General features: G+C 40.3%; 3 protein-coding genes across 5 annotated transcripts; 1 reads left to right on the forward strand and 2 right to left on the reverse strand.

Annotated features, from left to right (window-relative positions):
* Positions 1-9177: 9177 nt before the first annotated feature.
* LOC125901919 (nucleolar protein 9) lies at positions 9178-20656 on the forward strand. Its single transcript, XM_049597937.1, has 12 exons — positions 9178-9208; positions 10144-10436; positions 10535-10771; positions 10879-11085; positions 12931-13038; positions 16103-16244; positions 16345-16537; positions 16633-16773; positions 16966-17085; positions 17276-17488; positions 20240-20345; positions 20447-20656. The coding sequence occupies exons 2-12, from the start codon at positions 10211-10213 to the stop codon at positions 20599-20601; spliced, it is 1848 nt and encodes a 615-aa protein (XP_049453894.1). The 5' UTR covers positions 9178-9208; positions 10144-10210; the 3' UTR covers positions 20602-20656.
* Positions 20657-33055: 12399 nt separating this feature from the next.
* On the reverse strand, positions 33056-68294 carry rem2 (RAS (RAD and GEM)-like GTP binding 2). The gene is made up of 5 exons (XM_049599189.1): positions 67856-68294; positions 64130-64466; positions 61774-61847; positions 48780-48957; positions 33056-34724 (listed from the first exon to the last, which is right to left on the reverse strand). The coding sequence occupies exons 1-5, from the start codon at positions 67865-67867 to the stop codon at positions 34396-34398; spliced, it is 930 nt and encodes a 309-aa protein (XP_049455146.1). The 5' UTR covers positions 67868-68294; the 3' UTR covers positions 33056-34395.
* A 30818-nt stretch (positions 68295-99112) lies between these two features.
* Positions 99113-215332, reverse strand: carmil3 (capping protein regulator and myosin 1 linker 3). Of its 3 annotated transcripts, none has more exons than XM_049598872.1 (41): positions 215240-215332; positions 213685-213964; positions 207171-207265; positions 194053-194103; positions 191993-192052; positions 191785-191906; positions 187660-187754; positions 187161-187231; positions 186915-186988; positions 178629-178704; positions 173888-173976; positions 171790-171884; positions 169383-169469; positions 165212-165321; positions 161785-161862; positions 154811-154887; positions 148660-148764; positions 141861-141930; positions 141672-141753; positions 136311-136407; positions 136168-136222; positions 133651-133823; positions 132561-132629; positions 132088-132181; positions 128171-128269; positions 127922-128041; positions 125002-125115; positions 124123-124298; positions 123938-124025; positions 117109-117234; positions 115612-115678; positions 114811-114998; positions 113843-113922; positions 109492-109611; positions 107121-107301; positions 105922-106291; positions 103947-104053; positions 103623-103836; positions 102464-102535; positions 102011-102130; positions 99113-99876 (listed from the first exon to the last, which is right to left on the reverse strand). In XM_049598872.1, exons 2-41 carry the CDS (start codon positions 213740-213742, stop codon positions 99836-99838), a joined length of 4266 nt encoding a protein of 1421 aa, XP_049454829.1. In that variant the 5' UTR covers positions 213743-213964; positions 215240-215332; the 3' UTR covers positions 99113-99835. The 3 variants fall into 3 exon arrangements, with proteins under 3 accessions (XP_049454829.1, XP_049454830.1, XP_049454828.1); XM_049598873.1 differs by having other exon boundaries at positions 107133-107301; positions 215153-215327; XM_049598871.1 differs by having other exon boundaries at positions 215153-215327.
* Positions 215333-249452: the final 34120 nt, after the last annotated feature.

Consider the following 249452-nt stretch of genomic DNA (forward strand, 5'->3'; position numbering starts at 1 on the left):
GTCATTATTGTCACAGAAGAGAGGGAGACAGAGGTGCCGTTATTTCACAAGCCAAAAGACAGTCATATGTCAGATGTTCTGAACTAATGATTTTGAGTCTTAAACATGTGCAATCTCTTTTGAAAATATTGTACTGTACTATTATATAATGGTACTGGAAAAAAGAACAACAACATTGTGACATGGAGAAAGACAGACAGAAAGTGTGCATGTAACATTTTAAATGAAAGAATAGATGCGAAAGAACACTGACTGATTGAGCCAAACTCCTCTTGTTGTTGCTTGCTTTGAAATACGTAACGTGTGGGATACATAATTCATATATGCTGGTATTTTCCCCTTTTGTATTTGTCAAGAGTAGCCCTGGTATGATATTGGGGTACAATGTATATATTTTTGCTGTTATCTAATTATAAATTTATTGACAACAGGTATGGTACCACATGAGTGGTACATACACTGTTGGTTTTTAAGATGGCGACTTTCTGTTGTTTAGAAGTCTGAGGAAGAGCCATATAGGGAGCTGCTTGGTGTGCATACTTATTTGTTTTCTACTGTTTCTTTGGTCCAGCACCCACTCAACTGGACATTGGGGTGTGCATGTTTTTTTTTGTTTTTTTTTTTACAGTTTTTACACCAGATTTCATGGCAATCCATCCAATAGTTTAATCAAGACATTTAGCTGAATACATGAAAACTTGACCTCATGGTGGCACTGAAAAAACAAGGGACCTCCAAAGTCACCGGGCTCCATCCACTGGGGACCATGAATGTCTGTACGAAATTCAATTACAATCCATTCAATAGATTTTGAGATATTTCATCCAGGACCAAAGTAGTGTACCAACTGACATTACCATGTATGTATCCATACCATATGTGGCTAAACCCCTCCACATATGTATTTTAACAATACATTATTAGAGTTAACTGTATTTGCACTACATGTGCTAAGTCATGTTTTCAGTACTGGGTGGTGGTTTATTCAGTCTGTCAGCCCGAGAAGAAACTACTATTCATTCTGGTGGTGTTGGATTAGATACTACATTATCTCCTGCCACACAGCAGGGGTCAAACAGTCTGGGTCAGAGTTGGGGAGAATCCTTTAGATGAGATACACAGGATGGCAAAACACACGGTAAACAGTATCGCAGTGATACTCAACTGGCCAATGGGCCGGATTTGGCCTGCAGTAGGGTGCCAGGTGGCTCACCTGTTTTTGTAATTTGAATGTAAATAAGGTGCAACAGTGCAAAAAACGCATTAAAATAGTGCTTGTTATCAAAAACTAGTGTCATTGGGGGATCCTGGAAACCCCCTGATGGAGGTTCAGGCTAAACCCCAAATGTCTTTGAATCCTAGACACCCCTGGCCTGCGTACACCTGACCTGTGCAGGGCTCCTGCAACTGGATTTGCCTCTTGGTGAAGAGACAGCAAACAAAGACAAATTGAAAACAGGCAATTCATTTATTATATATACTGACAAATATTATTAATGTTTGTTTATGAAGTGACCTCTGTCATTTTGCAAAAGTGGCCCCCGGGCAAAACAAGTTGGGTATCCCCTCAGTATAACAACAACAAGGACACCACTGAAAGTCATTAAAAGGCACAGGCTAACTTTCATTAAACATATGCAGAATACTGTAAAGTATAAAGTTTAGAATTTAGTAAAACTGTTACTCTTCAGGAAGTATAATGAATGCTAAATTCCTTTCACGTGTGCCAGTTCCAGTGTATCATGCATTGTGGCTTACTAAAATGGCAAACCAGGGCTCGTAAATGGAACACAGCCATTGTTAATGTTATTACTTACACCTGAGCTTTTCCTGATATGGCAAGTTAAAATGTCTGCAATAACATTTTTAGCAAACCCCTTTGTAAGAAAAAAGTAAGGAACTGATTTATACATTTGCTGCAGTATTATTCGTAAAAATCATTTTCTATAAGAGCTGTAGCTTAGAGCCATACATTACATTTTGTCATGACTATTTGTATTTTGAGAAATGCAGACCACCAGTCTTATTGTTCATCTTGCTGGCCTGACACCGGTGTGATAAACGACACAGACAACATTTGCGGCTTCTGCAGAGCGGTGGGCGTGAGAGGAAACATAAAGGTGACTCGGGTTCGCTGAGTATCTGAGCATAACAGATGGGACTGGGTCTGGGATCTCACACTGTACGTGGGAAACCAAACAGCCAGCAGCGGGCCAAAGGAAACTTCCTGACTCTGGGAGACAAATTACGATTGGGGAGAAGAGTTATATAAATTTTTACTGAGAACCGTTGAAAAAAACCCAATAAAGGAATCAATTGCTGTTGTTCATCATAAGTGGACAAAATATGAGTACCACTGTGCTGCAAACATAGAGTACAGCAGGATTGGCCCTGTGTCAGGGAGTGTCAGGGAGAATATTTTTGGTATGCGCTGTATTGACACGTCTCTGTTAAATAATAACCAAGTTCCTCTGACCTTTTCTGAACTTATGAGGACCAAAGAAGCATACAGAGGTGCAACACACACTACTAAATGACTTGTTTTACATTAAAAAAGAGGATAAAAGAAGAATATGAAAATGGCACAAACTGAAGGTTCATATGGTGTTAAAGGAATAGTTTGTCATTTGCAAAACATACACAAAAAATATATATATCCCAAAGTATACTAGATTAGCAAGAATTTCTGAGTATGAGACGTGAGCTTACTGGACATACTCAACCACCCCCAAAATGCATTGTGACTCTTCAGATTGTTCAGTGGCAGACTGTGAGAGGGATGGTTCTGGCACCAGCCAGCAACCAAGCATGAACAAATGTGAAAAACGTGAAAATTCTAGACTTTCATTTCATCTACAAGATTGTAGTTTGGATTGGTAACATACGTAGTGATCAATACAGCCATAATGCAGAGATTTTGCCTGAGTATACTTCAGTTTAGGCAGTCTGCTGAAAATGGCAGAGGTGGGACCAAGTCATTGTTTTGCATGTCACAAATAAGTCTCCAGCCTTTGCACTCAAGTCCCAAGTCAATCCCCAAGTCCTAAACTTTGAGTTTCAAATCTTAAACAAGTTATAATACCCTCTCTGATGAACATAATGCAATTCTAACGATACAGTAATGTAATGTGTTATTAATAACACATTTAATTTACAAAAATCATGGAGCCTTTTTAAAGTTTGTCACGTTAAAACAAGTTTTTTAAAACAAGTATGACTGAAATTAATTCACAAAAAGTGACGCAAACACGTACTCACATAGCATAATAGCACTATTAATTAAATAACGCCACAACATGTGGAATTTTTTATGTTTTTGTTCTTTATTGTTGTATTTAACTCATCTTATATTGGAAACATGTCTATAATTTTCTCTACCTGAATTGCCTTTGGGGAAGGTACAGGTATTTTCAAGTCAAAAGGCTCAAATCCAAGTGAAGTCACAAGTCACTGATGTTAAAGTCCAAGTCTTTTTGATTTTGTGAAGTGGAATGTTAAGTCCGCAAATGTGTGACTTAAGTCCATTTATACCTAGTGCACAATTTGCAGTACAAACTGATTGAATATAGTTACAAATTCTGTAAGTTTGCAATTTCAAACACACTCTGAGTCTTAGCTAAAAATAGGAATAAGGAAGCAAGGTGGGCCCAAAAAGAGTCTACCATATGACCTCCCATAAAACCACAACTTGTGTTTTTACACTTCTGTTTTTGTGTGAATAAAACAATTAAGATAAAATGTCTTAATTAGCAAGATGTGCTGGCAAGCATTTTTCTTAAGCTAAATGTTTACCCCTGCTTCTAGTCTTTATGTTGGTTCCCTGGCTGTAGCCTCATATTTAATGGACAAACATGAGAGAGGTTTCAATATCCTCATAGCCTAACTCTCTGCACAAAAACAAACAAGTGTGGTTTCCGACATCGCTAGAATGCAGATTTGCAATTTATCGTCTAATGTAGGGTGTTTGTTAAAAAGGTCAGCTCTTGAAATATCAGAGGGCAAAGCATTTGCAGTAGTGTTTTCATTATTGTTATGACTAATGTAACCTCTCACCCTGTTTCACAAAAAAAATTGATTATATCTTGACAGGCAGCCAAACCAAAGATAACTTTCAAGAATTTCTAAAAGCTTATTATTATCTCTAAAGAACTGTTCCCTCCTGTAATAGGCAGGACTGGAGTATTTACCACTGGAAATGACTGCTGTTGCTCTGATTTCTATGATTCATATCAAGGTTCAGGCTGTGACATCAAGAGCTGTGTGTGTTTTACAACGCTGTGATGAAATGTGTCTGCATACGTCTCTGTGACTCTTAATCAATTGCAGTGTTCATTCACAGTTTGCCATGCGGGGGCTGATTCATGCGCCGCAGTTGCTCTGGAGATGAACACAAACAGACAAAGCCAACAGGAGCTCTGCTGGTGAACAAATGATTTATCTGTTGCTCTGCCTCTCTGCTCCAAAGCTCCTGCTTGCGCTATTAAAACAAATCCTGACTGAGCATGTAAGGTTCACTGTGTCCTCTGAGTATTAAAGGCAAAACTAGGCTATCTCTGCACACATTATAGACAGGAAACATGTTCTTTCCTGAATAGTACTTAATAATTTACAAAGAGCAGACCAATATCTAATCATTTATTATTACTTTCCATATTTTTCTAATCCCATAAGCTTTTTGCTGTCTCCATATAGGCTTTATTTGTGCACAAAAAGCGTTATGATTTTCTTACTTATGTTGTATTGAAGGTCCTTTTAAGCAATGGTTGTTTCTACTCTCTAAGAGTCTACAGCCTTGTCAGCAGCTCTCAAATGCTAATGTCAGCATGCTAACGTGCTCAGAATGACAGGGCTAACATGATGATTATATGCAGGTATACAGCTCTGAGGCTACTATGTTCACCATCTTGGTTTGTGATGAAGCATGCTAACATTTGCTAATCAGAAACACAAAGTGGAGAATGAGGTTGGGTGTCACATTCATCAAATCTCGCTCCCTATAGGATGCTGTCAAAACATGTTTGTACTGAAATTTTCAGAACTGGGGTCAGAGGTCACCCACAGGGTCATTCTAGAAGTAAGATACTTTACATTGAGGTGAGAGAGCTTGTAGTGTTTTTCATGGCAAAATGTAAACATCCAGATTTTCTGTTTCTCTTATACACAATTGGTTTATAATATTAATAAAATAATTAACAATAAAAAATACAAATGGAGACCTATAGTTTAAGAAGTTTTTTGAGCTAAGCTAGGCTACAACATGTGGTTGTTAGCTTAGTCGCAAGCAAAAAACTCATTTGGGGACGCTCCTCAGGGTTGGCTGTCACATATGTTGTTCTTTGTTTTGTTCACTCCTGGGTTGGGAGTGAGTTACTGCCCCAAGCGAAGGTGTTCAAGTATCTCAGGGTCTGGTTGACAAGTGAGGGTAGAATGGAGTATGAGATGGATCGGTCGTTAGGCGCAGCATCTGCAGTGATGCGCCAGACTGTCATGGTGAAAAGAGAGCTGAGCCAGAACACAAAGCTTTTGATTTACTGGTCCATCTATGTACAAACCCTTACCTATGGTCATGAGCTCTGGGTAATGACCATAATAATGAGATTGTGGATACAAGCAGCCAAAATGAGTTTCTGAACAAGAGATAGGGTAAGGAGGTTGGACATCTGGAGGGAGCTCAGAGTAGAGCTGCTGCTCCTTTGCTTCAAAAGGGGCTAGTTGAGGTGGCTTGGGCATCTGATCAGGATGCCTCCTGGGAACCTCCTGTTTGAGGTGTTCTGGATACGTCCATCTGGTGGGAGGCCCTGGAGCAGACCCAGAACATGCTGGAGGGATTATGTCTTGTCTGGCCTGGGAATGTCTCAGGATCCACCAGGAGGAACTGGAAAGTGTTGGTGCGGAGAGGGGCATCTGGAGTACTTTGCTCAGCCTGCTGCCCTCACAACCCAGCCTCAGATAAGAGGTTGAAAATGGATGGATGATTCATGGCATTCTTGAGACGGTTTTCTCGACCAAAATAACCTTTAATTTTGAACTGATATACCTGATTAGTGTGGAGGAACTCGAGTGGAGGAAAAAGGATAAATATCTGCTAAGAATTCTATTGGTGGCATGTAAGAAATCCTTAACCAAGAAATGGCTGAAAAAAGAAATGACTAGAACTGATGAATGGATTCGACTTGGTTTATATATGTAATGGAGAGACTGACTTTCAGTCTGAGAACACGGAAAGAAATTTTCTGTTGAGGACTGCACAAAATGGCTGGTACATGACTCAAACATTAGACCTCACTTTGTCTGATAAGCACTAGAAACACTCCCTTTCAATGAAATTAAACATGTCGAATTTATCTTATCTTTATCTTATCATACCCCTTGCCCAATGTCAGCTGGGATAGGCTCCATGCCACCGACCCCCCAATGAAGATGAATGTCACAAGTGCACAAGATGTATTTGACAGTCCATATCCTTTAACAGAATAAGTTTAAGGAGAGTAAGGTCACTCCATTCTTACCTGACATTTTAGGCTTCCATTATACACTGACAGGGAATCTTTTACGGATAAAGTTTTTGAGGGGTTGAAATGAAAGCAAAAAATGTGATGAAAAGCCCTGTTCACTCCTACAGCTTGATGGGAGTGCCATTAGTTTGACGTATTTAGTCAAAAAAAATAAAAATAACAGAACAAATCGGAATTTGGATCTGATGATGATGCTAGATGGATTACCAGGGACATAAATATCTATCAAATATGTATATCAGAAAAATATCAGAAATGTTTATCTATTTAATAATATTTGAGATGTTTCAATCTGGACAAAAGTGGTGAAGCAAATACCCAACAGATTGACATTCCTGTCCCTAAATCCATGAGGTGAAGACTGGCGACAAAACCATCTACTTCCTTTATCTCCATCACCTTCTTTATAATGAGTGCAGATCTAATAAATCACTTTTACCTGGATACACCTCATTAGTGGACATTGTAAAGAGAGCATTTTAAAACCATCTAGTACATTGATCATATAAAATACTCCACCTTCTTCTGCTCTTGCAGTTTACCTGTGGAAAGTATTACATGTCCTGTGTTTCCCTTCTGATCAGAAATAACAACTTCTCAGCTTGCCTCACCTCTGATTCATGTAACTACACACCCAAACATAAACTGTCGCCAGGGGAATGTCGCTTTCTAGAGGAAGTCTAATGCTGTCATTGTTGTCACAGAAGGGGCAGAGGTGTCATTATTTCACAAGCCAAAGCAAGTCATAGGTCAAAAGCCCTGAACTTATGATTCTGAGTGTTAAACATGTACATCCTCTTGACTGAATTTAAGATCTTAATATGTAAGCAGCAACATGGCAGACACATACCATCATCATTTAGTAGTATAGTATAGTTATGAGTTGAAAAATGTATTTATTTATTTAATCTATACTTATTTAGATGCTTTGCTTTGTGTCAAAAACTGTACATAAAATAAAATGTAGCCTGTTTTTGAAATTATGACAAAAAACAACATATGTAGAAAGAAGCAGAGATGGGATACATGTACCTGTTTTAAATGAACGAATAAAATCCAAAGAGTACTCTGTTTGATTTAGCCCAAACTCTTCTGGTGTATATTAACCATGTAATGAAACATGTTTTTATGCAGAAAGAGTGCCAACACAAAGGCCCGTGACATTGAAATGGGCCTACAAATTGAAAAATGGCTGTCTATTTTCTGCTTAATACACAGCAGTTACCCACCAAGGTTCTTCTGCTTTGTGCATGTCGAAGGTCTGAGGTCTTTCATTCCAAAAGCCCTCATAAAGTCACGAGTCACTGGTGTTAAAATCTGGTTGCAGGTCATTCTACGATTGAGTCACATGCCCTGCGGACAGGTCCACACCCCTGATCATTACCACCAATGTGAAGTCTTGGGTGAACGTTGTCATTTAATCCCTCGAGCAGAGTAACCATGCTGCCCTCTGGTGGTTACAATGAAAGCTCACTGCAGTTTATGACATTACAATTAATATTCTGCATACATCAAGTGATTCGGTTTTGGCACGTGTACATCAAATACTTTGCCAAACATGGGGCGTTTCTTTTTCCTATTTTCTGTTAATTACTTAATCACATGCATGTTTAAACACAAGACTGTTTGCAGTGATACATAACAAATATTCATTATTTCAGTCGTCTGAACCAAAGAGGTCATCGCTGTGCACATGCACACAACAGCAGCAGAAATGCAAATATTGCAGCTCTATGTAGAGTGGTCGTGTGCTCAGGATGTGATGTAACATATGATGGATTCGATTTTATATCAACCTGACTGACCACATAGGCTTTCAGTACTCAAAACTAGGCTTTGTATTGGTAGTGTCAGATTTGGGGATGGATCTGCCCACTCCTATTTATTAACTGGCTGAAAGCAATATTGTAAATAGGTGATAATGAACTAAAAGTGATAGTCAGGTTAAGTGTATTTCAGTAACGGCCCATGAGGTATTAGGTTTTTCTAATTGGGAATAATGGTCATTCTCATGGGGGAAACTGTGGGCTAGGTCACAAGGAAAGCAACACAGCGACTACAGTAGCCTGGATGGGTCCATTAAAAATAACACTGCAGCTGCAAAGATTGTATGTAGTGGCATTTAAAAACCCTCACTTTTGTGTTGCTGCATGTTTAACAAATCATATTTTTTCAGAGAAACCTGTAGTTGAGATAGTTATAAACATTTTTCAGGTTGAATTTACTCTATCAAACTATGTTTGGAGGTAGCAAGCTGATAAAACTTACACTGGTATACTGCTTTCAAAGGACATTTTTTGTAAACTTTATAAATAGTAGGCCTATGGGAACTTGATGTTTGTTTCTTTATGAGGAAGGGGGATTATTTATTTTTGCAGGGGACAGCACATATTTAAAAGTAATTGCACCAAATTTAGCAAGCTGCTAATTTAGCCTACACGTGTTGACATAAAATCAACAAATACACAATATGTGGCCCCAAAAGTGACGTGAAACATAAATAAATAAATAAAATAATAAATAAATAACCGTAATAATTTCGGAAGGAAAGCAAGTTCTGAAGTCCATACTCTTTTTGGTGGTTAAAAAAAAAAAAAAAAAAAAGAAGGGGGTGACGTCAGAAGCCGCCGCCCAACACTACGTCATCACTACGCGTCCACAACTCACTTCAGTCAGGTCTACACATCTCACACGTGAGTTATGCTACACTTTATCTTTTTTTACCTTTTAAGAACTGTGTTTCTGTCGTTTCATATTATGCACCAGTTACGCCGAATGTCTCACTAAATGTACTTAAAAAATGCTAAAAATATCCGACTGTTTCGAAAACCATCGAGCCGGTTTGTGTCAAGAAAGTTAGCATGGACGTTTCCTCTGCTACTGTCTTGTTTATGCAGCCAAGGTCTCTCAGCCAAACTCCTTTTTCAAGAATATGTCATTATGACGTTTCATCGCTTATAACCACCAGGATAACCTTGTAAAACCTGAATTATAACATTGTCCGAATCATTAATAGCTAGTTGTAAATTCGGCATACATTGGTGTCACCCAAATTTCTTGTTTACATATAATTTCCAACTTTGCCCCCCTTAACATTGGTCTCAATCACACCCTTAGGTAAGATTTGCAGGTGGAAAACAGAATAGCACTAGCATACTACGGTACTAGTACCCTAGGGTACAAATAAGGTACCCAGCTGATACAGTAAATCCTATTTGTTAGTCTTGGGACAGCCACTGAAATGTATTGATTACAGAGGAACTACAACTGTCACTACTTTGTAGTGACAGTTGTAGTTAAGGAAGGTTAATGTTTAATTTCTAATAAAGTTTGGTCCTGTTTGTTTTATGTTTTTTTTTTTTATTATCAAATACAGTCTGATCCTGTATCAATGATAAATGTAAAATAATTTTTCGTAGGTAAACAAAACTCAGTGTAGCTGTAGCATCATATCAGTAATATCATTGCATAAAATGGTATTAGCATCCAAACCCAATATTTTAGTAACATTAATGTACACTATAACTGTAGATCAAGATGTGCTGGTTGGTAAATCTAGAGAATGTGTACTTCACCATCAAAACCTAACGATCAGTTAATGTTTTCCCCTCGTCTGTTCCTATGTCAGCCAGAAGATCGAGGATCTTCTCCATCAAGACCAAGTCATTCTGCTTGTATGTCATAAGTTCCAAGCTATGTTGGCTAAACCAGAGGAAAGGAAGCCGCAGAAAGGGAGAGAAAAGAAGAGGAGACACCCTGGTGGAGATGGAGAAGGAGGAGAGAAGAAGAGGAGGGGAGGTAAAGAAGGAGAAGGGGGTCAGGGAGATGGTGGCAGGAAGCGCCTGGATGCACTGAGTGTGGGCTATTTCCGCAGAGTTGGGGAAAGACTCGGTGAAGGCTTTGAAGACAATGAGGAGAGAGGTGAGGATGATTATTTAATATTTGTCATTATATATTAAACACTGCCTGTGTGTGATCTCTGTTAGCTCTTGTTATTCTTCTTTCTATTTCTTTTGTAGAGATGTTTGTAGAGAATGTCCTCACAGAAGTTAAAGGGAAAGCGGCGGTGGTAGCAATGGACCGCACAGGAAGCATCACTTTACAGCGGTTGCTGCCACTGTGCAGTTCTGACCAGGTTGCAGAGGTGCTGGCTGAACTCGGGGGAGAATCAGGGTTGGAGTTTAAGGTGGTTTCATGTGACCGGTGTGGCGGCCATGTAGTGGAGAGTGCTGTCAGACAGATATCCAAGTGGATGGGTAAGATTGCATGTTTCATTTCTAAGCAGCAATGTCAAACCTTCTGTAGTAAATAGGTAAATAACAACTCAGCTTTGCGTGTCTCTTTTGGATCCATTCATTTTTAGAGTCATCACAGAAGGAGTCGCCTAATAACGAAGAAGAAGAGGAGGAGAGTTGTGGAGTGTTGGAGGCCCAGGTGTTGTCTTTAAATCAGGTGGTGAGAGACAACAGCGCAGAGTTCATCAAACATGTCCATGGCTCACACGTGGTCCGCACACTTTTACATGTGCTGGCAGGCTGTCTGGGACCTCCACGCACTGAGACCCGTCCAGGTACACACAAACACACACACACACACACACACACACATTCATTTCTTGGCCTAACATAGAGGGTTTCCAAATCTGACACTGTGGGCCCCACTCACACAGAATTCAGTACCTCCACACCCAACCCCTGATTTTGTCACTTTCACTGCTTTTATTATTCTTTGTCTAACTTCTATTTGGTAGATAATTATGGTTTAAGTTTTAGAGCTACAGTACAGATAATTTGGGGCCATTTGGGGATGTAAACAGAAAGTTTTAATGGAGCCATGGAGTCAACAACTTTTTTCAGCATACTTTTAATGGCAGCATTAAAAGTATGCCAACTTAGCTAATAGCTTTTCCTGTTTGTACAGTACACATGGGGATGTACAGACTGCTATAACTGGATTACTGTGATACAGAGGCAAAGGTAAAAATCTGATGATTCTCAGCCAGGTTTTTGGGCCAGATACATTAACAATGTATATGCACAAATACCATGCATACGCCTTTTCCCGCATATGAAGTGGTATTTATAAAGGAAGAACTTGCGGTGAGAATATGTGCACCTTGCCCATTCTTCAGATATACACATAGTTTCAGAGATAGCTGCGAATGAAGTGATAAGGAGACAGATAACATGCTTTTAGGTTGTCTGCCAATTTGACTCATTGTCTTATTTATATTGAAGGCGACACATTACTCAGTAAAATGTCAATCAAAGGCGCATTTATAAAGTTAATTTGAAATTACAAGTGATGAATTTTATGATCATTGTTATTTACATTCATCTCCCTGTTAATGATTGTTTAGTTTTTTCCTGTGAAGCAATTTGTGAAGTCAGTTTCAACATGAGCACTATGAACAAATTATTGATCATCCCTCTGATGTTTCATTATAATGCTGATTGAGATTTATACTCAAATGATGGTTTGCAGAAACGTAGTGAATAAGTGGTGCAGGTGCTACAAATATTCACAGTTGTGTGTAATATCACCTGTTCCGGTATCCTTAGAGAACCTCACCGATGAGACACAGTCAGTGAAATTGCACTGTATTTTTCAATGTCTACTGACTGGTGGAGGGGCACAAGTATTGATGTGCAAATGTATGTTTAGAGGTCTTTCTACATTCAGTTATGGCAAACTTTGGGAGTGGAAATGTGGCTTGTGGATATGCGCCCAGCACCACAAGATTAAGATTTATGAAACAGAATTAGGAGTATTCACAGCTTTGTAAACCTAACAGAATTTCTGCCTTAGTATACACAGTTTAAGCTGTGAATCTACACAGTTTTATACATCTGGCCCCTGGAATTAAAAGGAGCGAATGTTTTCCGTGATTTCTAAGTGAATTTATGTTAATGTATTTGCGATGACTTATTAAGCGGGCAGAATCAGCGGCCAGGCTACAATAAGCAGTAAGTGACTTTCAGATGATTTTAGATCAGCAGCATGCATCTGTCCCTTTGACCTCACGCACTGTTTTCGCCTCATGTTTCTCTCTGTATCTCTCCTGTGCCCCAGTTCTGAGGTGCGCCTCACAGAGTTTGAAAACCCCTGGTCTAATAAAGTTGTGACCCTGCATTGCTCAGTGTCTGGCAACACTGACCGTATCCACCCTTACCAGACAGAGAGAAAGAGAGCTGTCTGAGAGGCTGTTCATCCTAGAAAATAAGTGGTTTGATCTATTTGTTGAGGTAGTTACCACAGTCTCCATTTTGTCCCATCAAGAAGTAAAGGAAGAAAATAAAACTTTAGGTCTGCATGCTCTGTCTCTGCTAGTTCTGTTGGGACTTCTACACACTCAGAGGCTTGTATCTGCAAGCTTGTGTTCATGTTGACTTTTGTTACTCTTGTTTTTTTCCAGGTGCAAAAGATCGCAACGTTGCTCCTCAGCTGACAGATTTTGAGATTCCAACGTCATTTTGGTACGAGCTCAAAAGCCTCACAGAGACCTTGATGGACAACGTTAATCGTGAGTCATATGTATTCAAACCCAAGCACTTGCTTATCATAGCTGAGAACTTGTATTATGGTCAGAGAAAAGAATAACGTGCGCATTAAACATCTTTAACAGTGGCTGAATTAAGGTTGCCCCATGATCTTTCAAAAGGGAGAACCAGTATTTCAAATAATATGGCAGACATGCCCAAGTCAACAAACCCTGTCAGCAGTGTTGCCTCCATCTTCTCCTATCTGCTGACTGCTCTGGCATTTTTTTGGAATCGGAAAAACATTTAAGCCTTTTAAATGCGAGTGAGGACTCATAGGAGAGTCAAAGGGGAAGTGCTCAAGGGCTGCTTTTTTGTGCTGTCTAGATTGTGTTTAGAATTTAAATGATAAATCCAACCTTGCAGTTTTTACTATCAAAACAAAATGAAATGGTCAGTAAATAACTTCGGGGCAAGTGCACATGCTGTGGAGAAACGTAAGTGGCTTTAAAGAGAACTCTGCTGAACAGGGACAAAACAACTAGGCATTTTTAATACAGCAAACAGAACAAAAAGTGTCTGGATAACTGGAGAGAGAGACCACATGGGCAGCTCTTTCAGTCTGCATGGAAGTGATGGAGGCTGACACAGCTGGAACTATTGATTATAAGCTTTACAAGCATCATAAAGCCAATTCTAAAATTAGACTCTAAATGCACTGTGAGTACAGGAGTAAATAAGGGCTTTAGTGTATAGTAACTTTGGTACAAGTGTTTTCTGCCTTTACTCTGTAATTATCAGAAAAACTTGCATTAATTGTTCATGTCCAAAAGTCCGCATGTGTACTTGATCAGTTTTGAAATCCTCCGCAGGCTTTGGTCCTGTTACAGCCTTTAAAAATATAACTTGAATGAGTAATTGGTACTTTGTTCCGGATTTTAGATTAAAGGTTACCTGGGACAACTTTTGACCACATGTAGCACTGTTGAGCAGTGTTTTTTTTTTGATTGTTTAACGTTGTTTGTATAATTGATACGTACAAGGATGCACAAACACGACATTCCCGCCACAGATTTCACACTGTTCCACAGATCTACAGTTAGTGGTGATAGCCATAGACGGTATAAAATAATGGACGTAGCCACTCTGACGTCACTGGTTTTGAAGCCCGAGTTTCACATTTTGGCCATCGCCATCTTGTTGTTGCAGCCAAGATGTTTGACCAAATGTGGACGAGAGGGTGGAGCACACATTAACAGTAGCTGCTAGCTTGGTTAGCACAGTGTATTTACAGTCTATGGTTAACTGTGATAATGCCAGTGCTTATAACCATTAGGGGTGAGTTCGTGTACAAAAATCACTAAACGTTTAGAGTGGGTAATTTTTTTCGTGTAAACGTGTACATGGGTTTCACCGCTGGGTGGTGCTGTTGTATTATACCCGTAAAGCCCCAGTTATCCGAATACCAACCGAACGGGCCATTTAACCAGTGGTTACAGGCCGCCACTCCGAAATATCGCCATTCCGACAGTCCGCCATCTCGAATTCTGGTCCCTGAGTCCTGACAATAAGCTATGGCTAGCCTGTAGAAGCTGGCACTGTGATACGTTTGTCGTCCGTCTGTCCGTCTGTAGCATGAGTCATGTGCGCCACTTCACCACCGTGCGTAGAAGCACTAACAATTCCGTGTCCTCTCACTGAGGATGCTGTGATTTGGTGGCCTGGTACTCATTGTAGCCCACTGGCGAACGACCCCCTTAATGAATGCACCATTTTAATAGAACGGAGCACATAGGCTACTGACCTGTTGCCAAACCCGGTCTCACACCATTTCTTGTCTTATTCACAGTCTATCACAGTTAGTCAACAATTAAAAAACGTTTTTCGTGTACTAATTTTTCATAACCGTTTATGATCTCAAACACGTGTACACGGACTCACCTCTAATAACCATGGAAACAAAATGTACTTAGTGGACTCCTTACCAAAGGAAAAAAAGTGTGTTACAGTATTTTGGACATCTAGTATTTTTTCTACCTATATTGAAGCAACCCCCAAAACATTGAGATGGAAATAACTTTATGAAGAATGATTTACAATCCCCCTATATGTGCGTTTGACCCGCAGGTACTAAAGGTACATTTGTCAGTTAATAGTAGCAGTGGTGATACAGCAGGTTGGGTAAGGTTACAAGAAAAATATCAAAATATAGAATGTTAAGAAGTCACAAAGCAGCATCCTGGGTAAGTTATTAATAAGTTAAATAAACATTGCGTGCTGTAGTACACCTTCCGTCCTACCCCTCTCTCTGTTACTCTTTCTCTCTCTCTCTCTTTCTCTCTCTCTCTCTCACACACATACACACACAGGCAGGAACACTGAGGTCATGTCTCTGTCCTCAGTCCTGACAACTGTGCTACTGTAATGCATTGAGTTTGTGGTTTGCATGTCAGGTCACGTTCAGGTGGTTGATAACCAATATTTTGTTGGTAAGGCAGTGCAGATTGGAAAAGTGAAGCTGAAACAAATTCCAGTCTTTAATAAACAGGATGCTGCTTGGGCCATATCTTTAAGAATGGGGACAAACTTAAAGCTCTTATTTAGCCTCTTATTTTATTCCTACATGCTCTCATGTTCTTATTTAACGTTTTGTTTTTTTGCCCAATATCTTATTTAACATTTTATTTTACAGATTTTTTATTGGTTAAATAATGTTATGATATTAAACAATTATTAAATTAATCTGACAGCCTGGCCCCAGAGTGTCTGCTTAAAAAAATTCTAACATTCTAAAGTTAACTCCCTTAATTTATTTATTTTCTGAGACCAAGATGTATTTACTGAATGAGACTTTTTAGAGTGTAAAAATCAAGTTTGTTAATAGGGACACTGCTTCTAAATAACTTCTTAAGTTCTCGTTCCTTATCTGCCAACATACACACCCACATTGATATATCTGTAATAAGCTAACTTCGGACTGGTAGAGTTGGCCTCACTCTGTGTCTTGGATTTGTTTATTAGACCACAAGGATACACACAATGTGTTTTGATGAAAATCACTGAAAGTAAATATAACTTTTCTCTCCCATTGTGTGTTTTCCTTCCTAGTGAGTGTGACAGATGCTGTTGCCAGTGCAGTGTTCCAGACCATGTTGACTGTGTGTCACAGGAAACGGCCGAAACTCTGCAAACAGCTCCTCAAACGCATCATGGAGTACCTGACAAGTCGCAATGCAGCTCCAGGAGTGAGGTCAGAGACGACCCTTGAGCCATTTTCCTTTTGACCAGGAATGAGTCGATTAGTCGACAGCATATTATCTAACTACTTGTTTTATTTCTGTGCTGTTTAGTCCTCTTCTGGTGTTTCTTAAGGACCAGGCCTCCAGTCACCTCATTGAGACAATCATACAGCTTTCCCACAAGGCCCTTCTCCGGGATCTCTATAAGAACCACCTCAAGGGTCAGCTGGTCGACTTGGCCCTCCATTCTATCGCCAACTTCCCCATACAGAGGCTAATCGCCGCCTCGGCCAAATACAAACTGGTTCGTCATGACGTCTGCATGTCACATGGTGCAGGATAAAAGTCAGGATTTTGTAATTGTAAGAATGACTCCATTTTCTCTCTCTCTTTGCGTAGTTCCTGAGGTTGTTTGACGAGCTGATCGAGGGTGTAGAGGCCATCTTAGCCGCAGGCCACATGGGTGTGATTGTCCAACTGGCCGAGAGCTGCGCAGAAAGTGAGGAGAAACAGGACGAGTTGGTGCAGTGCCTTCTCCGTGTAAGCATCAAGGGGTGTTTGTAACTGAGATGTAATGGTTCACCTGGGTCTTAAATCAATGTAACAATACCCCTGTTTTTATTTATTTCTCCCTCTTTTATGACTGAAATCCAAAGTGTATAACAACACAATAAAGCTGCTTAATGTTTGATTTGTTGGCAATGAAATCCTTGTTGATGTGTTGCCTCCCAGGCATTCCACTGCGCTGAGCCCGGCTCGCGACATGTCACCTGCCTGCCTCTCTTCATGTCCCTGACCACCTATGAGGTGTATTACCACTCTGACACAGCAGAGGGCAACATACAGACAGAGGTAAACAACACAGCAGTCTAATGAAATCATTTGGGGATGCATTTTAATTGTAGTTTTGACATTTCAGTTTAATTAGCGCAAAGCTGCACCACAAACAACATCCCTTTGAAAAATGAATGCACCCTGCAGCATATGCATGTTGAATTAATGTTCAGTGAGGTGCCATTCTGGTGTTCTTCATCATATCTAGATCCCATTGTCCTCCATCTGTTACCACGGCTCCCGGCTGGTACAGGCGCTGGCCAAGTTCAAGGAGCGCTCCCTCCTACTCAGCAGCCTGCGCACTCTGACCCCCGCTGACCTCCTGACGCTGGCCTGTGACCCCTCTGGCAGCCACGTCCTCCAGGCACTCATCGCCACATCCAGCGACAAGGGGAGAGGCAAGATCCTCAAGAGACTGGAGGTACGACTACACGAGCATTATAAGAATCTTATAGAATAGGAAGCTGTCACACAGGAGAATTTTTACTTTTAGCAGTTCCTGTTCCTGTTTTAAATACTTCCACTGACATTTAACTGACATTTTATTAGATATAGCTCAGTCTTGGTTTTGGTCTTTTTGTGGGATTCATTAACAATACCAGAAGTATAGAATATCAGCAGCCATATCCATTTAGATGTGATAGGGCATGCTGTTGCTTCTCTCTGAAGGCTTAAATTTCACAGTAATTGCTGCTGTTCAGTGTCAGGGACAGATTGCAGCTCTATATCAAATGGTGCTGCTTCTCCTAACTGTTTTAGATATGCCTCCAGTCTCTGTGTAGACACTTCCTTCGGGAGGAGATAAAAATTTAAGCTAATAGAGAGCAGGGCTGCAAGTAATGATTTTTTTATTATTGATGAATCTACCGTTTATTTCAGGATTAATCGATGAAGCATTTAGTTATCACGATTTCCCAGAGCTGAAAGAGAGCTGCACATTGCTTCCTCTGTCCAACCAACATTCCAAAAACCAAAGACTCTTCATTTACTGTAATGAATGATAAAGAAAAGCAGCACATTCTCAAATTTAAGAAGCTAAAACCAGCAAATATTTGTTACTTTTGCTTGAAAATTACTGAAACTATTAACTGATTATCAAAATTCTGATTGATTAGTGATTGATTTTCTTTCTTTTGACTAACCTATTAATCAACTAATTGTTGCAGCTCAAATAGAAAACCAAAGTGAAGGTGGAACTTCCAGGTTGCCAGTTTGTCTAGAAATATAAAAAGTAGACCCCAGGAACATTCTGAATTTTTCAGTAAGACTCATGAAAGAAATACTAAATGAGACACTACATTAAGTTACAGAAACAGGTTGAACAGAGACTAGCTCAGATGTGACATTATGACTGTGGTGCTTAATAAAACAATTATGCATTTTTTGCAAAGGTGTGAAAGTAGTATTGACACTGTTGTAATCTTGATGGCACTCGACCAACACTGTTATTGCACTGTGTCTGAATACAACAGGCCTTTACTTCAAAGACGTTCTTGTAGTTGCTTCTGACTTCATCCTTCATAACCTTATCCAGAGTGACGTTTTGGTGCAACACACACACATCTGCTCTTGAGGCTGAACCCAGGACCTTTTGAGTACTGCCTAGGATTACTGCTACTTAACTTTCCTATTACTACCCACCATTAACTGGAACATATTTGGCATTTGTAACTGTGTTAAAGTATCTTAATCTAAAGACAGAAATTCTTTAAGGTTTAGTCAACTTTTTCATTTTTATCCTTCCTAGTTTTAGTCTATCAAAATAAAATCATTTTAGTTAACTTTTAGCTAAGCCCTTTTTGCGTTGAAGCCATCCACTGTCTGGCTGGGATTCTGGGAACCTGCACACATCGCTCAACTAATTCAACCAATGACATTGCTTATAATTTGACAACAGGCTAGACATACAGTTTGGCGGAAGTATCATGCATTATGAATGTCTGATAGGGCACCAATGCATTTGACTCCCATCTAGTAAAAAAAAAAAAAAAAAAAATCCTACATTTAAAAAAAACCTATTTTTTATTGTCATCATACTATTTCATGTATCTTACTCATTACAAAGCTCATGTACTGATGACATTTCTTTCTAAGTGTGTCACCCAGTGATACATCAGAATAACAAACTATTGATATACAATGATAAATAAAGATAGATAACAACAACAGTTATGGTACAGGTATGTAATCGTAATTTTGGAGTCATATATCTCTGATTCCATCTCATATTCAAGGTCCTGCCTAATATAATTCATGGTTTATAATGATTTTTTCTCAGTTTTTCCACCTTCCTGTACAGCAACATAAGAGGAACTTAAAAAAAGTAAAGAGATGAAAAAAAAAAAAGAAAAAAAGAAAAACACCCACACGTGCACGAATGCAAAAAAAAAAAAACAATACAGGAAAATAAATAGATATAAAAACTACAAATACAAAAATAATTTAATAATAAAAGAAAGTACTCCCCTGGATGACTGTCAGACCTGATACAAAAAAACCACATTCCAAACCTGCATTTTTTCCTAGTTTTTAACTATCAAAGATCTGTTTTTAGCCCTCCAGTGTCCCGTCTTCATTATGGAAAATGGTTGTTGCTGAACATTTGTCATCATGTTAATGAAATGAATACAGTTGTGTTAGACAGAGGGTGGTGCTACGTTCATCACATTTAGGTGTGAGGTGACTAGAAATCATCACTTCACACCATAAATTAATTTTAGTGGACAGCAGATGCGGTTAACCATCCGTGTGGCCCAGGGTGATTAACATCTCGAAACAATTAACACGTGGGGAAGCATACAATGCACACTCATACAAAAATCCCAGAGGAAGTAGAGAGACAACAGCGCATCGAATTATCATGCATATCAAAAATATCTAAGTATGCATTAAACGTTAAATAGTTGTGTAGTAGGACACATGAAAAGAAACATTGCAGTATTAAAATCACATTTCACTATAAAATCTCCACTCATTTAAACATACTTCAGCATACATGTTTATTATTGCCTAGACTAGACTGGACCTTTATCAACCAGGAACAAAGCCAAAACCTTATAAATGTAAAGATAGTTTTAAGTTTTTATAACATTGCTGTTGACTTTTCTGTTTGAATGGGAACACTATCAACAGACGTCATCACACTCTCTCTCTGTTTTATTTGTCCTCTCAGGGCCAGTATGTTCAGATGGCCTGTTCCAGGTTGGGTAGCCGGGTGCTGGAGGCTATATGGAACAGTGCGTCAGTCAGTCACAGGCAGAACATCGCACAGGAACTAGGTAATATAAATTATTACATAAATCCTGAGTGGCTGGATATATTTCTTTAATATAGATAATTTATATTTTGATTTCCTTTCTCATTTCCCCTTGCCTTCCAGTGCCAAGTGAAAACCAGCTGAGGTCAGATCAGTTTGCTCGCCATGTATGGGCCAAATTTGCCCTCTCCCACTTCGTCCACAGAAGAGCCCACTGGCAGGAAATACAGACCGGAGAGTCCAAAAAGCGGAAACTCTTTAGTGACATCCTTGAGTAAAAAATGCTTATTTGTAAGATGTGTTTTTTTTCTGTGTAATTGGATAAAAAATAAAGAAGGAAATATTCCTTACTTGTGTGTTACTTTTTAACTCCAAAAGAGCATGGATCCCTATTAGCTCAAGATGGGGGTGACACAGTCAGTGAAGGTATACACACACATATCCTTTCTCGCAGTGGACCTCTGCCCACCTGCAAACACACCTGCCGCTTCTTCTCTGCTGCAGCTGCTCATTTATCTTATTTCATTTGTTCCATTGTTGCATTTATCAGGACTTTTCCCTTTGTTTTAACTGTGTAACAGATGCAACTGCAAATGTAGAGAAGTATGATACTAATAGGGCAACTACGTCCATTTTCATAATTCATTCATTTTATTTTTATGGTTTAAGACAGTCCATAACTATTAGTAAACATCCAGAACCTAGAGTGCTAAATTTATGATGTCATAAGTAAAAAGTCTGGAGCTGCTCCACAGATAATGAAGTTGATAAGATGTTATAGATCAGAAGAATACTTTGAAAATCTATTCCCAAACACGCGTACGACAGGGATTTGCAGAACACAACTTGCAGAAAAATTCCCACACACCGTCTAATTTGCAAAATAATGCATCATTACACAAATAGGAAACTTAATAATAAATACAACAAGGCCTCCAAAATGCCACTGGGTACAAATTGCATAAAATAAACATGACAATAATCAAATTAATCTCTCAAGAATGCAAACTTGCAACTAAGTGAGTCCTTACTAGAACATCCTTTTGCTCCCAAAAAGGTAATTGCAGTCAAACAATGCAGGTGTCATTTGTGGATGAACCTAATATAGCATAAAGAAAAAAGTCAACACCAATGATACAGCTCAAGAAAATACAATATACAAATATAAAGGTAAAAGAAATTCATGCAGAAACACTGCATACATATATAAATGATAATAAGTGTACATATCCATATGTATATATGACTGTGAGGGTGAACCAGGAGCCTAAGGGGTTTATTATAAAGTTTCCTATTTGTATATTGATGCTTTTCTCACTTTCCATGCAAACATATCCCCACCTGCAAAATTTGGAAATGTATCTTTTTGAGAATGCAATTTATTACATTTTCTCTTTCGCAACTGAGAGCACTACATTAGAATAGAGCTCATTTGGGTATAAAAAGAAAACAAATATTCTGTGGATCCACAATATCAGGCTCCCATTCATTGTCTATGGAGCAGCGCCAGACTTTATATTTGATGCCATCACAAGTTGGAGACTTCTCTGATTTCTGGCTGTAAGAGAGAGAGGCTCATGTTCACAAGTATTGATTGATCTTTCCTTGGCCATAAAAATAACATATTTGAATTCTTAATTAAGGTGGAGTTCCCCATAAAGTTTAAATGCACTTAAAGGTAAGATAACGAGTTCACGAAAACACCACTTTGTTACAGTTACAAGAGTAAATGTTTAAATATTCTAAAACATATGAGTCAGATTGTTTATTCTGTTGTGATGTTGTTTCAACGTTTCCGATTTAATTAGAAAAAATGCACTATATCTGACCCCCCCTACTGAAAATATGTTTAGCAAGCAAGCAGAGCTTTAAGAAGAGCAATCTGGTTCTATGTATCCACTTTTAACTGTTTGATGTAGGGAGCTGCATGGCCACTAGGGGCTGCTGGTGTAATGTTCATTCTCTGAGTCTGTGTAGTTTGCCCACAGGTCCAGGTCTTCTAATGAGCAGATCAACGAGCTAAGTGTGTGAACATTAAATCACCTACACTAAAAAGACAAAAGGTTTGCTGCTTGTATTGCTGACTAATAATGACACTAAGCTAATGTAGTATGTATGCATACATATGTAGAGGCAGTTTTAGTACATGTCAGTGATTTGGTGGGAAAATGGAAGTCTGAATTAGATCTGAAAGTACGGGACAATCTTTGAAGATTGACTCTGCTGTTCCACTAAATGTCGTGTTTCCTCCACGGAAACACAAACAAATTCAGGCTGTTAGGAACCGTTCTGTGCCTCGGCAGCAAGCTTCTTTTGTTGCAGGCCTGTGGGAGACACATAAGCTTAGTCACAAAGGAGAACATTGATTTTAAATTGATTCAAAGAAAGAAGGCCTTTATCTTGGCAGATGCCTTTCAGTAAAGAAGATGATGGACACGGCCGTGGAGCCACGCTGCAGGACAGCACGTGTTATCAGTGCGGGTACAAGCACAAAGGCCACCATCCCCCTAGGTAATAACTCATTCACAGTTTGATTTGAACCACACAGACAGCATGCAGTGTTCCATACTCAACATACTGTACTGACTCCCTGTATATCAGCTGTAGAACACCCTATAGAAATCCCCGTGTCCAATTCTTTTAACCAATTTTATCAAATAATGACACTGATTCATGTTCAGTCCAAAGATCTAAATGAAAATAGTCCGGACCGATGTGTGAGGCAGAAAAAAAGAAACCACTCTACATTACAGTTCAGTTCAACACAGTGCTCCTGTAATAAATACCACCTTTTTAAAACTCTTGACACTGTATTGATTCGGCTGAGAGCTGCTGAGTCAACTGTATGGTAATTTGGAGGCTCCAGGTTGTGTTGGGTTGCTCTTTTGTCGTGTATTTTATTGAAGGACGTTTCTGATATTTCTGCGCTTCCACATTTGTGAATTAAGAGGAAAAAATATAAGAAGCATCTCTCAGCACAGTGCAGTATAATACACTGCCACCAAAGAACAGTTTCAAAAAAGAATGCCCTGAACACCTGACGAGAAAGTCTGACGAATGTGTAGAGGGATTTATTTACTCAAATCAGGCAGGGCTGCTCATAAAGGGGGAACAAGGGGGAGCACTCCCAATATAAGCAATAATAACCAAATTTTGTTATTGCTCTCAATTTTTTGAGAGAGCGTTTCTCTCCAACCTGCTACACTGTATCCAGCTCAGCTCCAGTAATGGAGCTGGCTTTCCTGATCTTTTTGTCCAGTTTATTTTTGTCTGACATACGGGCACCTTCTCCCCAGCACGCCACAGCGAAAAAGCGAGCGCTCACCATCACTGTATGGTAGACGGTGCACAACAGGGATCGGCAGATGTTAAACGATCTAAGCCTTCTCAGAAAGTTAAGTCGCCTCTGACCCCTCTTGTGCACCACCTCCATGTGACCACTCCAGTCCAGTCTGTCATCCACCAGCACTCCCAAATACTTGTGGTTGGGGACCCTCTCCGCCACAGTGCCCTGGATGATAATCGGGACTGGTGGGGCCCTTCTTCTCCTGAAGTCCACCACGACCTCCTTGGTTTTGGAGGCATTGAGCAGGAGATGGTTGTGGTTGCTCCAGGCCACAAAGTCCTCGATGGTATGCAACTGTTGCAAATAAACACAGTGCCTAGCTGGCCACATCGCCTAAGTTTACTGATCTCAACAATTAGCTACTGTTAATGTTTCCTTACTATGTTGGGACCTGCACATAAATCAGGATGCCAGAAAACAAAGGAAAATGATATGAGGGAGTTGGAAAGGGCTTAAAACCCTAAATTATAATGTGATGACTAACCTATTTCAGTCAACTCAGAAAGTTACTCCCAGCCAGTGTGTGTGAAGAGGCGAACGATAGCCAAGAGGCTAATGTTACAGCTAACATGACTAGCCAAGAGGTAGCTAAGAAGAAAAAGAAGATATCCCCAAGGGAAAATTCAATTTTTTCCCACTCTGTTGTTATATACACACAGGCCCGAAATACACACATGTACAAGCAAGACCTATACATGCATTAAATGGAGAGATGTAAAGGTGGGGGGGCTGCCCATAGACGGGTACGTCAAGCAGTTGCGGATTTGGTTCCTTCCCATTTCTGTAGAAGCATTGAAGTATGAGATAGTTTTGTTTTTTATAGTGAGGCTCTGAGATATGCCAACACCTCACTACAATTAAGCTGAATGAAAGTTGCTTTGCAGTGATCAAAGCAAGTAACCATGAATATACCTTTGAAAACTCAACATCAAAGTGTCTGTCCTGAAACACTGTCCTGGTTATTATGGGGGTCTCTGGTCTCCACAGGATGAATCTTAATGTTTTTGGACTTTTCCTCTTGTAGAATACAACGCCAAAGTGTCAACTATGCAAAAAAACTTAAAAAGGATTCAAGATAAGGATTCTTTGATGATTTAATGCATGAAGTACTACAGCATGTCTCACGAATTCCCATTGCTCACCACTGACACATGATCAAGCCATTATGTACTTAATTAACACTTATGGATCAATTAATGAGTGTTAACTGACAGTTACTCTCTGAAAGCAGAACAGTGAGTGTATAAATATTGTGCTTATTCAAGTCTGTCTCAATCAGATTTCCAACACAACATTAATACCCAGTTTTCCTGTCTCACCTCATTACAATCTGAGCTGCTGATATGTACTTTAATATGTCAGCCAGTTCTCCCCTGATCTGTGAGCTGACACCTGCTTGATGTTGTTCATTTGCTGGCATATAAATTCATGTTTGCAGTAACAATGAATTACAAATCATTACATGATGATCTATTAAGCTTGAACTAATCACATAAACTCACAGTGACTCAATCATTTTTTAATAGAGAGCAACGGGAATGCATGATTTATGATACATACATAATGCTTCAATTCAAGCATTACATCACCATGACTGATACACTAGTTATGCATTACTCAATAGGTGCTTTGTAGTGTTGTCAGATATTTCATAGTCTGAGCATATTAATGCCCACAAAGAGATCTGGCCACAGTTTGATACAGCATGCTTTAGCTGCGCCATTGCATACCAAGCCTCGATCAGCTGAGTTTTAATGGCCGTCTCACATCAAGGGGATGTAGCGACACTGTCCCATGATATTGCTTAGCAGCAGGACCAAAAAGTGACAGTCTGTTCTCAAACCAATCTGGGTCTTAGGCTGAACTACTTGGCGTATTACCTGTGGTTCTGCAGGCGACTAGAGGAAAGACTCCGTTTTTAAATATCCTGATGTTTTCAGATCTCAGTACTTTCAGTTTGTGTCTAGATCTCTTTGATTTACCCTTTTTCCCTTTACTCTTTGCATACTTTTGGTTTGATTTTACTGAAGCCATTGCCCTCCCTCTATATTGAGAACACACCTTACATTTCTGTCCATGCTACCTTAGAAAAAAAAAAGAATTAACAGTATGACATTTATTACATCAAATATTTTTGTAATGGGTATAACATCTAGACCTTTAGAGACAAATGACTGGGTATATTTTTAGTCTTATTTAAATTACTGTGAATGCAGGGGTTAAAGGGACAGTTCACCCCCAAATCAAAAACAAATATTTTTCTTCTTACCTGTAGTGCTGTTCAGTTGCTGAGTGTTGGACATATCAGCCATAGAGATGTCTGCCTGTTCTGCAATATACTTGAAGTATATGGCACTCAGCTTGTGGTGCTCAGAGCGGCAAAGACATACAGTACATTTGAAAAACTCAAGAGCAATGTCTCTTTCCACAAAACATCACCCAGTTACTCAAGATAATCCAAAGACCTTGTTTTGAGCAGTTTCATATGGGAACAATTTTCTTTCTACTGAACTACACCTGTCAACCATATAACTGAGCAGGAGGACGCGTGCATTTACTCATGCTCTAAGCTATTACGATTAGGCATCGATTTATATGCACCTCACCCATGTAGTTACTCAATCTGCATGTGCTATGTTTATGTTGTTGCAAATAGCTAGCCAGTGTATGTTAAAATACGTTGAGTTCCAGAGGGTTTAAGAGTTACATGAGAAGAATGATACTACTTGTATATCTCTCTGTAAATACTAAGATGGAGCAAGGAGACAGTTAGCCTAGCTTAGCATAAAGACTGAAAGCAGGGGGAAACGGTTAGCCTGGCTTTGTCGAAAGGTAACAGAATTTACCTACAAGCACCTCAAAAGCTTATTAAAACAACACATCAGAGTTTTATTATGGGTTATGTGCCAGATGAAATCTTGACCAGGCACAATGAGCCCTACTGTTCACTCAGTCACCACCAATGTAGTGTATTAGACACTTGATAGTCTATAGTGTGCAGTATTTTAGAGATCATGAAAAAATCTGCATCAGACAAATTTCATTGTGGGATAACATACAGTTAAGTACATGCCACTGACACCTCCATTGTGGGGATTTTTGAGGACACCATATAGTGCAAAATGTTATACTCAGGATTAAGCCACTCACATAAAGTAGACAGTAAATTTAGCTCACTATATAGTAATAACAGAGTGAAGTAACTGCTCCCAGCTAAGAAATATAATGTCACAATAAACACAGGTAAAATCAGAACTAGTTTTTACACCCCACTTTTGTAGTGATTAAAGAAACAAGATATAATGTCAATTATCAAGCTTTACAGGTAGATATTGTTACTTTTCTCCAGATCCAGGCCAGTTTTCCCACCACTTTAACAATTTCATAGCACCATGAAGTTTGTGTCACTTACAGCCACTATCTGTCCCATCTCAAGGTTCGAGTCACAAAAGATACTGCACTAATGATATTACAGTGCAACTACATCCATAAAGATTTGCAGCTGAGAGCAATTTGTTCTTTTTTTGCCTGATTGTGATTACTCATGTGGTTGAGTATAAATATTGCCTCTGCACCAAGAATACATAGGCAGAACAATGACAGGGAAGCAAAGCAAACTCAAATTTTCAGACTGTGTGCTACAGGTCGTGACTGACGAGGTGCAGAGGCATTCCTGAAAATTTCAGGTAGTCTGAAAAGTCTAGGCATTATACATATTATGAACATGGGTGGAATATGAGACAGTGGGTCCCTGGGCACAGATATGTAAAAGGCCCCACCACCTTTCCTACATAGGAGCCAAACTAATAGACTTTGTGGTGGTTTTGCCTCTTTTTTTGTCATTGTTTTGCTTCTCTTTGTCATCATTATGCATCTCGTTGTGGTTTTGTGTCTCTTTGTAGTCATTTCTTGTATCTTTGAGGTCATTTTCCCCTATTTGTAGTTATTTTGTGTCTCTTTGCCATTCCCCGACATCTCTTTGTAATCACTTTGAGTAGGCTATCTTCCTGTCCTGTCCTTTTTTGAGGGACATTTTGCAGATAAAGGCCAAGAGGGCCCCTGACAATCTGTTTGTTCAGTAGCTAATCCATGTCTATCAATGTGCTTCACTTGACACCAGCTCTCTAAAGACACAAACAGTTTCATTGTATGTAGCTATTAGAGCAGATTTTTGTGCATTGGACAGTCTTTGCAGTGAGGCTCATTTGCAGAGAAAGGGGCCAGTTAGGCACCAGATGTATGCATATTACCTCATTTAGATATATGAAAATAGCACAGGAGCATCAAAAGGCTATTTGCTTGGCAGTGCAGTTAGGAGTGCATTTCACCCTTTTCGGGTGCATTGAAAGTCACACAATTTCCTTTTGTCATATATTTGTAGAAAAGATTCTTAACTGAGCTAACATCTTCTGGCTCCAGTTTAGCATTTAACAGATGAATGATTGATGTCCATCGTTTCCCCTGCATCTTGGCAAGACAGCCATTAAGCATATTTCCCAGACTGTCCAAATATTCCTTTGAAGAATGTGGCTTAGAGTGTTTGTGAGGTGCCCTCATGTTTTTGCAGTTTTTAGACCTTTTATACAGGATTAACTTGATGCATTGCACTGCATCCAGCACATTCATCCATCATATGAGCTAATGTCAAGATCAATACTAACCATGTGATGGGATCTAGTTATAGTTTGCCATGTTTTGCAAAACACATTTTGCTCTCACCTTTTGACCTGCTATTAATCCACATTACTGGAGATGTGGGGAGCATTGCAGGAGGCATTCGGCCCATAATGATTTGTGCCTTTGTCTTCGACCTGCTATAACAACCACTTAGCCTTAGCTTTCACTTTGGGCTTCTTACTCTGACTAAACCAGTTTTGGTAACATGTGGTTCATCCTGAGCGTGCTATTGAAGCGAGACTGATCTGGCTCATGCTCGCTTCCTTGTATTGTTTGGTTATTATAGCTCTGTGCATGTATAATCAGCTGTGTGCACTCAGGAGACAAAGCAGAGGAACAATGACCTTTGGGGTACAATGAGCCATTACTCCTTGAAAACAAATCACATGGATTCCCCGGGGATTTCAGCAAGGCTTCCTTTAATGCCGCTCAATGTCCGGCCACACCAGCGCTGTCCATCACTGCAGCCTCCACATGCCCCGGTCTTTTGCCAGATCCACTACACAGACCAGTATTACCTCCTAACTAACATGTCTACACCCACACCTCAGGAAAATATGCATCTCATTAGTTATGCACAGTGCTCACTGAAAATAGTCTTTCTTTGGTGCAAAGTGAGCAGTAAGTTCGACAGGCTTTCACTGGCACACAGTAGGTGGTTTTTCGACTGTTAAGCTCCCTCTGTCTTCCCTGCTCTCGAGAAGTATTCTTTTGCCCGAAAATCACAGTCAATGCCCACAGAATGAGTCAGCGACAGAAAGACAGAGAGAGGGAGGATTTCTGTCACGATGTGAGAGAGTGATAGGGTGTCACAAAAACAAATTGTATCATATTGTCCTCTTTCTCTCGGTTTCCTGCGGGCGTCTGTGCAGCTGTCAAATGTATGCTATTATCTGACAGTTATCTGACCTGTTTAAGGCTGATAAAATGCCTAATGTGTCCTTTTCCATTCTGCCAGACATGTTGTATAAAACCCAGCCTGTCTCCGTTGAAAGGGTTCACCTTTTCATTGTGCTTATCACCATCTGTCTCACTCACCTGCTGGGGGTGAGAAGTCAAAATAAACAAAAACCTCCTCTTTCGGAAAATCAACATAAATATAGGACATTTAAGATGCCAAAGGACTCTAGGACTCATCGTCTCCTTGACAACAGTCTCCAAGCAACCATTACTCCTCAAAGCATTTCTCCAGCCCTGTCTCTCTCTCTCCCTCTCTGACTCTTTCTCTTCAACCCCTCTGTCTCTTTGCCAGTTTTGCCTTCCTTTCAAGAGTCCTCCCTTGTATCCACTCCAGATACTTACTGTACCAGCATCAGAAGCTGAAAACCACAGCTAACTGATGTGATCTCATGTGATTGGCTGGATGGAACTGTGTTCTTGCGTTTTTAGCCCAGGGCGCTTCTCTACACCTGCTAAAACTAGGGTGGAGCAGAGAGAAGGGAGGCTGACAGAGATGTTTTCTTGTGCCAGTATTTTTGGAGACTCCAGCCAGTGAACTAGAATGTGTCTTTGGTGCATTGTGTTAAAGGAATAGATGAGACAACTGTTAGTGAACTTACCTGTTTAGTCATGTGAAATCAAACCCAAATTCCTTGTAGATCATCAGCTCTGGTACTCTATGCTAACATTTTACACACCATGATGACTAAACTGTATCCAATTTTTGAGTCTATCTAAAAGTGTTGCTTTTGACGGACTGTCATTCCAGAAATAACCCATGTAACTAATGTAACTAACTTTGTTTTTGGAGCACTGTCAGGTAACCAGCCGCTGCATGGTTATTTTTAGCTGTAGACCATATCCTATGCCACCCTCCCCCTTAACTTCCTTTGGAGGGAGGGAGAGTAATATCAGAAACTCAGTGTTTTGTTTTTAGACCAGACTGCATGGAAAACATTGCAATTTTGTCAAACAAATATGAGGTAAAACTGTGCCAGAAACATATGGCATCCATTCAACTTTAGGAAGTTCATATTTGTTATTTGCATACAGTTGCTTGACAGATGATGTTATAAAGTCAGTTCATCCATATTGCAAAGAAACATTCCCTCCCTTTCTTTCAGTGATGTTAAAGGGAAATTTCGGTTTATTTCAACCCGTCTCCTATCGTCCTAAATTTGGTTCAAGTGACTAGTGACATACAGATAATAGTTAGCATGTTAGCCGCTAGCCTAGATACAGCCGTAGCGTCAGACCTGTTAAAACGTAATTGAACGGGCATCCCTTCAAGTGCAACGTTAGTCCACTAAACAAGCTTTTTTTTCCACAAAGACGACCTCATATCGTTAGGATAAATGTCACAGAACATATAGAAAATGACATGTAAACGTGTTGTCTTACCTTACCGGTGTGCTGCCATGTTTGTTTACAATTTAGCTCTGCTTTCCAAAGCGGGACCGAAATATCGCGAGAACAAGCAACGATCTCATAGCATGCCTGAACAAGCAGCAACAGCTGGAAGGCAGAACCTGACCGTTGCCTGAATAGAGGAGGAGGAGGAGGAGGAGAGAGAGAGAGAGGCGCAACGGGTAACGTTAGAGGACGAGAGAGGAGGAATGGCTGCTGCAAGGCTGCATAGCTCTGGAGATTGGTGGAGTAGCTGTGAATGCTGTGCCCCCATGCCCACAGAAAAGGAATGCCTCTGTTGCAAGTAATGGGAGCAGTTGCAGCCTTATTTTCAAGGTCTGGATGTGACCGAGGATGAGACACCTCCACCTGGAGTAACATTAGTATCCAGCTGGGCTTTATCTAGAGCTGGCGAGATATATTTCGGCTGCGCTTTGGAAAGCAGAGCTAGAGGTATCTAGAGCTGGCGAGATATATTTCGGCCGCGCTTTGGAAAGCAGAGCTAGAGGGATAAACAAACATGGCAGCACACCGGTAAGGTAAGACAACACGTTTACATGTCATTTTCTATATGTTCTCTGACATTTATCCTAATGATATGAGGTGGTCTTTGTGGAAAAAAAGCTTGTTTAGTGGACTAACTTTGCACTTGAAGTATGCCCGTTCAATTACGTTTTAACAGGTCTGACGCTATGGCTGTATCTAGGCTAACGGCTAACATGCTAACTATTATCTGTATGTCACTAGAACCAAATTTAGGACGATAGGGGACAGGATGAAATAAACCGAAATTTCCCTTTAAGCCAAGGAGATAGTTTTGCTTTTACTTGGCCAAATTTTGAGATATTTTTTTTTTGTATCTCAGTACAATGGAGGTAAACAGAAGGTTCCTTCAAATCATTGGAAGGTATATCATTTAAATCATTTAATCATTTAAAGAAATTCCAGGGCAATATCCCTTACATGAGAATATGTTCTTGTCGCTGAAAATCTACAGAGCTCACTGTTAACTTTGGACTACTTGTTCTACTTTCTACTGAAGTCATTTCATTTCTGCTGTGAAAAGGGGCTACTTAACCAAGCAGTGATTCCCAACCAGTACATAATTGTACCCCAGAGGGTACCTCTGCAGTTGCCAAGGGACATTTAAAGTAGCTCATTTACTTAAAAACAATAAAAATCAAAGATTAAAAAAAGTATTTTTTGATTGAAATATTATATATACCCACATACTGAATCAGAAACTAAAGACCACATGTTTAGATTGAGTGTGAAAACTAGTTAGAAAACTAGTCAGCAGAGAAGCTGAAACAGTTAAAAGTAACATATAACTGTTTAAATAGATAGCAAAAAGTAATATATGCTTGAAATAATTTAGCTTTAGATAAATGGTTGAAATAGTTAGCTAATAGTAATGGATAAACACAGCTGTTAAAATGGTACAAACAGTTAGCAATGGATACATGGTTGAAATAGCTGACGTGTTGGATCAATGGTGTGGTAGTTTAAAACTTGCATAAACTGTTGTTGTTTTTCTTGTTTGTTTGTTTGTTTGTTTGTTTTTGGCCACATGGGGGCAACAGGAACTAGTTGTGAACAAACAGGGACATGTCATTTTTAGCAAACAATGGCTTTCTCAATTGTGGGATCAATAAAGGTGTATCTTATCTCTTATCTTATCTTACCCAGCATGGAGCAGCATCATCATGAGTTTGGAGTCATGTTTGTGGCCACCTGATTTATGTAACTCCAGTATTCATCCTCTCTTACTTGTGTTGGTCTCTACCAACTCCTGAGGGAAATATCTTGCTGTTCAGCTGCTAAAGGCTCCACTATGTTTACTAGGTACTCACTAACTGTGCCTGTCTGCTGTCTAGGGTTGATCAGATAGTGTACTGTGGGTTTTTAGAGCTATTTCTCTGAAAAGAAGCCGCCTGCTGCAGCCGAAAACAACCCTATAAAAGCAATGAGAGCGAACCAGAACAGTAAAGTTGTGGGCCAACAGCTTAACAATGAGCTGCAACAAGCTATAAAGCTGTGAGAGCTGCAGATTCAAGTGATAATTCTCTGTAGTTTCATCCCTAAAGTTGCCATGTTGTTGTCTCACATTGTATATATATATATATATATATATATATATATATATATATATATATATATATATATATGTACATGTATATACACATTGCGTGACACTGCATGTTTTTGCTGCAATGGAACAACTATCCTAAGAGGCTGTCTCACAGTCTGTCTAGAGGATCCGTGAGTCATCTGATGACCTGTCATGCCAACCTTGTAACGGCTGTAATGAGACATTCATTTCATAACGTTGTTTAAAAGAAGGACAAGACACTCATTCAGGATGTCAAACAAAAATTAATTTATTCTCAGTGGAAAGACAGGAGTGCTTAGTAGACTGTGACAAACAAGTGAGCGTGTGTCGGTGACGAGGCCACGCTTGACGAGATATCCAAACAACGTTTCCAGAACGTTCTGTTATGGGTCACCTGTGTGGCCAGCCCCCACAGAATTCAGTCTCAACACACATACTAATGCCAGTGGGTATAAAGAGAAAAAAAATGAAAAACATCAAACAGCCACAGGTAGATTAGGTTTTCTCTTGTTTGTCCTCCTGTGCTTCAAGAACATCGCAGTGTTCTGTGACTCAGCGTCTGTTGAAGAAAAGTTCAGTCTGGTCATCCCTGCTTACGTCTTACTGCTTATAGCCACTTTGACCTTTTTTTTTTTTTTTTTTTTTTCCTTTCGCCCCACATCCTTCGGTAAAGGGTTCTTTGTGCTGATCGCTCATGATGCATTCAGCGGAAATATGGCTTGAGCGCCTTGTATAAAAATCACAGATGCCACTGGTGGTATCATCAAACACTTCAAAATCGGTACGGGACACAAAAGGTGAATGCGGTGTGAAGATTGTGGCTTAAAAAAATGCAAGGAGCATTTTTTAAATACAAATAAAGGGTCTTGCCTTTGAGATGGCATTGCTAGAGACACTAGCTGGATTGTGCATTAGCTATTGGCCACTGAGGTACAGTCAATCCAGTATCATGTAACTGTAAAACCTACAGGGTCTTGACTTAGATCGTCTACTCGGCATGCTATAAAACAGGGTTCACAATAGGTATATATTAGATTGCTATCAGTCTCTACATAATCAGTGCGTGCTACTTGGGTGTGTGTTTATCTGTGACCCCCTCCCGCTCATTTTACCACTCTAAATGTCCAATCAGCATCTTAATGTGACACTCTCCACTGTCACTAATTTTTTCTCTCCTGCTCTCTTCAGGTAATGACTGCTTGCTGATTCGAGCTGGAGCAGCAAATCAGGCTTGCCTTCTTATCTGTTTCTCTGTTTTTCTCCCCTACCTGGCCTCTTTCCCTCTGAAAATTGGTTTCACTGATAGGGAGAAGATAAATGTTCAGTGCTGAGATCCAGGATGATTTCAGTTTTATCTATCTAACTTTTTCTACCACTTTGTCTCCTTCCATGACATTTCTCTGCCATTGCTTCTACTTCCACCCCTATAAATTTGCTCCCCTTCTCCATCGTGTCTTCCATTTGATTCTCTTCTCCTTCTCCTCCTTGTTTTACACCTCCCCCTCCCCCGTATCCTTCACTCTGGTTCGTGTGTGTACGTGTGCAGGAGTGTGTCTCTTTTGCCTGTGTGTATGCATGTATGTGTGTGTGTCACAGTGCACTGAGGTCGTGGCAGGAGCGAGACTTCTGGCGGAGGATCTTGCTGCCCCTGTGGCGGCTCATCTCTCTGTAGCGCCCCCGATCCCGGTCCCGGTCTCGCCCGTACGAGCGTGGTACCAGCCCTGACAGGAAACGCTTGGCCCGGCTGGTCAGGCTCTCCCTGCGGCCCGCCCCTGGGTCGCCATCAGTCCAGCCAGGACCCACGCAGTCACCCCTCGCGGTCCGAACTGCCGCCTCCAACAGCTCATTGGTACCGTGGTCCAGGGAGGCTGAGAGCTCCATGTAGAGGCAATCGAACATTAGGGCACTGGATTGGGCCTCTGGTGAGAGAGAGGAAGCTTTTTTATTGCACACATTATATATAATCGAGGCTTCACACACTGGCAGCTGCAAATGGCAAGTAGAGGCAGCAGTTTGAGATTTAAAGACATTGGATCATGGAACCAGCAAACCATCAACAACCTTTTAACAACCCTGCTGCTGCGTGATGAGTATCACCACAACATAATACCTCCGGATCAACAGCTCACTGCCGTTAGGAAGACTCCATTAGGGTCTTAAGTGTTAATTTGTTGCTTCTTATGTTCCAGATTGTTACAAATAGAGTCAGTCTACAGCATGTCACATCGTGGGAAAGGGAAATCCCTCTCTGTAAAGTGTGCCCGTGAAATCTCATCTGATAGCCATGACAGTGAAAGTGAAATAGTGATAAAGGGTGAATGTTTTTTTGAGGGGATTGTGATTTATTATAATATAAAAAAATATTTTTATACTACAAAAAAGGCATTTTCCATAGAATTATCACAAGTATTTCATATAGGCCAACGGTATGACTGATCACATTTAAGATAGGCATGAAAGTCCATTCTTGACCTTGGAAATGCAAAACACAACCAAAACAATCCCAACCCAAGGTCCACTTATGCGCTTTTTTCCCCCTGAGATTTCAACCATGGTACAATCTTATTTAAAAGATGGAGTTCAGTTCAGCTCAGTTGTCATCAGTGTTGGGGTACCTTAATCACATTTACTAATCAAACAACTATGTCGTGCTGGCGTTGCATAAGTATTTCAATCAGCAGCATTGTCCAGTGCACCCATGGAGAGGCTCTTCAGTCTGGGTAATCTTGTGCTGAGTCTGAGGAGGAACAGGTTATCCGACAAAAGATTTGAGAGACTCCTCCTTATTAGGGCATAACCGCTGCTTTAGTAATGCACATGATTTATTGAGTGAGCCTGTTCAACACATTTTTTTCCTTTCAAGTCTGTCATCATCGAATGATGTTAGGAAGGCTGATATTGTATTTAGCCCTACTGATATATTATTTTAAAACAATTAATATTTGTAACAGACAGTGTTAGGAAGGCCAACCTCTTATATATTGTTTTATATGGATATAGTTTTATATTGAGGCAGTTATAGCCCACTGCAGTGCCGCCATGATTCTCCTGAGCCTTGTTTTGTGCTGATATGTGGAAATATGGAAAGTTTAATGTTATAATATTATTAACTTGCAATTAGCTTTGTGACAATATAACACAAATAAGAGTAATGAATAGTGTAACTAAATAATTAAGTTAAGTCATGCATTACTTTTATGTAAAGGAACGTGTAATGTATATTACTTTTTTGGATTAACGACCCCAATACTGGTTGCCGTGGAGATAGATGAGTTTACATGTGACTGAGCAACCTCTATCTGCTGATAAGGACTGTGTAATACAGTTGAAAGCAAGAACAACAAATAAAGCCAGTGACTGAACCTTGAGTTTGGATTGTTGTTGTCAAATTTCCAAGGTAAAAAAAAAAAAATGTGCAGATGAAATCATAACATAACAGCTCACATGGCATCATATTAATTTCCAACTGAGCAACTCCATCTGCTGATGAAGACTGTGTGATTATTAGCTTTTAAAAAAGCTAATAAGTGGACCTTGAGTTGGATTTTTTTTAGGGATTTTGAACAATGTTCAGAAATATGTGAAAAATGTGCTGATTTTTAAAAGAAGATTGGTGGACTGACAGTGGCAACTGTAGTTCAGAAGTCCTCCGGTAAAGACCGCTGCTCAGACCATATTCAGTTAGAGAAAAGGAGGAAGTTGATATTAAAAATTACAAAGCAAAAAATGGTTAAACCCAAAATTAAAAAGATACAACAACAGAGCTGTAAATAGTAATGTTAAAATGAGAAATTACCTGGCTTTATGACTAACGTCTTTTTTCATACAATTTTTTAGTTTTACATTAAATAATCATCTTTTCCAATTCAACTAATTAGCCTTTGTTGCATTGTAATGTTTGCAAAGAGCCGGAAAGAGAGACAGTGATGGCAGGATGGGGTAAATGTTGCCACCTAGCTGAGTTGTATAAGCTCAAATCTCTTTGCTGCAGCTCAAATAAAAAAATCGTTTCCATCTCAATGTGACTCTCCTGGATAAGGACACTAAACAAGGCTCAGTATCTCGGCTAAACGCTGCTGTTTGTCCCTGCTCAAACACGCCTGGATGATAAGGAAAGCTGACAGATACAGATCATTCTGCAACAAACGGGCTTCACTGTCAGCTCAAATAGCATTTTTTTTTCAACTATACTTCAGCTTTTTTTTTGATTGCCTCTGCTCTGCTCTCTCAGAGCCAGTATCCGAGCACTCTTGAGCAGCTGTGCGCAGAAAAGGCTTTTGAGGGTTTATTATTGGGATTCATAATAACTGTATAAAACTTACACTGCATGAACTCAAAATGACTGCAAAGTGTTGGCAGCAGGAAGATTTTGCTGCCATAGACGAATTTCATGTTGTCATGCCAAGTCATGATTTTCCCTGACAAATCTGCAGGTTGTAAAACAAAATGTTCCTGTACCTCTTATTAACTTTTTCTGGTGCATTTAGCAGCATATTTTTTTTCCGTCCATAGAGTTTGCTCGGTGGTCATGGAGACAGATCTGTTGACATGGGACTGAGCAAACTGTAGTTACAGGAAAAAAGTAAGCAGTTCATAAGCTGAACTTGAAGATGATTTACGAAACACTTATACCCCATTAAATCTAATTAAAACCTTGTTAATATTCTGAACTATGGCCATTGCAATTTCACATGTAAATCTGTTTTTTGTGTGGCTGCATTTACATGGCATGAACACATACTGAACAGGTATTACAAAAAAACAAAACTAGATTTGATCTGGGCGTAATAATCCAGCCGCACAGCAGCTGTCGACTCACAGCAGTGTCACATAATAGTCTGTGAGGTAAGAGCGGGAGGAAAAGAGACAAATCCCAAACCGGGTCAACGGGGCTTATCCTAATACCTATGACAGCTGATTGAATCGAACTAAATCTTTATAACCTGTTAAAAGAGTGTTTGGGAAATTGAATTGGAGAGGAGGGGAAACAAAGGGAAGAGAGGAGAGGTGAACAGAGGAGAACAGGGGAGACAAGGAGAGGTGGAAACAAGAGAGGAGAAAAGAGGAAACAAGGAAAGGAAAATGGAGAGCAGGGGAGTAGGGAAAGGAGAGGAAATTAGGAGAGGACAGAAGAGTAGGAAGCATGAGAAGACAAGAGAAGAGTCAGGGAGATGAGTGGAGGAGAGGATAGAAAATGACAAAATGAGAGGAGAGGAAACAAAATGAGGAGAGGAGATAAGAGCACAAGACGAAAGGTAACGAGAGGACACAAAGGAGGGGAAGGACAGCTGATGAGAGGAAACAGGAAATGAAATGAAACGAGGAGAGAAGAGGAAATGAGGAGCAGGAAGAGAGGAGAGGAGGCAATGAGAGGACACAAGGGAAGGGAAGGGCAGTGGAGGACAGGAAACAAGAAAATGAGATGAAACCATGTGTGGAGAGGAAATAAGGAAGCAAGAAGTGAGGATGGGAGATAGGAGATGAAACAAGAGGAGGGAACAAGGAAAGGAAACAAGTAGGGTAGAGGAGGAAACAAGAAAGGAGAGGAGATGAAGACAAATGGACAATATAGGAAACGAGAGTACAGAGGAGACTAAGAGAGGAGAGGAGAGAATATGAGGAGAACAGGTATGGAAATGAGAGAAGCAGAGGAGAAGCATGAGAAAAGGAGAGGCTAGGAAACAAGGCGGGGAGAAGAGGGTAGAGGAGGAAACAAGGAAGGAGACAAGACAAGAGGAGAAGAGACAAGAGGAGAGGAGAGTAAACGAGGAGAGTAAATTATGAGGCGAATAAATAAGAAGAACAGAGGAGGAAACAAGAGGAGAAGAAATGAGGAGAGTAAACAAAAGGACAGGAGAGGCTAGGAAACAAAAGGAGGGAGAGTAGGGGAGAGGAAACAAGGTGAGGAGGCAGAGGGCCACCCAAAAGTTTCTACCTGTGTGCTGACAAAGACAAAGAGACAGACAGAGAATAAAGTGAGAGTCACATTGAGACGAAAAGGAAGAAAGATGTGAGTCACAGGGACAGAGGATGGAGACGCTGAAAAGAGATGACAGGCAAGATTGCAGATGAAATGAACAAACAGAAGGAGAGGAAGGAGACAGAAGGAGACAGACGGACGGGGAGAGAGACAGAAAGAATGCAGACTAAGCAAACAGAGCCAGAGTGCACATTAATCAAAGCCCTGAGGAGCAAGGCCATACCACAGCCATATTAAGCAAATGATAAATACATTCCTGTGTGACAGTGTATGTGTCACTGTGTGTGTTAATGCTAGGGAGAGATATGTAGCAAAGGGGGGAAGGTGAGAGATAGGAGAATAAAAGTGTCACTGTATATGCCATAAATAGACTTTATGACTTCAGCACTCTCCACCGGGCCCCAGGTTCTTTAAAGAGGATGTTAGTTAGCCGGGCAGGCCGGGTCAGCTTCCTCCGTCAGGCTCACATATCAGAAAAAATACATGTGGTCTGTCCAGAGAGAACATAAGAACATCCTTGTCAGGTGCCTCGGGAATAGAGAGGGAGCATTTCCATATCGCTGACCACATCGCTGCTCCTGGGTTGTTGTTGTTGTTTTTTTTTATGTAGACAGAATATGCTGAGTATAGGCATCTCTCATTATTCATTCCTCGCCTCCCTCCCTTCTCCTTCCACTCGTGTCATTAAGAATACACCAAAGCAGTGACCGAACTTGAGTCGACACCAATGTGCAAGCACCGATGCGCACACATTTTACACTTGCTGCCTCTGTTTAAGTCGTACAAAAAAGCAAACCAAACAGGATTTGACCTCAGACTGTGGTTTCTACACTTCCACACAATAAACTCATACACACAGACTTCTCTATTCTTGTGTCCTTGTGAGAACCTTCCACTGACTGTACGCTTTTTCTCAGTCTTTTCCCTCATTGCTATATGCATGAAGTTAACCCCAAATCCACGAAACAATAGCTTAAACTTAAATCATGTCATTAATGAAACCGAATTTTGTTAGAACTCTAATCATAATCCTAAACTTAACCAGACTCTTTGTAGAATTAGACCAAAACACTAAAGATTAAAAACAATAAAGACAATACAAATTTTTCTAGTATATATGTTATTTAAAATAAGACACACACAAGCTCCGACACAATGTATTGAAACAGTGTGTTTCACAGGTGTGAAACAAGCTTTATCTGCCCATCACTAGCTTACATGGTTGTTTTGGTATTTTGTCCAACACCATCTTGGTTTTTTGGAGCTAGAAGTGACCAAATTTGGATGAGAGGGTGGAGCTATGTAAAAGTGATGGGTGGATCAGACTCAGATTGCGGTATTGCCTCGCAGCCTGTCATTCAGAGTGGCCCGCCCTTAATTATGCATAACTTAAAGTCAACCCTTAATTGTCATGAAGCTAAAGAGACCAAAACTGTTTTTGTACCAGGCTGTTAATGTGTCTATATCTGCCGTAAAGTTGAACATTTTAACATGGGGATCTACGGGTATTGACTCACTTTTAAAGCCAGCCTCAAGTGGCCATTCACGGAACTGCAGTTTTTGGCACTTCAGCATTGGCCCTATTTTTCAGCCCTGTATTTGGCGCTTGAGGCAAATTGGTTAGCAAATTACTATACACTAGCACACATAGAGTATTAGCATTATATTTGAGGCCCTTTGCTTCAGCCTCCACCAACTCATGAGGAAAATATCAGGGACTTGGCTAGCCCATCTACTTTACTGTGTTTGTATATGGGGGTTTTGTGGGGACAGTGGGTTGCACTCATAAAACCTATGTCTACATACACTGGGAAAACAAGAGGGAATAGCTTAAAGTAACATGTAAAAAAAAAAAAAAAAGAGCCAAAAGTAAAAGCATGGTAGAGCTACAGGGATGAGTGTGGGTTCTCTGCGGGTTGACTAGCAATCTTTTCAAATCACAGGGAGTCATTTGACATCAAAAATGGTTAAACACTAAAAGCTGAGTCAAATGGAGGCTAACATGAAACTGCTATCTGGATTCTTGTGAGGATTCATTATTCAAACTTGTATTGTATCTGAAAGTTGAGTTCACCTCTGTTCACTGACAATTTCTGCAAATTACAGATGAGACAATTTACCTTTAAAGCCTCCCAGGACCAGCTGCAAAGGTTTAAGAGGGGTAATTTAGCAATTCTAAATGGCAACTATAAAGGGCAGAATTTGACGAAATGGGCAGGCCAGGATTGTCTTTAATAAAAGAGCTACAGAATAACCTCTTTTGTACTGGCAAGGAAATATATTCCAACACCACCCAAATGATATGTGGAAAAATCAATGCATTGATGTTAACACCAGCTATACAGACTCCCTTTGTAAAATATCCTCATTCTGAAGGTCGGAAGTGGTTCTTTCAAGGACAGCAAAACAAGCTAGACTCTCCCCCAACACACAACCACACACTCACACAACGCGTTCCACACATCTCTTTGAACCAAGACTCCCGTTCATATGCACACCATTCTCATACATTCGCTCTTCCCTCTATCATTTCTCCTCTCATCCCTCTTATCACAGCCCTCGCCACGAAACAGCCTCGCAGACATCAGCCAGAGAGAAGATTGAGAGAGATGAAGCGTCTGCTTGTTTGTGTGTTCACTGCGTCTGTATACAAGCAGGCAGTTGTGCACGTATGTCGAGTACAAATATACATAAAGATAGTAAGAGCGGTGGCGTCCTGTAAGAGGGAGATAATCCCAAAAGAGATGTGCCATCTGGAAAAAACAAAACAAGACAAAAAGAGGCTCAAGGGACACAGAGAGATGGAGCCCCTCCAGAGGAATAGATAGGGAGGTATAGTGTAATGTTTGCAACATATGCAAAAGATGCGTCTTTATATTTGATGATGTGACAGTGGATACATTAACGACTTGCAGCAAACTGCAGAGATGACTGTAAAGTTTTGAATTTGTATACCATATAAACTGTGAATGCAAGTTCATGTCAAGGTCTTTCCTCCCTCTCAGCTGCAGTCACTCCACACCCATTTGAAACATGAATGAAATTCAGACAATGGGACAGCCTGCCAGTGCTACAAAAAAAATAAAATAAAATAAAAATTGCCCATTAAGTCCAGCAGAAGCATAACCTGCCTGTGGTCTGATCTCTGTTCAGTGGGTTTTCACCACTATCTGGGTTCAGTACAGCACTGTGTGTTTCTTCTTCAGTGAATTTACTTTGCCAAGACCTTGCTTCAGTATTGCATGCCAAAATATATAAAAGTGAAGCTCGCTGTTCAACAGTGATATCTACCAGAGTAAAGTGAGCTTTTCGATTCACAGGATTTATTCATTTTGCAGAGGGAATTGTGAATCAAAATAACACTTACACATGCCTATAAAAATATTCATCCCCATGGTCTTTTTCATGTTTGTTTTCTGTTGTTACATTGAACCACAGTGGATGGAATTAGGATTTCTTGACAGTGATCAACAGAAAAACACACTTCCCACACAAAAAACCAAACCTCATGCATGTGTACCTAAACTGAATACAAATACAAAGCACAAAATAATCAACTGCATTAATTATTCATCCCCATCAATACTTAATAAGGGCAACTTTGGCAGCAGTTGCAGCCTTTAGTCTACTGAATGTGGATCATCTTGTTTCTACTTTGCACCCCAGGCACTCTTTTGTTTATACCCATTTATGATTGTGAGCTATTCAGTAATCTCATGGTGGATTTGTTTGAAATGTTGTCATGATGCCATTCTTACCTGAAATAACGTCTAATTTTATCTTTAAAAATACAGGTATATTTAACCTGGAATTATGTGGCTCACTTGGATTACTCACATAATTTACTTTATTACCACAACTGGATGATTTATGTTTGTCATAGCAACCCTACATGCAGAAATTTGCAGGTGAAACACAACTAGCCTAAATGCTAATGTTGGCACACTCATTATGACCTATGTTAACATGCTGATGGTTAGCAGGTGTTGTTTTGAGTAAATTTTTCACCCACTTGCTGTGGTTGCATGGACAATATTAGAATATGACTTTTCTGATTTTGCGCAAAGTGGTTCAGTCCACTGTGTTTTTGTCCCCAACTTTACTGAGAAAATTCAATTCGTTACATAAAGTGCAGATTAAGTAGTGAGTAATTTAAGTGTAACCCAGGTTATTTAACTGCAGCTTCAAATTACAGATGTCCCTTTTAAACATCTCACATGCAGATTATTGGTAGACACTAGAATTTACAGATGTCCCTAAAATGTCTCACAAGCAGGATACTGCCACTGGCCATGAGGTCCTGATAGACAATTATGTCCAACAACTCCACAATTCAGCCTGTAACAGCAATGTTAAGTGAGGCTATTGTTTCAAAATCAAAGAGCATTCACATAAGAACATAGCACTAAATATTTTTTTAATTCACGAATGATTCGGGGCGGCACGGTGGTGTGGTGGTTAGCACCCTTGCCTCACAGCAAGAGGGTTGCCAGTTCGATCCCAGGTGTGGGAGCCCTTCTGTACGGAGTTTGCATGTTCTCCCCGTGTCAGCGTGGGTTCTCTCCGGCCCAGTCCAAAGACATGCAGATTGGGGACTAGGTTAATTGGTGACTCTAAATTGTCCGTAGGTGTGAATGTGAGCGTGAATGGTTGTTTGTCTCTATGTGTCAGCCCTGCGATAGTCTGGCCTGTACCCTGTACCCTGCCTCTCGCCCGATGCCAGCTGGGATAGGCTCCAGCCCCCCGTCAAGAGGATGAAGCAGTTAGAAGATGAATGAATGAATGAACGAATGATTCTCTGTCAAAATCAGCAGAGGGAAGCTCGTAGACACAGCTGTTGCAGCATAACAATGCAAGCACCATCTACATCACCTAACGTTACCTCCACGTGGGCCAAACATGTGCAGAAAGAATATATTTATTCTAACCAGAGAAAGAAACAATCAGATTAAACCTTTAAATGGTTATTAGTAATGAATAGTTTCCCATTGAATGGACCACCCCTCTCAACCTGATTGAGAATTCTTTTCAATCAGGCTGGAGCGGGCAAGTCTCCTCTGATTTGCGTGGTTACGTGAATTATTTTTATTCTGATTGGGCTATTATTCTGATAATTAGTGGAATATTAGGGTCCATGTAAGAACACCTAATAGAGTGTTAGCTTGCTAACATCTGCTTATTTGCGCAAAGTGCTGCTGAGGCTGAAGGGATTATAATTATTCGGTTATAACTTAAGTCTTGGTCAAATGAACATTTTTATCTGATGATGACTTTAGATGACCAAAAGATGACCAAATTTCATAACATTTCATCCAGTTGGGGAAATGTCAAGATGAAATATGACAATCCATCAAACAGATGGGAAATTCAAAACCATATTAAACTGCTGGTGAATCAAAGGATATTACAGTTCCTGATGTCCCACTGGTAACTGATGCATTACGGAGGCCGTCTGGTTTATTTCGAAAGCCAGTGGCTAGCAGGATGCTAGCTAAGCTGGTGCCCAGCTTCTCTTCGTATTTACTGATGTTTACATTTGACAACCTCAACCTGGCTGACTAGCAGAAGTGAGCAGGAAGAGATTGTACAGACTGGTGAGTTGATGTCCTCATCCTGATGAGTTACTCACAGCCACACGCCACCGTCATCTAAAGCCAACCACAAAAATCAACACCAAAACTAACAATACTAACATTTAGCCCAAATTTACTGGAGCTGGCAGAAAGGCAACTGGAAATGTGTTGAGATATTTCAGTCTGGATCAAACTCAGTGACGGACTCAGGATGTTTGAAGGGCAGGGGCGAAAAGGAAAAAAGGGCACCTACTGAATGACATAGGGACAAGAGGGCAGCCAAAAGGGTACATCTGCTCGTTTTGATCCAATAGGGCACATCGTCTTGTTTTGATCACTCAAGAGGGCAGCCAAAAGGGCACATCCGCTCGTTTTCAGCATTCAAGAGGGCAGCTGATAGGGCACATCCTCTCATTTTCACCGATCCATCAGTGACCAAACTGGTGGACTGAAGGGCTAACTGAATAGCAGCCCCAATTCTAGTATGGCTAAAAATACCATCCTCTTTTGTTTCATGGAAGGATTGGCCAGCTATTTTTTTTCAATAGGCTTCAATGCATGTTGATACCTTGACTTTTCTGTGTTTTAGCCATAAATATCTGCACAGCTTAAACTGGAGTAATCAAATATTTTGTGTTTTATTGTTCACAAGTTCAATTTGTAGATTTGTCTTTCTGTTCAATTCAATTCAGTTCAATTCAATTTAATTATAAAGCCCAATATCAAAAATCATTTGCCTCAGGGGGCAGCATCCCTCCTTTAATCTCAAAAAGAGCAAGGGAAGAGAAGGGATCCCTGTTCCAGGATGGACAGACGTGCAATAGATGTCGTACAGATCACATTAACATAATAAACTTGCAGCAATACATATGACAAAGTGATACATAAGAGAGTTTTGACATCATTGTCAAAAAGCTGATTAACACTAAGGAAACTCTGTGTGGTAAACAATACAACATTACAAAAGCCATGGGGATAAATTGATTTTATTTGATATTTCCAACCCTTTAAAAGAATAATAGATCATAGATTTTTCTTCCCACAAGGAGTTTACCAACAGAGCGTTTATCCCTGGATATTGTAAACAGTGAAGAAATTGATTTTGCTCATCAAAGATAGATCCCCCAAGAGTCTTTCTAATGGAGACTGATGTCGGCTTGGAGAAAGATTTATGGTAGAATACCAGGGCAGAGAGAGAGCTGAGCCAAGACAGAGAAAGAGAGAAAAGAGGATAAATGAAAGGGATGGATGAGTAACTGCACAAAGAACACTACCATTGTTCTCCTGGGGAAAATGTGTCTGTATGTGTGCGTGTGCCTGACTACACATATATATCCACACATCCATTATAACCAGCAGAAAAAAGCATCAATATCTAGTCAATCACTGTAATTACAAGAAATTTTCCATTTGAGATGTTTCATTTGGAGAGCTGCTTGAAATGCACAATAAAGAAGCGAACAAAAGAGTGCATTTCAAATCTTTCTTGTGCATTTCTTTTCTTGCATCACACAGCAGTCTGGCATTTGTACATCATCGCTTGTGTCTGGGAAGATGGAAACTAAGTGTTTTTGAAGCTCCCAGTCCTCCTCAGTTACCTCTGTTTTCCTTTTAAGTATTCAGTTCTCACATGGCACAAAGTTTATGATGACAACGGTGGCGGCTTTACAACTAGAAATTATTAGTCATTTTTTAAACAGTGAGTCCTTTGAGGTAGGCACATGTGAGATTCTTACTGGTAGTTGCCGACCGTCAATTTTATCAGCTGAAAATGATGACCGTCATTCACAGATTTTATTGGCTTTCGCTAACTAGCTTATTAAGCTAATGTTATCTCCATGACGTAGTTGAAAATTTGGTCAAACACAGCTTTACAGTCTTGTTATGGTGGTGACGTTACGTCATGTGACCAAAGTGTGATTCATTTATAGCCTAACATTAGCTTTCTCTGGTGAGTGCATTCAGACTTAAATAATCATGGAAGTGGTATTAATTTGTAAAGATTATCTTGCTGAACAAAAGTGTGAGTAGATCTTTTTTTTTCAGAAAAAAATCTATAATTCGATGGAAAAATCCTGTTGGCTTTTTGACAAGGGAATCAGGGCGATGCTAACTTCCATGTCAGCCTACAGAAAAACATCATCCCTGGTGGACTCTATTATTAACAATGCCAACCACAATCTGGTAGGAGGCCCCAGAGTAGCCCCAGAACACACTGGAGAGATTGGTTATGTATCTCATCTGCCCTGGAAACCCCTCAGGATCCCCCAGGATTAGCTGGAAAATATTGCTAGGAAAGGGAGTCTGGGGTCTGGAGTCTGATCAGGAGTACCTTGCTCAGCCTGCTGCCCCCACAACCCAGCCCTAGATAGGTGGATGAAAATGGATGGAAAACGACTACAAATCCAGCCTTAGATAAATTTCTCATTAGGAAGGGAGTGTCTTGAAAAATAATTTAATATTGTTTTCTTAATGTTACTGTTTTTAGCTGCCTTTAAAAAACACCACTTCCCATAAACCCTAGATGTTGTCCATGGGTGAGTCAAGGGGCTGCCATTCACTCAGTACTGGTGAGTTTTATGGATATTGACAAGGGCTGTAATCAAATATGGCAATATCCAAATCTCAGTGGCAATTTTTTGATAAAGGTAAAATGTGTCAATATATACAATTATAAAAAAACAAAAAAACCCATTGTGTTGTGCTACAGAGATGCCCGGCCTACAAATCACATTCCAGATGTAAGGGAACACGCTTGTTTGGTATACAGACTCCAGCAAAAATCCCATAGTCATCATTTTTATATATTTTTTTCAGTGAAAATGAAATGCAAAAATTACAAGACCCACTAACTCATATCACCATTGCAATATCTGTCAAAATAATTGCAATATCTTTTTGTGTGTGTGTGTGTGTGTGTGTGTGTGTGTGTGTGCATCTGTCTTGCAGCCCTGTTATGGATAGAACCAATTTGCCATGCTTGGAAATTTTTAACCGAGCTGTAATTTTTTTCTGCACTCACAAAATTGTTTAATTATGATAAGAATACAAAGATTTCCATTTCTAATGGCAAGTGGAGTAATTGCTGTTGATTTGTCTGCTTAATGGAGCATGTTCCCGTAAAACCCGGGAACATGCTCCATTTTTCTTCAGAAAGACTGATAAAAGAACACTGAATGAGGGATTGCTTCAAATTACAGAAGCTAGTGGACCAGAGGCTGCCCTGACATGATGTCATGATTTTGGCTTTGTAAATGCTGTTGATAATGTTAGAATAAAAGATGACATTCTCTCTCTTGGTGTTGTGTACCTTCCCACTATGGGCCATGATACCCTCCTTGCATTGTCCATGAATCAGTAAACCATTAAAACCAAAAATTCTCACCAGTAATTATCCATGTGGAAAAAACTGAATAAAATGTACATTGTTTTAGTTTGCAGTGTAGAACTAGATAGTCCTTGTATTAAAAGTATGATAAGGAAAAATATGAGACCAAACAAGTATTTTTTTCTAACATAATTCCTGCTGAGGGCGGCACGGTGGTGTGGTGGTTAGCACTCTTGCCTCACAGCAAGAGGGTTGCCGGTTCAATCCCGGGCGTGGGAGCCCTTCTGTGCAGAGTTTGCATGTTCTCCCCGTGTCAGCGTGGGTTCTCTCCGGGCACTCCGGCTTCCTCCCACAGTCCAAAGACATGCAGATTTGGGGACTAGGTTAATTGGTGACTCTAAATTGTCCATAGGTGTGAATGTGAGTGTGAATGGTTGTTTGTCTCTATGTGTCAGCCCTGTGATAGTCTGGCGACCTGTCCAGGGTGTACCCTGCCTCTCGCCCGATGTCAGCTGGGATAGGCTCCAGCCCCCCCGCGACCCTCAAGAGGATGAAGCGGTTAGAAGATGAATGAATGAATGAATTCCTGCTGTTATGCTTACATAATTTACATAAGAGAGAGATTATGCTTTATTATTTTTATAATCAAATAGTATGTTTCACTTCTACTGTTAGAAAGGAAAACTATTTAAGGGCTATTTTAGGGCTAACCAATGTGTTTGGTGAACACAACGCTGTCACAGACAATGATTTTGGCTGGGGTTGCTTAAATGTTAACTCCCCAGTTCCAATTAAAAGCAGGCAGGGCTGCTAATATAGCATCCAGGATCAGCTTCCATAGTAGGGAAATGCTTCACAGTGAACATGCTATTGTGGACGAGCACGTAGCCTGTAACCCCATAAAGTGCTTATTTTGGCCATGGAAGTAACATCTGGTTAGGTTTCTACTATGTAATCCATAGCCTGACAGACCTGCCCTGCCTTGATATGGTTGCTAAGCTACGATTGGACAATCACTGTTCAGGGGAGGGGGTTGTCAAACGGCCAGTTGCGTGCATGAATGACAGGTTTACATTACAGACACTCTACTTACCCTCTGAGCTGATTTCACGGGAGCGGACAAGGTCGCTCTTGTTGCCCACTAGGATGATTGGTGTGTGTGGCTGGGACTCCCTGAGGAGGAGGCGGAGTTGGGCGGTGCGGTGGAAACTTCGCCTGTCAGTCACTGAGAAGACCAGGATACACACATCACACTGTAGAGTGGAGAGGTCCTGGGGATACAAAAACACACATGCACATTAATAAAACAACACCTCAGTGGAGCTGATTAGTACTGCATACATCATGGAGAGGTCTGATGACAGCTCAATAGGTGTGGGATGTCAGGTAGCTACACATAATGCCTGATCCATCACTTGCCATCAACAAATTAACAATTCGTCCTTGAACAACACATTTAAACTCAGATTCCTCCACAAGTCCCTGTTTTGTTTCACTGGAGCTTAGCCACTGAAAGGACGTCAGTGCCAATACCAGGCAGGCGGCACTCAAAGTTTTTATCACCGTCCCATGAGAAGACACAGAGGAGGCTTTGCCCAACTTGACTGTACACACGACACGCTTCACTTTGAATCTCCTGACCCTTTTGACAGTGAACAAAAACATCCCATCGGGGCTTCCTGTCACAGAGGCTCAATTAGGCCGAGTGGCTCTAGCAGAAACAGCAGCTTGGGACTGCCTGAGACCATCTTTGTCCTCTCCTCGCTTTCTCTCCTGATTCTGTCAGCAGCATTTACATTGAACTAAAGGTGGTTCATGGGTGTAAAATAGGTCATGGCAAAGTTCTCCGGGCTGTAACTTGAACAAAATCTCAACTTTAAGTCATCAAATCCAGGGAGTGTCCAAACCCCTCCCTGCTGATCATTGGTTGACCTAATTATTTATCAGCAAGTATGAATACTTTGTCAAAGGTCTACTGATTGGGTGAGTGCTATTAAATAAAGGGAGTTTGCCATATGGTTCAGGGTTTAGTGAAACGAATTCCCTGTGACTGTGAACTGGGGAGTAAAATGCAATCCATTTTTATCATGCGGATTAGGTATGCACCATTTGTGTCACACAGCATTATAGCTTTTCATGTGAATCACCGTCTTTGTTGAGAGTATAACGGAAGAACATCACTTTTACCAGTTAGTTCCCTTTTTTCCCCTTAAAGTAGCACTAATAATCATCTTTACACGAACAATAGGTCAAATGATTACGTGTAATGTCAAAGATGTCAATCACAGTGACGTACCCTCAGAAAATCACCACCAAACCTTACAGATCCCTCAGCTCCATGGAGCTTTTTATCATCTATGAGCCAGTTTACATCAGGTATTAACATGCGTAGACAGCCAAGACACACTGACGTTTAAATATGTGTCTATCATGTGTCTCAAAATGACCAGATCAGATCAGAGGATCAGATTTCGTTACTGCCTACGTCACTTACACTAGAAGGTCAAAGGGCCCCACTTGGAGTTATTACATCCACACGCATATAGCTGCTCGCTAGTCGCATTAGTCGTTTTGTCGGTGCAGCTGGAGATATCGCTGTCAGCAAAATTCAACATGTCTCCTTTCATGGGGCAAAATGATGGACTGTCATGCAACACTTCGTCCAACTTGTCACAAAATGGGCAATTATAGAGGGCCTGGCACCAAAACAACCGCCATGTCCTGCATTGATGATGTAGTCAGCGATGCATCAGGATGCATTCGTGTTTACACTACAGAGGGCATGTGGTGCAATGCGTCTCAGACTACCTTGTCAAGTGGTTTCAGTAATCTGATCACAATGCGTCTTGGTGGTTGTTTACACTTGTATTTAGCGCTGTCCTCTTTTGATGAGACCACCTAAGATGCATGTTAATACCAGGCATAAAGAGGCTCTATACACCTACTGTTCTGTTTTCATTGCCTTAAATGTTACTTTTTGGTTAAATTTTTTTGCCCTCACTAACCCTGTACTAGATAGCTGCTTTCTGTGACAAACTGATGCTGTTAGTAACTAGCTAGTTAGCAAGAGCATTTACAGTAGCTGCTGAAGAGCAGGATATGTCCCTCTGAAGATGGAGGAAACCAAAAAGGAGGTACAATAAATTAGGTTTACCATTTTATTGAATATTTGACTTACATTTGGCAGGTGGCAAGAAACATGACTACAAACACATACTGGTATGTCTGCTGAATGTGTAAATAGGCAACTGTTTGCTAACATGTAAATGCTGGGTTTACAGCATATTCTACTACCAAAAAATCTATTAATGCTGCTTTAAAAATTCACCTAAAGTAACTCCAAAGTTTGATACAGGAATATTCTGGTTGACAATGCCACATTTGTATCTACTTGATCCAGAGTTGCAAGGATTTGTGTTTTTTATGTCTGAAATATTGATGGATGGAAAACATTAGACAATTTACCTTTCATATCATGATATTTTTGAGAGTTTTGAAAGCCTTGGCATCTTCACTACACTTAAAGTTTTTAGGCTCTATGGGATAACCAGTGCTACTGCACATCTGTGGGGTTGAAGAGGATAGAAGTATAGAATTAGAGGAAAGTCTTCAAATGCAATTTGTGTCAACAAAGTTACTCTGTTCACTGTTTATGAGACAGTACCAGAAAATAAAGCTGATATTACAGTCTGGAGGTCAGACGCTTTTACTTGACTTAACTATCAGCATGCTCAGAGGGAATTGGTAAAATTCTATTTGAGGCTTTAATCTATAACCTTCCATTTTGTTATTTCTAAGCACAGAAAAAAAATCTGACCTACAGAACTGCAAACACAATCAAAGTGCATTTCAACTGGAAACAGGCCTCTGAAGCCATAACACATGGTGACTAAATCAATATGAAAGCATGTTATTCCCACCAGATAACCCAATTTGCCCGCTGGCTTTGGACTGCACATTGTCTGTGTGTATGTGTGAGTATGTGGATGCCCTTGCCCTACATCCACCACCCTGAAGGTAAATTCCAGCCCTCCAGAGAGTTTCAGACGCCTGAAAAATTCACACTGTCTCAGAGCAGCCAAGTAGTATCGGATCAGACCCTGGAGCAGGAAATTCGTGGGGAGTGCCTTGGCACTCTTGTCTGTTTGACAGAGCACAGGAAAAGACAGGGAGCAGAGAAAGGAGGAGGGCAGGGAGCCATTGGCGTGAAAGGCGGCTGCGCCACCTGTCACTGTCTGATTTAGGGATGAGGAGGAAGAATGGAAACAACAAGACAGAGAAAAAGAGTGAAAACGAGGGAGACTGCACTAATCTTTGTAAGCAAAGGAGTACAAACAGTGAGTGGACATCGATTGGGAGTGTGATGGAGCGCTTCAGGAGGAAAAACTGTGACCAAGTAAATACACCTCTCTATCAAACGGAGGCAGAGAAACTCAGGACAGTGCCAACTCCCCTCCCTCCCTCTCCCTCTCTTTCTTTCTCTCGATTAAGCAGCTCCTCTCTGTTCACAGGGAGCAGGCCATCTGTCAGTACCTACTCCCCTCACACACACACTCACATGGACTAACACACAAAATCAAAAGCCAAACCCGCACAGAGTAGTATTCAAATTATATGCAAATACACACAGATCAGTGAGCATTCAGGAAAATACCAATTAAATCATCTCAGTAACAAAGAACTCATGTGCATGACCAGGCCACTTTTCCTGTAAAATGGATGCTTTGTGAGGTTTCACTTGATTGGCATCTTCCTGTACACTCCACACCTTACTACACTACATGGCCAAAAGTGTGTGGACACATACTGGGTCTCAGTCAGGCTGTTCTCATGTTTCCTCAGAAAAGTAATGAACCCAGTTCATCCATATTCCATCATCATCATGAGCCAGTAATTTGTGTTTAACCCATGTATTTGGGAAGGCTGTGATCACATGATCAATGCACAGATAGGAAGTAAATAAGACAGGCAGTTGGGCCGTTGAATGGGTCACAAAGATTGCTGTTCGGAACTTAACCGAACTTTAAGTCACGTACATAACTTACATACGTTAGGTATGAAACGTCATTCGTGGGGCACCAATCCATGCACCACTTTCTGACACCAATCAGGATATAGCAATATTTCAGTCAGTGGGATGACAGTTAGAATGCCAAGTGTGAATGCCAGCCATTATCAGGCCAACGTCTCCTTATACAACATATCCTCATGGTATCTTAAAAAAACCATGTACAACAGTTCATATGATAGCAAGTGAATTAGCGTCCCATGAATGATGTACTTAAAGTAAATATACACACTTAACGTAAAGATAAGTAGGTGAAGTTTAGGAAAAGAGACATGGCTGGGCGGCCATAGGTTAAGCCAAGTACAGTTATGAAGGGTAGGGTTAGCCAAATAAAGTTACATAGGTTAGCTTTAGGAAAAGAAACGTGGTTGGGCAGCCTTAGGTTAAACCAAATTAAGGTACGTAGGTTAGGTTAGGCAAATAAAGTTATACAGGTTAGGTTTAGGCCAGTAAAGTTACAAAGGTTAGGTTTATGCAAATAAAGTTACATAGATTAGGTTTAGGAAAAGAAACATGGTGTTCACTTAAGTTCACTTGGTTTCACATGGTTCCAAACACCGGTCTCCTGGGGGAAAGTCCTGTGTTTTGTGACCCATCCACAATCGCAACCTGTAACCTTAAATTGACTACTCCCTTCTTTATTTCTGCCAGCACTTTGTTCATGTGACTGCAGCCTTCCTGCTTTCATGGGTTTACACAAGTAACTGCCTTATGATTATGTGGGATATATACAAATTGTGGCACATTACTTTTCATAGGAATATGTACGAACAGTGCATGAAAACAGCCTGCATCTAACATAAGTGCCCAACCTCACTAATCACTTCTGTGTCTAAATGGGAGCAAATGCTAACAGCAATGTTCATAAATCTGGTGGAAAGAGAAGAGTGCAGGCTGTTATAGCTGAAGGTTAATGCTTAAAATTATTAAGTAATAAGCTCAGCAGTTACATATGGTCATAACATTTGGGTGTCCACATACCTTTGCCCATCTAGTGCACTAATACTTCAGCATATATGAACACATTTCATTTTTCCAAATGCTGAAGCTGAACTCCTCACACTTTGATAATTACACAGCTGTAAGTTAACAACTGATTTGTATTCAAAGCTACACGTATAATGTTGGCTCTATATTGAAATTATGAATAAATAATGGTGGGCGACTGTTGCTTTGGGCTACATCCTGGAATGTCTCTGCCAAGTGCCTCACGCCGTTGCCCATCATTTATGACTGTGTATTACTATTCATCTTACTGATAGCTTTAGTTTCATGAAACTACCACTCATGCTGTATTGTTGAGGCCATAACATAAACACAAAACATAAACTTTTAACAATTAACAAGGGTCACCTAAAGTTGATCATTGAAGTATTCTAACAATACGTACTGAGCAGGATGACAACAATACTCTTTATAAATTATCATAAATATTCATCACTTCGGGCGGCACGGTGGTGTGGTGGTTAGCACTCTCGCCTCACAGCAAGAGGGTTGCCGGTCCAATCCCGGGCGTGGGAGCCCTTCTGTGCGGAGTTTGCATGTTCTCCCCGTGTCAGCGTGGGTTCTCTCCGGGTACTCCGGCTTCCTCCCACAGTCCAAAGACATGCAGATTGGGGACTAGGTTAATTGATAACTCTAAATTGTCCGTAGGTGTGAATGTGATTGTGAATGGTTGTTTGTCTCTATGTGTCAGCCCTGTGATAGTCTGGCGACCTGTCCAGGGTGTACCCTGCCTCTCGCCCGATGTCAGCTGGGATAGGCTCCAGCCCCCCCGCAACCCTCAAGAGGATGAAGTGGTTAGAAGATGAATGAAGATTCATCACTTCTGTACTTCATTTTCTGTTACTAACTGTCTGAAATATACGCCCATACAGAGGTATCTGTGATCAGCTATAATCAGCTGATGATATATCATGTGCAAATATTGGTGGAGCTCCTCCTACCACTCTGCTGCAACACAGTTCTCTAGGGCAATCATTCAGGCCTTAAAAAACCATGATAAATAGACAGATGGGCCTATCCGTTCCACCATTAAAAAGGGTTACAAACCAGGCTTTCTTAGAATCAATTTTCCACTACTTCCTGTTTCTGGTGCAGATGTAGATAAGAAAAACATTCAGTGAAACCCGACAGAAAGCATGGTTTCCAACCCCGCTTCTATCAGTGCAACATACAGACAAGATTTTTCTTTCTGAAAGGGAGATTCATCATGGTTTGTGCAGGCCCTTGTCTGGTGAGGAGCTGCAGGAGAGTTTCTCAGAGCTATCAGTGGAGATGTGGTTGAATTTAACAAACCACTAAACTGAGATTTTCATGTTTCACAAGCTTTTTATACACACAGAAACTATAAACGCATACATTAACATGCACTCAAAAAATGCACTCACACACCAACTTGCTAAAGCCAGGCACTACATCAGTAACCATTAACAGCGAGGACAATGAATCACTTATCGGGCATCATTTGCATAGCATGCTGTGGCTCTGCAAGCACTCTAACCAACATTTCTCCCAGTTGTGAAACAAGGCAGAAAACGCAGCATTTGGCTACATTTTGAGAGAGTGCCTGAGCTTGTATGTGTGTCTGTGTCTGTGTGTGTTTGCATCCCTCATTATACAACATTCTCCCCACTTCCTGGAACACTGAACCTGAACTACTGCAATCCATTGGCTCCCAAGTAATTTGCTTTGCAGAACAAGATACATGAGCAAAGCAGCTTACGGCCTTTACATGGAAACAAAAGGTCAAACACACCCCCACCTGCTCACACAAACATCCATAAATACATAGACCCCAATGCTACCATTTTGATCAAAAGCAAACACCTCCTTTGCGCACGTCTGCGTCTTTGACTTGTATGCTATCTGTCTGACTGCCTGTCAGAGCAAAATGAAAGAGCAGCCAGATCAATAAAGATGCAGGGGTGATGAATGAAGGGATGAAAGAAAGACACGAAAAAGGAGGGAGGGGACGGAGGAGCACCTTACTCTGGTAGCTAAGTCAAAATCTGATAATAGGATGACAAAGCTTAGTGCGCATGGAATGCTGAGTTAGTGGGTTTGTTATTTTTCTCGCACAGACTTTCTGCTGCGCAGAGACAACGCTTCCCTAAGGAAATATATTACAGAGGCCATCTGGCCTGTACTGGCTAGGCGGCACACACACACACATACATGCACATGCGTACATACATGCGTAACCCGAGAACCAATGACAACGAATGACCACATCATCAAAAAATGTGGCTGATATCCCAGCACAGATTTAGTGCAACATGCAGACTACTGCGTGCCATGACCACCAGCCACTTAAGACGCACATACACACACACGCAGGAGGGTGGTGTAGCGAGTGTCCCTGTATGACCCAGATTCAGACTGCAGCACGCAGAGCCTCCTCTCTCCACTGAAGTGTTCATTAGTAAATCCCAGAATCCCTACCAGTTTCAGGGATGCTGTTCTGCAGTTGACCTCTGACCTCCCCTATGAAGGGAGAATAAACGAGGATTGCCCTCCAGGACACATGTAATGCATTACGTTATTAACATTTTGTGTAGGTTTACGGTACTTTTGTGTCTTTATGCAGTAATGTCCTTATAATTTGAAAAAAAAAAACTCAACCTAAAAAGTAACTATTTTGGTCCTATAGGGTTCGTCCTGCCAATCAGTGCTTTGAAATACACAGGAGGACCTATCAGGTTCCGCCTCCTCCTGCTGTTGCCTCCCTGCTCTGTGACTGATGCGTAACAAGATGAATAAATTATGAAGTGATGCGCAAACATAAGTTATGTGAGTGACCCTTTTAGGCTATGATCTATCGAGAATGCAATGCTAGAAATGTGTCACCAGCAAAACCATTGTTTTCCTTTGGCTGCCTGCCGTGATTCAAAAATATTGCCACCATTTCAGTGCAAGAGGCAGAGTTGCCAAAGGCACACTTGGCCCAGGCAACCAATCAAATCCAGCAAGAGGTAGGCCTACTACTGTTTTGATGCCAGTAAATGAGGTAGGAACAGTGGGACAACGGTAGCTAGAGACAGAGGGTTGACTTTAGGGGTATTTAATTATGATGAAGGTCACCCCATTAATCAAATACTCGCTCTGTCCCCTGACGCGCTTTGTCAAGACATTTTCGAAGCAGTCGCACCCGTAGTGATGTGTTTCTGTGGGATTTGGGCCATACAGAAAAGAATTAAGTTGAGAAACATTTTTTATCTCATTTGAACTGGCTGATTTCTACCATTAGCTTGCATGCAAAATAGCTAGCTTATGAATGTTGATTGTACAGCACACACTAACATTTATTGGCAAGAATAAATGTCATGACACTAAGACAGTTAAAAATGACACTGAACTGAGGGTCACTTTTTTAAAAAAAATCTTGTTTGAACATAATGATAAATTCCCGGCTGCTCATGCGGGGCAACAGGGAGAGGACCTGCACCTAGACCAATAAGGAAGCAGCATGAATTCAGTGATTTACTGATGAAAACAGCTCACAGGCAGGTACAGGTAGACTGATGGGCAGGCTGGTTGGCAAGCAGACAGGTACACAGGTAACAGGCAGCGAGGTACAGGTCCAGTTAATTGTTGAGATAACAGATGCTCAAACACAAAAGCACAAATAAGAAACCAACAAAGCTGACAAGGGGTGAACAAAAATGGGCTGGGTAAATATTTGGAGGGCTGATGAGGGAACTGGGAACCAGTGAGTAGATGGGCAGGCAGTCAGGTGATCAGGAAAGGAGAGACAATCCTAAAGCATCTGGCAGGACAGAGGGACCAACTGTCGATGCAGTCCAAATCACATACTTTGATTTTTTACTTTTAGGAGGCACTTGACCCTCTTGCTCATACCTTGGAGATAAAACAAAATGCCATTCACTGAGCTCATCAGAGACAGAGGCGGTTGTTACTTTGCAGTCCATGTAGTTTTCCATTTTAAGTAATAACTGCATACATTGTAGATTTTGACAGACTATGTTCACTACAGTAAAATAATATAGGCATATCTCTGTCAGTCATTTTTGTAGTTTTGTCTTTTTGTGGTGGGTAATGTTTAAGTTTATGATTATTTTGTTCACATAAACAATGAGTATTCCTCTGTTTACTATTTGACTGGTCATTATAATATATTATATATAAAGATAGACAGTGCATCACCACTTTTAAAAAAGTGAAGCAAAATATCCCCAGATGTGGCCACTGCGATTTTGCGCTGGTGACATCATTAAGTAGTAATCTTTGCAGTGTCAAGTTCCTGCCCAAACACCAATCACAAGCAGCGCCACTGGCACACAAAGCTGTTAATCATAATGTCAAACTAATGAACACACAGCAGCGTGATAAAAACTACCCAAAATGACAGAAACCATCTCTGGGGAAAAAAAATAATTTGAGGTGTAGTTTGATTTTTTAGTTTGGCCCATGTTCCATCTGCTAACACAAAGGGGGGCGGGGTTTATGACCTATACTGCAGCCAGCCACTAGAGGACAATCGAGATCTTTTGGTTTCACTTTGGGGAATCTGTCACGTTGTCCATCTTCATACTGTTTATGGTCATCAGTCTCTTGAATTGACTGCCGTCTGTTATTGCAGCTTCTGACAGCTGTCAACAAGCTTTCAAGCTGTCATCTGTCTGCAGCCCAGTTGATGTGATGTTTTCTGTTGTGCAGAAGATTGTGGGTCAGAATAGCCTGAGAATTATACTGGTTTTGCATACTGCAAAATGCGACCGGATGCAGTGGGATCAAGCAGCAACCTCTGAGGCTGAAAAATTAAGCCAACATGGAAGCTCCAAAAACTGTAGTTCTTTGAACGGCCACTTGAGGCTGGCTCCAGAAGCCAGTTAATCCCCATAGACATCCATGTTGAAATAAACAGCCTGCGTCAAAAATTGGTTTTGGTCTCTATAGTTAATTTAGCTCTTCATGACAAGTGTACAGTGGGTAATTTTTTTTTTATGTATATTACTTACCTGTTTCAATTTTATTAAGGCCTACAATTATGCATAATTAGGGGAAGGCCATTTTAAGTGACAGGTTGTCTGCCAATAGTGTCCTTGGCTTCTCAGTCAGATCCACCCGCTCGTTCACAGTACCACCCTTTTGTCCAAACATGGTCACCTGGCACCTAGCTGTGTTGTCAGTGAAAATCTTAAACTTAAAACATGTTGCTAAATTGGTGTCTGTTCCTATAACATCTTAAAACAAAGCAGATGCAATCTACCTGATAATACAAAACTCAGTTTATTTTAGTAGGACTTTGTTATTTGTCCCTTAAATACCATGCAACATGTACCTTTTCCATTTCTCAGTTTTTGTTCGCAGATTATTCCACACAATTAAATTAAGCAGTGACTCCCAGAGGACACTAAAACAAACAAAACAGTTAAGGTAGGCTATAATAGCTTATGTGGACTAAGGCAAGCATTGATAAACTGTTAATTGTCAGAATGGCTCTCGTAAGGCTGCAACAAAGCAAAACAAGAAAGGGAAAAATGCCCAGGAAGAAACCTTCCCTGGAGACAATGCCAAAATCTGTCTCTGTTCCAAGAACTGGATGGTGTAACGATGTTTTTCCTCCCTCTTAATCGGGCAAAAGAATGTGGTCAAGCAGCAATTACCCGCTTCCAAATTACATCCTGGACTTTTTCTCTAATTTGCTTTAACATAATAAACGACCCTGTCCTCTGCGTGCAGCAGCAAATTCTCCTCACTGCATGCTGATAAATACACACATATACGTCATTGGCCTACATTTTTACAGGCCTCAGGCTGCACCTTTTAGTTGTGTTTGATAAATATTTTAATTTCAAAATATCAAATAATAATGGAAACTCCAAGACTGACACTGTCTCAGAATAAATTCACACACATGCATGGACACACACAGACATTGAGACAGATAAACACACATTACAGATTAAGGGTGAGAGGGCCCCTCTGGTCCTTAGTGACCTAAATCCCCCACTTGGCTCCCTACATACAGAACCCAGTTGGCTGTTTAAGAGATATATTACACAACCAATGTCAGTCTAAAAGCGAAGGGCAGCATGGGCCGGCGAGGTCAATGCCAAGTGTGCCAGCGTTTCTATTTTAGGCACACCGATGACTTATTTAAACCATGCAACCACTGTGACGTCAACAACACTCACAACGTCCCAGCGTCTGGCTGAGCAGACTCTCAGCCTTCTGTGTATGTGTATGTTGGTGTGTGTTTTACACATTTGACCATGCTGGTACAGTGTGTGCACATACACGCACCAGTCTCTCAGTAGAGTCAATATATATGCACACTCACACTAAACTCTACCTGCAGTTTGTTGTGTGCCGCTCCCTGCACTGCAGTTGGGAAAATTACAGCTCCAGCCTTCAGACCTTCATGTGTCAATCAGCTGTGAGTCAAGCCAAGAAAGCACTTGAAGGAACAATCACTGAGTGTGAATGTAACAGTTTTTCATCTCTTTTGGCAGTTTGTATTGCAGGGGAATGATGAGGTGCTGTTCGGCCTGGCCAGAGAACATAAGAAGCCCCACAGCCAACAGTGTTGGATGCTGACTGTTCTAGCATGATCTTATGTGTGAGTGATTAAGCCAGCCCTGTATGTGCGTACGTGATAGCGTATGTGTGTGTCTTTGCATGTTGCTATGGTAACTTCGGTGTAGGTTGGGGTCCCCCATGGAGAACACTTGCAGCCATGACGCTTGGGACCGGCAGTTAATGCTGAGCCAGCTTAGGGCCACAACATGTGTTAGGAAGCTGGACAACATCTGTCTGCACATCTGACTCCGTGTGTGCAAGTTTGTATGTGTATGTGTATGTGTATGTATGTATGTGTCTTTCATCCATGGGCACTACCATAGAAAAAGTACAAAAACATGAGCATGAATTGGCGGATGATTTGGAACGCTGTCCAGTCCTCTTTGCCTCCCCCCACTGCAGACGGCCCTGGAGTTATTCCAAGCTCCCCGCTGGCCTGGGTCTGTTGCTTCAGCCTTAATGCCCTGCCTCGTATTAACACGCACAGAATAACAAATGTAATTAACTCTCCGAGAGATTAAACCATGGCAGAAAAGGGCCAGTGGAGAGAAGCGAGCAAGTGCCACAAAAAAAGCAACAAAGAGAGTGAATGGACATAGAGATTTGCAAGATGATGACAGGAGCAGGAAAAAAGGGCAACAAAACTGGGGGTGAGAAGGGGAGGAGAGAGCTCACAGAAACAGTGAGGAAATGAAGAAATGATCTAGCTGTCAGAGGAGTTCCCCAGAGCTAAATGTAGCTGCGTGTGAATAATTTAACCTTAAGGGGAGAGCCCCTGAAGGCCAAGTGGACATCTGGAATAAGATGCATTAGAGATGATCCACCCTACACACTAATTAGAGTGCCCGACCGTTCCATCACATTAATAATAGGCATTAATGACTGCATGCTTTTTAATTTCGCACAATGTCATCAGTGTGATGTGGAGCTGGTTTGACGAGCTGTTATTGCTCCCTGCCGCTGCCTGCTTTTTCCTGCTCAAAAACCATTGCCAAGGGTCACATTAACTCACTCACACCGTTAAGCTCAAAAGGTTGATGATGCATAGCCATGGCAATTTTAGCCCTCGTCAAAATGTTCTTGTTAACTGTTGATTTGAATTGAAACAAGTAAGGTTAACAAGAAACCGATTTCCACTTTTCCGAATGAGAGAACTTCAAAAAGCTCGAGTACAGTGAGCACAGCTGCTCCTGCAGGATTCCCTGCACACAGACACACACTTATGCACATAAAAGCTACAGTATGTACACACTCTCTTTACACTCGAATACACACAAATAATTTGCCCATCAGAGAAATTGAACAAATGGCTTTTTCCATTTTTTTCATGAACAGGCAATGAATGTAAAGCCAGAAGAAGTGGCTTAGAGAGGAAGAGGTCACCAGAGCACAAAAAGACAGGCAGTCATTCTAAATCGTGCAAAATGAACAAGACAGAGTGACTGAGGTGTGAAGCAGACAGTCAGAAACTCACCTGTTTCCAGTTGTCGAAAATTATGACTTTGCTGTCCTCGTCGTCCACTGTCACTGAGCACTCGTAGCCCTCACCTGCAAGCAAATAGCCATGTCACACATATTAGTACACACAGTCTGATGATAAACACCTCTCTACCATAAAACAGTTGGGGCACTATGAACTGAAATACAAAAATATGCATTGTGGAGTCAAATTGAGTTGCAACATTAACCAAAGTGATTGCTGAAAATGTTGATAAATTAATCTAGGACTTGAGTAGGTCGATGTTCTTGACCTACTCAAGGCACCTAAAATCAGTTTTGTGAAGATGTTCAAATTGGGTTATGGAAAGAGTTACTGCAACCCATTTTAGACATCTGCTTCTTAACTTTATAGGTCATTCTTATGCAGAAATTTATCAGACTTTAAAGGGTAAGCCTGGTGAAATTCTTTTTTTTTTTTGTTGTTCTTTTTAACAAATCCCAAAAGAAAATGAAAAGCAAAACCAACATTTTAGCCTTCACATTGGAACACTTCCAAACTCCCATCCCTATCTGTGGCACTCAGCTTAGAGTCTGTTTGTTCCTTTTCCTTTTCAACATGTCAACCTTTTAAAGGGGGGTTGGAGGGCACAGATACAGAGATTTGTCATTCAGAAATACTCAGTACTTCCTTAAAAAACCTGGGCACTGTACTTTTAAGCAAAGGTTACTCAAGTGGGATTAAACAGTGTATTTGTTGAGGAATATTTTCAGCGGCTTATTAATACACATTTAGTACACTATTGACTTTTCAAGGCAGCAGGAGGGTCTATGTGGGGTTGAGCAAAAATCATCTTCAGCACACATACTCATCTCAGTGAAGGTAACCATCACCCAGTACAATGGTGTGGCTCAGTGACATGTTTTATGCCGTATCAGGCTTTGACCACACAGACAGTACTTGGATCAGTTTGTTTCTGGTTGTGGCTTTTCATAGGATTCGTTCAGAATAATAAAACATAACTTGGAAAATGCTTGTATTAGCTGCATTTTACTAGAATATCATAGAAAATCTATCATTACTAAACAAAAAAGGTAAAACTGAACTTGCATCTTGACTACTGATTGTAGCTATACACTCTGAGAAAATGCCCTACCTATAATTGCATGGCAGGTTTTAAAATACAGATTAACCCAAAGCAATCTGAAATAGATTGGAAAACCCACTATGATGATTGACATGTCTATCTTAAGGTAAAAGCACACCAAATCTCTTGGTGTTAATCAGGTCTTGCTGTCTTCCACTGGTAATTACTTAGCGAGGACACATTGATTGGTGAGGTGTTAACCCAATCACAGAGCTGATATGGTGCTAGAGCATCTGGTCAAAACTATTAAAAAATGTTAATTAAATAGGTGTTGATTAGTGGAGTTTTTTTACTTTGCAATTTTGATGTGTTGCCTATAGAATAATTTAGCACATTGTTAAAATTCAGAAGAGAATGAGAGCACCATCATAGAAAAGTGTACAAGCTCTTTGGCTGGAAATGCTCTCTCTGTCCATTTATGATGCATGAATCCAAGTGTACTACATGAGCAGTGATGAATACTGTATGGCATGAGTCAGGGGCAAGTCAGCTTTATGCATAAGAGAGAGCAGTCGCCTCTTAGTGACACTGAGTTATCGATTGGCTGGTTGAGGACAGGGGCTCATTATCCTCAGTGTTGCAGTGAGCTGTACGACAGACAGGCCTAGTGACTGACAGAGGTTTTTAAAGAGAATTATGTGGAGAGGGAAAATGCTTTATTTGCTGTCTTGCTAAAGTTAGATCAGAGATTTATGCTCTCTCATATCTTTGTTAAAGATGCTACAGCTAGCAGCTGGTTAAAGCATAAAGACTGGAAAAGGGTAGAAAAAAATCCACCTACCAATCAGGGAATGGGGAGTCTGTAGTTTTAAGCACACTGATGTTTGATGGAGTGTTTGTTTTCTGTTAGTTTTGGTGTAATTAGGCATTTGATGCTATAAAAAGCATCATGTTTGACAGCTATGTGTGCGAACCTGTGTGCTTGAAATAAATGGCACTGCTCGTAATTGGTCGGATGGGTTTATGGGGAGGAACTCAATATGGCTGAGATTGCTGCGGCACAGACTCTGGCTCCAAGATGGCAACAGCTGTACCCAGGATAATTTGGCTTCATTTTTGTCTAGTGAGAGGCAGTGGACACATGTCGTCCATCTCTACATATATTGTTTTAACCCCACACTATGTGTTTAAATGAAGCTTTTACAAAGTTAACCATTAAGACAGATTTAAATAGGTTTATCAGTCCCAACACAGGTGCACATTCACACAAAAACACACTCAACCAATCCCTATCCATGTCTTTACCACATGCTTGTGTCTCAGAGTCTATAGAGAGGGATCTGTCCGACTGCCCAGCCAGGGATAAGGCTAGCGACGACTTGCCAACGCCATTCTGTCCCAGTAGCACTATCCTCAATGCCCCGCCATGGCTGTGGTAAGCCGACTGGGCAGCTGCTGACTGGCTGAAGGATTCATCCCGAGGCACCGCTGTGTCACTGATAGGCAACGTGGCAGGCTCCTCAATGCCTGGGATCCAATCGCATTCGTCAGACACGGCCTCTTCCCTTCGCAGCTGATGTTTGAGAGGCAGGGGTGTGCTGCCACGCCGGAGGGGGGGCGCCGTGGTGAGAAACATACTGTACTAGAATGAAATTGAGAGAGATAAAACAAAAGGACACATGTGTAAGTGTAGAAAGGAGCCACTGGGCAACAACATATGGTGTTGTTGCCAACTTAAAAATAGCCCAAGAGGTACAAACAGGCTGCAGATGTACCTGTAACACTGTCTGTTTTGGTAAATGTTATCACTGAAGAATGGGGGAAGGGTGTTTCCAATGTGTGCGTATGTGTGTAAAGAAGAGGTAGGTGATAAAAGTGGAGGTGAGTCAGGTAAGTGGCAGAATGAAAGAAAGATCCTGATGAAGAAGCGGAGCATGTCAAAGGAAAACCTACGAGAGGAGGAGGGGGAAGGGAGGGGGGGGCAGTCTGCTGAAAGAATGACAGAAGATAAGAGGATGCTAAAAGACAGCAGGTTGATACAGACACACACAGAGAGAGGAGAGAGGCAGAAAGAGGAAGAGGGGCATGGAGAAAGGAACACACAAGGGAGGGACAGAGCAGAGGAGGCTGCAGCTGTGTGTAATAAGGGGATAAGTGCTCTATAAGGTAGCTCTGTATTGTACACTGTGTACATAGTAACCCCCGCTTGAATTCACATGAAAATGGGTCAGAAACATAAAGAAAAAGTCTTTAGCTCCACCGTCCCCAACCTATTTCGATAAAGGAAAGCTGTCAGCAGTTTTCTCCTCAACAATAGTTTGGCTTAGAAAAGTGTGTGTGTGTTGGATAAGTATGTTCGTGCATGTGCATAATAGTGCGTGTGCGTTTGCAGCCACAGCAGGTCAACCATAGATGACCCTCATCAATATTTAAACAGCAATTAATCTAGCTCCAGCAGCATCCCTGGGCTTCTGTGGCCCAGCGTCTGCTTGTGTCAAAGCTAAGTACAGTATTGGCGCTTAATTAAAGGGTATTGACACAATAACAGGAACACATTAGAATATAATGTGATCCAATTTTGCATCACCACAGAGGAAAGTCTCACAAACTACTGCGAGCTAAGTCAACACCTCTCTGACACAGTGTCAACAAAAGCTAGAGATTATGAGCTTCATAAAGTTAGAGCTTATCTTAAGTATGTTGTACTGAATTGCATTAAATTGTTAGTCTGTACAGGTGTAGCTAATAAACAAATACTTTATCACCATAGCATAGACATTTAATGCTTTTGGTTTGTCGTTATAACATCCTTTAAACATTGTATAACTATTTTAGTATAGCATTAGTGCTGTTATATAGCTACTGTAATATATATGCAGTAGCATGTAGTTTGCTGTATGGATCAGTACAGTACATTGCAGTATGAGATAGTGGAGTCGGGTATAGTACATTTAGCTTAAATATGTACAGTGTAGTGTAGTTTAGTATAGTATAGTATAGTGTAGTATGGTACAGTAAAGTATTGTGTAATGTAGGATAGTATTGTGTAGTGAAATGTAGTATTGTATGGTATAGTATTAGTGCTGCATAGAATGTGATGCACTGGAAGAGTGTGTGGTGTAATGTAGTGTAGAACTGTACTGTACAGGGTAGTAAAGTATAGTATAGTACAGTGTATTGTTTTGTAATGTATGTAATATATTGTATAGTGCAGCATTGTGTAATATATTGTTGTATAGTGTGGTATAGTATAGTGTAATATAGTAAAATATTGTATGGTGTAGTGTCGTGTTGTATTATGTGTTTATGTTGTGTATGTGATTTACTGCAATCTAGTGTAGTACAGTACAGTGTGGTGTGTAGTGTAATGTAATTTGGTATTGTGTAGTGAAAGGTGATATTGTCTGGTACAGTACCATATAACATGTGATTTTCTGGAATATAGTATAATGTGATTTAGTGTAGTATTGTACTGTATAGTATAGTATAATATAGCATAGTATAGCATACTATGGTATAGTATGCTAGTATGCTATATTTATTGTAATAAATATTGTCAGCTAATATATTGTATGGTGTTGTATTGTGATATATTAATATTTTGTCGTATAGTGTAATAGAGTATAGTTTAACGCAGTCGAAAATTGCATAGTGTCGTGTTGTATACAGTGTTGTGTACTTGATGTACTGCAATATATAGTGTATGAATGTGTATAGTATTATTGTATGGTATAGGACTTTATAATGTAGCGTAGCCTAGTATAGTGAGGTAGTTAGTAGAATGCAGTATAGTGTAGTGTTGTATAATATAGTAAAGTACTGTATAGTTTATAGTATGATAAAGTATAATAAAGTATTGTCTAGGGAAATGTAGTTTGTATGTATGTATGTTGTGCTATACTACACTGTGGCACAATATAGTGTAGTGCATAGTACGCTATAGTATAGTATAGTATAGTAAGGTAGACAATAGTGTAATGTGTGTGATGTGCAGTAATATAGTATGGTGTGGTTATGTGTATTGTATAACACAGTACAGTACAGTATTATACAGTATTATAATTATTTTTCATCCGGTTGAGGTGTGGCAGTTTGTGACACAGTTATGTAGCTGCTTACACACACAGACTGTCACACACACGCCCATACATCATTCACACAGGCTCACTCGGGTAGCTCAATTAGGTTAATTGAACGAGCTAATCAATTAAACATGGCCTTTATTGTCAGGGCCGCTCAGGGGAGCTGTACATGCAGAGACAGGAAACTCTGACCGCGGGCTGAGGCAGTGTGTCAAGGGTTAATCTCCTCCTCTCGCCAGGCTGTCGAGAAACTGGGGCAAACAACAGTGCACAATACAAAATTAATACTACAGGCAATGTTTTTATTCTTCCGTCGTTACAGCCCAATTACACCGTCTGCTGCCTCTTTACCAGCTGCAGCCTGGTTATATCTGCTGTACTCTGATTCTTTCAAACCACTTACTCTACTGCTCGTTATAATTCAATTAAGAGTATCTATGAAAGAATCTTAAATGGTCCACAAAGAGAGAGGGACAGATGAAAGAAGAACTGATACCCATTACAAAAGCACCGCATCACAGCAAATCAATGAAACACCTTATAACTAAGACAGAAAATACAACATATAACCTAGTGCGTAAAAATACTACTAGACTCACAAATGTTACTGTAAGTCACCGCTGAGTGGCACAGACGCGCTGGAAGTCTCTGTAATAATATTTAAAAAATCATATCCTCTGAGTCAAGATGAAAAAAGCTCCAAATTCTTAACTCCACACAGAGATGGTGTGACAGGGAGAAAGTGTGCTGCATGAAAACAATGATTCCATCTCGTGCTATTCTGAAAAACTGGCTACACACTTGAGTGTGTGTGTGTGTGTGTGTGTGTGTGTGTGTGTGTGTGTGTGTGTGTGTGTGTGCCTACCTGGTGTGTGCGCGTGTAGTCCAGGCTATTGTGCAGAGCGCACGAGGTGGGTTTAAGGAAGGTAGCAAATACATGTCGCCTTACCTGGTCAGCCATGGTTATCAATAAGTCTTCTCTTTAAGGAACAAGCGCTGGAGTTGCAACCGCCTCTGCCGCCCAGTTCAAGTCATCTGTGCTGGGTGCAGACCCGGCATCACATTCACAGCGGCGGTAACAGACGGCGCACAAAAGAGACGCGCCACATTTCATTTAACGTAATATTATTCTTCCCATCCGGCGCGTAAAATCCTCCTCTGGTGACTTGAAAGGAGAGGTGCGGCGCATGGAAAGCTGGGGTAGGTAGTAGTAGAATGGAGGGGTGGGGGGGACAAAGAGGCTACACCTGCGTCTCCGTTTGGAAGAAGAAGCGAGTTCTTATGGGAAGAAGACAGAGAGCCATCGGCACAACAACACATCCCCTCCTGTCCTTTTGGAGTCCCAACGGCCAGCAGCGACTGCGCGTCCCTCCCCACCTCCGGTTAATACCTGCATCTCTCTCTCTCTCTCTCTCTCTCTCTCTCTCTCTCTCCTGCAAAGTGTGTATTGAGGGGGTGGAAGGGTGGGGGGGCGTCCTTGAGTGAGTGCACACTGGTCTTCCAATGGGTTTGGGTGGAGGTGGAGGGATGGACGATGAGGGTGAAGCAGTGCCCCACGCTGCCTTCATCCAGTGTAAACATCAGCTCAGGTGCACAGATTCCCTCAAATATGTGTTTTGGTCAAATACCGGTCTGTGCTTCTCCCGGTGTGTTTCCTCCAGGCTTCACGGCCGACAATCAGCATTTGTCGCTGTGAGGTGAAGCGGCCGCCAGAGGGAGGCAGAGGGACGCCTCTTGGAGAAGTGGATGTTTATACAGAGAAATGAGGTTATATTGTGCTCCCCCACTACCTTAAATGACCAGAATAAGTTTTCATTAAGGATTTAAAGGGGCACAGTTTACATATGCAGCGCTGTTTATTACTTAAAATAGTTGCATAATGTCTACAGTGGGACATGAGGAGCTGGAGTATGAAAAAAACCCTGATTATGTCATCAGTTTAGATTATATTGCATTGAGCTTGAGTGTTAAGATTTTTAAAGGAACAGTGTGTAAGATTTTGGGGGCACCCACTGGTTAGAATTCCTTCAGTGCTCATTGTTCAGGAGGTTTTTACTGGGAGCGGAATTATCCATAGAGGTCTCCTCCTCTACAAAACAAATCTTTTGCTTAAACTCTCATTAGCTTCTAACCTCTCTGGCTCATATGAAAATCTGAAAGGCCCTATCTGGAGCCAGTGTTTGGTTTGTATGTTTTGAGCTTCTGTAGAAACATAGTGATCTTGGTAGACGAGGACCTGCTCCTTATTTAGATATAAACGGCTCATTCTAAGGTAGCGATGTTATGTTCTGCCATAATACTCCTAAATCCTACACAGTGGACCTTTAATGCCCAGCTCAGACCAAAGATTTGCGACAAGATGAGTTGAAACAGGCAACTACTTGCAATGCGCCATTCTGTACCGTTCTAAAAACCTATGGGTTCACACCAATGCAGCAGATGAGACAATGTATCATCTCTGTGCAACAACCGTCTGTACTTCCGTTCTGATTTCCAGCCTTTCAGGCTTATTTTGTGGCTGAATATAATTTGTAATTTTTTAAAATATGAATGAGGATAGTGATAGTGAGATACTGGCTACAGTTGCAATTGTAGTAGTGATGAAATGGCGAAAAACATAAAACAAGCATCATCCATCCATCCATTTTCTAACCGCTTATCCTCTTTAGGGGGCCTATCCCCGCTGACATCGGGCGAGAGGCAGGGTACACTCTGGACAGGTCACCAGACTATCACAGGGCTGACACATAGAGACAGTTAACCACTCACATTCACACCTACGGACAATTTAGAGTCACCAATTAACCTATCCCCAACCTGCAAGTCTTTGGACTGTGGGGGGAAGCCGGAGTGCCTGGAGAAAGCCCGAGCTGACATGGGGAGAACATGTAAACTCTGCACAGAAGGGCTCCCGCACACCGGATCGAACCAGAAACCCTCTTGCTGTGAGATGACAGTGCTAACCACCACTCCACAGTGCCGCCAAAACAAGCATCAGATGGACTGTATTCATAATAAAATAAATAACCAAAATAATATAAATAACCAGCGCCAATTTATCAGTCATTGAGAATGTGTGTGTGTGTGTGTGTGTGTGTGTGTGTGTGCATACAGCGAGCAGCAGTGACCAACCGTCCGACACCGACACACTGTGAGGACAGAAACACAGGGCTTGGCAGGGACAGAGCACTTGCCACAGCAAGCGAACACACCATCTACAGTCATTTTGACTTGTCCAATGGACTTCACAACAAGCCGATTGGCTGTTGAAACAGGTGACGTGCTTTACATTCTAAAGCCAGTTCTCACCGCTGCAACTTTGCTCTGCAACGTTCTAACGTTCATTGGATTTGTCTCGTCACAAAACTGGGCTTAGGAGAAGCATTTGTTACAAAACTATTGAGTTTGCATTCATAGACCGTAAAAATATGTTGCATTATGGGAAGTGTAGGATCCATGATGTTCTTGGGAGCTTGATGCAAGATATCTATCAAGAATTTCAGTTATTCAAATTAAAAGGAGAACATGGATTGTAGCCTACTATAGTGCATTAGGTTTATAGAAATACACTGCATCAGTAGAAACAAATGATCATCTTTCAGCTCCATGAATGTGTTCTGAAACCCAGAAATTAGTTAGTATTTTAGCACTACCAGTTGTTGTGTTAAAGTCAAAGGGTTTTATTAATGGGGTTTTGGTTAGATGCCTGAAATTAGGTCTGTAGTTAAAACAAGCTTGAGAGACTTTCATGTTTTGTTCTATTACATATAATATGTCAGTAAAAATAGAAGGTTGCTAACAAGTAGCTTAATGAGACTATGAAACATCATCACACCAAATATGGCTTTGCAGCCTCATTGTGATGGTGACGTTTAAGTCATGTGACCACACTGTAGTTTGTGTATAGCCTTTACTTCTGGCGATCGCATTTAGGCTTCAAAAATCATAAAAGTGGTGCTCATTTGGGAAAGTTATCTCACTGAAAATGTGCAGGTATCAAAAACTTTTGTTTGTCACATAATTTATTTTCTGCAATAATCCAAAATCCAGTGGAAAAATACCATCGCGCTTTTGTTGAGAAAACCTTGCAGCATTCTGTACACCCATCCATACCATGAATTATTATGGATCCCACTGCCTGCTGTGATTAGCTTGTACTTTTACAAGTTTACAAATTTAAAAGAACCACAAATGTACTACCAGAAAGTCAGGTGATGTAGCATCAAGAGGGACACAGTCCACGGAGGCGGGGAGTGGGTCAAGCACAGGACTTTTACAAGAAGACTAGAGTTCAAGTCCTGTGTGACTCAGTCGTGGCTTATAATTTTTAGACTTAGATGACACATATTTGAAAATTATTATGCACTGGGGCATCCTGACAGCAGAATGGTTAAAGAGCATACCTCTGGCTTGTTCCCAGTTGGTCATTCTCAATTTCTCCTCTCTGTCTCTTTCACTCTCTCCCTCATTTCTGGTCTGCCTGTCAAATGAAGTCAAAATGGCCCAAAAAAGAAAACGAAATGAAATGAAATGAAAGAAAGAATGAATGAATGAATGAATCAAAGTGTTTAGCTGTTAACCCCAGCTTTCAAAACAACCCTCAAAATATAAAGACATTTGAGATCATTAGAAGCTGATGAACATCATGTGATCATTAGCCTGCATGCACCTTTAAGTAGACTTGGGTTGTATGATATTTATGTGTGCTCTTTATTTTGTTTGTTATTTAAAAGACTGTCCAATGTTGATGACAGACAGTGTTAGGTCACTGTAAGATGGTGCAAGCTGTGTGTCCAGTGGCTCGTTTAGAATCATACACTCTATGATCACAGTTTCACAAGCACTTCGCAGGAAATAGTGTTTCTGAGTGACCTGATGATTTGTGCCACTCAGCTATCACGTCCATCACAAGTGCTGCCAATATTACACCCATGTGACTGTGTGTATTAGCTAACTGGCACTCTCAGTGGAAAATTCATTGGTTCAATTCATTTACAAACCCCCTCTTGGGCTGACAGCATCTCAGCCCTAGATTAAATCTGTCAAATATGTGGGAAATAAAATCGGCTTCCCACAAACACATCAAGTCACATTCTGTCGAAGAGTTTAAACCTTCTTTGGTCATATCTCATTACAGTTTACTGCTCGCAGTCACTGGACTCTGAAATTGGGAAAATAATTATCTTCCCCTTCATGTTTTTGAGAGTTATACTGTATATTGCAGACTGATTGGCGCATGTGAAAAAGGTTCTTAGAATATGCAAAAGCTTTTTTTTATCAATGAAGCATGTTTGCTACTGTTGCTTTTAGCTTTGTCCTTGTTGTTGATGGTGGTGCTTTTTTTTTAATGTTGTTAGTCTCTGAGCCAAGGTTAGGCCTGCACTAAATATCACATTTTAATAATTTCTGTTGCCTTCTGCAAAGTCTTATCCTTTTTGTCTTACATCCCTTTTTCATGGTATGTCATTCCTCCAAATGCATGTTGCTAAACCTATTGTTAGTCATTGACTTACTGGGTTAAAGACACAGTACTGTATATCATAGACATTGGTGTCCTATCCCAGTGCCACGTAAGTTGACCTGGCTAATGATGGGGAGTAGAATGCTCACATCCACCATCTTTAATATGAAACTAATCCAGCATGAATGAGCTTGCTCTGCTTCCTCCCCAACTTACAGAACAAGCCTGGGGCAGTAAAATGCTACTTGCCACTAATATTAAGAGGCCTATTTCCCTGTCTTAGACTTTTTTTATGAAGACTTTCAATGAGTTGCAGTGTGAATATTTAATGTCCTTGTAGGGCAATGCCTTCTATAGGCAGTAACCTGAATCGATAAATCAATAAATTAAATCAATCGATTGGTTAAGAACAACCTTTGCTGACCATATATGTTTGCTCAAGGTCTTCTTTTATAGAACTCACTATGCTAAGGCAGTTGGTGCCTGATATGATCACATGAGTGAGGAAACTTACTGGAAGTGTGCTTTGAGACATTTGCATACTTAAACACAAGGAGACCAAACAGCCTTCAGCAGTAATTAGCCAGTTAGCATGTTAAACATTCCTGACAAGTGCAAGAAGAACTATCTTTTTTTCCACTGTTGAATAGCATAACTTTGTTTTATGATGTTCAAGCAGCAGCATTATCAACACTTTCATCAGCTTAAGGTAATGTTCTGTAATATATAGGAAAAAATACATACATACAAATAACAACTCTCAAAAACAGAATTACTGACTTGTGATTCTATGCCTCTGCAAGTTGCAGTTACATCTATGCCTGCTCAGATTCATATATAGCCGTGACAGCTGACAATGCTTCAAATATGGATGTTACTGCAAAGAAACTACATATTTAAAACATGTAAGCTTCACACATATCTTCAACTCAGCAGGACAGAAGAGCTATACAATCATTCCAGTTTCAAGGTGGACACCAAAGGCTAGTGTCATCAATTCAGTGTCTGACCAAATGTCTCCCCTTCAGATTATGAGTTATGGCATTGAGCAATAGCAAGAAAAGTGTTGTGTGGAACATTATTTCACAGTGAAGATGACCTTTGACATTCCAGACAAGTGCAAAATTCGAGGAAATTCCCTCAAGGCCCTCTTGAGAACAGGTTCACGAGAATGAGACTGATGTGAGGTCACACTGGCCTTGACCTTTAACCACCAAAATCTAGTCAGTTCATCCTTGAGTTCAAGTGGTAGTTTGTGCAAAATTTGAAGAAATTCCCTCAAAGCGTTCTTGAGAAATCATGCTCACAAGAATGGGACGGATGGGTGGACGGACAGATGGACAACCCGAAAACATAATGCCTCCAGCCACAGCTGTGGCCCTTGCAGAGCACTGAAACATAAAATCGTAATCATAATAATTGATCAAATGACAATGAGGGTCTTTTAAGTTTCAGTTGGATGTTAGCTGCTCAGTTCCAAATGGCAGACAGACAAAATGGCGTATTTAGCAGCTAGTTGGTGTTGGTGGAGACCAAAACAGAGCTAAAAGAGCTGAATATTGAACTTACATTCATTAGGTTGACAGAAACAAAACTAAATAAAAATAGATGCTAATATTACTCTGTACCCTCTGGGTGTGTAAATAGGCAACTGCTTCATAACACATTTGCCATAACAACTTTACAAGGAGACAAAATAGCCTCTAGCAGTTATTAACCACTTAGCATGTTAAAGGTTCAAGACAAGGAACAAGGACAAGGAAAATATAATATCAGAATATATCGCTAGGTTAACTTTCTGTCACCTTTTGTAAAAACATAGAATTTAAAACTCCTGAAATATATCACGAGCTAACTAGACTTTGAGGTAACACAGTGATGGAGGAAAACTATGCGGCACACCCACTTTAAGATGTCAAGACAGCACATAAAAGGTACAAAACCCATAATTAAGAAATTTATTAAGAGTATTCCTACACTGTGGTAGTATCACTTATCTTCTGTTACAGATCCACCACTGGATGATGTTTTAAGACAATAGCTTGTGTACTTGCACGAGGCTACACACCATACAGTATACAGACCATATAGATATACATGTATATATTCAATAAACTAACATTACATTACATTTCACATAAGTTAGATGCTACATATTGAAAATATGTGGTTTTGTCGCTTGCGATGGTTAATTTAAGCATTATCTTGTGACAAAGATGCCTGCCAGATTCCCAACGAGTTCACCTGCTGTTCGCATATTCTCGAAGAACTGGAAGTACTCCAGACGTTAATAAATAACATGCTTGCTGTCAGGTATTTCTGTCAGGTGTTGCTCTCAGATATTGCAGATGCCAGTGGAGCTGAGGTTGGCACTGGTTACCATGGTTTCATGTCTCCAACTGACAAGGAGGCTCTCAGGAAGTGACGTAATAATTACAGCTTAGTGCATCTGAAAAGATACATACAGTTTTGTCTCCAAGAAAAGAACATGAAATTATCATGAATCAGGTGTTGTAGCTCATTTTAACCAAAGCCACATTTGATCATAATCAAAAACTAGCTAAATAAAAGAAACACATCGCTAATTATTATTATGTTTTTATTTGTTTTAAGCAAAGTGAAACTGCTTCCTGAAAAAGACAAAAAAAAAATAGTATCAGAAAGATGCATCCACACAGATGAATATTAAACATGCATTCTTAAAATTTAGGAAAGGAAGCATATGAATAAACGTTGTGTTCCTGCTTATTTCTAATTTACTAATTCAGTAGCAAGCCTATTGCTGAGGGGAACAGAGTCATACTGTGAACATTCTGGCCTTGCTAAAGGCTTATTTGTAAATCACTACTCTTCCACAGCTGTATTAAACAGAACTTCCCTTTGGGATTTAAATAGTGTTCAATGACAGTGAATGTCCTGACATCATCTCAAGGCTATGAAGTGTTCATTCTTGCTGTCACACCACAAAGAATCAATAAATGCTGATCTAGATGATGAAGAGCCCCCTCAGTTACAATAACCATCTCCTGAATGCTTTGGAAAATATTCTCCTCTGTCACTTTGCAGCCCATTTTGCCCACCACTGCTCTTTCCTGGCTGATTTCACTGTGTTTTCAAAAACCACAACAAGCCTCCAGACACATGGAGGGCTCAGTAAACACACTGAATGGAAATGGGAAGGATCCTCTCAATGGGCCTGCTGAGCACGACTTATATTTTAAGCTCTCACTAATCTGCAGACTTAATTAAGTCTCATCAGGACATCAGAGCTCACTTGTGCCTTGCACTGTGTGAGAGGATCACAGTGCAGACAGATGACAGAGATAAGTGCTGTCATTAGCCACCAAGACGGTATCAGCGAAAAACTGCCTGCTCGTTCCCACAGGAAACACTTCAGTCTGTTATTAGAATGTGCAGAGGTGCAGTCTGGGAGATGTCAGGGGGTCAAGAGGTAACTGAGGTACGATTTATGGGCTGTCAATAACATCCCAGTACTAAGGCAAGGTTGGAGATTGAGTTATGCATTTGTCATGGTCACATGCCTGCAATCCACAGATCACAGTAATGACACAACTGGAGGTGGATTACTTTGGGCCATCCAGTGACATAAAACTGTTGTAAATGAAGGATGACTGCTGTGAGCATTTGTAAATTGATTGTGTACATGTGTAGTTGTCCTGGACAACAATTACTTACACACAGTAGGTCAGGGCTGCTGCAGGACAATTGGGTGTCAGTGTAAGAGCTCTATTGTGCCAATTTAAACATATAAAATATCCACCAACTACTGCAGTGCATATTAAAGCATTGTGCAAATATACATGTGTATTTTTTTATTACCACCATACTGTTGTGGGATATAAACCATCAGTTTATTTAGTTAATTCTATAATAGTTTGGCACTGGAAATGATAACACAAATGCTAACGTTAGCTTGCTGGCTGGCTAACAGTGGCACATTTTATCATCAGGCATTGACATTACATGCGTTGTGGTGTAAGCTATAATAAAAGCTAAAATAAAATAAAGTGTAGTACAGCACAGGCGGTGCAGTTGCACTGGGGCCGCTGAGGTTAAGGGGCCCGATTGCTACCTGGAAATATGCCCATGTTCAAAGAAGAACTCATGTTAAATCAAAAATGGTGTAATTTTCTATATATGCCCTCAAAAAGGCAAACCCATGTCCATCATAGTTTTCTGTCTTTGTAAAATAGTATCAATCTATAATAAATTATATGTTTATTCAACATAAAACTATTATTTAACTATAAAAAAAATATTTAATTAAACTATTCCTATTTTCTTTTGTAGTTTCTGTAATATACAGATATGTAATGATGATTGCTGGGTAACATGTATGTTGATGTCCAATATCAAGTCTCTTTTTAATCATTCTTTTCTTACCAGTTGGTCTTTGGCTGCTTGAAGAAATCTGCACTGACTGAAACACTGCATTTAACGGCTGGATTAAAAAACCTTCTGTAAAGGATATAATTGCCCAGATTGCCCACTATAGATCGCCCAAAGTGTAAGTTTCTGATTGTAATTTCTCCCCATTCTGTTCCGTTGTGTTAAAACAACATATTAATGCAACTGCTATGTTTCCTGCCTTTTTTGGATAAGCGGGGAACATAGAACCCGGGGAACATAGGGATGACCCCGAACAAATAAAGATATAGAAATGTGCCATTAAAATTTATTTTCAATACAATAAATAAATAAATAAGTCAAACAAGTGAGCAAGCAAGCAGATAAGCAAGCATATATTTTAGCAAGTGACAATGGTTCATCAAATGTTGGCGATAATGCTCCGCCCAGTTAAATTCAGCAAGCAGAAGAACAGCTGTCAAATTTTAGTAATTTCTATTTAGTGCGTAAAAACCACTACCCTGTCAAACTTTTTTGCAATACACAAATAAATGTGTACTAACAGAGCAATAGTCTTGCAAGGCCCCCAGGAAGTGCCCTGGGCTTTTAAGACAATTTTACAAAGTAGCCAAGCAGTGAAGACACAATTTCTGAGTCTGTCACGTGATACTCTTTGGTTCAAAGACATTATCCAATAGACTTAGATTGGGAAAGAGATGTCTGTATGTTAGCCTTTACATTTTCTTGAGCTTCACAGTCCCTGCAAAATGAATCCTTCTGGTCCAGTAACATTTGAAAAGTTTTGAAGAACTACACAATTAAGTCATTTCATCCCAATTTAAGTTAGTGGAGCACTAAACCGAAGTGTCCGTCAGGGCTGGCAGAAGTCTCAGGTACTTTGCTCTATGGGCCCGATAAAGAGGAAGCAGTAATAATTATCCAGGTAATTTCATATGCGGCAGTTGAATGTTTTTGGCTACATGTGCCACTGGGCAACTTTGTAGGAATAAACAGGGCCCCACCTAAAACGCTGTATCCAGTTCTCTTTATACAGCCATGAGTCTGACACATAACCCACTGTAAAACCATAAGCTGTCATTTTTACAATTACTATTTTATTGTATTTATTTAGCCATTCATTCAAAACTGCAATATAGAGCCAGGCTTGCTATTTCCCACTGCTTCCAGTTTCCATGCTAAGCTACGCTAACCAGCTGCTCATCGTCTTTCAGTAAGCAACCAAACAAGCTTATTTCCCAAAATGTTGAACTACTGCTTTTCATATGTCTGTGTCTATGTGTGTGTGTGCGTGTGTGTGTGTGTGTGTGTGTGTGTGTGGGTCTGTGTGTGTGTGTGTGTGTGTGTGTGTGTGTGTGAGACAGATTTAAAATGTAAGCAATTTCCTCAAAACTGCAAAACAAACCCATTATATATTATTTCAGGGCAGCTCAAGTGATTCCAACTTCCCAATAAATTTAAATCACTGCTCCACATCTCTCAGCATTAAGAGCCTGACAGCAAAAAAATCCAATTACTTGTCCTCAGCCAATTTGTCAAACAAAGAGAGAACATGACATACCCTTTGGATTGTGATATTAAACCACTCCGGATGCAGATGGGCTCCACTTGTTAACAAGTCATTTTCCCATGCAGTCCTCTTCTGATGTCATCCTTTGTGTCAAATCCCTATTTAATAAGCACCTCTTCGCATTCAAGCTCAGAACAAGGCAGCTTCTATTAAAGCTTCTCTTAAGTCAAAGAGGCCTTTTTTCACAAAGTTATTGAGATGACATTGAATTTAGATATTGCTACCAAGAGCTTTCCAGTGAGACAGGCATGGCACACTGTATCCCCAGTGTTTTTGTTCTGACAGACAGCTTAGTAATAGGGTTACAGGGTTGTATTGCTTGTGGTAATCTACTAGATGCAATGTAATGACATCCTGCGGAGAATCCTTGAATCAACTAAAACTCTTTTCATTCTGCACACATGCTATATGTCATACTTATCAGATGCTTTTTTATTGCAGTGAAGGGACGGATGTTTAAAAGCTCCATGGGGAACTTGATTTACATTTGCTCGGATGGTTTATGTCAGTCAATGTGTGCTCAGCGGACGTCCTTCAGTCCCTGAAAAAGGCTGTTAAGATTGCAGGTTCAGTCCCACGTGGGAGACGTCTCTTTAAGTTCAGTGACCTGGATTTGTAAAGGGTGATGTGTGCTTTGATATAAACAAAGTCCTTTATAATTTTGTTACAAAATTTTCTCTACAGTTGTTTTAAATCGGAGGCTCTCCTCCTCTGGAAGCCTGCCTGGACAGTAAGTTGCTTAGTGACTCTGGCATTGTGATGAGGAGTATAAACCTTGTGTTTTTATGACACATAATGCATTCTGTTTATGATGCACTGTCAACAGTCTGAGAGGCTGTTGCCTAGAGCCTTTTATACATTTACTGTAATGTTGCAAGAGCAAAGATGTGGCTATGACCACATAAGCATCTAAACAAACACAAAAGCATATAAAGCATGTTGTGACTCATGGATTTGGATGTGCAGTGTTTCTTGTGATGACTTATGAATAGTATCATGCAGACATGTGAGTGAGCACAGTTGTGTATGTACTCACTTTACTGAGTCAGTCTGTGTGTCAGAGTTTGGTGAGTGAGCGAGTGTGCAGGAGCCTGAGGGTGTGGCAGGCGTGGAGGAGGAGCAGGAGCAATTCGCCAGCGCTGCACAGGGTTTTTTCCCAGGTGCTTATGAAAGAAGGAAGGCAGCAGAGCTCTGAGCTGACGCACAGCCGGACGTGACAACAGGAAGTAGAGTGGCGGGTTCCAGCATGGTGCCAGACACACCAAAAAAATGGCCGTCAGGGACGCCACCTCCCACAGCAAGGACACCCTTGTCTCTGTTTCCTCACTTGGCGCGGGAGAAGTGGATGACAAATATGATGTAGTTGAAGAAAGCCTACGCCCATACCTGCTTATGGGGGAAGCTGCAGAGCTAACATACGGGGACATAACATTAACAAACTCAAGTGCATAATATGGCAACCAGCTAACTGCAAAAACCAGCGTTGAACCAATCAGCAGAGCGGTAGCTTTCTTGTTGCGCCTGTCGGCGGCCAGAGTGCCCCTGCAGCCATGGAGGTGAGAGATGATGAGGCCACAGTTGACAGCAATACAGAGGAGGGGGGCCACATAATAAACCAGGAAAGCAGGAACCAGGAAGGACAGCCACTCGTCTCGGCCTACTGCCCACGTGCAACCCCCATCAAAGCTGATGTAGGTGACCTTGGGTAATGCCATGGTTACCGAGACCAGCCAAATGGCCACAACAGTGCATAACCTGTAGAAGAGGAGGACAGGACTTAGGTTTATTTGTTGTGCAGGAAGATCATGTATGTGCTGGGTCATTTATATACGACAAGAATACATAGACCTGGGTCTGATGGGAAGGACAGTGACGGTTTGATTTCATGTGATTAACCAACAATTAGTTATAACATGGATCTATACGTCTGCATTGACCTGCGATGTATAGGATTGCTCATGGTTCTGCTTTTTGTTAGTGTATTTTATTTTACCCCCGTTTTATTGCCTCTAGGTTGTAAATAAGCAACTGACTCTTATTATTCCCACGCATGCCAACAACTGATAAATTTAGATGAGAAGATCACTTTAGTTGTCTTGTTCCCGTGTCACAACCACATCTCTATCTGTAGAATCTTCAGAGGTCCAGTGTGTATGATTTAGGGGGATGTATTGGCAGAAATGGAATATAATATAATATCTTAAGTATGTTTTATTCATAATCACCTAAAAATAGGAATTGTAGTGTTTTCGTTACCTTAGAATGAGCTTTTTATATCTACATAGGGAGCGGGTCCTCATCCATGGAGTCCGCCATGTTGCACCATCAGGTTTTTACAGTAGTCCAGAATGGACAAACAAAGCACCGACTCTAGACAGAGTCATTTTTGTAGTTAGCAGCTCTTCTGTGACTAGCCAAACAGCACTGGAGGAACATTTATATTTAATGTGAAACTACTTTGTTTAGTGTTTCTACTGGTTTTAATCGTCTGGTCCATTTGTCTTTGTCAGACCTCTGCTGACCTCCTGAGCGGCTGAATCAGAAACAAGTTGAGCACACATTAGCAGGTGCTGAGCTGGCACCCCATCTGCTGCGAGCCAAACAGTGTCGGAGAAACACTGATTTGTAATGTGAAACTGCTTTGTCTAGTATTTTTACCAGTGTTAATTACCTGGACCATTTGATTTGGAGAGGATGAGACCTCCGCGACTAATTCGGCACATTATAAAACCGCCTGAACAATTCACACTGAATAAATACTAACTGGGATTTCAGGGTTGGCACATGGGAGAAGTTTCAGCTGGTTGCAATCTGCAAGTCGTCATTAAATCCTACACACTACTCTGTCAAAGCCATTATGTGTACAATTAAAAACCTTTCATAAAAAAAAACAAAAAAAAAAAACAATCTTTTTGATTTTTTGCTGTGATTACCAAGCCCCCGGGAACAGCACCAAGCACCAAGCTCAGGAGGAGTGCCTTCCTGCTCGAAGCCAATTTTATATAGTGGCAAAACATGGAATTACAACTTCGGACGGGGTCCGTCACGTGATGCCACGGGGCCCATAAAGACTTTTTCCCTAGACTTATACTGTGAAAGAGACGTCAGTAAAAGAATGGATATAATGAAACCCCCATGAAAAGAATCGTTTCAGTATCGGGATTTGATCCATTTGGTCCAATAACATTTCAAAGTTTAGAAGAGTCACATGATTAAATAATTTCTAACCCCATTTAAGTTAGTGGAAGTTAGCCGCTTGGCCACTGTATGTCTCGAGTGCGCTTGCTCTATGGGCCCCACAGGCCATAAGATCCAGGTAATCTTTTTCGGCTTCATGCGCCACTGAGCATCTTACGTAAGGATGTATCCAGTTTTGATTATACATCAATGGGCTTTATGGGATTTGTTGACAATAACAAAAATTCTGTTGAGACATACATACTCACACTTGTGTCAGGCTAGCAGGCGGTCTCGTCCGCGGCGCAACAATGCGATACCTCAGTACTGACAACGCCGCCAGGCTGAAGATTTCCACTCCCACTGTCACTGAAGTCATGAACCCCAGGAGGACGCAGGTCCCACCGCCAAGCTGCCAGTCCTGAAAACTGGCGCTCAGAAGAACGCAGGGCAAGGTGAGCAGGGCACCCAGGTCTGCCAGGCTGAGGTTGAGGAGCAGGACGGAGCCCGGCTTGGAGCGACTGCGAGGGTTTCTCAGAAGCACCAGCCACAGCAGGAGGTGACCTCCAACCCCCACCAGAAGAGAGACCAGGCTGACCATGGGCAGAACCACGGTGAAGGAGATGGTGGTGTTGGTGGAGACGACGTTGAAAAGGAGGTTGACTATGGCGGGCATGGTAAAGGCGAGGCTCTAGCAGGTATGATAGTACAAGGTATCACTAGGATGACAGACAGTTGTGCAGATGGGGGGAAAAAAGAGAAGATGGTGCATAAGGATCTCAAACAAACAAATTTGAGTAATTGTACAGAATAGGATTGTGGATGAAAAGGGAAAGGCTAGATGAAGGGAATGAATGTGCTGAAGGTGATAGAGGGGTCGAGAGGAGAGAATGCAAGAAACAATGTGAAAAATTACAAATGAGATGAGACAGGAGCACTTGAGAGATGATAAGAAAGCAACAGAGTTATAGAGAAAATGGATATTTAGATGTCATGAGAATTACCAACCACTGTGAGAGCAAGACAGACAAAATTAGGGGTTTAGAGAGACACAGAGTGATAATAATTCTGAAAAATCATGTTGATAATCAGCCATCTCCCATGTATTATTCATGCTTATAATAGCTGCAGCTCCATGGGTCCCAAATCACCTGCAATACACAGCTCATCAGGCCCTCCCTGTGACTGACAAGCCTGATGATTCAGGCCCGACGGTCTAGTCCCCCTTCTCTTCTCCCTCAAGAGACTTCAGCAACAAGCACTCGGTGACATCAGCAAGTCGACTGCATCACGACACAAACAAGACAACTCACCTCGGCGAGCACATAGCACAGGCAGGCGCGCCAATCAGACAGAGGAAGGGAGCTTGTTTGTTCCCAGGGGGATAAACAACACACACATAGACTAGTTGTGCAGAGGAAGAAAAGCAGTCTTTGGTTAAAGAGCAGGCAGTTGACCAGAGCGAAGCCCCGCAAGTAAACAAACCACTTATCCCTATATGTAAACAAGCCACTTATTTGCTGTTACAGAAATGACTTGGCTGCCTACACACTGACATTTGGGAGGGTTTTCTGAATACCTGATTTGACATTGATGTCTGAGCCGAGTGTCCAACATTTGCCCTGAATATGCCCTAAATTTCAGCAGTGTGACAGACGGTTTTGTGGATCGATTCAAATACTCTTTGCTGCATCCCTTCGGAACATCCTGAACAAAACAAACCACAGCGCTTTGAAGATGGATTAAATTGAAGGCTCTGTGAAGCACCCTGGCAGTTGTCTACTGAGTCATACAGTCATTTCAAATGTCTAGACTCATTCACATTATCCAATTTTTACTTTGACACGTTTTCTTAAACCTCATACATTATTAAATGAGCCAAGACAGTAGCTAGACAGAGGCATGTGATAGTGAAGTTAAACCAACTACTTATCATTAATCATGCTTTTTTGCTTTTTCTCTTAGTTTGAGATATGAAAATCTATGTTAATGTATGCAGCTGGAGTTAGCCTAGCTTAGCATAAAGTAAGGACACAGGCCGTAATGCAATTCATGGGTTAAAGGGACAAACTATTATTATTTGTTTCTCTCTGGATCCTGTTTTCCAATGCCTTTGTGTCTAGGTGACTCCTGAAAACAGCAATTTTTGATACTGGTCCAGTATTGAGAGAGAGCGCTCCAGCCACAGCAGCAATACAGGCTGCAATGTAGTCTCTATGGGCAATTGTTCGCTGTTAATTTAAGTTCACTAAAAGTGCTTGATTTTGCAACTGACAGGCTCACACTGTTATTAGAAATGTCTGACAACATCACGGAAAAGACAATGCAGCAAAATGGAATGTTTCTTCGTAGCTGTTGCTGGTCTGTTTGCAGAAGTCTTGTTAAGGCTAATGAGAGGTGACTCATTGCAGGAAAAACAACAATGAACACGTTTATGAGAGTTGGAGAGAGGAATGCCAGAAGACTTTGTTGTGTTAGAGTATAGTAAGCATAGTGTTATCTAAAAGAGTTAAATGTCGCTGTTGAGTATTTTGCTGATTTCGACAATACGGAAAAGTCGGCGTGATCTCAGAACACGACTTCTCCCTGAGCAAGACAAGAATGTTGTCAAACACTTCTAAATACAATCTGAGCCTGCCAGTGACAAAAAGTAGCATTTTCATTGGATGTAAATTGAAGGTGCACAATTGTCCGTTGGGACCGCTGGGATAGTTTAAAAAATGTCTGTCTCCATTGGTCACTTAGACACAATATCATTAGGATAATAGAGTCCAGGTTAAAGAATACTTACGTTTCCCTTTAGGGGTGGTGTTGTCACTGTTCTGATAAGGTCTTTCTTTCATGTGTCTCTTACTTCCTAAAAACATCTTTATAATTTCCTGTATAGGATGATCTAATGTGGTACAGATTCATACATACAATTCATTCACACAAGGTTTGTATATCTTACGAATATGTACATGCAAACAGTTCATATGATATCTAATGAATTAACACTCCACACATGCTACCATTACAGTTACATAGATTTTGGAAAAAGAAACATGGTTGGGCATTTTTACAGTAGGTTTAGGCAAGGAAAGTTATGCAGGTTAGGTTCAGTAAAAGAAGCAATGTGACATCATCCCTTAACACACAAAGTTCACTTGGTTTCACACAGTTCTGAACACCAGCCTCCAGGGGGAAAGTCCTGTGTTGGAGAGACCTATGTTTTGTGAAGTTTCTTGATTGTTAGCTAGTACTGGTGTTTTTTGATTTACAGAGGAGTTTCCTCAAAATTCTGCTCCATTTAAACCAAATATTAATTCATTATTCATTTATAGTTGAAAAGGTATTTTTCATCTACATATATGTTGAATTGCATGCTCAAATTGCCATTTTTTGACACACAGCTGACCTGCTGTGTTCTGACTAAAAGACAACAATGCTATTTTAGCATGTGATACGATTAAAAGAGCTGCTAGTGTATCAAGTGAGCTGTCTGTAGTTGTGCCTATAATCAGTGTAAAATTACAGAAGAACTGACAGCAGGAGCCCTCTCAGTAATTTAAAAAATACAGATTTTCTCAAAAAATAAAGCGTTGATACTATTTCTTCTGAGTCTTTCTTGCCGTCATTGTGAAGTTTCTAATTATGGTACAAGTGCTTACCAATCAAAAAATAGCTACAGCAAGTAAAACACAACAAGCATGCTAATTAGTGAGCTTCAGCATTATTGGTTGGTGTATTTCAGAGCCTGGCTACTGCAGCTGTTTCCCCCACCTTTCAGTCTTAATGCTGAGCTAGGCTAACTGAATTCTGACTCCAGCTCTATACTTAATGCAATGACATACGAGGCTTATATTAATATTCACATCTCAGTCTCTGAAAGGTGCAAATAAGCATGTTTTCTGGAACGTTTCCTGTGGCTGCTTCACAATAATTAGTGTGTGTTTTGCCAGTCGAACACTTATAATGTGAAGCAGCAGTAGGATGTAACTTAACACAGCTCTGTCACAGTGTGAAGAGAGTAAACAGCACACTGTGAGACTGTTTTCCTGTGAATCCCATGGGTTTAGGTAGCTATTTTAAAATACAGTTAGGCTGGTTATGCTTTAATCACAAACTCGGTAGTTCGACCCATGACACTGAGCCCCATGTTGCTCCCAGTGGGCAGCTCAGCCACCACTGTGTATGAATCTGTGTATGAATGATTAAAAAAGAGGCAAATTGTGAAGTGTTTTGTCTGGTAAGGAAGAAAAGTACAAAAATGTACTTTAAGTATCAAAAGTAAAAGTGTTCATGCAGAACGTCTCTTTTCAGTGTTATAATATTATTGGATCATTCTGATATTGATGTGTTAATTTGTAAGTGGTACCTTAATGTAGTAGTTGGATGAGGTGAAACTAATTTGAACTATTTAATACTTCATTACTTTTGGGTAATTTAATCAGTAATGATGCATTGGTTGATGAAGTGACCATATGAGTATCTTTCAATTTCAGGGATCTTAACCTAAGAAGTAGTAACTGCAGCTGTTACATAAGAGCAGTGAAGTAAAACATGCAATATTTCTCTTTGAAATGTGGTAAAGACATACAGTAAAGTACACAAACTTCAAAACTGTACTTGAGTACAGTACTTGAACAAACGTGCATAGTGACTTCCTGGTCCTGACTCTTTATGAAAAGTGTCATTTTCCATAGATGTGCTTTTCATCCATTAATTGTGATACTATGAATGTAATTTGAAAATGCCAGTGTGGTGGTGGGATGCATCATTACTCCCACTTTGTCAAACTCTGATCAAATGTGTCTGTGATACTGTGTGTGAGGGACAGATGGACAAACAAATGAACAAACGTTTGTTCATTCCATCATCCATCTGTCCCTTCCGTGCAGTATCTCACTCAAGCTTAACATCCCTGTCCAAATTTCATCTTTGGGGGCTGGGTGATTATGTGAGCTTTACACGCAAAGCTAGAAGGTCAGCGGGACAGCTCAGTTGGTGTTTTGAACAAAGAGTCATCACTAACTATTAACTGTCTATTTTAAATACAGGCCTTAAATGAGGGTGATTAGAGGGGACATAGCAGATTTGCAGCCTGTTTCCAGCTTCACTTCATTTTACTGCACACACCATAATAACACAGAAGCAGATGACAGAGCTTTATAATGTTTATATTTTTCTTGTCACTCTGGTTTTATTATACAGCTGCAACTGAATGAGGAGTGAAAAGCAGAAGTAGTGGGAATGGGTTGAAAAGGAAAGACGTAACATGACAGATGAGAAGAGAAAGCCAAAAACACAGAAGTGATGAGAAGTACAGAGACATGAAGTGAGCAACACAAGACTAAACCGATTGTGTTTAATTTTAGACACATTGACCTCCAGCTGTTCTGATTTACTGATTTAGACATTGTGACTGGCTCCAGGCTATTTTCAGTCCCATCACTCTCACTCCTCGGCCACAGTATGGATTTACATACATCTGTTGCATGAAAATCAATCAACCCAGGCTGTAGTTTTCAGTGGAAAGTAGAGGGAAAAACCTGATTGATTTACCACATTGAATTCAGAAATACAGATGGGTGACATATTAGTAACAAATCAGAATAGATGTGTGGAGGAAAGTGGATGCTTCCGTACAGGGCACTAGGCGTCCTTAATTGGTGTGATGGACATACAGATATTATTAATCATTTACAGCCATCTGATCTACACTTAACTGAGCAGCAAGGGGATATTTTGGAGCAACATGCTAGACAGTGCTCTCACCGTCATCAGTCATAAGGGAAGCTCTTTTGTGAGAATATTTATTCCCCCAATAAGGTTCCAGACACTTGCTGAAACTATGACAGCTGTTGTGGTTCAACACCAGACTAAAACAATGCTGATTTTCAGCCATGCCAGTGTAAGTCTCAATAACTACTGGAAGGATTGCCATGACTTTTTAACTAGTGCCACAAGCAGGTCAAACTTCTCCAGTTTTTTGGTTTATGACTGAATACTGGCAAAGTGAATGGCATTCCCATTGGCCTCAGCTGTATTTTGTGTTCAGTTCTTATTAGCAAATGTTAGCATCATAACATACTAAACTAAGATAAGACAAACAAAGCAGATGCGTAAGTGCCAAAAACTGCAGTTCTTTGAATGGCCACTTGAGGCTGGCTCCAGAAGGAAGTCAATCCCTCAGAATCACATGTTAAAATGGCCAACTTTACAGCAGAGATAAACATGTTTACAGCCTCGCTCATCCACAGCTCCACCGTCTCATCCAAATATGGTCACTTGTGGTTCCAAAAAAACAAGATGGCAATGACCAAAATGCTGAGCCACTGTGGTTACCTCCATTATTTTATACAGTCCTCAGTACCAATACTGATAGTTCCAGCATTATCGATATCAGCATGTTAGCATGCTAATGTTAGCATCTAGCTCAAAGCACAGCTATGCCTACAATTATAGCCAACCCTTTTTTCCATTATCACTCTTGGCCATGCCAAGTTAAGCCATGCTGTGCCGATTTCTGTTTCCACTGTCAGTTTAGATGCACTGTGCCATGCCAAGCTGTGCCGGAGATGGACCTTCTCCAGAGTAGGTCCAAGGTCCGGCCGCCCGCCCTCAAGTGGGTAGCAGTGATGTCTCGCCGACTGCAGCCAACGCCCAACAAGCCCCATTCTTCCCCCCAAAAAAGTGTGTGTGTTGCAAGACTCTTATCACCTCTGCCTGCAGGAGACCTGTGGTTTGGAGTTTAGTTTCTCTCCTGTGTCCTATTTTTGCCTTAGATATCTACTTTATTTTACTGCTTCATGTCTGCTATCAGCAGCATTAAAAGCTGTGTGAAGTTGCTGCTTGAAAACTCAACAGTTCCTTATTTTGGTGCTTCGCAATAAATGTTTTTACAAACAACAAAATAACATGTGCCTGTAATTGTTAAGTATCTATAGGAAATGAAATGTGTTATTAATGAATTAGCAGAACTTTGTTAGCAGTTTTTCTTCCATAAAGGCAAGCCTAATAATACAGCAGGGAGGAAAGTGGGATCAGTGAGATGTTGATGAACAGCTGCTCTTCATGCATCTCTGCAAACAGCTCATCTCTGACAGGTAAGCTTCTTTTAACTGCCCTGCTGTGGAAAAACACATGCAACCAAAATAACAAGGGACTTAGGTCATGGATCAGCCCATCACTTAAGACATGTCATCTGCAGTTAAAGACACACCTTTAAGACGGTAGCCCTGTTGTCATTGAAATGCAAATATAGTTAAGCTACACTGGATAATGCAATAACTTGTAAGAGTAGTTGTGGGCACATCCACAAAGCTTAACTGGAGGAGATGCAGGGTATAAAGATCAATTAAATGTATTAGAAAAGCATTAGAAAAGTGGCACATTAGAGTTAGACCCCCTTTAGCCCTAATTGGAACATTTGAACACAGCAGTGTTTCTCAGGGATGTAAAATAACAAGATGACTAGTCACATCTTAATAACTTAAGCACATTCATATGTGCCAGGGAATCCTAATCAAGAGTTAAATGACAGTCATTAATATGAACAAGTGCCAAAGTATAACTCAAAGATGTGTCACACTGTCATTAAATCAGTAGGTCACAAGAGAATCCACTGAAAAAACAGTAACAGAGCAACACAAAGAGTCAAACCTCAAGTGGGTTCAAACAGAAGCCAAGAATTCTGCAGCAACTCTCTGACCCAGGCGTGGACAGAAGGTAGAAGATAAAAGCGAAATGCAGAGGTCTGAAATGCAGGCAGAGCCACAGGGAGATACAAAGAGGTTAGATATGTGCCTCACTTACTGTGAAGAGTAACCTGCTCAGGGGAAAAGCCCTCCGCTCACCATCAGCTGATGTGCTGTATAAAAAGGGGAAAGAGAGGGCACACACCTGCGTTCCTCCCTGTATCCCCTCCTCCTCTTGACTTCCCATGCTGTCCTCTGGCCATACCATACACGCAAACGATATGAAAGAGAGGGAATTTTTTTTTTTCCATGCACACTTTGCTGCCAAAAGTATGTGGACACATACTTTGTGTACTTGGGACAGACGTCTGTGAGGCTGTACTTCGACACATTGGTTCTTTGAGCTGAATGCCAACATCAGTATGCTAACACATTCACAGTAACTGTGCTAACATGTGTGTTAACATGCAGATATTTAGTAAATTATTGTTCACTACAACAGCTGAGGCTAAGTGTAATTGGTTTCCAGTTATTTAAAGTATTAGACAAATTGATTTTTTTTAAAAAAAAAAAAAGAAACTCAGGTGGTCACCAAATGTTTCACAAGCCATCCTGAGGAGGTAATGAATGTCTGTAACAAATTTCATGGTAATCCACCCAGTACTTGTTGAGACATTTCACTCAAATACACAAATGTGAACTAGGATTCATCCTCTGGTGACCATGAATGTTGGTGGAAATTATTATGCCAATCCATTCGATAGATGCCAAGATATTTCACTTCACAAGTGAATACTTTGACCTGCTAAAGGCGCATTAAGGAAAGTCATTACATCACTGACATCTTAGAGATTCAGCCCCTGGGAAACATGAATGTCTTTAAAAAATTTAATTGAAAACCATCCAGTGGTTGTTGAGATATATCAGTTTTGACCAAGTGTTGGAAGACCAGCTTTATTGGCATACAGTGTTTTCTGTTCAGATGTCCACATTCTTTTGGCCATGGAGTGTATCTTCAGTGTACAACTTTGGTGCTTAAGTCTAAACATTCCCCTCCCTTCTGTGGCTGGGTTACCTCAGTCAGCCTCTCCCCCTCTAGGTATTTGTTGTCTACAAAATATCTCACTCCCACTAAATCTAACACTGCCTCAGCTCCTCCAACACTGACCTCAATATCACTTTCCTTTTCACTCACACAAACTGACTCACACGCACCTCAACAGAAGAGCACGCAAACACATTGAAACACCTACGCGAGTGCAAGCACGCCTAGACACGCACACACAGCTTTAATCTCCACTAATTGCTGGCAGTGGGTATTATGAGACTCACTTGTTCTCAGGGAAAACAAACAGGTATATATGAGAGAGAGAGAGCAGAGGGAGGAATAGGGCTAGAGAGCATTAGGAGCCAGGCAGGCGCTGATGAGATGAGGAAGGAAGGAGGGAGGATGAATGACTGCTTTCACTAAGGTCTGCGTGGAAAGTGTCAAACCCGCCTCCTCAGATCGTAAAGATGGATGCAAACTGAATAGAAGCCTTTTGTGAACCTGAGAGGAGAAACACAGTGACAGCTGCGTCGGTGGGAGATGTCTGAGTCGTGGAGAGTTCAGGAGGGAGCCAGAGGAATGCAAGAGAGTGGCCCTCTGTTGCGTCACATTCATTCTTTTAATGGAGGAATAAAGGTGTTAACCTGAGCTATGGCAGGAAAATGGAGGCTGTAAATTTTATGGGTTTACTTAAAAGCTCTGTTGCCTCTTAGATGATTTACAGCACAGTGGGGTTCAAAGCTAGACTCGGTTTGTCTGTGTTGTCATGGCAGTCTGATTGTCTTTGACAGTTTTTTTTTTTTTTGATTTCTGAGATGGAGCCTTATTTTATTTCTACTAAAGTGGGCAAAGCTTCTATTTATTCTACTATTTTATACTGTAGACAGCCATTTAACCAACACATCAAGACACTAATCGCTAGACCTTTATAGCTCTATGGCTGACCAATGCCGCTGACTGGCATTTTAAAGTGACAGTTCACCCCAAAGTCAAAAATACATATTTTTCTTCTTATCCGTAGGAATCTATCAGTTTAGATTGCTTTGGTGTGAGTCACCATGTGTGATATCAGCTACTGAGATGTTTGCCTGCTCCCTACTTTAATGGAACTAGATGGCGCTTGGCTGGTGGTGCTCACAGCGCCAAAAAAATACTTTTGAAAAACTCATCAGCAATGTCTCCTTCTAGAAAACATGACTCAAGATAATCCACAGACCTTGTTGTGAGCATTTTGATGTAGGAACTGTTTTCTTTCCACCAAACCACACCTGCTAACCATATCACTGAGCAGAAGGAAGCGTGCATGTACTGCTAGCTTACCCAGCACCACTGAGCTAGTTAATGTCACAGCTGAGTTGAGGAGGAAGCCATTAATGTTTACATGTCATGCTGTCACAAACACATGCCTCTCGTCCTTCATTAGATGCACCCTTCCTTCTGCGCAGCAATACAGTTGGTGGATGTAGTTTGGTAGACAGAAAATAGTTCCTACATGAAACTGATCACAACAAGGTCTGTGGATTATCTTGAGTTACTAGGTTGTGATCTCTAGAAAGAGACATTGCTGTTGAGTTTCAGTGTATTTTTTTTATTTTTTGGTTGAACAAATCAAATCAAGCCATTTGAAGATGTTACAAGATAATTTATGATGAGCTTTTTTTTTTTTTTATTATCTTCCAGTATCTGAAAAATAAATGTAAAAGTAATTCAGGAGTGGGACAGAAGTTACTGTTAAAGTTTCTCAAGCCTCAACTGTATTTTGCATTTTTGACAAGTCACTATGGACCCTTAACCAAATGTAATGCTAATCTATATAGCAGCAGCAGCAGCAGCAGTAGAGTGCAGTAACAGATAGTAGAATAAATTTACATAAATGATTCACACATTTAAAGTGCAAACAGAACTAACACAGTTTCCACAGTTACTTTTGCTGTTCCACTATCCACTATTTCCACTACTGGAGATAGTAACAGCAAAGAACATTTACTGACACCCTTTGATAACTGGGGATAGCTCCCAATAGCTGCTGCGGAAAACAAAAGCGCTATCCTCCTTCTGTTTCGGTTGCACAATGATTGTCGCACACCCTTTGTGCTGAGAAACGAGCAATCAACATTTACTTCATGATGAAAAGTTAAAGCAAAAAAATGTGTCTATTTCCACTTTAAAATGTATGTACATTACTTTTAAACAAATATGTACATTAATGTAGCAGCAAACAGTCATTTGCTATGCAAAGATATAAGGCAGATGTGCCTTGTATTACTGTGCAGTCTGTTTTTTGTTGACCTTGTACCCAAATGTGATAATAAAAGATATCATTTGTTATCTGCTTGCCATTGCCACTGCCCAAGTGCATTGTCTAACTACAGCCACTGGGAGCATTTATATGACAAACTCAGCTCCATTAACGCATAAAAAAATATCTCATTCTTGAGTCCTGTCCACTTCCCCAAACTTTAATCAAGCTGCAGACTATCTCGCCTGACTTCAAGCTTATTTTCTCTTTTCCTCAGCACCAGTTGACACGAGAAAATTAAAAAGCAAAGCTGCCCGAGCGACAAAAGGAGAAAATTAAACTTTTGTTGTTTTCATCAAAAGAATCTGGAGCAGCCGGCGTTGTTGCTCACAAAATTAGCACTGCCTCCAAATGCCACCAGCATCACAATAACAATCTGTAACTCGTGAAGGTTTAGCAGAGAGCCAGCCAGCCTTCTCATCCTAATACTTAAACCACACTTTGATGAAGTAAACAAGGGCAGACTTAAGATTCAGAGGGCCTTTACATAAGGCCAACAAATTGTGCAGTAAGTCCACTCCGTCTTTTTACATGGCTCAATCTTCAGCTGTGGTCCATTTTGGTCTGTAAGTTTTTCGAAAATCTGTAAACACATGATCGGTGAAATGTGTTGATACAGTATGTTCAGTAATATAACACTGGCATAGTTATTTCCATATATGTCTTTTTCATTACAATAAACAAAGTGATGAAAGTGACGATGAAAATAAATCTTATGATAACTTGCTAATGCCAGTTTTAGTGTTAGCATTAAATATACACAAACAACACAATATGAAATGTTGTTTTACTCATTATTTGTACAATAAAGGAAATATGGGCTGTTTGGTAATAACAGCCAAAAAACATGTTCGTGATTTACCAAAAATTTGACTTTTTTCTCATTTCAGTTCCCTCCATGGAGCTGACTGCCCTCCAGCCATGTGCTCTCCTCTCACATGACTATTTCTGCGGTCACCAGATGTACACACTCTAACCAAAAAAAAAAAAAAGGGGTAACACTTTACTTGAAGGTATCTACATAAGAGTGACATGACACTGTCATAACTATGACATGACACGGTCATTAACCTGTCGTGAACATTATATACATGTCATAAACATTTATGACTGCTGTCATTAAGTGTCATTCGGTTTTTGTAGTGACAAGTTGACATTGTTTGGGTTGTCCTGATTATGACAAGTTGACATTAATCAAAGCGACACTACCAGAAGTTGTCTTTGTCATGACAAGTTGACATTAAATTTGTTTGGGATGTCCTTATTATGACAACTTGACATTAACCAGAATGACATTACCAGAAGATGTCTTTATGTTAATGTCAAGTTGTCATTAGGACATCCCAAACAAATTTCATCTCAACTTGTCATGACAAAGACCTCTTCTGTTAATGTTACTTTAATTAATGTCAAGTTGTCATAATCAAGACAACCCAAACAATGTCAACTTGTCATTACAAAAAAACGAATGACACTAAATGACAGCAGTCATAAATGTTTATGACATGTACATGATGTTTATGACAAGTTCATGACAGTGTCATGTCACCCTTATGTAGATACCGTCAAGTAAAGTGTTACCAAAAAACTTAATTCCGTACGGTGTGGTGGAAACGACAGTAAATCCAATGGACAGGTTTTCTTTTTCCAAAAGGACAAAACACTAATGCACCTTACAACACGTGACACATTAAATTTAAATGAGTATTTATTTGTCTTTTGTATTTGAAGTTAATATTAATATGTATTACATTCAAAATTAAGCAGGTCAATTATCCAAAGTAGTGTTAATTTTGTCAACAAAATGACAAATATTCGCTGACGTATTATTTTTTATGACTGAAAACAAGACTAGAAATTAAAAGTAGCGTTTGAAAATGACAACTATGACAAAATGTATACATTTTTCATCAACAAATAACAAGTGATGATAATGTGGAAGATGGACAGTAATGTTAGCTGAGCAGGAACAACAGAGACAAAAAATATTCATCTACAGACTAAATCTATATAAAAATCAGGTGCCAAAATTGACACCATTAAATAATTTTGCTCAGGGAAAAAGGAAATAACAGAAAAACCACACAGAAAAGGACAATTTTTTTTATGGCCGGAGGAAGCATCATGTTTTGGGGTTGTCCATCTCTCCATGCATATGTACATTCACACACACACACAACTGTCCACTTGGACTAATCTGAACTGATTAGAATTTGGTGGTCGAAGGTCAAAGGTCACTGTGACATGTTTTTAGCCAAAACTCAAGAACTCAGACACTAATCATGACAAAGTGATGACATTTTATATCCAAATGTCAAAGATCAGCTTCACTGTGACATTAAAATGTTCTGCACAAACACTTTTCTTGCCATTATCGGTGACACTAATCTTGGGTGCCCACCTTGAAACTATGCTGATTGTATGGATCCTCTGTGCTGCTGGGGTGAAGATGTGTGCGAAGCATTCATGTTTTCACATTCTTCTTTTTGAAAGGGACACAGCAATGATTAGGTTATTTTAAAGTAAATAAAGCTACATGTGGTGAGATCATTGGTTCATAACCTCATGAGCTCTGACTGGGGTAAGTGAAATAAGCTGCTTGTTTGTTTGCCATGTAGGACATAGCTGTTTGGAAGGAGATTTTACACATAATGAACTACGTTTATTATTTTGGTGACACTAAGCTGAAATCCTTTTTTAAATGGGGTTATTATACTACTTAACACAGACGCCCACCACCTCCTAAAATCATTTCTTCATCTCATACACATAGTGGATTCCCTCGTGTGCCGGGCTTTGTCACCTGGTTTCCTGCTGCTCAGTGAGTGCACGGTGCAGCACACTGGCTCATACAAACTCATTACCAGCCTTCCACTGTTGACACAACGAGTCAAGTGGCTCACTGCTGACCCATCTGCTGGTGCTGAACACATGTGTCTCACACCAACACACACATTCAAAGGGAACACATACTTCTCTACAGATACTGTAGACACAGATGAATGAGCAAGCTCGGAAACATGCAGATAACTGAGTGCACACCTCACAGCATCTGATACGCACCAAGATGAATGAGCTGGAATAGCCCTGGATAGGAGTGTGCGCACACACACATAAACACACGTTGTGTACATGCATGTGTGAGCCCTGCAGGTGTACAGACTGTAATGAAACATTCAGCTGGGCATATGGTGTGTCGATGGAAAGACTGAGAGAATTAACCGAGCTTATCCGGTGACCCAGTGAATGTGAATGCAACACCCCTGGCTGTGATCTCTCCTGGCAGTGTGGCAGATCAGGTGACTGGATGGAGGGAATTAAACGCTTCTCATTTTCACAAGACAAACAGGCTTATCATTGTCTGGAAAAGCTGACAAACCGTGCAAGCCTGATCTCACCTGTCGTGCCTGTGACATGTGCATGACAGAGAGCACGCGACACAGAGTGAGCGCCTGCTGAATGGGCCCAATCTGCTTTTTAAATGCCAAAGATAGGAGTAATTAATGAGCGTGTTTATACTGTCAGTTAAGTGCTGATCTCCCTCATTAGCAAGCCTCCTCTAGATGTTCGAATGATCTAATCTGCAAAAAAAAAATCAACATCACAACAGCTGTATTCTCATGCATATTCTGCCTTCATTACTGCAGCGACAGTGGCTGCTGCTGGGATCCATGTTTATGTTAATGACAGGGCATGATGACTTGGCAGAGACATGTCACTGAACAGTGAGCAGGCGGTTTAAGGCGAGAAGAGTGCTCAGTCTCTGCTGCCATCTGCTGCTCAGAGACAGTAAGAGTCAGTCAAAGGTGGAACTGGAGTCACCAGAAATAATAAGTCTTACTTTTTAATATTTTTAAGTATTTTTCTTTACTTTTCATTTCCTATTACACATGATCATTTTACTAAGACAAGAATACTGTTGTCTTGTGTATTTTTTTTTGTTTTTCATCCCACGCCCTCCTTATGTGCAAAATGTTTCCGATTTAAAGGAGTGCTCTACAAGTTTAGCAATGCGCCTCCATGAAGCTGGAGGCAGGTTTTTTTAAAAAAAAACAAAAAAAAACAAATGCTGAGAATCAATGCAGCAAAGAATAAAGTTCATAATACATCCATGGTTAAGCTATCTTGACTTGTTCCAGGTATATGTCAAGTTCCAGGAATGCTGGATACTGTATTTTCTGTTGTGCAACTAGTAGCATCTTTTCCTTAGACCCTTCATGCTAAATGTCTTTCAAAGTTTCTGTTAAAGGGACAGTTTGGTGATTTGGTAAAGACCTTATTTGTTTTATTGCTGATAGTTAAATGAGAGATTGATACCACTGCCGTATCTGTCTGTTCAATAGGAAGCTACAGCTAGAAGTGGATGTAGCCCATGTGATGTCATCAGTTGGTTTGTGGACCACCATTTTCACTTTTCAAATTTTGCTGTTTCCGTCTTGGTTTTGAGCCAAAAGTGACCAAATTTGGATGAGAGGGTTGAGTTGTGGAGGTTACACGTTGCAACACTTATTTCTATTCTATTCTGACTGACAGGTCACCAAAAGCATACCCTGCTTTATCTTTTATTTTACTCTAATTGGGGTCGTAGTTTTCTAAATGAACATCACGATGTACTAAAACTAGTGCCTGAGACTCATCGGGAAAATGTGCACCAAGATAAAATATCAAATGACGATTAGGGTCATTTGTCTCATAGAGTTCTATAAAGTCAGACCATTTGCAATCAGCAAAGTCGCCACCTGCTGGCCATTAGAAGGAATGCAGGTTTAAGGCACTTCCACATTGGTTTCACGTAACAGACCCAGGGGCAACATCCACCTCTTTTATGCAGTCTATGCAGCTAACATGCCTTTGCCCCAAGGTAGAAAAATAATTAATCCTGCCTGCCAGCATTTCTAAACCTCACTGTTATATCTCTTTCGTTTAATCAGTAGAAAAAACAAAATATACAACTTTTACCTTGTGGTTTTACAGGGAGAAAGATGCTGGAAATATTTCTTGACCAGTGAGCTAACCTGAGCAGAAAGCTCACCACCTCATGGCTGCAGCTCTATAGACCGAATCACAATATTTGTACAATAACTTCTGGGTAGAATACCTCTGCGTCAAGCGTTTAAAAAGTTTAAAATATCAGTTTAAATGTGCGCTATATTCAGAATATTTTCAGGTTTCTACCTTGCTGTCAGACAGGCCTTTCTAATGGGAAATTAAAGCGGTTAGCTTATAGCTCACGGACTCCATTGACAAAAACGGTTATTTTACTTGGATATGGGAATTACTGGTCTACCTCTGCCTTGATTTGTTGGTGTGTAAGGTAAATCGGTGAAAGAAAATATTCCAAATAGAGTGTACACTTACAGTTGATTTTTTTAGGTGGCTGAAGTATGGCTTGCTGTGTCCCTGTAGCTTCCATACCAGTCTGCTCTCACTCCCAACTCGTCAAATACTGCCACTGTGTTTGGCGTCAGATACTGACATACAGGGGCTCCTTACGCTGCAATGTATGACTGTATGGGTGGATCATACAGTACAAACCCCTGACTGTCATCTGAAGGCCCACTGTTGAGTGAAACCAAAGTGAAATCAAAAGTCATTGCAGTTATTTTAATGACAACAAAGTATGCTAGTATGTATAGCATGCTACAAGAGTAACATATGTTACATGACATGACATTACGTTAGCAAGAGCAGACTTATTTTAAGCCACACCATGATTATTATCATCATTATTTTTTCAATTTAACCATGTGCATTTGTGGCCTATATAATATACATAAAAACAAAGTGTTTTACCTGTGTAGTAAATTTATTTTAAAAAAGACTATATGCATCTAATGAGCAGAAACAATTCGTTACCTGTGAAAACGGAAGTGTATTTTGAAAGGACTCAATGCATGTAACAAGTGTCAATTGAGACGCTGTCCCTGAATATCCAAAGCCAGCACAGGAGGCTACCTAGCACATCATGTGTAGGTCCACTGACAGGGTGGCAGTATTTGATGAGTTTGAGAGAACAGGTTGCAAAGACGCTATCAAAGAAGCACAGTACATACAATAAGCACAGCAGAAACTTCACATAAGTCGGACCACCATGTTTAAATGTTACAGTTACGGCCGAGAATAACAACAGAAATAAACGATCTTGCCAGTTTCACATATCTCTGCAATCATAATCAATTGCCAGCTGTCTACCCAGAGGTGACTGTTATTGTTAGCATGACGACACAGTGATTTGGTCTACACTTAACTACGTATATATTCACAAGAATGGTGTCCATTTTCTCAACCAACTCTTTGCAAGAAAGCAAATGAGTGCAATTCCCAAAGTGTCTCTTTCTCTAAAAAACAAAACAAAAACTGCAGTTGTCAAGCCCAAGCCAAATGAACGGCGATTACATTATCAAGGCATTTTCTTACTGAGCTACAGAAGACATTGTATTACTGTTTAGGCCATGTAGTAAGTAGTAAGCCTCATGACTAATAAACTGACCTTCATGTGTAAAATTTTTCTTTTTGGGAAATACCTGTTACTCTCATATAACATTTAAAAAAAACATATGCAGAAAAATGACTTTCAATAAAGCAATTCCTTGTGTAAAGTCAATTTTATTTATTCTGATTCATAGAAGCATTTTTAGAAAATATACTCATTTTCAGGCCTGCAAAATCAGATTAAAACTGGAAGTGATCCACGGACTGACTTAAATACTCAAACAGATGGGGGTGCTAAGTGCATGATAACACATTTCTCAATCATCATCATCAGCATACACCAAAAAGCATACTTACAAACACAGTTATCAAATGATATATTATCACAAATAAAAACATGATTGTTAACTGGTAGAGTTACCACAATGGTTAGTGCAGATTTATATTCGGTATGTACACCTCCATTAGAATAAATACAGTACAAACTCACTTTTAGTAGTCACAGATTGTCAGTAAAAGACAGGGAGGGGGATGAGAAGACAGTTTTCTTCAATATTAAATTATTTTGCACAAACGCCAAACAGTTCATGATGAGCTTACTGGAGAGACATTTAACTACCGTGTGTGCTTTATGTACTGCAGGTCAGAGCTTCCCTTATGCCTGAGAAAATCATAGCAAGTGCAACCAGTTAAAAACAGAAAGCATACAGTACATGCATTTTTAGCAAAACAATGTTGACATGGATTAAAAGGAAGAAAAAGCAGCTGCTGAAGCTTTGTCACTTGAGTCCACACAGTTTTAAAAGCTTGTCTCTCTCCAGTCCTCCTTGTTCCAGTCTTTTCTTCCCAGCAAACTGCTCCTAGTCCACTGGTAATGTCATAACGCGTCTCTGTTACCAAGCTGGGGACTCTCATAACCTAAACAAACAGATACAGCGTCAATACATGACTTTAAAGCTGCACTTTTTACATCAGCAGTGGATCAAGTGATTATGTGTGATGTGAAAGGTGTCACCGAGCAAAATTATAAATCATCACCCAAACATGCAGTCTGCAGAGCTAAAAGGAGAGTGAATATTGGGCTTACATCCATTAGCTGAACATAAACAGAACTCCAAATGAATGCAAATGTTACAGCGTATGTGCTTGATTTCAACAGGTATTGGTAACATGTTCGCAACTTTAAAAAAGGTTTTTGTTGACCCCCGAAATGAAATGGGAAAAGCGAAATGGGTCACCCATAGTGCCAGACCCACAGGTTTAATAACTGCTGTTTAGTATCGCCATTGATTGCTCAAATTGATTGGTGCATTATTAAAAATATTAATGTTTACATAAAGAATTGATGCCAAAGCAGTTACATTAAAGTCAATAAAAGGTCAAATATCGCACAATACTAGTATATTAATGTGGCTGCAGCTTTATAACAATACTGTATGGGTGTATATCCTTGCATGACAGCCTCTGTTATTTTTTGGGCACGTGGAGTGGGGATGTTTGGGGGATGTGGCGGTGTCATTGGATGTGGTGTCATTGCCGTGCGAGACTAATGGCTTAAAGCTTCGACGCATCCACAGAAAAAAGGCGTGTATTAAGAGATGGATCTCTGGATTTTATGAATCAATATCGGATCATTTAAATAAAGATCGATTTGAATCTGAAAACCCTCTTTTGTTAAACCCAGCCCTAATAACTAAGCTTTGCATAGCCTTTTGGTTTATTTGGGATCATTGTATTGATTTGGATTTTTGTGCATGCAACTCAGCTTTCAACAACCTTAGTAACCACAGCGGACAAACACAACAAAACAAAAAAAAGGCCATCTAAATAAATTAACCACCTGTACGCTACTTGCTTCATAGCCAACAGCACAAAGACAAAGCTGGCAACTAGCTAATGAACAAAGTGGGAAATATAGCTGCTAAATGCTAGAAGGAGAATAAACATTAGATTCCCATTCATCAGAGGACTGGACACACAGCTCCAAATGAATGCTAATGTTTTGTGTCTGCTGGATGTGTGAATACATTACTAACAAGTTTGCGATAACAGTTTTATAAAAGGTGGTAACTGCATGTCAGGTGTGTGTTTTAAGCTTGTTCTGCTGCCCCAAAGTGGCCACAAAAATCAGTTGTTCCTACACTTTCAATAATCAGATTTCATTGTGTACAGGCAAAGTAATGTGACAATGTGCCTATTGTGCAGATGATGAAGTCTTTGTTTGATGCATCCCCTTATCTAAACTGTAATCAGACAGGCCAAAGAGGTCCAGTTAGGTTTCACAACTTCTATTTAACTGGATTTAATGCCATCAGTTGTGACAGGTGGACCTTTTCATTATTCTCACAGTGACGGTAACTGAGGCCCATGCAGTAGGTACATACAGTTCTATATTAGAGCTAATTGGCAGTGGTTTTGTCATGTCATTAGTGCCCCTAGAATTCCTCTGTTTTCGTCTTCAATGCCAAATGGCTCAGAGTAGAAACTGATGATAAGTCGGCTGAGCACGGCTGCCAATTATCTCAATAATACAATACAGTATCAAAAAAGGAATCTGCTCCAATTAAAGCAGGAGTGATAAAAGGTTGTCCTTGTTTAAATAAATGGTGAGTTTCTTGTTAAATAGCACACTTATCCAGGCACTATCAGATCTGGCTGCCAGCTGTTGCATGTTGCTTCTGGAAAACAGCCAAATTATGTCTTTAAATTATGTCTTCTGATCTCTTTCTTTGGTCAGCCTTTTATAAAATACCGGAACAAGCATGCACTCAATATGTGGATATGACTCATCCATGTAGAAAAAGTCTACACAGAGAAGTTTTTCCAAAAAGTTAAGTACAAAAAGTTGCTGTACACACTTTTTTTTTGCTTTTAATTAACTTCAGAAAGATTAACTGACTTTCATACTACTTTTAGTAAAGTTAAATCTGTACCATATTGGACAAGAATCATTGTATTACAATCAACAGTGCAAAATCTCAAGGGTGCAAACTTTTCCGACTACACGGTTGTCATACCACACATATTTGCAGGAAGTGAAACAGATACATACACCTGGTCCCTGCAGGGTAGTCCAGAGATCTGTTTCTGTACTGAGGGAAACAGGGCTTTTTCACAGGAAATCTGCGATCTGAAGACCTCTCCAGATCGTAGGGGCTGTCCCGTTCCATGCCTGAAGGGAGATGGCATGAGACACACGCACACACACACATACAGAGTGGGGTGTGGGAACTGAAAAGGGGTTGTAGGATGAAGCAGAAATGCGGTACACAGCCCGGAAGCTCTACAGGCTTGGGAGCACATCAAATAAGAGACTCACGCTGCTTTCATGTCATAAAAAATAACAAAAGGCACCGTGCCATCATTATGAATTATGAACAAAAACAGCGAGATGTGCATTTGTCTCTGGCAGCCATGTGTAGAACTAAATAGCATGCATATTGTGTGTGTATCATATGTGTACAACAGCAGGGGTGCTGCAACCACACAGTCAGACATACAGTACCTATGTCAAATGAGTTGGACTTCCTGGTGTGACGTGAGGTTGCTGGAAATCCATTACGACCTTCTTCCTCGTCTGGTTGGTGGAATGGTCATAATCATCATTATCATCATCATCATCATCATCATCATTTGCACTTATTCTGTCCACATGACCTTACTGACTATAGACTGTATAAAATAAATGGACGCAGCCTTCGGGTCTGAAAAGTGAAGCCATTGCAAACGTGCTTTAAACCTGCATTCTTTCTAATTGCCAGCAGGAGGAGACTCCACTGGTTGCAAGAGGTCCGATTATATAGAAGTCTATAAGAAAATGACCCTGAGTGATGAATATGAGTTTATGGTCTGGACTGCTAGTTTCAAGTCTTCTTTAATTCGGTATGTTCATTTTGTAAACTATGATCCAATGTAGACTAAAAGAGATGATAAAGCAGGGGATGCTTTGGGGCAGGGGTCATCAACTACATTTGTTCAAGGGCCAGAATTTTTCTAAGCAGACATCACAAAATTATATAAACCTAATTACCCTAGAAATAATTAAATTAATTGTAACAGATAGAGGGAAAGAGAATGTGAAAGGTGGACTATTGCATGCGATATTTTTGTAACACAGGCGATTAAAAAATTAATCGGAACACTTATTTTTCACTTTCTGACACATCACTGCATACCTACAATAAGCTGACTAACAGATTTATCACGTCTTTAGAAACCGCGGCTGGAATGCACGTAAATAACTCGTAATGCACTTTTTCCCATCTCAACTGTGTTAAGGATTGCCTTACAATATAACTAATTTTCTTCTCCCTCACATTTTCTGAATTGGTCAGTATTCTGCAGGCCAACTGGGAAGCTTAGGCGGGCCCATATGTGGCATGCAGGTTGGCAGTTGACAATCACTGTGTATCCTCTAAAAGTCCACCCTCTCGTCCGAGTATGGTCACTTCTAGCTCCAAAGTAACAAGACGGCTACGGCCAAAATACCTAACTCAAGGTTTCAAACCAGTAGTCTACAAGCATACGTCCACCTCTTTAATACAGTCTATAGAATCTGAAACTTTTTAAATGAAAAATCCAAGAAAATTACGTTAAAACAGCCACCCTGTTTAATAATGAGTGATCTATGACATCACAATTTCTGTCTACTGTGCACATTGTACCTTGATTGACGGGATCTGCTGCTTCTGTCCCAGGCTCGGCAGATGCTGGTGGGCTTTCCCTCTCAGAAGTCTCCTCCTCGGGAATGACTGGCTGAGCAGGAGGCAAAGTCCTCTGCTCGTTGGCCAGTTCTTCACCTGGACTGATGGGTGAGGCTTTCGGGGAGGTCATGACCTTTTCCGGAGAGGTCTTGTCTCTTGGGAGGTTGAGATTGGGCTGAGGAAGGAGCACGGCATTTAGTCAGGCATGGGGGTCTGCTGCATGAAAGTTACTTCAAAATGTGTGTGTTTCCATTGTTCTGTCTGTTCAATATAATGCACACGTACCTTATTGGGTAGAAGAGGACGCTGTCCCTCTGGCCCCCGCGCTCTCTGCTTCTCTTCATGCTTTCTTTCATTCTGGTCTTCTTCTCCTTGCAGCCTCCCTGCCTCTTCTGGTGAGACAAAAACACAGTCAACACAATTCTAAAAGTAATCCATCAGAGCTGTGCTTGAAAATTAAAATCCCTTGAGCACAAATGCTGAGTAGCAGGTGCACATATTTCATGTGCATTCTGTAATTGGTAAACCCTGACTAAGACTGGGATTGAAATTTCTTTCACAACATTTGTGCATCACACAGACAAAAATCAGAAGTATAACATAAAAAACAAACAGCGAGGCATCTACAATTATGGAGGGGGATACTTTACAGTTCTGTGTTTAGTGTTTTCTACAACTTCAAGAGAGACAAAATATCATAACCATATTATGCATGTGCATATGTTTATACGCATGTTTATATGCTGATGGGTTGTCACTGATGTCATCTCCTGTTAACAGGGACAAACACAGCAGTAGTGATTATCCACATATTGCAGCAGGGTTTTCAATCAGAGGATAAAAGTCGACTTTTCTGTACCATTTCTCCATTTTCTAATGTCAATCTGCAGATTTTTGTCATTGATTTTATGACATGACCGGTTCTGGCCTCTTGCTATTGTACTGATCTTGTAATTCCCTTTGAGGCATAGTGCAGTCCATAGATACTTTTGTAGCTGAGGACGTTTTGCTCATTACAAAGTCTAGACTTGAAACCAACAAAAGCCCTTAACAAAGGCCCTCTCTCTGTCAAAGCCCCTATAGATTGGGACAGTGTACCTTTGGGACTCTCTGTCCACTTATACAGCATCTCTCATTAAACTCACTCTGACAGACTTGTCTTGAACAAATGTTCTTTTAATGATGCTGATCTAATTTTTCTTCTACAGTATTTTTTTGTATGACTTCTTCAAAGTTTTTCTCCCCAGAGTTTAGCTGTAGACAGAACAGTGATACAAAATGCCTCACTGCAAACCAGTATTATTAGCTGGCATCTATGTATTTCTTATTACTGCATGTAGATCTGTCAATTCATCATTACCGCAATGCTTTCACTAGTAGCAAGCGTCGACTGGGGCCCCAACACTATCAAAAAAGGTGCCATATGCTGCATTTTAACATCAGCAAATGGACTTTGAAAAACAGCTTATAATTACACAGAGCCAGCCAGCTATCTTCAGCATTTTACACAAATTATACCATGGTGTCACAGTTTATCTGACAACATTATATTTATCATAACTTTCTGATGCTCCAAATTTAAATTATTAGTTAATTTTGATATAAAATTGTATTTATCAAATAGTGCTGCTAACAGTATCTAACTCTTATCAATACAGAATATTTCATTAAGATTTTATGAACAGCGATGAGATGAAAAAAAGTTTCTGCTAAAGTCAGTATCTGAAAAACACGTAATTTAAGAATGATGTTTGAAAAACTTACATTATGTATGAAATATGCTGTTTATGGTAAATATAGAAAATGTAGTCAAGAGTTTGACTTTGCAGGACATTAATCCTGCATTAATGTGACACAAAATAATGACTGTGATTGTATGACACTAGACCTGTTTACTGTTTCCATTCTTAATCAAACCTTAGAAATGTTAATTACTTGGAAGTTTAACCATCTGCTGTAAAATACAGTAGGCTAGAATAAGCAATAACAATAAACAGCACTTTGGTCAGCTGTGGTTATTTTTGAATGTGCTCTTCAAATGCAGTTTGACTTGACCTGACTAACGCAGTAATGCTGGAAAGCATATACAATTAAACTACAATTTACACTTTGGCAACAGGGGATCATGCGGTTTGGTGTTTTGCATTGTGTGGTTAAAGGTAAAAGTCACTTTGGCTGTTTGTATGAGGAGTCTTGCACACTGAAACTCAGAGAATCAAAGAATACTATAAAACAACACTTGCTGTCTAAGTTGCAGTACCTAAACTCTCCTGCAGGTGTCTCTGCTTCATGACAGACAGACTAGGCTTGGTGCTCTGTGGGGGAGGCTCTGGCCTCGACCCACAGGGGGCTACGCTTCCACCGCCGCTCTGTCTGTCCTCCTCCATCTCAGTCTGTGAGTCTGTCAGGGGTACGACCCTCTCCTGCCTGCCCGTCTCCATCTGTCTGTCCGTCTGTTGTTTGGAGGACACCACGTGGCCATTAGTCCGAGTGTCTGCTGGGACGTCTGAGATGGTGGTCGTTCTATCAGTATCTTGGTCCGTCTCTTTGATGTCGCAGGTGCTGCTCCCATCCGAGTCCTCGATTTCTGCCCCGATGCAGCTGTACACCATGCTAACCAGGTCTGTGGACTGGAAAAAACAAAACACATATATGAGACTCGAAAACCTTTACTAGACATACCGTACTGTATATATTGTCTAAATTTCCCTGTTGTCGATGATGTACAGAATCATTTAGCTGTCTAGTCTGGTGTGAACAGTGGTGAGAGTGAAGGCTGCGATTAACATTTTGTAATTCTAGTGAATTTAATTATGCCAAAATTAAATTATCCCTCATTTTGCTGGGGATGTCCTCAAATCCCCTCAAGGCTCAGTGATGATCCATGGACTCTACTTTTAGAACCAAAGGGATTTGGAAGACTCCAACATCCCGTGTGTGTGTGTTGTGTGCATGCACGTGCCTTTGGGCGGAAATTTAAAATAGGCCATATAGTCCTCCACACCTCTGACAAGCTACACCCATACGACACAGATAAAGACAGAGAATAGCAGGTGGCGGACACAGCATAAATCTGTGCACTGTGTCGCGCCATGTACAACTATAGGAATATGGAGCAGGATGCAATTAGGACTCCTACTTACCAGTGAAATTGGAAGCGGACAGAAGCAATGATATTGAAATAGTTGCACATTTGCATTTACTTAAACTGTTCGCTGTGCCAGATTGGCGCACTATTCCACAGAGGAATAATTCGACGTGTGCCAAAACGTTTTGGCTATTTGTAAATTAAATACCAGTTTAAAAAGTGTCACTCTGCTTTCAAAAGTCAAAGGTTACAGTTAGCTAGAGCACAGCACTCTCGGAGCTGATTGGGATTCACTGTCAGTAGCTGCTTACTGTAATGAGTGTCTGGATTTCTGTTGAACAGTGGTCACAACATAAGTAGTGTGACTATACCTGACACTGTACCTGTCTTTGGATGAGGCAGGGGGGGCTGGCAGCCCTAATGCCATGCACAGGTACACCCTGCATGGGCCGAGGTGAAGGCATGGTCCCGTTTGCTCCAGGAACAGTGCTCTCTGGCCTCCCACCCTCCTTAGGGTGCTGAATCATTGAGTAGACGTTCTCCGAGGCGCTGCTGGAACGGACAGACAGAAAAACACAAGACTTTGGTGAGTGAATCATATTAATGGTTTGACCTGAGAGGCATGGGATGATGTAAGTAAGTGGCGGGTGATCTAACCTGCCCTTGAATTGACTTACTTGCTATGTTTTTAATATATTGTGCTAGGGGTGTCTCTGGCTAAGAAATTAGTCATATCAGATTCATAAAGTGTTGCCTGTAATCGACTGATAGTCAAATCATGTTTTGTTTTTTGTTTTTTTCTCATTGATCCATATCAGAGGTGTGGACTCAAGTCGCCTGACTTGGACTCGAGTCAGACTCAAGTCCAAAATTTGATGACTTAAGAATCGTCTTAAAAATATGTAAAAAAGACTTGTAATTCCACTTGGCTTAAAACATCCAATGACTCATGACTTCACTTGGACTTGAGCCTTCTGACTTGAAAATAATTGACACAGTCCCCTAAGGCCCAAGATTAAAAAGTAATTTAAAAGTGTTTTGTAAATTTCATATTGGCATTAAATTTGTTAAGGAGTGCATTATGCCTTGTTTAGGACTCGAAACTTTAAGTTTAGAACTTTGGACTTTTCAGTCTTGACATAAGATTTACTTGTGACTTGCAAAAACAATGACTTGGTACAATCTCTCTGATTCATGTTCTAATTTGTGACATTAGTTTCCATTTTTTTTCCAAACCACACAAAACAGCTGAAACACCAGATTGAACAATTTGTCTTCCTGACTTGGTATAAGAGTTTATTTTATAATGGGAGTCCAGCACTGTTTGTTGTGTGTCTAAGGGCGTGTGTGGGTGCTGCAGTGGTGTTGTCCAAAGAACTCATATGGAGCAGAGCCTTCTAAACTTAATCTAGTTTGGTTCCTGCTTGTGCTCCCTGGTTGTAAACAAAACTTTCGACTTTGTCTTCGAGAGAGGGAGTGAAAGAGAGAAGCAACTGTTTGTATGCACCTCCCCAAAGTTCAAAAATATTTAGCACTCTGCAAGCGCTAAGTTCTTATGTGCTCTGATTAACAAATTTATACCAAAATGGGCTGTATGTCATGATTTATTAGAAGAAACCAAGAAATTCTGTGTATATCCAGACAGTCAGTACCCCCATATAGCCCAAATGCAATTATGTTTTTTTTTCACAGCCACACTTTTCTGCAGCTGCGACGGTTCGACTGTGAGATTAGAAGTTGACAGTCTCCATAGATTGAGTTGTCTAAGAGTTGACTATTTGTTGTCACACCTTTAAAAAACTAACATTATAAAAATAATTTAAAAACACATTAACTTACAATACAAGCTTGTTATTCCAGTGTCAACAATTTGAAAATGTAGTTAATGAACAGATCTTTGGCCCAGATGCTGTTGCACTTCCCACACACTGTGTGCAGTTGTAAAACAGACCAAAGAAACAGGTACAGAGAGCAGCCCAGTGAATGTAACAATGAACTATCTCTTTGATTGCTTAGCAACAATCTGCAGGTAAAACACTATACTGTACAACACGGTTAACAGTTTTTAAAAAGAAACGTCTCTTAAGATGAGTCAGCTGTTCTTTTATTCGCCTCTTTCAGACCACTGTAGGCTGCTGGAAAACTTGGCATCCATTTGCTGCAGCATGGCTGTTAAACAGCAGAGGCCATTGCGACACCAGTTTTCAGCATTGCCACAATTCTTTCAAATTCAATTTATAAGCACCTTTGTCAGCTGAAACACGTACGCAGCTCTCACTGAGTGCCTTTTTGTCCTCCATTTTTTGTCACACCTTTCAAAGATCAAGTTAAGAAAACCTACTGAGTGCATTTCTCTCCCCAAACTTGTTAATCAGTATAATTAATAATTTAATAATTTTATAATAATTTATAATATAATTATTTATAATAATATATAAATAATATAATTTAAAATAAGTTTTCTGCCTTCTGCTTTTTCCTCTTTGCAATACTGTCTACTTTTTAACTATGGAGCTGTTAGGGAATGGCAGCTTAAATATATGCGATGCCATAAATTCAAAGCAAAGGAAAACATTTGGAGACAGCAAAACATTTTCTTCCATTAAAATATTTATGAAGCTATGAAGTGACGTTAATGCCCAGCGCTGGATTAATTTATCAGCCATCTCATTCTCTCGGTCCGTGCACTTAAATGTTAATTTCATCCCCTCCTTCCACTCAGCCCATGTGCTGCATACTTACTCTGAGTCCTGGTTTGAGATGGTGGAGTTGCGGTTCTTGCGGAAGCCAGAGAAAATGGACAACACGCTGCGTCTTTTCTTTCTCCTCAGCGACTGGCCCTGATGGAGGGATGACAACTGACTGAAGGAGAGAGAGAGAGGTTATTGGAAAAGATGTCAGAGCCATAGAACAGATGGAGACAGACAGTAGGATCAGATTTAGAGGTAATTTTGGAAATGCTGTACAATTAATGCAATTAGTCATCAACCGTTATTGACCAGTAATTGTAAGTCGTCATTGGTTTGCAGATCTCAGTGTTAACAGCCAACTACATTATGTGTTACTTATGCTAATGAACCATTAGACAATAATACAGCTTTTTATTCTGCGTGGGCCTGTACAGATGGTTTAATATATTTGAGAGAGGGCATATTTCATGCTGCCCCGATGAATCTTTTTCATGCACTGCTGGTGAACTTGGAGCACACACTATCACGTGGCCTTATAACTGTTTGGGTAGTAGTTTGCATGGTGCTGCAAATGTCTGAGCCATGTATGATCATCTCAAAATCTAAATCAATATTTGTAATCTGATGTTGCTCCCATATGACTAGCTTAAGAATTGACATTTAGATTGTCAAAATCATCATTACACCAACTCAAAGGACAGTTCACCCCCAAATCAAAAATACACATTTTTCCTCCTCTCTGTATTGCCATTTATCAATGTAGTTCTGGTGTGATTTACAGAATGTTAGAGATACCAGCTGTAGAGATGTCTGCCTTCTCTCCAATTTAATGGAACTAGATTGCACTCGTCTTGTGGTGCTCAAAGTGCCAAAAAGAAGTACTTTTGGAAAAACTCGACAGCAATGTCTCTTTCCAAAGACTGTGACCCCGTTCCTCAAGATAATCCACAGACTGTGTTGTGGGCAGTTTCATGCAGGAACCATTTTGTTTCTACCAAACTACTACAACTAGCAGTAGATGTGCAGTGATGTGGTTGATGGGTGTAATTTGGTATGTATTTTTCTGGCACTTTCAGCACAAGCTGAGTGCCATCTAGTTCCATCTAGAGGGGCAGACATGTCTATGGCTGATATCTCCAACACTCGGCAACACACACCAAAATTATCTAGATTGATAAATAGCACTACAGGTAAGAGGAAATATATGTATTTTTGATGTTGGGGTGAACTGTCCCTTTAAAGGTACAGCATTTTTTTTTAAACATTTTGTGAGTGACAGTTTTTTAAATTATCTAGTGCAACACTAGTCTGATGGAGGAGCTTTGGTAGTTGACAAAACCTCTGTTATAGTTTTTCATGTTAGCCTACAATTTCTTTTTACCAGTATCACTTATGCTGGAAAATATGTATTTTTAACTTCTCACATAAGTCAACTGTTCATAGATCTAGCATGTACATTAGAGGAACAGAAGCATTAGCATTTTTGACATTTAGTTTCTGTCCATCTTGAGAATGACAGGCTAATTTTCACCTTCTTTTTAGCTCCATTTTTGGTCTCCACCAGCTAAAAGATGCTAAAATGCTTCGTGGAACTGAGGGACCTCAGTCAAGTGATGATTATCTGTGGGTTTATCACTTCAAGTGACATTTTTTTTTTTACATAAAAGTAGTCGTGTAGTCTACTGGTAATACCAAAATATTAATGCTTTAGAGTGACTCAAAAGGATCAAATCATCACTTTACTGCACTATCAAATGCAATGCTTCATTGGTATTTTATTGATTATTTTTGCACTATGCTTTAACATTATATGTGGCAATAAAGAAAAGTACTGTTAAAGTAGTTGTTTTAATCAAAGCAAATAGTCATGTTTCCTTAATATATAATTACTTTGCCAAAGATCTATTCTGTACATGTGGACAGTCAGTTCTGTCTCTAACAAAAGCACAGAAACTATTTTGTGTGACCACTGTGCAGTTTCAGAGGGAAAATTAGTTGGTGAACAGGAGGCTGGACTATAACAGTAAACAAGATGATTTATTTTATATAACAGAATATGTTCTAGTTATTGAACAAATAGAACTACAAATGAGGCCTCCATTCAGTGCAAATGAAATCTCTCCACTACATCTGTGCCCGAGTGCTTTAGGGAACATGCTGTTCATTCATCATTGATACCACTGCATGGCATGTGAGAACCAAAGCAATATAGGGAAGGATACCAAATAGTCCTGTTGTTATGCATGTAATATGGACTGTATGAAGCATACAGGAGGACGACTTGTCTAATGTAGGGGCATACTAATATATTGCCATTTCTGGTGCAGCTTCTTGATTTTTTTTTTTTTTAATATTTTGTGTCCAGATCAGGTTCACCCAGTACAAAGTCTAAAACCGCTGTCAATCACATCTTCAAACACTATTAATTTGGCACATCTAGATATATGTAAGCAGCCACAGCATTGATATCACTCACTTCAGCCCTGTGTGGATGAAACGTTTGAATTGATTATGTTAAATTCAAAACTATGTGTTGGAATACTGATAACATTTTCATTTTAGCTATTCTGATACAGCACTGAAGCACATCACACTCATCCAAGGGAGGAAAAAAAAAGCATTCTTCCATAATTATTACCCTGCATCTCATGATTATAACTTTGCATCTGGTAATTATGGGGAAACTTTTTCATAACTAGGAAATCTTTATGCGATTATTATGAGAAGACTATCCCATAATTATGATAAAAATTACCTGTCACCATTTGAGAGGACAGACTGTGATGCCACTGCCTTTATGCATTATTTCCTTCATAGTTGGAGGCTTTGGGAGACACTGATTCAGTCACTGACTTCATGGCAATATTCATACCGTGTGTCAACACTTTCCAGGAATTTCAAACATTCTGATGTGACACTCAGAGCATTAATATAGCAGCACACCACTAATTGCTATGTAAAGATATGATGGAGTAATGGCGTTCTGAGCAGAAATTGAAGTAACTCTACATCTGTGTGTGTTGTAATCTGAGCTTCTCTGTAGTTTGCTGTGGTAAGCCAGTCTATGCATGGTAGTGCATGTGTGTGTCCCCACTGGCTAGCTTTGCACTGCACTCATACAGCAATTACCGCAGATATCTTTTGTCAAAGTGCTGTTCCCACCCTCTGGTTCCCCCTGGTTAACACTGTAAGCTCTGTCATCACTGTTGCCATTGTATAGCACCATTTATGGAGTTAGCAACGTTGGCTGCTAGCCACTGGCTCAGACACCTCTATGCTGAGAAAACTCATACCCTGTGAATTTCACATAGAGCTCCGTCATGTTAATGGAGCTACTCAGGTGAGGAACACATTATGATTTACTTAAACCTGCATTAACTGGCTTGAGGGCAGTAGTGGGGGTATATTGTCACCTTCTAACTTGACATGGCTAACTTGTTGCTTATATACACATCTAGCAGATACTGAGCAGTGATAACACTTGTTTTGAGACGTGTTTGTGGCCACCTGGTGACCATAGGTCTAATATTTACCCAGTTTTAGCTTTAGTTTTAGTTTCCACCAACTCAGGAACAAAACATCTCACTTTTTAGTTGCTAAATGCTCCACTATGTTTACCAGCTAATCGTTAATTTTGCATTTAGGCTGTTAAAGATACACATGCATGATTTTGATTTTAAAAAGTAAAGACTGTGTCCTTTGTATTTTCTTATCTTCTGTTGTCAAGATGTTTATAAGTGTGTACTCCCACAGCGCTCATGTGAGGTCGGGGCTTTCTAAAAAGGTAGTGACCAGGTGCCAGACCATAAGCAGCAGGCTAACAAGAGACACAAGTTGAAAAAAACACATGTATAACGAGACGAAATGCCAACTAGAGTGAATCTGGCAATGGCTTTTACTTTCACTGGCAAGTGTGTTTCCAAACAAGAACCAATAATTCTGCATATCATACCTTTATAGGTGCCCTGTGGCATTTTCTTGTAAATAAGAAAGTTATATTTAGCATTACTTACTAAAAAAAAAGCTGCCTACTGCTGCTGGAACGTACTGAGGGCGCTGAGAGTGAACCAAAACAGTTAAATTGTGGGTCAATAAACCAAAACAATGAGCCGAAAGATGCTAAAATGTTCGACAGAGCAGAAGGGGACTATAGAGTTGTACGATAATTTGTCTTACATAACTATAAGATTAAGTTCTTGCACTTCTGTTTAGATCTGCTCCAAGCAGATGTTACAGAATAAAATATCAGGTTTTACTGATCTGCCAAGATTTGGAGGGCAGCTTTCTTAATGATTGTGCTTTCACTCTTGTATGTGTGTTGCCCTCAGGGGCCGCTGTAGAAAAGACATATCTACTGCATTTTTTAATGACTGCACAAAAATAAAACTGATTCTGTGAGCTACCTGTCGGGTAGAACTCTCTTGCTGTAGAAATCAGGCAGTCCATCCTCCAGCATATTGACGCCTCCATTCTCCGAGCAATGCTGTGCACATACACACACACGCACACACACACACACACACAACAGGAAACAGATAGAATAACAGGATAACAATGATCAATCCGCCATGTCGACAAAAAGCTGAAAGGCTGACAATAAGGTATTATCATTTCATTGGCTGGCTGGCAGAACCAAATCCACTGCCAACAGAAGCCTGTTTGTAAAACAACTCCTCATCACGCTGCCCTAACTGAGTTTGTACCGATTTAGAAAAAGCTTTTTACAAAGTCGCTAAACAAACAAACTGCTAAGTTAGAGGCTGCCCTGCAGCCCCTGGGAGATGGCTGTGCATGATTAACATTTGAGTCACAGAGACACATGCGACAGCTTCCTACTTTAAAAGGAACTTATTTTTGGAAAGTGCCACTGGCATGAAAAACAAGATAAATAACAAAGGTTCACACAAAGCAGTCAAGAGATAAAAGAAACCCCTGAAAACAATACATGTCAGGTTTACCTTCGCACCTCAACACCTTTCTGAGCTCTTTTGTGGAAACACATAACTTCATGCTGCAGCATGAGATAAAAAAAAACAGGTAGTTAAACATATACACTGATGCCACTATTGCAATAAAGACTCCTTTACCTTCTAGGTGCCATAAAAAGATCCAGATGTCATTTTAAAAAGTGCTGGCTGTGTGAGAAGCAAGTGAGTATACAAATCTCATACATTTGTTCTGCTTGCATTTTAAATTTGTATTGTTTTATGTACTCGATGTATGATTTGGATTAATTGATTTGTTTGTGGTGGAGAAACTCCTCTTTTTGGATTTTTTTTATCACAAGAGGCTAGAGCGACTTGTGATGTATGCCAGCTGGAGCTCAGAAAAAAGTCAGAGGTCACGGCTACGCCATTTTTCATCAACTTACAGATTCTGGGGGAGGGTGTCCTGCTCTGTGTCTCCGTGGTGGGCGAGGCCTTACATGGGTCACGTGACGCAAGGGCGAGCCGTTGGTGGGTAGGGTGGACAGACACTCCCATGATGCCGAATGGGAAAGGGGTGCAGAGTGCGGGGGAGCAGAGGGGGTAGGAGAGGGACTGGGCTCATCGCCTAGACCTAAAACAAGACAAAATAAAAATTACATTCATGTCACATCATGGCCAACACTACACTGCATACACTGATTTAAGGTCAGCCTCTATGAAAGTTGTGACATCACATTTACTTAACTAAAATATGAGAAGACAAATATGATAACTCTCTACGGCCTTTATTTACATAGCCATGCTACGGCAGCTGCCCTTTGAGGCAGAAAATGGATGAAAATGGAGAGGCAGCTCTGCTATTCTTAGACCATGAGTAGGGCAAAAAGTGTGGAGTTTGGCCTGAGGGCGGCATGAGAGAAAAGGCCATGTCATTACCTAAAAAGGGTTAGTCCTTCATTTTTATGATATTACATGCAATATTAAATACACTGGCTTATAACACAGTATGTATTAGCATAAGCATTAGCATGGGTGAGAAAAGTTAAGGCCAGCTTAAATATTGAAAGACACGATTACTCATTTCATCATGATAGGGTGCACACCACTTGTGAAGCTGAAGAGATACTAGTACTTTTATTACCTATGGAGAGTCAGTTGACCCTGACCCTACTATTACTGTAAATATATCATGCTACATGAGCAATTGAAGACAATTAGCCGCAATTCAAAGCACAAAAACTCACTCAGTCTGGTGGAGACAGGACGAATTCTTCTAGTTCTGGAGCTTCGCTTTTTAATAGCCATTGTGTCCTTTGTCAAAGGAGAGAAATGTTTAATGAGCAGTGACTTTATTTTAAACATTATCCTCATAACTTAAAATGGATGTGACAACACACAAATATAACAAACAGAACAATGGGGTTATGTGCTGTATTTCAACATTAATGAATTATTATTAATCATTAATAATTGAATGACAAACATTACTGTCCTTAACAATAATAAAATGCTGTGTGTTTGCTGTATTTCAGAAGAAATCAGTTCAGTTGCTTTACAAGATGAAACAGGAAGACAGGACTGTTCTTTCTGTAAAAAGTGGAGCAAAAGCTTTCAGAAATTTGGGACATGGTGGAGGGAAAGAAAAGCTGATGAGGAAATTATTTTCAACATATTCATTATCTCTAATAAAATGCAGAAGAAATCAATGTATCATCATACAGCAGATCGTATGACATCTTTCAAATAGTTTTGCACGTTTCACATGATACCTAGTGGATTAGCGCTACTAGCAGTTAGGTTTGGTTCACAAAAAGAATCGTGGTTAGGCGTTATCACGCAATGCAATGCGATGACGTGATGTAACATGATAATGTAACGTAACAATGTGACATTGCATATGTAGCTTGTAGCTGGCCTCATGGGTCAAAGTCCTGTGTTTGTTTGACCCATCCACCCCTGACCTTCCTTCCTATGCGGATAACTCTCTATGCTACGTAACCTGACTTCCTCCTTTACTCCTGTCATATGATGGGTGACAGACTGCAGCACGTATGTTAAGTCATGACAGCCCCTTAGCTCACAATTATATGGGTTATATATGAATTATAGTGCATTTCTTTTCATATATATATAAGTACAAACAGTGAATGAGAGCAGCCTAAAGAAATACAAAGCAAAAGGGTGAGGGCAGGGAAATCAGTGCAGTGGGAAGCTACTGCTGTGGAACAGAGGATGGCAATATTTTTTACCATGATCTATTTTTACAATTACAATAAACCATGTATTAGGATCCAACAATGACAGATGTTGACCTGCAACAAATTATATTTTTCACTTTTTTTTCTTTTATCTTTGTTTTGATTAATTGATTTAACAGAACTATAAAACAAACAGTGAAATATCTCTATCTCAATTCCCTAGAGCACAAGGGGATATTTTCAAATTGCTTACTTTGTCTCTTCACCAGCCCGAAATCTAGAAGTATTCAATTTATAGGACTTGCTAAGAAAGAGTAGTAAGCAAGTAAGTACCAAATTTGCACATTTCAGAAGCTTTTCTGAAGCACTTCAAATTACTTAAACTATCAACAGATAATCAAACCAGCTAATTGATTTTTATCATGTAAATCATGTAATACTCAATAGTAAGAAATAATACACATCTGTCCCTCTGGAAAAAAAGAAAGTCACTATTCACTCACTAAGCATTCACATATTATTAGCATGTCCTCAGACACTTACTATTCCCAGGTTGACGCCAAAGTCGTCATCAGGAAAGTCCAGAGACTCAACTATTCTGGACTGTCTGACGGTGCGTCTGCCCGTCCCGACGTCATCCCAACGCTTCGCCTGAGACACCTGCCGCAGCTGATGCAACATACATACACATAAGAACACATGCAAAAACACATACACACAAATACACAGTGATGGCACCTTGAACAATATCCTTCAACACAATCTCAGAGGAGAGGTGTGTCCGTCCTTGTACAAACAAACAAAGCAAATGGTACTTTGCTATAGTTTGCAAAGCCCATGAAGAATATGAATAAAATACAATTTCTTGATTATCAAAGCAGAGTGAGGAATGATAGAGGACGAACTGGCACTGCAGCAAAACAGAGGAGAGAAAATGAGATGTAACGGTAGAGGCAGTGAATGGAATGCAAAACAGAGCAGGTCCTGGCAGTGTTATTGCCAGAAGTCTATTTTTGGCTCCTTTTCCACTGGCTTCATTTAAACAATTCAATTTTATGGAGAGGAGAACCTGCAGGGTCTAATCATGTCCTTAACAGACTCAAATCTAGTTGTTATGTTGTTTCTGAGTGCAATATTATCTTAGAAAAGCTGCTCTATACTTATAACCCTTCATCCTGATATGGTAATAACACGCAGCAGCTCAAATGCAGTGCCTACTTCAATTAAACTAAACATTAAAGATACACAACCTTTTTGACAGCATGGGAGATTTCTATCACAAACATTCAAGACATCAGATTTTAATGAGGTCCTCCATGCTACAGAAAGACTTTCATAAGAGACAAATAATGATCTTAATCTGCACTTCACATCAAATTGCACCACTACTGATCCTCAACTTGCTAAACTGAATCTAAAAGTAAATGTTATCATTTTGTTGAGTATTGAATTTGACATTTCAATGTAATCTGGAGGGATTTCTGGGCCGACTCTACGGCACTCTGGTTGGAAATCTCCACACTAGACTGATAAACCCGGAGGCAGAGTTGTACTTATTTGGCAACATTTTATCAATGATGTGTGTGATCTGTAATAAACAGAGTTTTTAAGACACAAATGTATTCCACAGCAGACAACATGCTATAAATATTCAGTATTTAGATGAAACCATGACTCATCTTACTAAAAATAATTGACTGACAAAATGAAATGAATCATCATGTCATTAACAAACACCCTGCCCAATTCAGTAAATGTACACTGAGGTGAATGGGTTTTGTTAAAGTGGCAGTAGGTTTCTATTATATGGATTATTATTCATATAAACTAATGAAAAAAAGTAAGGAAATTAGTGTTTGGTAGATTTGTTGTAACAATGGTTCTTGGCAATAAATCTTATACCACTGGAGAGCCTGTTTATTTCCCTTTTAAATGGTGCCCGAATTGTAAGAAACATGCATTTGTGGGTTGCGCCCATGAAAAATTTGCAAAATCTTCTCTGCCAATGCCAAACAGATTTTTTTGCTGTTGCTATTGACTCTTGTTTTGAGCTTCTGGTACCCCCAGGTGCTGACAATCAGGTGTCAATCAGGCACCTGTTTCCAGCACCTGTGAGCATGGGCCTTGCTACAGTGGTTAGTTGGTGTCTGCTCTAAGAATCAGCATGCCACGTTTGACTGATCTGGATATGGCCTGTGCAATAGGGCAACTTCAAGCTGGTGTTTCGTAAAACCAAGTTGTGGCATTATTTGGAGTGAGCCCTCTTGCCATCTGCAAACTGAAGGCCAAGTTCCATATAACGGGGGATGTCAGAGACCCAAGAAGATGACACCCCAAGAAGACCGTTTCCTCATCCTATCAGCACTTAGGAACCGTAGGAATCCACAGATTTGCAGTCAAAGTTTGCAGGACGATATGGCCGATGGCTCTCTGCCCAGACAAGCCGGAACAGAGTTCACGCAGCCAATCTCCGGTCTCAAAGGGATGCCAGGAGGCCTGCCATGACTTCCCTTCACCATCAGGCCTATTTGCGCTGGTGTCAGCAACACGTGCACTGGAACCTGAACATGTGGAGGAACGTTATGTTCAGCGATGAGTCCAGATCCTGCCTTTGGCAGATTAAAGTGTGGAGAAGACGTGGAGAACGTTTTGCTGATTGCTGCACCAATAGAGTAACATCTTTTGGTGGAGGCAGTGTGAAGGTGTGGGGCGGCATCTCCCTCACTGGAAAAATGAGGCTTGTCATCATTGGAGTCAATCTCAATGCAGAGAGATATCGAGATGAAATTCTGCAACTAGTCATATATCCACAGTCTGGGACCAAACTCTATCCTCCAAGATGACAGTGCTCGCCCCCACAGAGCGAGGTTTATCAGAGACTACCTCCAGAATTTGGGAGTGGAGAGGATGGAATGGCCTGCCAGCAGTCCTGACCTCAACCCTATTGAACACTTGTAGGATCAGTTTGGGCGTGCTGTTTGTGCCAGTGACCAACACAAACAGGTTGGCTGACTTGCGACAAATGCTGGTTGAAGAATGGGATGCCATCCCACAGCAGTGTGTGACCAGGCTGGTGACCAGCATGAGGAGGAGGTGCCAGGCTTTTGTGGCTGTGTATGGTTCTTCCACACGCTACTGAGGATCCTGTTTGTTAAATGAATAAATTGTTAAATTGCCAATATGTCTTGTTTCTTCAGACTTCAATGATCCAATCCACCAAGCAACACCAAAGAAGAGTCAACACCAAAAAAGAAAGCTGTTTGGCATTGGCATAGATTTGGCTAATTTTTCATGGGCACAACCCACATACTCAGCTCTGCTGATAATCCCACAAATGCATGTTCCTTACAAATGGGGCACCATTTAAAAGGGAACACAACAGGCTTTCCAACGGTATAAGAGTTATTGCCAAGAAGCATTGTTACAACAAAGAAATAATCTACCACAACACAAATTTCCTTACTTTCTGTGCTTAGTTTAAAAGCAATTGAAAAATTTTGGTGAGCAGCAAGAAACTTTGTCAGAACACTGACACACTTTTTCAAAGTGTGAAAACAATCCAACCAATGAGAAAGACTCTGAGGCAGTGGGCATGCCTGCATTCTTTTAATCACTTCTAACCTACTTCTGGGTGTGGAGCCTTACGTAATGCCGTAATTCTTCAAGCTTGTTCAAATTTTAACTAATTTGATCACTTTCCTCCCATTATGACTTTGAGATTGTAGATTTATGCTGAACAACTCAAAGGAATAGTAAAGACATTTTGGGAAAAACAATTCTTTGCTTTTAGGTGGAGCATTTGAGGGAGTCTTGTCATCACTATTTCTGTTCACATGCAGCTGTGTGTATGCCAATTAACTTACCTAACATGTCGTTTATCACGTCATAATATGGAAAATTGGAACAGCTGGAGTCACTTATGCCATTTTGCTTCTTTGCACTAAAAGAGGATTTTTTTTCAAAGTGTCTTACCCGTGGCAGACTTGTTGGACAGTGTGAACACAGCTTCCTTCTTTCATTTCTTCAACCACCTTCTTGAAAAGATCAGCTTTGAGATATTTGCCCACATCCAAAAACCTGCTGATATCCAAGTCTTTCATAATGTTTAAAAGCAGCTGTGCTTTTTCTTCCGACCAAAAATGTGGGGTTTTCTTCTAGGCGTGTTTCTCCACCACAGCCTTACAAAATGTTGGCGAGTTTATTCACAATGCATCCATGACAATGCACAGAGCTGACAATTAACAGGTACTGTAAGAGGCTGTGTGTCGCAGACTGCGGTAAAAACCCCAACTGAGACGCATATTCTGAATGTGCTATATTCATGCCCAAATAATCCTCCTAAAATGTGAATAATAGCAGCATATCCCACATGTCTTCCTTGGAAAATGCTACATTCAGAATTAGGCCTAATTAAGACTAACCCAACAAAATATGCTCTTTCGTGACCCATGCTAAAGTCCGATTATTGTAAAATTCTGAGTAAGAGTGGAACATTACTGTGCATTAAAGTGCAGTTGCTGTGAGGTTTCCAGGTAACCAGCAAAGTCTCCAGGAAGTCATTTCTCCCCACAAAGAGTCTGCTACATAACTCAAATCACAACTTTTTTTAACTTTGGTTTTGTTCATTAGTAAGTTTTGCAGGCAGTGGCACTGGCTGTTTCCCTCTGCTTCCAGTCTGTATGCTAAGCTACCGTCTCCTGGCTCAGCTTCACACAGTAACTAGTGAACAGACTTGAGAGTGGAACTTATCTTCTCATATAACTCTCAGCAAAAAAGTGAATCACTGTCCCTCCCAAAAGGTTGAACTATTCCTTTAAAATGATTTCAAAATTCTATATTTAAAGCTGAACTCCGTAATGTTTTGTGATTAATGATGTAATATATATTAATGTAATGTTATGTAAAAAAAAAAAAAAAAAATTAAAAAGTAAAACTTTTTTAAAAAATACCATTAAAATTTAACATTAATTTGATGAACCACTGTAGATCCTACAGCCAGGCTCAGACTAAAGGAGTTTTAAAATCCTAACTGATCTTGAAATCCAGTTGCATCACGCAGATAAGAAGAAACTTCACAGATGTTCTTCTCTCTAATCTTAAACATACAGTACACATCACAAGATTTGAAAATAATGGCCCATCACACACTAGAGAGAGAGAAATGCACCACCTCACATGATCTTATGGGAAAGTGGATAAAACAAAAAGGAGACCGATATGGTTTGACAACTTGCTGTAATGTTAATGATGCTTTGCAGTGAGAAAAAAAAGCAGAAGGCATGAATCGGGATGAGAAAATGGTTGGGGAGACGTGGTCAACAAGGGTTGTCTATTCTTCACTGAGACCTGAGGGTGAAATTTTTGCCAGTTTTGATATCTGTCCACAGTAGTATGAACTGGGGGTGTCGTATTTCGGAGGGAAGCGGGACTGATTACCCAGGGCCCCAGTGGGAGAGGGGCCCTCAAAAAGCCTGACTGAACCTTTTCATTTTTTTTCTTTAAACTGAAGCTGTCCAAGGCCCCTCCAACCCCCTGAAGGCGCAACATGGTTTAGTCCGCCTCTGCGCTAGAATTTATCTCTAAACGCAGCTAGAGGCAAGTGAGTGACTGCTTATGCTGCTGGAGCACCAATGAAGACGGTCATGACTTTGACCAAAAAAAAAGGAAAGAAAGAAAGAAAGAAAGAAAGAAAGGAATAGAAAGCAAACTGACCTTGTTTAAAAAAAAAAAAAAAAAAAGATTACCGTTGTTTGGCTCTTGTGAAAGTACTGACATAACCAGATTTTAAATCCCTATCCAACTAGGAATGCACTGATTGTAGAATTCTGGGCCAGTATTGATACCAATGTTTTTATGTTGTTTAATTTGTTTTTGTTGTCACCTCTTGTATGCCAGGGAAACAAATAAATCTACACTTTAAAAAAAATAACTGAACTGTTAAAAAGTAATTAACCCCTTAATTACACTACCTTTAATAAGCACAAATTCAATCATAAAATTTAAAAAACAACCTTGAATATGAAAAACATCTTGGTTAAAAATATAACCGATTCAAAAGCCTTTCTACCAAATTTAACACCATAATTCCCTCTCTAATATCTATTCTATATTGCTGTCAAAACATTAAAATGTCCCTCCCTCAAACAGCTGTATTTATTTAAGTTTCTCGGCAAAAATGTTACAAGATTGCATTAAACACATCATGATAACGTTATATTTTACCTTTGTATAATACTCATTTTTACTAAGTAGAGCTTGAATGCTTCATGTTGTAACATCTATCTGCAGTTAGTTTCAGCCACCGGCTGCTTACAGCTAACAGCCAATGTTTACTAGCTCTCCTCCTGTTGATTTTAACACAGTTATTCAAAATGTACCATTATCAGGGAAATTCAAGCCTTCACACATTGATAGTGAATTTACTGCGTCCTTTGATCCCGACAGTGTCCAGGAGAAGATCCCTGTTTATCCCAAACACGTTTTCTATTGTCACTGGCATCATGGAATACCACCTATTAGAACATGGCACTCTTAAATACTTGATTCTGATTGGTCAATCAACAAAATTCTGTGGTGTTTATTTCTTGAGGTATCACCGCTGCTCTGCTGCTCCGTTGCTAGGGACGCCATAGCAACGGAGACTTGGATACAGAGTACAGACATTTCTTTTTGCGAAATTTGAAATCAATAACACGTGCTTTAATCATAATTTTGTGTCCCATCACTGAATGTTTTAGTAGTAAGCCATGTTGTAAGCGGAATAATGTATAGTGAGCCGGTGACTGTTGAAAAATAACTCCCGACAGGGGAATGGAATCCCGACGCGCAGTCACCGGCTCACTATACCTTATCCCTTACCTAACTTGCTAGCCGTCTTGTCACACAACAGTGAGATCAAGGAGCCCATCTGCCAAAAAGTCACTGTATTCTTCTTGAACCTGCCCATTAATTTTAGTTTGTGGCTGTGAGTCTGGAGCCCTGCTTTTTAGCCTGTGCAAATTTGGCGATACAACAGAAAAACATCGGCCACTGCCATCAGTGAATGTCATTTTATCTGCCAACAGGCTGATGGCAGTCAATAAGGCAAATGTTGGCTGATATCAATGATCCGCCAATAAATCGGTGCATCCCTAGACTGGATCTGTATGAAATAATCTGGGCTGAACATTGACACCTACCAAAGTCCCAGACCAGATTTTTCCTCTGATTGTCAGAAGAGGTGAATCAGGAAAAAAAAGCTCAAGAACTCCTGTAGTCTGAGCCCAGCGAAAATGATCTTTGCTATGAAGTTACTGATTTCAGCTTTAAACATGAAAACATTTTGTTCTAAATTCTACAAAGAAGTCATGCAGAAAAGGGGTATTACCAGTACCAGGGTTTTATGGGTGGTGTACAGCTCTTGTAGAATCTGATCCACAATTGAGTTAGTCAGATAGGAGACCACAGACAACTTCACCTCCCTGAAAAGAGGAGAGCAAATGAAAACAGAATAATAATTAAATCAGTATCTTAGCTGAAGTTTTTGGCTTGACTTGTTTCTCCGGCTCTCCGTCTTACTCCAGGGCTCTGTTGATATCCTCAGCTGCTCTCTCCATGAGTGCATTGCGAATGGCAGAGCGAGGGATCGAAACTTGTTCGGAGATGGATGAGAGAGGTGGGCTGAGTCTCTCTGCGGCTGAGCAGGACAGTGGACACAACTCGCGGCACAGAGACACCATAGAGTCCACCACCACCTGGACACAGTTGACCCAAGACATGCATTACCACACATACATTTTTTACACTTTCTCAATATATACATATGTTTCCATTGCATTTAATAATTCATGCACAGTGGTTCTTTATCTGCTAGATTTTCATCCAGCTCCTTTACTCAGACTTGTTGTCATTTATGTGCATTGCAGCAATCCATTCATCCATGAATCAACCACTAATAATTCAGATGATCTGTCCATCCTCCTCTAGATCTAACTTTATCAGTTTACACCAAAGTTGGGCATTTGTGCATGAACTGAATTCTTGCCTTTTAACTGATCTTGACCTTTGAAAATTATAAATGTAGCCATATGCATGACTGCAAAATTAGAAAGCACAAACAGAAATGTAAATTATGCTCAAGTAAGTTTCAAATTCAATAGAAAGTATCCCAGATTCCTCCTCGGGGTGTGCTGCTTTTTTATCACTCCACTGCTGCTGAATCCCAATGGGAGCAGAGCTGAACCAAAGAAAAAAAAAAGTTAAACTGTTTCTTCCCTGTGAATTTAAATGCTACATTTCTTTTGAAGTCAGCATACCTGCACCGCACACACAGTCGCATGCTATTAATGGGCAATTTAAATGCAACTAGTCCAGAGCTCAACTTCTGTTTAAAATACAGACGCATCGGGGGAATGGCTGTTGTCTGCGATTACGGTCGCAGTTCCACCTCCATCCTACCTGCAGCTCTTTGTCGGCAGCCTTGGCCAGCTCTCCAGCCAGAGTGTCCAGTCGTTGTTTGACGGGGCCGTCCACCGACAACACATGGGCCAACTCACACAGAGAGGGATACAGCTGATACACAGACAGTCACACACAGCAGGAGAGGGAAAAGGTTAAAATCAGCGGAGTAACAAAAGAAAGCACTGAACAGAATGTCCCCTCTCTAAAAGTTGTATCAATACATGTATTATATTGTCTGATTATTACAATTGAGGTGCAAGTAGTATTATAATCTAGTAGCAGGTAAACGTGGAGCTAACTTTGACAACATTACATAAAAAAATCATCATATTCTATAAGCTGATCATTTGATTTGTGGACCAGATGACTGATTTTCATCCATATGTTATTATTATAATCTAAAAGTCATTAAAAGTTTGTGTTGCCAGGTTGTGAAAAATCTCTTTGACTTGAGTAACTCTTCTTGTTGGCTTATAAGAAAGTGAGAAAACTACGTATAATTATGACTTGAAGGTACACAAAACTAAATCTTATTAGCTTCAAAAGGTGTTAATTATGTAAGCTGTCTCTCCATTAGCCCTTAGAAATGTCACCAATTGCTTTTGTTTATTTGCCTTAATTTTATTTTCTTTATTTCGTGGTTCAGACGCTGTATTTTAATTCTGTTTGGCTCTGTTTGATCACAGAGAAAAAACAGCTCCAAAAAGGGAGCAGGGCTCCACCTGGGCGTCTCCTTTGATGTGTGATTGACAGTCATTAGCCTAATTAGAGTTGACAGGAGATGAGTTCTCTGTTCCTGTGAAGTGTTGGACAGTGTAGGGCTGTTACAGGTGAAACATGTACATTTTGGGGATTGATCTTTTGACAGAAGACTTCCTAGTGACAAAGAAAAAGAGGATGCCTGTGCACTGTCAATTTCAAACAGAAGTGGATATAAAACAAACTGAGAGGTGAACTGTTTAGTTCAGGAGGCCGTGATGTGGTACCTGTTTGAACTGTGTGAAGCTCAGCAATTTTCTAGGTAAGATTTTTTCTCATTAACACTGAAATGGCAGCAAAATATATTTATGTCCACACATTTTACTGTTTCAGTTGTTGGAGAACACATACAACAATACTCTCTTTGTCGCACCAGGACACAGAGTGCAACATGGAACTAGTTTTGTTATGTTCTGAGGTTGTTGAGTAGGTCTCTGTTTTGATACTCAGGTGTATTGCTGCTCTGTCAGTACTGAGCACAAACAAACTTTTCATTTGGTGTTTTGTTGGATCGAACTCGGTGAAGCTTCCCTGTAGTGTTTTCAGCTCTGGTTGTTGAGGGCTCATCCTGGTCTAGTATACAGTTAATGGCTGTCGTTTGTTACTGTACATTTATACTGCGCCATGAGTCCGTGTTGCCATAGCAACCTATGCCATGTGGGTTTTTATTTTGCACAGTTGTCTTCGATTTTAATTACATCTAACTGAAACATTCATACCACCCTGGCCCCTGGAGATAACCGTAACAGTCATTGATGATTTTAGTTGTTTTTTTGATGTCTGCTATTTTGCTTCTTTGTATCATTTTTTAAGTTTCACACAGGTGGCGGATTTGATTGACCATGCAACGCAGCTTCTCTCTTTCATACCTTTAACCACCTTCTTGAGGTCTGTGTTGCAATATTTGTGCATATCCAAAAACCTATCAAAGTCTTTCCGACTGTTTAAAAGTCAGAGATGGGCTTCTTCGTCTGATGAGAAATGTGGGCTTTCATTTTGGGCATTCATCTCTACCCCAGCCTTGCAAGCTGTCGGCGAGTTGTACGCATCAACGCATCCATGAAAACACAGAGCTGACCCTAAACAGGCAAGAGGCTGCAAGTTGCAAAAGGCCTTAAAACCTCAGTTCAGAAGCTTATTTCAAATGTGTTGTATGCATGCACAAATAATGCTATTAAGATCTGAATAATATCAGCATATCCCACATCTCAATCAGAAATGCTGAACTTGGAAAAAGGCCTAATTTAGAAGATCCAAGCAAAATATTTTGTTTACATGACCTGTATCAAATTCAGAATATTGTCATATTTGTAATAATAGTGGAATATTTGTGTGTGTGTAAACATGTCCATTGTTGTTGGGAACTTAAACATTATTACCTTACTGCTTATTCATTAATCTTAATTAAAGTATGTATCTATAACTTAAATATTAAAGAACCACCAACTGACAGATCTTTTACAATCTGGCAAACTAAAAGTTGTTCTGTTTGCTCATAAATAATAAATAAAGTATTAGCAACTGCTTGATAAACCATTAATAAAGCAATTTGTTACAGTATATTAACTCTTTATGAAGGGTGCCTTAGTATAATGTGAAATCATAACCTGCAAAATAACTGGCCTACAGTATTCCCCTCTGAAATGTACAGTAGTAAAGAAGAAGTAGCTGAAATTGTGCTGGAACTTGCATTAAGAAATTTCTTTTTGGCCACTTGGGGGCACCAAAACATTAATGTTTTATCATATTTTAAAAAAATGTGGTTACTTGTTAGCAAACATTTCCTTTTTTTATACATCCAGTAGGCACAGAGCAACATTAGCCTTAATTTAGAGTCATGTTTTTGTCTACCTGATGAATGTAAGTCCAATAATCACTCTTATTTTAGCTCAGATTTTGGTCGCTCCCAGCTCTTGAGTGATATATGTGGCTCTTTATCTGCTAAACGCTCCACTATGCTCTCCAGCTAGTTGCCAACATTTGTCCGTCTGCCATTTAATGCTTGGCATCCAGTGGGTTTATCAAAGCTTTTCCTTTCTAGACATACTGTAATACACTTCACTCTAGTGTGTGTATCACACATTCTTTGGCATTATATGAGTTATTACAGCTTAAATGTCACACACACAAACACAAACTAAAGTGGTAGTCTTCTCACAGCTCTTGAATCCCTGGCTTCTTTGAGGATTTGTCTGGCCGTCTGGACCTCCTCTCCTTCCTCACAGCCTTTCAGGACACACACCTGCTGCTGCACCCGCACGCACAGACGCTCCATCACCTACACAGACATAAAACACAAACAAAACATACTTATATGAATACACATAATGGAGTGTAATCTATAAAATACACAACAAAAAAAATTCTTGACTTGTTCACCATCATGTGCACAAACAGAGACACACACCTGTTCGGCAGTGCTGGTGACGAGGCCTTGGTGCAGCCTGAGAGCCTGTTTCTGAGAGAAACGCTGAGTCTGGTTGTTTCTAAGCAGGGCACGCTGGATCTGTCACACGCACGCAAGGAAAACAAACAAGGAGAGAGAGGAGTGGAGATGACAGGTGTTTACAAAGCACACTGTGCAGGAGACAGGAGACAAGTCCATTTGCATGGTAATAAGGAGACTGGAGAGAGAGTTCTGATCCCCAGAAATAAACGGGATGCCTTTGATTTATTTTCTTGACTCAGCAGGTGGAAGTGTTCACTGCTTAATCATCTTATGTAAAGAAAGATGGAATCAAGGGTTCTTCAAGGACTTAGGAGCTTCACAGACAATATGCAAACAAACAAGGACCCTAACCCAAATAAAAGCTTTTACACTCGGTATGCACATTTATGATAAGAACCAGAAAATGTTTCATGAGGCTGGTTTCACAGCATCTCTATTTCTGATGTTAGAAAGTATATCAAACTGATGTGAAAATATAGTTGAAATTGTTTTTATTTTTATGTTTCTGGAAATGAATCAGAAATGCTCCTTTAGCCTCCATGCCTCTGGGGAGGCGAGATGTGGTGTGTGACTGACTGACAGCTGAGCCTCCAGGGAAATGGAATGTGACGTGCAATGTAAACAGACTTGCTCTGTTAACTGCAGCTTACAAGCCAAGTGACAAACAACATTTAGTTAGCAGCGGTATTGACAAAAATGACCACACCAGTGAGTCCATCTTTCTCTTATGGATATTCATTTATGGATTTTAACAAGCCATGGTACAAGATAAGATATGCATCCTGTCAAAAAGAAAGACTACATCCAAGCAGCTAATATTTGCTGCCTATACACAGTCTTTGTCTCATCTTTTTTTGTCTTTGTCGTAGGCTGCTGTCTGGCTGTCAGTAAATGTCACTGTCATGCCAACAAGCAGAGTTTACTGCTTTATTCAAATGTGGCTTGAAATAGAATGTTTTGATTGGCTTTATGAAGAGAACATCTTGGATGACATAGCCAGATAACGGCACGTAGACACATACATGAACAGACGGAGCGCCTCCGTGATCAAAAAATAAAATGTGAATGGGCACTGACACCGGAGGACATCAATATTCACAACACATCCATGTGGTGTGGAAGGAAAAAGCAGCATGATAGCAGTAAAAAAGATCCATCACCTTCCAGTGTGAGTTTTTAAAGTAACAGAATGCATAACGGTTGAATATTTTAAAGCCTTTACACTGGTTACCTGTCAGTTTTTGTATTGACCTTAAATTTATTTTATTAGTTTACAAGGCACTACTTGGTTGTACACCAGTCTACCTCTCAAAAATGCTTTTAGCTTATGAACAAGGAAGGCCTATCAGACCCTCTGCCCCTCTCTCTCTTAGCTTTCACCACAAAGCAGAACAAAAACGTCTGGCAATGAAGCTTTCAGCCGTGGCGCTCCTGGAGCAGCCTTCCAGAGGATCTGAAAGGAGCTAATAAAACTGATATTTTTAAACATTAACTAAACACTCATCTTTTTCATCTGGCTTTTATTGGTTTAATTATTTATGCTTATTCTATTATCATCACTAGTTTACTCTGTTTCATCAATATTTTATTGTTGATCATTATGATGTATTTTATGCTATTTAATTTTAATAACATTGCACTATTCTTTTTTACTTTTTATTTATTCAACACATAACACAGACAGCACACACAACATAGATAAGATATTAACATAATATTCACACATGTATCCATACTAAAAATCATTTCATGCCATATTTAACAATAATAAATACATTTTCAATGGAGATATTACTTTCCAAATACACCTTCCTGATTAGCACACAACCCACCTTTACCATTTATAATCCAACGAAAAGAGCACAAGAAATACAGATATATGTATAACAAAACCCAACATTTGTTTTTCGTTTATTTACATTCTATATTTTCGTTAATTGTCGGTGAAGGACTCTGCAGTACACTGATTTGTCTGACAGGTGCTAAATAAATAAAGTTTGATTATTTGTTTGAATAGCCGAGATCTAAATTGCAGATGCACTGGCTAAAAAAAAAAAAAAATCAACAGGAGGCTGATGTTGATATGCAGCACAGCAAACAGTGGCACATCAAACTGAAAAAGGGGGAAATTGTTGTCTGCTGTTGTCCGCTGACCAGCATACAGCTGGTATAACAAAAAGACATGAAGCCGACTTCTACCTAAAAAGGAATACTTCACCATCAAAATGATCACTTGTATATCTATTCTTCACCCCCCCCCCCCCCCCCCCATTTAACAATAGCAACACTATCTGTTTATAGACTTTCACACAACTTGTGTTTTGAATGGAAAGGTTTTTGAGAAAATGCATGTGTTTGGGAAGTACTGAGCATATGACTGGATTAATGAGACTTCAATTCATCAAGACTTTTCTCAGTTATAGGACTCATCGTTCACCATGGAGGCATACCATAAAAATGAAGTTTTCTTCACAAATTCAAGGTAACACAGGGTGAGCAATTGATATACAAAGGATCATTTTGTTGGGGGAGGTATTTCTACTGCCTATAACAATACCTTTGTTTTTTTTCCCCTTAACCAAAGGCCAAAACCCAGATATTCAATTTATCATGACACTGGAGAAATGAAAGCAGCAAACACTCACATTTGAACTAATATTTCAAGGTTATGTTTGGCATATTTGCTTGACTAATGACCTATATGAGTAATCAATCAAGATTATCAAGATGGTTGCTGGTTAATTTTTGTCAATCCACTTTCAGTTCTAAGTGTGTTACATAAATCAGTGGTCATATAGGTTGTAACACTTATACTATTAATCATAAGAACTAGAATTACTACCTCACGGTTGTTTGCCTCCAAGAACCTGTTAAGTTTCAGTTACAATTTGCATCCATGTCTGTGAAAACATGGATGCTTCACACACACCTTCCCTGTGACAGCACAGAAGATCTATACAATCAGCACAGTTTCAAGGCACCCAAGATGAGTGTCACCAATTCAGAGAATTATGATGTCAAAGTGAAGCTGACCTTTGACCTTTTGGATATAAAATATCACCACTTCATCGTTAAATCCTGTTAGACATTTGTGTGAAATGTTGTCATAATTAGCGAATAAATTCTTGACTTACGGCCAAAAACAGTGAACTCTAATCTTCGACCAAGAATTACAAATCAGTTTATTCTTGAGTCCATGTGGACATGTGTGCCAAATTTGAGGAAATTCCCTTGAGGCCTTCTTGAGATATTGCATTAATAAGAATAAGACAAAACAAGGTTACAGTGACCTTGACTTTTGACCACTAAAATCTAATCAGTTCATCATTGAGTCCAGGTGGACGTTTGTGCCAAATTTGAGGAAATTCCCTTGAGGCTTTTTTGAGATATTGCGTTCAGAAGACTGGGACACAATTTCAGTCCATCACTTTAATATCAAAGCATCTCTTCCTCATCCTTAAAACTGAGAGAGACTTCAAAAGGTTGTCTGCTGAATGACATAAGCTGAACTGGTATAGCGGGTATTAACTGGTTAATTTGATATATAAAGGTATTTGTAATCTCCTTTGCAATGTCCTGGTTAGAAATTGCAACCCAAATATTCAGAGGGCATAAGGAATTCTCTGAAAAGTTTGTCTTTTCATGCAAACTTTCTCAATGACACATATCCCACAACAGCAATATAAAGCAGTATAATAATCCATCAAAGCTTCACATTTAATCATCACTTCTACTGCACAAGCAAATTAAAGCCATTCATCAAACCCATGAATCATCATCCTAATTGTCAGATAATGTTATTAACTATTTGCATTTTTATAACATGATGCAGCATATTTAGACATCACAGACTGAAAGCACAGAGCTCCTCTCACCTTGGTCAGGGCTTGGTCCGTCTTCTCTGGGGCGCTGCGGTATGCCTGAGTGACATCACTGAGGGGGAGGGGCATGTACTGAAGGGTAAAGTTACTGTTCAGTGGAGAAGGAAGAAAGAAAATATAATATTACCCTCACAAAAACAAACAGGAAGAATTGTGATGTTAACAAGAACAAACAGGAAACACCCTGGGCACTTATAACAGTTGTCTCCAACTCCTTAATACGCAAATGCACCCACACGTACACACAAAACACAAACTTCGCACCCACACACTCAGAAGAAAAAAAAAAAGACAGTTTGACTGGCATGAACGTCTGATGAAACGCTGTGTAATAGTAAACATTGTACAGAGATGGTTATCTGCCTTTCATATGGGTGTGTGTGTGTGTGTGAGTGATCCGTTTTATGTGTGTATCTCCTCTTCAAACGTTTTTCTTTTCTGGTGTGTGTGTGTTGTGTTCGTCTTACTGCTCCAACGCCCTCGCCACATCTTGGAAGCCTGTCGCTGTGGTGTTGTTGCGATCCCACGTCACACTCCTGAGAGGGATCAAACCAGCAGGAAATAGGGGGAGACAGGCACAGAGAGGAAGAAGAAGAAGATGATCAGTCACTTTCTAATGCTCCTAAAACAGACACACGCGCACACACGGGGCATAATATCACAGTTACCGCACTTATCTGACCGCGCAGCTGCACAAACACATCACAGAAGGATTAGCAAGACATTTGTCAGGACTTTCTTTTCGGTGCACGCATAGAACGAGTCCATATCACAACATTAAGAATGCATGAACAACTGCCATGCAACTAATGAGCTTCTGTGCAAATTCTCCACCTACACTCCACACTGTCTAACTCCTGTTTTTAATATATCACTCATTTTCAGCCCCTCTTTCCTTTCATCCATCCTCCTCCTCCTCCATCTCCATCTCTCTTTCCCTCGACTCACTCTGCCCTAGAAATTCAATCAGCTAAACCCAAATCTCACTCCTTGGGTGGGCTCCCTCTCCGGTCCCTTCATAACTTTCTCCCTCTCTAGTCCATATCCAACCGTTTCCCCATCCTAATACTTCCATCCTACCCCCTGTCTCGCTTCTGTCCTCCTTTCCCCTCACTCTTTTCTGCCTATCACAGAGTTTTCATCTGCTCCTTCCATTCCTCCACCTCTAAAAACACACACACACCTCTTCAGTCAGTCTCTTCTTTTCTCTTACTTAAGGGAGGTGCAATACATTGTATGCCTGAAGGCCATTTCCCCTCCCTTCACTGATTCTCCTCGCTATCCCTCCAAGTCCTCAGTCTTCCCTTCTTATCTCCAACATGGTTCACTTTCCCCCCCTCTATCTTTGAAGCACTGCACTGAACTCGCTGTTCTGCCTCTGAGCAACCTCGGTATATCCTCTCCTCAAACCATACCTAACATATTAATTTTCTCTGACCCTATTCTTTCATCTGTCCCCCTGTTTTTTTTCCCCCGTTATCCCTCTCTGTAACGGTGTGCTCTGATCTGCAAGGAAATCCCTCCCTCGCTCCCATCGGAGTACACACGTACACACACCTGAGTGTTGTGTTGATCTGCAGGGCTTTGCTGAGCATCTTGGCCCCGGAGTCCTCCAGGAGGTTGCCGCTCAGGTCCACCTTCCGTAGGCACGTGTTGGAGCCCAGGGCATTGACCAGCACTGTGCCCCGCTGGCGAAGCCTCGAGTCAGACAAGGAGAGGGACTGCAGGGCCTGGAGGAGGCAGGAAGTGAGAGCATGGAGGAAAATGATGGAAGATGGTGTGAATATAAGAACTTTCAAGGGTGAGATAAATGTGAGTCTATGTTAGAAGTTTTTAGGAGGATGGACTTGTCATTAAATGATGAAAACAGACATTAACAAAATGGCACATGTACCAGGTAGATGACAGTGGGGGCTTTGGTTTTTAAAACATCTGGAAATGTGTTTTAATGATTGCAATGAAACTTTTAAAACCTTTGCATCCATGTTTTTGTTGATAATACAAGTACCTGGATGTTAACCTGGATTTTCAAAACACCATTTGCAGTTCAAACCCTCTGCAGTTGAATAATTTATTGTTTTTCTACCTGCTTACAGAGACCCAGTGCATAAGAATCAACTGCTTATTTGCTCTTTCTCCCATTTTTGTCAATTTCTGAGCAGAACTTTTGCATTAGGACCCTACCTACAGTAAAACTGTGGTGAACAGTGTCATCTTGTTGCAGAACACATTACGACTTCACAAATATAATTTCAGTGTTAAAATCAGTTTAAACCAAGAGACTTTTTTTTTTTTTTTTAAATTTGGTACTTTTCAGTGAAACTAAAGTCTAATCCCATTTTTAAATTTCTGAAAATAACATCAACATATTCATCAAGTATCCCATTACCAATTGTGTCAAATTCTTATGTAAAATGAAACTGCAGTCCCTGTTAGTTTCAAAATAGTTTGACATTTTGAAAAAAAAAAACCCTCTTATTAACATTTTAAGCAAGCGGTACACACCAAACCACTCTCTGTGTACTAAATACGAAACTGGAGCTAGCAGCTGGTCATCTTAGATTAGAAAAAAGACTGGAAACAAGGAGGAACTGCAACTTTTCCACATTTAAAGGCTGAGTGTTGGAGATATCAGCCATAGAGATGTCTACTTTCTCTCCAATATAATGGAACTGAATGACACTCAGCTTGTAGTGCTCAAAGCACCAAAAAACTACATTTTAAAAACTCAACAGCAATGTCTCTTTCCAGAAATCATGACTCAGTTACTCAAGATAATCCACAGACCTTGTTGCTTCATGTTGGAACTATTTTCTCTCTACCAAACTACACCTACGAACCCTATCACAAAGCTGAAGAAAGCGTGCATCTACTGCTTGCTCACCTAACACTACTGCACTAACTAATATCGCAGCTCAGCTGAGAGTGACACCATTAATGTTTACATCTTGCGCTGTCACAGGCACGAGCCTCTTGTGGATGTATAAACAGCATAGTTTGTTAGAAAGCAAATAGTTCCTACATGAAACTGCTCAACAAGGTCTGTGGATTACCTTGAGGAACCGGGTCATGATTTCTGGAAAGAGACATTGCTGTTGAGTTTTTCAATTTTTTTGTCGCTTTGAGCACCAGTGCCATCTGGTCCTATTATATTCAAGAGAAGGCAGACATCTCTACAGCCGATATCTAACACTCAGCAACTCACACCAAAACAATCTTGATCACCTTGACAAATAGCACTACAGGTAAGAGGGAAATATGTATTTCTGATTTGAAATGTCCTCTTGAACAACAACAGCTCAAACAAACAAGACATAGCGTATAAATTAGTGGGCTTTAGAAGTGGTGGTTGGTGACTTTTGTTACTTTGGACAGAACCAGGCTAGCTGTTTCCCTTTGCTTTCAGGCTTTTTGATAAGCCAAGCTAACTGTCCTGGTTTGTTCTTCTTCTCTCACATTTGTTGCTTGCAGCCTTCTGTGAGTCATGTACTGAGGTGTTATCATGGGACCCTGTACCAAAGCTGTGCAGGAGACACACACAGATGATTCTGATGTTTGTGTTGTCGTAACTTGCTGGGTGAGTTCAATAACAGGCTAATCTCTGACAAACTTGGTGTACTTCCTTTAAACTTACACACTGACACCCATCTGCGCCTGTTAGTTCGCTTGCACTCATGCATCAGACCGTACTCAGTGCGAGAGCATCGTTGTGAGCTATCACCATCAACAGTGGTAAATAATTGAGTAAGCTACTTGTCATGCTGGATTTGCAGAGTGGAGAGCAGAGAGAGCCCCGGGAGCCTTGCGAATACACTGAGACCAAATGAATCATTTGCCGAGCCCACAGACAACATGACTCGTGCGCATGTTCACACCTTGTGTGTGTGGCAGGTGGGAGATTGTGCTTAAATGCGCATGAATGAGGACACGAGAATTTAAACGGTGACAAGTGTGTGTTAGTGCCTGCGCAGGATGTGTGTGTATGGCTACAAATCTGTGAAGCAAGTGTAGGCGTGCATCTGTGCGGAACGCCACAGAGGATTTGTGTACAATATGTTACATAATCCAACTCACACACTCTTCCTCTTGCACCAGATGAACCAGTTTCTGCAGAATTTCATCCAGCACCCTGAGGAGGCAAAGAGAAGAGGCAAACATTCATCATCAGTATCATCTTCGCGACCATCTGTACTGCTGGTTCCCTGCATGGTCCATACCTGCCCTTGATGTTGAAGTTCTTCCCCAGCATCAGGTGTTTGAGGGAGGGGTGCCTGGAGAACGCTGGGATGACAGCCAGCAAGTCAGCATCCAAACCTGCGCACAACACAACACACGCATCAGTGGAGGACGAGTGCAACGCCAGCAATACCACGCTCTCCGGAGCCTTTGTGAAAATCCACCTCCAAGAATATGTTTAATTACGTCTTTCTAAGTATGGAACAGGCATCAAACTTTAAGTGAGTTGCTCGTTAACACAGATAATGAGATGCTGACACATATCGAACAGAAAAAGTCATGTTTTTACTAGATACAATTTCTGGGCTGTCACAGCAGTGAGTCATCATTTACTCTGCCAGGTGCAAACATTTCTGGGTTTCAGAGCTCAGTTTTTTTTTTTCTTCTCATGGTCCATTTTGGAACAAAATCTCACTGCCCACTGAAATTCCAAAATACTCCTAATTAACCCCCCCTACTCCCACCCACTCACATTTTCAAAAGCTCAAGGATGCATGATGCTGCTAAGAGGAAATGGTTACCATGGCAAGATATTTCAGCAACAAAGACTTAAATGCCTCGTTCAGAGAGCAAAAAATATCCATGGTTAAATAAACTCACATGCCTCTGATGTGAAGTGAGTTTATGCTTGTGGACAGGAAACTATGACACGTAGAGCAGGAGGAGAGTAACAAATAGCTTAATGGCTGCTTAGGAGTTAGGGCAGTGGTCATCCCATTGGCTATGGTCTAGGAAGTAGCTGTTTAAATAGTTAGAAAAAACAGTGCTCTGTTAGAGTTATAGAGAAGGTACTTCAGAAGCATCAAATGTAGGGGTAGGGGTTGTAGATATATCAGGACTCCAGTCAGATTCAAAGGGCGACAATGTGATTATAAAATGACTATTGGTGCATCAAAATGTTTCAATTTCTATACAAGAATGTTTTTTGTCCTCACTGCTTGACTACTAGCTACTTGTAAAACATAGTGTATTTGTTATTTATAATATTTTTCATTAATACAGTATTTGTAACCAATGTAAGAGATTTTTAAGCTTTTAAGTCAGGGGGTGCTGGTTGGATTGTTTCCATCTGTGGTTGCACATGCTCAGCCATCCTAACCAAATCTCAAGAAGTGGCTCAGCTTAGAAGGTAAACATGACACCAGAATCATGATCTGAGCTGCAACGATTAATCGATTAATTGATTAGTTGTCAACTATTAATCACAACTTTTTTGATTAATCGATTTAAGCAATTTTTTAAAGTAAAAAAGTGAAAGTTCTCTGATTACAGCTTCTCAAATGTGAATGTTTCCTGGTTACTTCTCTCCTCTAGGACAGTAAATTAAGTATCTTTCAGTTGTGGACAAAACAAAACATCTGAGGACGTCATTTTGGTCTTTGAGAAACACTGATCGCCAGTTTTCACCATTTTCTTATATTTTATAGACCAAAAAACGTACTGATAAATCGAGAAATTAATCGACGATGAAAATAATCATTAGCTGCAGCCCTAGTCACGATATATCTACGAATTGCAAACAATACTGTCACTTCAAGGTTAAGACTATTCAAATTGATTTTGTTACTGAGGTGAAAATCTTCCTTTGATTTAGTTAGTCTGAATTACTGTACACTCAGCCTCACCACCGAGGCAGCACGTGTCAAGAAATGGTGATTAGAAATATATTCTAAAAATGAATCATAAGGAACAAAAAAACCCACAATCGTGTTGAGGACATGTTTTTTCTCTTTTGCTATAAAATGGGAGTTCACAACATAACTTCAAGGCCTATAGGATTTTGAAAGCAATATCATAGGTGATAAACGTGGTAATATAGGGAGCCCTAGGGCAAAACTTTTCTGGGGTTGGAATATTTAATTTATACATCCATGATATCGATCTACAGCCTACATATATTAATAACATTAGCCTATATAATATTGATAATGTTATAATATTACTATACAAGCTTTTATATTTGACCCAGGCTAAGGAGCATGTGGCCGTGCATATCTGGTCGGGCATTAGTGGTGTTCAGCCTTCGGTCTACCTGGAGCCGTTCCACAGAGCTAGGCAACTGCTCGCTGTGATGAAGGCTTTTACAAAATATAGCCTAATACTGTCCCACATTTACTATACATTTTATGGGTGATTAAAACATAGCTGTAAATGCTTAAATGCCAGTCAGAATACAGTCCAATAAAAATTCTCCAACTCAGCTAGATTTACTGCTGCACCGCAAGTCCACGCCGAGTCAAAGTAGAGTAAATGAGCTGAGACCTGGTGTGAGATTTAACTGGAGTGTCTGCTCACGTCCACATTGATAAATGCTGAGCTTTGCGTGAAAATTTGCGTATGCCTTATTTTTTTGTTGTACATTCTTTTGTAAACGAGGGCCAATGTGATTGGGACTGAGATTAGCTAATAATGAAGGACCTGTCAGGAAATTCGCACCTCTTTAGTACATTATCAACTGACAAATCTGTTCAATAACCAAATACCAAAACCAATGAACAAGCTGTGAACCTGGGACTGTTGGGGTCCCTGATTGTCTGGTGCACCAAGTCTGGGTCCTTGCTGACTTTGCCCTGTTAGTAATCCTGACTTGAATATAAAAGAAAAAGCTCTTGCTTCCTTATGAATGAGTGCATCATTGTTGTGTTATGCAGCACTGCGTTAATTCAGAGCACCAAAGTCACACTTGCACCGGGTGATTGACATCAGCTGCTTCATTCATATTTCAAAATTACTGGCTCGTTCATCAGCTGCTTGGCTACCAGCAATCATATTCTTGCAGCTGTACAGCTCTGACACTTCACTATTACTCTGCTGATACACTAATGGTAACAATGTTTGCTCCCTCCACTACCTCGACCTCCTCCTTATGTGATTAGCTTTTGGTACTGTTGATTTTACTAAGCTTTAATGTTGACGTAAGTTTATTCAGGAGGATTAACATTCCCAGCAGAATCCTTAGGGCTGTTCAAATTCTTCAGAGCTTCCTTAAAGAGCAGAGCCTTTTCTGACAAATCAAACTAAAATTTTGTTGTATCCTGTGTACAATGACAGTAATGCTTCTTATCTTATCTAAATCTAACTTTACAGTATAAGCATTTGCTGTAAATTAGCAATTCCTTGTCATATGTATTCTTGTTGTTGCGTTGATAAAAACATTGAAAAAATTTAGATCTTAGAGTTTAAAAAAAACATTAAAATACATCTTGACACCTTTCATGTAATGCCATTATCTAAAGGGAAACTCCAACAACTTAAAACTAAAAGTGCCGGATTCGACAATTCTCAAAATGCAACTCATTCGCATCATTTGTTAGACACCCTGCTGCCTGCTAAATGCCCACCTCTCTTAAACCCCACACCTCCAGTTTGTAACTCAGGTTTTCTTTTAAAATTTGGAACATCCAAGCCGACATAACCCTGATGACATTATTATGACATCATTACTTTCGTAAACTTTGGATAACTCCCTTCTAAACTGCAGAAGATATTACATGACTGTTTTCACAGGATGAATGCTGTAAAACTAAGATGATGGGTCTCGTTGCCACTGACGTTGTTAAGCATGTCATGTTGATTGAAATGTTTTGGATGTAAAACCTCTTCAAACCCATCGGACTGTCTATGACCTGCTTGAGCTAATGCTAGTTAGCTGCTTAGATTGTGTAAACGTACATAAACTCATCAGTATGGAGATCAGGGATGCAAACAGGTGTATGGTCAAAACCGAGAGCTTGTCAAAGCGAAATTTTGAATATTAAAACACACAAACACTAATTTGGAAGAATATTGTGTATTCCAAAACAGAACAAATCCATTGAGCCATCATGACCATCTCGCTAGAGGTCTAAATCATTTCTTCACGTTCTTTACAGCGAACAAAGAGGGTAGACTGGCCTACTACAAATAACGTGTCAGTTTCAAACTACAGTAAGAGCCATCTGAATATCCTGGGGCAAGTGCCCTTAAGTGTTAGATAATAGTTTTTACATCTGGACTGTATAATAATAATAAAGAAGAAATAAAGAAATATTAAAATACACTAACACTCAATTTCCCTCATTCTGCAAACAGAGTGCAGTTCAACCTACCTCTTTCCACAATTTCTTACAATATATACATATATATATATATATGTATATGTATATATATATATATATATATATATATATATGATGCAGTATATACATGGACTTATCAGCGTTTTATAAGCAACCATTTCAAAATTACTTAACAAATACATTATATTTACTGCCTTTGAACTCTACCAAACCAACTAGCCGACCAAAAACGTGGAAAGAATAAATGAATGAATGAAAATGAAAGTAAAGTAGCTGCCTACAACAGGCCATTTTACTTTCACTGTAACAGTGCTGGTATGCGGAACAAGATCTGAATGATGAGTTCATATTTCACACAGAATCTGAATCCACATACTGCCTTTGAATCGACCCCCTCTTGAAGTCGAATCTTTTAATCCTCTCTCTTTCTACAAATCTTTATTATATTCTTTCCATATTTCACCCATTTGTTAGCAAAATAGTTAAAGAACCTCCATTAATCGCGCAATTTAAATGTGAAAAGTCTCATTGACTGACTGTCACCTCTGTGTATGTGGAGAAGGAGAGGGGCGGAGGAAGCAGAGCTGTGGAAACATCCTGCAGTCCAACATACTATCATGCATTTAAATAACTTATTAGACGGGTATATATAGAGATATAGAGAAAGGTGACGTTTAGAGAGCAAGGCCAAATAAGCAACTCCGCTTTAGAAACAAGCCCAAAAACAACGCAACCTGCGACTACCAATATTTGTGAGTTACTTTAAAAACAAGCCCAAAGTCGCAGCTAATAAGCGGACCTGACAACCCTGCCCTATTCGTAGCACTCTATGATCTTTGATCCAGCAGCACATCATCCAAATGAAAACAAGTGGTTCACGCTTGCGCATGCACTACACAATTGTTTTGCGCACAGCTTAGTCATCTTCTCATTTCGTTTGTGTTAGTGGAATTATTAACCAGGCTCTTCCACGTCCAAGGCCCATCCTAGAAACCCATCCCAAATATACAACAGTTGACCTCATTGATTGAAGCGAATAAAAACCTAGGTTATTAAATGAAGTTTTACGGTAGTACTCCAAATTTTGAGTAGACTATAGAGATTGACACTGACACTTTCATTTATCACTAGATCCATTTTAAAAGGATGCACTTCAAATGAAAAACTGCACGTCGGTGTGCACACCATGATGAATGTCAAATGTGAAATGTCCGAATCTGAAAATACACACCAACAGACCATCTATGTCCATCCTTTGTGGGTGTGTGCAGACATGTCTCTTACCATTATCAGAGATGTCTAAAGTCCCCACACATGAAACTCGAGGGAACAGCTCCTGAATCACCCCAGCACCCGCTGACCTCAACTGTGGGAGGATAACAGAGTGGCATGAGACATGATGGGATGGCCACGAGCGTTAATCTGTGAAGAAGATGAGTGAATATACCCACAGCACAGACTAACAGAGCATACCTCACAGCTGCTGATGTCCAGGTGTAAATCAGTGATATGAGGGTTATTGGACAGACCTAGGAACAGAGCCCTGAAGGGAAACACAGGCAGGGCAGGATGGGGAAAGAGAGACAGAACAGGGGGATGCAAAAGCAAAGAGAGAGAGAGGGGAAGGGAGAGATTAATGAAAGGGCAGATAAGGAAAGAGAGGAGAGAACAGAATGATGGGTAGATAAGAAGGAATGGGGGGAGAAACAAAGGACAATTAATGGACAAAGGTAAGACTAAAATGACAGAGAAAAAAACAGAGGATCAGTCCCACATAAATCCAATTGCTTCTTTTCCTCCTTCTAACAACCTGAACGGATCATCCAACCTCTCCCCGCCGCCCCATCCTGCCCCACGTTCTCCTTTGCACACCTAAAAGTTTTAGAGCCATCTTAAAGGCTTTACAGAAAAGTAGCTTAAAAAGAAGATCCGTAGCTCACTAACTTCCCACCAGAAATCACCTTCAAAAACCAAACCTCCAATATTTATTCAGGAGAAGTGGCCAATTGTTGCTCATGCACACAAATACACACACAAGCCCAGCTGGATACAAAAAGAAAACTGCATTCGCACATCAAGACTCAGCTGGAGGTTGTTCTTGTGCAACGAACACACATTTATGAGTTATGCACCATGAGGAGGTAAAGAGGAGAAAGTGGGGAGTCTGCTCCGTCCATTTGGCTGCAATCCATCATGCAGCACACAATCATCTCGACTGTTGGCAGTTTGCTTTGTTTACTCTGCTATTGATTGTGTTTTTTGGCTACGAGAAGCTACCAGCAGGTTACACACTTAACAGAGAAACTGTAATATAGCAATATTCTGTTTATTCTCGTAGGGGAAACTTGCTCTTTGTTTGGCCGCTCTCTGAGCTGGTTTAGCCACAGATCTCCTGAAGCTGGTAAGGATACAGAGTGTTGCACAAAGACACGTCAGCACAGTGGACGCCAGCCAAAATGGGGGCTTCAATCTGTGTCCTCTGATTGAAGGCCAGTCTACCAACATAATAGAAAATGGCTCCGCTGTCGAGGAAAAGTGTTTGAAACCTAATGCGAGCCTTGATGATTAACTCTCACTGATGGTTTGGATGCAAACTACACTCCATATGGTGCGAGCTATTTTAATGTTCAAGTCTGACACAATAAAAACTGAAAAATCTTATAGTTTAAGAGTCTCCTCTTTAGGTTGAATATAAAATTTAAAGGGCTTCAGCAGTGATCCCTCTTGTGCGTGATTTAGACAGTGCTTTAAACGGAAGCACCTTACAGCATCATGAGTGGACACACTTTTAGCATGAGTGGTCCCAATGGGAATTCATCCGTTATGACTTTGAATCTGACTAAACATTGTCAGCAGCACAAATGGTTGTTGACACAGAGAGGCAGCATCAGTAAAAACTGCTGGTAACACACTTAAAGAGGTAGACAGTAAATCATATGGCAATTCATGTAGCCCATTATGTGTAACTTACATTTAGACCTATCATGATGGCTACTTTTGTTGGGCGATATATTGCCATAAAAATACTTACGATAAACTATTACTACTACTACTATTATTGTCATTCTGAGAACATTTTATGCCACTAACAAAATCATCATATAATAACATAATAATACAAATACAGCCTTTCAAAGTCCAGTGAACCTTCGGTTCTTAGGAATATTCAGACATTGGAGTATTTAACCCTATGGGCCCTAGGCCTTTTTGGGGTATTTTTACTGCCTTTACTTTTAAGCTCATATCACAGTCATTATAAAGGCTACATACACATGCTATATCTTGGGTTTTGTTTTTTTTCTCAGGACAATCTGGGCTAACCAGATTTGCCATCATCACATGTCCTTCTATGTGCCTGTATTTTATATTAATTTTTATATCAATGAAAAAAAAATAACAATCTGTGTTACTAAATTCTTACATTTTTACATGTATCTCACCATAGCAAGTTGGAAGAAGACATATTCTACCATATATGAAGAGGGGAGACTCTCTGGAATCTGGCAATATAAGAACCATGATGGTGGGACATTCTGTCACTTCACAGCTGTCCAAAACATGTGGTTTGTGCCAGGCGGACATAATTGCCAGCATTTTTTCACTATTGCAAGAAATTCCATTGACTCATTCACAAGCTAAAAATGTGTTTTATCTGAAGGAAACATGCAATATTTACATCTAAGATCATAGAAAAATAGTAATAATATTATTCCTCACTATATGAAGTGACTGATACCAAGATCTGTATAATGGATTGTAAAGAAATTTGTCAGGTTTTTATTTTGTAGACAATTGATCTGTATTTACTGCATGATAGGATGACAGCACAGTGATGTGTTTGGTATCACTGGAAAGCTCTGGTCCTGCGCTTTCATGTGAAATGTGTGGCATTTCTGTGGGACCCTGCATTCGCGAGTAATCCATCCATCCTGTATGAAAGCTTTGTTATACATAATTTTAGTGTAATTTTATCATTGTTTTTCCTTCTGAAAACATAAGACTACCAACAAGTGCTTGGTCCTGTCAGAAAGCTGCGGTTCCTCTGTTTCTGGTGATATGGGTGGCTTCTCACTATGACGCATGGTCGCAGAGAAAAGAGGAGAACAGGTGTGAATTTGGACGCACTTTGCCTCATTCGGGACCATGGGGTTAAAAAATATTAACATTTTTAAGAAGTGATCAATACCTGTTAACATATATGAGAAAGTATATGTAAAACTGTAGTGCTTTTACAGGAGCAGCCTAAAATTTGACACTTGTCAGTTTGAGATTCAATATAAAATCAGGCCAACAAAAACAAAACCAAGTGATGCCTCTTGCAACAAATCGATAAGCACAGCAAAGCTCCAGGAACATCGCAGTTACTTCTATAATCCAGCCCGTATGCTGCAGTTGGCTCCCGGGGATTGACAGCCTGGGAACCCAGTGATTCACTGGTGGATTTATGAAGTAGAGAATGAAGTCATTAAAGGGTGAAACTACAAACAACCTACTTTCTGGCTCATTGCCAGAGGATGGCAAGCTAATGACTATCAGGACTGTGCCGCTTCCACATCAAGAGTGTAGCTGCAGGCTACCGGTAAGCTACCCTGTGTCGTCTTTGAAGAGTATTTTTCTTCTGACTCGTACAAGTAGGTGGGGGAGGAGAGAAAGAAAAGAGAGAATCGCTGCGTTCAAGTCTCGTAATGATTGAGAAAACCCTGCTGTGTATACTGGCAAGATGTTTGCTAAAATGTTGGTGACACTTATCTAAACAAACATGCGTGTAAACACAAGGGGTCATATCAAGGTCAGCAAAATTATTGAGGCCATGTCCATATATCCTGCGATAACTAGGTAAAGTATGAACCTTCTTTATAGCTAAACATATTATTTCAGAAGTTTTAATTCATCATTAGTCTCCACATTTATGTGAGCTGCTGGACTCTAATCTCAGAAGGAACACTGACCCCAATATTAAAGTAAGGAAATATTTCACCTCCATATTGGCTCATTTAAAGTATTTCATTTCTTCACAAATTTCACAGGCTTAGCTGTGGATCTGATTTACTCCTATGTGTGCATGAAATCAATGATAGAAATGCTGGGAGACGTATTGTTAATATTAAATAAAACAGGGTTTTTTTGACCAATGCATTCATTTGTTTCATCATTTCAAGTCCTGTATAATATCCCCATAATATTCCAATTAGTCGTTTGATAATAATCTAGTAAGATCTATATCTCTACCCACTGATTTTATCCATCCGTTCTTATTCATTTACATATCATACAATAACATACTTTGTTTTCGTCTCCACAATAGTGAGTATATTCATCTCTCTCACATAATATCAGGATAATATTACATGGACTGTTTGATGGGTCTATTAACGCGTCCTCTTGGCTTGTACTGCAGTTCATTTTGCCAACTCAGTATGCACATCCTGTCCAGAGGTTCTGTGAATAAAGAGGAAGTAAGTGTTTGCCAATTGGCTGTCACAGGGGGTGATACACTAGTCAAGGATGATAACCGTCAGTGTGGAATATTCATGACATAACCACATCATGAATGCTACAACTAATACGGTGGCAAATACAAACACCAACAGAAAATTTGGTAACCAAATGAGTGAGCACTGGGGTGTCATCCACTGATTATAATACTACTACTGTCATCAGAGATGTGCTGATCCTACCGTTTGTCAACCCAAAACAGATTCAGACTTTAATTTCAGGCATTTGCAAATTTGTAGATACTGAGTATCAAAACAATACCAGTGCTCTGTTCACGTAAACGTGAAATCTGCAAACCTCGCTGTGTTAAACTCACTGGAATCATTTCAATGTGAGGCTAGGGACTGCTTCATTTATAGTGACAATGACAAAGAAACTGTGTTTAATGTGGGTCAGTTATGTCATGATACCATGCTATTTTGCAGATGCAGATTCCAATTGAGCATATTCAGCCTGTGCATGCCTAACTATCAAACTAGAGGTCATTGTGTTTGCACTACACTAACAACTGATGTATACAGAACCACATAAGCACAAGCACTTAACATATTACCTTCACACTTGAAGCCTCGATAAATCGCACATTTTATCATGTAATGCATTGCCATTGTGAACGTAAATGAGCACATAACAGTAACAGTTATCATTTATTGCCATGCCTTTCAGTTCTTCACTGATAGTCATGATTTACTCATGTGTAAAGTGTAAATTGTGTAGTTTGGTTTGGTGTACTGGTGCAAGCATTGACCTCTGGCCTCAATGTCTTTTAAGAGCTGTAAATCGGTGCAAAGGTCAGGGCCTTATGTAAGATGTCATATGTAGGCTATGTAATATAATGCCAGCATGACAGTGAAACTATGTCACATGCAAGATGAGTGGCATTTCCATTTTTGGTTAAAGCTTAACATATGTGCTCTTTTGGGGAAAGGTCAGTGACCATATGTAAGCAGTGGAGAACCAATTCTTTAAGACTTCTGTGATTTTGTTGAAACCATAGGAGGGGATGGGGGGGCTTACTTGGCTTCCCGACTCAGGTGTAATCTCTCCAAAAAATATTGTATAAAATATATTTTCCCTCAACCCATCAAACGCTTTGTGTGCTTATTTCCTGAGTGCTGAGTGTTTGCAGGCAATTTCCACTACACCACCTCAAGCAATGAATCCTGATAACAGTATTTGTAGTTCTCTATTTACTCTGTGCTGCTGGATTCTTCAAACTTGAATATGTTCCTTGACCCCCTGTATATATGGGCTTAACATGCTACTTGGATTTAGATGGAGCTTGGTATCTTTATAACACTTGCATCAAGCACTGAATTATATTTAGATTTTCCCCACATGTGAAAATACATAGCTTACTTCTCACAGGTCACTTACTCTGTCAAAACTGCCTTAAAAACACTGTGAATATCTTCATAGTGTATTTTAAAAGTTTGTTTTGATGTTGTTCTTGGATTTATTTGTTGATTTTTGCACTTATTTCTTTTTATATCCAAGAGATGGATTTTGTAAGTAGCTTGGCCATATGCATCCGTTATCACCTCCCAAGGTTGTTTGGGGGATAACATCTTTAATACAGTTTGAGTGCATTTACATATAAATTTTATTCTTTTTGTTGTATGGAATTATAATCTGATCAGCCCAGATACATATATAAACCAGGAAAGTGCACTCTGTAGAGTGCAGATCTCCACCAAGCGCCTGCCCGAGCTTATCACAGCCACTCTAGACAATTCTTGTAATTTCAGCAGACACGCCACAGTGCATTTCAAAAGCTAATCAAATACACACCTGGTCTGTTTTTGACGGAGCCAGAATGCGTTGCTCAGAGCACTGTATGTGAAATGTAGATACAATATATTATGAGGATGAATGTATTTTTATTAACTAGATACAGCCACAAATCAAATATCCCAAAAACTGGCAGGCGAAACGATCTGCCTCTGAAATGCTCCTGTTGTGGTATGACGCCGTGCAGTGAACAGAACAAAACCTTAGCGCAGCTGTGCCCGGTGGGGGTCCCTCCTGGCTCCCTTACAGTCAGGATAGAGTGAAGCTAGCAAAAATGAGGACCAATTCTTCTCATGACGTGCCTATCTTTAGCAGATTATAGCATGTCGGGTATGGAATAAATCAAAATGCTCCGGTTCAAAGTGAAATAAAAATTTTCCGTGGATATCAGTTAGAGGTATAAATGCTCAGAAGTCTAGTGTGTTTCATTTTTGTAACTTAAAGGCTTCAGAAAACATACAAGACACATTTTTAGGAAAAGTCATAGGAAGAGAAGCTTGTAGGTTTTATCTAAACAGAGTTATTTGCATTATAAAAACCCAAACGGTCTGTCAGACCGTCGTGGCCGTTCTAGTGTTAAGAGGAGTGAGGAGTCAGCAGTTAATGACGGTATAAAACTATTAATAAAACAGATTTTTCAACAACTGTGTATCACTGCAACTACAAGAAGACCTTGAGCATATACATGTGCACCTTAAATATTAGGCTGACTGGTCCAGTAGTTTGCAAGATTAGCTGGGGACAGACAGAAACACCCACACACAAACACACACAACCTAAAGCACAGTCCACTCCAAGCTTACGCCTAGCGTGAATAATAATGACACATGCAGAAGGGGTCAAACTGAATGAGGTTACTGTAGAACGTACAGACGCTCCTTTTTCATCTGTTTGCAATTCAGACTATACAAGTGATTTGCATCTTACACGTGCTTAAGGATGTTTCAGAGGTCCCTTTAAATCCTTGTCTGTGACAGTGACTCACCTCAGTGAATCAGGGGGGACTTTCATACAGGCCAGGCTGACATGGGTCAGGCTGAATGCGGAGCTGAAGAACTGGCGGAAAGTTGGCAGGGAATCTCTCGCTTTCCTGGAAAAGAACAGCAAAGAAAACAAAAGAAAGATTTTAAGCTGCGAAGGAGTGGGAGGGAAGAGCGGGACAGAAAGTGAGCACAAAAGATGGACCACAATCAGGCAGTTAGACAGAAAATGAAAGGTGGCGAGCAGATAAGAGACTGATCGAGACAAGACAGCGGATGACAGAAGGAGTTGATATGCTGATAGAAAGTGACAGAAATTTTGCAGCAGACAAGCAGAGAACTGACAGAGGAGGAACAGGAAAAACAGCGTGCCAGAAAGAAAGGGACAGAAAGAAGTAGACAGATGCTAGCTGTGACATTTAGGTCAGTGTTATATCAACCAGACGCTGAAAAGGTGAAGTTGGCATTAATTACTGCCACCAGTTAAAAAGGTAACACTGACCAATTATCCAACCATCTGCTTGGCGTATAGTACATTAGCCTGTCATCAGAGGAAGGACAGAGACAATGTCTGTGTGTATGTAAGACATCCCTCTGAGCTACAATACATAAGGGGACCACCCACCGCATTTACAGGATGGATACAGTACACTGGTTCCGATCTGTGTTTAGAACTTGTCAAAGCAGCCAATCTGCCATTTCAGCCCCCACTGCACAAATAATTCACCGCAGGGGAGGATGAGAAAGGGGGTCTGGAGACAGCGGGAGAAAGTGATGAGAGGCAGGGGAGGAGAGAGGGAGAGGGGGAGAGGGAAGGAGGGGGAGGATGTATTCATCTTCCAGAAAAATGAGGTTTGTTTTTCAGGGAAAGATTACCTGCTACCTCTCTTCAGGCAGCTGATATGTTGTTTACTTGTGCAGCACAGACAGCTTTTATTTTTATTTTTTTTTTTACAGCACATTTTTTCACCCTCATCCTGATAAACAACGAGCATTGTTGCAATGATGAGGCACTCTGAACAGCATCATTAATATGACTCATTATTTCAGTTATTCATAAACTACAATGCAAAAGTCTCATCAATAAATCTACAAACAGAGAAAAGAGAGAGAGACACTTGTACTTTCAGATAATTTTTTCTGCGGCATTATCATTTCATGGAAACCTTTTTCATGGCCGACGAGGCTTAGTCCCATAAACGGGATGCGGTCGTTAACATTACTCACTACAGCTGTGTGTTTCCTGCTACGACATGTCAAAATGTCTGCAAACGAATGCAACATGTTTTGTTTACTTTGATTGCACTCATTTTCTTTTGCTACAGAATCAATTAACACCAGATGGTTGAGTGAATAATTTTCTTTCAAAATAAAGCAACTCATCATAGAGTAATGGAGTAATAAAGAAAAACAGCCATGCTAGCGGGTCTGTGAGGCCACAACAGCGCTTTGAGCTGCGTGCTATCGTCAGCATACTGACACTCTCCGGATGACAAAGGAAAACACTGACTTTTAGCAGGTATGATGTTCACCATATGTTTGCTTTCCTAATTTAGCATGTTAGCATCTTAACAGTTGCTAATTACCACTAGACACAGAGTGCAGCAGCAGTTGATGGGAATACTGTTAGTTTTCAGGAAATCTGTCACAAAAAGTAATGGACAAAGTTAAATTGAAAAGTTAAACTCTTAACCTCATGGGATCACTTAAGATATTAGGCACCATGTGTGTCTTTACTAAATTCTATAATCATTCATCCTAAATTTGCCTAGATTTCTCAGTCTGGACCAAAAGCACCACCGTTAGTGAAGCTGGAAAAATGACCTCATTGTTTGTGTGGTCTATTGCCGTATATGCAAGGATCATTTGTATTCTATACCATGGATATAGTGACCTTTACTACTTTAAATCCTGCTGATTCTTCAAATATGCTCCAAACTATGAGCTGCATCTTAGTTAGTTGACGACTGCACAATTGCTGATTCACAGAATTGTTGCCGAATCACATTTAATAAAAAACTATTTCAAAGTCAAATGCTGTATGCTTTTCATACTATGGTTACATGTCATATTTACAAGGCATTTGCCTGTCTATAAATTTTAAACATATGCTTTAGATCTTTAAAGTTATTTCTGCTGTACTGATACTTCAGCTCCTTTTTGATTTTTATCTTGACTTGTCAAGTGACATTTCATCTGACTTCACAAACACTTTGCATTTCACTAAAACCCTGGACTAATTTCATCCCAACAAAATTAACCAACACATCAAAACCTTTCAACTTCCACTCACATTTGAACTACCTTTAGTGTTTTAACTTTCACTGACACTAGAACTCCTTGCAATGACTTCAGCTGACACTTTAACTGTTTAACTTACCCCTATACAAAGGCACAACATGACTCAAGACCATAGACTATGAAATAATGAACGTAGCTATCGTGACGTCACACACTTGGTGTTTTGGAGCCAGAAGTAACCTTATTTGGATGAGATGGTGAAGCAGTGGAGGAGCAAGGGGTGGATCTGACTTGTAGGATCTAGCGATGCCTTGCAGGCAGCCTGTCACTCCAGTAGCCTCGCCCTTCAATATGCATAACTTTAAGCCTTAATAAAATGTAAAAGGGTAGGATATATACACTGATCAGCCAAAACATTAAACCACTGGTGAGTGAAGTGAATAACATTGATCATCTTGTTGCAGTGCTATGTCCTGCAGGGAAACCTTGGGTCCTGGCATTCATGTGGATGCTACTTGACACGCTCCACACACTCGAACACCATTGCACACAAAATAAACCCCCTCATGGCAACAACACTTGTCAATGGCAGTGCCCCCCCTGCAGGACAGTGCACCATGCCACACCACAAAAACTGCTCAGGAATGACCTGAGGAACATGACAGAAAGCTCAAGGCATAGACCTGGCCTCCAAATACCCAAGATCCCGATGTGATCGAACATTTGAGGAACGTGCTGGTATAGAGGTACCCCCGATCCACGGTGGCCAATTCCGGTCCTTTGTCATGTTCCTCAGGTCATTCCTGAGCAGTTTTTGTAAGCATGGTGCATTGTCCTGCTGAGGGGCCACTGCTACTGAGGAGTGCTGTTGCAATGAGGGGGAGGGGGGTACATGGTCTGTACTGGTGTTTATGTGGGGGGAGCATGACAAGTAGCATCCACATAAATGTTAGAACCCAAAGTTTCCCGTCAGAACTTTGCATTGTAACAAAATGATCAATGTTGTTCACTTCATTTGTCAGTGCTTGTAATGTTTTGGCTGATCTGTGTATAAAAGTCCACCCCCGTGCAGTTGTTATGTTAAAATTAGCTGTAAAGACTAAAACTGTTTTTTTGCACAAGGTTGTAAACATGTTTATTTCTGCAGTAAAGTTGGGCATTTTAACACAGGGACCTAAGGGGATTCATTTACTTTCAGAGTCAGCCTCACGTGGCCATTCAAAAAACTGCAGTTTTTGGCATTTCTGCGTTGGGTTTATCTTGTAGCCCTTGAGTTTGCTGCTTGCTCAAGACTCAACATCATAAAATATTTAAATTACAAATCTTCCTAGTGAACATATTCAGTTGTGAGCACACAACCTTTCTTCTCAGAAAATGCCTTTTTGTAGTAACAATTTTCATTATCATTATTTGCTACAAACCTTAACTGTAGATAAAGATATTCTTTTAAAATAAACCCCCACATCTTTAAACATTAGGAAAATATCAGCATGACCTGACTTTCAGTATCTCCACTGATGCAAATTCAGCCTAAACCGACATATCAGAAGTATATTTATAATATGTCGGAACCTCTAGGACACCATAACTGAAAACCTGCCTTGCACTTTCCTCTCTGATTACTGAGCCAACTTTGTCGTGCGCCCATGTGTTCGGCACAGCTGTTTAATTGGAATGAGAGCAGTAATGTGACTGGCTAAGAATATAATGAATAATCGCTACACCCCACCAATTTCTATTCCGCTTCACCAAATTCCTTTGTGCATATTGCACCCTGAGTATGAGCAGTTATTGTCCTTGTGCACATGACCCAGTGATTTACACTGATTGTTATGATTGCACTGTAAGAGCATAAGACCATCAGGATTTGATTTAGGACCTGTCGGTAACTTAACAATAATACCAACCACAATAAGCTTTTGGCGCATGCTCATTTCAAAGAATATACACACAGATACTACGCCAGAATAATCGTTCTATTTCTTGAACTATAGCATCATTTTTTCCCCAGTGATTAGGAAAATGTATGGCTGACCAAACTGCATGTCTTTCATAATGCTGTGACATTCACCCCGCACAGATAAAACCATGTTAACTTGGTTAAAAGATAAAACTTTATGTAGCAAGAGGAAAGAAATGAAAGAAAATGTGAGATAAAGAGACAGAAAAAATGGAGAAGAAAATTAAGTTATGAAGGGTAAAAAATAGAAAAGGTCATAAAGGGGTGAGAAAGGATAAAGACATTAAGATAGTAGTGAGGGGAAACCAGGCAGCTGCATTACGAGCCCCTGTCATTGCTATTGTGATAACCTCCCAGTGTGTGGAACACCAGCTCTTCTTTGACCCATTTGTAATGATTAGCATACAGCCTGTCAGGACTCCGCTGATACAGAATGGCTTCTGTCGCATAAGCAGATACGGTGTCACTGTCTCTCTCACAAAACCGTCCCCTGGGAGCTGCATCAGCAACTTGTTTCCACACGTGTCAATGTGTGTAACTGTATCTACATGGACTGCTCATTGTCTCTTGCAAGTGCCACATCTGTGTGTGTGTGTGTGTGTGTGTGTGTGTGTGTGTGTGTGTGTGTGTGTGTGTAACTCCAGTGCGTGTTTGTGTGTGTGATGGGTGAAGGAGGGGTCTGAGGCGGTTCGTTCCATATTCATGAGCGGCAGTCGGGCGGTTCTTATCAACTCGGTTCAGCTTTGTGGCTCCGTGTTGTCACCACAACACTGCAGCCGTCTGACCGGCAGCACTGAGCCAGCGTGCATTTAATACCAGAAGACCCGTGACCGGCAAGAGGTCTGATGAACTATGAAGAGAGGGAGGCAGAGGGGAGAGGGGAGGGGATGAGTGGGAAGATGTGAGGAGAAAGAGCAGTGGGAAAAGGGATGAAAGTTGAAGGATGTGAAGAGGGAGGAGTGATAAGGAAAGAGGAAGAGGAGAAGGGAATATAAGTGGAGAATGAGGAGGAAGGAAAGAGGAGAGGAAAAGAAGACGATGATGGTGAAGGAGGCAGTAAACAAGAAGAATGGAATGAGAGGAGAAAACAAGCATGGAAAGGGAAAGACAAAAACCATATAGAGAAGACGGATGGAGCGTGGATGTCTCCAGTAAAAGGAGGGTGGAATGCTGGGAAATTCCTATTAGAAAAGAGAACGCTGTGTGGTCAAGAACTCACACATTCACACCATAAAAACAAAGAATGAAGGAAGAAGGGTGCAGCCAGACAGATGCAAAAAGTAAAAGATGGATTGAGAGATACATTAGATACAAAGAAACAGAGCGCAAGAAAAAAAAATGCAAGCGTGGGAGCCTGGGGATTGGCACAATAATTCACGTCTAAAATTAGTCTCATTTTTCACCGACTTCTTTCTCAGTAATTCTGTAATGTAATATGCTGAGCAGGGAAGCTCCTGGGCTCCTGGGGGACACGACATGATGAGAGCCGCAGCCGCTTCTGCCTGCTAGCTAGGTAAACACAGACACACACATGCACCCACACACATACATACTTTCGCACGCAAAAACAGACTTGTGGGCATGCAAACAAGTGCGTGACAGATGGAAAACTTGTTAGCAAACAGAGACATGTGTACGTTTAAGACAGACGGGAACACATTCTGCACACACATACTGTATATATAAATATATATGTGGCGAGCCAGAACAAATTAAGGGGGGCGAGCCGAGCGTGCACGCTAATTCCGTCAGTGAGGTCCAGGGCTAAAACACTAATCTACAGCAGAAAATAAATGATGATGCTCGCTCTGCTCCGCACCTCCTAACTGGAATTCATCCAGAGCTATTTGGCTGAGTCAGAAGAAGAAAACAAATGTCCTTTTTCCTTAAAAAAAATAATAATAATAGTAAAGACAATAATTTAACAGGGATTTACACTTGAGGTGAATGCCCACCTGTGAGAGAAGGAGTTCTTGGAGAGGTTCAGGTAGGAGAGGTCAGCACAGCAGCCTCGCAGCAAGGCCCCAAACAACTGGCAGAGAAACAGAGAGAGAGAGAGACAGAGAGATAAATGGGTTGCACTGTGTTCACTACAGTGAATGTGAGTGTGTTGTATAACAGTTATTTTGGCTCTTGAACACTGCACAAATGATTATGGCACAGATTAAAGCTGACACAAATGCAATTTGAACACACCAAAAAAAATGATGCGGCTGTATATCATTCTTGGCAGGAGCCTCTTCGATAAAAATGTCCCTAAACGTATCATGCTAGCATTATAGATGGCATTAAATAATAGAATTTCATAAAAGCCTGACTCGGCAGATTGGAGTGTGGAAAAAAAAACAATGGACCAGAACAAATGAGATGTTACTGCTGGTCAAATCAGGACAAAGCAGTCTTTGCAATTTATTTATGGATTTGTTTGATTCTTTTTGTGCCATATGTTTAGGATTTGTACAAGATAATACGACCTTTGTCATTAGGTTAATACATCTCTCTCACACACATACACACACACACACACACACACACACACACACACACACACACACACACACACGTGCACTGAGCATCCACAGTGTGTGACTGCCAAGGAACATGGAAACTTGGAATACAAACAGACATTTGTACTGACTGTTTGTTCATTATCTGCCGCGAGTAGCAGACATGGGACCAAGTCATTGTTTTTCAAGTCACAAGTAAGTCTCAAGTCTTTGCAATAAAGTCCCAAGTCCAGACTGAAAATTCCCAAGTGAAATCCTAAGTCCTAAACCTTGAGATTCAAGTCCTAAATAGATTATAATGTGCTCTTCACCTGATGCAATGCTATTTTAACTACAGAGTAATAATATCTTCAATTTACAAAAGTCATGAATGCTTTTTAAAATTTGTATTTATTTGTTAAAACAAGTTTGTTAAAAAATATCTGTGTGTTAACTAAGATGCTACATTACAACTGTGTGCAGTTCATGATTTCCTCTTGGGGATCAATTTCTGATTCTGAGTTAAGCAAAGCAACCCTAAAATGTTCTTAAACTCTAAAATGTTCTTTTGTCTGAGCCACTAAATGTTGGTGTCTCAGTGAGAAATGCAGATAGGGGGATTTGGCCCTTCATTTTGGGATCAGCTGTAAACATGTACTTTAGTATTTCCATGTCATGTCATGTAATATTCCTTTTCCACTACATTTCAGAGGGTCTATATTACTCTTTTTACTCCACTACATTTATCTGTCTGCTTTAGAGACTGGTTACCTTTCAGATTCATATTTAACATACAACATATGATCAGCTTTTGAAATATGATGTATTGTTAAAGATTACACCAGTGGTTCTGAGCATGTTTGGCTGGTGAGCCCTTAGAGAAATGCAGTGTTTAGTCTGGGACTAACTGTCACATTGATGTAAGATGTAGATGTGTTGTAAGCAGTTTCACCAAAGAGAGATTTTCCTTTCAACCTTGTCAGATGGTTTTATTTGAATAACAGTTTAAGGTATGACGAGGAAAAATTATCCAATATTTCATATAAGAACTAGAGAAAGGTCAGAAAAGGGAATTCAAATGGTTGAACTTTGTTTCTTCTTCTTTTCTCTCCCATTAGTAGACAACTCCTCACATTTATGTTAAGACCCTTTAAAGGGGCCTGACCCCTAGGTTGCAAACTACTAGCTCCATCTTAACCAATTACAACACCAAAATACTACAAACGCATTGATGCCTCTGGACTGACAAGCTGATGATGTAATATTTAATGATATCTCAGTCACAGGGGCCATTCTTTGGCAGAACACATACTTTTATGTTTCATACTTGAAGCACGTGTTCCTGGTTTTACTTTTGTACTTTTGGGAGTAGGATTTTGAATGCAGGAGGGGTTGCTCTCAGTGTCTCTATGCAATTCAGGGAAAGGTCACTGCAGGGTGTGCTTCAATGACTAGACCTTCATCGTGAGTACATGTGGAAATGCAAAGTTAGCCTTCACATCACCACTGGACAAAATGTTCAGGACTGCTTTCGTTACCCTCCACCGCCAGTGAGATATTGACTTTTATTTGTATTCGTGGTCACACAATGTTTAATTATAATAATGTAAGAAAAAGGTTCTGCTTTTTAAACAAATGTTTAAATGAAGACCAATAGTCTACAGCCATCCAAGCAGCTCTGTGAGGCAGTAGTTTGGTGCAGTATGCTAACATGCTCACAACGGCAATGTTAGAGTGCTGATGCTTAGCAGGTAGAGTTAACCTGTGGACACCATCTTAGTTTAGCATGTTAGTATTAGGGCTGCACAATGTGCAAAAAAACATCATAGTGTGATTGTTTTGACTAATTGCAATTGTGATTTAAGTCAGGATTTTAGGCGGAATGGTAATTTTTGCATTTCATTTTTAATTTAAAAAAATAATAATATAAAAATGATGATGACGTGATGTTTTTGCTGGGGTCTGTACCAAATAAACATGCTCCCTTATGCCTGGAATATGCTTTGAAGCCCAGGTTATCTCTGTAGCACACAATGCTTTACCTATAATGTTAATGTATGCAAATTTTACCTTTATCAAACAATTGCGGCTCTTGCAATTGTGATATTGCACTTGGACATATAGTTGTCTTAATAATATTGTGATTAACTGTGCAGCTCTAGTTAGTATGCAAAACCTTTGGACAAAGTACAGCTGAGGAGGCTGTTGGGACACTGGGTCATTAGTTTTGCAGGAGTTTGATCATACACCAAAGTATTAGACAGACTGAAATTTTGACCTGATGGTGGTGCTACGGGAAAAGAGTAAAGGGATCACTTAAATGATTATAGTTCATCCTGAGGGGGACGTGAATGTGTGTACCACATTTCATTACAATACATGCAATGGTTAGAGACATTTCACTGAAAACCACAGACGTCAGCCTCATGGTGGAGCTGCTGGGAAAGACAGACAGACTGACACTTATTGAGTCACGCCACCAGCATTGATAAGAAGAGATCTGGAATGTTTAAAAGTTGTTGCAATTTTCCCAATTTTTTAATCTATTCCCCACAATGGGCACTAATGAAAATGAAAACTGGGACATTCTGAAAAGAAAAAACATAATAGTGAGTTATTTAAGTCCTAATAGTGGGAAAAGAACAGTGACTTAATTTTCCGTTCTTGCCCATTTTAGGGTTAATGCCCCCAAGCTCCAGCAGCTGAGTGAAATATAGCAGACACTGTATTTCCACCAGTCTTTCAAAGTGTGTCCGGAAAGTGCTCATCTGTCAGAGAAAGTCTACGAATTCCCGATAGCAGGACCAAATGGGCAATAAGAAGAGTAATTGTATTACACTGAATCAGAATCAAGCTGAAACCACACCAGCGGAAAAATTAATTTCTTACATTCTTCAATTTGTTACACTAAATATCCATCAATTGTCGAGTTTCACATTAAATATGGGGGAAAAAAGCCACTCAAAGCCTGTGTAGGAAATTAATTATGCTGTGTCACCCAAGGTTTCCCTGCCTATATGATCAACGTAACATCATGCAGCAATACAGCAATTCATCTACCATCCATCAAGGTGCATAACCAATCAAGCTCTCATCTTGTGGAGATATGGCTCGCGTTCAAATAACAAGGGTCTGGATGTACCAAAATGAATATCCAGGAATCTGTGACCCAATTAATCTTGAAATAAAGATGATATATGTCTGTTTATTAGACAAGAGAAAGCTTTAGGCAAATATGAGTGGCATCAAAACCCAATTTCTCGTAAGACTTTAAGTAGCATCTCATCACTTGCGAGAGGTTAAACTGTCGGACAAATCCATTTTATCCTGGCAGTGTGATCCATCACGGAAATTGACTAATCGACCGTTGTCGGTACATCAACGCAGATTAAAACAGGAACTTAATAATTCAATCCAACAGGCCAACACTAAAAAAGACAAATTCTTCCTCAGACAGTTCCCCTCTAAAGGATAAATGACAATTAGCAAAACAGGACATGAAGCAGCTATCACAGAGAGCACTCTTTTGGTCTCAAGGGGAGTTTTAAAGAGATACAGGGGCGAGACAAAGTTTGAAAACTTGCAAATAAAGCAGAATAGATGCAATGACTTCCACTCATGCACATAATTCAATACAAAATTCATGGCCCACATTTACGGGAGGGAGGAGGATAAGTTTCACGGGGTGGACCATTCCCTCCTAAAAGAGATTCCTGCCTGACAAGCTGCCCGCTTCTTGGGGTTTAAAACTGCTCGAGTGAAGTGCAGCAAGGAAGAAAGCAAACACATGCACAGTAAAGTGCAAGGCAGTGTGGGAAATGAAACACATGGGTGAAAGTTATCAGAAGTATTCAGATCCTTAGTGATATAACAAGGTAAAACAATCTCCATTGCAAGTATTCAGCATTCAAAACCTTACGTAAGTAAAAGTGAAGTCGTAAAAGTACTGTCAGCAAAATACACTTTAAGTTAGAAAAGTACTCAGTATACAGAATGGCTCCATGTAGTGTTACACACACATCATGGAGCTATTATCACTGTTGCATTAATGTGTGAGGACTGTATGTATTTTTTCTTACTGCAGGTTGGGGGTTAACTGCCACTGCATTCCCCCCACTCTTGCCGCCACCCTCAAAAAAATTATAGTTTTAGTTTTTCATTAGACTTCAGTGTCAGAACAACCTGTCACAACACATACCATAAAGCCTGTTGCAAGAAATTTTGTTTGATAGTAATTTATGTTCTGAATAACATATCACTAAGCTTGTCAAATTATGTTTTTATCACCTCAGAAATACTGCTAAAATAAGATCAATTTTAACTTCGAGATACAGAAACTGTCGTACATGCTTTTATCTCTTCGCGCCTTGATTATTGCAAAACCTTTTTTCTTGTCTTAATCAAAAAACCTTGCAACAACTACAGATGGTACAGAACTCAGACACAAGGCTTTTAACCAGAACCAAGAAGTACGATCACATCACACCAGTTTTAGCTTCTTTACATTGGCTTCCTGTCTGTTTTAGGATTGGCTTTAAAATCTTACTGATTACTTTTAAGGCTCCAGATTACATTTCAAACCATTTATTCCCTTATGAACCTTTGTGTAGCTTGAGATCCTCGGACAGAGGTCCTCTGTTTGTTCAAGAGCCCAGACTGAAGACTAAAGGGGACAGGGCTTTTGCAATCAGGGCCCCGAGGCTCTGGAATAACCTGCCAGAGGATATAAGGGTCGCTGAGTCACTGTCTGTTTAAGTTTCTCCAAAAAAGGTACATCTATTGGAGAGCATATCCTGTTTTTATCTGACCCGTCCATTTTATTGCTATATTATTGATTTAAATGTCACTTATTATCTTGATTTGAGTTTTGGTCTTTTTTATTTTATCTTTTCCTTTGGTGACATTTTATGACATTTTAGTTTGTTTCATTCTTCTTGTGTTTTAAATGTGCTTAGTTTTATTGTAAAACACTTTGTAAGTGTGTTTTTTAAAGGGGCTATACATATTAACAAGAAAGAATAAGGCAGGTTGCAGCACAAGAATCAGGAAGTGTCGATTTTGGAAAATTCTCATTAAAATGTTTCAAATAATCCTACTGCACTTTCTTTTTCACCTTTTATTATAAAAAATATATAGAACTTTGACTCAATTACAGATTAAAATACTTCATAAGAGGGAGTGTTTTAATGAACAATGCACAGAGACTGCTTCTATGTTTTGGGTAAAAAATAATCTGAGAAATATGCAAGTTAACTAAAGCTACAAACATGCTAGATTAAAAAGCACAAAAAATCCCTCTAAAATGTAGTGAAGTACAAGTATAGAATGGACGCACTCAAATAAAGTAAAATACAGTACAAGAACCTCAAACCCGCAAGTACAGTACTCCAATAAATATTCTTGAATAACATTCCACCACTGAGAGGAACAAAGTATTTAATCAACAATGGGATTTAATTAAGTAGGTGAATGTGATGGTCTAAAACCTGAAGACCAGCAAATATGGTTGATTTGTAATATGATGCAGCATCATGGCAATATAGTGAGTGTGGAGTTTAGACACCATCCTCCATGTTAGCAAGCACTCGCCCTGCTGGGGTGTCACTGAGCAGCAGAGCTCAGAGTGGATCTCTCTCTCTCTCTCTCTCTGACCTCTTACCTCCCAGCAGCAGAGAACACAATGATATTTATGTCTGTTCCATCCAACCTTGCATGTCCCTACAGCGCGTTATCCTGTCAGCAGCAATACAGCACTGACAAAGCAGCAGTGACACAACATAAACAATAAATGTGACCTCCCATTCAGCCAGCTCTTTTCACAAACCTCTACATCTTCCAGAGGGACACAGACACTAAAAACCTCCTGAGTACAGTTGTAACTTTCAAGTGATTTTCCACTGAGTCTTGAACGTTCACAGTGAACCTGGAAGAACTGCCATCTCAGCAGTAACCAGCAGGGGCAGACACATTCAAGTGTGGTCACTGAACTCTCTCAGAGAGACGGCTCTGTCATCCTTTTAGATGTTAGCGTATCTGCTAATGCGGTAAGACACCGTTTTGTCACACTGGCAGACATGCTAAATTTAGACACAGCAACAACACGGATGAAGTCATCTCTCTGAAGTGACAAAGCTGTGAACAAACACGTTCAACAAAGGCTGTTGTATGCTATTCATACAATGTATCGTCTGTATAATTCATAAGCGGCTATATGTTTCTGTTGGAGTGCATTCTAAGAGCTTTAACCATCACTCAGAGCATTATGCACAGAGGAGCTCTGAGAAAGACAGTGAGTCTACTGAGGTAACATTGTTTTTCTGTGGTGGGCAATTCATATTCAGGACGCTACCCCCTTCCTGATTCTTGGCCTGAATCCCATCCTTGAGATGAGATCAGACAGCGATGTGTGGATAGTGACTGTAACAGAGACGATGAGTACCAACCGAGTCCACGGTGCAGTCTGTCCCAGACAGGTCCAAGTGAACCAGGCAGTTGGGCTGGGCCAGGAACAGGTACAGGTTCTGCACGGGAAGAACAAGAGTGTCTTTTAGAGAATGAATATGACAAATATATATATGCAATATACTGTATATACCAAATTATACAAAAGTCATAAAAAGTATTCACTGCCTATGGGAATTTTTCTTTTTTTTTTTAAAGTTTATAACTTTGAATTTTGTAGATTTAATGTGGCTTTTGGACACTGTTCAACAGAAAAAGACAGATATCTACAAAGTTATCTTTGTTACAGATATTACAAAAAAAGAATTTGCACCCTGAACATCCCAGTTGAATCAATCATTAATAAATGGGAAGGAGCATGGCACAGCTGTTAATGGCTGTCATCAAAAACTGAGCGAGACCAGTGAGGAAGGCCACCAAGAGACCTCTGACAACTCTAGCCAGTTGTTTTACCAGTCACAGTTTTATGGGAGGAGTGGCAAAGAGAAAGCCACTCTGGAAAAAAAAAAACCCTCACACACAATCTGGGCTACAGTTTGTCAGAAGGCATGTGGGAGATTCTGAAGTCTGCTGGAACAAAGTTCTGTGGTCTGACGAGAGCTTTGTATTCATCAAATCATAATAAACATACTGTACTGTAGCATGCCCAGTGTGAAGTGTGGTAGTGGCAGCATTATGCTGTGGGGATGCATCTCTGCAGTAGACTGAAGGAAAGCTTGTGACAGTAAACTGAACATAGAAAAATACAGAAATCTTAAATGAAAACCTGATTTAAAAAAACCTGTTGCTTTGGAGAATATTTGTTTTTCTGTAAAACAAGCGTGAAGCCAAAGCTACACAGGTAAAGATAAAGTTAATGTCCTGGAGCGACCGAGTCCACATCTCAATCCAATCCAGAATTTGTGGCTGGATTTGAAAATGCTGTTCACTCACAATCCCCGTGCAGCCTGACAGAGCCTGAGCAGTTTTGCAAAAAAAAAAAAAAGGAGCCAATACTGATGCAAGCATGTATTTTCTTTTTGTCATTCATTTAGATCGCTTTGTAGCAATCTGTCTGCACTTTGACATTAAAGGGTCTTTTTCTGTTGCCCTATTAAATTACCCATGATTAAATGTGGGAAAACAGTGGCTGGGTTTCCATTCACATTGTTTCTATTCACATCTGCTATGTAAAAGTAATGAAAGAACATTGAGAAAAACAGCTGGTGGTGCAAATTCTCCAATTAGATGCCATTAAACCATTTCAGAAGGTTACAAGTCAAACCAAAAGGTGTGGAAAACCATGTTAAAAAATATACAGATATTAGGTGTGGGTGGTATCAAGGTACTACGGTATACTGAGGTATTCAAATATCGCGAAGGTTATTATTTAAATACCGTCAAAAATACAGATGCGCCTCTTTCTATTAAACTGATACAAAGATGCTGCATTAAGGCGATGTATTGTAGTGCACAGCATGCGCCACTAGAGGTCAGTCTGTACTGGTGAAACAGGCAGCTGAGCTGAGAAAAATGGTGACTGTGAGTGGTGAGGATAATGTAATATGCCTCTTCAGATGACTTCCTCTAACTACAGAAGCAGTTTATTAGCCACGTGATTTTATTCAACATGTCATCTCTGTTCAGCCTACTGATGTGTCAGTATCCACTGAGGCAACTAGTGTCATTGGGTCCTACAGCAAGAAGGGTGCTTATCTCCTATTTATTCAATATTCTATGGGCCATAAGTATTTAAAACAAGCAAGACCTGTGTTGGTTGTCTTTCTGATATGAGAAACAGATCAGCACTGTTGGCTAGACAATGACATACATGGTACAAAGACTTCTACCACCAATAGCTCAGCTTTTACGTTTGTTTTGTTTTTTCCTGTATTAACACAAATACCATCATACATTGTGTACCAGATACCGCCCAAGCCTAATAGATAAAGTATTTCTGTTTGATTCCATGTTTGATTTGAGGAAGATTATTGTCTCAACATTGCTCCGTGCAGATCTGATGGTTCGTCTGCAGCATTTTTCGTTTCTCCATTGTATGCTCACGTTACATGCTGTGGTTGGGTCGATTTCCGATTTTACCAATCTGGTCCAGTGTACGGGCTGAAACCAGTTTGATTTTATGCAAGGCGGCTCAACCGACATTTTTAGTATGATATGTTTTGGCAAATTCAAAAGCAGTCTACATCAGCAACCTGTGCTGATGGCAACACGATGCTAAATCCAGTTTGTATTGCATAAGAAATAAGCCAAATAACAACATGATTAACATAATATTATGTTTAGAAATAGACTAACTGAGTCACTCATAACTGACAGTCGATATGCAATTTGCTGCCTAGCCCAGGCCAGTGTCAGCAACATGAAGGAGATCAACTTTCAGGAGAAATGGGAGGGTCAGAGCAGCTATGTTGTGTTTGTTTACTAGGACCGTCATGTGTCTTAATGAGACAAGACATGGCAGAGTTAGTCTGTCAAGAAAACTAAATCTGTGGCAATATGGTAACATTTTGGATTTGAAGCTTATGAAAAAGATGTCCAAACTGGCTGCAGGCGATGCAGTACTGCCCTTTTGAGCTTAACTTTTGTCAGACACCATTTTCTATTTATTCCCATCACTTGCCTTTAAAGCGTCGCAATGGACGAGGAAAGCTGATTCATGAAGTTGAAATGAGGGATTATCTACATGATTCCCTCTTATTTGACTGCAAAAACAAAAGTAAGGTAGCAGCTGGCTGGAAAGAGATTGCAATGTAGCTAAAAGTTTCTGGTAAGGAAAATGATCATCGCTAAACACAATCTGCTTGCTGTTGGCTATGTTGTATGTCATTTATTAGAAAATATCACAACATAGTATGTGCATTTTCTGCTTAAAAAATAGCATTACAAATGTAGGAAGATAGCAAGTGGCTACCCTCCCATCTTTTCAGTGGTTATGTCTCCAGTGTTATCTCACACACACAGCTAATATTTATGTGATTTGTTTACATGAAGTAACGGAAGCGTACAGAGTGGACACAGAGCTCCGATGTCATGTGATGCGACGCACAGTCACTCACTCACTTGCTGTTGAAACTCACTGTCATTATATTGCACTCAGGAGCGTCTGCTGAGTAAATGTGACACCTAGAAAAATTTGGTATACCCATCATGTCCGGTGTTTGGCTTTATATAAAACTGGTTTGAATTTTTCTGCACCCGCCTAACCCTGTTACATGCTTAATGTATGTTATAAAATATTTGCTGAGGTTGTTTCCATTGTACTTTGTTGCAATATAATATCAAATGTTCCATGTCAGTTAACGTTATTTTTAACGTTTTTCAGAACTATAAAATGTGCATAAAAACAGGTGGATGGAAACATAAAAAATTCCAATATTTTATTTGTGTGTTTGTATGTGTGTTCCTCACTGTGGCGTCCTCTCCAGATAGAACCCCGGGGTTTTTGCTGAGGTCCAGATGCAGCAGAGAGTTAGAGTAGTCGTCACTTGAACACAATGCCTGGGACAGAGTAACCACACCTAATAGGAGGAGAGGAGACAGGATAGAGGGGAAGAAATGAGGGAGAGGGGATGGGGAATTAGGATAAACAAGTTGTATGCGTCCTTGAGTCATTTAATTATCTTATAATCATCCTTTTTTTCCTCCAATGGGCCAATTTAATGCTCTGGACGTGACTTATTAGCAACTAATGAATACAAAACAACATAATGGGAGACGGTGAGCAAGCTATGTGGGGAAAAAGTAATAATAATTGAGCAGAGACTAGTGAGCTCCTATGGCTTGCTGGTATCAAAAGAGCTTTTGGAGGGAGCAAGCCACTTTTTTTCCCCGTATCCCAGTATCTAAGTGTACTCTGAAAACCAAAACAAAAGAAAATCATTCTCTCAAATCAGATCACTACACAATTACACCCAAAGGCCCGATGGAGCCCCTCATTAAAATCCTCACCCTGCAAGACTGATGCAAAGCACAGTATGCCATGGCATGTTGAGGATAAACATAAGACACAAAAACAACACCGGAGAAATAACTAGCAGCAGCAACAAATAAAAAAGTCTACGACCATCATTGATGTGTGTGCTATTCACTCGACAATTTATCATTGATTATAGCCAGCAGTTGTAAGAAATGATTTCCTCTGTTCTCAAACATTGCGGAGTGTGTGTGTGGAAGAAACCAGCTACTGCATGTGCTGCACTCAAGCTGGCAAGGCACTAAGCTCTTCATCCCTAATTTATAGCGATTAGGAGCGAAATGAGGGGAAGAGGGGACAGGATGTCTAATCCCTCCCTTCATTGATCTATCAGTTGCTTGATTCTGCTAGAAGTACAGACTTTTAGAAACCATACGATTGGTGTGACAATGTCAAATCTGTTAGAACATATAGAATATTTCTGCTTATTTGCATGTCTGATCACATCTAAGCGACAACGTGTGAGGCCCAGGTGTGTCCGTGTGTGTGTGTGTGTGTGTGTGCTTGTGTCGGCATATGTGTAGGTATTACAGTGACAGGGGGAAGGAGGGGGAGCCGGAGAGAGATCTATAAATATTCAACAAAAAATGCTCAGCCCCTGCAAAGTCATACCTACACCCACCATTCAAGGTCAGCACCATCACCGCATTCCACCCTGAATCACTGTGTCAACCCACTGTCTTTTAAATCGCACAGAATGTGGTTTTCCCATTCATAACGTACACTAACAGGGTACTGAGGTCATAGTCTGCGGCATACACACAACGCTCAGCTTTCAGCCTTAAAATTACATTCAACACCTCCACAGCCATACTGCTTTACAAAGACAGAGAGCAGTCACTACAGAGGCAGAGGAGTTAGGGAAAAAAAGGGTTGAGCTTTCAAGGTGGCCGGCAAACTGTGTAACAGACAGAAAGGTTGTAATGCCTCCATTCTATGCTGTTTCGGCCTGGTTATTTCAGCCCCCAAATTCTTGCCACAGAAAGCAAATAAGAAGTTGATACTCCTTCGTATTATCTACCCAGAATGTAAAGATATCCACAGTATCTAATAACTGGTTAAATGTATTGTTTTAGCTGTCTTGTCCATTTTAACTCTTTGTTGTTTGTGTAAGAAAATATAATTTATTTTGTCTATGACCAATATAACAGGGGTGCCCAAACTTTTTTGAATGGGGGCCAGATTAGATGTGAAATTACCTGGGCGCAAGCTGCTTCTCACATTACATGCATTATTTATCTATTTATCTATTTTTAAATCCCATAGAAACGGGACAAACACAACTTTTTTCCAGTGAAAAGTACTCAACTTTTCAGAACTCCTGAATGCAGCAGTCGACTTTAAGCTTCTTTGCTGTGGCCATGTCTGTTACCTAGCAGGAAATGTCTGCTGCTAGGAAACCATTCCATTTGCTTGTTTACCATCTGTTTATGAAAACACATTAATCCTACCTGATTAGTTCCTGCCTGATGCACGTCTACAAACTGTATGATAGTCTTGCTATTGTGAGGTGAAGGGAAAAATGTAATATTGCTTGATGAACCAATGCTGTGCAGCAGGCCAAATGTAGTACCTGTATTTTTAAAGTGAAGCCACAGGCTGTTTAAAATTGGCCCACGGGCCACAATTGGCCCCTGGGCTAAACTTCGGACATGCCTGCAAAATAACAATTAAATGTACAATTTAATGCTTTTAAATATAGGCATAAGACAGTTTAAGCACACCAATGTAAATTCCATTGAGTCAAATGGTGGTTTCATTAGCGCTGTTTTTTTCTTGTTTATTTTCTCCACAATAATAGAATTTAGCTACTCCCTCATTTACATGTGTTAGTTAACAAAGTGAATCAAAGATGTCAGTTTTTCTTTTTTTCCAATCGCACATAAAAATTTAGAGATGTACCGACACCACTTTTTCCTTCCCGATACGGATCCCTGAACCTTAGGTATCCACCGATACCGAGTACCGATGCGATGCCAGCGCATAAAAAAAATGGATGGGATATGACTTGTTGTATGTCTCAACTCCTAAAACTCTACGTAAAATATTAAGAAATAAAAACATAATAGTAGAATGAATGCCAATAATTATTATCCAGTGTTGACAAAGATTAAGACCCAGGTTAAAGTGCAGCCACACAATTTGGTAAAAAAGACATTTTAAAGGCTACAGTAGAATGCTTTTTAAACTCCGCTCCATTTCTGTTTCGTTTGCCTGTAGCATGCATATGCGTAATGACGTGAGGCATTACGTGGTATCGGATACCCGATACCGCATTTTAGGTAGTATCGGAGGCATCAACTCAAGAAAAATTACTGACATAAATGGATTTTTAGCTTCAGCATAGCCAAGCCATGGTTGTCTCACAGGCCAGTATTCACTTGACGTTGCTCTTTTGCTTTACCTCTTTAGAATAAACTCTATAAAAGAACTGAACGTAGCCACCGTGACATCATCAACTGGTTTGTGGACAAGTATTTTGAAGCCTCAAGTCTGGCATTTTGGCCGTCGCCATCTTGATCTTTTTGGAGCCAGCAGTGACCATATTTGGACGAGAGCATGAACCCAGGGAGGTGTTAGGGATGAATCTTCAAGGGCTCTGGACACACATTTCTATGCCTCTATCCTGACTGACAGGTCGCCATGGTTGCGACTTCTCAATCACAAGTTGGCCATGCCCTAAGCATACCCTGCTTTGTCATCTACTTGAGAATAAATGAGACCATACTTTCCAAAGTGAACATCATACTGTATTGCAAAGACTTGGAAGTTTACTGATGTAATAAATCAAGTGAGCATCTATATAATCAGACTTCTTTTTACAAACAGTGGAGTCGCCCCCTACTGGCAATTAAATAGAAAGAATGCAGGTTTAAGACACTTCAGCATTGGTTTCACTTTTCAGGCCCAGAAACTACATCCACTATTTTAAACAGTCCATGCTCTATAGCCTGCTGTCTCTCTGCGCAGTAAGTGCAACAGTATTATACCATACTACTCTTCTGTGGCTCAGTAAGAAATAAAAGTATCATTTTAGCTAAACCAGATAAACATCATTACCCATAATTGCAACAAAAGAGGCTACAAAATATACTATAATGACCAAAAATACTATTATGATGAGGCTATTCATGTATGGATTTACATTTGTATCATTATGAGCCTTTTGAATCTGCTGTAATACTCGTGGATGGTTGTATTGTGTGGGATAAAAGCAATAGAATTGGGACACAGCACTAATGCCTACGTAGGATTTTAAGGGACAAAAACAGATCAACTACTTATAATTCTGACCTGATTATCATTTGGTAGATAGGTCATACTGTACATGCATGTGCCTGTTTATCTATGTGAGTGAATACCAACCCAAATAAAACTGCTTGTGGGGCAGCAAAGCAGTTCTGTGGTTAAAACAACTGTTTCTTAGAAAAACCTGGCTTCAAACCCAGCTTCACAGAAAGTGTCTACTGTACTGACGCGTCTTTGAGCAAGATGCACCAGTTTTGTACCAGCTTCAAAATTTTCATTCATTTATTTTTAAAAATAGTAAAAAATGTGTTTGGATCAGCCACAGAGGCTGCTGTGTGCAAAAGGAGCTACTCTTACCCTTGGAGGAAAGGGAAGTCTTTGAGAGATTAAGGAGTCGCAGTCCCTTGTTGAGGCGACACACTTGTTGAATCAGGTTGGAGACTCCTAATTTGAGAAGAGGCAGGAAAGGAGAGTAAACAAAGAGAGGAGAAAAGACAAAGGCCTCACTTAATAACAAAAATCACACATCCAAAGCCGAGGACAAAAAAATTGTTTAACTGATTATTTAATCAACTACAAATAAACCTGCAACTCTTTTGATTATTGACCCTTTGTTTAAAGGTCCACTGCATATAAATTAGGGGGATATATTGGCAGAAATGGAATATAATAATAAGTATGTTTTCTTTAGTGTATGATCACCTGAAAATAAGAATTGCCATGTTTTTGTTACCTTAGAATGAGCTATTTATATATACATAGGGAGCAGGTCATCGTTCCCAGTGATTGCCATGTTGCACTGTCATGTTTCTACAGTAGCCCAGAATGGACAAACCAAACATTGCTTAAGATAGGGCCATTCGCGTTTTCACGTCAGCCACCATTAGCAGCCCCAGTGACAGCATAGGAATAATAGATTTTTTTTTTTTTTTCCCCAATGTGAAACTACTTTATTGAGTCTTTTTTACCAATTCAAATCACCAGGTCTGTTTGTTTTGGAGAGAAAGAGACCTGCTGATAAATCGGCTCCCGATCAAAATCTCCTGAATGTCTGGATCTTAAGTCATCAGAGAAAATAGATGAGCACACATTAGCAGATGCTTGGCTAGCAGCCCATCTGCAACGTGTTGAACAGCGTTGGAGAAACACTGTTCTGTAATGCGAAACTGCTTTATTCATTGCTGTTACCAATTTAAATCACCCGGTCCATTTGTTTTAGAGACCGCTGCAGATATTTCGGCTCCATGTAAAAACTTCCTGAAAAATGAAGTACTTCTAATTGGGAGAGGTTCCAGCTGGTTGACATCAGCAATCCTCACAGCTCGATGCTACTAAAACCCCCTAAATCTTTCGCATTGCTCCTTAAATTAAAAGGAGATGGAAGAGGTGATAAAAAACTGAAAATCTTTGGATTTTGGAATGTTGGTTGGACAAAACCAGCAATGTGAAGACACTGCATTTAAGCTCTGGGAAAATGTGCCGGAAATTCTTGATTGTTTTGTGTTATTAACACACCAAACAATGAATCAGCTAGTCATGAAAATAGCTGACATAGTCAATAATAATAATTACTTACAGCCCTTCACCCATTCACGTTTAGAGTTATGAGCCCACACAGAGCTTTGCCACATAGTGTCAAGTTAAAATGCGACCTCTCTCTCAATACACCCCCTCTAAAACACACATATACAACCTATACCCACAAGTATACTACAGCTATAAAAAAACATCACACCAACATACTTTACAATCTCACTTTCTCCCACATACCCAGTGCAGAAACAAACTCATATAAATACCATGCGCCAAGCCAGATTGCATAACACCTAGTTCCAGCTCTGCAATTTGATAAAACACACTGCAGCCATGATGATAATAATATGAAAGGCTCGGCTTTATTAAAAATGGAATGGGTTCATTTTCTTTTTTTTGTCTTTTGTAGTGGCAAACTTTGTTTCCTTGTTCTCGCAGGAATGTGTATGCACAGAACTGTTACTGCCATTAAAGGCATAAGGAACATTGCAATCATTGTGAACAGCACTGAAGGTCATTCTTTACTGTGATTATGGGTATTATTGTGATGGTGGTCAAGGCTGCAGCAATTTTGTGGCTGTAGTCGCAATAAAGTTAGTCTGTATACTGTCAATACAATACTAATACACACAAACACACACACACACACACTTACACACACTCAGAGGGTGGCAAGTGTGAGCACAAAGAATCTATTGAAGCGAGTGGAAGTGACATGTGTCAGACAGGAGGACAGAAATTAGCTAATGAGTGATAGTGGCATGCATGCAAAGCCTGACCCTGGCATACAATAACATGTACACACACATACACACACCATCGCAAGTGTGAAATAGGCAGAGGGAGAGAAAGGTGTATAGTGGTGAATATTTTACACCAGTGACAGACGCACACAGAATTAAAATGTACGTTTCTCTATATAAGTGCATGGAGTGATCATACTAAGAGGTTCAGTCTGCGAGGTGAGCTGTGGGCGAGACTGAAAAAATAAAAGTATTTCTCTAAAGAGGAGGACCTTTCATAGACATGTAGCATGAAAGATAGATGAGAGAGGAAAAGAGAGAAACAAAGAGAAACAAAGAAAATAAAGGTTCTGTGTGGAGAGACATTGATTTTGAATTCTTTGAGAGCAAACAAAAGCGCCAGCGAAGTAAAAGCAAAAGAACAATCAGTGGCGCCCTGAGAGAGACAGCAGTAGGAGGGAGAGAGTTCACAGAGTCCAGGCCGGTACCTTGGTTGTCTAGTGTGTTATGAGCCAGGTTGAGGGAATGAATCACAGAAGCTGGGTTCTCCGACAGCGCAGACGCCATCTTCTGCGGAAAATCCCTGGAGAGAAAATGTTAAAAAGGATAATTAAACTTCCTGTAAAAATTCAATACTGACCCCAAAAACTGGATGAATCCACTGAAGAGATTTCCCCAATTCACTTGAATGTACCTGATAAAGTTTCACCATTACACCTCTTGGTGATGACTGTAAAATATCCCACTCAAGCAGCAGTATTGTCCCTTGGCAGAAATGTTCATTTAATGTAGGCACAATTGTGTTGTAAAGGTAGAATGTAAAGGATGTTGATTTTAAAAAGCACACCTACAGTTGAGTCTTTTCTTTTTAATGGACAATAATGAAACCTGTATGACCAGGGACTGGAAGATGGTGTAGAGCTGGGAATTAAAGTACTTTGTATTGGAAAAATGTCCCAAAAAGTATCAAAAATACAGAAAAATTCCAGTAAATGCTTGATGAGGGTCAAATCTTGTTCACATAGTCTTGGACAAGGTTCTCCTGATTAAAAAATTATTTTGCTGTTTTTTTTTGTTGCTAGTTTTCTAATTCATTTGAGGGGTTCATACAAAAAAAAGTGTCTCGATACTCTAGTATCATATTGGCACTATTATCAAAACTCTTCAAAAGATACACAGCCTTACAATGGCGGTTTTATTAATTTAGTTTGAAGGGGGGGCTTTCCACATTATATGTAAGCGTTGTATGCATGCTCTATGGGGCGTTTTAGTGTCTTTCACTGCATTGTTTTGGTTTTGCAGCCTGAAAATTTACTGTTTTGGTTCACTCTTGTCGCTCTCAAGGCAAAGTCTGTGACTAAATGGTGAATACAATGTCACATTTAGTAGCTGTAGAGCCAGATGTATCCCTCAGGAGCTAGTGGAGACTAAAATGCCTATGTTGCGTCTATTAGATGTATAATAGGCAATTGTTTGCTAATTATTTAGCCACAACAACTTTAGCATATTCTAATGCATCACTGTTTTGTTTACAGACTGCTCCACTGCCCTAAAGTGGACAAAAAAAAAAAATCAATTAAGGCAGCTTCTTCACATTCAGAACATAATTCACTGTAGTTGACAAAGACTGATTTGGAAGGAAACCCCCTTCACTTCAGAAAAAAAATCTCCTCCAAGACTGAGCATGTGCATTTAGGATTAGTGTAACTTACTTTCTTCTGTTTTTGTAAACAAGTGTTTGGAAGAAAATGCTCACATTTTTCTTACTGTGCTGTAATTTCACATTTGTGCCTGCAAATCCCTTTAAACCCTTTAAAACATGCATTTAAAGTGACGAAAGATAAACGTGTATTTCAGTGAGAGTCTTAAGTCATAAACTTTTCATTGATATACCGTACTGTTTAAGTATCTTACATGGTATACGGTATCTTGGTATTTTTTGCTTCACTGTGTGTGTTTGGTGCAGTGCTTGTGGAGAGCCTCTCATAATTGCCCTCTCTATTGGAAATGATTTAACACAGGGAAAGTATAAAAACTTGGTAACCTCATCATTATGCTGCAGTAAATCATCTTGCCTCGAGGCAGCCAATTCATCTCAATTAATACTAAATAAGGAAACTGCTCTGCTAAATGATACTAGCCATGCATAGAAGGTGAAAAGTCTTGCCAGGTGAAGCCCAAAATTTCACTAATGTTTCGGTGGGGAAACAATACACCTGCCAAAGGCAGACAGGAGGGACCTTTATTAGATGAAAAAGTGGAGGTTAAGAGAGGTGAGAGAGAGAGAGAAAAGAGCAGAGACAGGATTGGAAAGGTTACGACAGCAGAGGAGGGGAGGAAGGCGGGGAGGTGAGATGAGCTAAGGTGAGGAGGTGAGATGAAAGAGATGGAAGTGAGAAGAGACAATACAAGCAAAGAAGAAAAAGAAAGGGGAGAGAAAAGACAAGTGAGTAGAAAGGACAAAAGAGGAGAGGTGGAGGAGTGTTTGAGAGGTGAGGGCGTGAGGAAAGGAAGAAATGGAGAGGAAATTAGATGAACAGAGAGGTGACAGACAGGGCTGATACTGTCAGGGAAGAGGAAACCTACGATTTCAGTCCTGCATTCTCCAGAGTGAGCTCCTCCAGACTGTTGGACTTGCTGACTGTGTGCAGGACCTGGTCCACCACCTCCGACCCCTGGAGACAAGCAAAACAAAACAATACATTGGCTTGTGACCAAAAGTTTCAAACTGAAGAAGAGTAAAGGCAGGGACAGTGAAGAGCAAGCAGTAATCAGAAGCAACAGAAAACTGATTATGTTTAGTAAAAATCAAATTAAGTAGCCTTATGTACAGACGAAAGCTACAGACTTATGAATTCAATGTGGGAGCCAAAATAAGGGACACAACCTACAATGTACTCTTACATAAACACAAGACTTTCTGCAAAGGCAAGAACAATGTGAGAATTTGACACAAGAGATTGCTGTACTTCTTGTTTTCTCTGTGCTCTTCTCCCTGGTCTGAGGTAGGCGGACTCAGCAGGAAAAATGAGATGTCATGTACTTCCATGTACCAGCTAGAATTTATCAAGATCTGATACAAAATCAGACACCAATTGTGGAGTTTTTGTGTTAAATTCTAAATAAATCTCAATAACAAAGGATGTTCAGCTGTACCTCTTCCACCATTGAGTTAGCCTAAAATCATGTGTGGAAAGCCCCAAATTAATCGTTTAGCTCAGAATATTTCTCAAGTTCTCTCTATACATCCATGGTGTGGAGAAGAGTTGAGCTGCCACAGGAGCAGAGAAAAAGAGCTGGTATGGGAGCTGGTATGTACAAGCAGAGAGCCAGTGGGGGAAAAATGCATTTAATTCTGGGGATGGTGAAGATGGAAATAGGACAGTGGCATAAAGTGCTGCAGGGCAGCGCGTCCAGGAGCACCGCCACTCGTCTAGCTGCAGCCGGTGTGGGGTTGTACATCGAAAATAAAAGGGGTGTATTTTTTAACCAACAGCGTTTGCTGCTAGTGTGTTTTGGCCTGAACAGTCCACCCTCAGTTAGCCTTGTCAAGCTCCAGTGAGAAGCTGACTGTGCTCACTAACATTGCTTGGTAACTTAACCCCCTTCAAATTAATATGTAGGTGGCAAACAAGACACGGTAACTTGGCTTGGGATTTTAGGAGTTGTAGCATTTATTCACTGACAAATATCCTAAACCAGAGTTGTTTTGTTTTTGGTTTTTTTCAATTGTACTTCAATTGCCTACACTGTACTCACATTGCACTGCTATGTTTAACCTAATACTCCGGTTCCTGCCCAACCCATGTCTCGCGGGTTGTTAGTTGATTAATGTTAAGTGGCGGGTTTTTTGCATTACTAATTATTCATACCACCAAAATAATACACTAACCAATTCAGGTTTGGAACCCATAGGTGTATATTTCTTCTTACTGCATTCAGTGTTGTTTGAAATATGACCACTGAGTTGTGATTGTAGCTGAAGTAAGACATTTCATTTTTTCCCTCCTGATGCAGATTTCTAGAGTTGATTTGATGGATGAAGTGTTATTTTACCTGGTGTGAAAGTTTAATACTAAATTACGTAATATCAGACTGGTACAAACTAGGGCATTAACAGAAAAGTCGATTTGTCGACGTCAGTGGCACAAGTCCCGGTAGGAGCGTACTATAAGCGGAGCAGACTCTGCAACGAATGTCCACAGTCATTCGGGCTTTCATAGTCGAGCGCACTTCCGCGTTGGGAGTTTCCTGTAAAAATGTCCGTGAAAAATCCTTGCCATGTGTAAAATACATGGGGAGTCCGCATGGTCGTAAAATCTGAGCTTTGCACGCACAGGGCTTGCGGACCTCCACAGAGTCCGTTCCGCGTACATTCCGCCCAAGTATGTTCGGGCCTTGACAGACACACATCACATGTGTGGAGATACTTCACTTTCCTCCGCTGTGTCAATGTGATGATGTCATCAAATGACTTGTCGACTCGACTCAACTTAATGTCCTAGTACATTTTAGGCAGTATCGGAGGCATTTCTGGAACAACACTACCTTAACAATTTCCAAGGATTCCTGGGATAGTGTGCTTCAGCTCGGGACATATATATATATATACACATACATATATACAGTACAGGCCAAAAGTTTGGACACACCTTCTCATTCAATGCCCTTTCTTTATTTTCATGACTATTTACATTGTAGATTCTCACTGAAGGCAGTTATGTACTTAACAAAAAAGGTGAAATAACTGAAAACATGTTTTATATTCTAGTTTCTTCAAAATAGCCACCCTTTGCTCTGATTACTGCTTTGCACACTCTTGGCATTCTCTCCATGAGCTTCAAGAGGTAGTCACCTGAAATGGTTTCCACTTCACAGGTGTGCCTTATCAGGGTTAATTAGTGGAATTTCTTGCTTTATCAATGGGGTTGGGACCATCAGTTGTGTTGTGCAGAAGTCAGGTTAATACACAGCCGACAGCCCTATTGGACAACTGTTAAAATTCATATTATGGCAAGAACCAATCAGCTAACTAAAGAAAAACGAGTGGCCATCATTACTTTAAGAAATGAAGGTCAGTCAGTCCGGAAAATTGCAAAAACTTTAAATGTGTCCCCAAGTGGAGTCGCAAAACCATCAAGCGCTACAACTAAACTGGCACACATGAGGACCGACCAGGAAAGGAAGACCAAGAGTCACCTCTGCTTCTGAGGATAAGTTCATCCGAGTCACCAGCCTCAGAAATCGCAAGTTAACAGCAGCTCAGATCAGAGACCAGATGAATGCCACACAGAGTTCTAGCAGCAGACCCATCTCTAGAACAACTGTTAAGAGGAGACTGTGCGAATCAGGCCTTCATGGTCAAATAGCTGCTAGGAAACCACTGCTAAGGAGAGGCAACAAGCAGAAGAGATTTGTTTGGGCCAAGAAACACAAGGAATGGACATTAGACCAGCGGAAATCTGTGCTTTGGTCTGATGAGTCCAAATTTGAGATCTTTGGTTCCAACCGCCGTGTCTTTGTGAGACGTAGAAAAGGTGAACAGATGGATTCCACATGCCTGGTTCCCACTGTGAAGCATGGAGGAGGAGGTGTGATGGTGTGGGGGTGTTTTGCTGGTGACACTGTTGGGGATTTATTCAAAATTGAAGGCACACTGAACCAGCATGGCTACCACAGCATCCTGCAGCGACATGCCATCCCATCAGGTTTGCGTTTAGTTGGACGATCATTTATTTTTCAACAGGACAATGACCCCAAACACACCTCCAGGCTGTGTAAGGGCTATTTGACCAAGAAGGAGAGTGATGGAGTGCTGCGGCAGATGACCTGGCCTCCACAGTCACCGCACCTGAACCCAATCGAGATGGTTTGGGGTGAGCTGGACCGCAGAGTGAAGGCAAAGGGGCCAACAAGTGCTAAACACCTCTGGGAACTCCTTCAAGACTGTTGGAAAACCATTTCAGGTGACTACCTCTTGAAGCTCATCGAGAGAATGCCATGAGTGTGCAAAGCAGTAATCAGAGCAAAGGGTGGCTATTTTGAAGAAACTAGAATATAAAACATGTTTTCAGTTATTTCACCTTTTTTTGTTAAGTACATAACTCCACATGTGTTCATTCATAGTTTTGATGCCTTCAGTGAGAATCTACAATGTAAATAGTCATGAAAATAAAGAAAACACATTGAATGAGAAGGTGTGTCCAAACTTTTGACCTGTACTGTATATGTGTGTGTATATATATATATATATATATATATATATATATGCCAAATTCCACATATGAGCATATGGCTGACGTGATATATGTTCCTGACGCTGTTTTAATTCTGCTCCACTAATCCACAGGTGGTGGCAGTACCTTGCAATGAAGCAAACAATGTGCCTGCAAAAGCAGTGAAAAAGACTGCTAGCTCGTAACCCTGGGTGTAAACAATGCAGGATTTAAACATTAATTCAGCCTTACAAATGTTTGAAGGGGAAGGGAAGGCACTGGATGACTTTGTTTAACTAGAAGGATACACACAGTGTTTTGGTGAATAATGACTGCAACAGCTTTTGTTTGTTTTCAAGAAAATTCCACAGGGCATCTTAAAAATTCAAAACCAAGTATTGAGGTGTTTTAATGACCAATACACTTATTCTAATACCCTTCAAAAAAATTTTATTTGTTTGACTGTTTTCATGTAGTTCACCTCAGATGGATATCATTTACTCTAATGTATATTATGAATACTTACTAAAAATTCACATCATGTTATAAAAAGGTACATAAATCTATGCTGAGGCATGCTTCTCTCTTGTTCCTCCTCTTTCAATTTTGCTTTTCTTTACTTGATTTTTATTCAATACATAATCTCAAGAGATTAAACAACATTTTAGTGAGGCTTTAGGTACATGATGCATTGTTCCAAACCAACAGAAAATTAATTCAAGTTGACTTAGAAAATGCTAACCAATCACGGAACCATAATTTCTTTATACACATTTGGACGGCAGTCGGCCAAATGAGCAGATAAAAAAAGATGTTTCAGTGGAATAAATGTATCGTTCAAAAATTACCACTGCGCTTTGACCCTCCTGGTGCGTAGTCCAAATAAATATCCAGCAAGAACAAAAACAGTTTGAGGATCGCACACAGATATGTCCGTCAACAGGTAAAAAGATTTTAATGAGGCCTTTCAAGCATTTTTAAAGGACAAAGTACACACAAGACAGCAAAGTAAATATTAAGAGAGGAAAATTAAAAAATGAAAACTGATTTGTGGTCTAGCTCTGGCAAGAAGTATTATAAGTAAGGAAGATTAAAAAAAAATAGATAGTTACTATGCGCATGTCTTTGCAGTACAGCTTGGTGAACCAGGTGTTGTACGCAATGGCTGCCACGATCACCGCCAAGTCCCTGAAATGGAGACACGCACGCACGCGCACACACACACACACACACACACACACACACACACACACACACACACACACACACATACACACACACACACACACACACACACACACATATTAGAGATAAAATTAAACTCTTTAAATTAGCAAACTCCATCTGCTCAAAACCATTTGATGTCATTGATCCATAAATTCACATTATCGTGGGCCAAACTTTTTCTTTTCTCCCCGTTTGGTAAAAAAAAAAAAGCAGTTCATCATTGTGACAGGGAGTACACTATGGGCAGGGCTGCTTTCTAAAAGATGACTGATACTGCAGCCTTGCTGAGGAGGAGAAGCACAGAATAAAAAAAAAGAGTGAAAGATGTAAAGATCGATGGCCGGGTCAGTGGATTATTCAATAAAGCCACGGTTTGATCCCAGCTACAGACCTCAAACGCTGCTACATCCACTGCTACACAAACAGGCACAGAGCCCACAGACCATCCTGTTTGTGTTTGTGAGGGAGAAAGAAAGAGAGGGAAGAGAGAGAGAGAGAGAGTTTTAGAATCCTCCAAGGCCCAACTAAAGCCACACTGCCGCTACACCTGCTATACATCATCTGACAAACAAGCAGCAACACAGAGAGTGGGAGGGGGGCACAGAGAAAGAGAATAAGCCCAGAGAGAGGAAGAAAGGATAGCCAGACAGAAGGAAAATACAAAGTGAAAGAGAGAGGAAGAGAAAGTGTAATCTAGCCAGGGAGGGTCATGTTGCCAATAACTGCAGTAGCCAGGACATTACAGTATATCTCAGAGGAGTAAAATGGCTACAGGCTGTGTTCCTTTTTCATTACCATGCCAGCCATCAGACCAGTCCATTCTGACTGACGCAGCAGAGTCCATGTGTTTGAGTGTGTGTGTGTGTGTGTGTGTGTGTGTGTGTGAGCAGATGATGCACATGTCAGGATTCATCATCAACACTGAATGTTGATTCATGTTTTGACAGCAGGACATGTAATTGACCTCTATGATGTCACACTCAGTCATACGGTGTGTTGGTGTGTATGTGTCGTCTTGTACTTGTACATGAGGACACGCTGGTACAGGGGGTCAATCTGTCCCTGTTAACTTCTTCACACAGATCAGTTTGGGTTAAACGCTGGGATCTCATGTTCAGATTAAAATTAGAATTAAATTGATTATGTTAGATTAAAGTTTAGGGTAAGGGTTAGAATTTGATGTAAGTCAAGGGAAGGGTTAGGTTTAAGGTGAGTTAAAGAATTATTTAATTAAGATGGTAGGCAGCTACCCTTCAATTTGACTCCTATTTACATGTATGATGTGAATGTACTAAGGGTTGCCAGCTGCTGCAAATTCATTCAACATTTTGGGGTATATGCTTATTTGCTTTCTTGGGGAGAGTTAGATTAGAAAACAGATACCACCCTCATGTCTTTGAGCTAGCCTTAAGGCTGTTAGCTTAGTATAAAGAGCGGGAATGGGTGACACTGTTATCTTGGCTCGGGCTAAAAAGTGATAGAATCCACCTACCAGCTCTGCTAAAGCTCTCTAATCAACACATTATATCTAGTTCGTTTAATCTGAAGTGTAAAAATTAATTTGTGTCTTTTTTTTTTTGGGGGTTACCACTCTATTTCTTGGCCAGGCACTTCCTTCCTGGAGCCAGCAGAGTATGCACTGGTTGCCTGGCAACATCATGGGATAACAAGACTCCAGGAAGTAATTGTTGAGCGTTATGCTGTGTTCACACTACAAGCAACACAACAAAGGACCACAAGTCCAGGGTCTCCCACACATTTATTTATTTACAAAGGCCCGCCACAATAATAAAATCTGCCACCACGTATTGATTCTGTACCGTTCATTAGGAGCGCTATTGGAATATATATACCGTTCGGTTATTTATGGCACCATACTCTCAATGCACAGAGCGTACTCTAGGCACAGACGGAGCAGCAGAACGCCAGGCGCAGTGAAAGTATAACTGAACCGTTCATTGCATTGGCTGTAAAAGTTTCTGACTCACCTCAAACTTCAGATGACATTGAGTTAAGTTGCTTTGTTGCAAGTAGCAGACACACACAAGCCAAGTATGACAAATACGTCAACTAGCTCTTGAGCAACATCTTTAAAATGTAGCTGGCCCTGTTGTTACTGTGTCTCTCTTAGTGTGAACACAGCATAAGAAGCAGTGTGATTTGTCACCCTTACACCAGAGCCCAGCTAGCTTATGGTCTTTACGCTAACCTAACTGCCTACAATTTCATTTTACCATACAGACATGAGTGTGGTATGGATCTTCTTATCCAACTCCGGGCAATAAAAATAATTAATGTATTTCAAAAGTACACTTAAATTCCAATTGTCAGTTTCTTTAAGCAGAAATTACGTACACATACAGTATTGTACTGTGGCTGCAAGGTTCAGTGTGATGCAAATTCAGTCACCTGCCCACACAGACATCTGCATATAACCCAAAATACACGACTACACAGACTGTATGCTCTGACTCTACATGTGTGAACATGTTCATCTGAGCAGTCATGCAGTGGGGTTCTAAAACAAACCATGCGGGCATGAGCTGCCCACATCCATGTCCGTTTTGGAGCATATCAGGTCTTGACTGGCTGCTGGACAGTCAGGGAATAATGAAAAAAAAACTAACTTTATTATCTGAATATGACCTTCGAGCAAACCCTAAAGGCACCAACATTTATTACAGCCCACAATATGCACAAAAGAGGATTGTGATGTTGATATTCCTAGACTTTACAAGGAACAGGGCGAAGATAGAGAGTTTCTCCTGAGATGTTGGAGGAGAAAAGGTCAGGGGGTCCTTCAAATCAAAGTCTCACTGGGTGCATGACTGTGCTCAGAACATTTCACGGCAATAAGCCTGTTAGATTATTTAATAGCTTGTGGGTAAAGTTAAGGGAAGGACATAAAGTGTCCAGAATAAACAGAGTTCATCCTCTGGGGAGCATAAATCTGCCCAGCAAATTTCATGGCTATGTGCCAATTCGATTTATCATATTTCTTGTGTACAAGTGAATATTTTTCTTGCATTGCAGTGATAGACAAAAAGGTTAGTGGAGATCATCAGAAACATTATTATGCATCCTGTGGGGACAATGAATATTCACAGCACTATGTGAGAATATCCTAGCCATGGAAGGTGGATATTCTGACCTAATTGGTAGCACTGGAGTCAGAAAGGTCAGAAGGCGCTATAATTATTGGGAATCATCCTCTGGGGATTATTAATATTCATAACAAATTTGAGAGCAATCTGTCTGATTGGTGAACCAAAAGACCACCATCACCATTTGGAAGATGGTTGGATTTTGAAGTCTACCAATATGTTGTATGGTAATAAATCAATGCTACAGTCTAACCCCGTACAGACTGTGACTCAGGTCCTGTAACAGTGACAGGTAAGGCAGATGGTAGCAGTGAGTTGTGGAGCTTTTGTCCTGCTTCAGTAACAGAAGAAAACTAATCAGACAGAGAGTTGGCGAAAACTTGGACACAGCATCCAGACTTATTATTGAGTATGCATGCGTGTGAATGTTTGTGCACACAGAGGAGTGACTGTCAAGCCAAGTGTTGCCCTGACAAATTCTTAGGGCAGTAAGGCGTAAAAAATTCTCTCTTTCTCTCGCTCTCTCACACATACACACAAACACACAAAACAAACAACTGTAAATATATGCAAGCACAAAATCCCTTAACTTAAATTCGCACACACCAAGTCCCCTCTGCAGCATCGTGTCAACCTGCAGTGGCCAGACAGAAGCAACACAGACAGGCAGAGTGTGTGTGTCTGTGTTTGTTTGTGAGGACAGGAGTGATTCGGAGAAAGGGAGAGCTGAGGAGAATGAAAGAGGAGAAAAAAACCAGGAAGTGGATAACAACAGGATGAGACAAGGCCAGAGAAAAAGGTGTCCGCTTTCAGTCAGGAGGAATGAGTGGAGACGATGTTTGGACGGACAGCAGTCAGCGGAAAAAGCATCGCCCTGTCGCTCGTGGTAACGGGAGATGCACTCAATCAGGGGAGATCGAGAGGATAGAAATGCGGAAGGACAAGGAGGGGAGAAAGGGAGTAATGCACCACAAATAGCCTCTGGCACATGATCCTGGAAAGACCAATTGTTGGACCCTTTCTCCAGTCATTTGTACCCTTTCCTGATTGTTTTCCTACATTGTTTTTGTGATTCCCGGTGTACATTTGTTAAATTTTTGCTTCCTGTATCAATTTCAATTTGATACAACTACTCTAGACTAGGAGGGAGAGAGTCTTTAGTATTGGATTGTGGGCTCGAGGGAACAGTATGTCAAAGGAAGATCTTAAAAAACAGCATGGGCAAGCAGATTCCTCTGCAAATGCTTTCTCTTTATCACACTATATAAAATAGCAGAGGAAACAACAACAACGATGCAGTGATTTTGGCTCTCAATATGAAAGACATTAATATATTCATGAGTTGCTGCTGCAATCATGCATTCTAAGGATGGCTTTTTGATTTACCAGCGTAGCAAGGCTTTGCTCCCATGATGAGAAATGCATTTTTAAGTATGAATGCATCCTCTCCAGTCGGGATTGTTGTTTCTAACACAGTAAAGTGGAAAGAATTCCAAATGCCTCAGGGTTTTCTAAGGACAAAACATTCCTTAAACAAAAGACAAGTATAAGCTAGGTTGAATGCTCCATTTGCATGTCAGCTGTCAAATTTTTTTATGATCGGCAGCACTCAAGCGACACGTACATTCTTCCTCAGTATGTCTGGAAAAGGAAATGGGAGACTTAAAAAGATACCAGCGGGGAGGTAGAGGAGAAGACATATGGCATTTTACAGCTGTTTCCGAGCCCTGGATTCTGCCTCTGACAAGCTTATCATTCCCCTTTACTATGATCTTTCCAAACTTCTAACAAAACAGAACAGAGACATCGGACAGCAAGTGAGCCAGAGAGAGAGAAAGGCAGACTAATACACTCAACATTTTACCCAGGGAGGGTCTTGTTAGACAAACAGTCACTCTGATGTCAGATGAGACGAGGGCTGACAGATGATGAGATGCGTCGTGCTGTCTGGGTAAGATTTTTGCAAAACATCATGATGCGGGGGGGGGGGGGGGGGGATTTAAAAAATATAGACTTGTCAAAAAGTATCACGACACCGATTTGTTTTATTGTTAAGGTCTGTTAAGGTCTGAGGTTTATGTGCTGAATTTCAGCTCAAATTACGTTGCATTTGTACGACACGGCTTGATTCTACTGGAACTGAGTTTTTTTTGTTGTCAAAAGTATCAAAAGTTGTTTTATTGTTAAGGTCTGTTAAGGTCTGAGGTTTTGTGCTACCATTTCTGCTCAATGGTTCAAGCAAGCTGAGCCGATTCTACTGGAACTGGAGTTTTTCAAAACTATTTCTTGTCAAAAGTATCTGCACTAAACCCCAAATTTTAAATTGCCAAGCTACCACCAACAGCCACAGAATTTTTTTTATTCACTCCACCTAGACATTAAAAATGGCAGCCAGCAAAACCATGCCATAGTCAAAGACGAAGCACTGATGATCCTCTGTTTGGTTGCTGCTGAAAGAAACCCCGAGAAAATACACTGCAACGTGTTGAAGATGTCACAGCAATTTCATGCAGTGTAGCTATGACTATCAGCTAAGAATCCCCATCCACATTGTGGGGGTAATATCTGCAGTAGAAAACAAAATCAAGAAAAGACCCAAAAGCTGAGCTGAGTAAAGCTGAGCTGTGCCGAACCATGTAGAGGTAATTTGGCGTTACAATCCCAAACATCTCAGTCCTGGTTGATTGGCAACACCTGGGGTTATTAGTGAAAATGGCCAATGGATTTTCAGTTACAGGTCCCTTGACCTGTGCACAAAGACTGGAGGCAGAAAACACTCCTTAAGAAGCTACTCTCAGAAATGCTGTAAAGGAGCATTCATCATCTGTTTACAATTTACCTAAACAAGCTGCAGATTGGCAGGATGAATACATTACATTACTATAATAAAGAAGACTAAAGAAGACAGCCAACACTTTGGTGTGACACAATGTCAAGCATGTGCACACACCTCTCCTGTCAATGTCCTGTGTGTAGGGGTGGAAAAAATTGCATTTCTTGCCCTCTAAAATTCTAAATCAATTTACCGATTACAAAGATGTATTTATGTACATTGTTTGGAACGTGACTGCTCCCCCTCGCTAGGATCTGTGCCACGAGAGCATAGTGTAGCTCCAGGACTGTGTATTGCATTTACACACTGTAGTGACGCCTTTGGGCACATTCTAATTTGAATAATTCCCAGGGAGGAATTAGTTTGACATGACTCATGCAATATACACGCCTTGCAATATGAAGGTGAAGAGCTCTGGGAATGTTCCAAACATGAGGAGTACACATACACCATCACCAAGAGACCACTGCTTGCAAACTGTTGCTTTTATCTCCACGATTTTACAACACTTTCAGGCAACTGTGATAGGCCAAGGAAAATAACTCTGGTCCATAGTGTTTCATTTCAAAATGCTTGTGCATGTACAGTGGATAACAATAGGTTTCCCTGGTATTAGCCTTGCAGCAAGAGGGTACAGTCTATTTTGAATTGCTGGGGACATTGCATTAATAAAAGAACAGCAGAGCACCCTTATTCCAGAACCTGCAGACCAGTTTCTGCTACTACAAATAACCTGTGTGGGAAAGGTGGAATTGATTGGCCATTACTTAAAAAGAGGGATGCACTGATTGGGATGATACCAATGCTTAAGAAAACAATTTGGCCAATAGCCAGTGCCCATACTGATAGTTTTTGTTGTTGTTGTTTTTAGTTTATCATACAGTGCACCTCCTCTTACAAATATTAATGAAAATGGAAAAAAAAATCCCTGTACCCCATAGCTTACATCTTGGTAAGACATATGTTTCTCTTTACAAAATTAGGCATCTCTGCTTTGCTGCAGCTCAGTCTGACAGTCAGCTTCTTTTCTCATCCAAGATGTGAGACAAAGAGCTTAACAGCTGCTCACTAAAAGCAAACGTGAAAGCAAACCACATGTGTACATGGCACCTGTTGCCCTCTTTTGGGTCCAGTCAGTGGAGCCTTCACTGAAGGAACAGCTGGGTATGCTAGCTACTGTTGTCTGAGTCCAACCGCAAATAACTGACAACATTTAGCCAGTGCAAAACTGATGTGACACAGCAGGTAGGCATTGGCCATCACCACTGTGAATGTCCTCTTAGTTAGGTTGATGTCAATCAACCAAGGCGAATATCAGCCGATACTGCTGTTCAGCCAATAAATCGGTGCATCTCTACTTAAAAAGGCAAGCCAAAACTTTTTCCAAAATGGGTCCCCCTCCACTAAAAATGTGTTTCGATTATTGTTACATCAATTAGCATTTTAAGCTTCACTGTGCAGAATGACATTAGAGGGCTGTTAAAATATGTCTCAGCTGAAGAGTTCTCTGAGCTTGCCTTAAATCTGTGTATGCAGGAACAGGATTTTGTGTTATCTCTACTGGTTTGGGGCCAATCATGGTCCCAGTATGCAACTTACACACAAATGATGTGAAACCTCCATTCAAATACACTGAGAATGGACTTTTCAGTGAAGTGAGCGACATCTTGTGCCCAGCATCTAAACTTAAATATGTACATATTCATACCCATCATTAAACTTGTAAAGGAATCACATCTACATTGAGCCAGCTGGTGGAATGTTCTTGAGGCAAAGTCAAGCACCAGAACAATGCAGCTAAGTCGGTGTTTCACTTTCTGAACACTGAAGTTAAAAACAGGAAACAATTAAAGATGGCTGCAGTAACGTTTTGGCAAATCATCACAAAGGACTGTGCCAAAATGTCTGCTGATGTCTGTGGGTTACAGACAGCCACACACTGACTGCAACAGAACTGACAAATATCAAATATAATGAGTTTGTGTTGTCCAATTACTTTCTGTACCCCAAATGCCCGCTGATGTACAGTAAACATCCTCAAATTAATGCTGACAGTCGGCACTTTACTCTCATTTTCACTGCTTTATTTCAAATCTAAAGTGCTGAAGTACAGAGCCAATACACACGCACTCCGACTGCACTGAATGCTGCTGCAGTCTAAATCTGGCATAAGTTAATTGTGTTTTTCCAATCAGTGCATGCTGTGTGGTTAAAATGTCAAAAAACTATGTCACCTGCTGTCAAGATGGCTGAAATCCAGCAAATTGAACTCCCTGTTGTCCTGAGAGTGGTAGATGGTGTCGACATCCTGGAACAAAGGAGGGGGAGAAAGAGAGAAAGGATGAGAGAAAAGAGAGAGTGGAGGAGAAAAGGGTCAGTAACTTTAAAAAGACCCTCATTTTCTCAGTTGTTGAAAATACAGGAGTTTCTTAAACGCAACAAACAGAAGTTGCTTTTCACAGCTTGTATCGTGTCCTCACCCACTGCACTTCTTCTTTGCAGCCAATTCCATTGTAGTCACAAAGAGCTGCATAGGTTTCAGAAAAACCTCCTGAAAGGGCAAGAGGAGAAGACAACAAATCAGTCCACACCAGACCATAACAGAAATGGCAAGGACAGAATAAAGCAAGGAAGAGGACGTATGTATGAATGAGAAGGAGAAAGAGTGCAGGCCAGAGATGAAAGAGGAAGTCAGAAAGAGCAAGACACAGATAGTCAGCAGAGAGAGCAAGAGATTAGCGGTAAATATTGAGGTGAGATGAAAGTATTGCAGCATGAAAGAGCACTTCTTGTAGATTAACGGGATTACTACCAGAAAGGGAGTGCATCCAGCAACTTCGGTCTTCTGACCCACTTAAGGATGAGTCTCCAACATGACTTGGTGTGAGTCAGTGAGTCAGCGAGTGGACAGACTCTGCAGCACAACTGTGTGTGTCTGAATGCATGTGTGCCATGTAGCCAGAAACATTAGAGACTCACCACATGTTTTCTGGGGCTCTAATGACGATTCAGAGTTTGGTGAAAACTTGTGACTTCCTTCGGTTATGTCTCCCTCTGCTCGACAAATAGGAGGACTGAAAGACAAAGAGGAAGAGCACAGGTCCAAATAAGACACAAGTCTACAACCATGCTAAAGTGTCCATAAAGTTGTAGGCGTAGTGGTGCTTTGAGCTAAGTGCTAATTTCAGCATGCTAAAATGATCACTGTGGCAGTCTCTTCATTGATTTGTAAAGAAGTGCCTGCTACAGTAATGATAGCATGCAACCTGTGCCACATACTAGGGCTGCACAATTATGGCCAAAATAAGAATCACGGTTCCTCTGATCAATACTGAAATCATAACTTATGATGATTATTCATTGTTATTAGGGACAAAACATTTGTATTGCACATTAAAATTTAAATAAACAGAGCAATGCTGTCACTTCCATGTTGTGATAAATTCCTGCTAATGTACAAATCTTTGCATCAAAATAAGAGTGGTCCTTATTGACAGTGCATCTCCTAGAAAAAAAATAAAAATGTACCAGAACTCTTTACCCAAAATAAAATCAACAGAGCACTGCTTTCACTTTCACATTGTGCTAATTAACACATCTTTGCATCACTACAGTACTTAAAATAGGGTTCTTCTTCACCTGAATTCAGTGCATCTCAAAGATAACATATAAATAAAAGTGTTTATTGGAAACACATCTTTGACTAAATGGAATACGATTGCATTGGTAATGCAGTTAGGGATGTCTGAGCTAACGACGGACAAGGATGGGGATTCAGCGAGGTGACATAAGTCTTCTCTGTCTGCAAGCGTTCATTGTACTACTGTTTGTAGTGGGGGTTTTTTCCAGGTGGTTGAGCAAGTTAAGCCTACTTCACATTACGCGATTTTCACCGCAATTTTGACGTCGCAGAGGATCTTGAGAGCCACCTTGGGTCAGAGGTGAGTCGGCAGATAGTCTGCCACAACGGGTCCTCCTGTGTGAACAAGCCTACGAGCTAGTCGCCCCCTCGTCTGGGACTGGGACTGGATATCTGGCATGCTAGAAAACTGGAGAAGTTTGACACGACTGACAAAGAGCATCCGCCAATGAGAGGCGGAATATGTCCCCTGTCAGCACGCAGGAGGACGGAAGAAATGTGAGGAGGACAAGCCACAGGGTTGCCACTTACCAGGTCCACTTATTAGCCGTGACTTTGGGCTTGTTTCTAAAGTGGAGTTGCTTATTTGGGCTTGCTCTCTAAATGTCACCATTCTCTATATATATATCCGTCTAATAAGTTATTTAAACGCATGATAATATGTCGGACTGCAGTCGCTTCTTTTGTGCTTGTTTCCATAGCCCTGGTTGCTTGTTTCTCTCCCAAGATCTGGCAACAACGACAAGCCGGCTGGCAAGCAACAACAACAACGGCGGCATCCACAGGATCACGGGGAGCGCGTTGTGTTTGGACCCATTATAATAAAGAATATCCATGCCTTTACGACGTGTTGTCTCCAATTTTTGTGACGTCACCGCGTTATCTGGGGCTCTGTCGGTGAGGGCTTGGTGGAGAAATCTTGTGGTGTGCACACACAGGTTGTAACGTAGTTGACGTAACGTAGACTCCCGATGACAGAAACACACATCACCAGGTATGAACGCTCAAAAGATTATAATAGTCACCATGACGCAAAATCGGGGTGAAAATCATGTAATGTGAACTAGGCTTTAGTCTAGTGTACTCTTTCCATATGATTTGTTCTTGCTTAACACTGCCCCTAAATCCGAAACACCTCGGAACAACAGATGACAACCTCACTTTCTGCCCCAGACATCTAATTTTCATTTTGCCTGTCTGCTCTCCGTTGAACACTCCTCTACTCTTGACTGCAGTCTCAACATTCACGGAAGTTTTCCACAGGCTGTTGCTGCATGACAACTGCCATGGCTGGTAGTTTGGGGAGCACTTGATTTGATATGCAGAAGAGTTTTCTATGAGTGGAGCACACATTTTAAACCTCAATATTGCAGTTGATCATGTTCATTTTGTGGGGATTGTCAATTATGGGGAGCCAAAATCATGAGTGAGATTAACATTCAATTAATTGTGCAGCCCTACCGCAAATGGCAACACTTCTTAAGCCCAGACTGAAATAATCTAAAAGTTATATGATGATTTGCCATTAAACTTTGTGGAGACATTCATTGGACCCAGAGGAAACTCATAATGACTTTCATAATATTTCATCCTGAACCAAAGTGGTGGGCCAACCGACAGAGTGACACTGCCATCCCTGGAGCCACGCTGCTAGCTGAAAATGTATCATCTTCATTATCTACAATTTCAGGAGGGCCACTTTCCTTGACTTTTGAGAACCCATGTTGTGATTAGAGAGCTGCTGGTCCCAATTACAGGTTGGGGGAAAAGTGGATGGTAAATATTATGCTTCCCCCTCCCTTAGCTGCTTTTGCCCTTAAGCAAGGCACTAAACTCCCAGCTGTATAGGTGGAGCATTTCAGTGCCCAAGAGATGGTGGCACACTGGCACAAGGCTGCTTCTGGGTGTGATTAAATTGAGTATAATTCTCCCACTCCCTGCTAGCACCATTCCTGCAAGACATTGTTATACAATCCCTGACAACTTAGTAAATAAAACTATAGTATTTGACTTAAAATGATTCAGATCCTAGTGACGCCTATGCCTACTAAATGAAACACAGCGGCATCATATTTCCACAGTGAAAACACTGTCTTATTTGCTGCGAGATGCTAATTTGCAGCAACTTGTTTTTCATTGATTATAGCTGCTGAAGTCAGAGTTAAGATGGAAAGTGAATGTCTGCAATGTCGAAACTGCTTATGACATTGCTTTGGTGGTGAATAAATAACACGTAAACTGTAAAATTGGATCCCTGGGATGCTTTCTAAAGCTCCGCGCTGCAATTACATTAAAAAAAAAAATCATATTCCTCTGCTTGCTGGTTGTTTTCTCTCAGATATTTCTTTGACAAAAAGCATCCAGTAAGCAAAAAACACTAAGGATCAGGATCACAAAGTAAATACTGTGATGGCACATAATACTGTGCTCTACCTGCTTTGGCTTTTTGATAGGATTACACTACTATACTGTTGCATTCAACACACACCATCCTTAATCCCATTTGTCAACGAATCACACACAACACCTAACCACATCCGTGACCTTAATCCCCACCTTATCTCGACAATCATCATCCGCCCCTGGAGCGCGTGTGTATGTGCCTACTATCTTGATGCTATCTGCATTATGTACTTCAATACAGCGGCACCAATCAGTTACAAGGCTGCACAATCAAACCCACAACAACTTCCCTCCCTCTGTCCTCCCCTCTCTCTTTATTCTCCTTAAACGTTCTCACTGGAAGCAATCATCTGCAGTGGCCCTAATGGAAAAGAGCCATTCTAAAAGATGATAGAGTGCAGAGATAGTCTTGTGCAGGTCAATAGTCGGAGCACAGTCAATCCCATTGCTCTCAGAAATTGTAAATGAGACCCAAGAGAGGGGGGAATACACTCTGCCTTGCTTGCCTGCTCACCCATACATTCACATGATCATGGGACAAAAATTTCTAGGGCTTGAACTTAACTCCATCCAGGCTTTTCTTAAGTGTGTCCTCTGTGCTTCCCTCTTTAGAGAGTGCAGAGGACATATACACACTTCAGGATTTTCAACTGTGTGAGAATGGCCTTTTAACAGGAGCTCTATTGCTCCGTCAGTGGCTGTGTGTTCTTCTGCTCATTGCTTATACTAAATAAGCTGCTTTGAAAAAGAAAAAAATAGAGCCAACACAATGCCTTCAGGTAACGGCCTACTCAGTGTCAGCTGGCTGATTTAATCCCACTGATTGCTGGGTGTTAAAGTCTACTGTGACACAGAAATGGGTTGGATGCAAACTACAGCAATACAAGAATGCATTTGGCTGCTGAAGAGGAAAGCTGCCCGAAAGTGAAGCTGCCAACTTGCCAACGCACTGTCGAGTGCTGTTAACGTCGGCCAACTTGTCTTCGCTCCTCAGCGCATACAACACAAAAACAGAAAGACTTGTTTCTCTGCTCCAGGCGAGGATGCTTGGAGATGCTTACGCATAAATGGAGTTGTTGAAGACTCGGGAGAGGGCATAGTTGATGTGGCTGACCATGTGATCCAGCTGGTCCTGGGTCTGTAGTCTCAGCGAGTAGGTGGTCTTGTCTGTATCGATGACAACCTGTATATGGATAGTTTTTCAATAGTAATAATTGATGCTGCTTTGAGAGTTTCAGCAGGAAAACATTTTGAATTTCAATGTGTCACCTGGTGTTCTGGGTAGGTGTTCATCGCCCGGATTTCAAGGAAGTTGAAGGTGACCTCCGTCTGAAAACAGCAGAGAAACATCACTGTGGTCCCACACTGACACTTTATCAAAATTGCTATTTTACATCATCTTTACAGGCTAATTACATCCTCTTATAATGTGGATCTTATTTTTTTAGTTTTGGCCATTTCTTCTTATCTAAATAATATTGTACCCACCACAGTAACTGCTGAGATCTGGGAAAGCAGCGAAATCACTTAAAAGAAGTCAGATGGGTAAGAAACTCGAGCAGTGAGACAATCATTCATGTTTTAAGCAAAGCCCAAGGTTAGCTGAACTCAAGAGAACACAAAGGCTTGATGACTTCCAGTCTGGCTAATGACGGGGTAGGCAGCAACTCAGGAGAGCCCTGTTAAAATAAGGACTAAAGCTTTGATACCATTTGGATATTTCTATCGCAATTTTGTGCAACAGGTCACTTGGGATGGGAAAGTCGACCAAATACTTGTGTAGAGGACAAAAGCATAACGATGGAAGTAATCAAAATGAGGATGCCCAAGAATGTAATGCTAACCACGTTCACGGTACATGTGCCTCCAGAGACGTGAGGATCTGCTCGACTCTGACTGACACAAAAAAACTACAGCTGGGTCCAAAAGAGAATACTTTCCAAACTTTTTAACAGTATCTTTGTAAGCTGGAATCCACAGGTGCCAGTTGAAACAAAGAAAAAAGAGGCACTTGAATTGCTGACTTATTTACTGCTAATGATTGTTTTACTGCTCATGTTTCTTGCCCTGTTAGACTTTGTTGTTGTAATGCTGCTTCTGTCCCAGATCTCAGCAATTATTCTGGTGTGTACACAGTTATCACAACTAATAAAAGTGATGGCAAACACTACATAAATAAAACCCAAATTAAAATAAACCTGAATTAGTGGTTTGACATTTTGGGAAATATACACAATTGCTCTCTTGCAGAGAGTTGGATAAGGAGATGAATACCACTGTCATGTCTGTACTCATAATATGAATCTACAGCCAACAGCCGGTTAGCTTAGCTTATGATAAAGACTGGAAGCAGGGACAAACAGCTAACCAGACTCTATCCAAAGGCAACAAAATCTGTCAATGCACACCTCTAAAGCTCACTGATTAACATATTGTATCTTGTTTGTTTAATCGTACACAACCCAAAGTGTAAAAATGACAATAAGCTAAGACAATCAACTGATGGCTGTAGCTTCATATTACAATTTGAGAGTAGTATCAATTTTGTTATACAACTGTAGGCAACAAAGTGAATAAGCACTTTTCCCAAAATGTCAAACTATTGTTTTAAAGGGCCAGTTCACCCCCAAATCAAAAATACATATTTTCCTCTTACCCTTAGTGCTATCTATCAATCTATCAAACAGCGCATCATGTACACAATAATGGCATCCTCCTTGGCTGAGCTGTAATGTTAGCTAAATCAATGATGGTTGGGAAGTTAGCAGTAGATGCATGCTTCCTTATGCGCTTTGATACAGTTGGTGGTTGTAGTTCTGTAGAAAGAAAATAGCTCCGAGGTCAAACTACTCACAAGGTCTGTGGATTATCTTGAGTAACCGGGTCATGATTTCTGGAAAGAGACATTGCTGCTGAGTTTTTCAAATGTATTTTTTTGGCGCTTTGAGCACCACAAGGCAAGTGCCATCTAGTTACATTACATCTGCGAGAAGGCAGACATCTCTATGGCTGATATCTCCAACACTCGGTAACTCACGCCAAAACAATCTAGATTGATATATAACGCTAAAGGTGAGAGGAAAAATATGTGTTTTTGATTTTAGGGTGAACTGTCCCTTTAAACTACTAAATCCATGCCACCTGCACCTTATCATCGTCATTGTAATCGCTATCATTCAAAAACATCATCACCACAGTCATCATCATTATCTCTTCTCTCCTGCTCTGAAAGTCTGCTACTTTTTCGTCATATCTCCTGTGAATTACCATAAGATCAAGGCTGGCAAGTGAAAGCCATAAAATTCCACTGAGAGCGGGGGAACATTTACCTTGGTGGGCACTTTGACAGCAAAGAGATACAGTCTCCATGTTGCCAGGACCTGAGGGGAGAACACATTCATTTTTTCAGTCACAGAGCAGGAAATGCAAAATGCAAATCGCAGCAAAAAATAGCACAGCACAAACACCCCATAAAGAGAGCAAATCATCTCTGCGGCTCATCCCAATGACTCGTAAGTCATGCTAAGCACTCTAGACATTAGCGAGCTAATGATGATAGCGCGTGTGTGAAAGAAATATTATGGCGAGATTGAGAGTCATATGACAGTCCGATTTATCGCGCTAAGTTGTGTTGATGGAACTAAGTAGCACTTATTCAACAGATGCCTGATTGCGTCTGGGAGGAAACTGATGGTGAGATAAGAGGGAGAAAGAGGACAAAGAAGACGCAAAGAGCAAGCAAAAAGAGAGGTGTGCTTCTGCCAAAAGAAAGGCATTATCATTTAAAAGGGTCTAGGGTAAAGTGAGAGACAGAAAATGGGAATATATTCACATCTGCCTATGTAATTAATCTCATTCATAATTCAAAATTCCATAATTAGCATACCCCATGCATGCACAGCGCATCTCTGTCCCTCCCGATCTCTTACTCCAATTCTTGGCCACACTTTGGCTTTGCTCTTTTTCAGCTGGCTTTCAGATTCCCTCCTTTGCATTCTGTCACTCCACCCATTTCTCTTCATCTCCATGGAAATCTGTTCATTTTCCCCATCTTCTTCCTTAATCCCTAATCCCTCCATCTCCCTGAGTGCCACAGTGCCCTGTCTGGTTCTCTCCCGCCTTAACACCTCACTCCATCCCCTCCTGCCCTCACCTCCTCCCTTCTCCCAACTCCCCTGTCTCCTTTCCCGTTTCAGTTTTTCTTTTCTTTTTCTGCTCCGTCGCTTTCAATTCCTCAAGGCCTCTCTGTGCTGAATGGCTAATGGCGCCCTGCTGTGTGGCGGTGAGAGGAAGAAAGAAAATGAAACATACAAAGAGAGAGAGACACACACAGAGAGTGAGAGAGAGAGGAAGAAGGAGAGATAGAGGAGGCGATAGAAGGACAGAGACACCAGATTTCCCTCCTGATAATGAAGCCTTCAGATACTACACCTACTCCCGGCAAAGCTGGCCTCACAGATCAGCCCTATGTCTTAACTATATAGACATCCATAACAGACTCCCACAGAGAAGGGACAGAGGAGAGGGAGAGGAATGAAAACAACAGACGCAAAAAGAAGGAGACAGAGTGATACCCCCACCATGAGAATAAAACCTCCGCACTAAGCTGGTGGAGGGGCCTTCGAGGAAGATTGTTAGTCCAATCACAGCTCCTTGTCAAGTTTGAAAACTCTGTTACATAAATCCAGGGAGGAGCAGGGGGGGAGGGGGGGGGGGCTGTGTGATGGGACCTTGAGACTCATAGAAGAGGAGAGAGAGAGGTGAGATATAGTGAGAAAATGAGAAACAGAGGCATCGTCTCCCTTCAAAGCCTCGCAAGCCGACAGAAGATCTCATAATGTAAACAGAGGCATCAATAATGCAGGCTCTCTGACGGGTGCCGATTTGATCCTCTGATGCTGAACAAGGCCTCTTGCGTAGGGTTTGTCCTCTCTTGATATATCATTTACAGCCCATTCAAGTATCATTAGAGAGAATCAATACTCAAGATTATTTTTTGCCTACGTGGATATGGGTATGTACAGCAATAAAGGAAAAAATCATCAGGATATCTATTAAATATAAGGCATAATAGATACAGGGTTGAGCCAGAGCAAGTTATTGCAACAATGTCTCCCACTACACCTGGCACCACCGAATGGTGGATTGCGGTCGGGACTGAATGATGATTTTATCTGGATCCGTTTTGAATTTCTGATAAATTGAAGGATAAAGCCGGGAGCGTGAAGCAACTGACCCTGAGTTGGGTACCGTAGCCCATTGCCAATATGGCACTGGTTCCTATCAAATCACAACTCAGATTTCGGTGCTTCATTTTCAGGCCAGATTGTGTGTGTGGTGGAGAGAGGGAGAGAGCGCATGTGAGTGAGAGTAATGCGTGGCACTGAGACTGCAGTGACCGGAGCAAAGAGTATGAAGCTCAACATAGCAGTGCACAGTGCAGTTTAGGCTATTTGACAGTGAATACATGCCACAGCTTCTCAAGACCCATGTCTTACTTTCCACCTGCTGACTAAAGTAGAGGGGGTTTGCCCCAAAGTTAGCCAGCAAAGATACCCTCCCATTTGGAGCCTGACCAGGCTCACTTAAGGTAGACTGCTAAGATGGACAACCTATACTCATTGTAGTCACTTCTAAAAAGCCGCTTCTGAACAATAACAATGGAGAAATGGCTCGCTGCTGAGTCTTTTCTGAGGTGGGGAAACAATTATTGATCCCAACCGAAAATTTATTTTTGCTGTAATTAGTTCTGTAACTATTGTTTAGTGTTGAATTATTGCAGTTGCATTCGGTTTTATTTATTATGTCTATATGTAGTGTGAATTTAGTTTTAGTTTAGTACATTTACAAGTACTCTAATTTGTTATGAGGTAATATACTGATCAATTGCAAGTTCAAAGTTGCCTTTGCAATGAAGAAGCCCTTCTTTAATGTTGTTGATTGTGGTTTTGTGCTATCTTGTTTCAAATGTATTGGTTTAGACACCGTTTCCACATTGGTACTGTTGTCTAAATATAGTTTTAGTACCAATATCAGAAAAAACCTAAACAATACCCAATCCTACTTATAGCTGTGAGTCAGTTTTCTTCACTATAAACATTATTTTGACCATGTATCAGTCCAGTCTCACCAGTGAGCACCTACACGTGCATGAGAATGACACTAACTCCATTCAAGTCAAGAATCAAACTACTAGCAGGACAGTCACAGGCCCATTTCTTTCACTAGGAAAGGAATTTGAGTATAGAAATAACTTTCATATATGGTAAAGATAAATATTCATTTTCCATTCAACATGTCTATATTAAAAGTACCCTACTTTGAAAGTTGACAGTAAATGTTGCTGAAATGATATGCAAATGTTGATTTTATTTGATGGACACGAGTAGGACATAGGATGCAATTTAGACGTTATGAGGTTCTGACAGGAGTCAGAATCCATTAGTTCTCCTTTAAGCGTATCACATTATTATCACCTTGATTGAGATTCAGAGGTGAGCAGCAGCTTGTCCTGTCAGTCTTTATAATTATAATGTTAATGTGTAGAAAACATTAGCTCAGCAGCTGAGGGAGAGACTGTGAGATGTCAACAGGATCAAGCCAGAGGATATCTTTTTTCTTAAGCTTTCACTGCCGGACATAGAGGTCATCTCAAGATAAAACTCCACTTTTGAATATAATGATATTAATAATTAAAAAGTATTTTAAAGTATCACAGCGAAGTAGTAACTATCACTAAATAAATCACTATAAACTAAAATGTGAACTAGAGTAAATAAGTCTAGTTTTCTAGCTACAGATGAACTTTGCAGTTGCATTATAGACACTGACAAAGTATTTGTCACAGATAGGTCCTGATGAAAGGAGAGTACTCTCTCGTCCAGTTATTCATACATAAAATTTTAGAAAAAGTGAAACATTTCTAGAGTAATCATCTAAAATTGGTATATTTCTAAAATTAATATAAATTTTCATAATTTTAATAGTATTATATAGCACTCGCCAGATGTACATTTTCACAGTATTGTTTATTGCCCCCCTTAGATGGAGCTGCAACCCTCTAAAGTACTACTGGGCACACATGACCAACTCTCATACAATCCTTGCTTATACATTGCAGATACATGCGCTGTCTGAAACAGGTTTCTTTCTTTCCGATGCATTAGGCCATAAGGATACATTATACAGTAATTAATACAAATTGGCACAAACAGCCAGAGCTAAGGTCAAGCCCCAGTACAAGCTAAAACCAACATTTTCCCCTCATGTGGCATTCTGACAACTTTCTCCTTTAAGGATCAATCGAAAATCCTAAAAGCCCCTCAAAGATTCATTTTCCGCCCAGGAAATCCTCCAAGATGAGACTGTCGATTTTTTGACCTGGTCAACCAAGAGCACGGCAGGTGACAATCTCAGAAAGTGATGAGGAAGTCGCTAGAGAGAAGGACTTGTAGGCAAAGACGATGGGACGGGGGGTGGGGGTACAGAGGTGCCCTTGCTGTGACGGCACAGTGTCAGAAGCACTAGTTCAAAGAGCCAGCCGGCTGGCCCCTGAAGCAGACTGCGAGGGCAGGGTGGGAGTGTGTGTAATACAGTGGGAGCGCGTGTATAGTATGTGCACGAAAAACAACAAATGTATCTCTTCCTGCATGTGTGTGTTTGCGTGCACACGCAGCTGAGAGGGCAGAGGGCGGGGGCTTATATTAATCATAAGCTGTCAGGCTCTGGGTCTTGCACTTCAAACGAGATGGTGCAAATCAAAGTGTGTCTCTGGGTCGTGTGTGTGTTGCAGCGCTGCCTCTGAGGGAACAAGCTGAGGATCAGTGCCAGATTTGGCCGCCTGCGGTATTTCTGGCTCGGCCACAAGGGCATTTTAAACACATACACATACACACACACACACACACACTCTCTCACACACACACACACACACACACACACACACAGGGCGCAAAATCAGAAACATTCCGATACAGACATTTGCATAAGTCCGGTATGCTAGTACAGCATGCACTCTCCGTTTGGACTCTCATGCACGTATAATGATACACAATAGCTAGCTAAGCTGGCTTTGGACTACACTTGCCTGTCTCTGCCTCTCTCTCTCTCTCTCTCTGTGTCACACACACACTCACAGTCGGCTACCATCACTCAAGTGAACTCAGCATCACAAGAACACAACCCTGCCATCAGTCAATCTGTCAGCTTACGTGCATGCGTGTGTGTGTAAGTGACAGGGGGTTTGAAAGCACAGATGCCCCAGGTCCTGCTTTATAAGTGGACTTTAGAGTGGTTGAAATAGAGATAGAGATAGAGAGAGAGAGAGAGAGAGAGAGAGAGAGAGAAAGAAAGAGATGAAGCCAAATGAGAGGAAATAAATGCAAAGCTCAAAAACACATCTTGTTCCAGATCCTCTCATAAAAACCAACCAGTCCAATGCGTCTAAATCAAAGAGATGGCAAAGAGAGCGCTCTGAAACCCAAAGGACCTCTTAAAAAAGGGAAAAAAGATAGGGGAAAGGAGACAGATAATGGGAAGGGGTTGCAGGGTTGTACTAGATGGAAGCAAGAGATGAGATAGAGTGTATAAAAGAAGAAATAGAGGCTGAAGAGTGGCCAGGATTGGGTGAATGGGCTAAGAGGAAAAAAGGGGAGGGGGAAAAAAAAAAAAATGTAAGCAAATGTGAGAAAGTGGGATGAGATAAAGACAAGCATTGAGTGTGGAAGAGGCCAAATGGATAAGGAAAGAAGAGACGGAGAGAGAGAGGGGAGAGGTGAATTTAAGATGATCGGGACAATGAGAGCGAGGGAGCAAAGGAGAGAAAGAATATGAATAGGATGGAGAGATAAAATAGAGGCAGAGATATTCTGAGTTGCCCTCTCAGCCATGGCAATACACACACTTCCAGTCACACTTTCTCCTCTTCTCAAGAGGGAAGAGAGAAGGTCAGCACTCACACTTCATAGCCCCTCCGCCATAGGCTACCAACATGTGTTATGACAATCAAAAGAAAGCACAGTCCTAATTACAGCACAGAGAGAGCGCTCGCCACGCACAGTCAGATGGTAAATCCCAGATACTTGCAGAAAAAATGACTCCACGCTGAGCATCTCGCCGGGAAAAAGCCATGAAAAGAGAATCGTGGATGATGCACTGGTAATGTTTGCCATTACACAAAAAGATGGAAGTGTTGCTGAGGCTGAAAGAACAGAAGATTCTGCTGCTAGCCTGGGCTGTCTGTGCTTTACTGCTTTGCTGGGCTTTCTTTCACAGTCCAAGCGCACAGCTGGAGTTTCTGTGACAAAGCGTCTTTAGAGCTAAAAGCAAGGCCCAGTTTCACCATTTAAAATATACAAGTTGATTATGTAATTCAGTGAGCGCCTCACGCTTTGAACTTTGTTTACCAACCACGCATGCTTTTTGTAACTTAAAAAACAAGTAGTTCAAAGTGGGTTACACTTTGGCTCAATTTTTCATCCTCTGTCCTGCAGACTCTTGACTAAAACACAAACAATACAGAGGAAAAAAAATCCTGGGTTTGAATCTGGATGGAGACCTTGAGAGTCAGAAACATCCTCCCTCCCCAGTCTCTCCTGTCAGGCTTCATTGTATGTCCATTAAGTCATAAATGTCAAAAAATGAAGAAATAAATAAAGAGCCTCTGGAAATCTTCCAGGCTATTTTGGAGCAGTTTTGATGCTTGGCAGTGTGCTATATTTCTCTCTGCACCTCAAAATTTAAGATGGTCAGTCACATTCTCTGGGAGTTGTTAAAGGGTATTATGGGAAATATAGCACAGCAGTAATTGAATGACATGAAAGTGGGTTTACTGAGAAAGTAAATTACGACACAAATGCAATGATCACAAATTGAGTAAAGACATATTTCACTGCCAGACTGACTGCCAGAGGAAACAGAGGAAAAGGGCTGTGGCATTTGCTTCTACTGAAGAGGCAGAAAACCTACAACTACCAGAATGCACTACTCCACACCGGACCAATAACCTAGTGGGTGACTTAGTGCAAGCTTAGCTACTTGGACACAGGAAACAATATGGCAGCTGGCTAGTGACAAACAATCACGAATTACAGTTAAACAGTGAGCTAAAATGTGTTTCTGAAAATCTGAGTCAAGAAATAAGCAACACAGCGACATTCATATTCTATCAGCACTACTTAGTTTTACCAGAGACCATTACGAAAACTGAGACAGCTCACTTTAGATTCATTTCTTGTATCTGTGCCAGCAGTGGCCCTGAGTCCATTCTTTCCAGTGGAAAAAGTGAACGTGAGTACAAATTATAACCAATTCTTTCACTCCATAATCACTGAAGTAAATATTAGACCCAGTTTTCACAAGCCCTAATCATTCTTACTATTCTGACACTGAAATGGCTTGAACTTTGTTCAAGACATGTCTCTGTTTTAGACACTCTTGCAACATCTGGCAACAACTGACGTAATCTTACACTCAGCTGATATTAGATATTAAGCTGGCAAATAAATATAAGTGGTAAAATAAAGAGCAAACATTAACTCTGTACTGTATATCATGTTGTATTGTTTTGAATCTGATGTAATCCACCCACACAATGTTTACAACACTTCCAAGAAACGTGGGGGTACGTAGGGGAGACGATCTCACCCACTTAGGAGGCTGGAATTGTATACCATTTCGTGTTAGGGGCACAGCTTGTAATACAGTATCTTTTGTTATAGAGTATTTTTGGTTCTACTTTTTGGTCTGTTTACATTTGGGCTATTTTTTAGCATCTGTTTTTTCCAATACAGGAAACAGTATGGCGCCCACTTCCTGTTCACAAATGTTTATATTACTGCTACCCTAAAATATGTTTCTAAAGACATTTTAGGCTAGAAGAAATAGAAACCCTTTGTGCCCATCATGGTTGGCGTACGAAAATGCCGAGGCACAATCTGCAGTTCAAGCAGCAGCGCTAGAGCCAAGTTAAATCCACCAGACGACACAAAGATGAACAGGAAAGGTAAGATGGAGGGAAGTTTACCACAGTTCATTTACACAAACGATCCATAGTGTTATGATACAAAGCTGGTTGAAAGTCAGCAAAGCATCTCTTTAAGATTGAAATTGTAAGCAAAGATATGCAGGTATACAGGTTTAACTGTTGTCCACGTTGAAACCTATTGATGCAAACAATACCGCCAACAGTTTCAATTACCATCATTACCACTATTTTTAGAGGGCACCGTAAACACAGTAGTCTTAATAAGTGGTTTGATTTGGATAAGTTGCAACAACACACCTCTCTACTGGTCAAGCAGTAGAGAGGTGTGAGCAGGGCTCATGAATAAAGCTCCTGCCTGTCTAGCTCCAGCTAACCTGCTATGACTTGCTACGCTAACATTAGCTAGTTGACCTTCTGATGTGATGCCATGTTTGTGTTACGGAGTTGTAACATTCAGTGTGAGCAAGAGCATGCATTTTACGTGAAGGACAGAGGGGAAATTTCCTGCCTCAAGATTATACAGGTTCCTCCTCAAAGGTCAGCCTCAGTCTGCCTGTGGGGGAATATTAGTAGTGTGGACATAGTTTACAGGGGGGTATGTTATAGGCTTGTAAAAACCCAAACTGTGCCAGGATTGATTGTGCTTTGCAAGCATTTTGCCTTTTTTTTTTTTTAGAAATTATTTTAGCTGATGTTGGTTGGTTGATTGGTTGGTTGGTTGGTTGGATGGATGCTTTATTAATACCGAGGGAAATTAAAGCACTCAGTAGCTTATTACACAACACATACAAAAAACAGATAAATAGGAATAGATGTTGATCAGTTTGTTAGATTTGATCAAATGAGAAATTTATTTTTAATTCAGTGTGAAGTAATTTTATCATAGTTTAGCACTAATACATGTAGCAGTATTTCAGGAAAGTTTGATGTTTATTATTTTAACAGTGTTTACTGATTGTCACCTGCGCATCCCCAATTTCAGAGAACCAAGGATGGAATTTTACCTTTGTGGCTATCAAATATGTCTACAAACATTCATAAATACAGAAAAAACTCAGATGACTGGGAGTTTGCTTGCCGCATGTCAAAAATAAATGATCACACTGAATGATGGAAAAAGTGGCCATTTAGTCGCAAAATTATTCACAGTAGTATAGGTTAAGTTCCAAAAATGCTTTTAAAACTTAAGAGTCTCCAAGACCAAGCCAAGATATCCATGACAACACCATCTGGGTTATTTTTTCAAAACTAAAGAGCTCCTTCCAGAGCTACAGCACGCACTACACAAACATTTTTATAGGCTGAGTAGAACCCCTCATGAGGAGTAACTGTACTCATTGGAGTGCCACTTTACTGCCAGTGGTCTAATATGAGAATTCCAAGTACGTAGACTTGGATTTACCACCACTGAATTACCTAAGGGTCTGGGTAAATCAGTTAAGCACAAGTCAGTGATGAAGTTTACACTGGACAGAGCACTGAGGAACAGAAGCAATTTAACAGTTCCAAAGAGCGATAAAATTCAATAATTAAAAAGATGCATAGCGAGAAGATTGAAAACACTAATTCGTGCAGACGAGGTTAGAAAACCCCAAGGAGTAAAAGAAACAGGAGTTTCAAAAACAATAAAGGCAGAGAGGAAATATAAAACAATTGCAATTAAATTAACAATAACAAGCAAAGACAACTCAGTTTAGGAAAATGAGATTCATGAGGTTGAATTTAGAACACGAGGAAGTAACAGATCTCAAAGAAAGATGTCGATGATGCTGATTAACTACAAACATGAGGCACATCTTGGAACCAATGAGCTTTACACTACTTTAATTTATACAGTCCCATAACTAAGCCAGGACATGCATCCACATTTGGCAACGGTATTAACTGCCAAATGCGAGAAATTTAACGTCAAATAGATTTTGTTTACAATATTTAGCACACAAACATGTTTATCTCAGGGGGACCTTACAGTCTGTCAATTCTTAGAGTCTTGATTTGAATAAGGAAAAATTAAAAAAAGCAGAAGGGATCCATGCAATGTACAGAGCAGATAGAGGCAGCAGTCATGGAATTATATTACGATGAAAGAGAATTTGAATATCAAGAAAATAAAACGTATAATAAAAAGTACAGAAAATATAATATTAATCCATTAACAGTCCTCTCACACAATTTGTGGAGCACATTTTGAGCTGGGATATCTTGTTGGGAAGTGACCTGTACATCTCTAGCACTCGTTTGATGTGTGTTCCCATGGTGCACAGCAGCTTCCAGAACCAGACCTTTTCAGGTAACGTGCAAATTGGCAGCAGAAGAAATCACTCAGCATGTGTCCTGTTCGGTGAAGTTTTCATAAGTAATTCTGAATATTATTATAATTAATTTGGTTTAATTTGGTTGCAGAGGGATTATTGAACTGAATGACGTAAATTCATACCTCCAAAAAGCCTGATGACTTTGTGGTAATTTTTCCAATACTGTACATGATTGGTAGAAATGTCCATCGGTGGTAAAATTAATATTGCTGATAAAAAAAATATATATAATATTATGTTATACAAAGTCTGATCATTTGAAGGAGTCAGGGTAAAACTTCTGACTTCTTTCAGACCTTTTCAATGAATAATGATAAATGACATATATCATCATATATATCTTATACTGCATTATTTTATTTTTTCTTACCATAATTTGTTTGTCTATGAAAAGAGATGTGTAACTAAAAACAGTATTAATTTAACCTTAATATAGAAAAACAAAATCAGACTGATTAAGAGTGTACTTTTAATGTATATGGACATTTCTACCATTCAGCAACGGCTCATAATTAAAAAGAAATCTCGATTTTTGTTGTTAGTGCCCAAGGGAAATAAGAAATGCAAAACTGTTTTTTTTTCTAGGTTAAGTAAATAAAAAGGTTCATGCATGAATGATGTTTGTGTAGAACAAAGCAATTTTAAAAAGTGATTGCTGACCATAAATCATCATATTACTTCCACCAACTTTCTAAATAACAGCCCTGCTGTAAACATCTCAAAACAGATACAATGAGCCAATGAGCACGCAACCACAACCAAGTCTTCAAATGCTGCACCACTAACTCAACCTCAAACCTCAGTCATACTAGAGTCTCTTGAGCGGGATCTTCGCGTAACCTAAGTGGAAATCAGTGTCTGAAGCGCCTGAGTGTGCTCAGGACTGTCAAACAGTGGCAGTCTCAGCCAGTAATAGGCCCATTATTAGGTGGGAGCATTCAAACCGTGGAGTCAACAGAGGATAAAATGGAGTGACCGATAGGGATAAATAAGTGGCGGAAGAGCCAAATCATCAACTGGGGCATCACAACACATCAGAGATTTCCTTCCCCCTCTCTCCCCTCACTCCTTCCTCCATTCCCTTTCCTCTTGTGGGGTGCCCTTCCCTCCTCTTCCATCACAACCACCCACTCCTCCCTCTATCCCTCCCTCCCTCCCAGTGTCTCTCCCCCTCTCTGCCTTTGAAGATGCTTTGTTTTCTGAGTTGCCTCTAATCTTCAAATAGGGTGATCTAATAATGGCTGTGAGAGTGTGTATGCAGGCAAGTTTTGATGCACTGAACCATGTGTGTCTGCCTCCTGCACATGTCAAACTGTACGCATGAGTGTGTGTGTGCATGTATGCGTGTTGGAAACATGACTGTCGAAGCTCCCCAACGCATTGCCCTGGGTGTCGTTTGGATGTCATGCTGAGTCCTCACTGTGTCTGCCTGAGATGGGTGGGGGGACATTGTGTGTGCGTGTGTGTGTCTGTGTGTCGCAGCGTGATGGCTGGTACAGTCAACACACACAGACAGCTGGATACCAGCAGTCTCCGGAGGGAGAAGCGGGGCAAAAAGAAAGAGCAAGATATAGAACAAAGACTTGTATACAGTCAATAAAACCTTGGTGTATAACATTAAGAACGCCTCCTGTCCATAAACTAAACAAACCAGAAGAATCAATATGAGAGCTATGATCCTGTTCAGATTTGACCTGCTAAATCCTTCTTCAGCCGTGAAGGAAGGATCCACATGAAAGAGGGGATAAAGGTAAAAAAAAGGCCTTGCCTACGCCTTCAGGCTTAGAAAATAATTTTCAAGACTAAATTTCATCTCTGTATTAGAAAGCAATCGTAAAATATGCCACTTTCGCTTACTATCATGTATGACATTTGCAAGCATGAGTGAATATTATGTGCACAATACCCAGACACTGAAACAAACAGTCTATTTACAAACTCCCTCATCTGTTCACCCTTCATATATCCAAACAAATGTATCCATTAGAGTGAAAAGATTGCCTTTTAGAGGGGGAGACTTTGACAACGAGCTAGAATGAATGCTTATATCCATCTCGCCCCCCCTCGCCTGCCTTCCCTTGAAAGAATTTGGAGCAGTGGCAGCAGCAGCAGCCAAGGCCCATTTGGATAGTAAAAAACTCTCGTAAGGCAGAGACCTAATTGAATTGCTTCTGATGGAAAGAGGAGCTCAATACCCTTTTACAGGTTTGAGTAAAGATGGAGGGAAGAGGGAAGGGCACAAAGGGGAGAGATGGAGAGAAAGTGAAAGGCGACTGGGGTGGTGGGGGTCGGGGGAAGGGGGGGTGATGACGGGGAGAATAATCGAGATGGACAGATAAGGAGGGAGGGAGAGAGGAAACAAAGAGAGAAGATGACAAAAATAGAGGGGGGGTGGTAATGATGGAGATAGAAGGAGGCGTGGGGGGAGATGAGGAGAAGAAATAATAGCAGAGACGGAAAACTGAGAGAAGTACTGATTAATAGTTTTGATTCGCTTATCAGCTTGTCTTTTTTGTTGTCTTCAGGGGAGGAAATGAGCTCGCTCTCACGCATAGCAACTACGTGTGAGTAACTGATCAGTCACTAATGTGGCTGACTAATTGACAATTTCTCAATAACAGAGGTGGCCTTGGCTTGCACAGGCTCCTTGAACACATCGCAGGCTGCCCACACACCCTCTGGCAGACACTCACACAAGCGTCTTCTTCAGATAACAGAAAAAAAACAAAACAATGAACGATGCCCCTGTACGTACACCATGTCAGTCTCACACACACATACACACACACCAAACTCTTGCCTATGGCATTAAGGCCATCCTGCCACATCTAATAAACTCTGAGGATGGACTCAGTAGGCCATGTCCACTTTGCTCTGCTTAGGCAGCATCTGTCTTAAGCCTGATTTTCAACGCGTCTGTTGTGTCTCTCAGGATGTGTAATCTGTGACATCTTATGGCTCTTCTAATTTGTCCCAATTAACTCCCATTGATTTCCACTTTGTCTGAAAGGAGCCAGTGCCATTCTGTTCCATATTCAACACCCCACACGTAAAGGCGCTTTCACTTTAACAATATCTCTTTCAGGTGACCTGGTGTGACAGACGATGGGGGAGGATGGTTGGGTGTGAGGGTGTTGGCAACTCTCACCAGAATCCTGTCCTCTGTTTTGCCGCTCCTGGTGTCCTGCTTGATGGCTCGCACAAACTTAATGGCCTGCTTGTCCAGCACCTTTCTGATGCTCTCTGGAGAGAAAAGCAGAGGAAAAAGGGTAAAATGGAGAGCCAATTACATAATGTAAACACATAACAGAATGAAAAGCGCTGCCCTGAGATGAACTCAGGAACAGTGTAAAAAGCTTTTAAGGGGGGAATCCATAAATTCAAATATACAGCTGGGTGACAAATGAAAGGGGAAAAAAAACTAAATAAATGAGAGGAAACACATTAGGAATGCATCAGTTTTCTTTCCTGATTCCAATTCAGGATATTAGGCCATACTGCTCCAATACCAGGGCTCCCTCACTGCATGGACCTGATTGATCTCATTCCTCTATGTGTAAGGCATCAGGAGGACATAACTATATATAACTTCTTAACTACAACAGGAAGCTAGATGTTACTATTCATGAAGTGAAATACACTCACAACATCAAATGAACAGAGCAGAACAGCAAACAGTGGGGCTCCTGCTGTGACAATGCTGTTTAAGTGACTTACTGTGGTGCTCAAAATTCTTTCGAGAGCCCAGCGTGACTGTGTAAAAGTAGAAACACTGAATTTATAACAGCAGTGACTAAAAAGTGGATTGATACTTGACCTGCTTCATAAGGTCAGAATCCGCACTGATACTGTACCAGCATACTGGATCTGTATATAGAATGCATATGCCTCCATACAGGGCATAAAGGATCACTGAATGGTTTGATGTGTATGAAAACTGATGTGATTTGAATGATACAACCTTCACAAATCACCAGATCTCAACCCAACTTGAAGTGTTAGACAGTGCTCTCCACTATTATTATCATCAAAACTCCAAAAAAAATGGCTGAATTTGAAACACAGTCAGCAGTTATATTTGCTCAAGGTCAAGACTGAACTGTCACAGTCAACATTTAAAGGGCTGGTCCATTTGCATTCTCTTCCGCGTTTGTCAAAGGGAAACTCCCACTCAGCCAGTCAGAAGCTAAGCAATGTTGCCGTGGCACCATGTTAGCTTTATTCAGAGGGTCACACACATACACACAGACACACACACAAAAAAACAACAACTGATCAGAGGCAATGGTAGACCAGCTACTCCTCGTGTTCTGCGAGGTTGAATTACCGTTTCTGTCAAAGGAGTCTGGTGACTGTGAACTGGAGCAGGAGCAAAACGTATTTTAGCCTCCAAAAAAAGGACAGCGTAAAAATAATCAATATTGTTTAAGTGTACGCTATATTTAGATGTTTTTTTTATTGTTTTGCCTTACCATAACACAGTTCTTTCCCCCAGCAATCTGAAGCTGTTTTATCGCCCTCCTTAAAGCCACCAGACTCCATTAACAGAAACGGTGATATTACCTCACAGCACACAGACGTTGCAGGTCTACTGCCTAAATACTTAAACCCAAATTTGAATTTTTCATATTTGAATACATAAAGAAGCTACAGACAACATGATATAAAAACCTAAATAAATAAATAAATAATGGTGTCGCCCTTTAAGCCAACATGAACAATAAATCCTAAACATGATCAGAATAGAGGACATTTTTATCTGTGACTATTTTGACTACTGATTAATCATTTAAGTACCTTTTTAAAGCTAATTCACTGGTTCCAGCATCTTACATAAAAATATTTGCTGGTTTTCTTAGCCTTATTTGATAGTAAACTAGATATCTTTGGATTTTTTTAAGAGTTAACTGGATAAAACCTGCAGCCTGAAATCATAATTTTGGGATCACTGAATCCTGTTTTTCACTATTTCTTAACTGCCCAATTTTAAAAACTAAGTAATTAAGTGATATTCAAGATTAATGAAAATAAGTGTTTGTTGCAGACCTAGTCAAAAGCAAGTCAGCAGTCTTTGAGTAGAGATTCTTTTGTCAACCAACAATAACATTAATCCCTCTAGGTTCACACGGTTAAGACACTTAAAGGGGAACTCCAATGATTTCACACATTCAAGTCTGTTTACATGTCTTGGGGGATACTACAGTGAAAAAGTTGTATAAAGCTTTTCATGGCTCCAGAGGGAAGTATGTGAAGCCTGATAAATAGTTTATTTGCATATGACGTCACAAATCAGTGCACAGTCCAGATGGAAGGCAGGCAACTGGAGGCATAGACTGCCAACACCACAAAAATACTTGTGATTTGCGCTGTTGCTCCAATTTATAAAACTGGGAAAAAATGAGAGCCACTTTAAATCCCAAAAATAGTAGGACTTAAAAAAGGAGAAGTAAAAAAAAAAGAAAAAAAAAAGGCAGTGAGAAACAGCTGCAGGTGTGGATCAAAAAGCTTTGTCTTCAGTCTGAAGGAGTGGAGTCAACTAATGTCAAACGTTAACTTTAAAGCATTGTATTGATCATGCCTCGAAATGGAAGCAATTACACTGTACTGTGACAACTTCCCTGTGATTTTTAACAGTGTTTCACCAGACCTCTGAAAAATGGTTGACCTTGTAGTTAGAAAATAGTAGCTAAAGTTAGCTAACGATGCCTTGCAATTTTAGCCTGACAGCGGTATATCCATTTACAGAGCTGAAAAATAAAAGACAGTTATTCTCAAGCACAATTACTCACCCAGCCAAAAATCCAACCGCACACAAAACAGCCTCAGTCCACTAGACCCTTCTATGATCTCATCCGCTCCTATTATAACATTAGTGATCTTAGACGGTCTGGAGGTCAAGGTTATGTGTTCACATCGGGTAAATCTGTCAAGTTGTGGGAAAAAAATCACTTTTCTTTGTTTTGTATGAATCCCAAAACAGTTTCAATTTTCTGATGATATCTGCTGCTCACAGCTTCATCCAGTCCTTTAAATCACTTTCCTCTATCCAGTTTACACAGTTTAAGATCTTTTTTACTCTGAATTTTACACGTCATAAGAGTCACGTGATTGCAAACAAGAGCTGTCACTTAAGGCAGCACCGGTGAGGGCTGAAGACTCGAAGTCTGAAAATGAAAAAGATTTGGGTGGGTGGAATTAGAGAGATGGGAGCTTACTGGACCTCTGTAGGTCAGTCCCCGTCCATATTAGCTGCTAACAGATTAACACAATAACACACATTGTCACCCAAAACCCCCCAACGAACTGTCAGCAGTTGAGTTACATTGTAGGTAATGTAGGCATCTGCTTTTGACAAGGAGGAAGAATGTTCAGAGTAAGAATCATGATATCTCTGGGTCTGCTGAATTTATTTTTATACTTTCTGTTTCTTTTTTACTCTCCATTGTGAGTCAGACAATGCTATAGTTGTGCAATGCTAAAATCGGTGGAGTGCTCACTTGAACAGGCTATGCCGAGGAGCACTGAAGTTGCTGAGGATTGTGGTGGCCAAAAAAAAAAAAAACTCCTCTCTGAGACACTCTGTTGGGTTTTCTATTAATATGTTGCCAAACTGTACACTTTGTTATTACAGTGACTTTGATAGTTAAGTAAGCTGGACATCAAAGTACATTAAAGACTTTTTTCAGATACTTTCAGTAGGGCCGTAACGGTACATGTATTTGTGTCGAACCGTTCGGTACGCGACTTTCGGTTCGGCAAAACCCTGTACCGAATTATTGGGCGCAGGATATTATTTTATTTTATTTTGTTTTATTTTAATTCCGTTTTTGCGAGCCAAACCATTTAAAATATGTAGTTCCCCGACGGACATAATTGAGTGATGGACTGAGTCCCGTAAATCTCCGCTTTCACTTTTTGCAGCGCATTCTCGCATTTTGACAACATGGCAAGTGAGCTTGACGAACCTGAAGACCCACCCGCAAACCTTAAGTCCTCCGCTTGGGAACACTTTGGTTTCAGGGTAAAATACAAAGATGAAAATTTAACAAGTGGACAAGACAAAAGCAGTGTGCCAGCACTGCAGAACAGTGGTCGGGTATGTACTTGGAAACACATCTAACATGCTAATGCATCTAAAGCGACACCACCCGAGTTTGAACGTTAACCGGCACGACAAGAAAAAGCAATCTGGTGCAAACTACGATATCGTCGTTGTTTAAAAAGAAAGAGCGTTTCCCTGACCATCGCGCTAAAGAAATAATCAACACCATTGGAGCTGAGTAAAATTGTTTAAGCTGCACTTTAGATATATTTTATATAAATAAAATTGAATTGAATTGAATTGAATATAAGCATGTTTTGTTTACTGCACTTTAACAAAGTGGGAAAGCTAAGTAAGTTCCTAGTAAAACTGAATCTGAGCAGGCTTTAAAGCTGACCAGCTGCACTATACTTTTTATTTTAATTGAGTAAAACTGCTAAAGCAGAAATGTATATTTATATTTTTCATTCAAAAAATGTGTTAAAAAAACAGCAGGATTTAATTTTTCACTTTTATCTTTCTATTTTCATTCAAACAATGTGAAAAAGCAGGATTTTATATATATTTGTTTCATTCAAAAATTGTGTAAACAGAGTTAACTGCTGTGGTGGTATGTTTTAATAAGGTTACCAATAAGTAAAAGATATTTAATAGTTGTCTATTTTTTTCATTACTGTACCGAAAAAAAAACGAACCGTGACTTGTGTACCGAGGTACGTATCGAACCAAGATTTTTGTGTACCGTTACACCCCTACTTTTCAGACTTGGTCAAATGGAATTGAATCAATGACTGAAATCTTCCATCTAAGTGAGTTCTGCAGCATATGAATATAGCTACTGTATATCTGAAAATGTGCCTGTATCCCAGTAAATCATCACCATGTAGATGGTGATAATGCAGTTGCTGTGTTTCGTCTTTGATCTTCAGCTTAAGGATAGACTGGTGGATTATTGCTTTAAAGACAGCCGCACAGGGGTGAACAGTCACAGAGACGAGTAGACAGCTACAAAGACACAAACTTGAGGACAGGCAAACACACACACATACACACACAAAACCTCTAGCTGAAGAGGACTCATAACTAGGCTATTTTTAGCCTCAGAGAAAGAAAGAAAAAAGCAGCACAGCTCATCTCAATGGAACCGTCCACAGGATCCTGAGCTGCAATCTTCAGGGGCCTCTACTCCAAAACACCACATGGCCCTACTGAAGCTCACTGAACCGCACCGGAGGCCTCCGCCATTTACATCTCCTCCACAGTTACCAACATAATACAACCTTCTACCCACAAACACAATGTCAACCTACTGTACGGCAGAGTACAAACACGCACATATGCCTGCAAGCTGTGTGATATTCACAGTCCACATTTCAAGCGGGGCCACCCATGCTAAATATGAGCCCACCAGATGGAGATATGGCACGTCATGCTGTGTCACGATGCTCCATTGTGTCACAATCTCCCAACTCTCTCACTACTGCACACCCATAATTCTCACTTTCCACATCCAGCAACAGCCATGAAGTTGGCTCTCACACTTGAGCGAGCAGCAGCACATGAGGGGAGGACAAGGCAGGGATGGAGTGGGGTGGGGTGGGGATCACACCGGCAGATCGAAGGAAGGATCAGCCGTAGACAAACAGAGAGTTATTGACGTTAAGCTGGGTAAGACCCAATCGCTTAAACCTTTTAACACACTCTGCAGCGCCCCCAAGGCCTGCTGGTGTGACCTCGGCATCTGCTCCCAAAGGGGTGAAGAGGGGAAGACGAAAAAGCAGGATGGGTCAGTCCCCCCTCTTCCACTTCGATTCCTCCTCATGTCCTCAATGCCTTTTTGACACTTTGATGGATGTGCTCACTCACCCCACCATCATGAACCTCCATCTCCCCCCTCCCAATCTTGTCCTCCACTGGCAGGTGTTTTAATGGCCTAAAGCCGCCTGGCTCTTATCACCAGGCCAGACAGACGGAGCTTGACCAGGTTGAGCTGGTAAACAGCAGGATTTAACTTGCTGCGTCTGGATAATTAGCAGTGAGAGACACATCTTCTTATATCACCCAAACATGTTAGTGTGTTAATGTGCGTGTGAGTGTGTGTTGTACTGTCCAATCTCCCCAGCAAAGAGAGCTGATGAACCCATGCTGCCTGCTGCACGCAAAGCGCTCCCAGTCGCACAATAACTCCCACGCGCACACACGCAGAGAGAAAAGAAAGAGATGAAAACTCCTAATGAATGCACATGAAAGCCATGACGCGAACACATGCACCGCAACACTTAAAAATAACTCTGACAGCACTACAGGACCCCTGTGCGCGATAAATTCCGCGGCTGATCTTTATGCCAAATCAATCGGAAAGTGAACGCTCCCGCTCCGAGATCGATGGAATTACAATCTTCACAAGCTTCTACAGCCATTAACTCTGGTTATGCCTTGGGAGGCATTTTCTGCACTCGCATGCGGTGGTAACTCCATTCCAATCAAACGCACCGGAAAGCAGAGATTTAAAGAGCAGCAGAGTGAAGACAAACTAACCCCGCGCGTCCTCGAAGACATATTCCCCTCTCAGTGAGAGGTTACAACACACTTCCCAGGAGAAACTCGTGTGCAGGCTCACCTGTGATTTCTCTGCTGACGTTGACGAAGCCCGCTGCTGTGGTCTCCTTTGAGGCCATGGTGCGCTCCTCCCGCCGGTCCAGCCCCTTCTCCTTCCCTCCGCTTTCAAATGTCTCCTACGTACTTCTCCTTCCCTTCTTCTTCACCCCTTGTTTCCCTCCTCTCTCCGCGCCTGCAGGTGCTCCGGACGCAGCAACAGTCCGGATAGTGTGATGGGAAGCGATACTGTGGTGCGCACTGGCAAATACCCGAGGAGCGCCTCCGACTTCAGCGCTCAAGCACTGAGAGAGAGAGAGAGGGAGAGATAGAGAGACAGAGAAAGAGAGAGGGTGGGGAGGGGGGGTGGAGAGGTTAGAGGTTGTGTCACATTGGACTTTCATAAATGTGTTTAAAATTCAGTAGATTACTGTTAAATCTATCCTTGCTAAGTGTTGTCATTACAGATTACTTTGACTTTTACTCATCATCACTTGTCTCAGCCTGGATACAAAATACCGGCAGGACACAGCTCAGACACTGTTTCATTGCAGTATTTGAATTAGTTCTTGAGAACCCCAGGTAAATGACATCTGATCTGAGACTGACAAACAACACACAGGCTACTGGTAACTACTGACAGCCATGAAACTCAGAAAGATCCAGTTTGTGAATCAGAATGACAGTGATGACAATAATCGATCAGAAAATAACCAGACACATGGGCAGCTCTAAGAACCTTACCCCTGAAGAGGTCTTCTAATCCCTGATTAACACAGTCCAGGTCTATCACTGACAACTGTAAGTGTTGAGCGAGTCCACCAAAACTTAACGCTTTAATTTTAAGAGTTTAAAGGTTCAAAGTATTATTCTCTGCTTTGCTTTTTTATCAAGCTCCTAAAAGGTACAGTATACCCATTTTTAAATTCAAAGGAACATTTATAGCCTATTTTTTTCCCTGAAATGAATAATTTGAGAAAATTACAATTGCAGTACATTACAAATTAGTTGTGACTTTATTTCATTACTAAAACTCAATTAATCATGCAAAGTAAAATCATTACTATGAAATGTTAACTTAAATTTCATTTGTCAAATATTTTGTCAAAGTATATTTTTTATATAGTTATTCAATTTCATTTTATTTTCCATGATAGCCTTTTCCCCAATGCCACTCTTCATGACAGTGCAGTTGTCACCTGGGACGCCACGCTCACGGTTAAGCCAATCATTTAGCGGCCTCGCCGACCAAAATTTAGCCAGTTAGCTTTTGCTAGTGCAAAAAGCTATTGATATACTTGAATACAGTGAGAGTTGCAGTACAGCAACTAACATATTTGTATATCTAGCTTAACAATGCTACACAAGCTACCTAGCTAGCTAACTAGCTTTGTTAGCTTGTGAACTTGAGTTTAAAACTTGGCATTAAAATGGAGAGCTAGCGATATACGTCAAGTAGCAGCTAATTAGCTAGCTGGTCATTTCAGTGTTACCTTTGCAGCGTTGTGATTTTAAAGATGTTCTGAGAGACAGAAACACACAGAGGCTATCCAAAATCCATCGCACATTCACGCATTCACTTTTCTCTATTTGAGAATGATTTCAGACACACAGCCAGTCTCTTTCTTTGGTCGTTGTAGCTAAATTTAACTAGCTAGCTAGCATGGTGAGTCCATAGACATGGGTGAGTCCGATAGGAGGCTGAGGGCACATGTAATTGGTTGAAAGGTGAGGGGGGGCGGTACCTGATGATGACTCCACTGTCATGATAGGTGTCATCAAAGACCACTGATAAACTGATAATTGTTATAGAAACATGAAATTAAAAAAATAAATTTGAAAATTAGCTTTTCAAAATAAAAGAAAACTTCAAAAGCACTGTTTATATAATATGAGTGAATTAAAATTAAAATGGGTTAATTGATTTTCAAATTTGATTAAATTAGCCTATTTTATAATTCATTTGTTGTGACATATTTTACTCTGTGTATTCATATGATCATTTGTTTCATGATGTTTAACTTATTTAGGTAGGCCTATTATTGAATCCTTTCAAGCTCCATTTTTTAAATTTAATCACACCTTTTTTTAACCAGGAAATCCTAAAAGAGAAAGTCTATTTTTCAAAAGTTTCCTGGCCAAAATAAGTATGATTAACAACAAGGTTAAGTCAAAAAGGCAAGACTGATAGCATTGTAGGCTAAATGCAACAAAATGAGAAATAAACACAAATTCAATGTAATCATACAAAAGATTTTCACCCTAAAATACACCTGAATTGCACTTTAAAACAACTTCGCTGCTGTCTAAAGCCATGAATACTACTACTAATGATGATGATGATAAAATAAATAATCAAAATAATAATAAAAAAAAACTCAGTGAAACTTAGTGAGGTTAACACATCAAGATTCTAAAATACCCCCAAACATCAGCAGCCAGATGAAGAGATTTTCTGAGAAAGCCCATTTTGCAATTTTATATCCCATTGTAGAGAGCTCCAGGCGGAGGCAGCAGCATTTATAAAGCTGTTTTACTGTTCTGAAATGGAGCTGTAAGTCTGATCACCAAACCAAGGTCAGTCTACCTGACTTTTTCATTTTACTTCTGGACTACTGATGACAATCTGGTCACGATGGCCCCAAATCCTTCTGCCAGATAATCAGAAAGGTACAATGTCTGATTGAGTAAAATCGAAACATTCAAATCATCAAAAAATATCCAGGAATAGATCATTAGAAAGGCTTTCATGTGTCAGAGCATTCGCCTGGATTCTTATATTCCCCTGTGTCTGCCTTTTTTTGACAGAAAATAAGTAATTATGTATTTGAAGATTGTTTAAACTATAGTTCCTCACAGAGAAGTAAAGGTTTTATCATCTCAGAGCAGAGAGATGATTTGATGCTTTTGATAAATGTGTTTTTGTAGCAATATTCCTGTAATGATGTGAGGACACTGATGGAATAGAGTCATATATCAAACATTTTTATCCAGTGCCTTTCGCATCTGAGTTGCAGGATCACCACTCACCGCTCTGATAGGATTTGGGACGGAGAATTGGGAGGCCAGGTTGGAGCTCAAGCTGTAAGTAACAATGATTTATGATTCACCCACTCATCTGAATGGCTGCTACTTGTCAATGTCATTGCTTATGCAACACAGTTCAGCTGTTTTTCATAGATGCAGCCAGAATTAGACCAGGATTTTAACCCTTCTAGTCCCATATATCACTTCCCTAATGTGACAAATGTGCTCATGAAGACACAAATGAATGGGTTGTGGAGGGTGCAGCTGTGTCTCAGTGTCATTTACAAAAATTGGCCCTCAAAGCAACAAAAGTGCAGTGTGTGCTATATTTATGCACGCTTCTATGTAAGTTTGCGCATGTGTGTGAGAGACCTTTGTGTCTGCGTCTCACTGATACTTCACCCTGATGAAAGAAAACCCAGTGGGGGGCATTATGCCGGAGAGAGAGAGGGTGGGGGTGTTGAAGGAGAAAGGCGGGGGGCCAAGGCAGCGAGAATAAGAGGTTTATAGTCTGGGGGACTGTAGCTGTCTCCAGGTTTCATCGGGTTAAAAACTTCAGCACTGTTCAAAGATGCACTTGAAAGGACGTTCCATTATTTATTCATCCATGCAGCATCTCATAGACAGGAGTCGAGATGCTCAATATGCCCTCAATTACTTGTCTGTCTAGGTAGTGTATGTGCATGAATCTGCTTACATAAAACAGTGCTGGAAGGGTTTTTTTTTAACAAAAGCGCTGCTACTCAGAAAGCAATGTGTTTAAAGCAGCCAAAGCTCACGTGCAAAAACCAGGAAACACTCATTTGTGGAAAATCTGTTTGTGCTCCTACTCCTGCATACATTAGGTAGTCATTTGGCAGGCAGTAACTACACAACACAACATCTGTGCATAGAAGAAGTGAGACAATTCACATATCACAGAAACACTCAGTGAGAGAGAGAGAGAGAGAGAGAGAGAGAGAGAGAGAGAGGGAGAAGAAGAGGAGGAGGAGGGGTAACAGTGTATAATACACTGGCAAGCACATCCAGGCTATAACAGCCAGCGGATATAAAAGTGTTAGCACCCGCCGTATCACTGTTCTTCCTGATGTCAGTAATAACTCAAGATGATGCTTCAAAGCAGGTTTTCGATCCATTTCCAACATTCACCACAGGCTGGGTTCCCCTCAGTGTACAGAATGTGCTAGAGTAACACACAGCTTTCAGGCCGCACAGCAGAGCTGTGATACACTGCCCTCATCTGGTAGAATGCAGTTAGCATCGATCCAATGCACATGTTTATATTTCATGTAAGCAGGACACTGTAGTTGTATTGACATATTCTGAGCTGCAAGGTGGTGTAGATCAATCCTGATAACTCTGTTACTGTTGAACACCTAAAGAGCCAGTGTGCATCTATTTGTGGAAAAGGATAACAATATCTATGTTTTTATTGATTTATAATCACCTGAAAATAAGAAATGTTGTGTTTTCATTACTTTAGAATGAGCTGTTTATATCTACATACGGAGCGGGTCCTCATCCATGGAATCTGCCATGTTGTTCTACAGTAGCTCAGAATGGACAAACCACACTGGCTCTGAATAGGGCCAGTCTGTTTTCACGTCAGCCACTGTATTTTCTCCTACACGCTTGACACACGGGAGGTATTTCAGGTCTGCAACTTTACTGCTGGATGCCACTAAATCCTACATACTGGGCCTTTAAATAGAATATTATCAACAGTAATGAGGACGTACTCAGATCCTTAATTTAAGTTACCAATTCGCTTTAAAAAACACTTCACGAAAAGTAACACTCCTGTGATCAGGTTCACGCATGACATTTTTAGATCGTTACTGATGCATCACTTCGCATTCTTCACTGTTGTAGCTGGTTGAGGTGGAGCTACTGAATGTTCCTTATGTAGTTTCGTCCAGTGGTTAGGGATCAGGCCCAGTGTTGCCAGATTTGGCAGACACCAAGCAGCCCACTCCGTGCCTCAAACCCATCTGATTATCATAAATTAACTCTCTGAAGCACTCTACCTGTGGAAGGTTCAGTGTGAAGGATTGAAGGGTATCTATTGCAAAAATTGTACATAACAATCATAGCTATAGCATTTGCTTATAATCACCTGAAAATAAGAATAGTGTTTTTGTTACCTTAGAATGAGCCATTTATCTCTATACAGAGCGGGTCCTCTTCCATGGAGTTTGCCATGTTGTTTCTACAGTAGCCCAGAATGGACAAATCAAACACTGGTTCTAGGTAGGGCCATTCGCTTTTTCACAGCCCCCCTAGTTCTCCTAAATGTTTTGTGCATGGAAAAAGTTTCAGTCCTGCTCCTCTGCGCTAAATCCAACATTTGAACATTTAAATTATGGTTGAAATCTACTTAGATATACACTTAATAATGACCTGATTTTTTAAATAGATTAACTAGTTTGTAATGGTCTTTTTTTTTATCTGATCGTATTGTTAGTTTAAAATTGTGAGGGCAGTGTTACATTTCCTCCAGTTTTTTCTCTGTCTTATTTTAGTTGTAACTTTATTATGTAGAAAATGTTTTTTATCATTTGTCATCTTTAGTTGTGGCAGGACTATGGGTGCAAATTGGCTGTTGAGCTAACTCCAGCACGTTTACAATGATGTTGTTAACATCAATGGCGATAAATGTGCACTGTTCCAAAGTCTATTAAACTTAATGCCTTGCCATTCCCAAAAAGCCTTATTTTTTCTTACTAGAGAAAGTGGCTAAATGGTACAAAAAGTACTAAAACTATCATAAGCCATCCAAAATCATTTTTATCTGGCCAAGCAAGGAAAAAGTAGCCATTTGGTTGGAAGCTGCCCAGTCTGGCAACACTGATCAGGCCCCCTCCAAAAGGTCTCAAGATAAATCTGAAGGTTGTACAATGATTATGGCGCAGGGAAGAAGAAAAAGTAAAGTTCTGCTACAAGAAACTGTATTTTTTTCTGTCATTTTGAACAAATGTACCTCCTTCGGCCTCAAACTATTATTCAAATGAATTCATCTCAGCAGTTTAGGAGGGAAATGTCTTTTTGGTGCAACTGCTAAAGGTGCCAGTATAGCCTGTCAGAAGTGCTTGTCAGACACACACACACACACCACACACACGATGTCAGATTAGGGGCTGCGTCTGACAATTTCTGTAGCTTCCCAAAACCAAAAATCCGACATTAACATCTGCTTCACGCTGTGATTGGCCAGCTGTGCCAAGTCGAAAAAGTGAGCAGGGTTTGAACTTTCATCTCAAGCTCTCTATTTCCATTTGTTTGTTTGCAGCACTCTGATGAGACTGTGTGCTGTTTAAATGATATCAACAGAGTATGTACAGTGCTTTAATAAATGCACTTTGTTGCTTTCCACAATCTCACAAGCATTTTCATAAAGAGACTCCAGGGTTTGACTCCAGTCTATTTTTGGGGCTTCCCAAGGGCACACATTTTAGTTGACCTTCATAGCAATGACTCTTCTTGAGACAACCGAATCCACAGCAGCCAGTTGCTAAATGAGCCTGCATACAGATTAAGAGGGAGTGTGAAACAGCTGGCTACACGGAGACAGCTTGACTGCCTGCATGTGCTGCACTCCACCAGAGGCTACACACTATGCCTCTGTCAGGGTTCCTGCTGTTACAAGGCTTTATTTTGTCTGATTCCTCTCTTTACTGCATTGGCGCCTGAAGAAGAAAAATAAAGATAGCGAGTCAGTGACTTATTGGAAGGAACACGGAGGATCACTTATAGGACCGGAGAGTGGATAACAACATGAGCTGAACTCTCTGGCTCTCTATTTCATGACTCTACTGATCTGCTAATGTCACACACCAAACAGCTGAAAAGAGTATTGATCGTACATGATGCCTAAAGGGCTTCACTGTCCTTTTACCAGACATCTTTAAGGTCTTAGATGTCTCATAATGGGCAGGATTTGACATCATGCCAGAATGGGAGTGGGGACAAGACCTTCACTTGAATAATTTTCAGCCAAGACACTCACATGAAGGTTTTAACCATTTATTGCAGCAATCGTTTGAGTTTGGCAGTGTGGCTCTGCCCTTAAAAATGCATCAGACACAAATTTTAAAAAGGCTTGACAGAGAGTGCCTTGCAGCTCACAGACCCTCCGGTGCAGCCTTAGATACGGAACAATTGAATGGACCCATTGAGAGAAACATCCTGAAATCACACAAATCTAAATGCTAATGCAGAAGGAGGCTGGAGGGGTGGAGGGAGTATAAAGAGGTGGTGTAGCAGCAAGGACCAATACCATGCATTGCAGAGAGAACGAATGCCAAACATAGCAGGTTGTGGTCACATATGATTGGACAGTATCTGAAATTAAAACAATTGCATGTAAAATTTCATTGTCATTTTCGATCTTGTCAATAAAAAAAAAGATTTTGGGTTAAGGCCAACACTTTGTTTCTTTTTACTTGAGAGCTTTCAGCCACCTTCATCGGCACATTGAGTTTACCCATGTGCCCACTGAGATACTCAGCTGTAGGTCACATGATGACAACAATCTGTTGATGAGGACTGACAGATTCAGTTGAAAACACATGAAAAAGGCTTGAGATGTTTTTTGTCAAACAAATTGTGCTTGTCTAAACCAGTTGTTCCAAAAGTGGCTGATTTGATATGACACCTTGAGGTGGCTTAAAGACAAGGAAAGTGTGCCACATGGTGAGTTAATTTCCTCTTGTTTTTGCAGTATATTTCTATGTGCCACCACATTCCTTTTCTTGAGAAAGGTCTGGTGAGCAAGACTACCACAGAAGTAATGAGGGGACATTTACACACTGTTGTATTATGTTTTCAAATATGACAAAACAGAGGAAACAAGCAAAACACTGAAGCCACTTTATTGAAACTGCAATTCAGTGACATGGTCAATTGATGTTACAGCAGTGGCTCAGTGCTCTTCTGGAGGACGAGCTGGAAATCATAAAGTTAGGGGAAAGATAACAAAGGGAGCTATATGAAAAGCAGAATCAGCACGCAATGTGTGTATTTCCAGTGGTGTAGCAGCAGTTGATGAGATGGGTGTACTGCCAGGTAGATGGTAAAACTACCAAGAAGGAGAGGGTATATTCTCTTATATATTCCAATGGCTTTTTGGCTGTTGGATAGGTGTACTGTTAACAGCTGTCTTTTGTCTTATGAAACGTAAAATGTAAGCTAATATTACTTTCAAAGAATATTAGAGAAATATTTAACTGTTTGGCATACATTATTTTTTTAATTGTTTGTTTAAAGTCTTATATTTATCTGCTTATCGGCATGGCGGCATAGCCTAAAACTGCTGCCTTTTCTTGGTTCAGTGATTGAGAATAGAGCTGTATTATCCCCCTTAAAACTGATGTTCATCCAAATATATCACATCCTAAAAAGTAATCTAAGAGGTTAGTGGATAACACTTAACATGAAGAATTTTAATTAGTATAAAAAAAATTATGTTTATTACATTAACGTGTTTTTATCAGTTGACAACTTATTTCGAGAAGTTGGTCAAACTCAAAAATATTTTTGACATTTTTGAATGAGATGGAAAATAATAAGTTAGAATATCTCAAGTAAAATAGTTTGACCACTAAATATCAACACAACTTTTGGATAAATATTAAGTTGATAAGCTTAATTAAATTTTTCAAGGTCAAAGCAAATCATGTTTGTTGTATTAAACTAACTGAGTAAAAAAGACTCATAGGATTTAATTTATAAGGCCAGGGTTAGAACTACTTAAAAAATGCATGCAAATTGTTGCCTTAATTACTTTTAGTAAATTTTACATCAGTGTCATTTCTTTTGTTAGTTTATTAAAATAAATTCTCACAACAAATATTCACAGAGTCACCTAGGTCACAGATAATGTGTGAGGCATCATGAAAAATTATATGAAGGGGTGCTGTGGTTTAAAAAGAATTATTCATAGGTGTAGATTTTGGAGGAGGTGCAGAAGACACGTCCCGCTCTCCCCCCAAAATAAAAACATAAATGTAGTAGAGGACTATTATTTTGATGAAACTGAAGACATTCACGCCATAAATTGACACAGAAAAATTAACCAGAATATATATATGTATATATAGAACAAGCAGGTGGCATATTCTGAAATAGATATATTCCAAGCAGCAACACCAATGTGGTGAATGTCACACATGCAACAGGCGACCCAGTGGGGCACATTTGAAACAACAGCAGTGTTGCCAAATGAGCACCTGTGTCACAAGATTTTTTTTTTCTCTCCAAAAAAGGAGCCTAGTGACAAATCTATTGATTTTTGGGCAAATGTGTGCTGCCTTTCCTTGAGGAGAGTCAATAAGAGCGTGCTCAGGAAATCTGTAGTCCTCCTCGCTGCATCTATTATGTGACAGAGAGCAGGTTTCTCTAGTTGACCACACAGCAGCCAGACTAAAACAAACCTGCATCCACAGCATGAGTGAAAACTGGAGATTTACTTGTTCTGTGGATCCAGTCATTGACTGAATAATTCTTGCATTTAGTGTACAGTGTTTGTCTGCAAAGTCATGTTTGTTTTCTTTGTCTGCTATTAACATATTTTGAAAGCTGAGGGCCAAATTGGAATAAAATCTGTTATCACACTGCTATCACACCATTGGCTGTGTTCTTAACTGAACTTCTTTACTTGTGTTCTAATAATTTGGACAACAATGACCAACTGCCTGTGCAGACTCCTAACTTTCGCTGATAAAACCATAACCGTAGTGATGCACACATTCACACTTTTGCAAAGTTTTTAAGTCATTCATGAACCAATAAAAGTGAAAGGTTTTTGAAAACTTTGTGGTAAAAAAGGAACAAAGCAAGAGACAGAGTTATAATGGATTAAAAAGTCAATAAATGTATTCAAGCACTGAGTTTTTAAAAGGAAGGTAAAATTACAATATGTGCACAGCTTGCATTAGTTGAGGGTGGAAGTTTAATAGTGAAGCACACTCCATTTAATTCAACAGCATGGTTTTCAAATAGCTCAAACGGAAGAGTGGGCAAATGTTTATGCATTTGAGAACGGGACTCATGGGTGTGTGATCAGCGACGGTGCGTGAGAGAGGCAGAGCTCTCACAATCATCTAGCCTACATGATTTTAAGGAAAGGGATTGTATTAATTATTGGTCTTCTTTGTAATTATAGATTTATACAATTTTATTGCCTTTATAAACTGTCAGAAAGTCTTGCTGCACTTGAATGAATCTATGTTATGATCAACACGCTCTTGTAACATGTTTATTCATTTGCAATGCATGCAAATTGCAAAGGTGCAAAGGCAGACATGTTCTCCATACTGTCAATAGATTATGTACATTTGACTTTTTTTTTAGTTTCTTGTTACAAATAGATATATATATATATATATACAGTACAGGCCAAAAGTTTGGACACACCTTCTCATTCAATGCGTTTTCTTTATTTTCATGACTATTTACATTGTAGATTCTCACTGAAGGCATCAAAACTATGAAAGAACACATGTGGAGTTATGTACTTAACAAAAGGTGAAATAACTGAAAACATGTTTTATATTCTAGTTTCTTCAAAATAGCCACCCTTTGCTCTGATTACTGCTTTGCACACTCTTGGCATTCTCTCCATGAGCTTCAAGAGGTAGTCACCTGAAATGGTTTTCCAACAGTCTTGAAGGAGTTCCCAGAGGTGTTTAGCACTTGTTGGCCCCTTTGCCTTCACTCTGCGGTCCAGCTCACCCCAAACCATCTCGATTGGGTTCAGGTCCGGTGACTGTGGAGGCCAGGTCATCTGCCGCAGCACTCCATCACTCTCCTTCTTGGTCAAATAGCCCTTACACAGCCTGGAGGTGCGTTTGGGGTCATTGTCCTGTTGAAAAATAAATGATCGTCCAACTAAACGCAAACCGGATGGGATGGCATGTCGCTGCAGGATGCTGTGGTAGCCATGCTGGTTCAGTGTGCCTTCAATTTTGAATAAATCCCCAACAGTGTCACCAGCAAAACACCCCCACACCATCACACCTCCTCCTCCATGCTTCACAGTGGGAACCAGGCATGTGGAATCCATCCGTTCACCTTTTCTGCGTCTCACAAAGACACGGCGGTTGGAACCAAAGATCTCAAATCTGGACTCATCAGACCAAAGCACAGATTTCCACTGGTCTAATGTCCATTCCTTGTGTTTCTTGGCCCAAACAAATCTCTTCTGCTTGTTGCCTCTCCTTAGCAGTGGTTTCCTAGCAGCTATTTGACCATGAAGGCCTGATTCGCGCAGTCTCCTCTTAACAGTTGTTCTAGAGATGGATCTGCTGCTAGAACTCTGTGTGGCATTCATCTGGTCTCTGATCTGAGCTGCTGTTAACTTGCAATTTCTGAGGCTGGTGACTCGGATGAACTTATCCTCAGAAGCAGAGGTGACTCTTGGTCTTCCTTTCCTGGGTCGGTCCTCATGTGTGCCAGTTTCGTTGTAGCGCTTGATGGTTTTTGCGACTCCACTTGGGGACACATTTAAAGTTTTTGCAATTTTCCGGACTGACTGACCTTCATTTCTTAAAGTAATGATGGCCACTGGTTTTTCTTTAGTTAGCTGATTGGTTCTTGCCATAATATGAATTTTAACAGTTGTCCAATAGGGCTGTCGGCTGTGTATTAACCTGACTTCTGCACAACACAACTGATGGTCCCAACCCCATTGATAAAGCAAGAAATTCCACTAATTAACCCTGATAAGGCACACCTGTGAAGTGGAAACCATTTCAGGTGACTACCTCTTGAAGCTCATGGAGAGAATGCCAAGAGTGTGCAAAGCAGTAATCAGAGCAAAGGGTGGCTATTTTGAAGAAACTAGAATATAAAACATGTTTTCAGTTATTTCACCTTTTTTTGCTAAGTACATAACTCCACATGTGTTCATTCATAGTTTTGATGCCTTCAGTGAGAATCTACAATGTAAATAGTCATGAAAATAAAGAAAACGCATTGAATGAGAAGGTGTGTCCAAACTTTTGGCCTGTACTGTATATATATATATATATATATATATATATATATATATATATATATATACACACATATATATTTGCTTGTTGAAACAGGCTCCTGGTGACAAGGTTGTTTGGAAGCAGTGCAGGTAACCTTCAACTGATTTACTCTTCAAGAAGCTTCACATTAACCCAACATCAGTGAGGGTAAAGGGTCTCACTGAGAACAGGATCATTTTATATTATCAATTTTTAACCTCATGTTAAGGTTTTATTTTAGTAAATTTAACATCAAGTGAAGAAATGGTGCTGAAGGTAGCTCAGTGTGTTCAGAGGACTGCAGTGGTGCTGGAGGCTCCTCACGTCAGGTTGGTTTTGTGATGCTGGCTTTGTGTGCTTTGGTTGACGTCCACTCTCAGGGGATCCAGGGTGGCCAGAGATCCAGGACGGGTCCTGCCTGGGATACTAAAAACAACTCATGAATGTGGATCCTTCTTTTGGTCTGCTGTCAGTGTCAGTGTCTCCCATTTTTCAGTTATAAATTATGTCTAAATAACTCTGCATTAATCAGTAGCATCACCACAGGTTATTTGAACCCAGAAAACATCTGTAGGCACTATTAAAGGAATGGAACATTATTAAAGATGGCAGCACTATGAAATATTATTAGCATGTCAGCTTATCATCATGTTTTATCACTAATGTTGTGTTTGCAATTTTTTGGAAATAAGCTAATTTGCTTCACTGCCAACAGTTAGATGAGAAGGTACCACTCTCATGTTTGTAGGGTAGCAGCTGGTTAGCTTAGCATAGCATAATTTTCTGTTACAGGGGTTTTAAAGGTTAAAATAAAATGATAAAACACACTCATTGGTGAGCTTTAGATATGCTGTTCGGTAAACCACCAACTGGTTCCACTCTTGACTGTGCAGACCCCAGACAACTCATACCCCTATCCACCAAAACATGGAATCAGTTTGGAATCTGAAAAGCTGGTTCCCAACTGGAGCAAAAAATTGGCTGGATTGCTAGATGGAACCAAGGTTCCAACAGTCCTGAACAGAACCAGTTCAAGAACCAGAGCTAATTGGTGGAAAAGGGGTTTCCATAGGAGTTACTACTGCTGTAACAAGAAAGACTGGGTTCAGCTGTGGCTCAGGAGGTAAAGTGAGTCGTCCACTAATTGGAAGATCCCCGGCTCCTCCAGTGAGTATGAGTGTGTTAAAAGCTGTGCAGAGGGTGCCACCTAGTAGTCTCGGCCACCAGTATGTGAATGTGTGTGTGAATGGGTGAATGTGACTTGAAGGGTTAAAGGCGCTTTAAGTGGCCGGAAGACTAGAAAGGCGCTATACGAGTGCAAGTCCATTTACCAAGTCCATTTGAACACAACCAAGAGAAAGGCACTTACACTGCCAGACACAAAAGCTCCATACGTGGGGTGTTGACAGTCCTGGCAGATGCAAGGACTACCTGGGGCATTGCTGGGACTGCCAGACACAAAGACCAGCCCTCAGGAATTAAGAAAAGAAAACTAAAAAAAGTAAAAGAAAAGTTCATCTCTGAGGATTCTGTTGGCTTTTTCTTTATTTATTTGTGTTTGTTTGTTTGACTGTTACAAAAGTTATACCTTTAACTAAAAGTTCTGTCAGGAAGAGAGTGACTCAGAACACTAAATACTGCAAGCTTTATGCAGACTGGACTCGGTCAAAAGAAAAGTAAGCCTTTATTATGCAGAAGTAGTCTCTCCACACAGACACACATGTCATCATACTCAAAGTCCTTCCACTTTGCCATGTGTTACTGTAATCTTTAATTTTCACCTGAACTTATCGACTTTTCAATAACTTAACCCAATATTGTATTAATAACTAAACTTGTAGCAGTACAGCACATAGAAGACTATGAAATTGACATGTTAATTTACATTGGGATGTAATTTACCAACACAACCTGATGTGAGTAGACTTGAATAGGTCACCATTTCTACTGCTGGTACTGTAGTAACATACTTTAATGCAGTCTCTATTAATACAGTTTTTTTTTTTTTTTGCATATATCATCTTATAGATAAACATGGTCCATTCCTGGGAACACTAGGAATCCAAATTTAAGACAAGATTTACTTTTGTTATGCTATTTCCACACTCTATTAACAACTGCTATTTCAACATTATGGTTTTGTAGTAGAATATGATGCAGAAATTCACCAGTTTGACCAACATAACTCTATTATACAGAGGGGGCGATGTTGCAACATTAGCTGGATGCTATCTGCTGTTCAACAACACAAAAAAGACGAAATGCTCCTAGAGTGATTACCATCATTATGGGTTATTACAAGTCTTAGTCTTAGTCTGCATGTAGCCAGTTTAGTCCTACGTAGGAGCATTCAGATACTTGTGAAGAGCAGAAAATTGCAAAATGACAGGTGGCAGTTATAGAAAATAAATTTGCATCTGCATGTCAGTCTGCATGATGTCACTTGTAAGTGTGTCTGGTGATTACGACTGTTGCATCCATAATGTACATGTGTTCCTTGTTACACAACCACATCTGCAACAGTCGTAATCACCGGACGCACTTACTACTGAAGTCACTGAGACTGACATGCAGATGCAAATTCATTTTCTATAACTGCCACCTGCCATTTTGCAAATTTCTGCTATTCACAAGTATCTGAATGCTCCTATGTAAGACTAAACTGACTACACACATGCACATGTACATTATGGATGCATCACCAGACGCACTTACTACAACAACAACTACTACAGATAGAAAGCTTTAAAAGTTATTACAGTTGACAGCTTTTGGATAAACAATGGATACATTTAAAATCTAAAAAAAACAGCATTCCTTCCGATCTTAAGAATCAGTGATCAGCAGGTGAGCAGCGCAGTCAGGCATACATGCAGTTCCTCATTCATTTACTCATTAATTTTCTTTGCCCATCTGTTCCTTCTCTGGGGCAGGCGGGGCTGGAGTCCATCCCAGCATGCACTGGATGGGAAGCATGACTAGATCAGTAATACTCAACACAGTATAATCTGGAGAAATTGAGAGGGATGTTTTTTTTGTATCTGAACTCATTCGTGGTAACAAACACAACCCTTATTGCATCAGGCAAAACATAATGCTGTTCTCTTCAAATTGAGTGAAGCCTAGTTAATGCAGTCTGATTCTCCATGGACCTGGATGTGCATCCTCAACACGGAAATGAACTAGCACAGCAATGAGAACCTAATTTGGTGTGAAAATGCCAAATCAAAACAGTTTACTCTATTCCACTCAATAGAGCAGCACCAGCGCGTCTCCTGACACCACAAGACTTAGACTGAGGCTCTCACAGAGATGTGTACATGTTGTGATCATTACGATATCATAGCAATGTGAATTATGGGCTTTTTCAAGTGGAAATACTCAAGTAGAGTACCTCAGAGTTGCACATAAGAGCACTTGAATATATGTACTTAATCACTTTACTTTTTTCATCCTACCTGTTTGTATACATAAACTATGTGCGCTCTGTGGCCTTGTTTCTTCGACTATTTTTATCACAATGTTAAAAATCATCAGAATCTATGTGCAGTACAAGTGACTGAAGCACAACAGCACGCTTATTATCATGCACTGTTTCAGTAATTATAATCAGTAAGTCAATGATTGCCTTTCAAAATGACTTCCAAAGTGATTCATTCAATTTACATACATTATACAATTAAAGATATTAATGACAAAAGATTAAATTATATAATTTAAATTAGGTGTGCCAATCAATAACTCTGTTTCATTATTCTGCCTTTGAAAGTTAACTAAATTATTTTTTCATGGATATAAAAACTACCTATATCCATCCATCCATTTTCTAAAAGCTTATCCTCTTGTGGGTCGCGGGGGGGCTGGAGCCTATCCCAGCTGACATCAGGCGAGAGGCAGGGTACACCCTGGACAGGTCGCCAGACTATCACAGGGCTGACACATAGAGACAGACAACCATTCACACTCACATTCACACCTATGGACAATTTAGAGTCACCAATTAACACATCCCCAACCTGCATATCTTTGGACGGTGGGAGGAAGCCGGAGTGCCCGGAGAGAACCCACGCTGACACGGGGAGCAAACTCCGCACAGAAGGGCTCCCGCACCTAGGATCGAACCAGCTGTGAGGCGACAGTGCTAACCACCACACCACCGTGCTGCCAAACTACCTATATGAAGGTATAAAATGATCTTATGCTCATATAGGGTTTTTAAATTCAGCTTTTTTGAAAATCCTGTTTAAATTCCTTTGTTGAGAAGGTTATGTTTTCTGCTTGATCTGTCTGTCAGCAGGACTATGGAGAAAACACAGGCCCGATTTTGATGAAACTTGGTGGAAGGATGTAACAAGTACCAAAGAAGAACTTACATTTTGAAGTGGATCCAAATGGCGAGGCTGATTCACAAATTTATTTTTGCTTTAATTAACTTTGCAAAATACAACATTTGGCTTTGCTTGAGCCCCCCGACTGCCCCTCTAGTTTGATTTGTTGTCATTTTCAGTCTTACAATTTATTTGCCTTCTACTGTATCACTCATAGTGTTATTCCAGTTTGTCTTAAATGCAACGATCTATCTCTTTACTTTAAAGACACAGAGATGGCATTTCACAAAAGAATGAATGGCTTGTCAAGCTTCTTGTTTTAGCACTATGAGGTGTCTTATAATTAAGGCTGCATTAAGTTTTGTCCCCAAGGTGGCAGAAAAATACAAGTACCTCATAAAGTTATTATGGCTTACCTGTTATTATTATTACATTTTGTCTCTTTAGAGTCATGTTTCTGAACACTTGGTAAAATCCAACTTTCAGTGTCTGTTTAGCTGTTTTGGTCTTTACCACCTCCTGAGGGAAATATCTGTCTCTATAGCTGCTAAATGCTCCACTATGTTCACCAGTTAGTCACTAACTTTGTCTTTTTCCACTTGGTGCAGGACAGGTAGCATACAATGGATTTCTTAGAGCTTTTCTGCTGAAACAGCAGCCTTCTGCTGCCAGAAAAGATGTTAATGAGAGCAGTGAGACTAACCTGGGCCTGTGGCCAAGGACGGGGCCCCTTAACCTCCCAAAAATTAATTTTCAAGTTAAAAAAAAAGGAATATGGGACTGATTAACTCAGCTGCATCCACTGCAATGAGTGAAGATTCATTGGGAACATAGAGGGATTTCACTCACCACTGCTGACTGAAGCACCGTGGATGTGAAGCACAACTGTTCCTGATAAGCAAACTTGTCACCCAGGGTGCTGCAGCAGTTACATATGTTTTGTTTTTTTCTGTCATGTTACACCCCACCTCTCCCAGACCCTGTCACACATGATATCTTTTGTTTTATTTATCACAAGAAGTGTGATCTTTCCAGATGGTTTCCTGAAATAAAATTTGCACAGTGTCCTGTAGTCATTTGTCTGCGGGCTTATTGATCTGTTGTGGCAGGAGGGTTTGGGCTTGATACAGACAGCCTCTCTAGCATGAACAAAACATAGTTCCAATCAATGCAGCTTTAACCAACACCAGCACATGGTTTTGTCATGAGTGACGCCTCTGTGCTGTCAATGTAGTTATGCTGCTGACGAAAGTAGATTTGCATTCTTCATTTCTTAACTGCTGTTTTCATACTGTTACACTGACAAAACGTCATGTGGTGCAGTTAAGACTCAATTTTGTTATGACTCAGTGAATGCAAAATTGGACCCAAATACAGACAGTGGAGGCAGAGTGGTAGACTCTAATGACTTGTTGTTAAAGTGAAGTTATACATTTATAGGCTTACAACCAGGTACAGGTGGGTAGACAGGCCGAGAGATAGATTTCAGTGTCTTAAAAGACAAAATAAGCACATGGAAACTGATCTGACAGGAAATGAGCAGTAATGGGCCAGTTAACTGCAAGGCTGACGAGGAAAAGTGGAAACAGTTGAGCAGGTGGATGAGGGAGCCAGGTGACTGGAGCACATAGAAAAGTCTGAGGGCCTCTGACTCTAGGCAGAGAATGTGAATTGACAAGTTTGGAGAGGTGGGGCTTTGGCTGGAAAAAAAAAAGACCCTATAATTATATTGTATATCTTGCAGGGTCATGATGGAACAACTTACTCATATAGTTAAGTGAACATCATCAATTCCTTCCTAAATTCTGTCCAACATTATTTATGAAATAAAAATTAAATGTCAACAGTATTTCCATTATTTCCCATTATCATTTTGAATGCCTGATGAATGCTTGTGAAAAAATTATTTGATTATAATTTGCACGCACATTATTCTCTCTGCATTTGTCAGTACATGCAGCATCCTTCATGAGCGCCATGTTATCATTTGACTTATTACGAAAAATAATGTGTGAAGCTTTAAGAGACGCATTTTACCTTGACTGTATTTCATAACCGATAATTAATTTATTTCATTTAACTTCACTTGTGGAGATTTGTTAAAAATAATAAAAGCAGAGTCTGGTCCTTTATGGCCTCTATTTAAAAGGCCATCAATTTTATTACTTTCTGAATAAAAGTTTTGTGTCACACGGTGCAGTACATCTTCAAGGTCAGTGGAATGACACTAAATGTACCTTTTTATTTTACTGCACTTTTTCATCTCGAAGAGAGAGAGCTGATCTCTCTTTAATACATTTAATGATGCTCTGCATATTTATACTGCAAGTTTTGCAGGACTCAGGGTCATCACTTGTGAAGTCCTATAATACCAGATTCTCTGAATACTTTGTGACTTACAGAACCAGAACAGAACAGCTCTGTGGGTTAAGGGTTGACTCTTATATCATTCCTGTCAGGACAGTGTGGATTTACACTTTGAAAACACATCACACTATAACAATAAAGATGAAGGTCTGTGTACAGTAAATAATATATTGTATAACAGTGCATGGTGACTAGATGGTGGATAGTGGTGAGGATTATGATTATGCTGCCCATGATGAACTCATTGACACTGAAACAACAAGACTCAAGTCTTAACCCTAACTCCAACCCTTAAATTATTGTAGTCTTCATGGGGCTCTGCTAACCCCTACTGGGACTCATGAAAGCACATTTTAAAGTATTTCCATACTACCAGTCCCCGAGAGACCGAGCCCTCCGGAGTGCTCTTTTCAGAGCACTGTATTTGAACCTCACCCAACTAAAGACACCCTTGTTTTTTGTTTTAAAGACATTTTTAGGTGCTCAATTTTCACAGAATAGTTTTAGGAAAGAAACAGCAGCAATATGTTAGTTCTTACACCTGAGATGATCACACTGATCTCATGCCATGGGAAAATACCTTTTCTGGTTGTATAACTAGCAGGTAGCCATCTACTCTAACTGGCTGGTCTAACTGCGGTGCAAAGCAGTGGTGCCTCCAAGGAAGGACCAGGGGGGAATGGTCCCCCCTTGCAGGTGATAATAATTGGAGGCCGACATTATTGTTTTGTTTTTATTGTTTCTAGCAGGAAGTTAGTGGTATTTTGTGAAACTAGACAACCTAAGGCATCCATTGATACCAACCATGTTGGCATAGCTTTTTGGTAGGGGGGCTAAATAATACTCCAAATTTAGGCTATGGAAATTTTGAGGCATGGCCATTTTGTGGGTACCCACAAGTCTCCTACAGACTTGACATAGCTTGTTCCTTGTACATGCTTTGTTCCTTACAATCAGTATAATTCTTTAAATTAAGCTGTATAATTGTCAACCAGCCTATTTGAAGAACAATGAATCACCTAACATGTGTATATATAGATACACAACCTATAAAAACAGGATTGTTGTGAAACTCAAAATGTAAACTGTACTGTAGCCTACCAGTACTAGTCTATGCACATCAGATAACTAGTAATATTAACTGTACTTAACTGTAAAACAAGAAACAAAAGTATGTTGGTGTGTCATTTCTTAACTCCCACATTGAGATAGTTATCAACTAGCTTAAATAGTTTACCACAATGGTGTAATGGAATTCCTCAGAATCAGTTACTGCTTTTGGTTTTGCTGTGCCACCCCAAGATTTTCAGTGACTCCATCTGGTGTCCCAGGGAAAAAATTCTGGTGGCACCACAGCTATAAAGACAGACATAAATCATGTCAGAGTCAGTGAGGACCCTTGATGAACAAGCTCTATTTTGATGGGTTTTTTTTAAGTTTATTTTTGTTTTCTAAAATGTACTCTGGCATCTTATTTACTCCCTCTTGTTTATTTTTTAAATTTATCAGATTAATCATGAATTGTGACATTAAAAATATTAGTAGTTGTTAGTTATAAGTACTGAGTAGAAACAGAATACTTTACAGCCACTTTGATTAAAAATTTATTGACTAGAGCTGGAAAATTAATTAAATGTTTTTATGTTAACAGTGGTGGAATGTAGTTAAGTACATTCATTCAAGTACAAGTTTGAACAGAATGACAGATTATTCAAGCTGGGGCTTTTTGTCATTATTGGGTCTACTCTTGTTTTGAAACAGATAAATTAGGGCTGTCAAGCGATTGAAAAAATGAATCTAATTAATCACATGATCTGTGATTAATTGATCTAAATTAATCACATACATCAATTTTTGCTAATTTTGGTAGATGTCTCTAAAGTAAAGCTGCTGGATTTTGGACAAAATTGTCCCCCTGTTCTCTACCACTAAAACTGGTCTGCTGTCCATTGCAATCCATTTTGCAAAGGAGCTACTTAGTTGGTCACAGTTAGAGTTACTCAGATTGCGTCTGAATTGAGTGTAGCTTGACGAGGCTGATGGCTAACGCTAGCATTAGAGGCTGCGCTGGCTCAGACCTCCGGGTTTGCTGCTAAAAGCTGTGCCTTTGCTGTGCATTTAAATCTGAGGCTATTCATAAAACATTCGGGGCTGAAGCCTCTTGCACCCTGGCACAACAATGCCACTACCCATGACCACAAATCTTTTCTACAGATTCACATACTTGACTTTGTCATGTTGATTGTGACAGACTGGACGTCGTTCCGAAAGTTCAAAATGATGATGACCTTTATCTGATCTCACACACTATGATTTGATCTAATGGACTCAAGTGGATATGGTAGAAATCTCCAGGTGGGAATATAAGCTGCAGGAGTTTTGATGTAGCGAAAATGATCAAAGATTATGTCAGGGGTTTTTTTTTTCGGAGGATGTTTCTGCCGCAGATCCCTGCCGCGATCTGCCCTTCAGGCTAGTCTGTTTCCCAGAGAGAGCTGCGCACATGGTGGGTTTCTTCAGGATGGTAGTCAAACTGGTCAAGCTGAAAGAGAAAGGGTTAGAGACAGAGGTTGTGGCACAACAGAGCTGTCATGCCACAACCTGTTTCCCAGTGTTTCATGTCATTTTATCTCAAATGCAGTCAGAAAAATCATTTCATGAGTTCAAAAATCTGCCAGTCAAGTGAGTAAAGTTCAATTGGGGCTCTTGGCACAATCTTGAAGAAAATAGTCATCTGTCTTATTGTAAATAACTTCACTCAAGTTGAAACAAGGTCTTGAAACAAGTTCATATGCACTGAAACTGGATTTTCTCAACATATTTCTCAAGGGTGTTTTACACTTAAGACAGGATTAATGATTTATTAAGGTAACGATTTATATGCAGCACAGCCTTTGCCACTTATTTCAGCATCAAAGTGAAAATGTTAGAAGAAGGATTCATGTTTTGGTAGATGATATATCACTACCATGGTTTCAGGATTTCTTTCTTGTATAAACAGCAATACTACATACTGTGACAGAGCTCATTTCAAAACAGTTGTACCTTTTGATGCTTTGCAGTGGAAATACAGGTTGAACACGAAGTCACTAATCAATCACAGCCTCCAAATCAAATTACTTTTCAATAACCAGCAGGCAACAGAACAAACAGAGGAATTGTTCTCTTAGGCTTTGTGCAAGTGACAAATGTCCCTTTACTTTAAGTCTTTGGCTTTAGTAGAATCTGAGGAGAGAAGGAGGGGAGATGTGAAAAAGAATTCATTTATGTGTCTCTACAATGATAGCAAAAGACAAAAGTTTTTGATAACCCCTTTATTTTCAGTGCTTTTTGAAGATTACCTCTCTCAAGGAGTCATTTCCTACAGTAACTATGAATTCTGTACCTTCTTTCAGCATGTTGCTAAAAGAAGGGGAATGTTTTTTGAAATGATTCATGGTAATTAGTTGTATCCTTGGAACTAATAGCAAAATGTAAAAATAAACTAATTATCTCACACTGTTTTGTGTGAGTGTGTGCGTGTTAGTTTGCGTATGTGTAATCCCCCACTTAATTCAAGCTATCATTAGACAGGGTAGTGTATTAATTAATAATGAGAGAGAAGGGATGTATGCCAAGTCAGGCAGTTCATGCAAACGTCCTAGAATGTACAAGACATTAGCTACATGCTAAACTTATATCAGAAGGAAAAGAGCAAATAAGAGTCTAAAATCACACTGGCTGAAATGTTCTCTGTGTGCTGTAGTGCACTGCTGTTGAATAGAATGAATGCTGTGCTACAGATCTTGCTATTTTGTAGAGCCTTATGTAATTACTGAAATGATTTGGCCTTGAAGGTGGTGCAATAGAAAAGGCCATATGGACATTACAATCAAAATGGTTTATCCCCCTGGGAGTCCTGATGTGCTCAGCAAATTAATTGGCATTCTGCCTCTTACTTTATGAGACACAATGTCTTCTGTGGAAAGGTGACATTTTTGCCTGAAGGTGGTGCAAGTATGGAATGTTAATGGAGTGTCCAAATATGGAAAGGATTTATGCTCCCCAGTAGATAAAAACCTAAGCACAACCGTAGTGCAACTTTTAATGGTAATTACACTTAATATTTTGATTTTTGAGTGTGTAAAACATATGATGCATAAAAAAAGATCAGGTGGCACCAGAAACTTTTGGATTCATCTACTGGGGACCATGGCAGGTTCAGAGCAAATTTCAGGAAAAACTGGCCATAAGTTTTTAGGATGCTTTATCATGGATCAAAGTGTTAGCAAAAAATGGGATTAAAAGATGACCAGTCAGGAGGTACCCAAAATCACTAGGGGTCATCCTCTGGAGACTACGAAAAACGAATAGCTTCGGTAATGCTAGGACCATCTGCAGGCATTATAATTGCAGTTTTTCCTCTTCTTTTGTGGGATCATCACCTGTTGATATAAGGATTCATTCTCTAGGGACCATTAACATTTCTCATTAAATGTCATGGAAAGTCTGCCAGTAGTTTTGAGATAGCCAATGGACCAATGTTTTTGTGGAGGACGGACAGATTTTGATACAGTGGCGGAGCTAAAGAATGGTCAGAGGGCTTCAGAAAGATTGGGACAAATGACGACTCGGAGCAAGATTTATTGGATTATTTATTTATTTTTTTAACCAAACTAGTGACTGGTGTCAGTAACTGCAAGGTCAGGATGTCACCAAAATCACTAGGACTTATCCTCTGGGGACCATGACTATTCTGTAGAAGGCAATAAATTTTATAACTTCAGGCGCATATGAATAGTCACAGCTCATTACATTGAGATTTTTGTGGATGAAAGGAAATTATGACCTGATGGTCAGAGGTCTCCAGAAACACTGGGGCTCATCCTCTGGGGACTATACAGATGTGGTACAAACTTCAAGAAAAGCAACCATCTGTTAGCCGTTAGCTTTTGAGATGCACAATGCTGCAGTATGCAGAACCTGGATTTAGGTGCTTTGCATAAATGTTACAGTAGGTCCAGGTTAACATATATCTCTACAAACACATATTCCTTTGTTTTAATTGTAGTATAATGTGCAGTCAATGCATGGTTAAATGGTGATTGGAAGAATAAAACCTGATAAATAAATATAAGCTAATTAGGGAATTAAAACTAAATGACTGCTACATTTTCTGGGGACCATCTGGAATTCACCCAAGGATCCTGTAAGTGTTCCCTTTTCAGAGCTTTGAGAGGAAACACTTTTAAATATCCACTTTCAAAAGATTTATTGTGCCCCTAATTATGGACTAAGTGCTCCACTTGTATTCATCTGTGGTAAATTCATGTTACCATAACTTTGTAAGGAAAGTTTGTTTTTATGGCATGTCTCCATGGAAACCGACAGACATACTGATATATTGATTGATTGGGGACCGTGTTTAGCAACAGCAAACTAAGCCAGTCGGCCAAAACATTAAAACCCCTGACAGGTGAAGCAAATAAAGCAGCATACCACACAACAAAAACTGTTTAGAAATGGCCCGTGGAGTGTGACAAAAAAGGTTTCCCAGCAGAACAATGCATTGGAACAAAATAATCAAAGTTATTCACTTCACCTGTCAGTGGTTTTAATGGTTTAGCTAATCGGTGTAAAGTCCCAAACACATACATTTTCTCAACAAAACCCTTAGTATTGGAGTTTGGCTTAGAAGAAAGCATGGATAACTTTTACTTTCAGTTCGGTTTTAAATAGGTCTTAGCGAAAATGTATGTGTTAAATGAAATGTGGATTATACTGCTATGATCCAAGTTGTGTGAGAGTTTGTAAATAGATGTTTTGATACAGTTTGGATGTTGTTAAAAGTAGTCCCAGATCAATCTTTAAATCAATACGTTTGCCGTTTAACTGTAATGTTCCATTTGAGGTCCTGGGAACCCCTGTTTAACAGTTCATTAAACATACATAACATAGTTTAGCAGCTTGATACTTAATGACTTTCTCTAAACTCATGAGAACTGCTTTTATGACGAATAACAGAAATCCACTGCAGAAAACTTTGCATTATATCTGTTTTGAGTCTCCGAGCCTCTGGCTGTTACACATGGTAAAATATAATGGGTTTTCATATATGCTCTACTGTACATTGGTAATTTATAACAGCAATTTTTACACAGCATTACCCCTCCAAAATCCCAAATAAGTCTAGTTGGATCTCTGTTATTACAGTTTTTAACCTGAGGTTCAAATTGACCCCAAACATTGCCCTTATCTGTGAATGCATAAGCCATATAACATGTACCATATTTGGTGTAATAACAATGCTTAATTTTTTGTATTTTATCACCCTCATCTAACATGTCAGCCCAGTTTGTGAAAACAAGAAGGTCTATCCCTGCAGTATTTTTCTACATAGAGAAGAATAGTATTGACAGACAAAGGAAATTGGGTGATTTTGCAATTAAAAGAAAATGCTATCATCAGTTGTCTCTCTAAGAGATCAGGTAATAGGAGTATTGATCTTAAAGTATCAAATACTCACAGTCACATTGAATTATACTATAGTCACACATACTTGGCTATTTTTTGAAGAAACGTGATGTTACCTCATTAATGGTTGTCTACTTGGCCATAGAGGGTGCTCATCAGAGATTTTACAGAAAGTCAATAATACTTGCATAATCTTATTAGAGCTGTCACACAGACATCATGCACAAATATAATACATTTAAGTGAGTTTCACAGTTCCAAAGCAGGATTACAGCCTCTCGACTTAGTGACATCTATCCCAATTTCAGGATTTCTGAAGCGACAGCAGTTTCATGAACTGCTTTGTTCACGGAGTTGAGAAATGTCATTTAGTATGGCTACTGTGATGACATTGGGCTTTTTGTCATCATACATTACAGATATATGATATCTATATAGTGAAGTAAAGTTTAATCTCTAAAGCACAGCACAGTTACAATCCCTTCCCTCACATTTGATTTGATTATTGCAATAAATCATTTTAACAAGCTCTGCAACCAAAACATCTTTACATTAAGTTCTCATCCAAGCATTTCCTCTGTGAAGTCTTTGTGGGATTGGATTTTTTCCCCCCCACATACTCCAAAAACATGCAGGCCATGCAGGCAGACTGGAGAATTTCAATTGACCAAAGGTGTGAATGTGAATGATAGTCTATGCAAGTGAGTTAGCTCCGTAATGAACAGATGATCTGTGAAGGGTGTTCCCTCTGTGCATGCTGGGACAGGCTCCAGACAAGCCTCTGAATGAATATAAGCAGGCAGAGAAATCTAACTTTTTTCTTTTGGAAGTTATTATTCCAGCAGGTGGCAGCAGACTCACACCAATGTATGAAGCTGGCTGGGCCTGTTAATGTAAGCGTGGCTGGCCATGCTGCAATAACACTTTCACTGGAGCTGTCGATGCTTTAATAAAGTGCCCTACATTTAGCACAATACGGCAGATCAGGGTTGCGATTGTGACTGTGACATGATTGTAACTGTCATGAATTTCAGAAACAGTGCGATGCTGGGAGAGCGTACACTTCTGCGTGCATAGACACACAGCTTCATTCAAGATTAGTTATACCACCAGGCTGTAAAGTGGTGCTTTAATGCTCTTTCTAATTAACATTTTCAAGTCTGCTGCACCTCTGACTTCACCCAATATCTCTGATGATTGTGTGTGCTGTTGCACCTGTAACCACAATTAAAAGTTACTATAAATGTGATTTCTAGTGGGGATCCCAAAGTTTCCAAGAAACCACATACATCAAGTTAAATCTGGGGGAAATTAGTTTAAATGGTGCGCAACGCATCTAAACTATTTGATGGATGCTGTAGGCACAAACATCATGGGGATTAGGAAATATTTCACTCATATATCTTCAATTAAGCTGGAGAAACTGATTCACAATATATATGTGATACTATCAGACAGAGATTATTTTAACAAGCTTAAAGCCATTTGAAATATGTGTCCAAATCTTTCTGAGTAATATTTTTCTTCAGGATGAATTATGTGTGAATGATCATGTAATTGATTGTGGCATAATTGGTTATGATATATAGAGATGTGTTATCTACAGAAGCCCACAAGAAGCAAAGGAAAACCATCAAGTCCTCAAAAGCAAAAGAAAAGTACAAGCCCCATATGTAAGCACAGTGGTAGAGAATTATGAGTAATACAGGTGAAGTGAATGGGCAGCATTTACATCACCACCAGTGAGGTCATGACCATAGGATACAATATTTTCTAGTCTACATCATTACAGTGTCTGAGCATTGACACGCAAAAAAACTGATGGAGAGGGAGAATAAATGGAAAATATTAACAATAATATATATCAAATATTAAGATAAGTTATAAGTTGGATACAAGAGATGAGAAACTGAATGTCGAGCCCTTACACCAAACAACTTTTAAACTTTGACCATTTAACTTTAAGGAAGTGCAGTAATTAGTGATGAGAAGACTGGTTCTTTGTCGTTCAGCAGCTAGTTCAGCGGTGAGTGTGTCAACAAATTCAGCTTTTTCAGTCAAATAAAAAACACAAATCTGTTAAAGGCCACACAATCATATAAACAAACACAATCACAAACCTTTTGTAATTTCAGTCCAAATCCGCTAAAATTTTTCAGTTCAGTGGGTGTATGCTCATGAATGACTCATTCTTCAGCTCAGGGGGTGCGTGATGAACGGGAGTTGCACTGAACAAGTCGTGCCAAATGAGAGTTGCAATCAACGAGAGTCGCAATCGGCAGGAGTCACACTAAACAAACTGCTAGTCGCATTTAATGAGAGCTGCACTGAATGAGAGTTGCACTGAGTGAAAGCAGAGCTGAACCAGAGAAGTGCTGAATGAGAGTCGTGCTAAACAAGTGTTGCACCGAACAAGAGTTGGGATGAACCAGAGACGCGCTGATCTAGAGCTGCAATAAACAAATATTGCGCGAAACAGGAGTCTCAATAAACCAGAGCTGAGCTGACCAAGGGTTGTTAGTATCGAGAGACGCACTAAATGAGAGTCGCTCTGAACTAAAGTCACAATGAACGAGTGGTGCAATAACGAGAGTTGCACTGAAGATAGTTGCAATACATAAGTTTGCACTGAACAAGAATACTGCTGATTAAGTCCTGCTGAACGAGAGTCACGATGAGAAAGAGTCACAATGAAATAGAGTCCGATGAATGAGAGTCACGCTGAGCGAGCGTTGCAATGAAGAGAGTTGCAATGAATAAGAGTCACAATGAACGAAAGTCGCAATTAACAAGAGTAGCGTTGAACAAGAGTCGCAATGAACAAGAGTTGCAATGAATGAGAGATGCGCTGCAGAGAGTCACAGTTCATGAGAGTAACAATGAACAAGTCACATTTAGAAGAGTAATTAAAAGAGTTGCGCCGAAGAGAGGTGCGAAGAACGAGAGTTGCACTGAACAAGAGTCAAGAGTCGCAATCAATGAGAGTAGCACCGAATGAGGGTCTCAATAAATGAGAGTTGCAATAAAAAAGAGTTGCAGGTAACGGGAGTCATGCCGAACGAAAGTTACACTGAACAAGACTCACACTGAACAACACCAGAGTCGTGCTGAACAAGAGTATGGAGCAGTGGCTGTGGGAAAGTAACCTTGCTCTTACGCACAACTTCACACGCACTAAACAGGAGCAGGATTTTGGATTCATTCCTACTTGCGCATTAAGTTAGAAGTTGTTGAGAAAGAACAGTAATATATTGCAGGAGTACCCCTATAATTGATGGCACTGCATTCTAAACATGATGCATTTCTCTTGTCTTGTTTTTATTGGTAGTGTTGTAGCAGCCTTAATATAGTTCAAGCTCAACCAGCACTGTGCTCACTCAGATGGACAGATAAGGTTTATCTGGCAGGGCTCTAGTGCTGCATAGAAAAATTCAGCCAGATGACAAGGGAATTCTTAATGGTCAGACACACTGTTTGAGTGTCTGTTGGTATTTAGTGAGTGGGCAGTTGACCAAACACTGTCTCTGCCTTTTCTGCAGCCCTCAGCTGTTAACTTCCCTCCATGATCTATGTAGGACAATAAGAGGCACAGCTGATGAGAATAAATCCCCATGAAGATTCCACTAACGGCATAACATCCCCCTCAACTTATTATTCCGCTCACTTCATTGAACAATTAACCAATCTGACACAGAGGGCTAATGAACGCACTTAACTCTCTCTCTCTCTCCCGCTCTCTGTGTTTGTGTGTCTGTAATTGGTTATCATGTTCTATTTTTCTTTTTGCCTCTAATGATCAGTTGTGTAAATAGAGTCTGTCACCTCCCAACACATGCACATATCTACACACACAGACACATCGGCAGACTTCTCTCCCGAGTCTTGAGCTGCCCCAACAACATTACAGCAGATATGATCACCCTGCTCGGAGCAGTCGACCGGCTCAGCTCCCAGGAAACGGCGCAGAGCAGATAAATAAAAACGAAGGTCCAGACACTATCTCCCGCCCTCACCATTTAGAAATATTCTGCCGCCACGTGTATCTGTACGTTCTCTGCAAATAAAGCAGCAGCTGGACAGCTGAACAAATAACGCATTCTGTACTGGAAAATACAGTCTCACTTAGGCCAGAGGATTCTGTGCTGCCTTTGTGGGCCTCCTGTTACAGGATTAGGTCCTGGGCTAGTCCTGGTTTCCCTCAGGCAAAAAAATCTCCTCTCCTCAGCTCATTGCTTGCACAAAGAGGACTGCAGTGGGATTTTGATGGTTTCCGATAGGATAGATAACTACAATAGAGTCACAGCAAAAAGACATCAGTCTCTGAAGTGCTGCAAGAAAAGTGACTTTCCTGCTTTCAGTTTTTCCATTACAAACTGTATGCATATTATAATTGTGCTCCTAATTGTGCTGGAACATAATTGTTTTATTTACCACCCAATCCCTGCATGCAGTGGCTAAATAGTGTGCTGTAGTATGTAAATGTGGATAAGAGAGGGAGCGTTGGGCTGCATGCTTAGCAGTGTCTTTGAATGATTACTGTCTGGTATTAGGCAAATGCTCTATGCTTATGGGAGCACGATAAGGGATTATGTCGCCTCAAGTAACACCATGTCACCAAAAAGCAAGACAAGGAGCAATTCCAATGAAGATTTCTGACTAATAATGGCCCCTTTAACCCTGCTCCCCTCCTCTCCTTCCCTCCCATTGAGCCCCGGTTTGCCAACAGTGCAGAAACACGGACTGCACCAACACCTCACACATGTCGGACTCTCATTCCACTGTCCGTCACCAACCAGCAGGCCACTTTAATTATCCACCTCCTCCATCCATTCCCTCTGCCTCTGAAGTGTAAATACCTCTTGTGTAATTTACCCTGAAGTTCCCATTCACTAATTACCCCCTCTAATCCTCCCCTCTCCCCACCTTGCCGAAACCAACTCCCTGCTCCAGGTCTCCCCCTGTTGCACTATGGATTCCCTGTCGGCTTGCTATGGGGAGATCGAACTCTAATTAAGATTGTTAATGAAGATTTAATTTTCCACTTGAAATGAGCCAGTGAACTCTGTGAGCGTTCCCGAGCGAGACGCATGAGCGAGAGAGCACGAGGAAGAAGAAAGGTGGAAAGACAAGAGGAGACGAGAAACAGGGCCGGTGTAAAAAACACAGGGACAGGTGGAGTTGGACGTTTTAACCACGGCGCAGGAAGTCGTCACGTCCACAGAGTTGCACTCACCTGGAGTTCTGCTGCTGTTGAAACTGAAATGAAACCTTCCCTTACACTTTTACTGTTTCCAAGCCACCTTTAAAGCCTATACGTACTTGAAATGCAAAGATGCGCAGGCACAAGCACAGACACACACTGTGCATGCACAGAAACACACACAAGCACTCCCACTGTGCTGAATAGCCAGAGGGATTCTGTGTGTCAGTAAGGTTCAAACAGAATGAGGAATCTCCACACACACACACACACACACACACACTGGCACACACACTAACTCATGTGTCCTGTGATGCAATCCTGCAGCACACTGGGTGTGTATGTATAACTCTCCAGTACAGTAGTTAGTGGTTCCCTGGTGTACGGCTTTAACAGAGCTCATTTTATCTCCAGCGCCGCCATTATACTATGATCAATTATGCATGCTGTAATTATTGACAGTGCCATGACAGCAGCAACTCACCTAAGAATGCTGCATTGCGGTGTTGATGCTTGAGGCAGACTGATGAACGCACATATAGGAGTCGTAAATCGATAAGGACGTTGAGTCGGTTACAAGTTGACGTGTTGTATCAGTTTGGTGGCGGGGGGTTAAAGCAAGTCAAAGCTCTGTTTTGCCTCCAACTGACTTCACATCCTCTTTAATACAGGATGTTGCTTCCGTAGGGGGCAAGTCAGCTCCATGAATCTCATAATTATGGGAATGCACAGACACACAAGAGATGGCGAAGGGCTTTTTTTCCCTCAGTGCTCAGCAGAATCAGCTCTAACCCAATCACAAATACTGTTTTATGTAACGCAACAGACTTGCATATTAACTGCTAATATGGTTCTCTCTATCCGTTCGCTCTCCCTCTGTTTCTCTCCCTCTCCTGACTTGAGGCGGGTATTATCATTGTAATCAAGCGGAGACCCAGCTAACACGATCATTCTCTAAACCATCATGTAGAAATAATCCCCTCCTTCATATTTGATTATTGTAATAAATCTTTTTAACCAGCTATTCAGTCACACAGCAATGGCGCACATCTCCCCGATCCATCATTCAGCCAGGGACGAGGGCTGCAGAATGCAGGAGAGCTGCGAGGATTGGTAAAGGGGCCTGTATTATTCGGTCGCAGCTGTCAGGTCTACTCTATTTGCTGCTGCTCTTGGGTTCAAAATGTCCTTTTTTTTTTTTTTTTTGCTTTTTTTTATGCCGGCGAACAAACAGAGAACCCCCTCCCGTCTGTCTGAAAGCGTGATTGCTCTGCAGAACTCTCCGTCTGTCCTCTATTACTGACCTCACATCCCCCCACCGGGCTGGATCAGACCAGACAAGGTGTTCCTTCATCCTGCAGTCAGACGCACACACACACACACACACACACACACACACACTGTCTGTGGTTTGGAAATTTCAAGGGGCCAATTTGACATGGCACACCCACCTACTCACAACAAGACACATGCTCACAAGGTGTGCACGCATTTGTATGCACTGCACAGAACATCTCTCAATCGTGCTCTCCTACTGTCTCTCTCTTACACACACACACACACACACACACACACACACACACAAACAGAGGGCACACATTCACACACGCAAGCAGCAGAAGTCTGATTATCCAGAAATTCAGGAGGCTGCAGAAAGGAGGACAGAGTGGGTCTGACTCATCTCTTTGAAATAGTTCCTTTTTTATTCAAATTTACAAAAAGAAAAAGTACAACAGAAATAAATACACTTTGTTCAGCACGCAATTGTGGAATTGTATCAACATCGTGCAAGAGCAATGAAGTCACCGGAGGGCACAGAACCGACGGGGTTGACCTGGTTGGGGTCAAGAGGACTCCAGAGGTCACGTCCTTCAACCTGCACCCTTGAGCTACATATAAACAAATCTAAATGCTAGGATACCTGCTCCCATCCTCCGAGTGTGACTTCATTATCCTCGGTATACAGGGGGGTGTTTTTGGGCACAGGACTTGACAAATGGCCTGACAGAACCTCTTTTGTCAGTCACTGGGTTGGTGCATCTGAGCTATCTTAAGTAGTGAAAAGGAGCTGCGCAGTGCTGCAGAGACTGCAGGCTTTTATTCTATTTAAAACAACTGATTCCTCTAATCACGCTTTTGATTGAACCAATTTGCCGGGCTCAGGAGGTGGGATAATCAGCTCCGTCAAGTGGTTTAGTCAGCGCAGTACTCCAGAACTCTAAAATAAGACAAATCAGGAGAATCATCACTTTGATTTTGACCAATCAGCCAGATCAGAACTTTGAATTAGACCAATCAGCAGAGATGAAAACACCTGGAGCCAATCAAGACTGTGGAATAAACCATATAATTGGAATGGCAAGAAAGGTCACTTATTGGTATACCGATGCTAATTGCTTTTGCAATGGCTAGCCCAGAATTGGAAATACTGTTATGAAAATTAGTTTTTCTGTGTGTTTTTGTTGAGACACAGAGAAACTCAGAAAGTTGGCACATTCCACGTAAATGCTGAGAAAAACATTTGCCAGATGATGCATTGGCAAAGCAGCACATTAGTGCTCTTTACGACGAAACTCATTCTCATAACAAAATGGTTCCAAGTTCTTTGGCAGTCAGTTCAGGTTTACCAGTGAAATTCTCATTTGAGACATCATGTCATTCCATCTACTCTAAATCATCTGACATTCTGCTCCAATAAAATGAGGTTTAAAGGATAATTCTGATTTATTACAACCTGGGTCTTATCTATATCAGATACGTTCACACCTGTCTAATTGCTGGGAACAGGAAACATGTTCACATTGCTACAACAAAGTGACATAGAGACATGAGGTCAAACAACTCAGTAGATTGTAAAAAAAGAAAGGCAGTAGTTTAGTATCCAGATAAAATCCAGATGAGATTAAACACACTTTGATTAACACTCACCCCTATTCCAACTGAGAAGGTGGTTGTAATGCAGATCATTCAAAGTATGAACTGATCAGGAATCAGGTAAACACACCTTACTGTGACACTGACTCCCTGTTCATTTTAGGATAAATTTAAATATCCTTCGAATTGTCTACAATTTTTACCTTATTCCCTGGATTTCAATTGTTTTTAAAATTGTTTCTATTTTAATCCTGCTTTACTCATCTATGCACTTAAATGTCTCTATAATTGTGTGTACACAGATATGTCTGTCTTTGTGAAGCACTTTGTTGCAAAACCTGTTTGCTTTTAAAAGTGCTATATAAATGAAACTTGACAGGGAGAACCACCACTCAGTTTAACACCAGTGTCACCACTTACACAGACTGCTTACCGAGGGGTAAAAATTACATATGCGTCTTGAAGAGGTGGATGTAATTACACTTTTTCTACATGTAGCTAAAATAATATTTCAGTCCATCACAGATGCATTACACTGAGCTTTCTTGATATCTAATATCTATCTGATTTGCTCAAGATACCGTAGAAACATTGTCAAAATGTTTACAATAATCCTGCTAAGAAACAGTGTGTGCATGCACATCTATGCAACTAATTTTACCATTCACCTTTTCTCAAATAACTCTGGCTGACATTTGTTTTAGACCTGTAAGCTTGTGTTTCTTGCTCTATTTCACTTCTCTAAAGAGATGTTTCCCAGTCCCAGGTCTCACCTGTTAACCTGCAAAGCACAATGTTATTATCACCGATAGAAATAATAGTAGAAACTATGACAATAAGACCCAAGTTGTAATAAAGCGGAATTATCCTTTGAGGTTGGCACACAGTATATTGCTGTATGTGTCTAATTGCTTATACACCTTGTCACTTTGGCTGTGTGTTTCATAGCTAATGAAAAGTTGAAGTAGCTTTAGGGTGTTGAGGTATTGATGATCAGCAAAATGACTTATAACTCAGATCCCCCCTGAGGTTCTGTGCCCCCCCATACACTCTTCTCCAGTTATTGTGCAGTATTTGTACATTGGTCCTGACACCATCCAGTCTGCACAGTGGCACTGTATGGATAAGTCTGTGGCTCAGGTAAAGGGTACAGAGGTGTATGTGGGTTTTGTTTGGGTCAGCGCGTAGTCTGACTTCCTGATTGGTTAACTAAGTATTGACAGAAGCAGACCTTGACAACAAGATTATGATGGACAATAGCAAAGCTGGTAGCTTGACTTTATGTGGGTGGCTTTACAGCAAACCAGTGACAAATGGTGACGTTTCTGCGATGGCACACCAAAGACATCCACGTTCAGGTTGGGGTACGTGGCAAAATTCCCCTCGGGACTCCAAAAATTCAACAAATCTGACTGTTTTTATTCCACAATGTTAGAGACTCTGCTTGACTTCAGATCTACGCCGTGGTCAAGGCAAAGCAAAATGTAATATTAAATGGGTCATTGAGTTGCATTGCCTAAAATGCATGAAAGATGACATTTGGTGGACAGTGACTTTCCCGTGCTTTTATTAAAAATCTTAAATGTACAGTTTATTATATTTCTAGAGATAAGTAACCATCTATAAAACTTTGTTTCATATCTCTCAGGCAGTGCAACACTAATGACAGAGCTGTCCTAGAAACTTATTACAAATTCCATTTTCATTTATCACTTTACTTTTGCAGAATAATAACCCAGATTTTAAGGAAGAGACTGAATTTCTGTTGTATGTCTGTTCGGGGAATTTCTCCTTGTCCCGCTGGGATCCTTCGCAGCGACAGGCTAGTTCTGAGGCTTCCTCTAACTAATACTTTGCACAACAAACTTCTGCCAGAGGCCACATGTATAATTGATTCTCTGGCTTGTCCATCTCAGACGAGCGCTACCACAAACCAAACCTGTTTATGTTTTACACAGGTGTTGAATACATGGTGTTGTTTTCAGTCCAGGGAGGCTGTTAAATCCAGCTCCGTTACTCCATTTTCTAATCTACAGTACATAGAGATAGTCCCAACAGTGCTCCATTTGGACAAGTTCTGCTTTAGATTTTTTTTTTTTTTTCATTTTATATACTCTCTTTTAGCAATAATATTCAGTGGTATTTACATTTGAAATGCTTTTACATACAGTCAAACATTGTATCTTTTTTTTTTTAATTGACATCTTATAAAACAACTGTAATCTTTGACATTATTCATTATCTATTATTGAACATCACACAGTATAAAAGTGCATTCCAGCTGAAAACTCCAGCTCATTTGCATCCTGACCTTTAACAAGAACAAAAAGCCTGTCGTGGGAGTCTCTGTGGTTTTGTTCCTTTATAATTTCATTACAGATCTATGGAAATTTTCATTTGGGAGGTACGATAGTTCAAAACAGAATTGATTGCCTTTTTAGGTTTGCTGCTGTTTTCAAAAATCATGCATACGTTGTCCTCGAGAAGTGTCAAGTGAGACTACAGTGGGGATAAAAAATAGGAGACTTCT

Source organism: Epinephelus fuscoguttatus, linkage group LG15, assembly GCF_011397635.1.
Source record: "Epinephelus fuscoguttatus linkage group LG15, E.fuscoguttatus.final_Chr_v1".
Taxonomy (NCBI): Eukaryota; Metazoa; Chordata; class Actinopteri; order Perciformes; family Serranidae; genus Epinephelus; species Epinephelus fuscoguttatus.

Coding starts and splice junctions, on each gene's coding strand:
- LOC125901919 (XM_049597937.1), top strand. CDS start 10,211: ATGTTGGCTAAACCAGAGGAAAGGAAGCCGCAGAAAGGGAGAGAAAAG. Junction 10,437..10,534: donor TGAAGACAATGAGGAGAGAG/GTGAGGATGATT, acceptor TTTCTTTTGTAG/AGATGTTTGTAGAGAATGTC. Junction 16,538..16,632: donor CCTCGGCCAAATACAAACTG/GTTCGTCATGAC, acceptor CTCTTTGCGTAG/TTCCTGAGGTTGTTTGACGA.
- carmil3 (XM_049598872.1), bottom strand. CDS start 213,742: ATGGCCTCAAAGGAGACCACAGCAGCGGGCTTCGTCAACGTCAGCAGA. Junction 207,266..213,684: donor CGTCAGCAGAGAAATCACAG/GTGAGCCTGCAC, acceptor TTTTCTCTCCAG/AGAGCATCAGAAAGGTGCTG. Junction 102,536..103,622: donor AGCAGATCCCGTCAATCAAG/GTACAATGTGCA, acceptor TCCACCAACCAG/ACGAGGAAGAAGGTCGTAAT.
- rem2 (XM_049599189.1), bottom strand. Junction 61,848..64,129: donor CTCTGAGACACAAGCATGTG/GTAAAGACATGG, acceptor ATTTGCTTGCAG/GTGAGGGCTACGAGTGCTCA. Junction 34,725..48,779: donor CCGTGAAATCAGCTCAGAGG/GTAAGTAGAGTG, acceptor CTCTCTCACCAG/AGGCCCAATCCAGTGCCCTA.